A 274,953-nucleotide genomic window follows, 5' to 3' on the forward strand; every position below is an offset into this window, starting at 1 on the left:
CCCTCCAGTTCTTTTCTAGGAGTTTATTCTATTGAACAGGGCCCTTTCTCAGACCAGACCGCATTTGGATTCTTGGAAATTTGACAAAAATATCTCCTGAGAACTGGCCTGTTTCCTCTCTTTCCAAGCTGACCTTTTAATGAGGTCTCATTTTGCTTCCATAAGCTGAGAACAGAGTGTACGAGACCAGCACAAAATGTGCATTGTCTTTCTAGGATTTCACATCTGCTTTATTCTCCTGCACATTTCCACTTTCCAGGGAAATAAATCCTAGGACAGTTTTATTTGCCCTACAATGAGGTATGCTGTTCTTTGAGCAATCAATAGAATGAATGTATTTACCCTTAAAACCACCTCTGTTCTCAGAGGTCCTAAAACGACCACTTTTTCACTGTAATTTCTTTCATAACTTAAAACAACTCTTCCACTTAAAATGGTTTCAGCTGTTAGGTTGGATTTTTTTTCCTCAAACAAATAAAGGGGGTGTTAGCATTGCTTGTGTTCCTGAAATAAGGATTAAAAAAACATTTTTTATCTGACTACTAACAAAATAATATCACATTCTGTGGGATTTTTTTGCAATGCAAGGCCTAATCCTTGTCTTATTCTAAGGATAAGCCAGAATGTGTCCAGCCTTGGATGTGTGATGCTGAGTTAGTTTTATGTTATACCAACCCCAGCATGGTTGTGTTTGCTGGAGATCCAATTTCAAGCACATCACCCTCCAGCCTAATACAGACCAAGAGGAAATGGTCTCATTTTGTGGCAGGGGACATTTAGATTGGCTATCAGGGAAAATTTCTTTATGGAAAGGGTCGTCCAGCACTGGAACAGCTGGCACAGTGGTGGAGTCCCCATCCATGGAGGGATTTTAAAAACACGTAGATGTGGCACTTGGGGACATGGGTCAGTGGTGGCCTTGGCAGTGCTGGGGAACAGTGGGGCTTGATGATCTTAAAACTCTTTTCCAACCCAAATGATTCTGTGATCTACCAGAGGATCACAGTTCACAGTCCTGCAGGTGAAAATTTGATCTTTATCCTACTGGATGTTTAATTGAAAATCTCTGAGCCAACACTTAGATATTTTTCAGCAGTTCCTTGCAGCTTAGATGGAAAAGACAAGGGATAAAAAATAACTGCTTGATGGGAGACAGGGATTCAGGCACCTGCTGCTGAGATAAGTGACAGAGAACGAAGTGTTCACACTCCCAAAAATCGTGATAAAGCAGAACTGGGCACTTGTAAGGGCTTGAAAAATGGAAGAGATAATATTTCATGGATGTGCTTGCACATAATCCTTGTTTATTGGACCATTTCTTAAATGGTGTTTTGGTCTGTAGGTCTCAGCAACAACTTTAACTGATCAAAATACATTCACCCACAGAAGAAAATAAATAACTTGGTACAACAGGATGGTGGCCTTGGGTATTCCAGGGTGAAACAGCAAACAAATTGTGAGTTTCTCCTGTAATTCCTCCCAGTCTTTACCATTGCAAAAACGTGTTGACTCAACCTGTCAGGTCAAAGGAGATGGGACATGATAACAACAGGCACTAGAGTGAGAGTTCCTAGGTTTGGGAGACTTTTATTATATAAATGTCATATTTTTAAGAGCAAACCAGAAAAGTGGATAGACTCTAGACATAATGGATGTCTCAGGCAGAACCTCAAGGACTTTTGGAAGCCACAAGGCTGACACTGAAGGCAGAACTTGTTGGGCTGCTCAGGGCAGGGACTGGGAAGCCTGAGGCTTTCTGAAGGCAGCTGGCACATCTCATTAGTTATGAGAGAAAAACAGAACCCAAATAAATGAAGAACTCAGCTCTGGACAAATACAACTTCAGGGTGACTCTGCAAACTGGATTCTGGTGTTGTCTCATGTCAACAGCTCATAATTGCTCTGTATAAAGTCCCTGAGATGGTAAAATATGAGGGACTGATGCTCTGCATCTTCTGGCTGCTCCAGATAAGGATCACAGCTTAAGAGAGTTGGTACTGAGTTACTAAATTTAGAGATGCAAAAGTTATTCCTTGTGCATATATTTTACTACTTCTGTGATGCACTCAAAATAACAAGTTTATGATCCATGTTTTTCTGTGGAAGAAATTAAATCACATTTATAAGGAATTCCCTTCTTCTTCCATGAGCCTCTTACAGATTATTTATGCAGGATCTAGAGAGACTCATTTGATTTTGTAATATATGTTGCTATGGACTTTAATTTTACTCTGAATTTCTTCATTCTGGTGAAAAAAGGTGTCAATTTACATATGTGAAAACTGCTTCTTCAGCCTCTTCTTCCTTTCCTCACTTGAAGCTCATTGATTTTCTCTGGACAGCTCCTCTGGGAGCTGCAGAGAGATCAATATTTGAAGAAATGGTGAGGCAGCTGTAACCTCACTAAATCTACCCAAAAGAAATAATTCAATATTAACTCAGATGATTTCCTCTTGTGGTTGAATCAAATGGACATTTAATAGCACTATCAGTATTTTCATATATAAGTTAAAAGTAAGGGTAAACACATGAAAGGGCACCATGTTAGCATGACACACTGAAGCCAAAATTAATTAAAGCAATGACCTCTGGGCCAGACTGGTGGCTGTGTGCAAGGAAAACTCTGTTAAGCTCACTGTTCAAAGGTTCCATTTCAATTAATTAACTTTCAATTTAAAGCATGATGAGGCTGCTGCTCCAGCCTTCATTTTGGAAATTTTCTGTGGTTATAGGGCCACAGGAGCATGAGGAGGTCGCTGCTGAACTGATGACTTTGGGGCATGGATTAACTTCAGGGACTTTAGGAAAAGGACTGGAATGATCCTGAGATGTGACCCCATCCCCTGAAGATCCCCTTCTTTGATATATTTCAAAACTCATAATAAATATTTATAACATGGATCAGGCACCTACAGATTTCTATTTATTACTGTCAGAAACAAGAGATGTACTGATTTAATCATCATTGCAAGGTCTTTTGTCCTTCCACTATCCCATCCTGGCTGTGAATTTGCCTCAATGGATAAACACACTTGTACTGGTGGCTGTGAGCTCATGACCTGTTTCCCTTTCCACTCCCTCTCACTGGAAATGTACAATTTAACATTAAAAAGTTATTTCTTTCATGAATTTGACATGAAAATACCTGGCAAAAGCTGCCTGGTGCACTGTGGCTCAACCACAGGGAGTAGGAAAAGTTATTTTAGTAGTAAATCAACAACAGCAAAAGAAACTGTTGTGTTTTGCAGGTTTGACATTCAAGGCACTGAGACAGTAAATACGATTTGGCCAGGCCATAGATTACAGTTTTCCATTCCCCTCCACACTCAGCACAAGAACAAGGACACTGATTTTTGATTAACAGCAGTAAAGACACAAGAAGAATTCTTCTGTGAGATGACAGCAAAAACCCCAGGATTTCCAAGTTTAAAAAGTCAGAGGTTTATGGAGGAGGTGGTTTCCATTTGGGAGGGAGAAAGTCATTGAATTTTTAATTATTTTCTTTTTTTTTTTTTTTTTGTCATACACACAAGTACTGGTAAAGAAACTACCGAGATTTTGCCTCTTCCTGCCAGGGAAAGTTATCATTTTAAAAATGCTTTTTTTCAATTTATTCACATTGGGCTATAATGATAAAATCTTTCAAGGCCAACTAGACTTACATTTAAAGTTAAGGATTTGGCTTCTAGAATCTGCTTTCTGGCACTCAGACTTCTGCTGGCATCACCCAGTCCTTCCCTCTCCCAACAAATATCTAATATGTTGGCTTTAAATCTGGTAATTTAAAAAATACATAAATATATATTTAAGTTGCTTAAATGTTTTCCAAAGGTTATGTTACCTTTTATGGAATTAGTGACATTTCATTCCACTATAACATTAATCCAAGATCACAAAATGATAATGGGAAGGGGTCAAGAAGAGCAAACATACCAGCAAAATGCAAAACAGAAAATAAATCCCCAAATAACAAATAACCAAAATATAATAATATCAATTATTTTAAATGAGGAATTTGATATCCAACCTGAAGAAATAAGCCTTGGCATTTTGTTGCTCAGCTAAAATTGATCTGAGTGCCAACAGAAATGCCAGCTGTGGGTTTTAATGTAAAAGGCTTTGTCAAAGGGATATTTTTGATACTTTTCTCCTTTCAATGAATCAATAGATTCCCTCTTGGTGTCTCTTCCTGCCTGTCCTGGCACACTGCTGTTGACTGAGTGCAAAAGGAAGGGCTAAGGCTGATTCATATCTGAAGACTTGTGCTGTAATGCACACATTGGCGTCTGCATTGCCAAGAGGAGCTTAATTTTTGTTCTGAATCATGCAAAGGAAGAATATTCTACTTTAGTTGTATGACTCTTGCCTTAAACCATGAGGTATTCTCCTCACCATTTTCCACCTCTAGGGGATGGTTGTTTCAACAAAATTCCCTTTCCCAGCGGTTTCCTGGGTCAAAACTCTTCCCTCCAGATGTTCTGCTCACAGTCAGCACAGACAAATGATCTGCTCCCAGTCCTTTCTTTGCCCAGCAGATGGGAATGCATAAATTATTGGCACCACCTATTGGTGAAAAAGGCAAATTATACAGGATTTGCGGGTCAGTTTAAATATCTTCAGTAAATATGGATTCAAACATTGGCCCTGCTTTGATTTATTTAATGATGTGACCCAGCAAGGCCACTCAAGCTTTGCATTTCCCTGTGCCAGAGACAAATTTGAGTTCAGGAGTGATTTGGGATTTATTTGGCAAGGGGTCATGCAACAAAGGAGGAGACAGGGCATGAACACACAGGTGGAGCAGGTCCCCTGAGTCCCACGTTCTTTTCAGTATTTTTCCCTTTAAAATGCAAGCAAAGATGAAAAGGATTTTTTCCACTCCAGCACAAGCAGCAGCCACAGCTGGTCCATGAGTCACAAATCAAAGTGGTTGCCTTTGGCTCCTGTGACCAGGAAAGGAGCTGTGTGACACAGGACTTGCTGAGACAGGTGCAGAACGATGGGAATTTCATGAGCAAAACCCAGGGAATCCTGGTGTCTACGTGAAAGATGGTGATGTGAAAGGAACTGCAAAGATCAAACCCATGATTTGGAGGCAGAAGCATTTTTAATTCCTGTGCTCATCCTGATGCTTGTGTCTGTGGGAATGTTCTTTGGCTGTGGAACAAGGCTGAGTTGAGATTTCTGTGGTGGCCCTCAAAGACAGAAGGTAGTGGGAGGGATCTGGAAACAGTGTAGGTGTTTTGAATAATTTCCTACCAAGAAGTTCTCACTTGAATTATCCATTGTAGGCTGGAAGTGGTGGAAAACCTCTGGGCCAGGAGACAGGTTGGTTCTTTGTGGTTGCTGATGAACAGAATGATTTGCATCCTCACTGAATAAAAGAGAAGGGAAAGAGAGAATGGCATTTTGCTTCAGGCTGCTTTTTCTTTTTTTGAAATCCCAAAGAGTTATTTTGTGTTGATATTAGCCCTAAGTTATCAGCTGAGATGAATTTTTAGCTCTTGGTGTGCCAAACTGTGCATTCAGGAAAGAGCACTGGACTCTGGCTCAGCATGAACTAATTGAAATGTGGAAGGGATCTGATGGATACTTTGGTAATATTGCAGCTTATCCTCCAAAGTTTCTTTGAGGTTTTTTTTTTCCTTTTTCCATTCCTAGACTTGGAAAAACTCTTCTCCTTCTCTCCAAAATCTCCCACACGAATGATATCTATTTGTTATTCTGGATGTCAGGGTTATTTGCTGTTATTACCTTGCCCAGCAGGATGGGCTCTTGTGCTCCAGTTTTTGGGAAATATTAGAAATAAGTGAGAACTCTTAATAGATACAGACTCAGACTTTCTGAAATGCATGAAGCAGTGCTTGATCTGTCTACAAGGTGCATTTAGACACTGCCATGACCTAAAACTTTACAATATCTGAGCCATGCACTCTGTGGATTAGGACTGTACAAATAGTTAAGCCCGTATACCTCCATTTATTTTTAAAGAAAATATTGTTCTACACATGTCCAATTTTAACTTAACTAGCACAGGGATGAGGCAGTGCTAATGACAGAGAAAATTCATTTGTCACTTGGTTGTACTAACCTGTCAGAAAGGATATTCATAAAGATGTTCCATCATGTCTGATCTGCTGCCTCCAAAATGTGGCAGGGCAGCTTCAACCTTCAGAGGATCAATTTTCTCTCAAAAATACACCTCTCTTTAGGGGCTTCTGCTGCAAAACCCAACCAGAATATCTATTTATAATGGCTGTCTGTGGTCATTAGACAAGCTGAGGATAAATAATAAAAGCTTGGAGAGTGAATTTAGAAAGTGCCAATTTTTATTACTACTATTTAGATTTGTGAATGAGGCAGTGGTTGCAGATTACAACCATGGTGAATCCACTTCAAATGGAATAAGAAAATAGGAATTTCCTCAATCCAACAAGCAGGATAACAAACCCTTCCCTGACAGCTCCTATGCTTCAGGACACTTAGGGCATCCTGCATAGTTTGTACCTGTGACAATGCAGCACAGTACTAAGCAGGTTTTGACCAGAAAATGGTCACATTCTAAAACAAAATGTCTGGGGGGGGAAATATAATTATAGGGGAAAAAATAAATATAATTATAGAGGGAAAATATCAATTAAATTTATTTTTCCAGCTCAGGCCTTTTCTGTAAAGTGGATATTTAGGGGCAGGTGTATTATGGATGATGTTTGTAGTCTGATCTTCATGGGGACTAAACATTGCAGAAAACACCAATTTTTGAGGGTGTGTCTTTCTGGTGAGGACTTGTTATCTTAATTGATACTATCTTTATTGATATTATATTGAGATTATTCTATCCAAGATAGAATCATAGAATGGTTTGGGTGGGAAGGGACCTTCAAGACCATCTCATTCAAACCCCCTGCAATGGGCTGGGAACTTTGCACATGACCTGAGCCCCATCCAGACCCCACACTGGCTGTGGGCAGCCAGCTCTGAGTATTTCTGGTCAGATGGTGGCAGATGAGTTTTATGGATGGCCTTTCCCAGGAGCCTGCAGCTGTTTAAATAGTCAGCCCTTGGGAGCCACAGCACCACAGCTATGTTTGACACTGTTATACCTCAGCGGGGACAGGGAGAACCATGGGGACAAGAAGTCCTTCCCACTTCCTGGCTTCCACAGCTTACTTTAATTGGTAAAACTATGCTCCTGTCACTGGGGAGGACGTCATAAAGTCAAACATGAACAAAAATCTTAAGCTCAGGAATCTGTTTGCCCCAGGGCTCAACAAAACCCTTCTGGGTAAAGCTGTGTCTGCAGGGAGCCACGGCACCAGCAGTGGGAGGAATCCCTTGGAAAGGGGACAGGCCTGTCACACCTCCCAGAACAGGACATAGTAAACAATCCCTGTGGCTTCCTGCCAGTCCTTTGGTTTGTTTATTTGTTTGTTTGTTTCCCCGGTGATTTTTGGCTTTTCCATCTGGACAAGCGTGCGCATCCTCGGTGCGGAGTCATCGTCTTTCTGGGGTGAGAGAAAAATAACTCTGCACACATATATGTGAAAATCAACAACATTTTTGTCCTTCTTCCTGCTTTCACATTGAGTTCAGCATAAATTCACAGTTGGAAGTGGTATTTAGTAGTTCTCACACTTTCAAACGCATCTTTTTCTTTTCTGCAGTTAATTGACAAAATTTTTATGGGCACAAATAATTCTGATTTGTGACTAAATTCTGACAATTGCTATTAAACAGGCTCCTTTAATCTGAAGATGTTTATGCAAGCCTGTTTCATTTGTGATAGGGATGGACATGATCCACTTTACAACTTTAAGAACACAAAGAACTAGGATTTGAAGATAAACCATAATCTCCATATAAGTAAGCTAACAGTCCCCTAGACACTGTGTTTCATACAGCCTGTATTATTCTCATAATACATCTGAGATAAAAATCATTTTTATGTGCTCAAAAGATAAAATAACTCTAAATACGATCCTGATATTGCCTACAGTTGTTCTGGAAATAAAATTTATGTTTACTCCCTAGCCTCGCTGTTCTATGGTCCTCTGTATAAAATCAGTAAAAAATTCAGATTTTTTTGCCCTTAAATTTCTGTTGAATGACAGCTGCTGTTCTCCTGAGCCTACTACCCCACTCCAACCTTTTTATTTTCCTATAGAAAGGGTCTTTGGGAGCATACACAGGTCCCATTCCTTAAATTTTAACACAGCCTGAGCAGGCCCTTGCTCTTCAAGCATCACACTGCATAGGATGAGAGGGTTTCTTCCACCTCAGTTTTCCTCCACAGCACCCCAGCCATTTCCCTTTCAAGTCCAAAGGGAAATAATTTTCCAGTTCTTCCATGTGGCTCTGGGACCCTTTCCCAGTCTCCCAAAGGTTGAGGTGCCTTCCATAGCTACACACTGCTTATCTTGTGTGGAAGTTTCCTTGGATCCCAGCCAAGACCCTAAAATCAGAATAAAATCAGTAATTAATATATTTTAAAGTTTGGCTTTGAGCATGCTTCTCATAAAAGATTAGCAAACATTTTAGACCTGTGAAACTGTTAATAAAGCTTTCCCAAAACTGGGTTGGGTTGGGTTGGGTTGGTTTGGTTTGGGTTGGGTTTGTTTGTTTTTTCCCAGCAGTCAGAATCACAATGTTCATAAGTCTTATTTCCCTTTTTTTTTTTTTTTTTATTTGATTTACTATTTACTTAAAAGTTTTAGGTATCAAGATTAACTCATTGAAAGCATGATTTGATCAGCAGATGTTCTGTCCGGTGTTGCTCTAATACACTTGTTTGATGCATGTTTAACTTCCGTTGATGTGATAAATGAAGGAAAAATGGAATGTTCTGGAACATAAGGGAGAAGTGGTGCATCCAACAGCCCTGAGATTGCAGATCCATGTCACAAAGGCATGGGAGATGCCATCCCAACATCTCCATGTCTCCACTCTACAAGAGTTCCCTGTATGAGAAGTTCCCATGGCTGGGAACTCAACTTTCATTCCATAGGGGTTTACTTTGGAAAGAAACTTGTTCCTGCAGCTCGTGTCCACGTGACCTCTTCCAGCTTCTAAGTGCAGCTTGGGTTTATTCCAGCAAATGCTGCTAGATGGAAAATCCAATAGAAAGAGGTTTCTTGCAGTTGGATGGAGACAGAATTGGAGTCTGAGCTCCAAGCTGGCTCCAACTTTTGCCTCTCCAGCATGGACAGGACGAAATCTTAGCTCCAGGCTTTCCTACCTGATTGTGGAGCAGAGGAAGGACACCGTGTAGTCACAATCTCATAATCAATCCTGTAATAGTTACCAGATAAAAAAGTAAAAATAATTCTTGGAACAGGAACTGGAAACCAACCTCCACATTTCAGGAGACAGCCCAATTCCTTTGGCTTGCAGATTGCCTTCCTGCTGCCCCGCTTTGATCCAGAGGAGATTTAATCCCAGATCTGCTGCATAAAGACTCAGTTTCAGCACAATGGACAAAGAATGCTCTCCCCTGCCTCCCCAACACGTAGGCTGCCTGCTGCCAAAGCCATTAGTGGAGCCTTGTAGGAGAGTTTGAACCTCCACAGAGAGGATCTGGAAGGCTTTTGGCTTCCCAGGATATGCTCGAAAGGCAGCAGCAATTATCTCCTCTCTGCTGCACCCCAAGAGAGCAGAGAGAGCCTGTTTCATTCTTTCCAAGGTAAAAATGGAATTAGTGCTAGGAGAGGTGGCCTAGATAGTAAAGATCCTGGTGTGCAAAAGCCACACAACAAATCTGTGGAAATGGGAAGAGTTTAAGACACAGAGAATCAGAGAATCAGAGAATCAAATAATCACAGAATCACAGAATGGGTCTGGGTTGAAAGGGACCTTATGGATCGTCCCATTCCACCCCCGTGTCCGTCAGATGTGGAGTATCTGTTTTGAAACCATGTTTTTCTTGAGGCTGAAACAACCAGCTGAGGAGTCAGGAAATGCTGAGTTAGGTATTGTGACTCTTTGGTGTTCATGCCATTTATTAACCCCCTCAAAATTGACCTTCTGTCCAAGATTGTCACCTAACCTAAGGTTTGAGCAGAAAAATGCTCTCCAAGGTATGACTGGTGGTAACCTAAGCTAGGTGAAGCACTGCTGCAGGCTGGATCTTTCCCTCTCTCTCTCTCCATGCTCATCTGGCCTCTCAAAGACTCCATCAGATCCAATGTCTTACATAAAGACATTGGTTGTTTTCTTTTCATTTTTTAAAGATAAATCTTATTAAGAGCCCCTAACTTTTGGTGGTTTTAACTTCTGGAGTGAGGCTTTTGTAAAATGGCTGAGCTCACCCAATTTTTGTCTGCTTCCTCTATTTAGATGACAATTTTCCCATAGTAGGCTTGCCTTTTAGCAAGTGTGTGTCTAACTTGCTGGCACAACAGCATCTGAGTGTTAGAAATGTGACAGGCTGGAGGTGTGCATTTGTCACTTAGAACCTGCTCTGCTTAAAAAAAAAAAAAAAAAAAAGATATTTTGCTTTTAGGTTTCCTACAGCCGTCAGATTGTTTCAAAGTGAGACATCCACAGCCTTTTACAGGAGGCACTTTAATGGCACAAATGATATGTTATCCAATGAACAGTGATTATGGCTGCTCCCAAATCTCCTCCCTTTCCATCATCTGTTGAACTGTTGGCTTTTTTTTATATTAAAGTTCCCATACCAGCTGAAAAGCCACAGAGTTCCTGTGGGTGAATTTTAAATGAGCGTATCAGATGGAAAATATTGATTTCCAGTCAATTCCTTGAGAAAAAAAAAAAAATAACAAAACCAACAATACAGCACATATTTCACAATGGAAGAGTTCACAGAGGACACAGGAAATAGGGAAAAATGTTTCCTTCCCAGTTCAGTGCAGGAGCTACACAGAGTGTTCCAGCTCACAGAACATGCAAACAATGTCCACTGCTCAGACAAGGTCAGCAAAGCAGATGTGGCTTCAATTTTGCCACTTGTGCAGCGTGAGAACAATCCCCAGATAATGGGAAGACCTTATGGGGAAGCCGTGGAGTGTCCCAGCCTGACATGATTCCCCGAGTGCCATTTCCACATTGCTCAATGCTCCTGGGGCTGCTGGAGCTGCAGTGATTGAGGAAAAAGAATGACTTTGGGTTAAATATCTTTAAAGGCTGCAGGGGGAGGGGGAAAGGAAACATCCAGGGTTTTCCTTGAAGATAATTTTGAAGGATGCTTTGCTCCTCATGGAGTATTTGCACAAAAAGAGGTGTGAAGTCATGTTAGGATAAGATACATCCAGTCATTTCCTAGATTTTTCAGCCCCTCTTGGCTCTCCCTTCATAGCCCCTACCATAAAAACTAAATGTACACATGGCCTTTGTGTTGGTTTGAGTGATTTCAGGTTCCACATTCAGCTTATTGAAGCCCTAATCCTTGACAGAGGTTTCTGCAGTGCATTTCAAACAGGACAAGGAGATGAAAACATGAATTACTGTTAGCACTAAAAGCAGGGCATTTTCCTTGGAAAATTCTCACAAACCTATCAAAAAGTGAGACCTTGTCCAAATAAATACTCAGCTCACTGACACATAAAGATTATCCATTTGCAGTGTTTTATCTTAATAAAAACATTAAGAAGATGGAATTCCCTTTCCAAGCTTTTGGAAGGGGAAGAACAACAACATTGTCAAGAGATGTATGTGACAGAGTAAATTAACCTCTGTAAATCTGACCGAGGTCAGGTGACTAAGGCTGGAAAATCAACTTTAATTCTCCTTTATCACGTTGGTGCTAGGATTTGCTGGCTCTGGATTCCCTCACACACAGATGTGAATCAAGCTTTGGTTTTCTGAGCATCTACTCTTCCAAAAATTAGCAATGAATAGGAAGCTGAATCTAGAAAAACTCCAGTGTGATAATATAGATTTGATTTTTTTCTCTGAGCATATTGAATCACTAGCACAAGCACACACCAAAAGCAATTGCATTCTCCTTCATTCAGGAATCTCTGAACTGGTAGTCCGGGTTTTCCTGAGGAAAAAAATAATTTAGGTAGAATTGAACAATCACTGATTATTGCTTGAGGTTTGCTTTTTCTTTGCAATCAGCCCAACTGCTTTAATAGCATTTATTCTGCAACTGAGGAAAGTAATGGGTTAAAATTTATTTATGTGCCTTAGTGAAATGCATTTGTGTATAGAAAATTAACTAACAATGACCCCTTGCCATAGAATCATAGAATCATGGAAGCATAGAATCATGGAATCATAGAACCATAGAATCATAGAATCATGGAATAATAGAATATTTTGGGTTGAAAGGGACCTTCTTTGAGAAAGACCAGAGTTTGAAAATAATTTTACCTCAGTCATAGTTTTGGAATAAAAATATCCACCTTATCAGGAAATAGCCATGGATAAAAGCATGGCAATTCACTTTTCTGAGAGCTCACCTTTTGGTCTCACCTGGTGGTGTGCTGTCCTGATCTCTGGGAGGGCAAGGTGGAAAACTTGCCAGTTTATGCATTGGACTCAGCTATTCTGTGGAAAAATAATCCATTGAAATGTCACAGGAATGAAGAGCTTCCAATTAATTTTCTTTCTTTACTCACAGAAGCTTTAACAGAGGGATTGGCACCTGGTTTCCTTGCTCCAGAACGTGGGCCCAAAGCTGGAGTGACTGAAAACTTCTTGAGCATATTTAAAAGTCTTGAAGTCAGAAATCTGATCTAACTCATATTCTTTGAAATTGTGTCATGGAAATAGTTTTGTTAAAAAGCAAAAATCTTTATTTTACCTCCACTCTGTGCATGGAATGGAAACAAATAGAAACGCAGAAGTGTCAGCTTTGGGTGTGTATGTAACTTATGCACACCATGATGAGGTTCCTTTCGCATTTACTTGTAAGAAGTGAGATGCCATTTGGTTTTAAGTGCCACAAGTCCTTCAAAGTCCAACTCCTGGAAAAAAAAATGCACCATCTTTTTCTGCATTTTTAATTCCAGAGAGATCACAAGATCACACACAGCAGTGAAAGGATTTTGCTCTGAAAGCAGCCAGGTGAGTTCAGAATTATCTCCTCATTTTGTCAACCACAAAAGATGTGCCAGAGCTCCTGTTATCCTCCTGTATTAAAGGGTATGGAGAGGATGGAGGGGGGGATTTTGACATTAAACAATTATTTATGAAGCGGTTACATGAATGTCTGTGTTTAGGACCCCATTTTCACTGTGAATTGCCAGATTGCTCTTTGCCCCAAGCACAGCAAAGGTTACACCAACAGCTCTGCATGGTGCCAACAACTCTGCACGCTCTGTTTTCTGCCCTGGAGTCACTTGGTGCTGAAGTTATTGGTGAAAAATGATTTCTCTCCAAAGCAGGTGAGATCAGGCAACTGGGGAATGTTTCAAAGCACAAGCCTGCAGTGGTAGAAGACAAGGCAGGAGACATCTTGCATGTTATTCATCCATGGTTTTAGCTTTCAGACTAAATTTTAACTTTCTAAAAACAGAAACAGGAGGCAATCATATCTCAGAGCAAGGACCAGAAAAAATTATGAGTTTCCTCTTGATTTTCTATAGCAATATACAGCATATATTATACAAAACTGCACAGCAGAACTGCTAATATTTTATGCAACACTGAGCAGCAGAATTGATAAGATTCTGTGCAACCTCATAAGGGCTCTGAGTGCGCCTCATTTCAAGAGATACTAATGCCTAACTTGGAAATACAATTCCTTTATGCCTGTGCTGTACATAAAATTGGGAATAGCAGTGGGGACACAGTGACAGATCACCTTTGGATTGTCAGGATGCTGGGTGAGAAATTATAATTTCTCCAATTTGGGGAAAGTAGTGATGGTGAAAGTCATGTTCTAGATAAGATTGAATGTGCTGCAATAGCTGTTGTGTAATTTTCTCTGCATTTCTCTAACTGTTCAAATGTCATTTGAGTTCATGAATATGAGAGATTACAGAAGTTCAATTTAATTTATCCAGAAAAAAGCTGGAAGCCTTCCTGATGCCAGGTCCTTGGCCAAGCTGAGTACAGATTTCTGATCCGACTCCACACTTCCATTTATCAGAAAGATTCACAGCGGGCTGGATATCTGCCAGAAAAGCTGAGCAAATTCAGATGGAAGATCAAAACTCTCATTTTTGCCTTCCAAAGTTGCAAAACATGAAGCCACTTTACCACAGGACGTAACAAGGTCACTTTTTCTTAAGTCTTTGTATCAAGGCAAGTTGGTTTTCTAGAACAACCTGATGCAGCTCAACAATTTAATTCCTGAAAACTGTGAAATTCCTGCTCCTCCTGCCTTTGTTCTGTAACAGGTCACTCCAGGTGACTCCTGACCTTAAACATAAAAATCTTTGGGTGTGAAAGGATTGAGTGCAAAAGGGAGAGAAGCACGACATTTAAAGGACACACGTGTTTGCTGAGAGCACAGGCTCCGTAGCCATCCACTTGGATGACTGCTTCCCTGCACATCCCATTCCCAGATGAAGTGATCTTTCTGCCTGGTTTATAGAGAAATGTATTGCATGTAATGGTTATTTTCTTTTGAAAAAATCTAGGGAGACATGATCTGTCGTCAGTAATAAAAATCCTTGCCCTTTCCATCTGAAAACAATGTCTGGGTTTTTACGGTTCACTGTAGCAGTGCTTCCCACAGGGACGATTTTCAATATCACTGTGTCCTAACAGGGAAAGAGTGATATTTCTGCAAAACATCAAGAGTCTCCTTGCTCAGATGATTAAAGAACACCAGAACTGAGATAATGAGTCTTATGTCCACATTAATACGTCCTTTAATCACCATGGTGAAGCCTACCAAAAAATCAAGTCATGCTTTACCTCAGAGCAGGGGCTGATAGGTTGTTTTCCACCATTTCCTGTAGAGATGAGATCACAGAATTATAGAAAGATTTGGGTTGGAAAGGACCTTAAAGACCATCAACTTCCAATCCCTTGCCATGGACAGGGACATCTTCCACTATCCTAGATTGCTCCGAGTCCTGTCCAACCTGGCCTTGGGCACTTCCAGGGATGGGGAATCCAAAACTTCTCTGGGCAACCTATGCTCCACAATCCTAACAGTAAATAAATTCTTCCTGATATCCAGTCTAATCCTACTCTGTTCCAAATCTGTTCATCACAGACCTTACAGAGATACAAAAACTGAGCAGAGTGATGGCAAGAGAAAGGAAAGCTGGAAAGGCAGAGGGGAAAGCAAAGGTGAAGACTCAAGAGAAGGCATCTGAGTTTCCCCCTGCACCTCCTGCTTCCTGAACCTTCACTTTCCCCACAACCCTTTCATTACTTCATTACCCACAAGTCCCACTTGCCCCTTTATCCTTGAAGATGTGAGGAAAATTTATAGCTGCAGGTCCATTAATGGCTCTTCATTTATGGTCAAAAATGCTTCTGTACAAGGCTTTATTTGCACATTAATAGATCTGTGTGCCCACCCCCTTCCTGGCTTAGAATTATCTCCGAGTCTATAATTGCACGGTAAGACTTTCAGCCTCCCTTTCTCCTGCTGTGCTTCACAGCAAACACTATTTCATTGTTTTTGTTTCAATCTTCTCTGTTTCTTCAGCAGATTGATGGCACATTTTTACAGCTGTGGCACTAACACAGGGATAATGATGTCCTCACCCTGCCCGTTTCTAGAGATGCTGCTGCATCCTGATGGTTTTGCACCTCTGATGATTTTTGACACAATCTTCTCGAGAGAGTAACGGCAACCATGCACAGCCAACCATGCAACGGTCCTGGGAATATCCTAAAAACATAAGATAAGAAAGGCCTGGAGGGGCTGGAGAGAGTCCAGGGAAGGGAACAGAGCTGGGGAAGGGTCTGGAGCACCAGGAGCATCTGAGGGAGCTGGGAAGGGGCTCAGCCTGGAGAAAAAGAGGATCAGGGGGGACCTTGTGGCTCTGCACAGCTCCTGACAGGAGGGGACAGCCGGAAACAGGGACAGGAGGAGAGGGAACGGCCTCAAGTTGTGCCAGGAGAGGTTTAGATTGGATATCTGGGAACATTTTCTCATAGAAAGAGTTGTTAAAGATTGGAACAGACTGCACAAGGACATGGTTGAGTCACCATCCCCGAAAGTGTCCAAAACCTGTGTGGATGTGGCACTTGAGGACATTATTTAATGATGAACATGGTGGCGGTGCTGCTGGGTTGACAGTTGGACTTGATGATCTTAAAGATATTTTACAGCTTTAATGATTCTATGATTTTTCCAGATTTAATGATTCTCTGAACTCAAGCTGCCTGGGGACAAAATTTTTCTAGTCCTTGCCTGTGTTTTCTAACTCAGAGATTTAATAGTGGCATGAAACTAGGGAAAATTAAGAGATAATTTTGTATTTTGGTTTTGGTGGTGTCTTTTTATATATACACAAATGGAATATCAAACTGAAAAAAAAAAAAAGCTGAAGCTCTGTTAGGGAAAGTAAGTGTATCCACTGATCCTGCATGTCTGAAATTAATGCCTCTGGGTTATTGGTTCTTCAAGCCTGGATTAGACACTGGAAAAAGACTTGTGGAAGTTCAATTGTGAATGAAAATAACACTGACAGACATTCCTCTACAACTCTCAACCCTACAAGCCAAGTTTATTAAGATTTTATGGAAAGAGAGCCATCTCATATATATTGTGACCTCTTATGTTTTTTAATTATGTGACTACACAGAAGAGGGAAATTCTGCTTATTGTCCTATCTGAAGGAAGAACCCACTAAAATTCTCACAAAAAAAAAAAACAATATGAACTCTGCATCTCACTCTTGCCTTAGAGATACAGATCTTGTGCTAGCAGGAGCTCTCTCCAGTCCTGGAATCGTCTTCTGCTTCATACAGAGCCTCTACTCTGGGTTTTTAAATTATCTTCTTCTGAACTTAAAATTTCATCAGCAGGCTAGAGGGGAAAATATGAGGCTGGGTCTCTCTCAGGAGCAGAGTACACTAAAGTTGGAGTCAAACCCCTAAAATACAGAGGTCTGACATGATGCAGTGGCATTTTTGAATATTCCTGGTTTAGATGAAGCAGCCTTGGAGACAGACCCCAGAACTCCTAACAGGTTGTGGCAGGTGTAATGCTGAGAGGTGCCAGGCATGTAATTTTCTCCAATTAAAATAATTACAAGACGGATGATCAATTACTGCACTTCTGAAAAGTAGCTGGGAATCCCTCACCCATGGATATTCTGTTTGACTGTTTAATACTTTCTGCCAGAGGTATGATAATCACTGCTCTGTGTGGAGCATCACATTCCCCAGCTCCCTCACACCCAGGTGTCTTTTGGCAGCTTGTTTCCAGCTCTATTAAACTGGCCACACAAATGTCAACTAAATTCCCTCCTCATGCAATTTCCTAACTGCTTCCAGAAAGCTGGCAGGATCATCAAATTTTCAATGGATAGGAATGGTAAACTGAGATAAATCTTATCCTCTCTGTACCTTTGAATATTTGGTCTGCAACCTTGAGTTCAGGAATCAAAAATTGGTGTGAGTTTTATTGTATGCTAAGCCACCGGTCAACCACTTCTCTGTCACTGTACAGAGACCTGTTGGAAACTTTTCCACATCAAAAATTCAGATAAGGAGGCCTCATCATCTCAGAAGGGGAGAGAAACCTCACAAGGACTGAGGAAAGAAAAAGCAGGTTGCCTCTGTGTCTTAGGCTGAGGAGTGTGGATTCTGTCCCCATCTGTCAGAGGTGGGGCAGTTATCTGCTGTTCATTGGGCAGTTTTCTTTATCTCTGCCACAACCAATCCTCCCTCCAGGAGATCTCTGCTGTTCATGGGCCATTAATTATTAATTATCTTCTGTCCATGGCCAGTGAGTGTCCCTGCATGGCTGATCAAATCCCATCATCCCATGGGGAGATGCTCCGCCCAGGGGAGGAGCCAAGCATTCCTGCCTGGATCCAATCTGAGCTTTGGGACACCCCAGCAGCCTTTGCCCCCTGCATTGCCAGAGGAGCAGCTTTCTGCTGCCCTGCATTGCCAGAGGGAGCCCAGGCCCATCTGCAGCAGCCCTGGAGCTGCAGAGGAAAACTCCCCCCTTGTGCAGGATCCCTGCTGCAGCAGAGCCACAGCTGGCACTGCAGGAGGGCTGAGCCCCCATGGGATGGGGCTGGGACTGGTCTGACTCTGACAGTGCTTGGCTTTTTATTTTAGTACTATTGCATTTGTATTTTTAATTTTCCTAGTAAAGAACTGTTATTTCTGCTCCTATATCTTTGCCTGAGAGCCCCTTAATTTCAAATTTATAATAATTGAGAGGGAGAGGGTTCGCATTTTCCATTTCAAGGGAGGCTCCAGCCTTCCTTAGCAGACTTACCTGGCTTTTCCAACCAAGACACTCTGCCCTGAGACCCCTCTGACTTGCTGCAAACACTGAGCCAAAGCAAAGCTGTCTGGCTGCAGGAGCATCCTGTGACAGCACAAAAATGCAGGCGCTGTGGTGAAGTGGGAACATGAACTCCTGAGGGAACCACTGAGCATCAAAGGGGTGGGAGTTCATCAAGCAACAGCCTGGACTGCATCCAGGGCTGCAAATGAGTCCACAGTTCATGATTATCCCAAAAAAGATGAACACAGTAATGTTGTGGGATTGTAAAATGGCTTTTCCAGCAGCACAGACCTTCTGGACACCAGACTGAGAGCTGCAGGACAGGAGAGCCTGGGAGAAATGGAATCAGCTCCCAGAAAAGACCCAAAGGAAGTCCCTTCACTCACAAGAAGAAACACAAGGATGGAAGGGTGAGCAGAAACATGTCTGGGTGTCACAGAAGGGGAAGAGAATCAGCAAAGCCCTGCCAGCCTATGGAAATGGGAAGGCACTTGTAGGACATGGCTTTTATATAACACAGAAACCACTGCAGGGGTTTGCAGAAACCACCAAGACTTTCAGAACCTTCTGGTGGAACAGAATTCACTGCAAGGCTTCATCTTCAGGAGCAGCAAATGAATCTTCACTCCCAAATTCTCTCCCTCCTCCCCCCTCAGCAGCACAGGGGGATGGGGAATGGGGGCTTCAGCCATGAATATCTCACAGCCAGGGCAGCCTTTCTTCAGAGCTTTTTGAATTTTAGGAAGAGGATCTCAAGGGTTAAATGTTGTATTTATGAATCCTGCCAAGATTTCGTGTTGTCTCAAATATACTGGTGTATTTTTAGACAGACAATTCTAAAATTAACCACTCAGCCTTCCTAAAAACAACCTGCCACACTTCAATAGTTCCCATTGATGCAACATGAATACAAAATACATTTTAGTTCCCTACCACCAAACAGAAGGAAAATGTTTCTGCCTCTAAGCAGAGGGAGAGGAGCATTTTCTTGAAGTGAACAAATCTCACATCTCAATCCTGCCATTCCTAAAAGGCCCTGCTCGGTGAGTCATCAAGTTTGTGGGGGAAGTAGAAGAACCCTGAAGACCTCTGCACTTAAAAATTCACGTGGAAGACACAGCTTTTTTGAGTAAAACAATGCCTCAAAATCAGACATTGAAAGGGACAAGAATTGTTAGCTTTGTGAAGTGTTTGCTAGAGATTTTCATGATAAAATCAGGTTTTTGTCAAGGATACCAGAGGTAAAATCCTGTCTCCATGGGAGTCAGAATTTCTGAAGGATTTGCAAGCCTGCTGAATTTCATCCATCATCTTGTCCTTTCTGTTTCTTGTTCAACCTTTAAATATAACGTGCTGTGCAATAACAACAGAACTTCTAGCTCCCTCAAAAACAGGCACCATCCAGAAGAGGATTTTATTTTGAGGTGCTCAGATGGGTTAAATCCATGTCATCCTTTCAGTGCTGTAGAATTTTGGTTATCCTTGACTTGACTGAGGCTTTCAGCCTTCCTCTGATGTCTTTGGGGCTCAAAAACTGCAAACATCATCCAAGTTCAGGCAGTGGGGCCACTGCAGTTGCCATTTGGGTCAAAAGAAATTTATGGGCTTGGGAAGACAGCTCAAATACCTCCAATATCAAGCACTTTGCTCATCCCAGATGACACTGCAAATTTCCATAACTGTTTGGGGAAGCAGAGCCTTGCAGGACACAGGTTATCTTCAGCCATTTCTGTCAAACAATTCCCTGTATTAATTTCAAAATCCCGCATCATTTGCTGCGTGAAATCAATTGTAAAAGTCTTACATGTTCCTTGGAGACCCCGTTCCAGCTGATTTTTGGAAACCTAAATGATTTCACCAGTAAGCTGTCATCTTGCTGAACAGAATAACAATCACTGTTGGTTTTGTTCAGGTTTGTTGCCATAACTTAGATCCCAGAACAATTTAAAAGCTGAGTTCATTTTTCTTGATGGGAGATTTCTTCTTGAACACCCAGATTCAGCTTGGCCCCCACACTAACCACTCTCTGATCTCCTACAATGTTATGACAACCATACAGATATGTAAAATATTTGCTCTTTTTAAAATGTAACAATAATTTCCACAGCCAAATGGAGCAATGCTGACTGTGGTGGTGGAGTTCCCACCTCACATCTCCTAATAACTTCACAAGTTCAAAGCCATTTTGCCATCAGGGTAAAAACTTTGTGAGTAAATCACTTTTAGATGACGTTAGTTAGTTAGCCCACTTGGGTTTCTGAAAAGCTCCACTGAGACCAGGTATAGGACTATTTTTACAGTCTGAGAATACTTTACATGGAAATAAACTGACTTTTAAATCTCCATCTCGAGGAGGTCTTGTGGGACTCTGGGTTGTTTGTGCATTCAGGATCCTACGCAGTGGCTGATGAGTGACTCATCCTGCCTGACACCTTATCTGCACAATACCCTGCAATCTGCACTCTGGGGCCACAGCACAAAAAAAGGGATTTTACTACTCCTGGCTGCCCAGGCTAAAAGCTGAAGCACAAAATGGATGTTTTTTTCTTACTGTGTCTTATGAAAATCAAACATATTTTAAATTTTTTGTTTCTGATTTGCACTTAAAACTAACAGGAAATAAACCTTCCTTGCCTCTGTTGGCTCCTTTGCTCTTTCTTGCCTTTGAAGTGCATCTCATTTGTTTGGATTAATTGGTGTTACTTCCCTCCAAAAGAGAAATCTGCCTTTATACAGCACAAAGTTGGTTTTACATTCTTATCTATACAAGAAAACTCCAGTCCAGGTCTGCATGAGCTCAAGATTAGGCACAAGTGAGCAAAACAGCTCTGACATCAGAGAAGAGCAAACATCTCCACCACTTTGCATGTGCTGATTCCTGGGGTGCCCAGTGCAATTTCTGGCTTGTGAAGCCACTCTGCATCTTAATCCAAGCCAAAATTCTGCATTTTAAAGTCTTTTAAAATCTGCATCTTTATCCAAGCCCAACACCCTGATCTTCACCAGACTGAAGAGCAGAGTGATAAATGCCTGCAGTTTCCCTTTGAGTGAATCCATACCTTTTGGTAAAAAAACTGTCCCTTAGGATTTAAAATAAAAAATACAGATGACAAAGAATCAAGAAATCTCTGGGGAAGTTGTTCCAGTGATTACTTTCTCTCACTATTGAAACATCTCTTCTTTATTTCTGATCTGAATTTCTCCAGAAGTTCACTCCACACTGACCTTCACTTATTACAATGTCTTTTTCTCCTGCATGAAAAGGCTGTATGCTCCCAGGAAGAATATTTCTGTAGGTACAGAAATGTGACCAAGTCAACTCTTAACCTCCTTAAGAGTGAAGCTGAAGGGAAAGCTTTTAAAGGTCTTGATAAAAGTTGTCATCTAAGGCCACTTCTTGCTGCTTTACAGTTTTTTCAGTATTTTCACTGAAATAAAAATATTGGTCTTGAGTAAAAACATATCAATTTCTCCAGTTAAGGTTGCATTCAATGAAATGAGTTCAAGAAGCATCTGGAGAACGTTCTCAGGCACCTGGTGTGATTTTTGGGGTGTCCTGTACAGGGCCAGGAGCTGGGCTCAGTCATCCTTGTGGGTCTCTTCCAACTCAGGATATTCTGTGATTTTGTGATTCTGTTCTACAACCCATGTGAAAATCCTCTAATGGGATGTCAGAGCATCACATTGGCAATAGATGCAGCAGCTTTGTGCCACTCAAGGGTTTCTCCACCATAACCCTGTTGTGGGGGATATTGACCCCTTTAGTGCTGCTCTTTCAAATCCCTGGAGGAAATTTTTCACTCAGCCAGGCAAACAGAGGGAAATGCTGTTTATGCCACTTTTTGTTCAAAAAATACACTGCAGGAGTGGAATAAAGTCACTTGGAGCTATCATTTCTCCTTGGGAAAGGGGGGAAGATAAATTGGAGGAAGGTTTGATCAGCTTGATCCCACTGACTGAATTCTTGTTGTGTGTAAGGGTTAAGTGACACTGGGGTTGTTGATGTTCCTGCACTTTTCTGTCCTGGATTTCTTGTCACCTGGAAAGGTGATCCAGGCTGGACAAAGGAAACCTGCCTGTGTTTGAACTCCACACCTGTTGATGTTCACCTCAACTTCAGCTGCCTAAAATCTAAAACTCTGTCATTTAAACCAGCAAAGACATCGCAAAGTTATTTCTTTGTCATGCTTGTTGTGTTGTGGTACTACAAGATGACCTGACACGGGGATTTGGGCACAGAACCAGTCACCCACAGGGGTTTTCACCTTGTCTATTGCATTAGTTTTGTGATGCCTCTTAATTTTGGGTCTAATCTCCTAGATTGTTTTAATTCAAGGAACAGAAATCTATTAGATACATTCATAGTGAATTGTTTCCATTTTCCATTCTTGACAGCCCACTTCAGTCTGGAAATGTCTCTGAAATGGTTTGCTAAAAACAGGAGCCTGGTATGGTTAAAACCTTTTATTTCACTTCTCTATTGCATTGTCTGTCTAGACAGGATCTATTTATACTTGGCTGTACACCTAATTCAGACAAATAAGTTGATTTTGGTAGAAGCCAAGCCAGAAATGGCACAGACCTTGCCATCTCTGATCTTTCAACCTGAGCCATCTCACTGTGTACCCACCAAAGCTCCTGCAAATGAGGGATTTCCAAGCAAGGACAGATGGGACACGAGTAGGAGGGGATTTAAAGTCACATCCACTGCATGCAAGATCACAGGCACAATCTGATCTGAGTGTAATTAGTCTGTGGAGGCCTTCAGAAACCCCTCTCGTTCCTCCTCTCCAGACTCCCACCACTGTTATTCATTCTCTGATCACTGCTGTCTTCAAAGGAAGATAAAAACCTATAATAAGTCACACCTACTTGTAATGCCCTACCTCATGGGCTGAAGTTATTTTCAAATCCGTGTGATGGGTTAGCAGAAGCCTGGCTTGCATCTGTCTTAATGAGCTGCTAATATTCTTTGCCCTGATAAAAGGCCAATGCTTGCTTAGGAGGCAGCTAAAGCCATTTTCTTTTCTAATATCTTGACATAGTCTGTCACCTCTAATCCTTTTGGGCCAGTCCCCCCCAAAATCCAGATCAAGAAAAAAAAATGCTTCACTTTTTCACTGGCAATGAAAGGATCACAGGATGATTTCAGTGAATTTTATGATGATTTCAGTAAATTTTATGATGATCTCAGTAAATTTTATGATGTATCTGTGAACAGGTGTGGCATTTTCAGGGTTCCTCGTGGCAGGAAGGAAATTATGAATTTGATTCTATGCTTTTAGAAGGTCAATTTATTATTTTATGGTATTATATTATATTAAAGAATGCTATATTAAATTATATTAAATACAGAAAGGATACTTACAGAAGGTTTAACAAGATATTAATGAAAAACCTGTTACTCTTTCCTGAGTTTTGACACAGCCGGACTGTGATTGGTCATTAAGTAAAAACAATTCACATAAAACTAATTAAACAACCACCTGTTGGATAAACAATCTCCAAACCACATTCTAAAGCAGCAAAACACAGGAGAAGCAAATGAGATAATGTTGTTTTCCTTTTTCTCAGAGGCTTCTCGGCTTCCCAGGAGAAAAATCCTGGGCAAAAAAGATTTTTCAAAAAATATGATAGTAACAAACAGGAGTTAGGAGAGGGGACAGGGCACATCACTGGCTCTAAGATGAAATCCACATTGCACAGCTGAATCAATTCTGCCCACTTGGGCCAGAGCTATTTCTGTTTAATTGCACAGAAAATGTTTGTGCAGGGTCTCTTCCCACTCCAGGCATTCTGTGATCCCATGAACCATGGCAGGTGCAACCTGGGCTGCAAAACATCTCTTTGCCATGTGGCTACAAAACTCTTCCCAGGAAATGTACACTTGGAGGAGGTTTGCCAGTTAAATCATGCTGGGTTATGGGAGGAAGCTGCTGAGAGCAAGACTGATAAATCACAGGTAGGAAGAGACTTAAAGGAACTCCTGCTCAGCATTCTCTAGACATAAATCTGGACACATTTACAAGCTGCTTTTTGATTTATTTTTTTTTCCTCCTGGCTGTTTTTCTCCTGAAGTGTCCTCATTTTTTCATGTTCTCCAGAACTAGCTGTTCATCAGAGACGATGTGCAGTTCTCAATGAAGGGACTGAAAAATAAATTGATTTTTTGTTGTTAGCTCTGTCAAAGGTTCTCAGGGCTCACTTCTCTTTCTGTTCTTTTCAATGTCCCATGGCTGGGGTCTCACTCCAATGGATGGAAAGGATCACAGAGATGTCCCAGTCTATTTTTGTCCATTGTCCTGAACTCTGTTTTTGGAGTTTTGGAGATAGAAATTAAAAGCTCAAGATAAAAAGCACATTCCCAGATGGGAGATGTCCAAAACCCAAAAAGGGGCAAATGCCTTGCCCTTGGATATGTCTTGAAGGAGAGGAGATGTGGCTCCTGCTCTTGGCTCCAGTCAGTGCTGTCATCCTCTAAATGTGATTTGATCACATCCTTGGTGTCAGAACTCAGCACATCCCTCCGGGTGTCCAGAGTTGCCAAGGACCCCGTTGGGGGCTCAGAGACCCTGGCATGCTGCCCAGAACACCTGGGGATTTGATTTTGACCCTTGCAACAAGTTACCAGCTTTGTATGAGGACGTGAAAGTCACAAAGGTTTGAACAGTGTAATAAAAAAATAATTACAGGGTGAAAATGTAGATTTTAGGATTTTTGGTATGGGAGTTATGGGGACAAGATGGAGGAATCTGGGCATGTCTAGCCTTTCTGCTTCTTCTTCTTGTTCTCCATTTTCTGCAGTGGTATTGGCACTTTGGGATTGGTTTAGAGTAGAAGTGCACTGTCTAACACCGGTGACAGGTATTGGGAATTAAGTGTAAATATGTTATATGTTGTTTGTAGTATAAAAGGACAACACCACCTCGGGGGCAGAGTGCTTGTGGCTGCCCTGTAGAGCAGACCTCAGCTGGGCAGAAAGAAAATTTTATAGATAAGAATTAATAAACAACCTCAAGACCGAAAAGTGAAGAGTCCAGAGTTGTTCTTCAGTTGTGCGGGCTGAAGCAGAGACATCCTGCACATCTGGGGCAGCAATTATCAACAGCAACCTTGGGGCAACACAGGCAGCCAGAGCTACTCTGTGAATCCCAGGATTATTCAGTCTTGATGTGGTTTTGTTGAGTTCCTGCACCACACCTCCAGCTAGGCTGAGAAGCAGAATCTAAATTGTTGAAGATTTTCTGAGGTAAGAAAAGGCCTCTGTGGCCTCTTAATTGCCTCAAAATAGGCAAAGGCAAAGTTTAGCCATGTGCTTTTGGGATCCAGGGGCTTTGTCCTTGGTGTCTGTGGTGCTCAGTTGTGACAATCAGTGACACCTTTGTTCCATTCTCTGCTCTACCTCACAGGACTGGGTAAATGCTAGAATAAATGACATTTGAGGGCTGGTCATGCCCCTCATTAACAGGGCCCTGCCAGTGCCAGGGATGGATGAATTTGAAGGAAGCCCTGGGGATATGAAAGAACATTTTGCACAGAGCAGGTCTTGTTTCAAAGTTTCTCTTTTGACAAACTCTTCATTTTGGGAAGGTGTAAGGACACCAATTAAATTCCTTGTGTTAAGAACAGCCATTAAACCTTTGGACACTGAAAGGTTCAAACTGAGCTAGTTGCAGCTCCCAGAGTTCATATTTCCCATTCTTCTGGGGGAAAATAAGAAAAAGTGGCAGACAACACACCAAGTTCTGAGCCATTGTTTGCCATATATAATGAAAACACCTGAAACTGGAAGGAAATAAGGAAAAAAGTCAAATTGCTCAATACAGAGCTCCTGTCCCATCACATCCTTGCTTAACTGCTTCTGTATCCCTTGCTGTGCAAAGTTATTCCACAAAAAAATGGCATTTCCACATTTTCAAGTGGAAACTTCATGATAGGACAAGGCCAGGAGGACCCGCTAAGTGAGCTGAGACTGTCAGGCAAGATGTTTTTACTAGAGATTAATGAAAGATTTTTTTTTCTTTTTTCTTGTCTAATGACTGCCCATTGAGCTTTCAAAAATTACATAGAAATCCTCATTCTTAGTTTGAAAAAAAAGCAGCTGATTTTGTCACTTCCCATGAATAGTAAGGAGACTACAAGGAGAGCAATGAGCTTGCAAAAGTGCACAAATCACTATGCACAGGAGTTCTGCTTTTATTTCTTTATTGTCTTCTGCTGATAAATCTTTTTCTAGTGCCCACACTGCCCACACTGCAGCTGCAGGGAATCTTCTAGACAGATTTGAGGGACAGGAGTTTGGGGATAAAGGCATAATAAGTCTCCAGGTGAGGATCAGTCCTTCAAGTAAAAGTGATAAAACAAGAGGAAACAGCCTCAAGTTGTGCCACAGAAGGAGTAGATTGGATATTAGGGAAAATTTCTTCACAGAAAGGGTCATCAAAGATAGGAACAGGCTGCCCAGGACAGTGCTGGAGTCCTCATCCCTGAAGGGGTTTAAAAACCACGTGGATGTGACACTTGGGGACATGGTCAGTGGTGGCCTTGGCAGTGCTGGGGGAATTGAGCTCAATAATCTTAGGGGGCTTTTCCAACCTAAACTATTTTATGATTCTATAACATCACAGAAGAGGGTGTTTCTAAAAAGGTTTCCAGCTGCCCAAGAAGGAGTTACTGCAGCAAGCCTGTTGCTCCCACTCTTGTGCTTTTCCTTTTTCTCTGTAAATATTTCACCCAGACCCTTACAAGCATTTTTGGCTTGTTAGCCAGAAAGGATCCCTGCCAGAGGCATTCAGGCATCCCACCCTGCAAACCTGGATAGTGCTGGCAGGTTCAGGGCTGCCTCTGAAGGACATTCCACAAAGACCAGGAGTCAGCCCTCCAAACCCCACCAGACCCCTTTACCCTGCTTTTTTTGGGAGGCAAGGATGTGACTGTTGATCTTTTTGGGGTGAATGTCCCAGAAGAGCATTCCTAAGGCTGGTAAAGCATGAGGGAAGGAGAGTTTTATTGTTGATCCCTGTCTCCAGCCTGGTTATAGCCTGTGTTCATGCAGAAATTTTTATTAATGATCCTTCCTGCGCTGGTTTTCACATCATGAAAACCATCATCCATAACAACATTATCCAACATGTGTTCTCATGCATCTTGTGCACCCCCATGCAGGAGTTTGGAGGCCCTCCAAGAGGACTTCCTCTGGGAGCCGGCTGTGCAGCCAAGCAGCTCTCACTGCTATGAAATGTTTCCTGACCCACTCTGTGTTTATTCCCTGGGGACCCCCTCACATTTCCTGTCCCGCTGGTATCGGCCCCTTCACACGCCTCAGATGGATCCCCTGGCATCCCCAGCCTGGACATTTGGTGACATGACTGTGCCACATCAGTTCTGGAAGGATGGCTCACAAATTCATATTTAGGTGATTAAGCAGAAAAGCTTTTCCTTAGTTCTGGTGTTGGGGTGAGGATTCCTGCTGGTGGATGCACTCACGTGGCTCAAGCAGCAAATTCGGTGTAGCTGAGCTGTGTATTTGTCTCCTCACAAAACCAGTCCTGTGGCTGTATTTGTCCTTCTGATGGAGCACCATCAGAGGCAGGAAAGGGAGGTAGAGAGACCCCATAGGTTATTAAAAATATTAGTGGTGATGAAATAAACTTCCTCATCCCCACCCCACAGCTCTGTGCAGTCTGCACTGAGGCTCAATAGCAGGATTTATTTTTAATAATGACATGAAGTAGAATATCATTTAAGGAGAAAATGAACATGAAAAACCAGAGCAGTCATGCCCCTGCCCTGACTGGGGAGCAGAACTCCAGATTCCTGGTGGAAATGAGTCATTTCTTCTGCCTTCTATCCATGACAGATGAAGGGGAGCACAATCACAGAACCACAGAATATCCACAAGGATCATCCAAACCAAACCCTGGCCCCTCACAGGACTACCCCAAAAATCCCACTCTGTGCCTCCCAGTGTTGTCCCAATGCTCTTTCAACTCTGGCAGGGTTGGCCTGACCAAAATCCCAAAATAATGAAGAATGAGATATTCTGAGAAATAACCAAAGCAAAACAAAAAGTGTGAGAAAGACCTGTTGCCATGGGAACAACATGTATCAAACTGATGTCAAATATGCTGCAAAATAATTTCCCCAAATTGTAAAATGCAGTGATGAAGGAGGCAACAAAAGGAGGCTGTCAGTTTTTTATTTATTCTATTTTTTATCTACCTGCTCGCCTGTGCGGTGTGCATATATCACACCCACACTCCCACCCACAGCACACAGCTGTCTCTCTGAACTTTCTTAGATCTGCTCCAGAAATTCAGGTGGTGATGGGGGAGGAAGAAGAAGGAGAATAAAATATAAAATAAAATAAAATAAAATAAAATAAAATAAAATAAAATAAAATAAAATAAAATAAAATAAAATAAAATAAAATAAAATAAAATAAAATAAAATAAAAAGATAATAAAATTTAAAAATTAAAAATAGAGTAAAATAAAATAATAAATCATTAAAAACAAAATAAATGGAATAAAATAAAATAATAAAAATTTTAAAAATTAAGAACATCAAATAAAATTAAAATAAAATAGCATTCAGATTTGGCAGGAAAAAAGTAACTCTTCATCTTTTTAGTACCAGATAGATGCAGGTTGAAGAGGGCAGATTTGGTTCTTGTGAAGATTCCCAGCTCCTTTCCTGCCACACTTCTTCCCAGCTGAATGGCCCCAACACAAACTGGTGGCTGGTGTGCACAAGGCTGGTTCTCCTCAGGTGCAGGAGTGTTCAGAGAGGTGAAAGAACAGAACAACTGATTTTTCTTCACCCCCTCCCACATTGCAAAGGGAGAAACACAAGCTGGTGTTGCCTTTCTGTGCTTATAAACGTGGTGAGCACAGAGAGCTGCTCCAAGGGCAGAGCTGAGGCCTGTCAACTCCTCACATTGATATTTATGTAGCCACCAGAGGAAGCATCTGGGTCCCCTGATGGGATCTTGGAAAACCAAGAAGAGCTACCATAATTTGCAGCAAAGGAAGCAGAAGAGAGAGAGGCATCATCCCTGAGGGCGGGAAGGGGTTTGGAAGCAGCAGCTTTAGCAAGCAGCAATTATTTTTCTGTATGAAACAAGAAAGTTGTTTTCCCATTTGGCCCACACCAGCCTCTGTCTGGCACTGTTTGAACTTCTACGGAGATGCAAGCACATTTATCCAGCTGGACACAGAGTTCCTCTGATATTCCCTTCCCAATTTTCTGAGAGCGCTTCCAGGGTTCATTAATGCAGATCCTCAGCTCGGAGAAGCAGTGGCCTCACTATCCCAGGAGTGTTATCCCAGTTCTGCCACATCCTGTTTCACCTTTGCTCTGCTCCCAGACATGCCTCTCCTTGTTCATACAGCCCCTCTGCTGCCTTGTTCCCCTCTGGAATCTCATCCTGTGGATCCTGCTAAACCTGACTCACTCAGAATCATGGAACCACAGAATCACTGAAGTGAAAAAAGACCTTTAAGGTCATCAAGTCCAGGTGTCAACCACCACGTTATCCAAAAAAACTCATGTCCTCCAGTGCCACATCCACATGTGTCCCAGATTGCAAGGCAATGTATATTCTATTTGCCATCTGTCAGAGGTGGGGCAGTTATCTTCTGTTCATTGGGCAGTTTTCCTTATCTCTTCCACAACCAGTCCTCCCTCCAGGAGATCTCTGCTCTTCATGGGCCATTAATTATTAATTATCTTCTCTCCATGGCCAGTGAGCGTCCCTGCATGGCTGATCAAATTCCACCATCCCATGGGGAGATGCTCCGCCCAGGGGAGGAGCCAAGCATTCCTGCCTGGATCCAATCTGAGCTTTGGGACACCCCAGCAGCCTTTGCCCCCTGCATTGCCAGAGGAGCAGCTTTCTGCTGCCCTGCATTGCCAGAGGGAGCCCAGGCCCATCTCCAGCAGCCCTGGAGCTGCAGAGGAAAACTCCCCCCTTGTGCAGGATCCCTGCTGCAGCAGAGCCACAGCTGGCACTGCAGGAGGGCTGAGCCCCCATGGGATGGGGCTGGGACACCGCCCTGACACACAGGGGGCAGGGCCTGCTCTCACTCTGGCAGTGTTGTTTTAGTTTACTGCAATGTTTATCTTATCTTTTTTTTTCTTCCCTCATAAAGAATTGTTATTTCTGCTCCCATATCTTTGCCTGAGAGCCCCTTAATTTCAAATTTATAATAATTCAGAGGGAGAGGATTTACATTTTTCGTTCCAAGGGAGGCTCCTGCCTTCTCTAGCAGCCACCTATCTTTTCAAAAAAAGACAACATGTTTTTTGAACCCTTCCAGAGAGGGTTCACTGGGCATTTCCTCAGACTGGCCATGGTTCATCTTGTCCCACCCGTGTCCTTGCAGGAACAATTCCTCTTCCACAATTTTTGCGAGCCTCCATCCCACAAACTACTCCCTGACAATATCCCAGTTCTCCTCAAACACAGCCTGTTCAGAGGCCTCTGCAAAGGCCAGACACCAAATTACACCACGAACCCATACAAGAAAATACAGGTGAATGGTGTTCTAAATACATGAAAACAAGGGCAAAAAAAGGTATAGCTTCTGTAAATCCAGCAGCTTTTTATTCCAGGTGACTCTTTGGTCCCTTCCATGGAACCTTCAGGGAAAGAACCGTGCTCCTTCAGAGCATGTGACACCTTTTTGATGGCCTCAACAAATTTTGGGGGCATAAATCTGAAACAAAACACTGCACGTAATTATTGAGATGGATCTTTAGTGATGAAGCAGGATTTTGTTCTACACAAAACTGAATGCCTTTTTTATTATACCTTTATTCTGTGTTTCAGTTGATCAAATTTTGCCACTGGATGAAAGTTAGTTTATTTTTGATTTGTATTCAGGAGTAAGCCAATTTTGTGCAATCAAAACTGTTTACAGGAAGCACCTGATTTCAGTGAATTGCCTGTTTCTAAAACAGAATATCTGTGAGAAAACATGAGGAAAACCGTGATATTACACATTCTATCTTTGACACTTCCACTAGAAAAATTGATATTTTCTCATATGAAACTTTCACAATAAAACTGCTGCTTCTTCCTACAAGTATCTACTTTCAAAGATTGAAACAAGGATAAGAGACCCACCTTTCCTCCTCTTTTGCACCTGGTCTGTGAGTTGTAAAGTCAATTTACAGCTTTGAACTCAATGCGGATTTGTACCAGTATATCCCCAACACACCCAGTGAGCATCCACCTCTGCTAACAACTTTTCTCCAAAATAAAACTCAGTGGACTGTGTGATATTTTGTTCTTCTGTCTAGATTTTAGGATTTAACTGGATTGAGGGGCTTTGTTGTTTTATTGTCTGGAGTTCCTAACCCTGGGGCAGCTGCATTTCTGTATTGTTTGCAGCTTACAAAATACTATGGAGTCCTTCAAGGTAGCCCAAGCTCCTGATCCCAGCTGATGGTCTGGAGCTCCGACAGATCCAGGGAAATGGGGAGCTCAAGGGAATTTTAATCTTCTGATGAGGTGCTCCAACATGTAGAAGGATAAGTGGTCTCAATTCTTGCCAGATATCTTTTAGGAGATACCAGTTTTCTGAGCTGGAAATGAACATTTTACTCAAGCTGGGTTTTGTGCTTTGTTTTTATTATTCACCTACTGAACTCCACATGAGGCACAAAGGACAGAGACCATTACACCTTCCAATATTCCATATAAATTTACTGGGAAACAGGGAAGATCAAAGAGTATCAGTGTTCCCTCTGCTTGTGTCCACTGCATTCTTGTGTCTCCTGGAAATTCTGGAGCAACCAGCCCTGAACATTTCGATGCCTGGAATTACAGAGAGGATGGGTGGAGCTTTCTTGTTTGGTTTGTTTGTGTTTTGTTGGAGTTTTTTTGGAAACTAGCAGGAGGGATGAGCTGTTATTCAGAGCTGGCCCTGAGCCAGGCTGCAATTCCAGAACTCCAGCTAGCCTGGAGGTTAACCTTGGGAGAGAGTAAATCTTGTGCTTTCACTCCAATTAATGAACATGAGTGGTGTTGCTTGGTCTTTTGGCAAAAAAAGGAATAAAAAACCCAGGTTTCTTTAGTCTGGATTGCTCCACAGTTACAGTGGGGTTGAATCCTTTCCTTTCCTCTCCTGCCACTGTTTATACATCACTGCTTCAGAAGCAGCACAGTCTCAAGGAATGAGATGGGTCTCCATGAAGAAGAGCTTTAAAAGTGAATTTTCAAGTGATTCCAAAAGGAAACAAGAAGACTTTTAAAACTCCAGTGATGTCATTGGCTCTTTTTGGATTTTGAAGGCCCAAGCCTGTTTGGTGAAGAGCCCAGCAGGAAGAAAGCCTAGAGATGGAATTTAAGCCCTTTGGACACAGCCCTCTGGTTTTATCCAGTGTTGCTGTTCAACCTTGAACCTGCAGCAGCACTGGCATATGGGCAGCTCTCCTGCCTAACAGAGGTTCTTTTGCCCTTCATTCTGGAATTTGATAAAGTCAAGGCACAGAGAAAACTCCCTGTGTGTCTGACATAGCCCTTGCCACGTGTGATGCAAATTTTCAAGAAGGAATGTGATAAATGCATTGTGTGGATGGAGAAACACCAGTTTGGGAAGGGGGGCATTAGAAGCTGTGGCACAGGCATTATCTGTGGTTGTGGCCAGCACATGGTGTCTGCCTTTTACCTCTCTATAAACCTATAGGTGTGGATTTACTGTGGAAAATTAAGCTTATTTTAGCCCACTGTCCAGCTGCTTTTCCTGATGATCCTCCAGATATTCATGCTGTGTTTCGCTTCTGCAAACTGATAGGAGCCTGCAGGAGAAACAAACTGGATTTGGGGTTGAAATAATCTGGAACTGGCTTAACAAGCACCTCATGCATCATAAATGCATCCTAAAAGTATGGGACTTATAAACAGATATTTTTGTCTCCTCTATTTCTGCACACTTCCCTGGTTTTAAAGAGTGGCGGTAACCATGGATAGGAGGAGGGTTTTTTTCCAGAACTGACAGATGGATGTGATGATTTTTGTTATAAATTATTGAACTCTGATAGTGAAATAAGATAATAAGCCCGTGCCTGGATTCCCAGAGTGACATATGAAATTGGCATTGCAAGGGAGTGACCTGCTGGATGGAGTAAGGCTCACAAAAATTTCCTTGGGGGGTCTTCATTTTGATGAATGTACTTAATTAAACACTTTGGATACGCAAAAAGATCGTCAGCTGGACTAAAAATACTCCGTGAACAAAGAGCCATAGGAAATAATGGGGTTTTGTGCTTCCCTTTGTTTACTCCAAGAGAAGTTGGAAGCCTTCCACGTGTTTGGGTTGGTGTAAGTGTCAGTGAAAGCAGAGAACCGCTGGTCTTGACTCACCAGAGGTTTCCAGCTGCGCTCCACAGACCTCTCTGGTGGGTGTGGGAAAGGTCCTTGCCCATTGTTAGCCAGCTGAAATTCATAACCCAGATGCCTCTAACGCCACTAATGCAATTTCACAGCTGCCAAGCTGAGCAGGGCTGGAAATCACAAGGCCCAGAGGCTCAGCTGGTGCAGGCTGATAGTGCTCCATCCCCACGTCAGCAGCCTTGGCTGTGTCTCCATGGCTGGACCAGGACAGATCTCATCATCTGCCTTCGTGTGGTCCTTTGTACTCTGTTCTGTAGAACCTGTTTAATCCAGGGGCCACATGTGCCAGGCAGATGAGACTCTGCTGCACAGCCAAGGAGCATCTGAGCTCAGTGTGGCCTCAGCAAAGGTCAATAATTCAGGTGGTCACGCTGCCAGTCCTTGTTCTTACAGTACCAGTGAATTCATGCACACCTCAGTGTCCACATATCCAAAGGGTTGGGAAAAGGTGGCACAAAGCCACAGGCTCTGCCTTTTTTCAGGCAAAATTTCAGTGAGAGAGGGAAGCTGGAGTGTGTTTGAGGATTTCTCCCTTAGGCTGCCCTGGAACACACACTGAACAAATGAACAGCCTGGTTCTGAAGCAGCCAGATTAGTGCCTCCAACACGCTGCATCATTCCTTCTGCCACAGGGGTTTCCAGAGTGGAAAAGAGGATTTTAGTGAAATAATGCATTGGGAAAGCTTTATTTTTCCAGGAAATTTCTTTCAGGTAAAGGAAATCCCTTCCTGGGGATTTTCTACAGAGCCAGCTGTAGGCAGTTAACAGATGCAGGTAGTGGCTTCTGTGTTGTTTGTAGAAGAAAATTACTCCTCAAAATGGGGAATCTGGAAGGATTCATCTGCTTGGAATCAACATTTTCAGCCCTTTACTCCCCTTCCCTTGGCCAAAGGAAGTTGGTCTCCTGATTATGAACCAAGCATGAAGCAACCAACAGCTATTGAGGCGGCACAAAACAAAACAAGATCTCCAGCTCTATGTATGTCTGGTGCCATCCCATAAAATATGAAGCAACAAAAAAAAATTAATTTTCAAAGCACAAACTTTTGAAGAGAGACAAGGTTGTAGCCCAAGTGGGTTGCAAATTGCAAGCACACCTCATCCTCCAACCAGACACAACAGGCACCCTCCCAAACAGGTACTGCCCCCAAGGAGATGTAGGAATGACACAAGATAACTGAAACTTTGGGACCCAATGGAACTAAAAGGGTTTTCCAGATATCCAGGGCAGTGGTGGAGTCCCCATCTCTCTACCACTGTGTACATGTGGCACTTGGGGACATAGTGGCTTTGGCAGGGCTAAATTAATGGCTGAACTTAATGATTTTAGAGGGATTTTCCAACCTGAGTGATTCTCTGAAAAGGCCCATGAAGGCCTCTCAGAAACCTCCCTAATTTTGAAGCTTTCCATTATCAGCACAACATTCATTTGTGTGTCAGAGAAAGCATCCACACCATAAAATCTGTGATGGATCCTCTGAAAGGGAACTGACATATTTGTACCCAGACTGAGCAGAAAATTTCATCCTGTCAGAAAAAAACAAACAAACAAACAACAACAACAAACAAGTTCCAGATTGCAATTCCTTTTGCATGCAAAGTCTTGGTGTACACTAAAAAAACTACAATTTTTGGGTGGGAAAAGTTGACTTTGGTTTGGTTTTGGTATAAAAAAAGAACATAAAGCAGCACAGAGCAAGAAGAGGCAGTAGTAAAGGGAGGCAGGGTAAACCTTAATGTCAAAGAGGGCAAGGGGCTACTAAGAGCACTTCATGGAGCAGGAAAAAGAAAACTCTGTGTTTTCCCCTTTTTTCACAACCCCCTGAGTCACCCAACACGGAACTATCACTCTGAGTCTTGGTCTCTTTAGGGGGTGTTGAGAGAAAAGGAGGGACTGGGAAATTGGTTTATTCCAGTTCTGTAAGGTCTCCACTCTCACACACTCACCCTCATTTCTGAATCCATACCAACGGCACAACACGACCAGACAATGACTCAAACTGTGTCAAAAATTTATCAGGAAGGACTGTTTTATGAATAAATAACATTCAGTCTACCTTTTCAGACAGCAAAGAAGATTGGACACGCAGCAAGCCAGCAGAACAACCACGGTGATTTGATGATTTCCTCCCTGGTTGATGCTCCTTGCCCTGGGGGCCTCAATTCATCAACCTGAATTGTCCAGGGTGGACAATTCACCCCAGCTGGTGGGAACAGTTCCACCAAGCAGATACAACAGGAATGGCCTCTGGTTCTGATTTTCATTCCAAGCTGATGTCGGCATATAAACACTGAGATCTGTGCTCAGATTTAATTACTTCTAATAAAGTGAGACTCTGTGTGATAAGTCCACCTTGCCAGATGCTTGTGTAAAAGCAGGGTTTGCATGCTCTGATGTCAGCCAGGTGTTTTCTGCCCTGCATCAAAGAAAGCAAAGAGTAAAATTATTCTCCATCCACTGGAAATGTGCGTTTTGTCCACACCTGTTAAAAAGATTAATGCTCAGGATCATTAGTGAGTCCTCTTGAACTTGGTTTGTGACAACTCAGATATGTAAATGACAAACATTCCTTTTATCCCCAAATATGTAACAAACTGAAAAAAAAAAAAAAAAGTTGAGTGATTAGAAGTACTAAAACTAATCAGCATAAAAAGGAAAACCTGGATGAAAGTGAAGTTTCACCTCAGAAGGGGTCTGAAATAAAACAAAAATTTTATTTCAAAGGTCACCAGATTAATCTGTGTTTTGATGTTTTCAGCAGTGTCATTCAAAAAATGAAAATGCAGGGTATAAACTGGGGGTATAAATGTAGGGCAGGGGTATAAAACACTCCTCCAGCTGGGAAAAAAAGTGGGAAAACTTGCATATCAATTCACTTTTACAGACATACTGCTCAACCACTCAGCCAGGGTATCAGTCACCCATGCCTGGACTTGTGCACTTCTTTCTCTCTCACCCTTTGTCACTGAGCATTTCCCAGCAAATAAAAATGTTCCTGCAGGGCTTGCTGGTGTCCCAGAGCTGACCCATCCTCCAAGGGCATTGCCCTGTGCTGTTAAATTGTCCTCGAGTTCCTCTGGGCAGTGACTCCCAGTAAATCTCTGTTACATGAAGATGGAGGGAGAACTGCTGAGGAGAAACAGCTCTTTGTTATTTAGATTTTCACATGATTTGTCATTTCTGGCTCATGCAGCTCTTGCCCATTCAGCTGTGTGGTCTCTGAGTCTTCATTCACTCTCTTTAGCTGTTCTAAATGGAAGGAGCTCATGTCAAGGATTAAAAATTACATCTTTTTCTTTTTCTTTTTTTTTCTCAAATGGTCCAGGGCAAACAGACTCAGCAGTATAGATTCATCCCACCCCTGTGTTTGGACACAGAGGGAAGCAAAGCTTTCTGGAGTGAAGCCCAAGTTAGTGGAGGAGGATCTGGTGAGAATCAATAGGAAGACAGAGCAGAAGCTGGAGGCAGGTTGTAAATGTGAGGTTAATTAGGAGCTGGCTGTGATTTTATGACCAAATCAGAGAGAATCTGTCTCTCATTTTGCTGCATCTGTCTGGCTGGGGCTTTTTCAGAGGCCTTTTTCATGCTCTTGTAAGAAGGCACCCCTGAGGTTACAGGGGGATCAGGGGATCATGGAACAGGCCCAGCTCTGTCCTGAGGGGAGGAGGAGGAGCTTCTCACCAAGCAGAATTCAGAAAACATTGAAAGAGAAACACTCCCTGTCTCTCCTTCCACAGTGAGTAAATCCATGCTTCCTTCCCTGCAGTGAGCCAAGTGAGTATTTTGTCAAAGCCACCAGTTGCTAGGTTTTAATTTGCCACGGGAGGTTGTGTCAGATCACAAAGAAAAGCAGGAAAACCCCAGCAGAGAGAGCAGCACCAGAGCAGTGCTGCACTGACAGAAAGCAGAGCTGCTCAGCTGTGGGGCAGCAGGAATTTCTGCTGGAATATAGGTTGTTTGTAGCAGTTTGACACAACACTGGAGGCCACACAAATCCTTGTTCTCCATACTCCCAGCACTGCGTTCAATTTAGCTGCTTTCAATGAGATAAAAGACAGCCCTGGGCTTGAGTCAGCTGGGAGCAAAGCCTAAATGCCTGTCTCAAATCCTCAATGTGCAGCTGAGTGCTGAGACAAAGCTGAGTAATCCTGGAAAATAAGGGTGTGGGATTGGGGGTATTAGGTCTGTTCCAGACTCAGCAGGTGAGGCTGGTGAGAATATGTGAGTTAGTCACCCTTGGATTGCTTTAGCATCCATGAAAAGCTATCCAGGCACAATAGAGGGTGATGCATCTCCTCCTAAACTGGGTTTTCTCAGTGCATCAGGAGTATTCTCCCCTGGAGGCACCAGCTTCTCCCTTTTCCCTCTAATGGAAGGTCACAGTAACGGGCTTAGGGCAAAACATCTCATTTTAGATTTCTGAAAGTTAAGGGAGAGGATTGTGCCCTGTAACCTCCCCTTGGTGGCATATCTGTGAAACAGGAATAATAGAAAATAAGGATAATGGAAAATGAGAATAATGACTCTGTGCAGCTCGGGGAAGCTTCAGCAGTGAGTGGTTGAAGGCACCAAGGAACTCTGCTGAAGGTGAGCTGAGTTGCAGTGGGAGAAGGAGGCAGCCCTTGGCGGATCATGCCATGCTTCAGCTGCCTCAAGCTGAAAAAGAGTGGATGCAGATGGGATATTGGGAAGGAATTCTCCCTGTGAGGGTGGGAAGCCCTGGCACAGGGTGCCCAGAGAAGCTGTGGCTGCCCCGGGATCCCTGGAAGCGTCCAAGGCAGACTCGTCTGGGTCCAGTTCTGGCCCCTCAGTTTAGGAAGGACATTGTGATGATTGAGCACGTTTAGATGAGGGCAACAAGGCTGGTGAGGGGCTTGGAACACAAACCCTGTGAGGAACGTGTGAAGGAGCTGGGGTTGTTTAGCCTGGAGAAGAGGAGGCTCAGAGGTGCCCTTATTGCTCTCTACACCTTCCTGAAGGGAGGCTGGACACAGGTGAGGTTGTTCTCTTCTACCGGGCAGCACTGACAGAACCAGAGGACACAGCCTCAAGCTACATCAGGGAAGGGATAGGCTGGATATTAGGAACAAATTTTTCACCAAAAGAATAATAAAGTACTGGAATACCCTTCCCAGGGAGGGGGTAGAATCACCCTCTCTGGATGTATTTAAGAAAAGACTGGCCATGGCACTTGGTGCTATAGTCTGGTGGAGGTGTGAGGGCATGGGTTGGACTGGATGATCTGAGAGGTCTCTTCCAACCTCATCATTCTGTGATTCTGTGATTCTGTGATTCTGTGATTTTACAGAAGGCCAGTTTTGACACTGGGGCTTGGAGCACCCTGGGCTAGTGGAAGGTGTCCCTGCCCATGGCAGAGGGTGGAATGAGATGGGCTTTGAGATTCCTTCCACCTCAAACCATTCCATAATTCCATAAATCTCTGATTTTCTGCGCACAACAACCTGCAAGGTGCTTTCACTGCCTTGCCCCCTTGGACGATGCAGCCGTGAGTTTTCTGCTTTACAGTGATTGTTGTTCATGCTGTTGTCAGTACAGAGAGCAGGGATGGTGTGGATGAAGCCCAAGGGAAACCCTCTGCTAATATGACAGGAAGGTCAGAGCCACTTCCCTGCATCTGCCAGAGCCACCCCCCTTTCCCATCCCTCCCCCTACTCTGGGGACAGACACAGTCCCACTGCCAGAGCCAAGCTTGTCCCAGGCTTCATCAAAATGCTCTAGAAGGAGTTTGCTGCTGCAAGAAGCCAAATTGCACAAACAGGCAGATGTTTGCAAGCAAATGTCCCAAGGAAGATTGAAATCCCAAGGCACTTTTTTTTTGTTTCATAGCTCGCATCTCAAGTGCTGTCAGGATGCTCTGATTGCTCACTGGAGACAAAATATACAGAAAGGAGCAGCAGAGACAATAAGAGGTGGAAATTTCCAAGTGGTGCCTTCTTTCATGATGAGAGATGGGGTTTGTTTAGAGGGTGCAGCAGTGCTCTGAAATCCCACTGGAGACTGGGGCCTTGGTGTCTATGGAGGCAAGGAAAGCCTGCTCCTAATCTGGTAAAATAGATGAAATATTGTCCTTCAGAAAAGAAAAGCTGCACTCCTGCACCTGATTTGTGTCAGACAACTCACTCCTGCCATCCAAGTGGCTGTTGTGTCCCTCCTGAATAATTCTCTTTTATTCCCAGATTTTCATTCAATCAACACCTTGTTTTTCTGCTCAAAGGGAGTCCTAGGTCACATTTCAATACATTTATACTCAGACATCTCTTCCTTGTGACCTCCCCTGTGAAGGATCATCTGGCAATGTCATCTGTCATCTCTGTAATCCAACAGGCATTTCCTGACATCCAGGAAACCAAGGCTGGAATAAGTGGCTAAGGGCTTCTTCTGAAGGTCTGTAAGATTCTTGTAAAAGCACAGCTCTCCTCTCTCCTCACCCACAGTGGTGGGATGACTTCTGTAGCTCCTACAGAGAGATCAGCTGCAGGCAGATACAGATTTCCCTCAGTGCTGTGTTCAATCCTCCCCTTCTCCTCAGAAACTATTCAGGTTTGTGCATATTTTCAGGTGCTGCAAATATTTTTTGTATTGTAGAACCCAAAACTGCAACAATACCATGTCAGGGGATGTTTAGGTTGGATATCAGGGAAAGGTTCCTCATCCAGAGGGTGCTGGGCACTGCCCAGGCTCCCAAGGGAAAGGGCACAGCCTCAGATCTCTCCAGGAGAGTTTGGACAATGCTCCACATGATGGGATTGTTGGGGTGTCTGTGCAGGGCCAGGAGCTGGATTTGATGATCCTTGTGTGTCCCTTCCAGCTCAGGATATTCCATGACCTTTTTTCTGCAGAAGTTCTCCACTTCTGTCCTTTCCTCAGGTTTCGTCATTCTTCAACTCCTGTGCAGTTCTTTCCTGTCTCTGGAGAATTTTTCCCATGGCTTCATGCAGAAGAAATTGCAATAATAATTTACCCGGCCTCTGAGGGGACTGGCAAAAATCACATCCAACAAAGATGGCTTCACAAACAGGGCCAGGGAACTGCTGTGCCCAGCGAGCTGGCCCTGGGACGGGGATTTATTCCAGCAGATGTGAGCTGGGAGCTCAGCTATGTGGTCATTGCTGTGTGAGACCCTGCTGAGTCACACTTGGTGTGTTCAGTCACCCCATGATCTCATCCCTTGAAACCAGTGCCTAAACAAAGCCAGTTTTCAGTTGGTTTCATACAACACAAGTCATTAATGTCACCGGGCAGGACGATGGCTGAGGGACCAGCTCCTTGGGAATTTTGGGAGGGATCCTGGCCTGCAGCCCTCAGCCTGTCTCTCTACCTGTTGTCTTTCCAAACAAGCCTGGGATAGGCAAGCCAGCCAAGCCATCAAGTGTCCAGTTACTGGAGTGAGACTGTCTGGAGCCTCACATGAAATATGCCTGGGAGGAGTCCACAGCTCGAGGCCAAGGCTGGACAGGGAATTAAAGATCCTATTTTGGGTGCTCTTGCTGAACATTCCACTTGAAGGAATGTCCTCCTTTTAAAAAGGATCGTGAAATGGTCAGACACCATTAAAGTGACAATTTTGTGTTTTGATTTTGTGTGTCATCTAAATACAAGCAGAAATCTGCATGGAAGGGCAGGAGGAATGTCCTAAGGAACAACTCTTGGAAGACTCTCAACCACTTCATCCTTGAGCATTTTTTTAGCTTAGGAAAACAGGGTCTCACATCCTTGATAGGCTGGGATGGAGCTTTTTGTACCTCTTTTTAAGTCCTTGTTAAAAAAATTTTAAAATCCTTGTAAATACTTACAGTGTTTTGAAAAGGAAGGAAGGAAGGAAGGAAGGAAGGAAGGAAGGAAGGAAGGAAGGAAGGAAGGAAGGAAGGAAGGAAGGAAGGAAGGAAGGAGGAAGGAAGGAAGGAAGGAAGGAAGGAAGGAAGGAAGGAAGGAAGGAGGAAGGAAGGAAGGAAGGAAGGAAGGAAGGAAGGAAGGAAGGAAGGAAGGAAGGAAGGAAGGAAGGAAGGAAGGAAGGAAGGAAGGAAGGAAGGAAGGAAGGAAGGGAGGGAAAGGAAGGAAGGAAGGAAGGAAGGAAGGAAGGAAGGAAGGAAGGAAGGAAGGAAGGAAGGAAGGAAGGAAGGAAGGAAGGAAGGAAGGAAGGAAGGAAGGAAGGAAGGAAGGAAGGAAGGAAGGAAGGAAGGAAGGAAGGAAGGAAGGAAGGAAGAGGAAGGAAGGAAGGAAGGAAGGAAGGAAGGAAGGAAGGAAGGAAGGAAGGAAGGAAGGAAGGAAGGAAGGAAGGAAGGAAGGAAGGAAGGAAGGAAGGAAGGAAGGAAGGAAGGAAGGAAGGAAGGAAGGAAGGAAGGAAGGAAGGAAGGAAGGAAGGAGAAGGAAGGAAGGAAGGAAGGAAGGAAGGAAGGAAGGAAGGAAGGAAGGAAGGAAGGAAGGAAGGAAGGAAGGAAGGAAGGAAGGAAGGAAGGAAGGAAGGAAGGAAGGAAGGAAGGAAGGAGGAAGGAAGGAGGGAAGGAAGGAAGGAAGGAAGAAGGAAGGAAGGAAGGAAGGAAGGAAGGAAGGAAGGAAGGAAGGAAGGAAGGAAGGAAGGAAGGTTGGTTCCTGGATAATCAGTCTTTTCTGACTGTGTTTTAGATTTCACACAGCAGCTTCCAGCATCATCATACCAGAGCAGCTAAGTAACCATGAGATGTTTGCAGAGACCCTGATATTTCACCTTTATAATAAAAAATAGAGCCAGACTAGTCTGAGCCTCCTGCCCCAAAACAGTTTAGGTTTATGTTTTCCCTGATATTAAATGGAAGACTCTTAGTCTTCCATAGACTGAAGATGTGTGGGGAAACATTAAAAATTAGCCAGTTTGGGCAATAATAACGTGTTTTCTGGCTCTGGTTTATTGGTGGAGATGCAGCACTAGGTTTATGCAAGACTTTCTGAGTTTCTCTATGAAACTCTTAAAAGCAACAGCTCTTTTTGTCAATAAACCGGCTTGTAAATTGAAGTTTCAGTTACAAACTCAGTCATCAACTGAGCACAGATGGCTTCCCTAATCCTCTGCCCTCCCAGCAAAGGTAAACCACAGGCACTTACCTTTTTCTTTGCCTCTGGATATCTCAGGTTTTTGGTACTGCAGAGCACAGCAGGGCAATGCAAGCAGCACCAAATGAAGGTCCCATGTCCTGCCAAATCTCCCAACACAATTCAGGTTAGAGTTTGTGGTACTTTTCCATTTTCAGTTCCCTGTGGGAGTCCTTCCATATCCCTGGGATGGATATAATTGACTTTTCTTCCTTGGTGATCAAAAAAACCTCTGTGCTTTGCCTCTCTTTGGGCTTTCTCATTCCCTTTCCTCATCCTGTTCCCTCCCCACAGTCATACTGGCCTTTGCCGAGATTTTTAGCCATTATAATTCTGAAAGTGTGGACAAATTCTGTGTAATCACCATTTTTTCCTCTCTTGGCTGCCCAACTGCTCCATGTCACTCTTTCCATTTTGACACATGGAAGCAAAGAGGCCTTTGCTCCTAGTTCCTCATCCTCTGCAGGATCTTCTTCTCTTCTTCTTCCCCATCCTGGAATCCTGTGATGTCTGCTGAAACTCCAGATTTCCATAGAAAAGGACCAGAAAACCACAAAACCTTGCCTTGCATGCACATGGTGCGAAAATAAACCAAGTGCTAACCTTTTACAGCTCCAGGAGGCTGTGAAGAGCAGACCTGCCCACCTAAACAGGCAGGGAGAACTTTTCCATATCTTTTTGTAACTCCCTGCTCTGTAATTCAGTGACGCTGCTTAATGCACTCAAAATTGCAGTTTCCTTCATAGAAGAAAAGGTTAAATGGCCAGATTCCATCCTGCTTCCCACTTTGAATAGGAAATTGCTCCTTAAGCAGCCTCCTCTGTGCAATCAGGGCTGAAAAAATCAAAGGCAACATTCCCTCAGGGTCTATCACACGTGGAGAAATTGATGCCTTGTGAAGGCTCACTTAGAACTGAGACTAGACTGAGTTAAAGAATAAAGCAGGGATTTATTAGGAGGCCTCAATGGATGCACCTTGGGCAGCACAAGAGCCCAGACAGGGCTGCACCCAAGATGAACCAAAATGGTCACAAAATGGGCAACTGGTCACAAGGTTCCACACTTTTATAAGTTCTGCTCCATTTGCATCTTGGAGTTAATTGTCCAATTCCAGCTTTAGCCCATGCAGTCCGATCCTTCTTGCTTTTCTCTCTCCAGCCCACGGTGTTTGTGCTCTTGGGCTGAGATTTGGATCATTTGTCCTTGGTGCCCAGCTGGAGCAGGAATTGTTTTGTCTCCCTACTCTGTGCAGAGAGCTCACAGTCCACTAATATGCAGCCCAGACCCACACACTAAAGCAGCACAGAACCTGAAAAATAGAAAAGCCAAAACCTGAGGCATCAAAATCAAACTCCATGCAGGAATACCTGTCCTGCCTCATCAGGGAGCAGGTTGTTTTCTGGCAACAAAAAATGGTTGCCAAATTCTCTTCTGCCAGCTCATTTCTGCATCCAGAGGCTGAAGGATCCCACAAACATGGGTGTCCTCAGGGCTGGGTGGAGGAAAGAGACCATCACTTGCTCAGAGCTGTTCCAGTGATGCTCTGTGGCCCTGCAAGTCATTTTTTTTTTCTTTGTAGCAATACTGCTCTTATTACACCAGAAATTGATTCATTGGTGTTAAAACAGTGACTCTCCAAGGCAGAGCCCAGTCCAGGACAGAACCAGTAATTAGAGATTACTAAACCAGTAATTACAATAATTAGAGGACCAGGAATCCCATCCCCAGGGTCTGGGGTGCTTCCTGACCAAGCACACCCCAAACCAAACAAGGTTTTCAGCCCTGCTTTTCCATAGTTTTTATTTTCTGGTGAAGATCAAGCACTCCAGAATTCACTGATGACACAGAAACAAAAGAAGCAGCGAAACTCCAATAAAATCCTCAATTTGTAAAACGACCAACAAATTTAGCACAGGTCAAAGAGAGGAACAGGAAACCAGCACAGACAAGATCCACCTGCTTCCCCAATAACTAATGGCTTGTATAAATTTGAAAATTAGCACAAAATTAAGCAGTGTGTGATTAAAAGAGATTCCTGATTATCTCCACATGTATCCACATCCATTCCCAAGTGGCAGCATTTTCACTTTGCCATCACTTGTTTATCTCCACGATGCACTGATATCTTCTCAACCTGCAGGTCCTGAAAAACTAAACTTACCAAAAAAAACCCACAACTGAAAAAAACTAATGAGAGCTCCCTGTATGGGATGTGGGACTGGCAATGGTGTGAGGCTCTTTGCAGTTTCATTGGCTTGGTTGGTGATATTTTTTGAATCCCAGGCACTGTTTGCAAACAAAGAGAGTTGAAGAAATATCTATCTAAGAGATCAGGCATTTGCACTAAGAGATAAAAGGTTTGCCTATCAACACACCTCACAAGGCAGGAAGTAAATAAAATAACAATGCAATAAAACTGTGCTAGGCAGAATATATGTGCTAAGCAGGCATGTATACAAAATGTTAGTGAAAATAAAATTGATATTTAAAATCAAAGGGAAAAGTATTTCTAAGGCTACTGCAGGTAATTCATAAACTAAGGCAGAAAATTCCACTTTTGGGCTGTTTTTTTTGCAGTCATTTTTGTCAGAAGCAAATGATATTGTGGATAGTTCATCACAGAATGGTTTGGGTGGAATAATCCCCATTTCTCTCCGTGAAACCACCAAAAAAACTCAAAACCTGACCAGCTTGTACAACATAGATTAAAACTTCACATCATCCCTTCAGCCTTGAGTGCTTTCTCTGGGAATTTGCAATGATTGATGAAGTTTTGGACCCATCCTTGCCATTCCCTTGCTGAGGATCGGAGTTTGTGCAGCCTGGCCAGAGGATGACCTCTGCTAGTTACCTCTGCTAATTACCTCCTAATTACCTTTTGGGATGGATCAGGAGCTGTGCTGGATGGCAGAGTGAGTGAGTCTGGGCAGGGGATTGGCTTTGTGGGAAGGCTGTTCCTCACATCCTCCCTCATTTTCCATGTCCCCAGGATTCAGGGTGAGTTTTCAGTCCGGCCTCGGAAGGGTGGAGGGGAAATCAGAGCTACTCCTCATCCCCATGGGACAGCACTGCAGGTATTAAAGTTAGCCTGGCCCCTGCCTTCAAATCCAGATGGCTTCAGGATTTAATTAGTAACTTCTTTGTGCTTTCTCTTTTCTCTGTTGAAAACCAAATCGGCCCCAATCTTATGAGGAATACATAAAACATTTAATTTATGAAATTCTGGGACAGCACAAATGGAAGAGGTGGCCAGGAAAACACTTCAAATGAAAACCAAAGCTAGAGGTGGCAAACGGTGTTTTTGCACAAATAATTTATCAGAATTTATCAGGAATAATATCTGCCTTTATCAGAAATGCGCTCAGATCACTGCAGCCCCCATTTCAGGAAAGGATTGCAACAGGAACCCCTCTGGCTCAGGGAAAGGGAAGCAGCACATGGAAAATGCCTTTCAGCAGACAGGAGTGAAATGGGTCTGTGATTAGATGCACTGTTAGGCAAATGCCAGCTTGATTTCAGCTCCAGTCTGAACCAACTCCCAATAATCACAGAATATCTCATGTAGAAAAGCTTGACAAGTTTTAAAAGGAAATAACTTTTTACTTTATTTTTGAACCTTTGGCAAATGCACCCGAGTCTGGATTTGAGCACCTCTGATGAATATTTTTCTCCATAGTCAATGATCTCTGGTGGCCCTTTGCTTTCCACAACAAAAACTTTTCCCTCTGTTTCTCCACTCAACCCTTCCAAAAGAATTTTTGTGACTTCAAAGGGTAGCACAGGAGAGGTAGTTTGATTGTGAGGCCAGAAAACCAAGGAATTGCAATGAGATGAACCTGAATGATGGCTCCTGGGAGTGCCTGGAACAGTTTCTGTGGGCACAAAAGGGTATTGAAGCCACCACACAAAAATTATTCACTGATATGTAAACCAAAGTGCTCTGATACAGAACAGTTCAAAGTCTGTATTATCCCCAAAACAACCTCAGGATGACACTCAACTCCTCATTTTTATTTTGAATGAGAGAAAACACAGTGGTGGCCGAGCAAGGAAAGCCACAATTTTAGCCCATACAAAAGAACTTCCCTTTGAATAAAAAAACTGCCTTGAAGTTTAATGCTCAGAGTTCAAAGGATGCAGGCCAAATTCAAATCACCAAGCATGATTAAGGATTTCTTTGACCAGCCTGTTGACATTCTTGTGTGTATTAAAGACCAGCAGGTGTAAGGGGGAAGGTTACCTCTGGTGATATTTCATCCCAGGTACAGCAAAAAAAAAAAAAAAACAAAATTATCCCAGAAAACATAACTCTGTCCTGATTCTGAGAATTGCTATATATTTTTGAAAGCATACAAGAAATTGTGCATTTCCCCCTCAGCCAGTGGGGGGACCCTGTGTGGACAAAGCAGTTTTGAAGTGGTTCACTGTTCTGCCTGTAATTGCAGTAAGATCTGGGGCTTGGTGGGGTTCTGCCTTCTATTTTTTACCCATTAATTATGTTAATTATAATGGGTTATATGTTCTGGGAGCTGTTAAGTGTAAACAGACGTGGGCTTATCAATGCCCCAGCCGTGCTTTCTACTGTTCCAACTCCCTTGAAAAGCAAGCACTTGTGCTCCTGCTTTGTCTGTAATAGACTGGTTTTCCTTCTCAGTTGGAAAACTCACAAGTGGGAATTTATTCTGAGGTGACAGAGGGAGGTTTTGGGTTGTGGAGTCCTCAGAACTCCTACAGCCTGAGATTATCTCCCCATGGTAGAAGCCCACCTTTCCCCACATCTGTCTCCCCAAACATGCAGGGATGTGGTAATTCCTGGAGGAAAAAGAAGAGGGGTGGTGGGATAGAAATCCTGACACTCTACCTGCAAGGGAGTGGCTGAGGCACCTTGTGGGAAACCATCCCTGCACATTTCCTGCCATGCATCCAAAAATATTCCCACCTTGGCTTCCAAAAAACTCACCTTGCCTCCCACTCAGCACTAATGCTGCCTGACAAAGGATTTGGCTTAGAAGTAGGGAGGCAAAGAGGTTTTTTTCTTTTGTCTAAATTTTGTTTCAGACTCTAAATAGCAGATGAACTCTTCTGAAAAGCTTGCTTTGATGGTCGGTGACGAGCAGGTGAGCGTTTGGCTGAGTGCTGTAGAAAAATCAAGCCTGTGATGCTGAATAATAGAATATATAGACAGAAAAAAGCTGATCTCTCACTGGCATTCCCCTCCAGCACTGCAAAATTGCTCTCAGCAACACATTTTCCTGAATCCATTTCCATGCTAGACAAAGGCTTGTGCTTTCAACCTGCACAGGGGGGAATGGATGAGAGAAAGAGACAGCATCCTGCTTCTTGGGCAAAAGGCCTCTTAATGAGCACAGCCTGAGCCAGCACAAGGATGGGAAGCTGTTTTCCTTCTCCCACCTTCTGACAAAGTCCAAACTGGGAGATTCACACTGCTTGGTGGGGGTCCACCATAGGATGGTGGGGTGGTGATATATTTGGCAAAGTGATGGTTGAAGTGCAGGCAATGGCCACAGGGCATTGAAAAGACAAGGTTTGTGCTTGTTTGTAAGTCAGCTAAAAAAGAAACACACAACCCCCCCATGTTTATGGCCAATAATCCTTTTTCCAGGTCCTGAAAACATTTTTCTCATTAAAGCATCCAGTAAAAGCTGGGGCTGAGGAAAGATGTTATCTCCCACACGAGACGCAGTCTGCGGAAATAAGATTCTTTGTTTAGGGCTTGCTAATCTGACCTCCTTTCAACCATAACCCCTGTCATCTTCATTTATTAAATTCTGTTATCAAACTTATTGGGGTAGAAATCCACAAGCACACTTTTTTTCTTTTTTTCTTTTTCTTGACATTACTAGGAAGATCTTCCCCAAAAAGATGTTGGTTCTGAAATCATAAACGGGCTCACCATGTTTGGTTTTTTACCTCCCTCCTGGTTCTGCTTGTGCTGCTGCATCCCTTACTGGACCAGCTCCTCCTTCATAACAGGGCAGAGTAACACCAGCCCCACAAATGCACCTGGTTTGCAGTGGTGCGGACAGGATTGGGATTTGCTCCAGGTGCAAAGCCCTGGAGAATCTGACACAGAGCAGAGCCAGGGACATTCTTTCCCTTTCTTCCTCCATGTGTGCTTCTTGTCACTTTGACCCTCCATTGCCTGTGCTGGTTCAGGCCATGAGCCATGAAATGTTGATGATAAAAAGCCAGGATTAGGTGCTCCTGAGAGGAGAGAGTTCTCTTGCAATAGAGCAAATGAGTCACTCCATTGCAGGGAGTGAACAATTCACCCCCTGGGTGTGAGAGTGCTCCTTAAATCTAAGTGGAGATCAAAATGAGAGCTCTGAATGTGTTCCTGCATCAGCAGAGAGAAGACACCAACCCTACCCATTAACTCTCTGAAGGTGCATAATTAGGGTCTGGAGATAGAATGGGAGCTTTTTGAGTGAGAACTAAGGTTTGGCTTCTTTTTTATAGAGTTAAAGGTGAGTTTTGTGAGCAAACGTGAGTTTCTCTTCATCCCTGAAGTCTTGCAATCCCGCCAGTGACGCGGTTGGAAGTACTCATTTAAGAAAACAAATGACTGGATTTGGTTCAAGAATCAGCAGAGGAAGTCCTTGCTGTGCTGTTAGCTGGAGGTTAAGGTAGATGTGATGCTGCCTGTCAGGATTAAACACTGCAAACTTTGCTGTAAGTTTGGGGTAAACCATCACACGCTCCCTCTGCCCCCAGCCAGGCTGATGGGGCTGAGGAGTTGTGCAACCCCAAAACCGCCCAGCATGAGCTGATGCTCCTGCTGCAATGCCCCATCCTCCACAGGGACACGGGCAGCCCCAGAGTCCCACCAGGTTTATTCAGGAGTGGATGACAGCGGGGGGACAATTTCCTCCCCCTGAGCACATACCCGGTGTCGTTGGGATATTAATAGAGGCTCCAGGGCTTCACAGTAACAGCAGAATCTTTAATAAACTTATCAGCTGCCTTCAGGCTGTTGTCTACAAATCCCAGAGGGAAACGTGGTCCTTGGACTGCCTCACAGCCCGTGAAAAGTAATTAAGAAATCAAAACTATTGTCAGCCAGCTGAAGTTTGCTATTTGGGGATCTGCGACTCAGCAGAAAGCTCTGAGGTGCCTACAAACCAAGAAAAATGTTGGAGAACTTACAGAAAGTGGAACTTACAAAAAATTAGAACTTACAAAAGAGAATTACCTAAATCAGCACAACCTCCAGCTGAACTGTTAATTCTAACACCTTCACTTCAGCAGAATATTGCAGGGGATGGTGCATTTCTTCTTCCTGCAGCACCACAAGCCCCGTGGAGCAGCTGCACTCCTGCACCTCCTGCCAGCAATGGACAAGCTCTGGCTTTTACCCACTGTGACCTTTTGTTAGAAACACCAAGCACTTTGCTTCTTCCCTTGGTGGTGGGAAAAATCCCCAGCAGAAATCACAGGTCTGGGACTCAGATTCCAATTTCTGTTGGAAGATTTCCACTGTCATTTACAGCCTCTGCTGATTTCATGGGCTACCTGCTACCAGATGTGTACTTGCCTCTTGCTCTCCCCATTACTATTCCATCTTTACCTTGTAACCTAAATGTCCTCTCCTTTCACAATATCTATCTGCTATTGCATTTGTATTTTTAATTTTCTTAGTAAAGAACTGTTATTCTCCTTTCCATATCTTTGCTGGAGAGCCCCTTAATTTCAAAATTATAATAATTTGCAGGGAATGGGTTACATTTTCCATTTTAAGTGAGGCTCCTGCCTTCCTTAGCAGACTTTCCTGTCTTCTCAAACCAAGACACTGCCTCACCCAGCTCCTCTGCAAGCAGCTGGAGTAAGAGACCATTCATCACCCCTGAATTCCTATGGTGGGTGGATTTTTGAGGACTAATAGTCACTGCTCATCTCTGTCCAAGAGAATTCCTAAATTAAAAAGAAGCTGGGCTGCAGGCACAGGGCAGAGAGCAGCAGACACTCTGTGGTACAGGACATTCATCCTGCTTTTCATTCCATCCCTCTTCCCAGCTCGGCTTCATTACCCTGGAAATAACGCAAATAAACCACAGGAATACCTGGAGTCCTTCTGCATCAAGATAACACCCCTCAAAAAGGGGACCATCCCTGATGGACCATTAAATTTACCTCCAAAACATGGAATCACAATCTCTCAGTCAGTGGAGGAAAGGATCTGACTGAGAAAGGGTCAAGCACATGAGGATGCACCTTCCCCAGGCAGGACAAGTGTCATCCTTGGATAACCCTCAGTGAACATTGCTCCAGTTAATTTTTCCTTCCAGAATTCTACTCCCTTTCTTTCTGAAGCTGTGTAAATATTGGGCATCCACAGCATCTTGCAGTGAGAAGTGCCACAGGTGACAGGATGACTTGTGAAAAGAATTCTTTTCTATGCCTCCTTTCCATTTCTTTACACACTCTTCCAAAAAAATGAAAAAAATACCCCATTCTTGGGCTTTTAAAAAATTCTTTGAGTTAGATATGAAAAGAAATTAATTCTCATTTCTTAGAAATGGGTGAAGTTTTATCTGAAATCTCACATCAAGCCAGGAGACTTCAAGTCAGAAATGAATTGGAGGAGCATCAGGGTTCAGCAAGAGTGGCAGGTGTGTTAAAAAGTGACTTTAATGAATTGCAGAGAAAGAAAAGAAAGCTTTTTTAGTCTAAAAAGAAGAAGATTGAAGGGAGGATATAATGATCTGCCCAGCTAAAAAAAAATAAAGCAAACAAAACAAAACTGGATATAAAAAGACAATTTCTTTGTGTCTAGGAAATACCCTTTGGGGTAGGGCAGAAATTAATTAATTTTCTGTGCAGGAAAGCAGATTTTGGTTAGAAATAAAGCCAATTTTACTAACTGTAAAGTCACCCCACCTGGACAGATGGACAGATTTCCTGTCCACTTCCACTTCCCAGCCTGCCTGGCCCCATCCTTCCTGCCCTCCCAGCTGCATTCAGAGGCTCAGCAGTGTTTGGTAGTGACACCTCAGCTTTTCTAGCAATCTCTCCCAAAATGGCTTGGAAAAAACACCATCTCCAGTTTCTCTTTCTCTCTCTCATAAAGGCAAAAAACTGAGAAATTTATTGAATCAAATTAAAACAAACAATAGATCATAGTTAAATTACTTATTTGAAATATAGAATTTTACACCTTAACTAAAAGAGCTTTACAAAATCAGTTTATATACATTAATTATTATAGTAATTGTACTTCACTGTACACAGCAATCAATGAACAAGACCCTCAAAAAACTTTTTTTCCATTCAAGAAAGAGGGGGAAATGTGGGAAATGGATTTGTAGAAAATTCTCAAAGCCTGAGAGAAGGCTCACACAGTGTGCATCTGTATGCAAACCTTGAGATAAGAAATGCTGACTTAGAAATGCCATGGAATGGGACAGACATTGCTGAGAGAGAAATGGAGCCAGAAACAAGTTTCAAAAAGTATCCTTACAAATAAGACTAAACACTTTGGAGAAATAGAACTATGAAAGATATAATGTAATAAGACCTACAAAGGGTAATTTTAGATTATTGGTTTTAAAGGCATGGTGTGGCTAAAGCTGATAGGCCAAGAAACACTTATAATATAATGGAATTAAGAAATAGTTAATTTCTGATAATAATGGCGTGAATTATAACATCTGTATTATTTCACCCTTCACATGAGACTGAAAAGAGAATGAAAGTTCTTAAAACACCTCTCAGTTGTCCCATCTCTGAGTCAGAAAAGAGCTCAGTCCAACATCTCCCCTCTCCCCATTCCTGGCCCCTCAGCCAGCCCTGGACACGATGAGAGGATTTCTCTCCCCATCCAGGTAAGAAGAGTTTCCGCAGCAAAAAGCCAGTTTGCTTTTCTAAGAGTTCCACTTCCCAGGTTACCTCTATAGAAGCTCCAGCAGAACTGTTATTCACCTTTGTGTGAGGATCTAGTTTTGGAAACTGCTTTGAAGGCATGAGTAACTTCACCTCACTGCATTTAACTGCATTAAAACTCACTTTTTGATGTGCTTTCAGTGCATCAGCAGCCCCTGCTTGTCTGGCAACTTGTGCCAGTGTCTCACCACCCTCACAGGGAAGACTTTAGTCCCAAAATCTGCTCCAAAATCTGTGTCAGCATGGAGCCATTCCCCCTCATCCTGTGTCTGTTCCTCACCATTGCTAAAGCACCACTAATAGTGATTAATTGCTCATATTTGGAGGGAATTGAAGGTTCACACATGTCTGACAGCACTCAAGGAGTGAGGGACTTTGTGCAGAGGAAAGGGAAAGGACATGAGCAGATCTCAGCTGAAACTGAGCTCATCACCCCACTGATCCATCCACCTGCTGTGATGACTCCAGGAATTATAAGGATCAGGGCCTTAAAACAAATTCTCACAAACAACACTGAAAGTTAGAATGGCATGGTTTAGGTGTTGGTTTTTTGGGTTTTTTTGGAGCCTCAGACACTGTGGCAAAATTTTTTCAGGGCTCTGTGAAGTCCCCAAGCCTGTGGCAGGCCAGATGTTCAGTAATTATAAAAACATCTAGCAGACATATGAAGCAGAATGGCTCCAGTGAGGATACCACTCATCTGCCAAATGAACAAATAAAATCCAGTCAATTTTAATGGTATTGGTTTGTAGTGACATGGGGGTTTCTGCTCACTGCTCTAGAAAATAGAAAACTTTCAGCAGCCCTGTGGAGGAGGGAAACTGAGGAATAAAGCACTCTGAGCAGGTCTCTTCCTTTTAAGCCTCTTTTCCTTAGGATATAAGGCTGTACAGTCATGCTGTGTGTGTTATCTCCCTTCCTGTGCCAGCCCTAAAGAAAATTTAGCCCTTTTTAAAGCATTAACCAAATTTGACAACCAGGGAAAAGCCTGGAAGATATTATGGCACATTAAAGATCAAATTTACATTAAAATACTGATTGGGAATGATCCCCAGTGCCTTTGTGCTGAGAATGGGGAGTCTGCAGCTTGTTTCACTCCAGATATTCTCCATTCAAAAGACATGGACAGTATCTGGGCTCCTTCTTTGTGTCCCTTGTCCCTCTGAGCAAGATCCTCTCCAACCCCATGACCAGTATGGCTCCTAAAGGGACAAAAACAGCTTTTATTTTCTGCTGATCCTTTTCAGCCCCGAATGGCAAAACGCTGCAGACAGGGTAATGTGAGCTAAAGGCTAAGGAAAATTAAAGCACAAGTGGGCAAAGAGTGTGGTTTTTATCTTTGCCTTGTTATTCATGCTGCTGTCTTTCTCAGCACTTCTCTCCCACTTGTCTGGCAGATTAAAAACACAAGGAGATAAAATAAAAGGTTTCATCTCCAAAACTGGTACTTTTTTTTTTCTTTTTTTGTGAATGGGTTTCAAGCCCTTTCTGTTCTGCTGTGGATGGGACTCCTGCAGCCACACTTTCCACCAAGCATGAAAGGACTTCAAACGCTCAAGAGCTGTGCTAAACATTTGCCACACGATGCAGAAAATCAATAATAGCATTTTGGAGAACTCCCAAAGCAGAACAATTCTTGTCTACATGCACAGTACTTGCACCCTGGGATCAGCTCTGTTCTGCTTCTGGGTGAACTGAGGTGCAGAAGCAGCCTGTGAATTTATTGCAGCATAAGGCAATACTCTTAAAATAGTGAATGCAGCTTTAAGAGCCCCAGTGGATGGTCTACCCTTTTCCAAAACTCACTGGTGAGGCTTTTTACCTTTTCTGTGCTCTGTCCTGCACATCCCAGCTTGGAGATGCCAAGGGATGAGCTGAGAGCCATGAAGTCCAATAAATTTTCATCCAAAACATGACCAGCCATTGCCGAGCACCCACTTGCCCACAGGTGCCAATTGCTGCCTCAGTAGTAAACAAGGAACAAACAGAGATTTCACACATTAATTCTCTACTTTTTGACATATACAGTGAAGAATAAAAAGACTCAGAGCTTGTTTTCCAGCTGCAAGGCACACGTTACATTCACACCTTTTTTTCCTCCCCAAACAGGATTGCCTTTTTTTGTTGTCCTGGCTTTTGGGAATGATCCTTGGCAGATGGCATCCCCTGAAACCTCGGTCTAGGAAAGCATCAGCACAGGGTGAAATCACACCCGGGGGGTACAGGATGGTGAATCAGGGCTGGAAACTCTTCCTGGGGCTGTTTGGTGGCATCATTGTGCAGGATGGCACTCCTGAGCCAGTTCGGGGATGCACAGACATGGATTAGCCATGTCCTGGGGGCTGGAACAAGTCCTGGCTGTCTGCACCCTGTGCTGGCAATGGGCCCTTCAACAAGGAGTTTTTTATTAATTATCTCTAGCTTTGTCCCCAAAACCTCTGTAGTACAAACATGCTCCCCCAAATGACAAAGGCAGGATTTGCCATTTAGGATTGACGAGGGTAAATCTTGTCCTGGGGATTTTACACATCTCATTTCCACCTCTGGAGACCACTGAAGCAAGAGAGGCAAAAAAAGCAAAGCAAAACCACATATTGTCTTTATTTTCTGGTCGTGTCCAAGAGAGGAGGAATAATGCAAACACCAATAAACCCAATGGCTCTGCTGGGAGAAAATCCTGTTGTGTTTGGAAGAGGCTGTTGACAGAAAACTGGAAGCGTTGAAAGCGTCGTTTTGGTCGAGCTATTTATAACATTGACAGTGCTGGAGTTGGAGGCAGATTAAATGGGAGGCAACTGGAGTTTTAAAGCAAACCCAAGTGTGTTTAGGATGGGAATGGGCTGTGCCCCGATACCTTAGGTTTTCAGCTTTTCTGTTCTGTTTTGGTGTGAAGCTTTTCGCTTTATATTAAGTGTCGCTAGGATCTTTTCACAGGGGGTGAAGACAAAACAATCCTGTTCCAGCTGTAAACACAAGGATAAACTCTTCAAACTTCAGGCCCAAAGCTTAAACAACATGAAAAGAGGAGGGGGGGCAAGCAAGGAGGATGAAACTTCATAATTTGAAGCTATTAATTGGATAGTTAACTTCTATATGCAAATGGACTAAAACTTATAAAAATGTGAGATCTCATGACCAAGCCCTCTTTTGGTTCCATCATGGAGCCATCCAGGCAGAGCCATGACTGTGGCTCTGGTACTGCCAAGGTGTGGCCTTTGAAGGCACTTTAATAAATATCAATAAATATCAATAAATATCAATAAATATCAATAAATATCCACTTTATTGCTCTTAACTCCGGTGGGAATGGGCTTCTTGTTGACCGAGTGACAAAACTATCCTTTGTCTCCTTAAAAAGGAAAAAAAGCCCAGAAGTTTCTTTCCTCAATTAGCAAAGAAGACACCTCATGGGACTTGGGGGAACTTCACCTCAAACTTATGGATAGCCAGTAGGACAGAAGCCAAAAAGTCCCACCTGAGCAATTTACTAGAAAAAGAAGAGAACAAAGAAACTAATGGCTTTTGTGAGGTGTTTTACCAGGAGCAAGAACCTCTTGCACCTGGCTTGGTTTTTCTCTGTAAAGAGTTTTATTATTTTGCCTTTTATTAAAATTTTTCTGTTTCCAACAATGCCACAGAAGCCATCCTGCTGATTTTATGCCTTCTAAGGTGGCTGAGCTCTCTTGGGTGTGATATAGATCTACAAGGACTTATGAGGCCTGGCTCAAGGAGACCATATATCAAATTCCTCTAGCCTCTGCTCCAGCTCCTAAGGCATGACCCCCTGCTCTGCTTTGACTGCCCCTGAGGTGAGGCAGAGCCACCTTTCACGCCACAATTTCAGGCTGATTTTCTTCGCTGCTTCCTGCACGGCCAGTTGAGTTGGTCAGGCACTATCAAGTGTGAAATCAGCAGGAAAGGCCCCCTCAGATATCTGCCAGCAGCAGGCTAAAAATACAATAATCTGGGCCACTGGACTGCTGTGCCACACAGCCCCGGAGCAGCAAACATCCCAGTGCCAAGAGCTGTCCCTCAGCCTGTGCTGCAGAGCAGCTCGTGGCGGAGATGTGCAATGATCCCTCACACATTTTATGGTCTGTGAAACATTCCCTGTGACCACTTTGAGTGAGCAGCCATCTCCCACAGGCTCTGTGCAGATGGACAAAAATAAGCTCGTTTTCAAGCCGCCCTGCCCAAATTCTGCTGCCACTTCCAGCTCTGCTGGATGTGGAGATCATTGCATGGGCAAAGGTTTTTTACATGGGACTGTGGCATTGTTAATCACCAAGTGCCAGAAGGGCTTTTCCAGCATAAAAAATCAATCATTTTTGTGCCAATGCATTATGGAGATTTTTTTATAAAGCATTCTGGGGGATTAAAGCATTTTTTTTCCTTTCTCAGACAGTGGAGCAGAGTGGGCAGAGCAGTGCACAAGAGACTCAGTTCTATTTCCAGCTCTGACAATGGCACAAAATACATGAGTGGGGCAATTCACTTATCCAGCTGTTAAATGAGGTAAGAAATCTTGCCTTACTTACTTCAAAAATGTTTTGAAAACGTTTTAAAAACCCACAACAGATCAACATTAGAAAACAGAAACCACCATTACTAAAGCAAGTTGCAGATAATTATTACTCAGAGGCAGCAAGAAAGAGCAAAAGAGTCAGTGGTGACTTTAAAAAGCACGTAAATGTCATTTCTGTCTTTTGTTCATCTTTATCTACTCAGTCCTTCCCTAAATTTCTGCTTTTCACAAAGAAAACTCCCAAGGTGTGACTTTGCCCACAATCAGATATATTTATTTGAGACTAGGGTTGAGAATGATCTTGACTTGTGGAAAAGCAAACACAAGACTTTTGCTATTGAAGTTGGAGGGGAAACGACCCACCTTGCGTTGGTCAGCATCGACTCCGATTTATTAATCAATCAGTCACCTTTTATAACAGTGTTAATCAAGTTCATGCATATTGCAAAATCTGAGCTCACAATAGGTCAGAGATAACATACCAACTCCACCTTATGTTTCCAATACCAAGATTTGGGTTCTCAAAATTATTCTTGCTTTCCCAAAACAGCCAAAGATAGAACATCCACTTGTTATGAGAAAGCTGCCTGAGAACTCTGATGTGCAAGGCTCTCAAGGCCTTCATGTTTGTCACTTTTACCTGTAGTTAAAAATAACCTGAGAACCTCTGCTGTTCACAGAAACAGGCTGTGAGAATCTGCTCCTCACAGCTGCCTTCTAGGCCATCTCTGAAAAAATCTCCAACATTTTGCAGAGAATCAAACAACAAAATAAGTGAAAAACTATCTGTCTCCACATTTGTACTGAAGGAGAGAGGTGCTGGAGGCAGGAGGTGAAGCACAGCCTCACAGGAACCTTGGTGGACCCCATTTCTGCACGTTCCGGTGACAGCAGACCTGGGATGGGCTGAATTTTGGGCAACTCTGACTCTGCAGACAGTGGTGGAGGTGGAAGGCGATGGGGGAGAAAAGGGAGAAAGAGGTCAGGATGGTCTCTTAGGGAGTCCAGGAAAGAAGGGACCTCTGGGGTCATGGAGCCTGAAATCCCACCACATCTGCCAGACCCTGTCAACACAGCCAGCTCAGCCTTTAATCCAGGTGAGACAATGCCCATCTCAAAGTCCCTGCAAAAGAGGAGAACTGAAGCAGTTAAGCTCTTTGACCTGTTTGAGGTTTTTTTCCTCCTTATTTTTCTCCTTTAGGAGTGAGGATGTTCTTGACCAGCAGGAAATGCTGAAACTGAACTGGGGTACAAGCACAGCCCCCTGGCAGTGCCAATCCCATCATGTGTAAGAATCCCAGCATGGACTTGCATTCACCATCCCCTGCTTTCTCTGGCATGATGAAACACAGATTTCTAATTGGTTTCCTGCAGGTTCTACCCTTTGTTTAGCCCTTTCAGAATTTACCCAAACGCATATTAAAATATTGTTATGATTTTGCTAAAATGAAATTTAACGTAATGACTTTCCAAGTTTATTTAGGTCTGTTTTGGGGGCATTTTTGTTGCCTGGCCATTTCTCCATTTTGTTGTGAAAGTTTAAACTGCTGGAGGGACAGTTGTGGTGACTCACTGGGATGGCTGATGGAGGGGACAAAATCTTTGGATCCCAAAGTTTTCACAGGGCTGGTTGATTGAAATTATTTCAGGGGTATCCAAGGGTATTGATTATCAGTGTATCTGAATAATCAGCCTCATTTTTCAGAAAAAAAGAGCTGCTAAGTACAGCCCAGTGCTTTGTGGCACAGTGCCATTCTCCCAGCTTTTTAACATGAGCATTGACCCACAGAGGTCTGCTCAGTGCTGCTGCAGCCCAGACAATTCCATCAAATCTCACTGCTCTGGACTCTTCTGGAAGAGCTATATGGGTGAACTTCTCCAAAACAGATTCCAGTGTGAATAACACACCCTGGTGCACAGCTGCTCCATGATGCTGGTTCCAGTATTTACTCTGGAGCTCCTCAGGGAAGTGAACCTGATTTATTCAAAGCTCATCTGCACCAGGCTGCTAATGAAAATTGTTGCCAGGCTCTTCAGCATCAAGAGGATAACTTGAAAACAGAGCACAGCAAGGCTGAGTGATGGTGTTTCTTCCATGAGTCCCACCTGATGGGGAATATGAGATTTCTGTGTGTCTTCCCAGCTGGATGCCCAGTGAGAGCCCTGACTCCCCTTCCACTCTACAAAGGGGAAGAGAATTCTCATTTTTAAGTTAAGTTTGGATTTACTAAGAGAGCTCATAAGAGGTTCTGCATTTCCAGCCTGTGTTTTGAGTGGCTTCACACTGAAAGAGAATGGGTTTAGATTAGGTAACAGGAAGAATTTATTCCCTGTGAGGGTGGATCACAGGGTGCCCAGAGAAGCTGTGGCTGCCCCTGGATCCCTGGCAGTGTCCAAGGCCAGGTTGGACAGGGCTTAGAGCACCCTGGGATGGTGGAAGGTGTCCCTGCCCATGGCAGAAAGTTGGAATGAGATTTTATTTATGTTCCCATCCAACCTAAACCATTCTCTCATTGTGTGATTCTATAAACAGGTCACTGCACGCTCCACTGAATTCCTCCTGCTGTGCCCTTTAAAGAGCTGCTTGAAGAATTGGCTGACACAGAGGGAGTTAAAAGTCAGGCACCCACCTTCCAGGCATGTGGCTTTTGCCAGCAGCCCTTTAGATCTTCAGAACTTTCACAGTCTTTCAAGTTGTTGAGCAAAAGTATTATTAAAATGCTATAACTATTATGCTGGCTGGCATCTTGTTGCTGTGCATTGCCCATGTGCCCTTTTTCTCACAGTTTTTCTCTGTCAGTCTAATAAATAAATTATGCTTTTTGGAAGGCATCTCAGTGTTGGCATTGGGCTCTCTAAGTGATCTGTGACCTAACACCTCCTGCATCTTCAGCCCCATCCCAAGGCTATCATTAAGCAGAGTTTTTTCTGCAAATTGCTGCCATGGATTTGGCTATTTAATGGTGATTGGGTGACACTGGAGTGCTCAGATGAGACCTCAATTGTTCTCTGCTGGACTGTGACACTCTCCACCCTCTGACTCCATGGCCTCTGTGACATGACACTCTTTCATCTTCTGTTAATAGCCATAAATCCATGGTTGAATTTTACTGGCACTCCAAGTTTCAGAGCTGGCTCAGCCTATTAGATTATTAGCAAAAGGCACATTTTGCAGTGGGTTAGGCATAGCTCTCTCCTTGGAGAGCACAGCCATGAGGGTTATCTCAAATCTGCCCAGGAAAGGATGCTCAGATAAGGAGCATGGTTATACCCCTTTAGACTAAGGCAAGCACTATGCCACAGAATTCCTAAAATATTTAGGATTACACCCTTATCTTATTTGTCTTAGGGGGAGCTTTGTGTAACTTGAAGTCAGCAAAATATGGTTTATTTTGCTTAATTTCTCATTAACATAAACCTGTTTTCAGTACTAGGAGAGGCACTGGGTTGAAGTCTGAGAAATATTGCAGTTTTGGACAAGTTTACCACAACTGAAAAACTTTGGAATGCTTTGGTTCCATCACTTGCTAAAGTACACTCTGCTGAAGTAGACACTGATTATTCTCTCTTCCCCTCCAGCCCTGTTACCTCAGTTGCTCTATCACCTTGACATCCTTGATAAATGGATGTAAATGACAAATGCTAATAAATTCCTGGGCCATTCACAACAGGTCAAGAAAACAAGCAAACAGAAGATTAATACAACTGAATCAGATACTGCCTGCAGAATAATTAAACTGTTGAAACACAGCCTCTTTCTGGTTTTAATAATGGATGTTTGTAAATCACTGTTGCCACATGAGATCATTCAGCGTCTCTTCTGCCTTATAACTTTCAGCCTAATTTTAGTAATGAGTGTTTTTCCAGTCAAACAATGTTCTTTAGATTTAAAGTTAGCACATTAATATGCACATCAAAAATAAGTACATCACCTCTAATATCTCCCTTGTGGCCAGGTTTCACTTTGCCTGACTGAATCGTTATGTATAATTAATATTGGTGTGATTACAGTTTGCCAGATTAAATGATGTGCCCGTGGAGTAATAACAAATCCACAGAAGTTCTTTGCAAGCAGGAGGGAGGTAAGAAATCTTGGTGACTTCCTTCCGCCTGCTGCAGCTTCCAGATCATATAATTTTTGTAAGGTTTAATAGTTAAGTGGTGTTGACATCTCTCATGTTGGCCCATGCCACAGCCACCAATCAGCACATGGAATATTCCCTCTCTGGAAGCTGTAGGATGCTGCAAGTGCTCTCAGGGTGCCAGATGCTGGGTGACACTTCACCAGCTCTGGTAGATCCAGAAGTCTTCTGTAGTGTCATTCTTCTTTAAAAAAATTCAAGCTAAATAAATTTAAATTTTAATTTTTAGCATTTAGTTTTTATTAATAATGTTCCTGTTCTGTTCTATTTGCCATAGGAATTGGCAACAAAGTGTGGTGGAAATATAAGAAATAGTCACAGATTTGATGGAGTCACCATCCCTGGAATTGCTGAAAAAGGTGTGAATATGCCACTGGAGGTGTCTTGGTTTGGAAAGGAGTCTGCTAAGGAAGGCAGGAGCCTCCCCTGAAAAGGAGAATGTAAACCCTCCCCACCCCTCCAAATTGCTATAAATTTTAAATTAAGGGGCTCTCAGGCAAAAATATGGGAGCAGGAAATAACAGTTCTTTAATAGGGAAGGAAAAAAAAATAAAAGGATAAAATAAATAATGCAGTACACCAGAACAACACTGCCAGAGTCAGAACCCAGCCTGACACTCTGTGGTCAGAGTGTTGGTGGCAGTCCCATTGGAATTGTGGCTCAGCCCTCCTGCAGTGTCAGGGGTGGTTCTGCTGGAGCAGGATCCTGTAGAGAAGGATGGATTCTTCCTCTGAAGATCCAGTGGAAGAAGAGGCAGCTGCTGTTCCTCTGGGGAATTCTGTGGAGAAGCCGTGCTGGTGTCTCAAAACCTCTGGATTATATCCGGGTAGGAATGCTTGGCTCCTCCCTCTGGGCTCACATCTCCCAATGGGATGCTGCAGTTCTTATCAGCCATGCAGTGACATTCAATAGTCTGTTATCAGCAGATGTCCCCTCCCGAGGGAGGTGTGATTGTGGTCACTCAGAGAGAGAGATAAGGCAAACTGCCCACTTGACAAAAGATAATCTGCCATACAGATGGTAATGGAAAACATCTTGCGTTGCAGTCTTCAACAGGAGGATATGGCTAAGTGGTGAAAAAGGTGGTGGTGCTGGGTTGAAGGCTGGTTTTGATGATCTTCAGGTTTTTACAGCTTTAATGATTTTATGAGTCTGTGATTCTGTGATTTGACTCTGAGAAAAAGCCTTTGAAGCAACCTGTGCCTCAATTTCCACTCTGATGGACCCCAATGTGGGAACTGAAAGGAATTTGTGGACCTAATCCAACATACTGGCACTTCACAGGCCCTTCTGCCATGCACAGCCTTGGAGTTTCTGTGGGTCAGGTTCATAAATCACAGTCCCAGTGCTCCAGACCATCTATGCCCTGACCATCACAGCTCCCATTCCTGTTACTGTAATTCCAATTATGTGTATTTTTGACCATCTCTCTTGGTTTTCAGTTACACAAAACGATCTCTACAAAGATGGGCAGTTTATTTTTAGCTTATAAGGGACCCAACAATTCAAGGCAGACTGCACCAAAAGAAGCAGCTTGTTATCACTTTTTATTCTCCATCCTTTTGTTTGCTGCACAATCAAACATAGGGTTTGCAGCTCTTTTGAATTTTCCAGCCTGTTGACTGCCCACAATTGTATTTTCTGAGGGAGCCTTGTAACTTCTTTGTAAAAAATTCCACCATAACTCCTTTTAGGTGTACAAAGATTTTTTTTTCCTTCCCCTCACAGAAAAAAAACCTAAATTGTGCAAAAATGGGAGGTCAAGTGTAAGAAACACTCTGACTGTTCTCACCTTGTTCTTCACCTGCCAAACAAGAAGTTGGCCTCATCTTCTCCCTCCTCCCATGTTTTGATCTACAGCAATGCAAGCACAGAATCATGTTTTGTGTTTGTTTTCCATACCCCTCTGCCTTTCCCTGTCTCCCTCTATCCAGCTCTAGGAGCTAAGAGCTGCTGAGATCTCTGGATGCTTATAGAGTGGAATTTTTTTTTTAACTCCTCGTGTTCTTAAAAGCCTCATTACTGCTACAGAAACCCAGACCATCATCTTTTATTTTTCTTTGACTCCACTTTCTTCACCACCCCCCACTCTGCTTTCAGCAGGCTACAAACTCAGCATCTCCATCAGCGCTAAAACTGCTCCCTATGACCTGTCTTGGTTTGGAAAGACAGGGGTCTGCTGAGGAAGGCAGGAGCCTCCCTTGAAAAGGAAAATGTAAACCCTCCCCACCCCTCCGAATTGTTATAAATTTGAAATTAAGGGGCTCTCAGGCAAAGATATGGGAGCAGGAATAACAGTTCTTTACTAGGGAAGAAAATAAAAGAAATCAAATAAACAATGCAGTAAATCAAAACAGCACTGACAGAGTCAGAACACAACCTGACACCCTGTGGGTCAGGGTGTTGGCAGCAGTCCCATTGGAATTGGGGCTGCAGCCCTCCTGCAGTGTCAGGGGTGGGTCTGTTGGAGCAGGGATCCTGTAGAGAGGTGTAGATCCAGTGGAAAAGGCAGCTGCTCTTCTGGGAATGCAGGGGGCAAAGGCTGCTGGGGTGTCCCAAACCTCAGATTGGATCCAGGTAGGAATGCTTGGCTCCTCCCCTGGACAGAGCATCTCCCCATGGGATGATGGAGTTTGATCAGCCATGCAGGGACACTCACTGGCCATGGACAGAAGATAATTAATAATTAATGGCCCATGAACAGCAGAGATCTCCTGGAGCGAGGATTGGTTGTGGGAGAGATAAAGAAAACTGCCCACTGAACAGAAGAGAACTACCCCACCTCTGACAGATGGCAATAGAACACAATTTGCTTGGCAATCTAGACACCAGCTCTGGGGTAAAGCAGAAAGCCCTCAAAGGAATGTGCTTCACTTTTTTGTGTATCCTGACTCAGTGCTCTGAGGTTTCCAGCATGTCTGGAAGACATTTCACCCAGCACAAATGTTGTCCCGCAGTAACTCCATCAGCTTTCTCCTGGTGCGGCTGCAAGTTCTATCAGTGTCAGTGCAGCAGGGCTGGCACGGGGTGATTATGCAAATAAAATCCCAAATTACCAAATTGCAATCACAGTGCAGGTGCTCTTAGCACCTGATTCATCCATCACTACCTTATTAACCACTCTGATTAGTGAGAGCTGTGAGAAAACCCTCTGATCTCTGTCTAAATACAGCCATCATTGTGGTGATTTCATATTGGAGCCACATGGATCAAGCAATTATTCAATAAGTGAAAGCAAAAGGCAGCGTGTCACCTCCTGCAGCATGAGCCAGGTTAGAGATACACCAGCAAATAAACAGCCTGGGGGAGCTTCTATTAGCACTGCCACATTTGGAGACTTTATCTGCTCCTAGATATCATAGGATCAAAGAATTATGGAATGGTTTTGGTTGGAAAGGACCTTAAAGATCATCCAATTGCAACCCTCCTGGCCAAGGACACCTTCCACCATCCCAGGTGGCTCCAAGCCCTGTGGAACCCGACCTTGGACACTTCCAGGGATCCAGGGGCAGCCACAGCTTCTCTGAGCACCCTCTGCCAGGGCCTCCCCACCCTCACAGGGAACAATTCCTGAACAATATCCCATCTAAACCTACTCTCTTTCCGTTTGAACCCATTCCTCCTTGTCCTATCACTCCATGCTCCTGTAAAAAGTCCCTCTCCATATATGTATAGATGTATCTGCTGCAGCTGTAAACTGGGTGACACATCCCAGAAACAAGCTGCTCTTTGTCTAGGGAATATTTAGTGTTCCCAAAATGTGATGTGGCTGCCAGAGTTCTTGATCTCAGTGAACTCCAGTTCCTCTTCTGCCTTTTTGGTTCAGAGTTAAAAAAAAAAAATGCTTGAAGCGATCTATTGTAAATCAATCAACCCAAACCAAGATTTTATTTCTTTTCAATGCATACATAAATAAATATAGATATGTAAATAAATCCTCCTTACATGCTTTGCTGGGATTTTCAGCACAGTGGTGGCAGGAGTGATTTCTACTGAATTCAGGTTCTGCCAAGTTTTCATTATATTTTCTGGATTCCTGGATTAGAAAGGGATGTATGTATGTGATTTTGACCAACTCCCCCTGAATTCCAGGCACAAAAGAGAAACTTGTAAAAATCCAAGAAAAAAAAAGTGTTTAAAATATTTTTAAATTGTTTGTAGATCAAAACCTATTTCAGACAGCTCAGGTTGCCTCATCTCCTTTAAAATCCAGAATATTTATTCCTTTAGGCATAGCATTCCTTTTTCCCTGCTGGACAGCTGATGTGAGTGATTTGTGTATCTGGGTTAAGTTGGTTTATCTGAGAATTTTAGAGGGAATCAAAGGGCAAAATGTGTTCTGACGCTTAATTTTACAAGTACATTTGTTCTGCCAAACAATTAATTCTTTAAATTCTTCCAAATGGGAAATCATGCTTTCTGGCCCACGAGCAGACTCGTTATTACTGACCATAGGGTATGAAAAATAACAGCCCTTTTTTGCAGCTATCAGTCCGTGTCACACCTATAATTTACAGCATTTGTGAATACAAATGGAAATAATGCCAGGTGAGGTTTCCAAAGGGCCTGGGAATCGGATACACTTTGGAAAGGCTGCTGAGCAAGGATCACAGAAATATCTGTTTAAGGGACTTGCCTGGCACTGGGTCTTGAAAACTTTTCCTCAGTGAGGCAGTGGAGCTGGACTCAGCAGTTTCACATGTCTGGGTAAGAGCTGGCAGGATTCACCCCTCCTTAAATTCCTGCGTTTTTACGGAGCTGTCTGGACATGTAGGAACAAGATCTAACTATAGCTGGGTTCTGCTGCTCCTGCCAACCAAAACAGTCAGGGACTCGGGACATTAGCACCCTGTTATCTCTTTGTCTGTACATATTGAAATCTGCACAAAAGGGGAATTAACTCTTTCCCTCTTGCTTCCCATCCTTTTCTCTTTTTTTTTTTTTCTTTAATTTTCTTTAATTATTCTGCACTTGCAATTCACTCTTTTCAGCATCTTTAGCTTGCATCATTTGAACTTTTTTGGCTTTGAGGATTATCATAGGACCGAAATTATCTCGATATTCACCCCTTCTAAAAAACAATGGGGAAACAGAGTTGATAAAAGCAATTATCTCTCCATGGAGTTGTTCCAGGGCCATCTGACCAACCTGGTGTAGTGAAACCTGTTTTGAGCAGGGTGCTGGATTGAGTGGTCTCTGGAGGCTCCTTCCAATCTAAAACTTGGAGTTTTGGTTCCATGAAATTCTGGTTGAACCCTCTCAGCCAATACCAGTGTTGGCCAGACATCCTCATTGCCAGGGGAGTGACTGGGACCCAAGAAATGTGGTCAAATGAATGTGCCTAAATTCTAAATCCTTGTTCACCTGGAGTTGTCTGTGGTCCCCTTGCTGGAAAAGTGGCACCACCCGGAATTTAGGAGAGCAGCTGACCAGCCAAAATTTGTTTATGTGTTACCCATTACCATCAACAGCCCTCTGTCATCTCCTTTCTGAACTGACAGAAGAGCTCATCACAAACTAGAAATTTTCTGTAAACCAAAGTCACCAGGAGTTCTGTGCCAAAATCAACCATATCATTAGAAAGTCTTCCCATTTTCTCTCTTGGCTTCTTTTTTTGTTTATATCCAAATTAAAAATTAAAAATTAAAGAAGGTGTAATAAGAATACACCAAACCCTGAAAATCATAGAATGTGGAAATATTAAAATAATTCCCAGCAGATTCACAGCAATATGATTACACCCATTTTAAGCATGTAATGTCATATTAAAATGGTTTAAGAGAGAAAAATAGTTGTTATGAAGTTGATTGATTTTTATTTACAGCCTGGTGCATTCCCTTCTCTGCAGGGTACTTTCCTTTCTCACAGCAGTGAGGATTCCTGACAAATGTTCCTCATGTGCTGCTGTCATTCATCCATTCTCCTGCATCACCCAGCTGATTATTCCTTCTGGGGCTGGAATTTTACATTTGATGTTACTGAAGTTGAGTTTATGATGATTTTCCCAATCCAGACAATTTTGGATTTCAGTCTTGTCCTTCTGCCTGTGCATATGGATTGCAAATGTGATCATTCTGCAGAATTTCAAACTCATTAATAAAAAATTGCTGACTGGTACCTGCCCTCTGGAAATTTATGCTTTTGTTCTTAATACATCACTGTGGTCTGATACTTCTCAGAGAATGGTTATGAATGCTTTGCTATTTTTCAGTCAAATTTCAGTACAATAAATAGCAGAATTATCTAATCTTTAAGTCTCGAAATTGCTTAGGACAGTATTTAGTAAATAATGTCCAGACCTTTAGTCATATCTAATATCTATGGGATTTTTTTTTTCCAATCCTCCAGGCCTACTGTTTTCTCAAAAAAAAAAAAAAACATTCTTCAGCATAGGTTGTCTTTAAAAAAATTTAGAAGTTTTGGCTTTTATTCATCCCTCTGTTGTCTTCTTCACACTTACAGACTGAGGATTTATTTCAATATTATTCTGGAAACGGGAATGATGCTGTCTCACTGTATTCTTCTTTCCAAAGACTGGCACCCTGCAACTCTTTCCCAGCCCCACCCCATGTTCCCAAAGTCATTTCCATAACTCTGTGGGTTATTCCAGTTACCATCAATAACACACACAGGTGAATGGTGCCAAGTCCACATTTTTGAAACACCTTCTTGACACAAATATTTTTTCCTCCCATTTTAGTCTGACTTAATGTTTCTTTTCAGTAATGTTAATTCTGACAAGTTAGTTTCTTTCTTACAACTTCCTTGAGCCGTTTTCCATGCTGCAATAATCTGTATATCTTCCTTTAACAGGAATTTCCTAAGGCATTGCCAGTTCTCCACAATTTTTCAGCTTAAAAATTTCCCTTCTGAGTCTTAACTTCTTCCATTTGAGCAAACGCATTTTTCTGAAGTCCATCATCAATATCTTGTCCTTTTCTTCCTAAGGCTCATCGATGCTGATTTAGTCTCATCCAGACTTTCCTTTTTCTTCATGTTCTCAGTCTGTGTCTACCTATTCTATTAAAAGTTGTAACATCTTTTTCCTTTGGTTTGTTGGTTTATTTGTTGGTAGATTTGGTTGGTTGGTTGGTTTATTGTTTTAGCTGCCCATCCAAAATTAGGGCTTATTAACATCCAGGCTTTTCCAGGTTCTTTACACACCCTGCTGCACTCTCCTTTCCAGACATGCCAAAGAATTCCTTTCGTTACCAACAGGTATCACTGTGATTAATTCAGCTAATTTTCCAGAAATTGATTCAAAGCTGCATTTCACACTGAGAGCTGGAAAATGGTTTTGGCACTTGATGAAGATGTCATAGAAACACAGAAAGGTTTGGGTTGGAGGAGACTTTAAAAATCATCCAGGGCCATGGGCAGGGACACCTCCCACTGTCCCAGGTGGCTCCAAGCCCTGTCCAACCTGGCCTTGGACACTTCCAGGGATCCAGGGGCAGCCACAGCTTCTCTGGGCACCCTGTGGTCTTACCACCAGTTTTTGTTAAGCAAAGAGTCACTGCCTGTGAATTTTGACCCAGTTTTCTGAGTGTTTTAGGTGATGTTCCTTTCTTCTCCTTGATTTGAATGCATCTAGCTAAAATAATATTCTGTCCACAATGATTCACAGTGATTGCCAAGGCTTAGAGGCAAGAATACAATACAAATGTACAAAATTAATACGCCAGCACTGGTCAGCTTGTGTAAGAGCATTTGGATGAACATCCCAGTAATCTGAGTTTGTATCACACCCTGGCATGTCCTGCTTTGGCTGCACATCTCAATTCCATGACCATCACTGGGATCTGCCACTGAGGAGCCAACCCAGTTTCTGGAGAGAAGCTCCAATTAAGCAAATCCCTCCTCTGTGTAGCTTTTCCTAATAGGAGCATGCTGCTTTGAGCACATTGTTTGGAAGGATATAACCTTGCTTTGCTGACTTTGGGAAAGTCAGCAGTGCAAGAATCCACCCAAGCTGTCCAGCAGATACTTAGGAATTAAGCATGTCATATGAGAAGGAAACAACACATTTTCAAATCTTTGCCAACTACAGGGAGATTCATCTCTCTTACATTTCTTGTCCTGAGATGATGACCACGATAAGAACTGACTTAAATCCCAGAGACCTTGTTTTTCCTTGCAAATTGGCTTAAGCTCATCCCCTAATCAGGTAATTGAACCGTTTATGTGTCTTGGCTGAATCCCAGCCCGGGTTCATCTCTGATGAAATTATTCCAGGTCATTAACCAGTCTGGTGATCCTGAACCAGTCATTATGGGAAAATACAATTTTTAGGGACAGAGAAGCAAAGAGGACCAAGGCAGACTTCAGATAAGAGCTTTAGACCCTTTGTCTTAGCCTTGGGACAGATCTGTCAGTCTGCTTCCCAGAAGAATGTCCCAGATTCCCCTCCCATTTTCAGCCTGGCTTATAGAGCTGAGCCTGCCATGGGGTCAGGAGAGGGACCAGGACCATGGCAGGGCCACCTCCGCTCCTGCCAGCCCTGGCACCCTCTGAGCCCATCACTCTTGTCCTAGACTGTGGTTTGGGGTAGATCAGGGCATGGAAGGGGCAGCACAAGTTGGGGACACACGTCAGTCCTAACAGGGCCCTGCTGAGGTGACAATACCCTCCAAAGTTCAGCTCTCTCAGGCTTCACAACCTGCAGCCTTCAGGGGCAACTGAGCCTGGCTCAACAGGGACTATGGTGGCCCAGGAAATCTAAATGTAGAGACAGAAAATTTGGCTCCTTTCCCTGGAGGGTCTTGGTTAACACCTTTGTTTCTTTAACTGTGGGAAAATATGCAAAATATTTCTGAATTTCTTTCCAACCCCTTCCTTCCACGTGCCACCACCATCAAACATGTGCATTTTGTTGAGAAGGACTCTCCATTGGTGATGTTCCTGGACCTGACTTTAAAATTGTCTGCCTGGTACAGAGTCAGGGAGTACCAGAACATGGCATGAAAACACGACAGATCCTCCAGCCCATTCCCTCAGTCCACCATTGCTTTTGGCTCAGAATTTCCTGATTTATGGAGTGCCACAATGGTCTGTGTTTGCTTTCCCACTGCTAACTTTCGTGGTGCTTGTTGTTTTACCCTGTTGAGCTCTGGGCTGGTTCATAGAAACCCAAGGTATTTATGGAATTACCTATTATAGAGCCAAGAGTCTGTGGCATTTTTAGGTGTCTTGTGTGACAGGAGATAATTCCTCCAATCCCTGAACTGACACACCTGAAGGCATTGCTCCAGCTGGATGTGTCACACTGTTCTCACCACATTCAGCTTCAGCTCTTCAAGCTGCTGCTGCAAAAAAATCCAAATTAGTTTCTCCTTCATGAATCCAGCTCATTGCTTTTAAAGAATTAGCCAATGCCCATGGAACTATTCAAAAACACTTACCTGAGTAAGGTAAGTGGGTTTTTTACAATAAATTTACACTGAAAACCTAACATTTTTTACACTAATTTTTGCCATCAGGTCCCTTCTTTGTCAGCTCCATATGTTTTTAAGATTCATTGCATCAATACCATAAAAAAAGGATAAATTCAGGAATACCATTAAAAAAAGATAAATTCAGGAAGAATTTCTCTTCCAGAAAGGGTAAGACAGGCTGCCCAGGGAGGTGGTGGCTGCTTTCAGCATCCATGCAAGTGTTTGAGAAATGAGCAGTGGCACCCAGTGCTGGTTGGCAAGGTGATGTTTGCTCAAAGCTTGGAGCCTTTTTCCAACCCTTAGGATTCTTTGAATCCTGGTGGAAGCCCAGGAGACCAAAAGTCTGCTCTACATGTTATCTGAGTCCTGCTGCTTGGCCTGTATGGGGTTGTTGTATCTCTGGGTTTTGTCCAACAATTTCATTATTCCCTTTTCACGGGAAATTCTGGAGGGATGAGATTAGTGAATCATCACATGCAACAGCCTCACTCCTTCTCTTCCCCCAGTATGAACATGAAGAGTGGCCTTGCTGGGGTGACAAAAAAGCCTGGGGAATTTCCTCTGGCAGTGGCAATATCCTAGGAAAGAAGCTAGGAGCAGAGCAGGCAGGTGGTCACACACCTGTATCCTCTGCTGGGTATTTGCCACCCAAACTCTCACCAGAGCATCCAAGTGCATTCTCCTCCTGCAGCTGGAGGCAGAGTTGATGTCATAGAATCACACAATCATAGAAAAGTTTGGTTTGGAATGATCCTTAAAGACCATCTCATTCCACACTCCTGCCATGGGCAGGGAAACCTTCCACTAGACCAGGTTGCTCCAAAGGCCAACCTGTCCTAGAACACTTCCAAGGATGGATCATCCACGACTTCTCCTGTTATTTATCTCTGTCTTTGGTATCCTCACCAGCCCTTTTGCTCACTTTTAATGCATTTCTTGGCAATTTTGGCTGACTTTTGCTTTAACAGCTAATCTGCAGCCAAAAGAATATCCAACCTTAGATAATCATAATTTGGCAACTGTGCCTCAGCCATCACTGTCAAAATGTGTCCACTGTGCAGGAAAATCCAGAATTTCTCACTAATACAGTGCTGCACCCAACTGTTTCATAAAATAAGAAGTGATCAGAGGTGGGCCACTGTTCTACAAAGAGATTTTCATATATTGTTGTGCTGAAAATACACAACTGGGTGTTACAGCTCTCCTAAACAAATTATTTTCCTAGGATTCAACAAGCTAATAATGCATACTAATTTTGCTCACATTCACCCTCTTTCCTGACCCCTCAGCACTCTGCTAATGTGACCCCAACACATGGAATTATCTGGAATGAGGAAGCATTCCTGGATGGTGAGGACCTGAGTTCTGCTCTGTGTTGGCTCTAGGAATTGGCTGTTGTGTTCTCCACAAACAAATAGAACTTAAGGCAAACATTTGCTCCTCACACTTTCTCCAGCAAGCACGGCTTCAAACATCAGGAGGGAAAAACAAACTCCATGACCAGCCCCTCAGCTTTCCATAACATCTGTGTTCATTTTTCATGTTTTATTTTTCCTGATCCTGGAAGCAAAGCAAAGCAGGAGAAAGCATGAGCATCTAACCACAGCAATTTCCTGAATTCCAGAGAACTGCTGTCAAAACCATGGATTCACTCACTGCTGGGACATCTGCATCAGATTATTGCACTTCCCTCTTCACTCCTGCATTGTGGAAATCAGCTGCTGCTCCAACCCAGAAGCTGGGAAAAATGTGTCGAGTTCCTACTGTTTTTCAGTGTATTCTTACTAATTTCCCTCTGCCTCACTTCCCAGATTTCTGCCTCTAATCTGTACCATTTTCTCCCACTGGCTGTCAAGCTACTGATAGCACACACTTTTCCAGAAATGTATTTTAATTCTTTTCCTCTCCGTATATTTTTATTCTAGTCTCTACCAAAAATAATGATGATATTTTTAATGATGACTGATTCTTTGACCTGATTCAGCTCTAATTAGCTGACACAAGCAGATAATTCATTGTCTTCTCCAAAGTATTTTCCATGAGTCTTCGGGAGCCACATCTTTTGTCTGATTGACTCATTAGATCTCAAGATCCCTGAACACCAAGATCAGGATTCATTTCAATAGGTCATTCTGGGAGTTCACTCCTGATCTACCTGTCAGGCCTGGATTTCTCTTGAGAAGCCCTATGGATTAATCACCAGAAGAAATCATGACCTACCAAATGCCCTGAGATGATTTTTAATGTCCCTTCCAGCCCAAACTTCAATGACTTCCAAGGAAATGCTTGAAAAGGAAGAAGAGGGAGGTACATGGGATACCCCCAAGCAAAAATGGTCCCTGTAAATGGTGGCTCTTGGCACACTGGTGTTGTCAAAATATCCTCAGACCAAAGTTCAGTCTCTCAGACTTCACAACCTGCAGTCTTGAGGGGCAACTGAGCCTGGCTCAACAGGGACCATGGCAGCCCAGGAAATCTAAATGTAGAGACAGGAAATTTGGCTCCCTTCCCTGAAGGATCTCAGTTAATACCTTTGTTTCTTTGTCTTTAACTGTGGGAAAATATGCAAAATATTTCTGAATTTCTTTCCAACCCCTTCCTTCCATGTGGAATGTATAATTTGAAAGGCACCCTCGGTAAATGAGGTTACTTCCTCACCAGTGGCAGATCTGATCCCACTTTTGGGTTTGGATCTACCTGGTAAGTCAGAAAATCAGGTGTGTGCTGCAATCACTGTGTGGTTGCTTGAAAAGTTTCAGCTTTGGGTTTAAAGGTTCACCCAACAGTGCTGCCCAAGGGCCCTTGGAGCAGCAAAAAAGAGGAGGAGGTGACCATGTTCCCTTCTCAGCAGCCATTGGTAAGGCTGCCGCACTTCCATGGGATTTCGGAACCACATGGACGATTCCCAAACCCCATTTGCAAGAACAGAACTAGTACCAAAATGCAAAACCACCAGTGAAGAAATTTGGAAGATGCAGTTCCATAACCTTCCCCACATGGACCAGCCATCCTTACACTGGCAAGTCTGACTCAAGGCATCTCATTTAAGCTGTGCAAGCCTTGCTACATCCTTGAGTGGGCATTCACCTGGAAAATACATCTCCACACAGCCCCTGGCTCCCAAAGCAGCTGCTCTTCCAAGCTCATTGACAGAACCAGAGGACACAGCCTCGAGCTGTGCCAAGGGAAATATAGGTTGGATATCAGGAAAAAGTTTTTCACAGAAAGGGTGATAAAGTTCTGGAATTTTCTGCCCAGGGAGCTGGTGGAGTCCCCATCCCTGGGTGTGTTTGACAAAGCCTGGATGTGGCACTGGGTGCCAGGGTTGAGTTGAGCTGTTGAGGCTGGGCTGGACTCAATGATCTTGAAGGTCTCTTCCAACCTGGTCATTCTGGGAATTCTGTGATTCTCTGACCTACTCACCTCCAGACCAGAGAGCTCTCAGTAATGTGGTTTTGCTTTTACTGTAGAGGACAAATCTGTTGTGCCCTTCTGGCTTCTAAAGCTGAAATGCAGCCCTGCAGTCACTCGAGAGCCAGGGGAAAGAGAACAAGGCAATCCCATGAGTGCCCTACTAAAAACAAACATCTGGCTAATGCCTTCACATGGCCATTGCTGTGCCTGTTGCTAAATTCATTACTCTTTTAGCTCTGTGGGTTGCAGCAGATTCAATATTCAGCAGCTAGAGACATTACTCAAATACATCTCAAATCTGGATATTTACTCAGGTGCAATCTCTTTGTTGGAAATAATATTCCCAGACTAAGCAACATTAACATCACTCAAGGGGACATTTCTTGTTGGACTAATAGGGAGATTTGCAGAACATGAGGGTTCACGTAGAAAAAAAAAATAGAAATGCATTTCTGACTGTGACAGTGTTCACAGGGGTCTTATGTTGAGGGAAGAGACGAGTATTTGACTCTATGTTTCAGGAGGCTTGATTTATTATTTTATGATATATATTACATTAAAACTATACTAAAATAATAGAAGAAAAGTTTTCATCAGAAGGCTAGCTAAGAATAGAATAGCAAAGAATGATAACAAAGGTTTGTGGCTCGGCTCTCTGTCCAAGCCAGCTGGGCTGTGATTGGCCATTAATTACAAACATCCAAGATGGGCCAATCACAGATGCCCCTGTTGCATTCCACAGCAGCAGATAATCAATGTTTACATTTTGTTCCTGAGGCCTCTCAGCTTCTCAGGAGGAAAAAATCCTGAGGAAAGGATTTTTCATGAAAAGATGTCTGTGACATCTGACTTCCATGGGAACGTCAGGGGAGGCTGAGCTGATCAATAAAGTGCTGAAACAGGGATAAGATATTCTGCTGCTGCTGTCAGTGCTGCCATCGGATTCCACTTTGCAATGGATTTCATTTGATCAGGAGAAAAAAGCCAGGCATCACAGAAGAGATGTAACTCTCTCAACCCCTCACTGCCCATCCCATAGAGCCAAAGAGGCCCTGAAGATTCTGATGCAGAGAGATATCTGAGCTCAGTCCCAATTTTGCTTTGAAAAGGAAACAGAGAAAGCACCACCAGGAAGCAGGAGACGCACAAAGCTGGTGACTGAAGACATCAGTGCCAGAGGAATTGTCCTGCAGGTGAAGTTTTCACAGGGAGCCACCCTCATGGCATGGCTGTGCCCCCACCATGTGTCCTTACCCCCAGGTCATCACCTTCAAGCAGAAATTTTATTGACTTCTAACCCAAGGTGGACATGAGGTGAGGAGCACAGACAGGGAGTGAACTTCCTTAATGCCACAGAAATAAATGAGTCTGAAATTTATTCCTCATCCTTTAGTGCTTTAGGAGGCTTGGTAAAAACAACCCGAAGCCTCACACACACTGAACCCAGATCTTTTTAGTTTGTCATGAGCTGCTAAAGTACCTCTGGTTAATTCCAACTGAAGGCAAAATTGAAGAACACCACCCATTTTGCAGTCTAATTTTAGTCTGAGCCTGTGCCACTCATTTTTGTGCCATGTTTTAATATTTGCTATTACTTACTTGTGTTAAATTGAAGTGTGGAAGCCTGCAAGCTCCCTGTGTTCGCTTAAGAAAGCAAACAAGCTCCTGGGAAAAATTACAATGTAACTTGAACTTATAGAAATAGTACATATTTATTTATCTTTATGTTTATGCGTTATAAAAAGAGAATTACAAAAAGGCTTCACTTTGTGGGGCTTTATCAGAATCAAGACATTACCTGGTTTCTAAAGCACCCTCCTGGCCTAGATTAAAACTTGTGGTCACCTTTTTTCCCACCTCTGCCAACAGAGCAGCCCCTTGGCCCCCCAGCATCACCCTGATGTCCTGCAAGTGTGCCCTGCTCCTGATTGCTAAAGGCAGGTCCTCAAGCCAAACACTCAGGATTCTCTTTGCAAATCCTTCTCCCAACATCTCCACTTCTCTACCCAACTCCCTGTCCATCAAAAGATCAGCTGTTGGGTCAATCTATGACTTTTTTGAGTTTTCTGGTTATCTTATGACTAACAGGATGAAAGGATGTCATGACAACTTCTTTATGGGTCATAAAAGAAGGATATAAAGCTAATAGAGAGTGTCCAAAATAGGGCTGCTGTTGGAATCCTAGATACTGAAAATTTTAAATTTTCTGTGCTGAAAGGCACAGATCCACAAGAGAACACTGCATTTAACCTGAGGCTGTGGAGAAGACTTCCAAAATTGATTAATAGCACTGGGATTACGGGTGTGTAGTTGGTTAGAAGTGTGTAATATCACAAGGCAGAAAATGTAGACTTTAGAGATTTAGAGTTTTAGAATATAGAAATAAATATGAAGCAAGATAGAAGTTTTAGGGCAGAGGCAGGTTGTTGTTCTTTACCTTCTTCTTCATGAGTTTGGGTGATGTTTTGTAATTGGGCAGAAAATTCCGCATTGCGGGCTTCTAAGGATCAGTTATTGGGTTAAAAGGGAAAATAATCTGTGTCCTTTCTTAATTAGATAGTTTAGTCTTAAAAGACCTTGTAACAAGAGATAGTTAGACATTTTGTAGCTTGCTAATGAAAAGCTGCCAAAATCATAGTTGTGAAGCTGTTTCACTAATAAAAAGTAATGAACACCTAAATCCAAACATAAACTACTGTCTCAAGTACCTTCAATCCCAACCTCAAGAAACCAATAGGCTGTGAAGATGGTGAAGGGTCTGGAGGGGCCACATGAGGAGTGGCTGAGGTCCCTTGCTTGGTTTAGCCTGGAAAAGAGGAGACTCATTGGGGTCTGCAGCTCCTCCCCAGGGGCAGCTCTGCTCTCTGCTCTCTGTTTGTCCTGGGTTGTAAGATATGGTTTGGGGGTATTCTATCACATCTGTCAGAGGTGAGGCAGTCCTGGGTTGTAAGATATGGTTTGGGGGTATTCTATCACATCTGTCAGAGGTGAGGCAGTTATCTTCTGTTCATTGGGCAGTTTTCTTTATCTCTTCCACAACCAATCCTCCCTCCAGGAGATCTCTGCTGTTCATGGGCCATTAATTATTAATTATCTTCTGTCCATGGCCACTAAGTGTCCCTGCATTGCTGATCAAATTCCACCATCCCATGGGGAGATGCTCCGCCCAGGGGAGGAGCCAAGCATTCCTGCCTGGATCCAATCTGAGCTTTGGGACACCCCAGCAGCCTTTGCCCCCTGCATTGCCAGAGGAGCAGCTTTCTGCTGCCCTGCATGGCCAGAGGGAGCCCAGGCCCATCTGCAGCAGCCCTGGAGCTGCAGAGGAAAACTCCCCCCTTGTGCAGGATCCCTGCTGCAGCAGAGCCACAGCTGGCACTGCAGGAGGGCTGAGCCCCCATGGGATGGGGCTGGGACACCGCCCTGACACACAGGGGGCAGGGACTGCTCTCACTCTGGCAGTGGTTTGTTTCTTTTCTTTCTTTTCTTTTCTTCTCTTCTCTTCTTTCTTCTCTTCTCTTCTCTTCTCTTCTCTTCTCTTCTCTTCTCTTCTCTTCTCTTCTCTTCTCTTCTCTTCTCTTCTCTTCTCTTCTCTTCTCTTCTCTTCTCTTCTCTTCCTCTTCTCTTCCTCTTCCTTCCTCTTCTCTTCCTTTCCTTCCTTTCCCTTTCCTTCCTTTCCTTTCCTTTCTTTCCTTTCCTTTCCTTTCCTTTCCTTTCCTTTCCTTTCCTTTCCTTTCCTTTCCTTTCCTTTCCTTTCCTTTCCTTTCCTTTCCTTTCCTTCTTTCCTTTCCTTTCCTTTCCTTTCCTTTCCTTTCTTTTCTTTTCTTTTCCTTTCTTTTTCTATTGCATTTGCATTTTTAATTTTTCTAGTAAATAACTGTTATTCCTATTCCTATATCTTTGCCTGAGAGCCTCTTAATTTCAAAACCTATAATAATTCAGAGGCAGGGGGTTTACATTTTCTATTTCAAGGGAGGCTCCTGCTTTCCTTAGCCGACACCTGTCTTTTCAAACCAAGACCCTACATTAGTGCCAGGATCAAAGGGCGCAGCTGAAGCTGTCCCAGGGAAGGTTTAGGTTGGATTTTAGGGAAAGATTCCTCTCCTAGAGGATGCTGGCACTGCCCAGGCTCCCCAGAGAATGGGCAGAGCCCCAAATATGCCAGAGTTCCAGGAGAGTTTGGACAACATTCTCAGGGATGCCCAGGGTGGGATTGTTGGGGTGTCTGTGCAGGAACAGGAGTTGAACTGAATTATCCTTGTGTGTCCCCTCCAGCTCGGGATATTCTCTGATTACATGAAGTCCTACTTTGACGTCCTTTTCCCAAAAACGTTTCTCAGGCTTTTATTTATGAGCCAAAGAATCAACCATGAGAGGCAGATCATGACAAATCAGAGGGGCTTTGGTTCAGGCCTCATTCCATACCTGCCATTTGAGGCAGCTGATGGCCTGGATTTCTAACTGGTAGGAAAACATACAGTAATGGCAAATAAACGCTGACATTTCGGTGAAGTGAAATTTCGCAAAGAAATAAAACTGCCAACAGAAATATTTTTCTGCGATAACAGAGCAATTCTTTGTTGCAATTTTGACCTTTTGTAGCATTTTTATTTATATATTTGGTTCTGCTGTGATTTATCTCTTATGCTGTTATTTATTTCATTCTATACATCAGCGACTGCTTTTTTTACACCGTCATTAGCCATTTTTCTGCTAATTGCTAATTCTTCCAGTAATTCTGAAGTAATTTGCCTTATGTTTTGCTCATTTTTCCCTGAAAAAATAAAAGTGTTTTGCAATGTGGATCTAAAATGCTCTGCCTGGTATTGGAGTGTTTTATTATATGGCTTTTAACAGAGCAAAAGGCAAAAAAAAGAGAACATCCCTGAGGAATGCTTCATTTTGAACACATCAACATTCCCACTGAAATAACAAACATGTCCCACCAGCTCTATAAACCACACTTATCTGCTTGTTCTATCTACCCATCCCACCTGCTGTGGCCTCCCAGACAGCAGCATGGCTCCCAGAGCCCTTCCCCTTCCACACAGCAGCTCCAGCCTCTTTCCTTGGCTCCTGCCCACTGGATCAGGCTGGGGCTGAGGTGTGGGGTGCAGAACTGCACCTCCTGAGTGCAGGTCTCCACAGAGATTCTCCAAGGGCTGGAGCACTCCTGCTATGGAAACAGCCTGAGAGATTTGGGATTGTTCAGCCTGGAGAGGCTCAGAGCCCCTTGCAGGGCCTAAAGGAGCTCCAAGGAAGTTGGGGAGGGACTGGGGACAAGGGATGGAGGGACAGGACACAGGGAATGGCTCCCACTGCCACAGGGCAGGGCTGGATGGGATATTGAGAAGGAACTGTTCCCTGAGAGGAACAATTCCTGGCACAGGGTGCCCAGAGAAGCTGTGGATCCCTGTAAGTGTCCAAGGCCAGGTTGGATGGGGCTTGGAGCCACCTGGACTAGTAGAAGGTGTCCCTGCCCACAGGGGGTTGGAAAGAGATGGTCTTTGATGTCTCTTCCAACCCAAACCATTCTGTGATTATTTTTCCTTTTTTTTTTTTCTCTATGCAGTTGCTCCAAAATTAAATTAAAAATCTGCAAGAGGAAGGTAATAAATTGCTCTCTGCATCAGCTGGCAAGGAGCAAAGAAAGTTTAGACTAAACCAGAAACCTTCCAACCAGGAGGGCAGGGGAACCCAACGAGGGAGGAGAAAGCCACCATGAAGGGAGGTTTTGGAAAAGACAAATCCATCATCAGGAAAGGGACTTGGACCAGATCTCCATTTTCCTTCTCATTTGTGCTCTGGGATCCAGCACTTGGGTAGGGGAGCAAACATTTAAAAACCAAACCGTACCCAGAGCAGCCACATTCATATGGAAAGGAGAAAATTAGGAAAAAATAGTAAATGTAGTAAGATGTGATAGTGGCTGGGATGGTTTGTGGGAGCAGGAAGGCAAAGGGAAAGGGAATTTTAATCCATATCTGAGGAGGTTTAAGTAGATCTCATTAGAGGATGCTCAGAGTTTCTTCTCCCCCACCTTTATCATGCAGTTAACAAAAGCTATTTTCTTCTCCTCCCCGCCTCATTTATTAAGCCATAAACATTCACAGCATAGCCTGGTTTTTCCTAGACTTAAATAAAATTGCAAGAATACAAAAATATTAACAAAACATGCATTCATCACAAAGACTTCACTTACATCAACAAAAATAATTCACTCCAACAAAGTCAAAATGACTTCTTAGAATCATTTAGGTTCAAAGAGAATAACATCACAACATGAACAAAGGTGGACAATTTACACACACATTCGCAATTAAAATAAAATTTCTCCACATTTCTAAAGCTCTGCACAATTGCCCAGTCCAGGTTTTGCTCATTACATCTCCCAATTACTGTCCAGATCTCAAATTTCTCCAGAGCCCCCATGTTTGGAAACAAAAGGTGCAGCAGAACAGGTTTGAACCATCCCTTGCAATCCCTTTAAGCCCCTTTCTTATTATATTTGAAGACCTGTGAGCAGCACAGGAGCCAGCAGAGCTGGACAGGACCTCAGAGGGACCAGCAGTGAAGATTGATCCTGACTTTCCTGAGGATTTCTGGATGCCCTACCCAAGGCAACTCAAACCCACCTTAACAAACACTTAAATATTATTAATATGCCTTAAATAATATGAATGTTATGAATCTGCATTGGCTGTGAGCTCAATCCATTTCTCCCAGCCCTGGATCCAGGAGGTGCTGCAGGCAGATGCACCATGGATAATCTTCCTTTGCAGAGCAAGGCTAGAGTCACAGAATCATGGTTTGGGTTGAAAAGGACCTTAAAGATCATTTATTTCCAACCCCCTGCCATGGGAAGGGACACCTTCCACCCACAGTACCAATCTGCTTGGTACAAACCCCAGAGTGTTTGCAAATGTTGATCAAAATCCTTTAAGCTCTGGTGCTTTGAACCAAAAAATTGCTTTTTCTTTCCAAGATCTGGGCGTAACATGTAATTACAGTGTGACAAACACCTGTTCAGCAGGTGTGTGTGTCTTTTTATTATCTAAAGGGCCCTGTTCACAACACCAATGGCACTACCTCAATCCCAGGATAACCTCTGTCCCAAAAGGGTAAAAAAAGAGGGAGGAAAAGCATAAAAGACAACAAGAGGGAAGATCCCAGGTGCTCACACACCTCTGTGTGTGTTTACTTCAAATTCCTCCATGCAGACCTACCCCAATGCTTCTATTTGGGTTTAAGTGCATCAGCACAAACCTGTTCCTTGTTAGGAGCAAATTAAAGATTAAATTAACCGTAATGGCCCTGATTTGGAGAGAAACACATGATGTGTTTCTGATGTGCTTCAGCTGACAGTGACAGCACAGGACGTGAGGGCAAAGGCATCAGAGCAACCTCAGGGGTTTTCTGTGTGGTTGGGGCAGATGTGGCAGCCCCCAGGCTCTTACCCCCACCAAAAATTGCCCCTTCCTCCCTCCCATCCCATCCTTGCACCCCACTCAAACTCTGCAGTCCAGGCCAGCTCCAACCTCCCACCAACAGGGATAAGTTGTATTTGGAGATGTCAGGAGAGGAGGAGAGCTCACCCAGGGAGGGCAGGTGAGGATTCTTTTGCTTCTTTTTTGCCAGGTTTAAACGTGTGAGATGGTATTTCTTGTTCGGACTCAGATGTTTATTAGTTCTTATCTCTGTCACAGACTCACAAACTCTGAGTTCTACAGCACCTCACTCCAACAAACTAAAAAATAGAGCCCCGTATCTCTCTCTACAAGGCCTTGTAAGGATAAACTGTCCAATTAAGAAATGACACCTGAATTATTTTCAATTTTAACCCAATAACCAACAACCCATGTCCCACAATGTGAATTTGTTTATCCAATTACACAAAGCCACCCAAACCCATGGAGAAGAACTGAAGAAGAAGGTGAAGAAGAAGGTAAAAAGAAGGGCCAGCCTCTGCCCTAAAACCTCCATCATATATATATATATATATATACACACTATATATTATATATATACACTATATATTATATATACTATATACTATGTATATGGTATATATACTATATATACGGTATATATGCTATATAGTATATGTAGTATATATACTATATATATTACTATATATACTTTATATATATATATTCTAAAACCTTACTTTTCCACCCTGTGATATTACACACTTCTATTCAAAACTCCACACCCACAATCTCAGTTCTACCGTTCCATTTTGGAAGCTTCTCCATGGTGTCAGGTCAATGCAGTGTTCTCCTGGGGGTCAGTGCCTGGCAGCACAGAAAATCTAAAATTCTCAGCATTCAGGGTCCCAACAGGCAGGATGAGGGCAGGCACAAAATCCTCATCCCGTCTTTTCTCCCTACGTGCTTAAAATCCTGCTGTACATGAGAAGCTTCACTCAAGCCCTCACTTTGGAGGGAGGCACATGTTTTCTTTATCTCTGGGTGTCACTGGATAGATTAGATGAGATAAATTTATCTCCACAGCAATCTGTGTTGCTGCAAAGATAGGGCTACGAAATTCCATGGATGAGATCTTCCCATGCTGAGTTTAGCATCCCAGTAAGAAACAATCCTTCATTTTGGTGGCTGACATGTCTTCATCAAAACATAAGGAAAACTAATTTGACCTCAAGTGTTGGGGTTTTGGGCTTTTTAAAAAAAAATGACATTAAAAAAGCTGTTAAGTGTTTGTTGGGTGGGTTATTTTAAGCAAAACCATCCTTATGAACATTTTTCTTGTGCAATATTTGTTTCTGTTTTCTTGTATTTTCAAGTTTTCTTCTCAGCAGGGCCAAAAACAGAGCACAAGGAAGTTGGGTGAAATCTTAAGGAAGAAAAAAAAGTGCATGAAAGAAATGAGGAAAATCAAAAATGTGTCATTTCCTGCAATGATTATCAAGGGAAATAAAGGAATAAAGAAGCTGTAATATTTTTTATCCACTCTCATACCCAGTGAATCTCCAGATCTCCCATGCTCTGATAGCACCCGTTAAATCATCCAACTGTCCACTTGGCCTGCCCTTTAAACCAACTATTTTCTTAAGAAAAAAAAAAGTTGAAAATCATGGATAAACACACTCCAAGGAAATATTTCCTGTGTACAGTAGAAAGAAGCTGAGGGAGAGCCCCTGTTCACCAGCAGGGTCAGTCCCCATCCCAATGTATGGAGGCAGGTCACTGGGAGGAAACCAGTGTAAACAGGATCTGCTTTTATCAGTGGGGGAAAAAAAACCCCAGTCCTGTTTAAATTAGCCAGAAATATGTTCCTATATGTTAAATATGTTTATAGTCACAGGCTGCTGTGGCAAAGTTTACTGCAGGGTTCAGTCATGGCAGGGAGCTGTGCCCAAATGCAAGACCCTGACTGTCCCTTCTGCTTTGGGAGGGAGCTCATGAGGGGATGCTTGCACCCTGAGCAGGATGCTTGAGGGGCTGAGGGGTCAGGGTTTGGCATGGGAGGGATCCTGGATGCAGGACCACAAAGGAAAACTGGCAAGGCATCCTTCTGGTGGGATGCTGGGAGGGGCACGTCAGACTGGCAGGGCATCCTCCCGCTGGGATGGGGTCCTGGGGGTGCCGCAGGGTGGTCTCCAGTGGGATGGCGCTGTCCCCTTGCTGTTCCCACTCTGTCCCCTCTCTGTCCCCTTGCTGTTCCCACTCTGTCCCCTCGCTGTCCCCTCTGCTGTCCCCGCAGCCCCGGGACCCGCCGGGCAATCCCTGCGCTCTGCTGCCCTCCGGCGGTGACGGGCGGGAGCGCCGCGCCTCCGGGACTGCACCCCGGGACTGAGTGATCCTGCTGGGACTGCACCCCAATTCTGAGTGATCCTGCTGGGGGCTAAACCCCAGTGCTGAGTGCTCCTCCTGGGACTGTATGCCAATTCTGAGTGATCTTCCTGGGGGTTAAATCCCAGTTCTGAGTGATCCTGCTGGGACTGCACCCCAATTCTGCGTGATTCTGGTGAGGGTTAAACCCGGTACTGAGTGATCCTGATGGGACTGAACCCCGGTTCTGAGTGGTCCTGCTGGGGGTTAAACCGCAGTGCTGAGTGCTCCTCCTGGGACTGTGCCCCAGTTCTGAGTGATCTTCCTGGGGGTTAAACCCCAGTTCTAAGTGTCCTTGCTGGGGCTGCACTTCAGTTCTGAGCGCTTCTCCTGGGGCTGCACCTCAGTTCTGAGTGACTCCTCCTGGGGACTAAACCCCAGCGCTGCGAGACCCTCCCGGGGGCTGCCACCTCCCAGAGTGTGCCTGAACTCCATCTATCATCATCTCGCCTGGACCCCCTCCTTCATCTCGCCTGGACCCCCTCCATCATCTCGCCTGGACCCCCTCCTTCATCTCTCCTCTCCCCTCCTGCTCAGCTGCCGCTTTCACTCTGCCCGGGGCTCGCCTCGTCCTGCAAAGCCGCGCTGCCTCCTCCTCCTCCTCCTCCTCCTCTCCTCCTCCTCCTCCTCCCCGGCGGCACCTGACGCGCGGGGCTCCCGCCCGCCCCCGGCCCGTCCGGCCCCTCCCGCCGCTGTCGGTCGGAGCGCGGAGCCGCGGAGCCACCGGGCGCTGCCGGCCGTGCCCAGCGCAGCCCCCGGAGCATGCCAGGGCGGCGGGGGGGCTCTGACCGCGCTGCCCCCCCGGGGCTGAGCGCCGGGGACAGCGGGGACAGCGGGGGGCAGCGCGGGCGGACGGCGTGAAGCGGGCGGGGGGCAGCGCGTCCTGCCCTCCCTCCCTTTTTCTCTCTTTCTCTCCATCCCTCCATCCCTGTCTCCTCCACCCCGGCCGGGGGAGCGAGGTGCGGAGCGCGTCTTGGCGGGGGCTGCCAGCCGGGGATGATGCTGGGGGAGCTGCGCCTCGGCACCGCTTTCTCCTCGCCCTCAATGGAGCCCGCACTTTCTCTACAATGACTTTCCCCGAGCTGAGCAATGGCAGCTTGAGTGAGAACCGGACGGGACAAGGCGGCCAGAGCGCTGCCAACCGGTCCTGGGGGCTGCAAGGGGAGGAGACGCCCGAGGGCAACGGCACCACGCTGACTTTCGCCTTGGACGTGCAGGCGGTGGGAGTCGGGGTGTTCCTGGCCGTCTTCATCCTCTCGGCCATCGTGGGGAACATCCTGGTCATCCTGTCGGTGGCTTGCAACCGGCACCTGCAGACTGTCACCAACTACTTCATCGTCAACCTGGCCATCGCCGACCTGCTGCTGAGCACCACCGTGCTGCCCTTCTCGGCCACCCTGGAGGTGTTGGGCTTCTGGGTGTTCGGGCGCATCTTCTGCAACATCTGGGCAGCGGTGGACGTGCTCTGCTGCTCTGCCTCCATCATGAGCCTGTGCATCATCTCTGTGGACAGGTACATCGGTGTCAAGTACTCCCTCAAGTACCCCACCATCATGACGGAGAGGAAGGCGGGAGTCATCCTCGTGGTGGTCTGGCTCTCCTCCATGGTCATCTCCATCGGGCCGCTGCTGGGCTGGAAGGAGCCGCCGCCGCCGGACGAGAGCATCTGCAGCATCACGGAGGAGCCGGGCTATGCCCTCTTCTCCTCCCTCTTCTCCTTCTACCTGCCCCTCATGGTCATCCTGGTGATGTACTTCAGGATTTACGTGGTGGCCAGGCGGACCACCCGGAGCCTGGAGGCCGGGGTCAAGAAGGAGAGGAACAAGTCCATGGAGGTGGTGCTGCGCATCCACTGCCGCAGCGTGCTGGAGGAGCCCCTCTCCAGCACCCGCAGCAAGGGACACAACTTCAGGAGCTCCCTCTCCGTGAGGCTCCTCAAGTTCTCCCGGGAGAAAAAAGCAGCCAAGACTCTCGCCATCGTCGTGGGTGTCTTCATCCTCTGCTGGTTCCCCTTCTTCTTCATCCTGCCTTTTGGTAAGTGACCCCATCCCATGCCTGGGGCTGAGCCCCTGGGGACCTGCTCCTTGGGACAAACTTTTCAGGACATAACTCATGCATAGAAATGAGGGAGAGGTGACTGATAGGTGAATAAACCAGCAATGAATTAATTCAATTAATTAACACTTATTCAATATTTATTAAGGAAAGTCATATAATCAATCAGAGTAGATAGCAAATGAATAAAATAGCAGCTATAAATAATAATTGCTTTCATTAATTCATTCTGCGTTCAGCATTTTAACTAACAAAGTTTAAGCTAAGGAGGAAGCAGCTCTGTTTCATACAGGCTGTTTCTATGTTGTCTCCAACAACAATATTGCTGTCTCCTCATTCTCCCAGTTTGGGAACTGCACCTGGATATGCCCCTGTGGGCCCAGGGCTCCCACCTCTGTTGGAGATGAGTGAGGTTTTTTCCCTCCAAGGAGTGTGTCATAGCCTGAAGCACAAATCCTGACTTTCCCGGGTTGCTGTTGTTGTGCAGGGACCTGGAGCAGGACCAAGTGTTGTCCATAAGGGTGGTGGGTGAGGATCCCATGAGGTTTTCCAGGTCTGATCCACCACCCCCAGGAGCAGTGGCCCTGCTGCAGTGCCCGTGTGCTCATTTAGGGCTGTCTCTCGTGTTGTGCGCTGAAGTTTTGGCAAGTTGGTTGTGAGAAGGATGCTCCCCCCTGTGTGCAGGGGAGGCTGAGCAGGCACAGAGCCCACCAGGGACGTGTGTGAACGTCCCCTTCCAGCACCAGGGACCCAGGATGTGCAGGGAACCCAGTGCTCCTCACCCTGACAGCAGGCACCCAGCTCAGGGCACCCCGTTAACCCTCTGGAATGCTGCAGCTGAACCTGGAGCTGGGAAAAAACGAGATTGAAATAATTCCTGAGCATCAGCAGCAGCCTTTGCACAGAGCTCAGCAAAGCAGGGAGGTCTGTCATTCCATCTGCCAGCTGGGAGCCACGTGTCCCACAGCCCATGGGGGACTTGTGTCCCACCAAGCCTGCAGCCAGAGGAGCATTCAGCACAGCTGGGGCTGCTGCACTTTTTTCTCAGGGTTTTTCAGATCCTCTTGCTCGGGGCTGCCTCTCCAGTCGGTGGGAACAGCAATTGTGACTGCAGGACAGATTTTGCCCTGCTGAGGTTTCTGAGCTCCCTCCAGCACTGGGGATGTTTCCCTGGGCTGTGTCCCCAGGCACAGCTGGAGCCCAGGGCTGTGGGACACCCTCCAGTGGGATAATCCCCTGGGATCCATGGTGCCTGGAGAGCTGAGGGGTCCCTGGAGTGGTGGAGCAGGGCTGTGCCTGGCTGCTCTCACCATGCTGCTGTCTGGTGCCTCTGCTCCAGTGTCTCCTGTGGGTGAGGGTGGTGTCTGGGGGTTTGGATCAGCTCTCCACAGGGGTGAAATCATTGCTGTGAGAATTTTCACCCAGTGGGAGCGTTGCAGTTGATGGTATAACTCAGGCAGGGAGCAGTAAGGCTGCACTGAACTCCTCTCCCTGCAAGACCAGGGATGAATTATCCCATTTTGCCGTGCCTCATTTTCCCTTTTAGTGATCAGGTGTAGTGGGGGGAATGGAGGGGAGGTGGTGCAACCTGCAAATAAACAGTTTGGGAATTGTGGGGCTCAGGGAGATGCCAAGGGAGAGTCCTTGAAGGCTGAGCCCTCTGAGCAGCCGCATTCTGATGTTCCCTTCCTTGGCCAGCCAGGGCAGGAACCAGCTCCAAACCTCATTTGCACCTTTGCACCTTAAAATCACAAAATCACGGAATGATTTGGGATGGAGGGGACTTTAAAGATTGTTTAGACCCAACCACCTGACAACCTTCCAGCTAATGAAGCTGGAAGTCAGGATCCTGTTCCTCTTCAGTTACTCCCAGCACTTTGAAACAGAGAAGGAACGTCAGGCAAATACTTTTCAGTAGGAAAAATTAATTTTATTTAGTTTTACCATATCTGTTCTGCCTTGAGACCCTGGTGCCAGCTTCTCTGCTGATGTAAATCAGACAAGTCAAAGGAGGCACACTGATTTCCACCAGCTAAAAATCCAAACTTCATTCTTGAGGTGCCTCCCACGAACAAATTTACTTCCTCCCAGCACACAACTGGCCAAGTCCTTTATAAACACAGCTTTGATCTTTACTTCCTGCCATATTATATGTATAATATAAACACGGCAAAAGTTCATTTATTTTATGACTACAAAATATGCTGCCTCTGATTTCCCCTCCCTCCCCTTTATTAATGGCAATTTCCTATTCAAATCTGAGAATCGTCCAATGCTGTCAAGAAGGGAACAGAAACTTCTGATCTTGGATTTTGCAGCTCAGGGACAGGTCTGGAACTTGCAGAAATCAGGAAATTTCACTGTAAATCCACAAGCTGAAACATGCTGCAGCCAACTCTGCTAAAGAAGGTTATAAGTGGTAAAGTAGAATGGGTTTTATTTATTTCATGAGACAAAATTAGGTGAAAGAATTCGGGAGCAACAGAAAATTTTATTGATGCGCACCTTAAATGAAAGTAAAACTCCCATGAAAAACAAAATAACTTTCAATTGAAGAGCAGTGTATTGTTTCAACTCCAGAGTAAATTGGAATTTATTAAAATTCAGAGACATTTCAAATTGAGCCTTCAAATCGCACCAAAGTGAAATGAACAAGTGATCTCTTTTCTTCTGAAAATATCCAAATGTTTTGACTTCTTTTTTTCTCTCTTTGACATGAATTTGCAGGAAGTCATCATTGAGTCCCACTGTTCACTGAGGTCTGATTAAAATTTTTAGTAAAATTAAATTTTTCAAGTGACAAAAGACTCTCAGCTCCACTTTAAAGTCCTTCAGCGCTCAGAAACTTCCATGTCTCTGAGTCTGCACACATCCCTGCCACTCTGCAGAGTAACTCCCACATTTGTTGCACGGGGGTAATATTCATCACATTGGTGCTGAAAAACTGAAATAACCAAAATTTTCAAATATTGTGTGTGCCAAATGCTGTCAGCCATTCCTCCATGCTCAACTAATCTACAGTGATTTTCTTTAAATCAGCTCAAACTCCCTGACACCACCACAGTCTGTTTATCAGCTGAGTGATTTAACTCCCTCTTGGATGTGTGATCCCAGTCCCTGAGCAGGGGGTGTTATCACCAGCGGTTTAAATACAATTAACAGCTTCTGTGGCTAATGAGGATCTTTAGCAGCGGGTTGTTCAAGCCAAGATGAAATCCTGGTTTGTGGTTTGTGTTTGGGTCCTGTCTGTGGAGAGCAGTGGAGCTCTCCTGTGCTGCTGGGAGGTGATTCTGGGGTTTGTGGCAGGGTTCCTGCTCCCTGAGCAAGCACCTGCCGAGAGAATTCAGCTGGAGATTTCTCAGAGATGTGGGGCCAGGAGTTTAAGGCTGGTTTGTAGCCTAGAGTTCATCTCCCTTTGGTTGTGTCAAGCCATGGAAATGCTCCAAGGGCTGGGGCTCTGCTCTGGAGCCAGGATGGGAGAGCTGGGAGTGCTCCCATGGAGAGGAGAAGGCTCCAGAGAAAGATCAATGCCTAAAGGAGGCTCATAAAGGAGGCAGAACAATTTCTTATATGGGCAGAAAGTGATAGGACAAGGGGCAGTGGTTTTAAACTGCCAGAGTCCAGGGTTGGATGGGATATTGGGAAGAAATTCCTCCCTGTGAGGACGGTGAGGTCCTGGCACAGGGTGCTCAGAGAAGCTGTGGCTGCCCCTGGATCCCTGGAAGTGTCTAAAGCCAGGCTGGAGCAACCTGGGATAGTGAGATTTGGGTGGTGTTGCTGGTCCTTTCCAACCCAAAACTTTTGGTGGTGATTCTATGACTACAAAAACATCCAGGCACAACTACTGAGCTGAGGGTGTCTGCACTGCAGGTATTTGCAGAAAAGTGGGATATATCCTAGTCTGGATTTTTTACTCAATGATCTCTGAGGGCTTCTTCAACTTTAACAATTCTGTGGCTCTGTAGAGGCTTCACTGGCTCTTCTGCTGATGGAAAATCCTGTTAAATTTAGGTGTTGGGTTTGTCCTTGCACGGGTGGTCAGGGAAGCAGAACCCCCTATAGGTAGATAGTCACCTGCTTTCTGATCCAGGAGGATGTAAGTAAGAGTGGGAGGAGGGATGGAAGTCTGATTCCCATCACTCTTCAGCTGGGGAGCACCTGAATCTCAATGTGAGTTCTCAGACAGGACCATCCCTGCAGTGGAGGCCAAGACCTTCTTCATCAGCACCTCCATCAGGAGGATCTAGGAGGAAACAGCCATCTCTTGGGATCAAGGATGACCTAGCTGGTGCCCAGGATGGTGATTTAGGTACCTCAGTGCCTGTGGTTTTTAAGCATGGTCTAGTCTGGGCTCCCATAGTGGGCTCCCATGTTTGTTATTCTTTAGATTTGGTCAGAAATCAAGACTGGTGTGAGAAAGAAAGACACAGAGTGAGAAATGAGGAAACTCCTTAGTTAGTACCACACAAGGGTGCCACACAAAGGTGAAGGCCACAACCCAAGGGTGAAGGCCACACAAGGGTGAAGGCCACAACCCAAGGGTGAAGGCCACAACCCAAGGGTGAAGGCCACACAAGGGTGAAGGCCACAACCCAAGGGTGAAGGCCACAACCCAAGGGTGAAGGCCACACAAGGGTGAAGGCCACAACCCAAGGGTGAAGGTCACAACCCAAGGGTGAAGGCCACAACCCAAGGCTTCCTTTGCCATGTCCATCCCCAGTCAGCAGGTTACCCAGAAAAGGAAAGCCTGAAGAGATCCCTGAGCATGGATAAAACCCCCCAGACTGACAGTCCAACCTTTGCCTTGGGTGGGTGACTCACTGGGTTTGCAGTGGAAGCTGCTGCTCATTCCCAGGTACGATGCAGAACAGTGAGCTGGCTTTTCCATCTGCACCCTGAAGGAAAGGCAGCTGCTGCACCAGCCAGGCTCTGAAAGGTCTCCTTCAAGCCAAAATATAAATATATTTTGAGTTGCTGTTTGACACAGGGCAGGAGCCCTTTCACAAAGCACTTTGCAGCGCTCAGCTTCAGGAAGTGCCACTTGTAAAATAAATTATGGGGAAAACACTGAAAAGGATGTTTGATGTGAGACCATGTTCTGGTAGAAATTGAGAATATAATTCTACTCTGATAAAAGAGCACTTAGCATTGTTTTTTAGTAGAAAAAGGGTTTATGTTATCACTCTGTGCCTGTGACGAACTCACCACCTGATGAACTCTTTTGTGATAGAATCACAGAATGGTTTGGGACTGAAAGTTCATCTCATTCCACCCCCTGCCATGGGCAGGGACACCTTCCACCAAAGCAGGTGGCTCCAAGCCCCATCCCCTCTCCTGACCTGGTGACTCTGCTCTACATGGAGCCCATCATCAACCCCAGTCACATTTCAAAAAGTGCTCTAATATCCCAAGTTCTTATAAAAATGGAGAGATAGATGAAGGATTGAAAACTCCTGTACTCTCCCTCACAGAAGGAAGGTTCAGAACGAGCTCAGCACCTGATTAGACATCAGAAAATACTAAAAATCTACAAGACACAATCCCAGGAAAAAACCAAAACTTCTGTAGTGTTGTTGTGCACAGGAGGACGTGATAAAAAAAAAATTATTTGAAAGCAGAAGGATAAAAGTACATTTAATTACTTTGATTGTCTGGGCCATTCCTTGTATCTCCTGAAATTTTCTGAGTTATGGTGGAAGTGGCAGAAGTGATGTAGAGAAAGGAATGCAAATTGCTCTGGAATAATTATCTATGGCCCAGAGCATCAGATCAAAGTGGAACAAGAGCAGTTGGGGTGAGCCATGCCATCTGCCACATGTCCCCCGTTGGTCCTGGTTCACAGGAACCAAACATTGATTAAAAACACCAGCAAAGACTCTGCTGGTGTCAAAAGCTGCTGGGACCAAGCTCTGGCTGGATTTATTGAACATCATCCAGGAAAGAGGCACCACAGGATGTTCCCATCAAATGGGCTCATGCAAAATTACCATAAATTCATTAAATGATAGGGGATGGATGGATGGATGGATGGATGATGGATGGATGGATGGATGGATGGATGGATGGATGGATGGATGGATGGATGGATGATAGATGGATGGATGGATGGATGGATGATGGATGGATGGATGGATGGATGGATGGATGATGGATGGATGGATGATGGATGGATGGATGGATGATGGAGGATGGATGGATGGATGGATGGATGGATGGATGGATGGATGATGGATGGATGGGTGGATGATGGATGGATGGATGGATGGATGATGGATGGATGGATGATGGATGGATGGATGGATGGATGGATGGATGGATGGATGGATGATGGATGGATGGGTGGATGATGGATGGATGGATGGATGGATGGATGGATGGATGATGGATGGATGGTGGATGATGGATGGATGGATGGATGGATGGATGGATGGATGGATGGATGATGGATGGATGGATGGATGGATGATGGATGGATGGATGGATGGATGGATGGATGGATGGATGGATGGATGGATGGATGGATGGATGGATGGATGGATCTTCCAGCCCATCTCCCTTTCTCAGCCCCAAACCATTCCTGAACCATTTCAAGATTATTAAACCATTAAAATGAGGGGAAATCCATTGTTTTCCCTGACAAATTTTGCTTTTGCTTCAGCAGCCCTCAGATGTGATTTCTGCTTCTCTTTTTCCCACACAATAACATCAGGGCTGTGCAGCAGCCTGCCAGTGTCATTCCTGGGGCATGACAGCAGGGATGTGCAGTGGGAAAGGCTCAGGGACCTGTGGGGATGTGCAGCCCTCTGGGGGAACAGTGGATCCACCTGCAGGGATTGTGTCTGTCTGGAGAAACTCTGTGGAAAAACAACCTGGGAGCCGGGTTTCCCTCCAGGGAAAACACATTTCCATCCTGCAGGAGGGGCACAGGAGACAATTCCAAGTAGGCACATGGATAACAAGCCTATGAGTAAATCATGCAGCCAAAGCATTAGACAGTGCTGATTCCCTCCATGTGCCTGAGTGCAGAAGACACCAAGGTGCAGAAAAACAGGGAAACATTCCATGTTTGTTTGGAAATAATCAGCCAAAACCAATTATTTGGAGCCCAAGTGTTTCCTACCTGTGTGGGATGCCAGGGGCTCAGTTTTTGCTGTTATAACAGATGCCTTATTCTGGACCTCAGTTAATGATTTGGACACCCAAATTTGAACATCTGCTCTGCTTCTGCCTGGCCAAAGCAATGCAGTGATTGGGAGTAGGACCCAGATATTCCATGACTTGTGTAAGGGATTATTCTGCTTCCAGTCCACCCCCTCCACCACCAAATAAAACTATTTAAAGCCAAATGTCCATTTTTATACAGCGGAGTCCTGACGCATCTCGAGGCAGTTGCTATAAGGAGTATACCACAAACAGGGAAAAAATAGACTGAAACTGCTGGGATTCAGTGAGCAAAATGTTACAAAATCTCTCAACAGGAGTTTTGGAACCAATACCAGAATAAACCACATAACAGTAAACTCATCTATATTAAGCTGGGTTTGATGGCTTTATTATATTTGGCAAAACAAGTGTATTTCCTTGGGAAAGCAACCTGAATTATCTTCTGATGGATCAATAGGAGTTTTACCTGCTGTGATTAACTGTGCTGTATTCTAGGTAGGGCTGATAGCACCTTTTAATATTATGGGATCCTTCTGGGATAAAGTCCCAGTTTCTGGTGTCAAACATTGTCTATCAGGTGAAATTTTCCATTCTATGTCTCTATAACAAGCTGGGGTTGTTCTGCTCAATGTGAGACAACATGAGATGGACAAAGCTGTGAAAGATGACAGGTAAAACACAGAGTTTGGTTCTTGGGGTCTCTATCCTTGCAGGTACAAAGCAGGAGATTTATTTCCATCATTCTTTATGGGATAACTTGGTGTATTGACTCTATGATTGTAATGAATCAGATTTGTTCACTGATTAGGATTTTTTCACTGATATTTAGGAAGAATTCCTTCATGGGAAGGATTGTCAAACACCAACAAAGGCTGCCTGGGCAGTGGTGGAATCCCCACCCCTGGAGGGATTTAAAATCCATGTGGATGTGGCACTTGGGATGGCTGGATTTTGTGATTTTTGGGGGCTTTTCCAACCTGAATGTCTCTGTGATTCCCTGATTCCACTTTTGCCTGCCTTGTGCTCTCTGGTTTGGTGCTCTGTGAAGCTGTCACATGGAAACAGAAGGCTGCACTTCTCCCTGCACCATAATTTATGGGTGAGGTCAGCCCAGGGATGGATTAACTGGAGTGGCTGGAACAGGAGATGGTTTTTAGCTGCTCCTAATGAATAGCCTTCCTCCAGGAGGGCTCGTGGCTGATGCCTTTGGAGCCAAGCCCAAGAACCACCAGATCTGGTGGCAGAGAATCAACTTCCAGCTTGATCAAGAGAGGGCATTTCCTCCTCCTGGGCAGCTTCCAACCCGAGGCAATTCACACAGCTCAGTCATTAAGGCCCCTGAAATGCATCTTTTATTCTTGCCCCTTCCAGTAGCTGGAAAAATGAAAAAGAAAAAGAAAAAGAAAAAGAGACAAAAAAGGGGGGAAAAGGGAAAAAAATTAAAAAGAAACATTAACAAGGGAGAAATTTGCTGGGAGAAAGCCCTGCACTGGACAAGTCCATGCCACCTTTCCTGTTGTTCACAGTAAGTGCATTGATGACATTCAGTTAAGGCAGATCAACAGGACTGGCCCCAGACCCACACAGCTCTTTGCAACACAAATCTGCCCCAGAAGTGTGCCTGGAGCTGTAGGAACATGGGATTGTTGGTGCCACTTGGTTTCAGGATCTGGAATCAAGCTTGCTCCTCTCGTGTCCACGAGTTTATCAGTCATGGTTTATGGGATCTGTATTTCCTGCAGTGAGTCAGAGGCTGGAGCAAATCACAGGGGCTTCCCTGCCTGATAAACTGAATTAAAGAACTCCTGGCTGTATTACCCTGCAAGGCTCTTGAAGTGCAGGGCTGCAAGTGCTGAGAAACCCAAGAAAAAAGCTGCAAACCTTCCAAAAAAATGTCCATGATGGGAAAAAGAACCAGCCATAAGGCAGCCCTGCAAGAGATCTCCAATTAAAGGCTCAATTCTGCAAACACTGAGCAGGGAACAGCCCCCACTCCACAAGAATGTGGCCCCAGACTTTGTTGGAAGGGCTGTGCCAGAGCTCAGTCCAGGAGACAGGGCAAGACCTTGGTGGAAGCATTGAGGTGGGGAAAAGATAAAAAATAAACTTGTTTGGAATTGGAGACAATCATATCCTAAGCCTAAAACTGATGGTTTGTAGCACAGAGTCAGTGAGGAATGGGGGGATCTTTGTGGCAGAGGCAAGAGGGGCAGCAGGACAGGAAAGGGACAGGAGTGTCCCCTGCAGCAGGAGCCAGGCACTGCTGAGGGGAGGATGTCACCAGCACAGTGGGCTTGTGGCACATCTCATCCCTGGCTGTTTTCCAGCTCGAGTTTCCTCAGAGCAGCTCCACAAATCACTGAGAAACAGCTCATGAGTAATGACAGGGATCGTGGAGGGCACTGACCCCAAAATCATCCAGGGACTCAGTTTTGAGCAGAAGAAGCTGGAAATGGTGATGTTTCCTGCCTTCTCACCTGAGGGCCCAGCAGGAGACCTGACACCTGTATCCCTCCCCAGAAAGGCAATTTGGAAGGGCATTTGGAGGGGCACACAGAAAACACAGCAGGGGTGGCACCATCAGCTGCCCCTCGTCCTGGTCTGAGAGCAGAGGACTTGGGTTCAGAGCAGCTTCCAGCTTCTGATCCTCAGCCTTTGCAGACAAGTTCTCTCAGAGACACTTTCCAAACTGCACCAGAAAAGGTGTTCAGCCATGGGTTCTTTCTGTTCCCAGGGTTCCTTCCATAGGAATTATCTGGAAAGCTGTGAGGATGCAGTGTGGAGTCCAGCTGGCAGCCAGCCACGGACTTGTGGGGATTTGGGGAAAAAAAGCAGAGTGGCTTTACATCTCAGGGTTTGTTTTCTGTGTGTTCCTCACTCAGAGATTATCATAGAATCACAGAATGGTTTGGGTTGAATCCCAAATACCATCCAATTCCACCTCCTGCCATGGGCAGGGACACCTTCCACCATCCCAGGGTGCTCCAAGCCCTGTCCAACTTGGCCTTGGACACTGCCAGGGATCCAGGGGCAGCCACAGCTGCTCTGGGCACCCTGTGCCAGGGCCTCAGCACCTTCTCAGCAATGAGAAAGAGAAAGAAGGAGAAAAATGCAGGATTTTCCAAATATTTCATCTCTTCCTTTCTTCTGCCTTGCAAAAAAAAAATTTTGATTATTTGGGATTAAATCATGCTGTGCTTCACTTCCAGTGAGACCACACAGTTGCAGCACTCCTGGGCTCTTTGCAGACTGATGTTTCTGAGATCCCTCATGATCCACCAGCCCATCAGTCAGGAGCTTCAGCCTCTTCTGTGTCAGGGGCTGTTCAAACAGTGGTGGTATTTCTAGACTGGAGCAGCTCACACTTGTGGGTCCAGATGGATGTGGGAGGCAGGAGAGCACCCTGTAGTATCTGCATGCAGGCAGATTGCAGTTTTGCCAGCATTTAGGCAAAGGAGTGGTGCAGATACTGGCAGAGAGCTTCTGCTCTCCTGGGAAAGCCACCCAGGAGAAGGGAACAATTCCCATTGCATCTGATCACCTCCCTTGGCGCCACCTCCATGAAAACCTTAATCAGTGCTCCCTTCTCATCCATGGCTCTGGTAGACAAGGAATGAAATCATTCCTGGTAGACACAGAAATTGGGACCAGACTCACAGGTGCAGATTTCTGTGGAGAGTTGTCTATCAGCAGGTGGATGTCTCATCTCCCATTATTGTCCATGCCTGCAGAGCCTTGATTGCTCACCAGGCTTGGATTGCAATTTACATCCCTGAAATATCCCCTGTGCCATTCCTAAGGTAGAATGAGGAAACCACATGAGGTTTTGGTTGGAAAACAGGATGGAGAGAAGCTCCATGATCTAGAAGGACATCCAGGGTCCAGGAGGGACATCCCAGGGCATTCATCTCCAGTGGACTCTCCCTGAGTCCCCTTCCCTGAAAACCTTCATCAGTGCTCCTTTCTTATCCATGGCTCTGGTAGACAAGGAATGAAATCATTCCTGATGTGCAAGCAGACACAGAAATTGGGACCACACTCACAGGTGAAGATTTTTGTGGAGAGTTGTCTATCAGCAGGTGGATGTCTCATCTCCCATTACTGTCCATGCCTACAGAGCCTTAATCGCTCACCAGGCTTGGATTGCAATTTACTTCCCAGTAAATGAAATATGCCCAGTGCCATCCCGGAGGTAGATGAGGAAACCACGTGAGGTTTTGGCTGCAAAGCAGGATGGAGAGAAGCTCCATGCTCTTCTAGAAGGACATCCAGGGTCCAGGAGGGACATCCCAGAGCATTTATCTCCAGTGGCACAAGACACAAGCACAACCACAGTGTCTGCTTTCAGATGACTGGATTGCACCCTGGATTGCTTTCCCAAAAAATTAAAAAGAAAACCAGACACCCTCATGGAAAATACATCCAGTAACCTCCCCACACTGACATTTCATCCTCTATCCCAAAAAAGGATCAGGCCTGCAGCTTGGTACCTTGGCATGCCAATGTTTTTCCCTCAAATGCACATTTCCACGGGCAGATTTTGAAGCTGTGTCCTGAAAATTAAAATAAAGGGGTCACTGCAGCCTGCTCAGCTGGCGTGAGAGGAGCCAGCCTGGCTTCCTTCACATTGCTGCCAAGCATTGAAGGGCACACCTTTGCTTCAGTGCAGAAATAGTAGGAAATATGTGCAAAAGTCTCTGAAGGAAGGGCTTAATTTTTGCTGATGGGCAGAGATAGAGAAGAAAAGTCATTTATGTGATTTTACTGGTCTGACCTGACTGTTCCTTCTGTAGTCTCTGTGGAAATGCCAATCACTCATTTTTAAAAATTTAAGAGTTTAATAGTAATAATATGGTTGTAAAAATAGTAATATAATTTGCGTAATAAAAATTTGGACAATTAGGGTTAGGACAATACAAGACAATAAAAACAAAGAGTTATGGACAGTCCAGGTATCTCTTTCTGGGCAAAATTAGCCCAAAAAAGGACCCACATTAACAGAGGATTAACCCTTAAAAGCAACAGCCTGTTGCATATTCATACACCTCATATATGATGCATAAATTCCATTCAAACAAAAGATTATGTCCGAGGGGACAAAAGTGCCAACTTTTTTCTCTTAATCCTGACAGCATCTTCAGGGCTAATTGAGGCAGGAAGAATTTTGTTTCTTCTGAAAAGTGAGCAATAAATTCTTTTTCTCTGAAAGATTCAGGTGTTCTGTGGCTGCTATCTCCATGCAAGTACCTCATTCCTCTCTTTAAAAAGTATCCTACATAGCATAGTTTCTATTTTAGCATTATGTTATAGCCTAAAACTATATTTAGCACACAACTTAAGCAAATTAATCCAGCATCACTTTCTAACATAACACATATAATATTCATTTTAATATTTGCGAAAATCCAATCACAATATATGCATTTTTCACAGTCTCCATCACTTGGCCTGTGCTCCAGGAAAGCAGGATCCCACTGACTTTCTCAGCAGATGGAAAACATGGATTTATCTGCCAGTTTGGCCTCTCCATTTAGGCCAGGTAGTGACAGTAGGGTCTTGGACAGGGTGGTGATGCACACAAAGTTCATCCTATCACAGCTGTAGGGCTTTGCCCACCTGAGATGTGAGAACCACAAACACACAAGGCTGGGTTGGACGGTGCTCAGAGGAGCCTGGGAGGTGTCCCTGTCCATGGCAAGGGGTTGGAGCTGGATGATATTAAACCCCTCCAAGCCAAGCCACTCTGCAATTCCATGATTTTCTAGCACATGTGATGCTCAGGCTCTTCCTGGGATTCATTAACAACCCTAAAGGCTGCTGCTGTCCTGCAGGAAGGATCCATGAACTTCCCCCAGAGGTCAGGGGAATGGGAACGTGGGTGGTTTCGTTTTCCTGCTGCAAGGACAGGGCAAGGGAAAGTATTTACACTCAAAACAGAACTTTCCCAGTGTCTGTGGCTGCTCGAGTCAGAGGCAGGGAGGGAAGGGGGCTGGGTGGGGAGTGTTTACATTAAATGGGGCCATCAGCCTGTCAGGATGAATTCCACACGTTCAGCTGGAAAAGGTCTGTTCCTTCCCTGTGTACTCTCTCTGCACCCCCCTCAGCATGCACCCAGAGAAACCACAGGTGATTAAATTAACAGCCTAATGTATGGAACAAAAATAATTTGCTCCAAAAGCGAGCGTTTACTGCTCCAAGCAGAGCTGGGTGACTCACAGCAGAATTCAGATCAGCCATTGGAGAGAAACATTGCAGAAATATGATCTGTCTGCCATCCCACCAGGTGCCTTGGCAAACCCTCAGGTGCCTTCTGTCTTTGTAGCTCTTCATCTTCTCCTTTTTCCTGATTCTCCTCCTGTCTGTACCCCTCTGTGGCTCTTGTGGCAAGTACCAAGGGCAGTTGTGACATTTGGATAAAGGATTGTGTCTTGGTTTGGAAAGACAGGAGTCTACTAAGGAAGACAGCAGCCTCCTCTGAGATGGAGAATGTAAACCCTCCCCACCCCTCCGAATTGCTATGAATTTTAAATTATGGGGCTCTCAGGCAAAAATATGGGAGCAGGAAATAACAGTTCTTTATTAGGGAAAATTTTTAAAAAGGATAAAATAAACAATTCAGTACACCAGAACAACACTGACAGAGTCAGAATACAATCTGACACCCTGTGGGTCAGGCTGTTGGTGGCAGTCCCATTGGAATTGTGGCTGCAGCCCTCCTGCAGTGTCAGGGGTGGTTCTGCTGGAGCAGGGATCCTGTAGAGAAGGATGTATCCTTCCTCTCTCGGAAGAAGAGGCAGCTGCTGTTCCTCTGGGGAATCCCGTGGAAAAGCCGTGCTGGTGTCTCAAAACCTCTGGATTATATCTGGGTAGGAATGCTTGGCTCCTCCCTCTGGGCTCACATCTCCCAATGGGATGCTGCAGTTCTTATCAGCCATGCAGTGACATTCAATAGCTGTTATCAGCAGATGTCCCCTCCTGAGGGAGGTGTGAATGGGGTCACTCAAAGAGAGAGATAAGGCAAACTGCCCACTTGACCAAAGATAATCTGCCATACAGATGGTAATGGAGAACATCTTGCATTGCAATCTTCAACAGATTGTCTGTCTCTGCAGTTCCCCATGGATCAGCCATTCAAAACCACGTGGGCTTCATGTGTGTGCGAGTCCCTGAACCTCTGCTGCTGTGCCTTGGGAGAGGCCATTCTGGATCTTACTGCATCCAGTTCCTGGAAATTTTATTCTTTGCAGTGGGAACATATCCATGTCTCCTTGCAAATTCATTAATTCTGTGTCCTTGTCATCTTCTTTAGGTAATTAGATTCTTTCCTTAGATTTCACCCTTCTAGCAAACAACTTCTTAGAGGTCTTCTCCCCCTGTAGCCCCTTTTTGTTGAATCCACCCCACCTGATGATTCTGGATTACTCCCCTTTAGGTCACTGACGGTTTGGGTGCTTTGAGGTTCCAGCCTTGTACTTCACACTCAAACTCCTGAAAATACAGCAGAAAAGATGAGTGTCTGGACAAGCAGCTCTGTGTGGTGATAACCCTGATGTCCCTGTTAGCAGTGATCCTGACAGATCACACTTCCCACCTGGGGAAGAGATGAAGAAGAGAAGCACCAGGGTTGTGTGATGGATGTCCATTGTGGCTGCCTCTGTCCCGGCTTTGCAGTTTGGTGAAGCTGGCACTGGGTTTGGGCAATTCTGGGTCATGCCACAGAGAGCTCCAAGGGAAAGTGTGACGGTGTTCACAGGGGTCTGAGGATGAGGGAAGAGATGAGGATCTGACTCCATGTTTCAGAAGGCTTGATTTATTATTTTATGATATATATTACATTAAAACTATACTAAAAGAATAGAAGAAAGGATTTCGTCAGAAGGCTAGCTAAGAACAGAAAAAGAAAGAAAATGATAACCAAATCTCACTGCGTCAGAGAGTCTGAGCCAGCTCACTGTGATTGGCCATTAATTAGAAACAACCACATGAGACTAATCACAGATGCACCTGTTGCATTCCACAGCAGCAGATAATCAATGTTTACATTTTGTTCCTGAGGTTTCTCAGCTTCTCAGGAGAAAAAAATCCTAAGGAAAGGATTTTTCAGAAAATATCATGGCTACAGGAAAGTGTCCAAATAAAAAATGGTTGCTCCCTGCCATGCCCAAGTTCATTCTCAGGGTTAATTTCATAAGCCTGAGCATAAGTTAATTTCATCTTTTTCACTGCTGTTTTGCTCCATTAGGGATTTTCCTTAGGATCCTTCTTCCAAACTCAGCTGGAAACATTTCCCCAGGTCACTGGAGGAGTCACACCTTGAACCCTGAGGTCTCCATCTGGCAGTGCTGAAATGGGGATGAAGAAATGCTGCTGCCCTGCCAGATGTGAGGATGTGAGTCATCCTCATCCTCCCGCTCCAGCACTGCCTGATGGTCACCATGGGGACTGGGTCAATGTCATGGTTTGAGCCTGGCACAGAGCCAGTGTCCCCCATGAAAATGCCTCACCCTGGTGTCTGCTGTGAGATGTGACCAGGAATAAGCAAAACAGGCTCCAACTTAAACATAAAGAACACTTTATTACCTAAAACTACAGGAAAAATAGGGAAAGACTATAAGGAAAAGGAAAAAAAAATTGAAAACCTTACAAAAACCACTTTTCCTCCTCCCCACTCCCTGACTTTCCCAATCCAATACATTCTCTCAAAAAACACCAACTGCCCAGCCCGGCACGACACTTTAGTATACTCAAACTGCAGTTCATGAAGAGGAAAGGAGTCCTTCTCGTTCCATAGGCTTCTCGTGGAGACACACTGAGAACCTCGTGTGCTTCCCTGTCACTTCGGCACCGCCCGGGGAAAAAAAAGTCCTTTTGCCGCTTGTGACATGTTCCTTCCATGCTCAGTGCTCTCACCACCGAGACATGGCCAGAGCTGCTTTTAGGGTGGTCTTTCAAGGATGCCTTGTCTCACTCCAAAAAGGCACAGTCTCTGCTTTTGGGACAACTGTCCCCCCCATATTTTTCCAACCCCCTGGGGCCGGGGGGTCCTCACGAATGAACCCTCCTGGTTTTGAGGCACTGCCTCCCCCTAAATGCAGTCTGTGTCACAGGAACAACTGAGTCCATGGCTACAAGAAAAAGTCCAGCCAAAAGGCCACTCCAAATCATCTCTCCCCATCCAATCATCTCCACAATCTCCGGGCCAAAGTCCTTATCTCATCTCATCTCATCTCTCATCTCCCTTCTTATTCAGCTTCGAGGAGGATTAGCATTTTCTGCAAGGCCCCAATCATGCAAGAAAGGGTTAAAAGTTTTCAGTCTCTGTCTGTCGGTCCCGGAGCGACTCCCACGCACGCTGCCCACACGCTGCCGCTCCGGCCGGGCAGTCTTCCTCCCCCTTCTCGCTGGCTGCTCTCCTGGGGGGGGGGGGGGGGGGGGGGGGGGGGGGGGGGGGGGGGGGGGGCTGGCTGCCCGATGTCTCTTGGGGCTCCCCCACCCTTCCATCCTTGAAAGCCCCCTCAACCTCCACCTCTGTCCAGGCCCCAAGCTTACGGCATGGCGGCCCCTCCCCCCGCCCAGCAGCAGCGGGCCGGGCGGGGGGAAGAGATCTGACCTCTTCGCCCGACGATGTCCAAAAGAGGAAGTGCCAGGGCAGTGCCTTGCTTTTAACCCCTGTGTATTCTCGGAGGTGTGTCCAAACCCCACTGGCCACACCGGACGCCAGTCTCAAACCCAAAACCTTCATTGGTTTGACCACAGCTTCCCAGAATTCCCACTCCTTCCTGGTCAAACCATGACAGTCAACCACCTCAGCAACATGGTCTGGGAAAGTCCAATTTTCTGTCTCCCTATTTATTTCTTCTAAACACCTTTTTCCTCACTCTTCTCCAGCCCAGGAGTGACTGCATTTCAGGTTCACAGGGACTAAGGACAACACTAAGTTATTCCAAACTGCATCATCAAGGAGGCAGCTCTACCACACACATTTGGAAAAGGTGTCAGAGTCCACAAGAAATCACTTGGCTTGTGAAGAGACAGAGGGACTGAGCCAGCTGTAGGTGAGGAAATCCTCTTCAGGGTCTGGCAGGCACCCAGGCAATGTGGGCGCTTTTTAGGGCTCTGCAAAGCAAGACACTGAATTTAGGTGTCTGCATTGGGGTCACCACTGTTGTCACCCTGGTGCCTGTAGAGATCTTTGTACCCAGAGATTGTTTTCTTCCTTCTCAAGGTCAAATCCTTCCTCCTTGAGTGGCTGTTGTTCTCCACCCCATTCTGAATGTCTTTTTTTGTCCCAATTCTGTTGGTGCTAGGCTGGTCACTCAGAAATTTCAGAACTAGCAGGTTTTCCCTTGTTTTCATCTTCTCCTTGGTTATCCTTATTGCTTGTTGCTCCATTTCATTCCCTGCAGGAAACAGAAAACACTGTTTTGACAGGTAAACTGGAGTTTGGGCCCTGCAGGTTTCAGCAGAAACCACCAAGTCTGACATCAGTGCTAAGTCATCCATTCCCCCAAATACTGGCACAGAGTAAAACCAATCCCACTAGACAGATGTTTCCATTACATTTGGGAATGTCCACAAAACCACTCAAAAAAAGCCTACAAATGAAAAGCAAATTGAGCTGTTTATTGCCATTTGCAAACAGGAAAAAAAAACAACAAAACAACCCAAACAAACAGCAAAACAACAAAGAATGCAAGAATGTGATCATTTGGGAACAATTCGTTATTTGTTATTTGTTATTCCTACTAATAAAATCTATTTGGACTGCAGTTGTGTCCAGGAACATGAGGGTAGGAGCTGGGTTTGCTATTGTAAAATGATGATTCCTCACTCCAAAGACTTCACTGCTTTGTTTTTGTGAGTTTAACTGTGCAAATCATTGACCTCTGGGTACCATTAGTTTGTGGGGCTACCACGAGTGCACCACAGCAGATGCACAGAAGAATATCAAGCATTAAAATGTCTATGTTTTCAGTGAAAATTTGGATAATGAGGATGTGGAAGCACCCAGGGGAGGTACAGAAGGCTCATAATGGTCCTTTATCCACAGATTTGGAATCTAGTCAGGGGAGAGTTGGGCCAACAGAAAATTAAACTCTCTTTTTAGAAATTATCCATAATTTTCTATTTCCTCTTGAGTTTTGATTAGGTTTGGTTTGTAAACTTAAATGTAAATTTATTTTAGTATAAAGTACTCCGACATGTGTGTTCCTCCCTACCCCAAAAGAAAAGTTTTGCTTAGAAAAGTTTCAATATTGAAACTTCGCCTTTGTTTTCCAAATTCTTTCTTTCTCTCTCATCTGCTTTGGCAAAAATAATTCTATGATTTTACTCCACATGAAAATTTGTTTTTGCCTCCTCCAGTATGTGAATGAAAGAGGCCACCAGTAAATTCATGGCGCCGAGTCAGGACCAGGCACAGGGACAAATCCCTCCCAGTGTGACCTCCAAATCCCTCTCTGGTGCTCTGGGCATGGATGGCATCACCCAAACCTCCTCAATTTGGCCAAGCTGGGCCAGCAGTGCCCCAGCAGAGCTGGAACAAGGGCAGGTTCATGACCTGGGAGATTCCCAGGGTGCAGGGCCAGCTCATGGTTTGGGCTGTTTCCCCTCTGTCAGTGGGAACATCCAGGGATTTCTCAGTGCCAGGACATCAAAGAGGAGATTATAACCAGCTGTCTCACAGGCCTAATGGATAGCAGAGCTCTTGATTCCACAAGGAGGGAACCAAGGGAGGTCCAAAAGAACAACAAAGGATCGTGGATGTTCCAGGGTGTGAGGAGCGCAGAGACCACCTCCAGCCCAGGGTCTCCTCCAGGGAGAATCTCCCAGCTCTTCCTTCCCCCAGAGCAGAGTCCTTCAGTGCACTCTGGATTGATTTGTCACCCAGGGGAATATTTTATGTCACCCAGCTCCTTCATCTTGTTTTTGTAGCCCAGTGCAAGGGCAGGGCAGGGTGTCAGAGCAGGCTGGGGGATGAAGAGAGAGCAGCCCTTGGGGTGATGGTGGGGGAAGAACAGCTGGACACAGCCCAGCAATGTGAGTCACAGCCTGGGAAGCCATCCTGGGCATCCTGGGCTGATCCCCCAGCGTGGGCAGCAGGGCGGGGAGATTCTGCAGGTGAGACCCTCCTGCAGAGCTGCTCCAGCCCTGGGGACAACAGCAGGAGGAGCTGGAGCTGCTGGAGAGAGCCCAGAGGAGGCCATGGAGATGCTCCAAGGGCTGGAGCCAGGCTGGAAGGGCTGGGGGTGCTCACCTGGAGAGGAGAAAGCTCCAGGGAGAGCTCAGAGCCCCTTCCAGTTGATATATGGTCTCCTCAAGCCAGGTCTCATAAGCTCTTGGAGATCTATTTCACACCCAAGAGAGCTCAGCCACCTCAGAAGGCATAAAATCAGCAGGATGGCTGCTGTGGTAGTGTTGGAAACTAAAAAGTTTTAATAGAAGGCAAAATAACAAAACTCTTTATAGAGAAAAACCAAGCCAGATGCAAGAGGTTCTTGCTCCTGGTAAAACACCTCACAAAAGTGATTATTTCCTTTTCTCTTCTTTTTCTGGTAAATTGCTCAGGCAGGACTTTTTGGCTCCTGTCCAATTTGCCATCCTTAAGTTTGAGGTGAAGTCCCCCAGGTCCTATGAGGTGTCTTTTTACCTAATTGAGGAGAGAAGCTTCTGGGCTTTTTTCCTTTTTAAGGAGACAAAGGATAGTTTGGTCACTCTGTGAACAGGAGGCACATTCCTACATCCATTGCCTATAGGGGGCTTTTAAGAAATATGGAGAGAGGCTCTTTACCAGGGCCTGTAATGACAGGACAAAGGGCAACAGCTTTAAACTAAAAGAGATTAGGCTGAGATTGGATTTAAGGGCAAAATTTTTTTCAGTGAGGGTGGTGAGGCCCTGGCACAGGTATCCCAGAGAAGCTGTGGCTTCCCCATCCCTGGGAATGCCCATTTTTCAAGGCATGATTTGACCATCTCCAATAACTGAAAGAACTTTCTTCCAACAGAAGGTGAAATTGTCTGAGTGGAAGCATTTTGTGCACATTCTCATCAGAGACCAAAAGAATAAGAGACTCAATTTGCCATTGCTTGCAGCATTTCTGCTCTTCCAAATCAGTGGCCAGCTTGGTGCCCCATTCATCCTGGGGAGGGAAGTGTTGGCATTTCCAGCAGCCAGGAGTGCAGGGCTGAAATGTCTGGTGGCATCCACGCTGCTGCAAAGCACAAACCTGCCTCTATTTGCATTTTCAATCCCTGGAATTGGCTATTCCAGCTCCAAAACTGGCGGTTTAGCTGCCTGCAGGTGATTGATTGCATCTCCTGCTTTAAACTGCTGGGAAGTGATGAGTTATATTTGTGAAGAATGAGGTAGAAAAAAGAAAATAAGACCATTAAGGAGAGGTTAAAGTGGGAATTAAGGAGAGGTTAAAGTGGGAATGGAGAACAGATCCATCTGTGCAACCTCTCCCTCTTTCCTTCATTGATGAGCTATTCCAGAAGGTCCAGAGCTCCCCAGGGTCAACCCAGAGTCAGCAATAAACCCAAACCGGTCACATTTGATCTTCCTGCTGCAATATCTGGGGCATGGACTCAGCCTCCTGCACATCTTGCCACTCTCCTGGGTGCAGTGGCCCAAAGTGAGTGAAATCTTCCTGCAGAATTTAATGAGATTCCCAAGTAGCTGCTCTGGGTGCTGGCCAGCGAACAAGGATTCCGTTGGGAAATGCCAGTTGGAAAACCAAGTGGAAACATCCCAGGTTTAACAGCCTCCACTTCAATCACTCCTTGTAGCTCCAGGGCAGCCCTTCCATGCCAAGTTTCCATGGCTTTCTTGCCATGCAGCCATCAGAGTGAAACCTTGGCAGCTCCGGGCTAACCCGGGATTGACTCCTGGATCCAACGCCAGTAACCTGGAAGCCCCTGGAGCATCCTGGCTCCAGAAAGGGTTTTCTTGTGCTTCAAGGCTTTCCTGCTGCAAGTGTTTTAATTTGGAGGAGTTCGGGACACTCCAAGTTGCCAGATTCATGAATTCCAAGGATTTCAGGATTTCCATTGACTGAACTCCTGTGTGGTTTAGTCCAGGGAAAGCTCAGGGAATGTTCTTAGCTAAGGACTTTGCAATTTTACAGAATTCACAGAATGTCTAATTTGGAAGAGACCTTCAAGATCATCGAGTCCAACCCAGCCCCAACAGCTCAACTCAACCCTGGCACCCAGTGCCACATCCAGGCTTTGTTAAACACACCCAGGGATGGGGACTCCACCACCTCTCCAGGCAGAAAATTCCAGAACTTTATCACCCTTTCTGTGAAAAACTTTTTCCTGATATCCAACCTGTATTTCCCTTGATGCAGCTTGAGACTGTGATTTTCTGCACTGTAATTTTCTGATTTTCTGCTCTCTGTGGCTTTGGAAGCTTGGGAGAGAGGAGAGAGCAGGCTAGCAGGCTGTCCCACAGTGCAGATCCATCTCATGGTTGTTGATTGTTGCCATGGCTTTCTCCATGGATTTACAAGTGTTTCCATGTCAGCTCGTAGTTGTCAGGTTCCCAGGAATCCCTTCTAGACAACAGTGTGCACTGCATGTTCTATGAATTCTTTTTTTTTTTTTTTTTTAATTCATAGTTCCTCAGAAATTTTAATTTATTTTTTTATTGTTGCTGGATTGGGTTTTTGAGGTTTTTGTGAAAGAAGACAAATACCAGACACTGAAATTCCCCCCAAACCACACATCTGGATTTCCAGGTAGCTCTGTTCCTGAGCATGGGTTGACACATCCTGCAAAAGAACCAAGTCTTAACAACTCCATCTTGTCACATTAAAATCACAGGGATTTGGGCCACTGGCTTTGTGGGATTATAGATGATTGGGAATGGGAACTGTCTTAAAAGATGATCTTGTCCCTCCCTTGACCTCAGGTCAGAGGAAACATCTATAAAATGAGCATGTGGTGGAGTTACAAGGGAATTTCTGGCTGTCCTGATGTTGCGAAACTGATTGCAGTGTGCAAATCTGCTTCTGCTCCTTGGTGTAATCCAGGCAGAATCTGCATCACCACAAGGCAGCTATCACTGAGGGAAAAGCTTTTCCATCCGAGAGCAGTGCAAATATAGAGTGTGCGACATAAATTCACCCAAAATCCAATTCCTGATTAATGCTTCAGCCTTTGCTGCCTCTTCTTTGCCAACAGCCCCAATCTCATAAGTGATTTTTTTTATCCCAGACTCCCATACACACAACACACACCTTCCAACCTCTCAACATCCTCACCCTTCCAGCTGTCTGAGAATGTATCTGGGGTCCCTGGTGACTGTTTTAAAGTCTCAGCTGACATTCCTATTTCTTTACCAGGTCAGGAATGACATATCAGTCTTTCATCTCTCCGTGTTTTCCCCTGTGCATGGATAAGGCCACATCTGTTCAGCAGCTTGCAGCTTTGCTTTCCAGAATAGATTTTGTTTGGATCCAGGATGACTCCAGGCTCAATTTCATGCCTGACAAGGAGCTCCTCCTTTTCTTCTCAGACATGGTGTTTGGCAGGGTATTGATATTTTGTAGGTACTTTTAAGAGATGTTAAAGATGTTATCAGACATGGACAAGCAACAGCTCAGCTAAGCTGAGCATTTGAGCTGGGAGGACAGTAGGAAAAAAGGAAATCCACCTGGAAAAACTCATCCCTAGAAATTCATCATTGGAAAACCACATGGCTGTGTGCAGTTTGGAACTAAATAAACCCCATGTTCATGGAAAATTCATCTGTGCAGTGAAGGGATTTGGGCCTTCCAAGTGTAACAGGAGGATCCAAAAACCCTCAGGGGTGCAAGGGAAAGCATCACCTCCAGATATCCAAAAGTAAAGGCAGAGGTACCTCAAATACTCTCTGATTTGGGGCCATATACAGGAACAGGAGCCCAGACACATTTTTCTTCACCCCAACACGCACAGAGGCACATCCAGGTTTCAAGAGCTTGTTTCAGTGGGAAGAGCAATAGGTTTTTTATGCAGCACAAGAGTTGTGTGGCTGCAGGCAGTAATTCCTTCCCTGCCTTGGGTCACGCACTCTGGAATTCTGACCACAGCATCCCCCTGGTGCTGTATGGCCTGAAAAATAATTGGGATTGGCATCCATTGGTATGTGCAAGTGGAAGAGCTGGGATCAGGGACTTGTGTGCTCTGCTGTGGAGGCAGATGGCAGCAGGTCACTCTGTGTGCCATCAGGCTTAGCCCAACATTCAGTACACTGGGAATAAATTGAATTTATTGAGGGCATCCCCAGCAGTGGTGGCTTGGGGACAGCAGGGACACAAGGCCAGGCCAGGCTTTGAAAGCCCCTCAGAGCTGCAGGTGGCTCCTCAGCTCAGCACTCTGTTGTTGATTATTCTTATCTATGTCACAGTCTTACAAACCCTGAGTTCTACAGCACTTCAACAAACTAAAAATGGAGCCCTCTCTCTCTTCCTACGAGCTCTTTTAGGGACAAAGTGTTCAATTAAGAAATTATTTATTTTATTAAGAAATTTATTAACAAATTATTTATTTTTAATTTTTAATTTTAAACCAACCACCAACCACCCATGGCCCACAAAATTTTATTTTTAAAATTAATTATTTTTCATTTTAACCCAACCACCACCCACCCATGGGGACTTTTTTATCCAATCACACAAAACCACCCAAACCCACGAAGAAGAAGGTGAAGAACAAGGTGAAGAACAAGGACCAGCCTCCACCCTAAAACTTCCATCTTGCTTTATATATATTACTACATTCTAAAACTTGATGTTTTCCACCCTGTGATATTACACACTTCCATTCAAACTCCACGCCCACAATCCCAGTTCCATCATTCCATTTTGGAAGTTTCTCCACAGCCTCAGGTCAATGCAGTGTTCTCTTGGGGGTCAGTGCCTGTCAGCACAGAAAGTCTGAAATTCTCAGCATCCAGGGTTCCGGCAATCTGTGTGTGTTTTTTAGGGCCTCGTGTATCCCCTTTCCAGCCATCCAGGATGAGTCTGGAACTGCAGCTCCAGCTGGAGAGCTGGCATGAGGAATGTGTGTGTTTGTTGGCCTGCAGTGCTTGTGAAGATATTTCCTGAAAAAGAGCCATCCCTGTCTCTCCTAGCCTTGTGCTGACCTGCTGCCCAGGGACTGCTTTCCCACCTTCACACTCAGGCTTTTAGCCCATCTCTTCTGTATCTCATAATTGGCATCCTGGCCAGTTCATCAGAGATGCATTTGTATTTCATTATTTTCTGAATATTAATTTTATTTTGGGAAAGTGGAGCAGCTCCAGCTCTCCAGTCTGACTGAGGAGAGCAGCCAGGTTGGGAAAGAACCATCCCTCAAGGATTTCCCTTACACCTTGCAGCCAGGCTGGGAAAGAACCATCCCTCAAGGATTTCCCTTACACCTTTCAGACAGGTTGGGAAAGAACATCCTCAAGGATTCCCTTACACCTTTCAGACAGGTGGGAAAGAACCATCCTCAAGGATTTCCCTTACACCTTGCAGCAGGCTGGGAAAGAACCATCCCTCAAGGATTTCCCTTACACCTTTCAGCCAGGCTGGGAAAGAACCATCCCTCAAGGATTTCCCTTACACCTTGCAGGTCCAGGGGGTGTTCACCCCATCTGAGTCACAGGGGGAACAAATCAGGGAGAGGAATCCTGAGGAGGGAATGGAGAAACAAGGGATCCCCATCCCACCTGCAGGAGAAGCAGAGCTGGTGATGGCAGCACTGGGATGGAAAAGCCCCCAGCCCCCAGTGCTGGAGCTTGCAGGGCTCCAGTGCCTCTGGCAGGGTTTGCCAGCTGCTTGGGGTTGATTTTCCTCTTTGGGGCATGGCCAGGGATGAGCTCGTGCCCTTTGTCACCTGTCCCTGAGAGTGAGATGTCACCACAGGGAGGAAAGCACAGGAAAGAGTCATTGGTGGGTGCTGCTTCCTTGCCCTGACAGGGAACAGAGCATATTTTGATGGGGATCTTCAAAAAGTGTCCCCAGAGAAAGCATTAGGTGTGAGAAGGGGAAGGGAGATGTTTATTTATAATAAGCCTTGAGGGTTTTTACTTCTCTTGATCTTGGTTATCCATATTCTGCTGGATTGAGAGGGGAAAGCTCACACATCAGGAGAGAGGCATGCTAATAGAAAAGCTCTTTTTCATGATGTTTTCCATTAATACATCTGCTTTTCCAGCTCCTTGGGGGGTCCTTAGAACCACTCCCAGGTGTGCTGTGTGTCCCACAGATACAGGGCTGTATCAGCAGTCAGATATCCAACACCATGAGGACAGCCCAGACTGCTCCCCACAGCTGTCCCCAGAGCTGCAGGGCAGTTTCAGCATCTCAGAGAATCACCACAGGCTGGTTTGGGTTGGAAAGAACATCAAACATCATCCAATTCCAACCCATGCCATGGACAGGGACACCTTCCACTGTCCCAGGGTGCTCCAAGCCCTGTCCAGCCTGGCCTTGGACACTGCCAGGGATCCAGGGGCAGCCACAGCTTCTTTGGGAAACCTGTGCTGTAAGAGCCTGAATGAGAGATGCAGGACTCCAGGGGCTCTCCAAAATGCAGTTTATTGTATCCAAGGTGTCACAGCAGTCCAGGGTCATGGGTGACAGAACTGTGCCCACAGCTGTCAGCTCCAGCTGCAGGCAGGCCTGCAGACCCTGAGTTTAGGTTACAATGCATTATAGACTTTTCTTTTGGTTACATTGCATTATAGACTTTTCTTTGCTGAGCATCTTCATACAGTCAAAACAATTCAAACCTTAACTTTTATCTCTAGCCTATCATAACTACTGTAATTACCATATTCATGTTACTGTTCTCCAATCACTAAAAGTCAGTGCATTACATTTTAAGCCAGAAGATGTTTTTCAGTTTTCTTGCAGTGGAAAATTCTGAGACCTTTTTTCTACCTGCAGCATTTGCTGACTTTTTTGCCTGTGCCATCTTTCTGCTTGGCAAAAACATCTTCTTGTTTGGGGTGGGTTTATCCTTTGCTCTAAGTCATAAAAACCCCTTCTAACTAACACACCCTTTGCCTCCTTGGTTATCCAGTGAGACTGGCTCAGCAATTCTTTTCTTCTATATCAAAACTTGCTTCCACCTCTATTCCTTCATCAGACTCTACATTCAAAAATCTTTCTGCTAACCATACACATCTTGTCAAACTTTCATCCTTCCCAACACTGTGCCAGGGCCTCACCACCAAAAAAGAGAGGAATTTCTTCCAGATATCCAGTGCTCTGAATGTCACACATTAATTTCCTCAGCAGCACCAAAAAATAAATGGAGTTTTAATGTTGCTGGGACCCGAATGACTGCTCACAGCTGGCTCAGGGCCCTGCTCGTGGCATTCACAAGGTCCTTGCAGACCTTGACACCTGTGGCAGCAGCTTTCTTTGTGAGGAAGGGCCTAGAAAAGCCTCTGCAGTGCTCGTTTCTTCCCAGCTTTGTTTGCTCTGGGTAATTATTGGAGCACCAAAGGATATTAAGCCTGGACGTGAGAGCGCAGCTCTCAAATATCAACAGTGTAGTTCATTGTAATTAATTAAATGCTGACATGATCCCCCAACAAGCAAAACCTTCATTATGCTCAAATTAAACCCCCTGACAGAGATGTTTGACTCACTGTCAGTGCCTCCCAGTGCAATGGGATGCATAGAAATGCAGACATCACAGCACACGTGTGGAACACAGGGAAAGATCTTACAGCAGGGAATAAAGGTCACCGCTATTCCTAATTAAAGCAGTTTCTGGAGCAGACAAGCAGTTTCTTAAATAGTTCTTGCCCTTGTCATGTCTGAAGTTCTCTGTGTCAGGATAATTTTTACAACTCTTTTATATTCAAGACCCACCACGTTTTGGGATGGAGTTCCAAGGTTTGGAGGGACTGCTCTGACTGTCTGCAGTGATTCACAGAAACCTGCAGCCCTCAGCACCTCATTCAATAATTTTTTCAGCTCCCCCATAACTCAAAGGCAAGTTTTCTCCCTGAAGAGACACTCAGCGTTAACTCAGGACTGCAAATAATGGAGAATCTCTGCCTCCAATTATGTTTTTCCCAATTGTTTTATATCCCTGCTATTACAAATGGCTGCTTTCTTCCCAGAGTAAATTTATCTAGCTAGAACTTCAAGCCTTTAAATTTTTCTACCACTCTTGGCTAGATTAAAGATATGTTTGCTGTCAGGAACAGCTTCTCCTGTATTTCACCATGAAGTGTGAGCAAATCACTTCAGTTTCTCCTGGGTAATGCAAATTCATCAAAACCCTTTAATCTCATGGTCTAAGTTGAGTTTTCTAGACCTTTGTGTTGCCTTGTAGAGCTCCTCAGAGCATTTTCAGTCTTCTTTCTGCTCTGTGGACACAGAAAAGGGATGTGATTTTCCATGTGAGTAACCTCCATTTTTCACTCTTTCTTGGTCTCATTCACCTGCTCCCATTCTTGGCATTTTATGATCTGAGCATGAGTTATTTTTATAAATTCTCTGTGACATGTTGCTCCTCGGTGAATCACACCTGTCTTTTTGCCAGCAGCCCTGACAGCCATTCTGTGAGGGAGGTGACTGTAAGAGCAAGTCATCCACTTGTTCCTGGAAGGAAAAAAACATTCCTGCAATGAATCATTTAACCAAAATATTCGCACGTGCTACTGCTCAGGGTGAGCACAGATACTGACCCAGAACTGACATTATTGCTAATAGATTCAGTACTGGGGTTGATGCTGGGAACTCTCATGTCCAGAAGATATTTTGATGTTTAATGCCCATGATTTTAGTCAGAGTTCAGTGTGTAACAACCTCTAAAATCTGTGCCACAACCTTTACGTCAGGGATCATCACACGGCTCAGCTTCACACAGTAGTACAGAATATTTAATTATGAACAGGTTGATAATATCAAAGAAGCAGGTCAGTGGTGTTGTCTGAGCCAGATGGCTTCAGCTGCCAGGGAATTTGCTCTTTTTGGATATCTGGAGGAAATTTGTAGGGGATCTGCATTGAAGGCAAGCTCAGTTTTTCCTCACAGCAAGAGCAGAGTCTCCTAACCCAGCCTTAAATTCATCACACAGAGAGGGAGCTGAACAGCTCTGCTCTAAGATCTTCTGACCAAGACACCCTGGGGACCAACTGGGACCCCCCCAGTGTCCCCCAGTGTCCCCCCAGATTTTAGACAGCACTGCTGGAGGAAGTGCACAAGTAGAGCCAGTCGTATATGGCATGGGGTTTTTGTTCCCTTGAAATAAGAACATGCCAAAGAGGGAGGTGGCAACTCAGGAACTACTTGGTGATGATGGAAAAAAGAGAAGATAATCATTTCCTGGGGTGATTCCTTTCTTGATAAGGGCTGTCCACAAAAGCAGCACTTTCTCAAAGGAGAGTTTGAAAGCCTACCTAGAGTCACTTGCCTAGAATGAGAAGTAAACATGAAAATTTGAATATCCAAGAGCTAATTAGGAGTCAAGGCTGGGAGAGTACCCCGTGTGCCATGTCTGATATTTCTGAGCATGGGAGCAAAGAGACTTAAGTTTATCCGAGGAAAAGGTGGAAGCGAGGCAGACAGAATCTCATGGGCAGTACTCAAAGTGCCGCGAAAATGGAATGCAAATCTTCATCCTTTCCCTTCAGGTTCAGAAATTAAAAAAAATAAATAGGGATAGGGCTGAGATGGAGCAGGAAGCATGTCAGTGGAGAGAGAGGCTCATTATCATAATGAGACACTTTGAGACACTCTTCTCTCCTCAGCAGAGATCCCATTGCCCTGTGCAGGCATTTAAACCAGGCAAATGCACCATGATTTTTGCATTCCCTCTCCTGAAATACCTCCTTAAAACCCCCTGTGGCTGTAAAACTTGTACCAAACCACTGTGAGGTAATGGTTCATCTGCTCCCACCTTTCTTGGTCCTTCCCAGCATGGTCTCTGTGCTTGTCCCAGGCTCAGCTCTTTGGAAAAGACAACCAGGCAGCCAATTTTTGCCTCTTGTATCAAAATATGTGGCTTAAGTGCATCAGTGCTAAATAATCAGAGAGGAGCAACCTGCTCTAATGGTGACATCCCTGCCCATGGCAGGGGGTTGGAATGAGATGATCTTTAAGGTCCCTTCAAATCAAACCATTCCACAATTCTGTGGCCACATCAGACAGATGTAAGAGAGGTCCTTCACAGGCAATCAGTGCAGCATTTTACAGGAGAATTTATCCCTCCAAGTCAAGGGCTTCAGGAACTGTTGGGAGTGATGAGGATGTTGTTATCTCACCACTCCTGATATATTTTTGGAGCTCAGTTCCACTGACCCATTGTTTTCTGAGAAAGGGGGGGAAAATGTCTCTTTTTGAAGTGCAATGTGTTTAGAGCTTCATATCAGCTGAAAAATGTCTTCCAGGGCTGGGGAGAGACAGACCAACTCTTTGCTATCTCCTCTGAATATTTCCAGGTTGGGGCAAAAGACGGAAATATGGTTTGGGGTTTTAAGTTTCCCTTCTTATCACAGGAAAAAACACCAAGAAAGAGAAAGTGAGCGATGAGAAACCGTGGATTTTTCCATGCAAAGTAGCGCCAAAAGGGCTGTGCCTTGGAGCCGAGTGCGGAAACAGAGCAGGCGTTGGAGGATTTTCCCCTCCAAGCCTGAAAAGAAATAAGAAGCTGACTGGCTGATCTTGAATAACCCCTCCTGAGCCTGCGGAACCAGCCACAATTTTTCATCAGAGCTGAAAATACCCACCTCCCCCATGCTTTTTGTTTCCCCCCACCCTTTCCTCCATGACGCCACGGCGCGGCTCTCTGGAGGATGCTGTCCAGCATCCATCAGAGCTGGCAGTGCTGGGAGGGGACGTGGGCTGCAGTGCCGGGCTCCAGTGACGTCCTGTCTGCCCAGTTCTGGTACAAACAGAAAAGCCCTGGGGGCTGGCACGGTGGAAATGTGCCGAGGAAGCTCCCACACTTCCTCTCGATACCGCGGTTTCCCAGCGCTGACATCCCAACCTTCTCCCCAGCATTCCCAGCCATCAGCCACCACTGTGGCTCACTGTAGGGTCCTTCCAGACCATTGGGGTCACCTCTGTTGGGGTTCTGGCCACACTCAGCCACCCCAGTGAGTTCTGCTCACCCTGAGCTTCAAAGTGAAGCTTCAAACTGAAGTCGGGATTTGCGCATTTTGCGCTGGGTTCAATTATTTTCCCCTGAGCTGGGTTGGTCCCAATGAAAAATTGGCTTTTTCCTCTGTGCAGCGCAGATCTGGCCTCGCTGAACACAAAATGCCATGTGTTCCCAGCAGGATTCAGCCCTTCCAAGGCCTACCCTGCAGCCAAATCTGATCTACATATTTACGAGCTCGTAAACAGGACGGGGCGGGTGAGTTCACATTCTTAGAAAACCAAGTGCAGAGAAAAGAACTTCTGAGTTGGAAAAACAAAGAGTAGTCTTGGGCCCAACCCAGCAAACACAGGGACTTTTCCAAGACTTGGATGGCTTGCTTGAGAATCATTCCCCTCCATTCCTTTTCCACAGGATTTCCCAAGCTTACCTTTTCATTTGGGAAAAAAAAATTATGCATTCCCAATGTTTCTGAGCAGAGTGGAGGAGGCAGCTTGATAGAAAAGGGACATTTTTTCTTGGAGGTGAGTGGAAGCCAGACCTGTGTTTGCAGAAGCCACCAAAGAACAAGAGTTCCTTGCAAAGGGAAGTTTAAGGATGTTAAAAGGAGTTGAACAGCAGAAGACAACTGGAGGACTCACCACAAAGCATCACCATCAATAAATGCAAGAAGTAGTCTGGAACAGTAATTCCCAATCTGTGCTCTCCAGATCTTGACAGTCCACGAAGGCCTGGTAAATGGTTCATGGAAAACTAGAGTATAAGGGAGCCAGCCAGCAAGAAAATTTGAGGATTAACAGTTTGTCATGGAATCATGGAATGGGTTGGGTTGGAAGGGACCCTAAAGATCTTATTCTAGTCCTGGCCACTGGCAGGGGCACCTTCCACTATCCCCGATTGCTCCAAGTCCTGTCCAACCTGGCCTTGGACACTTCCAGGGAAGGAGCAGCCACAGCTTCTCTGAGCAAGTGGTTCCAGAGCCTCCCCACCTCCTGAGCAAAGAATTTCTTCCTGATAACTCATCTAAATCCCTCTTCTTTCAGTTCAAGAACATCTCCCCTCATCTTATCAGTGCCCCTGTAAAATCACTGCCTGTTGTTGGATTTTTGCCCATGGGACATTCTACCTCTGGCTTATTCCTGCTGAGATGGCAGCAAGTCAGCTTGTGTGTAAATGTTTCCTTTCCCCAAGCTGGTGATCCTGGCTGTGCTTCCCCACAGTGTGGGGAAGAGATTTCCAGGCTCGGGCACAGCACGAGCTCAGGCTGCTCCAGTTTGGAGCACAGAGAGGCCCAGGAATGCTCCTCTCTGGGCAAGCTCTGCTCTGCCCTGGAGGGAGCTTAGCAACCCCACAAGGCCATTGTGTTCGTTCAGATCCCCAGCCAGATGGAAATTTTCTTTTTAAAGGCTGCCCTGAGCGTTTCCTCTGGTGAGCCATCCCAGCACGGATCTCAGCCATGCTCAATCCAACATCAGCACATGGATCCCACTCTCCTTCCTGCCCAGACAGCAGGACAAGAGCTCTTGACATGCAGCTTGGTTGCCCTGACTTTTTCCTTCTCTCAGGAGACTTTTTTTTTTCTTCATTTGCATCTGGTAAATAAGAACCTTCCTGATATCTCCCTTTGGATTTGCCAGACTGGTCAGTCTTGTCTTTATTTTTTTTTTCATTAATTTTATTTATGTCCTTTTGCTGAGTCTCATGATTCTAAGATTTGTTTTAAGCTCCCCTCTGGGGCTGAAGTCAGGCAATTATTTGTGAATCAAGGAGCAGGGAGTTGGACACACATATATCTTTCCCAAGCATAAGGAACACTGCAAAAATATTACCTTTAAGGGAGTCTGTACTAAAAGTCAGATGTCAAACGCCTACATCTTCATCTTCCTTTTAATTTTTTGAATAATTTCAAAGTCCATCTTCCTGTTGACCATGCTTTATTCAGCACTATCTGTGTCCTGAATCTGCTGCCCTTCTTGGGCCTTCTTCTTGGAGGATGAAACAAGCAGCTCAAAAGGCAATTCCAGGGCAGTGTTGAAGTGAATTGGATGGAGCAGAATGATTTGAGGGTATGGGTTGGAATTAGATGGTCCTCAAGGTCCCTTCAACCCCAAACCATTCTATGATTCTGTCATTAAAGCATTGCCTTAACCATTAAAAATATTTATTGCAGAGTTTAGTTCGCAAGCCCAGGTCTGTTGTGAGAAATTCTTTCCCTTCCCTCTACTTAGTTCTGCCTGGGTAGAGTACACAGAGCTCCTGTTAAAAATCAAGAAGCAGGGAAAACTCATGGAAATCACAGAATATCAGGTTAGAAGGGACCTGAAGGACCATCTGGTCCAACTTTTCTTGGCAAAAGCACGATCTGCACAAGATGGTCCAGCATCATGTCCAGCTGAATCCTAAAAGTGGAATCCACCACTTCCCTGGGTAAATTATTCTAATGGCTAATGGTTGTCATGGTGAAAAATTGTGTGCAATAGAAATATCCCCAGGAATAACTTGTACCCATGACCCCTCATCTTTTCCAGGTGACTCCTTGTAAAAAGGGAGCCACAATTTCTTTGTGATAAAACCTCCCCCTCAGCCTTCTTTTCTCAAGAACTTAGCAAGCTCAATTCCCTCAGCTTTTCCTCACATGGCAGCTTCCCAGTGCTTGGATCATCTTCCTGGCCACTCTCTGGACCCTCTCCAGCCTGCCCACATCTTTTGTCCCTGGTGGGGACCAAAATGGAACACGCTGAGTAGAGTGGCACAACTCCTTCTCCATCTCTGCTGGTGATGCTCATGTTGATGCAGGTTTTCCTGCTGGGTGGCCTCCACTCCTGAAGTGTCAACTTCCTCAGTCTGTTTGGTATTGATGCCTCAGGTTTTGGCTTTTCTATTTTTCAGATTCTGTGCTGCTTTAGTGTGTGGGTCTGGGTTTCTTATTAGGGCATGATGAGCTCTGTGCACAGAGCAGGGAGACAAAACAATTCCTGCTCCAGCTGGGCACCAAGGACAAATGATCCAAATCTCAGCCCCAAGAGCACAAACGCCGTGGGCTGAAGAGAGAAAAACAAGCAGGATGGGACTGCATGGGCTAAAGCTGGAATTGAACAATGAACTCCAATATGCAAATAGACCAAAACAGATAAAAGTGAGAGACCCAATGACCAGGTGTCCATTTTGTGACCATTTTGGTTCATCTTGGGTGCAGCCCTGGCTGGGCTCTTGTGCTGCCCAAGGTGCATCCATTGAGGCCTCCTAATAAATCCCTACTTTATTCTTTAGCTCTGTCTAGTCTCTTGTTGTAGATCAGCCTTCACAAGGCATCAGTATCATCAGGAAAATTCACCAGGATACACCTGATCCCATCATCCAGCTCACTTAGGAGATGTTAAACAGCATTTCTTTTTTTTACTTTTGTTGAGGCTGGGATTGAAGGTACTTGAGATGATCGTTTGTGTTTAGACTTAGGTGTTTATTATTTCTTATCTATGTTATATTTTCACAGCAGTGAGTTCTCTAGTCTTTTATTAACAAGGTACAAAATGGTTAACTATTTTTTCTTATCAAGTCCTTTAAGGTTAAACTATTTAATTGAGAAATGACACATAAATTATTTTTACTTTTAACTTAATAACTAATTACTTGAAGTCTGAAATGTGGACTTTTTTGTCTAATTACAAAATATTACTTTAAATATTACTTTAAATTATTACTTAAATTTATGAAGAAGAAGGAATAAAGTAAAGAAGTGGTTTCTGCTCTAAAACTTCTATTTTGTTTCATATATATTAGGATATTTTAAAACTCTAAGTCCCCCTCACCTCGTATCAAAAAATCACATTCCCAATAATATTCAGCAAATTACAAAGTTCAGCTTGCTCAGGAATCAAACTAAGAGCAGCTATATGTCAAAAAAAAAAAAAAGAAAAAAAAAGGGAAAAAAAGCCAGTTTATGATCTCAAGCCCTGGAGCAAGATCTGTAGAGCAGAGCAGAGTAGAGTAAATACTTCACAGGATCTTGCCCAAAGCCTGTTCTGTGCCCCATGCAGTGCCCCCATGGTCCCACAGTGTAATTCCTGTTTTGTGAAGTTCAGGGTCTCTGTCAGAGCAGGGGGGCTGTGTGGCAGCCCACCAGCCTGGATCTGCAGCGTGGAGCAGAAGCTTTGCATTCCCTGCCCTGTGATGTGGCACCAGGGCATCTGGAGGTGGTTAAGGGAGCACAGTCTGCTGGGGCAATGTTGGGGGGCTGCAAAGCCAATTCCTTTTATTTTTTTTTGAGGATGGGCTCTGGAGTAAATTGTTCCTGGGCCAAATTCATCTAGAGGGGTCTGGCTGGACCACGCTAAGCAAATTAGCAGTATTCACAATTCTTGAAATTAGTTGTGAAGTTTCTGTCAGGGAACAGTGTAGAGGAACCTGTGTGGCTTCAGTGTAGAGAAACCTGTGTGGCTTCAGTGTAGAGAAACCTGCGTGGCTTTTCACTTCACCTTCCACTGGTGAAACTCTCCCTGTGATCAAAGTCCTGTCCCACACAGGGGAGAAATTGGTGCGTGGGAAGCTTTGGCAACTTCTCAGAGAGCATCAGACCACCAGATGATCATGACATTGAGGGTGAAATCCATCAGGAGTAACCTTGGATGATGTGATGAGCCAGGAGTCTGAGTCCAGTCATCTGAAACTGCTGTGATCCATCTGCCCTGTGGCTTACACTCAGGATGAGATAGATCACCCCACTCTCATCACAAAATTTGCCCTCTAAGACAGTGACTGTGAGAGGAGCTCCAGGACCTGCTCAGGTGCCTGAACTCAGGTGATTCACACAAAAGCCACAATTTTGAGGAAATTGGATGCCTCATAAACATCCTCACACCAATTACTCCCACCAGTGGTCCAAATTTCCAGGATTACTCTGAGATCATCTCCAATATTTGAGGGGAATAAAGGGCAATTTTGGTAAATGTCCTACTGATGTGCAGCACCTTAGAGAAAAGTTTTGGGGACATCACTAGGACCATACTCCTAAATGTTGGGAGACAGGTTTGGGAGCCCTGGATTTGACAGAGAATGACCAGAGCAAGGCTCTGATTCCTTATCCTCCTCTTGCTGACACACAAACTATAGTATTTGCAGGGATCCCCGACAAGGGGAGAGAAGGATGCATTTGACTCCATCTTATTAGAAGGTTAATTAATTACTTTATTATACTCTATTATTTTATACTATATTACATTATGTTACATTATATCAAAACTGGATTTGCTAAGTACTTAACTCTGCACACGACTGCTCTGACTTTGGTGACTGTCAGCTGAGATAGGCCCTGGTAGGCCAGGGAAACAAAACACCATCACTTTGGGTAAATGATCTTCATATTTTGCACAAACACAGGCACAGCAAATGATAAGAATTGTTTTTCCTTCCTCTGAGGTTCAGAGAATGGGAATCTCAGAAATATTCTTGGGAAGAATTCTGCCTTGCTTTTCTCTGGGAAGAGAAATGTGGCGACAACAAGCCACACTCAGGCCTCAAATTTGAGATGCTGCTTGAGAGTGTTGGTGTTTTTCAGAGCCCTTGACTGGTTTCTCCTCCCTTTGCAATCTGCCAGACAAAAGTTTCCTTGATCTCCACCACACCTAAATCTTCCCTCCCTGCCCAGCAGGGCCCACACACCAGGTTTGGCATTGCCAGGGCCTCTCCAGGAGCTCCTCTCCAACCATGATCTGGGACAAAACACTGCCTGGAAGGTCAGCAGTGGTCAGGGGAGTGGTGGCTCCTCCCTGCTTCTCTTTGGGCCAGACCAGGATGCACCTAAATGCTGGAAGATAGGTTTGGGGGCCATGAATTTGATGGTGAATGACCAGAGCAAGGCTCTGATTCCTTATCCTACTCCTGTTGGCACACAAACCAACCCAGACATCAAATCTGAGATCCTGCTTGAGAGTGGTGGTGTTTTTCAGAGCCCTTGACTGGTTTCTCCTCCCTTTTGCAATCTGCCAGACAAAGGTTTCCCTGATCTCCATCACACCTAAAGCTTCCCTCCCTCCCCACACACCAGGTTTGGCATGGCCAGGGGCTCTCCAGGAGCATCTTTCCAACCATGACCTGGGACAAAACACTGCCTGGAAGGTCAGCAGTGGTCAGGGCAGTGGTGGCTCCTCCCTGCTTCTCTTTGGGCCAGACCAGGATGCAGAAATTGGACTCACAGGCAGCAGGGAGACAAGCAGGCAGCTCACTGGGGCTTTCATGGGGAAGCTGCTGCTTATCTGTGACATTGTTTATGGGGTTGGCTGGAGGGCTGACAGGCCTGAGGAATTCCACCCGATATCCCAATGCCATCGTCCTCCAGGGAAAATGCTGGAGTGGCTGTGAACACGCTGTCCTCCTCCCCAGGCCAAGCAGCTCTTGGATCCCTCCTAGCAGGGCAGTGAACTCCCTGAGCACTCCAAGGCACACCAAGGAGGTGTTAACCCTCTAGGGACCCTGGTAGGCCTACAAATACCCAGTGGAGGGGGCTGATAGAGAACAGAGGAGAAGGTCAGGAAGGAGCAGTCAGAATCTGAGTCCCACCACTGGGAGAAGTCCTTGCTGAAATCCAGACCCTTCTCCCACAGCTTGGCAGCTGCTCCAGGGAGGTTGTCCATCATGGGGGCCTAGGAAGGAGCTGGAAAGGAGATGCAAGCTGGGGATTGAGCAGAAAGGGACAGCTCATGGTTCTTATCATTTACTTTGTGAGAGTCAGGAAAAAAAAGAAGGAAGAGAGTGAGGGTGAATTTAGGTTGGATACAATGAAAGGTTTTTGAGCATGAGTGGGCAGGCCCTGGCACAGGGTGCCCAGAGAAGCTGTGGCTGCTCCTGGATCCCTGGAAGTGTCCAAGACCAGCTTGGACAGGGCTTGGAGTACCCTGGGATAGTGGGAGGTGTGGAATTAAGTGGGCTTTATGATCCCTCCCAACCCAAACCATGCCATGATTCTCTGGCTTCCTTTGGCCAGGAGGACCCGCAGTGAGCAGCTGTGGTACATCCTATGCCAGGGCTTTACCAGCTGCAGTTCTGACCTGCTGCTCTGATATCTCCCAAGGCAGTTCTCAATCCCCTTTTGAACCTTTGAGGCACATCCAGGAGAAGCTGAGGTGATGGCACACCTGTCCCCACCACAGTTCTAATCCTACAAATGGATTTCTGGAGCTTCCTAGCTCAGAAACAGTGGTTCACACATTGTTAATTTTTTTTTGTTAGTTTTCCACGAGTTTGGCCAATCAATTTTTACCTCCTGCTTGCAGGGACATCCACAGCTGAGCAACCTGCTGTGAGATGAGCCATGTCCTCTTCTTAGCTGTTCACCTGCCACCTCCTGTGGGAGGTTTCACCTCTCCTCTCCTGTGATGGCACCTGTAAGGCCCAGCTCTCCAAAAGCTATTTATTTGCAAGCCCATTCCTGATACAAAGCCCACACCAAGCAACAGCAACACCTTCATCAGTGTTGAGCAGTCCTGCTGGTCCTTGCATTTCTAAGTTGGGGCAGCACTGGGACATGACTTTGTCCCTTTGTTCTTCCCACCTCTCCCATGTCTGCAGCATTCCTGCTCCATGGACTATTCAGGACATGCTGCAAAGCAGGGACCTTTTACAGCAAAGATGCCCTTGCCAGCTAAGCCTGCTCATGAATTCTGGCTGTACACTCGGAGCCAGGGCCAGAATTTAGATTGGACTGGCTCCATTTGCATTGGTGCATTGGTCTTATTTTTTTTTTCCTTGTTTTGCTTTATTTTTTTGAGCTCTGAACACTGGGACCAGCAGCTCTGAACAATCCAAGTGATATCACCTTCCAGTGAGTCATGGGGAGGGCAGGGTGGAGAAGGGCAGGCGAGGAGAGATCATGAGATTGTGTCAGCTCAAACAACCTAAAAAAATGGGAAATGTGTTTGGATACATGGAGGGCAGATTGCGTCCACTGCCACCCACCACAGAGTGTCACAGTTTTGGGAATTATGCCCACTATGGTTCCAGAGATTTTTACCTGCCTGATTTTCCCCAAATGTGAGCATTAACAAGTAACAATTAAAAAAAATTTAACAAGTAACACATTAACAAGTAACAATGAAAAGAAATTTAAAATGTTATGAGCACATACCTTATTGGCTCAACTTCTACATCACCAAAAACTGAAGTTCAATCTTCAGATCATGCTTAGTCTGTAACTTCAGTCACTTTGCAAGCTGCAAGCAGGCTTTTCCTGAGCTCACCTGCAGCCTTCTTAATTTCTGAATGGTCCTGAAGACAATTATTTAGGGTCACAACAGGAATTATTTAGGGTTACAACAGGACATACTGCCCTTGCCCTGAGCCAGCTCTGTCAGATTCAGATCTTGCAAGATGTGGGATGATCTTTTTATAAAATGATGGAAGGGATAAAGTCCCCAGTTGGACTGTTAAGACCTCAGCATTATTTTTTATTATAAATCCTGATGGTTGTCCCTAAGGTGGATGTCACCAACCCCTCCTCCCTCACCCATTGAGGTGTTGAGCTGGATGCCCAGAGGGCTCATTTTGAGTGCTCAGCAAAAGCTCCTCTTTAAACAAGACCAGGTTTCCTATTGGATTGTGACACAGATCCTATGGAAATCATGTTTCCTATTCTTTGATGTTGCCCTGTACTGGCCTTGATGCTTTTGGGGCCAGATCACCAAAAATTACTCTTACACCAAGATAACAGACTGAAGTGCTGGTGCTTCACTCTGTGTTGCTATTCCTGATCTTTTACTTACATTTCTGGACCTTGGACACATCCTTCTGTGTTTCCTGAGGGTCCATCACTCAGTACTGACTTTCACTTATTTATATAGAAAATGTCACAAAGCCCAGCCCAAACTCCCTCAAAGTGTTGTTGCTTATTTGAGTACATTAAAGCAAGAGCTGATTTCTTAGATTTTTTACTCATTCCTTAAAAAAAACTCTCAAATCCTCATATGTTCAGCCTTCCAGTGCCCATCAGAAGATTCTGATGCTCCAGCATGTGCAGAGGAGCTGTTCTGGGGATTCCCTGCCCGGTTCTGTTCATCCCAGGGTGAGGAAATGAGGGAACTGTGGCTGCACTCAGGACACGTCCCTTCGAGGGGCACGCTAATTTGCATGGTAATGAGGATGCTAATGAGCCCCTTGTCTTCATATGTACACAAGGTTCTCGCTGGGTGAAAACCAGCCAGAGTTGAAATTCAGAGAATTTATGGCTTCTTTTCCTTTTCAATTTGTGTTTTCTATCTGGATGCAAAAGACAAAGCACGTAGTACAGAAACTGCATTGTGCCCTGAAGTGCTAAACACCAGATAGAAATTATTATTTTAGCAACCATCAGGCTGTTTAGGCAAGCACCAATCTCTTAAGTAGCCTGGCTCAAGCAGTAATTACCAGCTGAATTTAAAAAGAGACCCTTCTTTTATTTGCTTTGTTACCATAGTTTTTTGTTTTCTTTTCCTCTCTCTTGAGGCTAAAAACAAAATGCTCCACAGAGCTGCAGCTCCTCTGAGAACCCAGAGCACACAAACAGGGTTCACAGCAACACTGTGGGGAGTTCCTGGTCATTAGCCTTTCTCTGTGGGGAAACTGAGGCAGGAAACCTCTCCCTGACAAGGCAATAAGCAGGGTTGCATGTTCAGTGAAGTGCTTCATCTTCCCAGGCACATCCATGGTTCCTGTAGGTCCAGAGGGGTGGGATGGGGGCACAGTGAAAAAGGGAGAAAGTACAGCCATGGTGGGGTGAAGACTGGAGATGTTGTGTGGAAGGCAAAGGGGGATGGTCCCAGCAGCACTGGGGTGGTTCAGAGCTCCTGGCTGTCACTCAGGGTGGAGTTAAAATCAAAACTGGTGAACCCAGCAGCCCAGAGCCAACATGGAAATCTCAGCACTGTCCCCAGGAGAATAAACTCCTTTTATCTGGAACAACAAAGGTGGGGTCACTGCCCACAGAACTGAGCCCTGTGTTAAGGGAGCTGACAGGGAAGGTGGAGAGAGATAATTTATGGGGGCATGGAGTGACAGATGAGGGGGAATGGCTTCAGACTGGCAGAGCAGGGTTAGATGGGAATATTGGGAAGGAATTGTTCCCTGTGAGGGTGCTGAGCCCCGGCCAGGGTGCCCAGAGCAGCTGTGGCTGCCCCTGGATCCCTGGCAATGTCCAAGGCCAGGTTGGACAGGGCTTGGAGCAACCTGGGATAGTGGAAGGTGTCCCTGCTCATAGCAGGGGATTTGGGATGAGATGATTTTTCAGGTCCATTCCAACCCAACCCATTCCATGATCGTTGCTCCATTCAAAGCCACCACCAGCAGCTGCTCATTCAGCTGCCAATGCCTTCATTTCCAGGAAGGCCCTGAGTCTTCCCAGCACAGAGATGTCAGTCCTGCTCACTGTCCTCATTCCATGCCCCCTTCAGCACACACTGACAGCCAGCCTGAGCTCCTGCCTGCCTTGGGTGGGCCTTCAGAAGATATTTAATCTGCTTTGCCTTCCCAAAATGCTGGGATGTGTCTGTGCTCTCCCACATAGCCGTGGTGGAGCTGCCCACGTACCTAATGTTGAGTCTGGCTGAAAAGTCTCCACTTTTTAGGGATGGGTGTACAAAAGCTTTGCTGGAACCAGTTCTCTGAGCTTCCTGGAGGATGGTTTTCCTCCAGCAAACAGCCTGGGGAGAATTTATGTAGTGTCAGTCATGAATTTCTGGCTCCTGGCACCTGTTTTACTGTTTTGACACCAGGCTTAGGAGCGCCGGGGAAAATAATAATGATATCTGGAGTTAATGTTATTTACTAAAATACAAATTAACGCTCAGTCACATGGTGGCATGATTTGTCATCTGGAGCTAAAATTAAAAGAAATTAAGGCTGAGTCAGAAAGTTATTTCAGATCCAAGTGGGGAATGCTGTTCTGAGGCCATGTGGGAGCAACACTGACATCTTCTGGCTCAAAAAAAAATTTATCTCCAGCTTTTTCACCGAGAAAAACACCGGGAAAATCTGCAAAAACCTAAGGAGGGATGGGGTGGACAAAAGTGTTTTAAAGTATCAAGGACAAGCTCTGGGGCAGTGGATATTATCTGAGCCCCCCCTTAGCATCAGCACAGAATCTGAACAGAGGGTGTGTGACACTGATGACCCAAAATACACAAGAGGAGGAGGTGAAAGGGTGTTACTCTCCTCTTAGTGCAGGTGACAGGGCTGTGGCCGTACTTTTATGCTGAAGTCCATAAGTCTGGAGGCAGTAAATTACCTGAAAGTCACATTCCACTAGGCCAGGTTGCTCCAAACCCCATCTAACCTGGCCTTAGTTCCAAGGGTGAGGAGATACAGTTTCTCTGGAAAACATGTTCCAGGGTCTCACCACCACCACACCATCAGCCTTTTCTACACATCTCCCCTCTTCCATACTGGATTAACCACCAGCTTTGTCACTGACACTACATTAAAAGCTCCCTGGGCTGTTTGCTGGAGGAAAACCATCCCCCAGGAAGCTCAGAGAACTGGTTTCTGTGACCGTGTTCACAGGGGTCTTAAGACAAGGGAAGAGATGAGGATCTGACTCCTTTCAGAAGGTTTGATTTATTATTTTATGATATATATTATATTAAAAATATACTAAAAGAATAGAAGAAAGGATTTCATCAGAAGGCTAGCTAAGAATAGAATAGGAAAGAATGATAACAAAGGCTTGTGGCTCTGACTCTCTGTCCGAGCCAGCTGGACTGTGACAAACATCCCACATGGGCCAATCACAGATGCACCTGTTGCATTCCACAGCAGCAGATAACCATTGTTTACATTTTGTTCCTGAGGCCTCTCAGCTTCTCAGGAGGAAAAATCCTAAGGAAAGGATTTTTTATAAAAGATATCTGTGACAGGTTCCAGCCAAAGCCTGGCTATAACTTCCCAAGAAAACTCCTTGTCAACTTCCTTGTCAAGCCATGACACTTTATCACCTTACTCCATTGTATTCTTCCACTCTCTCTAACCATGTTCCTTTCAATCTTATCCAAGACTCTTTCTTCTGGAGGAAAACCATCCTCCAGGAAGCTCAGAGAACTGGTTCCAGCAAAACCTGGCTATAACTTCCCAAGAAAACTCACCTCCTTGTCAACCCATGACACCTTATTGCGTTACTCCGCCGCATCCTTCCACTCTCTCTAACCATGTTCCTTTCAATCTCTCCCAAGGCTCTTTCTTCCCGTCCCTGAAGCCCTCGGAAATCGTCTTCAAGATCATCTTCTGGCTGGGATACTTCAACAGCTGCGTGAACCCCATCATCTACCCGTGCTCCAGCAAGGAGTTCAAGCGCGCGTTCATCCGGCTGCTCAAGTGCCAGTGCCGCCGGCGGCGCCGGCCCATCTGGAGGGTCTACGACCACCACTGGAGAGGGGCCTCCATCAACAGCTCAGTGCAGGACTCAGAGACCGACCTACGGCCCAGGATTAACACCCTGAACAGCTCCTTCATATTTAACTCCTCCTTCCAGGAGAGGGGCAGTAAGAGGCGAACGCTCAGCTTCAAGGGCTGGAAGATGCTGACGCCTTTCCAGAAGCCGGCATCCACCCAGCTGAAGGAGAAGATGAACAGCCTTTCCAACAAAATCCGGGGGGGATCCAGCAAAGGGGGGGCCACAGCCACCTACAAGACAGAGGTGGAGTCTGTCTCGATTGGGATCCCTCATGATTTCACAGAAACCATCGACTACCAAACCCATGACTTAACAGACTGCTGTGGGCTGAGAGAAACAGATATTTGAGGCCTCTGGGGCAGCTGTCGATGGTTTCTTTAGAGGTATCCAGAATAAACATGGAGGGATACCACCTGTGGGTCTGTCAGGCAGGCTGGAAGCAGCGATCAGGTATTAAATGCAGTTGCCCAAAGGTTGTCCAAGCGTCCCCCACGTGGAGCTCAGCCCCTTCTGTGGGGTTGTGGGTTCCTCAAATTAGAGCCAATGGCATATCCCATTCTAACAAGCCGCAGCAGGAGGAGAAGGTGTGGATATGACCTTAGGGCAAGAGCTGTCTCCTCTGGTGGATGGCTGTCTTTGGCTTTGGAAGAAGCTGTGCAATTAAGGGAAACCAGGATGTCTCCTTTGCCTTAAAAACACCACAGTGAAACCTAATGGAAAGGTTGAATCCCAAAAGTTGCCAACCCTGCCTTAGTACATGTGGTCATGTCTCCATCCAGAGGCAGCAGCCAGGAAGGGCCCTGCCAAGCAGGAGCTGGCAGCTGATCCTTTATGTGGGTGGGTTGGGATCCTGGAGGTCCTGAACGGGACATCCAGATGAGGCCTTGGCTTTGGAGGGAGAGCAGGCTGGGGTATTCGCAAGCAAGGTGGAGGGATCCCAGCTCTCAGTCATCATCTCTGCAGTGGCCACAGCTTTGGCCCTCCCACATCACCTGGTTTTAGGCCAGAGGAGTATTCCAGATGTGTGCACTGTTGCCAGGGGGTGTGCAGGTCTCTCTCCTCTAATTCCATCCTGTGAAGCATTTTGCATTTCACACTTGCAACCCACCTTGCTTTAGTGAACATCCATCTGTGACACACAGAGAAACCAGCTCCTTTTGGTGTCAGTCACCCCAAAACCTTCCGGTCCCCTTCTTTGCTCTCGTTGTTTTTCTCAAAAAAAGCAGGATAAAAAAATGCATCCCAGAGGCTTCGCTCAGGACAACAGGAAACAGCCTCAAGTTGTGCCAGGGAAGATTGAGGCTGAATATTAGGAAGAATTTCTTCACTCAAAGGGTGGCCAGGCACTGGACCAGGCTTCCCAGGGCAGTGGTGGAGTCACCATCCCTGGAAGCGTTCAAAAGACGTGTGAATGTGGCCCTGGAGGAGGTGGTTTAATGGTGAATGGGTGGTGCTCGGTTGATGGTTGGATTCCAAGAGGTCTTTTCCAACCATAATGATTCTGTGATTCTGTGATGAGTGTCCTCAGCCAGCCTGTGCTGTGGCTCAGGAAAGGTGGGATGGCTGAGTTGGGAAGTTTGCATTTCCACTGCCCACAGAGCCCAAGCTGAAGTGGAGCTGAGGTGCAGCTGGAGCTCACTCAAGTAGAGAGATGATCTCCCCACTCAGGGTCATGCTCATGATCCTTCTCCCAAGGGACTTCCCACATGCTTCATGCATCCAGCTTCTGGTGGCTGCCAACAATGGCCTTGGTTTTGCCAAAAGTAATGACAATTAAAGTGGGTTTTCCCTGCTCACAGTCCCAGAGTGTGAGCACCCCTCAGGAAGGCATCCTCCAGGAGACTGCAGGGTCTGAAGCCATGGCAAGCCCACCTTGACCAGGCAGCTCAGGAAATGGTCACCCAAACTCTGCTTGGCCGTGGATTGCAGGCACTGGTTACAAAATTCAGAGTGGTTTAATCAAATTCCAGATAACGAGCCCCAAGGAGCCACCATCAGGTTAAGCCGTGAGCAGGAGACACGCAGGTGGTGGAGACAGAGGAGGGATCTGAGGGGAAGTGCCTCAAGCCAGGGAACTAAACAGGAATGGGAAGTTCTGAGAGGTGGAAACAGGCACTGAATGTGTCCTGGGTGGAAACTGCTCCACACCAGCACTGCCCCTCAAACCCTTTCATGGAAGTGCCTGCAGCACATCCAGCTCATTCCACTAAGGGTGGGAAGATTAAAGGCTGCCAGGCACAGCAAGGAGAATGTCACCTTTCTTTCTGATGTTCTGATTTGCATTAAAGGAAAACGGAACAGGAGGCAAGTTGGATTTTTTTTTTATTTTTTAACTTTTTTGTACAGTGCATATTGGGACAAGATATCTGGAGTTGGCCCTGTCTCAACACCCTTGACTTGCTGCAGGACAAACTGGACCAATTATTGCACAAATACCAGCAGATTTTGTCCAGATATTTTCCTCCCAGCAGCAAATCCCAGCACTTACACTGAACTCAGACTCACAACCACCTGCATGTTCCCCAGCTCTGCAAAACCAGCCTGAGGTTGCCAGCTCTGTGGGGAAATAAAATGGGAAGAAATGGGAGCTTCTGTGGGGAAATAATTTTTCCCCTGTTTATTTGGCTCTGAAGGGAATTGAGACCTTACAGTGATGATGGGGTGGCACAAAAAGTCATTTTTTAGTGTGAGGACTGCAGCTGCCACTGGTTTCCTAGGTGTTTTTGGGATCCTGATGGGAAGCACTGAGGATGTGGCACAGAAGGGAGCAGGGAGAGGATACCCTTGACCAGACAGACAGACAGACAGACAGACACACTTCGCTGTGTTTATATAAATGTGTCATTTCCAAAATACCAGGCATTCTCCTACAAATGGGCAAACATCCCTCTATAAATGAATATTTAGCAAATGCTGGCAAGCAGTGCATTCCCATAGATGAGCTGGTATTACTGCTTACACTTCTCCCTGATCTTTTCAATATATTTTTTCTTTTTTTTTTCTTTTCCCCAGTATTGAAATATTTATAATTACAGCCTCCAGCTCCTTGAAAGCTTTTTGAGAAGGAAAAAAGGATTAGTCTGGAGTTTTGCTGCCTGTCCATCCCAAGTCTTTACAGACCTACAAGGGAGAAAATAAAGTCAATTTAAGCACACACATGGCACACACACACACATGAATGCCCAAATTCTGGCTCAGTTACTCACTGTATTTGATCTGGCCCCAAGAGATGCCCTGGAAGGAGCTGCAGGAAAGCCTTGAGCTCTGCTGTGCTGCATTCAGGCAAAATTCTTGGTTTTCACCCTGCTTTCATTTGGCATCTTGCATCAGAAGCTGTGCCAGGACTGGACTCTGAGGCTGCTCATGCAGAGCTTCCTTTAGAGGAGACAGGGCTGTCTTTGCTGGCAGGGAGGAAGGAAAATCTTGCATGAAATATGACCTGAGTGTCTGGAATTGAGCATTTCTCCTTGAATCCCCTGATTTCCAAGCCCTCCAAAGTTTGGAAAGAGGGGCTCAAACTTTCAGGAGTTAAATTCAGTCCAATCCCACAGATTTCCCTGGATCCACAAGGGTGTGACTGGCTGAGGGAATGGCCCTGTTCCAGCAGGTTTTCCAGGCAGGCCATTTCCCAAAGCACCTGCACCTCAGTTATCCATCAGATCCCACCTCATTGCACTGGCTCCGTGTCACAATTGCATTCCCAGACCTTGCTGCTCCACGGAACCAAGGGTTGGGGGTGGAAAATGAGATTTTGTGTCACTGGACTCTCCCAGGTCCACGAGGGAAGGAAGGTCCCTGTCAGCCTGAGCTGGGCTGCAGCTGGGTTGCATTACTATTGTTTACAGTGTGTATATAAGTGTACATTTTCTTTAGCAGAACGTTGGAATTTTTTATGTATAGATTTTTATTTTTCATCCCCAGATGTATTTATTAGCCGGAGTAATTCTGTTTTGTGTTTCAGGTTTCTGCCAGATTGATGTAAGCTCTATGAAACAGAATGCACATATTTTTGTTTGTTTGTACCAAATACATGCACAAACCTGTCTAAAACGTTGCTGTAAATTGTTGCTGTGTCTGATTTTTAAAACAAGGGTCATAGGGGATAAAGGAGGGAGGAAGAAAAGCCTGAAAATTATCCACTCTTGCTTATTTCTCTGACATTTTTTTTGCAATTTCACAGGGATAATCTTTCCCAGTTGGAAGAATTAATGATAAAAGAAAGTCAGGAGAGGACACTCTCAGTTTCTTGACACACAGGCATGAAGAGATTGCACCAGACACATCTAGAGAGCAGGTTTGGATTAGATATTAGGAAAAAATTCTTCCCAGCCTTTCTGGTGAGGCCCTGGCCCAGGGTGCCCAGAGAAGCTGTGGCTGTCCCTGGATCCCTGGAAGTGCCCAAGGCCAGGTTGGACAGGGCTTGGAGCACCCTGGGATAGTGGAAGGTGTCCCTGCCCATGGTAGGGGTGGAATGAGATGAGCTTTAAGGTCCTTTCCCACCCAAACAATTTTGGAATTCTTATCTATATGATGCATATCTGAGATTGGGAAGGGAAAGGAAAAAGGTAAAATCTAAAGGAGATCTAGCATGAAAACACTGGATCAATATTTGATAGCAACCAGAGGTGAAAATTATTTGGGGGAAGAAATGGAGACTGGAAGAGATTGAGAATTACCTTGAAAATATCTTTGCACCTCTGAATATGAGTAATTTGACTCCTGTTTGCTTTTGGGATCATTCAGTTCAAAAAGGGTAGAATGGATTTAGAATGGACCAAAGCTACGGGGCAGTTTCCATCCAGGGAACATTTAAATCAAATGGCACTCTGATGACTGAGAATCATCCAGGTCTGTAAAACCAGCAGTGCTGGGGAGAAGACAAGAAGTGAGTGAGTGTTCACTGCCTCTCCTGGTACAAGAACTAAGTGACATCAAACCCAATTATCAAAATGAACCCAGTGAGCCAGGTAATTCTTCTCATGGCTCATTTTTGAAAGGGGGAACTCATCACCACGAGATATTGCATCTGTCTGTAGGGGTTAGAGCAGCAATTATGTGCCTTGGTGACAGATAAACCCATCAAGGGCAGTTGGAAACATTTATATAATCTCTGAGCTGAGAAATCCCTGAGGCAGCAATTGCTGTCAGCTGGGAGGATATTTCAAGGGATATTTCACTGCTGGCGTTTTGGTTTTTTTTTTTCCCTCTATCCCTTCTGAATTTCAGAATTCAGAGAGGGGACTCAGAATGAGCCAGGCTCTGGGAAGGTCCTGCCCTGTCTGTGTCCCTTCCCTCTGCACACTGGCAGCCCACCCATGCCAAAATTCCACCCTGCATTTCCCTGCCCAGAGGCAAAAATGAGGAGGAAAAATGGAAAACTCAAGTTTAGTCCCAAAAAATGGAAACCTCAAGTTTAGTCCCCAAAAAAAAATTGAAAACCCAAAGTTTGATCCCCATCACATCATCAGGGTCAGAAGATTTTGCCATCCTTGTGTGCCAGTTCCTGCTGGGAAATTTCTTTTGTCACTCAGAAATTGAAAGCCACCCCCTCGATAAACAGACTTTTGCAATCTTTTGCAGGACAGGGATTGTAGCTGGAACTGGGAGATGCCCCAGAGGTTTCCCAAGAAACTTCAGCCATCCTGGGCAAAGGTTTGTGGTATTTTCTGGGACCCCCATCAGTGGAAGTAATGATGAATCTGACTCCATGTTCTCAGAAGGCTAATTTATTATTTTATGATACTGTATTATATTAAAGAATACTATACTAAACCATACTAAGGAATACAGAAAGGATACTTACAGAAGGCTAAAAAGATAATAATGAAGACTTTCCAGAGTCTTGACACAGCTTGGTACTGATTGGGCATTAAATAGAAACGATTCACATGAAACCAATCACACAATCACATGTTGGATAAACAATCTCCAACCACATTCCACATGAGCACAACACAGGAGAAGCAAATGAGATAAGAATTGTTTTCATTTTCCTCTGAGGCTTCTCAGCCTCCCAGGAGAAGACCCTGGGCAAAGGGATTTTTCAGAAAATGTGGTGGTGACAAAGGTTCCCTTTTTTTTTTCCTCTTTCAGACCTCTGTGGGTCCCTCCCTGGGGACTCACAGCACACAGAGTGACACCAATGACAAGAAGGTTTTGGGGTTTTTTTGGTACCTTCTGCAGGATTCAGCTCATGGCTTAAAACCTCTCCATTCCAATGAGGTGTCTGTGAATGAGACATATTTAATTCTCATTAAAGAAAAAAAAATTAATTCTGGATTGATATGGGCATTTCATGCCATTTGAGCCATTCTAGGTTATCCAAGACATCTGCACACGTCAGGAAATAGGACAGAAAACCTGATGTGCAAAAATGGCTCAGGATCATGGCAGAAGGACCTGGCCTGGGACAGAGAGAAACTCAGAGTCTGATCCCTCCTTTTCTCTTGGGAAAAGAGGACACAGGATATTCACTGTGGTGAATGTCACTCATCCCCAAAAGTCAGATCAGGATGGACACCACCACCACAAGCCCCGGTGACATCCCAGGACACAGAGTCCTGCCAAGAGGCCAGGAGGGATAAATCAGAGACTGTAAATGACACTGAGGTCCCAGGAGGCCATTAAAAATAAAGGTTTACAGCAAAAATGTTCAGTTCTGTTCAGTTCAATAAACCAAACCTGCCCAGATTTAAAGATTTCCTGTGTGCAATGCTGGTGGGTCACAGATGTCCTGGGGTTTGAGAGAAGGGTGTAGGCATCAAAAATCGGTTTTATGCACTTTCTCAGAACATTATCTGGCATTTATTGTGCTCAGATGTCCAATTTAACTCTTTATAACACAGCCTCCAGCAGGACATTTCACAGAGTTTGGAGGTTGCTGGACTTTCTTCACTCCTCTCTTTTGCCTCCAAAAAGACTGAGGCAAGGAGGGACTCAGCCAGTCCAGCTCACCATGGCTAAAAATCTCACTAAAAGAAAGCATTTGGAATTTTCACAGAAAATCAAGGCCTGATCCAGCTCCTGTGCTGGAAATTTACTTTTCTTTCCTCTGCAGCTGCTGCTTTCAGGATGAAAAAAAAGAAAAATAATTTAAAATAATTTAAAATAATTAAAAATAATAAAAGAAGAAAAAATATCCCTCAGGGCTATAGATGATTGATAAATCTCACTGAAATGTGACCATATTTAAGTGGCAGCAGCACTGCCTGCTCAAGCCCTCTGCTCTCCCCTGGCAGATCCATGGTTGCTTTAAAACCTGGCAGAGCAAGGGGTGGATCAGGAATTTGAGTTCAGCTCTGGCAGGAGAGTGGTTTTTGGAAAGAGAAGGTCCCAAATCTCAGAAGGTCCCCATCCCTGCCCAGAGGCTTCAGCTGGAATTATTAGGAGAGGAACACCATGGTCCTTCTCCTTGTCAGTGGAGACTTCCCATTCCCAAAGCTTGGAGCAGGTGTTTGAAATTCACAAAACTCATAGAAACACATGAAAAGACCCCCAAAAAGCCCCAAACCCAGCAGAGGAGGGTTTTCCAACAGGAACAAAAAACCAAAATTCACTTAGGCCGAGGTATCCCAAAAGCTCTTCTTCATTTGCAAGTTGGAAATTGGAATTTCTCCACACATCCTTGGGAGAAGGGAACCCCCTTGGGCAGCCCTGTTTTTCTCACAGCAAGGTGGTTTTATGGGTTTCAGAGGTTTGCTGCCCTGGCAGCACAGTTGTTAATATTTGAGTAAATTGCCATTGTTTTACGTGTGTTTATTACTGCAGATGATTCACTGGACAAATCCAATTTCACTTTGATTGCTGTGGGGCTCTCATTTCTCAGCTCTTTCAGAGCTTCCAGCTTAAATGCTGCTTCTAAAAGCTTCAGGGGGCAGGGGAGGGGGGTTGACAGGGTATAAATGTGGTTTTATATAGGTGTATATTCATATATTTGTATTAATAGATATGTCTGTTCAGATCTGCACATTAACACAGATAAATATGTGTAGAATTTATCCTTCCAACATTTTTTCTGTGTTCTCTTTGCCAAAGCACTCATGGGCCTGGGTCCCATGTGCTCATCAGACCACCCAAAATTCCATGTGTTCACTGCTGAATCACCACACAAGTGATGCAGAAATCAATAATGAATGTTCTGATATTCCACTGCTGAAACCACTTGCCCTGCTGGGATGTGGGGATGGGAATTCTCCAACCCTGGAGTCCAGGCAAATATTTATCACAGTTTTGGGTTTTTTTTATTTATCATTTATTTTTCAGGTAGGATGGGGTTTGAGGCTTCTGAGGCTCCTGTGAGCTGCATAATTCCATGTTCTGAGCAGTTCCATGTGTTTGCTCTCACCTTTTTTTTAAGAATATTAATAAGAGCAACTTTTAGATGTATATATATAGTGATAGGATGAGGGGAAATGGCATTAATCTGAAAAAGGGCAGATTTAGATTGAATATTAGGAAGAAATTCTTCCCTGGGAGGGTGCTGAACCCTGGCACAGGGTTTCCAGAGAAGCTGTGGCTGCCCCTGGATCCCTGGAAATATCCAAGGCCAGATTGGACAGGGCCTTATTCCTCACAACACACTCCCAAGGAATTAGAAACTGGAGGTTTTGTTTCAATTTTTTTGCCTTGGCCATCTATTTCTGGTTGCACAACAGGTATTTATCCCACCTCCAGCTTTTCAAACTGAGCAAAGATGAATAATTGTGCCAACAAATTGCCTGTGAAAAGGAATAAACACACCCCTGCTGATTAATGTACCAGGAGACATGATTTAACTTTGGTATTCAGTCTCCACATTCTCCAATCAGCCTCTAAATTATCATTTTTGCTCTGGCACAGAGCTGTTCCTGAGAGTCTCACAGGCTCCAACTCATCTTGGGAAGCAGGATTCTGTCATTCAGCAGGCAAAGGAATAGAAAATTCACTTTTCTAGAAGGGAGATGGAAAAAAAATTAAATTTAAAAAATAATTAAAGATTTTAAAGTAATAAAATTCAAATTAAAATTTAAAGCAAAATTGACACGGGGAATTATTAACAAACAGAGCAGAAATGTGAGGGCAGGGAGGTTGAAATGCAAAACTTGGGAGAAAAGAGAGAATTCTTTTGCAATGCATGATCTGCTTGAGGGAAAAGTAATGGGGTTAATGTAAAAATTTGTTCTCCTGCCCTGCTTATAAAGGAGGTCAGGCTCAATTATCAAAATGTGCTGTCTGCCCTTAAAAATAAAAGTTTTTCTGCCTGACTTGGCAAGTGCTGCTGAGCTTAAAGTATTGTCCAGAGATTGCACCTGTTTTGCAAAGGAGAAAACGATGTGCTGAGGCATCTGCCATGGCCCAAAGGAACCTGAAGGGAAAGGTAAGGACTCCTCTCCCTCTCCCTCTTCCTCTTTTCCCAAAAATTTATTTAATTTTTAGTTTATTTTTAGCTTTTCATTTAATTTTTACTTTATTTTTATTTTAATTTTTACTTTATTTTTTATTTAATTTTTACTTTATTTAAATTTATTTAATTTTTACTTTATTTTTAGTAGTGGCCCTTTTCCCGTCATCAGAAGGGTCTTTGCATTACATTTTTTACCAAGGGCCCCCTCAGCTATTTTTGCTGCTGGATATTGGCCAGATCAGTTATTTTTTGACCCTTTTCATTTAGGTATTTATTTTGGAGGGATTTATTAGCAGAGAGGAGAACCTGACTGACAGCCTGAGAAGTTTCTCTCACTCCAACCTCTCTTTAAGAAATTGGATTTTGGCACTCAGGACATGCAAAGAAGGGGTCACCAATGGGCTTCAAATCACTGGATATTTCTAACTCCTTTTTCATCCCATATCTGCTTTCAGGATCCAAGCTCTCCTGTGGTAATAATTGTTTCCCATCTGCTGTCCATGGATGTGTGTAATTAATCCACAAATTATAAACCGTCCTGTCCAGCCCCACCATCCCTTTTCCAATGAAGGAATCTTGTCCCAGAATCCCAGAGTTGTTTGTGTTGGGAGGGACCTTAAAAATCACTTAATTCCACCCCCTTGCCATGGGCAGGGACATTTTCCCTGTGCCAGGATGCTCCAAGCCCTGTCCAAGCTGGCCTGGAACACTTCCAAAGGTGCAGATCCCAGCCTACCTGAGCAGGAGGTTTTTCCAGACCTCTCCATTCCCTCCTTCCCTTGACCTTTTCCAGGTCTGTTCCCTCATTTTTAGGAGCACGTGGCCAAAGATAACCTGACTATTTCAGCAGCAGCTCCTCCAGGGTTGTCATTACATCCACAACACCATCATGCACATGGAACAAGGGTATTTTTCTTTATTCACAATTCCTTTCCAAGCAATCCCTACCATTTTTTGACCACAGAGCTGAGGTTCCCATTCCAGCAGCCCTTCCCTGGGTGCTGCTGCCTTCTCCTGAGTGCTCGACCACCTCAGCATTGAATTCACCACCTGCTGATCCAACAATGAGACATCTCTTACACAAATGTTCACAGTTAGCATTAGCTTTGCCCTGAATAACAAAGGATCATCACCAAATGTCGGATCTCAAGATCTCAGTCCTGAGGTGCTGAGCCACCGAGACCACCTTGGGGGGCTCGAGAGTCCTAGAATGTTGCCAGAAGTGTCTGGTAGCTGGACTTTAGTCCTACACAAGAGACGACAAAGATGAGGGCTTCACCGGGGTGAATGGTGAAGAGATTAGCTAATTAGAGGGTGAGACACAGAGTTTAAGATTTATGTACAGGGGGGTTTAGAAAAGTAAGATAGAAGAATTGGAGTGTGTCCTGTCCTTCTTCTTCTTCTTCTTCTCCTCCATCTTCTTTAGTGATAGTAGCACCTTTAGATTGGTTATTACTGAGAGTGCACCGAATAATAAGAATAAATGGTATTAGAGAAAAATGATAAATATTGTACACGTAACAATGAGTATAAAGATACGTGGCTGCCCCGGAGGGCGGCACAGTGTGCTCATGGCTGACTGCTGAGCAGATCTCTGTTCGGCTGAAAGAAAATCTTTTAGATAAACAATTAATAAACATAAAAACCAAAAGAAAAACTAAAGCCTCTTCTCGTCCTTCGATACGCGGGCTGCCCCAAGGCCACCTCGGGCCTTTCCAGGCCCCTCAAACAGCCGAGATAAACCGGACAACCAAACTTCATTATTCACATTTTTTCCCAGGTCTTTTTGGAATACAGCAACAAATGTGGGATCTAATAAACTTTGTCCAGTGTCAGATATTACTTTAATCATACCTTTTTCTTCTTCTTCTCTGTTTATTCCACCTGTTATCAAATCTTTATTCCACCTTTTACCTTATCCTGTGACAGCTTAGAGGGAGGGGAACTTTTTCAGGATAAACTGCTGAACGTACAAACACAAATAAACCTTTATAAAAGAAGTCAATACTGACTATATGGGGAAAAAAAGTGGAAGAGGAATGGGTAATAGAGAGGAAATAATATCACAGGAGAGGAATTTCAAAGACCATCAGGATTTGGATACTGTCTACAGTATATCTCACATTCCAACTTCTCTAAATCAAATATTTTTTCCATGGGTGCAATGCACAGTTTAATAGCAAAGTCCAATGAGACAGGCAAGTACAAGGTAAAAGAATTTGTTTGTTCATTTATTTTAAACAAGAAAATGGTGTTTGTGTCAATGTATTTCTGAAAATACCACTGGCAACAGAACAGAATGATAGACACGAACATACACAACTCAGAATTAGTTTATATATTTTAATAATTTAAGTAAATAGGGAAAAAGTAGGGAAGTAAATAGGGAAATATTTAAGTAAATAGGGAAAAAATCCAAAATCCATTAATTAAATTAGGTTAGAAATATCTAACAGAGCTCAAAAATATTCCAAACCCTAGGCTTCTACAAGAGGTAATATCTAATGGAGGGATAAAGTATCAAAATAACTGAAAAAGGATTATGAAATACCATTACATGAAATTGGAATCTCTTGGACAAGCACAGAACAAAAGGAGGAAAAGGCTCCCAGCTCTGGAGCTCATTCTGAGGCAGGTTGAAAGAGAATCTGGGTGAACCTCTTGCTTTGAGAGTCTCAGATCAAAAAAAACAACCTGAATATCAGCATGAGTTGAAAAGAAAAGGGGACAAAAAATGAAAGAGAAAGAAAAAAGACCTTAGTGTTTGCATAGGCCATAAATATTTAATCAATGAAAAGAAAGGTTAAAGCAGTATTATGCTTCCCCATCCAGGGCAGATATCTGGACTTCCATCCTTGTGGCATTCACATTTTCTGAAAAATGCCTTTGCCCAGGAATGTTCTCCTGGGAAGCTGAGAAGACTCAGAGAAAAGGAAAACAATTCTTATCTCATTTGCTTCTCCTGTGTTGTGCTCATGTGGAATGGGTTTGGAGATTGTTTACCCACAGGTGATTGTTCCATTGGACTCTGCTGAGTCAGGACTCTGGAAAGAGTCAGGAGTTTTCATTATTATCTGTTTAGCATTCTGTAAGTATCCTTTCTGTATTCTTTAGTGTAGTTTAGTATTCTTTAATACAGTATAGTATAATAAAGTAATAAATTAGCCTTCTGAGAACATGGAGTCAGATTCATCATTCCTTCCTTCATCTGGGGGGAACACAAATACGATACATGCTGGAGATCAGCAGCTCTCCAGGTGATTTCCCTGGGATGGGGACAGTTTGGATAAGGATGCCACTATGCTGGAAGGTGACCTGGACAAGGGGCTCCAGAGGCCACAGTAATGGCCAGGAGTTTGGAGGAAGCACTCAAGGAGATGCTGAGGGAGCTGGGATCATCCACTCCAGAGAAAAGAAGGTTTTAGGTGGATATCTGGCTGCACTGCTGCAGTGGGGGTGCAGAGACAGAGCCAGGCTCCCCTCAGGGCTGATGGAATCAACATCCACCAAGGGGAATTCCAAATAAACAAATAAAAAGTATTTCCTCTGTGTGCAGTGCAGCCCTGAGCCAGGGATCCAGAAGGGCTGTGCAGCTACACCTTGGAGACACCTGAAACTACCCAGAACAAGACCCTGGGCAACTCAATGCTGGCCCAGTGTGGGGCAAAGAGCTGAATTACATACCTCCAACATCATAAATTCCTCAGTGCTACAATTCTTTGGAAATAGATCCCATCTGTGTGAGGCCTCCAGCTTTAGGAGATGGGTTTTTCTGCGGGCCATCTCCTCCACCTTTAAAAGGTTTTTCTGTAGGCCATCTCCTCCACCTTTAGGAGATGAGTTTCTCTATAGGCCATCTCCTCAGCTTTAGGAGATGAGTTTTTCTGTAGGCCATCTCCTCCAGCTTCAAGAGATGGGTTTTTCTGTAGGCCATCTCCTCCACCTTTAAAAGGTTTTACTGTAGGCCATCTCCTCCACCTTTAGGAGATAAGTTTTTCTGTAGGCCATCTCCTCAGCTTTAGGAGATTAGTTTCTCTATAGGCCATCTCCTCAGCTTTAGGAGATGTGTTTTTCTGTAGGCCATCTCCTGAGCTTTAGGAGATGTGTTTTTCTGTAGGCCATCTCCTCCAGCTTCAGGAGATGGCTTTTTCTGTAGGCCACCTTTTGTCTTGGGTGAAATTCCTCTTAGCCTAGAGTGAGAAATGCCAACTCTTCTTCCATGAGGTGCAGAGGGCAGAGCTTTACATTTTCTCCTGGAGAGAAACAACCAGATTAGAGGCTCTGAGGAGCCTCAGAAGCAGCAGCTCCTATCAGGCCTCAGAGCAGCTGCTCATACACTCCTCAAACAGCCAGACTTGGCTGGGCACAGTTCTAAAGACACATCATTGAGAAACACTGGCTGCCATCCAGGATATTAAAAAGATAATAAATAAAAAATAAAGAAGTAAAAGTGCTCTTCTGCCCTGCTGGTTTTGATTTGTTGACAAGCAGGGGGAGAAGGCAGTCCCTGTTGTTTGATTTCAGATGGGCTCTGGAGGTCGGCACGCCCTGCACCCCGGCAGGGCTCATAAATCAGGGATGACCTAAGTTTTCACCACCCAAATTTGCTCTGGCTGGTCAGAGCTTTTTGTTACATCTTTCCCATCTTCAGAAGGGTCAGAAACTCAAAAGGGCACCAAGGTCAAGTGGTGTGTTTCCAAGGAAAACCCTCCCACCCTGAAATCCCAATATTTACGTTTGAGTCTCACCAAGGTGGGTGCCAGGAGAGAGGAGAGGAGTCCATGGAGCACAGCAGGAGTTAGTGTCACCACATGGATGACATCAAGTTCACATTTCCAGCCTCAGCAGGGTCTGGGAGCCATTTGAGGGCACAAAGAGCATTTACACAGGGAATGGAGAAAGTTAACCAAAAACGTGGCTGGATTTTTCTCGCTTTCTCCAGAAAAACAACAAAAACAACAAAAAAGTGTGTAAATATCATCAGCTAGGAAAAAAATGCTGATGACTGGAAGTGAAATTTGCCATTGAAAGTGGAAAATAAATGTGGTGCACTCAGAAGCATCTAGACTTAGAGACTGAGTCACTTTTATGCTAATACCTCCTCGCCGCCTCCCCAGTGAATATGAAAAATGGTTTTATTTATTGTAATTGATGTTTATGATAAAAGCACTTCCATATCCTCTATGTACATACACAGTTACTCAGAAAGAAAATTTATTTTTTCTCCCCTTTTTGTTTTTGTTTTCCATAAATTCTTCCTTGTTTTCTCTTTGGAAGGTGTGGTTTTCATGCAAAGCAAGCAGCAATATCTGCTCGGGTGTGTGAAGGCAGAGTTGGCTCACACGGGGACCACACTTCCATCTCCCCTGTCCCTGGGCACCTGTGGCACCAATTGACTCTCACTGATGAGGTGCACAATTTCATTTTTCATGTCCTTCTCCTCCTCTTTATCCTCCTCCTTAATGACTCTGAACTAAGAAGAAAATTGTTCCAGGTTCTGGAGGGCTCTGATCTCAGAGAGTTGCAGTTCAACAGAGGCCCAAAATGCAGCACTGAGCTGCAGAAAGATCACCTCCAAAGGAAATAAATAAAAATCTGACAGTTGTTCTGATGTCTGGGAGGGCTGGTTGTGAGCATTCCCATATGAGAGCCTGCTGATCCTGATCTCTCCCGATGTTTGGTGTCTCTCAGTTGTGGCTGGCTCAGATCTTTCTAATTAGGAGTTTTGAGCCACACCAGCCACACATTTCCTTCTCTCTCCACCTCCTTCCAAAACCTAGGTGGTGCTCACAATACTCTCCATTCATGCAGGGATTGGGAAAATCTCCCACTCCCAAATTTCTTCCTCAGTATCCAATTTATCACTCATCTCCACAACAGAGCAACCATCCCTCCTCCACTCCCACACTAATGAGCTGGAAATCATTAAAATTTGCATGATTTGTGGTCTCCTTGCATCCAGAATTCCACAAACACCTCGGTTTTTATCCTGGCACTGAGGTGGAATGCAGCCAGAGGATAAAGCAGAGCTAAGGATTGTAAAGATATCTTGTGTTTCCTGGCACTGAAGGACCTGCTGGAGAGCTCATGTGGCATGGACATCACAAAATCCCACCAGATTAAACCAGAGGTACCACAGAGGGGCCAGTTCCCTGCCAGGTACATCAGAGGGATTTCAACATTTTGATTGCATCCCACACAGAATCACAGAATATCTCCATTTGGAAGGGCTCCAGAATGATCATCGAGCCCAGCTCCCTGCCCAAACCCATCAGTGAAAAAAGCTGAATAATCACATGTGAAGGGACAAAATTGAGATCAGATTCACCAGAAACTGCCTATGTCAGGAAAAAAAAAATCCAGCAAAGAATACCTTTGCCCTTCCATGAATGATTCAAACTATGCAGAGAAGCTGCCAAATGTTTCATATGGCTGATGCTACCAGGGGTTTTGACTGCCTGGAAAAGGGCCAGTGCTATGATCAAGCATCTAAAACTTGTGTTTGGTCAGAGCAGCAGCACTTGTGGCTCTCAAAAGCAAACAGCCTCTACCAGGCAGGCATGGGGCTCCAGAGGGGCTGACATGACCCACATCCCCCTGGCATTTGGAGATGACAGCCACTGGCAGGATGGATGTGAAATTAAAAAAGGAAAAACAATCTTTTTGACAGTGGGAGCATGGACTGTCATTCCATGGACCAGGAGGTGCTGCATTATTGAAGTAGTTAAAGGGAGCTTGTGAAAAAAGAGAGAAATGTTTTAAACAGACAGTGATAGAACAATAGGGATGGTTTAAAAGTAAAATAGGGGAGAATTAAATTCGATATTATGAGGGAATTGTTCCCTGTGAGGGTTGGCAGGCCCTGGCACAGGGTGCCCAGAGCAGCTGTGGCTGCCCCTGGATCCCTGGAAGTGCCCAAGGATGGGGCTTGGAGCACCCTGGGCTAGGGGCAAGTGTCCCTGCCCAAGGCAGGGGGTGGGACTTGATGGGCTTTAAGGTCCTTTCCAACTCAAGCCTTTCTGTGATTCTGTGAAAATTTCTCACTGAAATGTGGAGCAAGAACACCTGCCCAGCAAAGAATTGCATTTCTTCCTGGCGGTGTTTCCATCCAGCAACTCATGTGCCTGCCACTATCTTCATAGCCCCTGCCTCTTGGAGATATCTCTTCCAAAATCCTACTCAAATCTGGAGGGAAACCGCTAAATTACCTTGTCATTTGCTCTCTCTCTCTCTCTCTCTCTCCTTACCCTCAGTGGAGCTCCAGCCTGTGTTCCCTGGGAGGACAGGGAGAGTGGATTGGCATATCCATTGTGATCCAAATCCTCCAGGAAAAGGAAACCTTTCCCAGCCCAGGATGAGTTGAGGTGGGCCCATGTTCCAGATTGCAGGGCAATGTGTGTGTTCTATCCCCATCTGTCAGAGGTGGGGCAGTTATTTGCTGTTCTTTGGGCAGTTTTCTTTATCTCTTCCACAGCCAATCCTCCCTCCAGGAGATCTCTGCTGTTCATGGACCATTAATTATTAATTATCTTCTGTCCATGGCCAGTGAGTGTCCCTGCAGGGCTGATCAAATTCCATCATCCCATGGGGAGATGCTCCGCCCAGGGGAGGAGCCAAGCATTCCTGCCTGGATCCAATCTGAGGTTTGGGATACCCCAGCAGCCTTTGCCCCCTGCATTGCCAGAGGAGCAGCTTTCTGCTGCCCTGCAGTGCCAGAGGGAGCCCAGGCCCATCTGCAGCAGCCCTGGAGCTGCAGAGGAAAACTCCCCCCTTGTGCAGGATCCCTGCTGCAGCAGAGCCACAGCTGGCACTGCAGGAGGGCTGAGCCCCCATGGGATGGGGCTGGGACACCGCCCTGACACACAAGGGACAGGGACTGCTCTGACTCTGGCAGGGTTGGTGTATATTACTGCATTTTCATTTTAATTTTATTTTCATCCCTAATAAAGAACTGTTATTCTTTCTCCCATATCTTTGCCTGAGAGCCTCTTAATTTCAAAATTATAATAATTCAGAGGGAGGGGGTTTACATTTTCTATTTCAAGGAAGGCTCCTGCCTTCCTTAGCAGGCACCTGGCTTTTCAAACCAAAAACACTTCTTTAGTCAAGAAGAACATGTAGAATGTCCCATCTGTCCCCAGAGCAGGGGTGAGCAGCACTGAGCCTCCTCAGCAAGGCTCCTTCTCTCCCACTCCTGCATTTCCCAGTGGAAATGTTTGTCCTGGAGCAGCAGGCGTGGCTGCAGTGACGTGACTGCATAGCAAGGAGATGACACCGAGCACGGCTGGGGCACGGGAGGAGCTGCAGGGCTGTGGGAAGGGATCCTGCTGCAGGCTCAGGGCAGGACTGGCCTGGGAATTCACGGTCATGTGGGCACTGTGCAAAGTCTACAGCAGGGGCAGCTCAAGAGAACCCTGGCAGTGATACATTTATATGGTTTTTTTATATTCTATATTTTTATTTATATATTTATATTTTGTTTATATTTATATGTATTTTTATAATTTATTCATCATTTATATTTATATTTATATATTCATATATTTATACAATTATATATTTATATGTTTATACCTAAATATATAAACTATATTTAGCTATTTATACATATATGGCCATACATTTAAATATATAAATATAAACACTATTTTAGCTGTTTATATTTATATATGTGCATTTGTGTGTGTATATCAAAAACTTATTTGAAAATTTTGTTCTACAGAAATTTTGCATCAAATTCTACATATAATCCTTAAAATGTGTCTATATTTTAGATCAAAATATATTTATATATTTATAAATTATAAATTATTTCTATATTAATAAATATAGAAAAATAATTATTTTTATATTTTAATTATAAATTATTTTTATATTTATATGTAGATATATATTTATCTATATTTATATATTATATGTTAAAATAAAGAATCTGAGTGCGCATATACGTTAGTAGTGTACTTATATATATGTTTTTTTATATTAATATATATTCTAATGAAATTTTACATCAAATTCTACATATAATACTTAAAATATGTCCATATTTTAGATCAAAATATATGTATATATTAAATATATAAAGAATATCAGTGTATATATCCATTAGGAGTGCATTTATATATATGCTTATATATATATTCTATAGAAATGTTACATCAAATTCTACATATAATTCATATATGTGTGTACATATATGCGTGTGTGTATAATAATCTTATATTAGAGTTTTATTCAATAGAAATTTTACATCAAATTCTACCTATAAGCCTTAAAATATGTCCATATTTTAGATCAAAATATATTTATATATTAAAAATATACAAAGAATATGAGGCTGCCAGAGCTCCTGGAGAGTTTGGACAGCACTGCCAGGGATGCCCAGGGTGGGATTGCTGGGGTGTCTGTGCAGGGCCAGAAGCTGGATCAATGATCCTTGTGTGTCCCAGCTCAGGATATTCCACAATTCCTGGCTTTTGCAGGAACCCTTTGCTCCTACCACACAGGAGCAAAGATTCAAACTTTGTCACCACAAAAATTCAACCCATTGGCCCAGGGAACAGGAGCGGGGCCAGGAGCAAGCAAAGATTGCTGCCTGTATTTATGAGCACAAGCACATCCAGGGGTCACCAAGATGGTCTGAAAACATCCCCAGGTCAGGAAGGAAGCACCCATTTGGATTTTGAAGCAGGAAGGAAGCATTCCTTGGGACTTTGAAGTGAGTTACCTGCAAGCAGGGACATCCAGGGTTTGCAGCTGTACTGAAAATGAGTGCAGGGAAGGGAAGGTTTGATTTGCCGTCCCTGTGCTGGAGTTTCCTGGGGATTTAGAGCCCTCAGCTGGTGACTCGGAGCACAGCCCCGCTGTTATCCGTGTTTCTATCTCAGCATGGGTGAGAGCCCTCTCTCCTGGCTAAGCCAGCATCTGCACCCATCCACATCACCCACAACAGCCCAAAATCCTCCCCTGAGCATCCCAAATCCCCTCCCAGTTCCTGGCATCTGCCAGCTCAGCCCTCACCGCTTGCCCAGCCAAACATGACATGTTTAGGTCCACTGTTTTATATTTTTAAATCTCTCTCCCTATAAATCAGCTTCTCCGGCCCCTGCCTCTGCTGTTGTCTTTTCTCTTGGCAGTGCTCAGTTGCCAAATGCCTGACAAATGGCCCTCAGGCATCCACCCTGGCCATGAGAAAAGAGACACTGCTCCTCCTTCTCCAAGCATAATTCCCCCTTTTATTCTTATTTTTTTGCTGTTCTCCCACTCGTGTCACTCATCTTACAGGCCCTCACAGCAAACCACCCACTGTGAACCCACCAGGATAACTGGGGCTGGGAAATCTCTCCCTGTGCTTCACTAAAAGGATTTTGGAGGGGGTTTTGCTTTGGATCAGGTCGTAGCTGCTATCAGATTTATCAGGTTGTAGCTGCTATCAGAGCCCTTTGTTTGGAGAAGTTCCACACCAGTTTCTCACCCCTTGTGGTTTGTCCAGTGGAAGGTTGTCGAGTCTTAACTTCTTTTTTGCCAGGGTTGGGATTAAATGTGTGAGATGGAATTTCTTGTTTGGACTCAGTTGTTTGTTAGTTCTTATCTATGTCACAGTCTCACAAATCCTAAGTTCTACAGCACTTCAATAAACTAAAAATGGAGCCCTATCTCTCTCTCTACAAGGCCTTTTAAGGAAAAACTGTCCAATTAAGAAATGACACCTAAATTATTTTTATTTTTAACTCAATAACCAACCACCCATGCCCTACAATGTGGACTTTTTAATCCAATTATACAAAACCACCCAAACCCATGGAGAAGAAGGTGGAGAAGAATGTGGAGAAGAAGCTAAAGAAGAAGGACCAGCCTCCAGCCTAAAATCTCCATCTTGTTTTGTACATATATTACTAGATTCTAAAACTTTAAACTCTAAGTTTCCCACCCTGTGATATCACACACTTCTATTCAAACTCCACACCCACAATCCCAGCTCTGTCATTCCATTTTGGAAGCTTCTCCACGGCCTCAGGTTAAATTCAGTGTTCTCTTGTGGGTCAGTACCTGGCAGCACAGAAATCTAAAATTCTCAGCGTCCAGAGTCCCAACAAGAGGGGTCCATGCTCATGGCAGGGGGTGGAATGAGATGAGCCTTAAGGTCCCTCCCAACCCAAAACATTCCATGATTCTACATCCCTGAAACTCAGAGAAATCCCCCATATCACAGCAGGATCTCACACAGGACCTGATTAATCAGTTATTTCTCCAAAAGAACACCCCAGTTCCCTGGGGGATTCCTGAGCCAGCCAGACACCAAACCCTGGGCTCTGGGTGTCCAGGAGGGCTGCAGGGTGGCCAAAACCTCACACACGTGGGCTCTGAGAGCTGGGAGATGTCACACACATCTTTTATGAAAAATCCTTTCCTTAGGATTTTTCCTCCTGAGAAGCTGAGAGGACTCAGGAACAAAATGAAAACAATGGTTATCTGCTGCTGTGGGATGCAACAGGTGGATCTTTGATTAGCCCATGCTGGTTGTTTCTAATTAATGGCCAATCACAGTCAGCTGGCTCGGACACAGAGCTGAGCCACAAACCTTTGTTATCATTCTTTCTTTTTCTATTCTTAGCTAGCCTTCTGATGAAATCCTTTCTTATATTATTTTAGTATAGTTTTAATATAATAAATATCATTAAATAATAAATCAGCCTTCTGAAACATGGAGTCAGATCCTCGTCTCTTCCCTCATCCTAAGACCCCTGTGAACACCACCACAGGGAGATCATCCAGCTTCTTCCATCCACCTTCCACAGCTCCTGCCAGCCCTGCAGGGATATCTCAGGCACTCCAGGAATGGAAACAGAACCCACTGATAAAGGATCATATCTGTGCTCACCCCCTCTGGGCTCCCACTGCTCTTCCCTCACATCCTCGTGTGTCAGTTTGCAGGTATTTCCTGGGAATAGTCCAATTCTTACTATTTCTAGAGAATATTTTAGTGCCACGAGATGGCAGCACAAAATCACCTTTCCCGGGGTGTGCTCAGCTTGCAGAAGCTGCTCCAAACCCTGCACCATGGAGAACTCCGCGGTCTCACCTCAGGGGCCACTCCAGGAGGAGAAAATATCCAAGTACAGAGTCAGAACCCAGATTTTCCATCCCTTGAACCACCTGCAGTTCCAGGTGGAACCCACTCATTGCCAGCACTGCTGTTCCACTGGGTTTGTCTCAGCATCTCCCAGTGGCTCCCAGTCTCCTTTTCCGCTCTGGGTCTGTGTTTGCAAATAAATCAGTACAAGGGGAATTCCCTGGGCAATAAGGCCCATCCTTTATTTTATAATAAAATCCCCTGAATATAAAATCAGAATCAGGGGTTCCTAATTATAAAATAAAGCCTGGCTGGCTGGTGCCCACTTGCACAGTTCAGAGCCCAGTAAGGATCCTGGGACACTCCTGTCAGGGGGAAAGGGCCAAATCCTGCAAAATCCTGCTGGAGCCCTTAAATCTGCTGCTGCTGCAGAATCCTCATGGTGCCCTCTGTGCACGGACAACCAAGATCACTTTGAGCCACCAGCCAGGCTGGATGAGAGCTCAGAGCTCTTTTCCAACCTCAATTCCGTGATTCTGGGATTGGCCACACGGTGACACCAGCGGGGGTCTCTGCTCACATCGGAGGGTGTGAAGGCAGAAGCCAGGACCTGCCCAGTGATTCCACCATTCTCCTGGTGGAATCAGGGCTCTGAGCACCCACTTCAGCTTTGGTAGAAAAATCTCTTTTTTAAAGCATTTCCTGCTGTCACCCTGATTTTTTAAGTTTTTCTAAGCCTTCTGAGGTTTACATTCTTGTAACGAACTATCTCACAAACTTTATGTAAATAATTTATTGTTTTGCAGTCTTTTAGAAAGGAGGAGAAATTTGATAGACTGTTGGTTTGTCCAATGTCATTGGAGAGGTGGCACTGTCACACTCCAATCCACTGTCACTTTTGGAAATGTATAAATGTTGGAGTCAGAAATTAAAAATTCTCTTTTCGCCTTGGAAGAGCTGCATGTCCACATTGTGTTATTTCATGTCCTATAATGACATAGAGTTCAAGGAGCAGAACCACAGAATTGTTTAGTTTGGGAAATTCTGAGACCATTGAGTCCAACCATTCCCCCAGCACTGCCGACACCACCACTGACCATGTCCCCAAGTGCCACATCCACATGGCTTTTAAATCCTCATGGGACAGGGACACCACTCTGGGCAGCTATGCCAGGGCTGGAGAACCCTTTCCATGAAATTTTCCTTAATAATTTTCTGAATAAAATGTTGTGGACGATTTTTCCTGCATCACCCAGGAAAGGGACAGTCATGCCCATTTCTCCCTGGCACCATCACCCAGGGGGATTTGGATCCCCACCTCTGCCAGCACCCTGCTGCCCTCCCCACACAGACAGCCAGGAGGAGCAATCCCTAATTAATTCTGAGTAATTAGGTGACTCTTACCTTCCCAGGACCCACCAACCTTCATCACTGAGCTCTTGGAATGAAGATGTCACAGGTCCTGAAGGGAGGGTCACAGAGCCCCGTGGTGACAGCACCCCTCCTTGTCACATGCTCAGGGTGGCCTCTGCTGCTAATTTTAAATCCCTCTGAGTAAACAGCTGCTAAATTTAGTGTCTCTGGAACACGAGCATCATTTTAAAGGCTGGATTGCTGGTGAGTGATGGCAGCAGAGGAGAGAGGGGGATTGGCCTGACCCAGATCCCTGCTCAGCACAGCCAGACACCATCATCCTTCTGTCTGCACAGAGCAGATAAAGGAGCGCTCAAACTCTGGCCACCAGCACAGCAGCTTTCCTTGGATGTCCTGTGATAAAGAAACCACAAAATCACAGAATCATATAGGTCAGAAAAGACATCCCAGGTCATCAAGTCCAGCTTTGATTGATCCCCACCTGGTCAGCCAGCCCAGGGCACTCAGTGCTCCTTGGGGACTCCACCACCTCCCTCGGCAGAGTCTGACCACCCTTTCACTGAGAATTTCTTCCTTACTTTCTTCACTGAAGAGAAAAAGCAACTCTTTGTTACTTCCTGTGTTATAGCCTCACATGCCCAAGGGATTTGGTTTTCTCCTCAGATTCCACTTTGCAAAGATCTGGCTGCTGGGAAATCAGCTCTGGTTCCTTGAGCCTGAGCTCTGAGTGATTGAAGCTGGATGGTTTTATCTCTCTTCAGTCAAGTGTGCTGCACTCTCCTCCCTCAGCCCAACTCCTTCTCAGCTCAGTATGAAAAGAGATAAAAATGGGAGAAAAACAGCAATAAATTCAACATACCACCATCCTTCCCAGCTCTCCAGCAGCCAGGAAGGCATCCCACCTCCACACTACAGCAGGGAGTCAGCAGAGCTCAGCTGAACTTGGAGAGAACCAGACAGAGCTGGTGCCTCCTCTGCAGATGTTTATCTTGGGATGCACTGACTCACCCTGTGGAGGGGGATTTTTCCCTCTCTCTGTCCCTTTTCCTCCCCTCTGTAACTCATTTATCAGCACAGCTCCCACCCCACACACGCACAGAGGGAAGGGAGGCTTCACATGGGGCAGCAGATGCCAAAGCAGACACATCCCTCACTCCTCACATGCAGCTCTGGCCAGCAGCCAGCCAGATGGAGAAATGGAATGCAGGGAGATAAGGCAGTGGCTGAACGCCCATGGTCTTCACCCTGAAAACTTTTATTTTTGGAAACTGTTTAGATATCTCTAAACTGTGCTGATGGCTACATTGTGTTCACTTGACTTTAAAGAAGAACATGATTTATCTCACTGAGAAAGTTAAAAAAAAACCAAAAAAGGGTTTTTTTCTCATTCCTGATGGCAATTTCCACATGGAGCAGACAAAACCTTGGGAGTCACAAACATCTGGACTTAGTGACTAAGTGACATCTAACATCTGGACTTAGTGACACACATTTGCACAGTCCAGGGGCTGCTTGGATGGGGTCAGTGCTCCTGTTACACAAGCATAAGGCAACAAAAGAATACCCTGAGTTGGGAGGGACCCACAAGAATCATCAAATCCCACTCCTGGCCCTGCACAGAGCATCCCAAGGATCCCACCCTGTGCTGAGAGCATTGTCCAAACACTCCAAGAGCTCTGGCAGCCTTGGGGCAGTGACCACACTGACCATAGTGCTGTCAGCTCTGCCCTAACCAGACCCTTTTTGGTCAGGATTGCAATGCTGGCAGAGGAAATCTCCAGTTTGGATACATTATTATACAAACACCATTTGTGTAATGTGTTTCTGACCTATTTTCAACCTGTTTTCCTCCTACTCCAAATTTTATAGGAAGAGAAAAAAAAATCCTATTTTTGTAATGTTGAATAAAAGAGTTGGAAGTTACCAAGTGGAGTGTCCAGGAAGTACCACAGCACCCAGTCTTTTTATTACAACATTTATTTTAGTATAGAAGGCACTTACAATACAGAAAGAAAAAAGAAACAAAAGGAACATGATAGGCACCAAAAGTGAAATTAGAATTAAAATGACAGAGAAACAGTTTACCAGACCAAAAGGAGCACCCTTCCCTGTTAACAATACAGCACATGGAAATGAAGCTATTGATGACTAACATTTTTTTTAACAATTAGAGCTTTTTATTTAATTTTTTTTAATAGAAAAGATAAAAGGCTGCTCTACTGCGAACTGAAATAAAAGAGAACCTCCTCCAGAGAGCTGCAGGAGGATGTGGGAGGCGGTGGTGGTGGTCAGGCAGGGCTCCCTCAGGGTGGGCACTGCAGCAGGTCCTGGTACATCTCGATGAGCCGAGCAGCCTCCCTCTGCCCCGAGAGCACAGCACCGTGCGTGGTGGAGTAATACTTCCTGTGGGTGGCCTCCCCTGAGAACATCACCTGCATGGGCTGCAGGGCACAGCACAGGGGCACACATCAGCACAGATTGATGGGGGGCAGCTGGGAGCATCACAGGAGACAAACCTTCTGTGCCCTCCCACTCAGGATGGTTCGGGTCGGAAGGGACCTGAAAGATCACCCAGTGCCACCCCCCTTTCTCTACCCCAGATTGCTCCAAGCCTCTCCAACCTGGCCTGGGGCACTTCCAGGGATCCAGGCGTGGATTTGGAGGGTTGGTTCTCAAACTTCCATAAGATGCCAATTCCAAAAACCTTAACAAACCTGCAGGAGGCACAGAGCACCTGCTCGGTACCATCTCCTCCCTTTGCTCCCCTAAATTACATTTCAGCCTAAATTACACTTCAGGCTTTTAGGCATTAAGGGAATTTTTCTACTGGACAGCAACTTCAGAAGAATAACAGCCATGTCTCAAAACCCACAGCACTGTATCTCTTATACCAATAGTGAGGTGCTTGCTAGAACTGCAACTCAGATTTGAGGCAGGAATTTCTGGGAGGTTTTCCCTGGGAACTACACAGAAAGATTCCTCCTAAAGCTCCTGCTGGGTTTTCTTAAGTAGATTTCTGCACTGAATAAAATTATTTCTGCTGAGGCAAAGCTCTGATGGAGGAAATGGACTCGGCAGCTGCTTGAATTTTGCATTTTCATCAGCATTTGGATTTGGACACATAACCCTGAGTGATGGGGTGAGTTTGGCTCAATGTGATCCTGAGCTGTGTAACCACCTCCATGTGTGCTCCAGCTCTCCTTGCTAAAATCAGAAAGCCAAAGCAGTGCCTGGGGAGAAAACTCATCATGCCCTGCCAAGGACTGGGCCTCCCTCAGCCTGCACTGCCAGCATAGAAAGATCTCCTAATATGCACCCCTGACACATTCACACCTAGACATTAACAGGGTAATAATAATAATAATAATCTTTGAAACAAATTAGCATGAGCTTTCCTGAGGGATTCTGAACTGGACAATAGGGCTGGTGGTCATTAAATGACAGTATCACAATTCCAAAAGTCACACGCATGAGCAGCTCTTGATAAATTCAGGGAGAGATGAGGGAATCCCTGAGACACTGGTATTCCAGACATTAAAGAGGCAAAATCCTACACACACCATTTATACAAAACACAAAGGGGGAAACACACTACTGGAGGCCAAAGCAGGGATTTTCTCTTCCAACCTCCCTCCCCAAAAAGCTGCTGCCCAGTGTCCCATCAGTTTTATTGCCCCAGCCCCCACCTGGGCCATACTCACAGGAGATTTGGAGCTCTCAGCATAAGGCAGTGGTTTTGCCAGTTTCTCCACGTCGGCCCCACTGGACCCAACCTGGGTGTAGGAGTAGGATCCACGGAAGTGGGGATTGCTGCCCCAGGAGGACCGCAGGATCCGGCGAGGTTTCGGAATGTTTGGATTCCCTGCGTGGAAAGGGGAAGGCAGAAAGTCAGACTGTGTCCAAGAGGCAGTGCCTGAGCGAGGTGTGGGTGCCAGGGATTCCATCTTATTTATTCAACATCCAGCCTAACAAAGCCCCCCAAACCAGATGTCTCTTTCATTATTGAGTTTTAACTATTTAAATAAGAGAAATTGCCTCCCTTTTCATCTCAGCTCTTCCATTTTCCAGGGTGTTGGGGGAGTCCCCACCCCTGGAGGTGTCCAAGGAACAACTGGATGAGGCACTAAGTGCCCTGGCCTGCTTGATAAGGTGAGGAATTGGTCACAGGTTGGACCCCATGACCTTGGAGGTTTTTTCCTACTTAAATGATTCTCTGGTTTGTTTTGGAATGGTGCATTAAAATGTTTAGGTTCCTAAAACACTGGGGAGCTTCAGGGAACCTTGGAGACAGCCTGGTTTGGAAATACAAAGCATCTTCTGGTCACATTTGCAGTGAATAGCCTGGTGGTAATCAAGCATATGATTGATCTCATCAAAATTTAGCTATTAAATTGAGTGCCCTGTTTGAATTGGATGTTTAGGTAGCCCTGTGAGAGAGATGTGCCTCCAAAAAGAAAAGAAGACAAATCTTCATTATGTGGGGGCATTGAAAAACCTGTCAGGAAATTCTCAAAATCTGTTTTATCTGGGGCCTGGTGGTAATCAAGCACGTGATTGATCTCACCAAAATTTAGGTATTAAATTGAGTGTCCAATCTGAATTGGATGTTTAGGTAGCCTTGTGAGAGAGGAGTGCCTCCAAAGAGCAAAGAAGGCAAATCTTTGTTGTGTGGGCGGGCATTGAAAAACCTGTCAGGAAGTTCTTAAAACCTGTATTAACTCATTCCAACAGCTTCCCATACAGCTGGCCCCCTAAATGAAGCTAAAATCCAGGAGACTCTCTTTATTTAATGCACAAGGCATGGAAAGAAGGTCTTTGAGGCTGGAAGCAGGATTTCTAGATTGCTGCAGTTTTTCCACTGCTAAGAGGATGTAGGACCTAGAGGTGAAGAATGCACCAACAAGAGGGTCATCATCAGCCACTGTCCCCATCCCAATGATTTGGGAGAACATGAGACCCAGGACTGCAGCCACCAGCTGGTGGCACAAGAGCCTCAGGTACAAGCAGGGAGAGTCACACTTGGAGATCTCTTGCTGGGCTGGTTTTGGACCATCTCAGTGTCACTGCTTTTGTCGGAGTCCCATGATCATATCTGGCATGGCAGGAGAGGAACAGGGGGACATGGAGAATTCCAGTGAAGAGAAATTCCCTCTGCAGGAGCCAAGATCCATCCTTGAGGCAACATCACCTATCCAGACAAGGTTCAGCTACTTGGGTTGAGTCTAAATCTTCCACAGCAAGGGGACTGGAACCGGATGATCATAGAGGTCCCTTCCTACCCAAACCATTCTATGATTCTTCATGGAAAGGGCTGTCCAGCCCTACCAGAGCTGCCCAGGACAGTGATAGAGTCACCATCCCTGGAGAGATTTAAAAGCCATGTGGCTGTGGCACCTGGGGACATGTGGTGACCTTGGCAGTGCTGGGGAATGGCTGGGATCAATGATCTCAAAGAGCTTTTCCAACTCAAGTAATTCTGTGATTCCAAAAGACAGTCAGCACAAAAAGTCGGAGTTTTGAGATGTTCACATCCTTTGCCTGCTTCAGACCCTGGCTCTGTGACAACTCAAGATGTTCTCCCTGCCATGAGACAACCCAAATTCCCCCACTTTCTTCATCCCAGTTTAGAGGGAGACACCCAAATGTAAACCCTGGTTGGGTACTGTATTATTTAGCTCTCATAAACTATTATTTAGCTGTGCCTTCAATTCCCTAAAATCAAGAGCAGGTCCTGGTTCAGTTTCTGCTTTCAGGAGTATCCTGTCAGCCAGAGCTATGGAATAAGGGGCTGGAACAAAGCAGAGTATGGCCTGCCCAGAATACTCTGTGAGCACTTTAAAAACCAGGCCCCAGATCAAAATATGGCACAGACTAGCAAATAAATATATCCCACAAACAAAACACATCCTACAAAGCAATGTTGTTTCAGGAGTAAGAGCTTTGCATAACAAAGGCCTCTAAAATATGTTCCTGCAAGACTCTTCAAAGCAGAAATGCCTGGAAGTGGAAAGCCCAAGGGAGTCTGAGATCTGGGAGCTCTCAGATGTGTCAAGGAAATAAGTTATCATGTTTTATTTTTGAGGGCTGTGGAAAGCCCAGGAGAACACACCATGGAAGCTGCCAGAGAACACTGCCCAAGCAGGGCCAAGGCAGCCACCCATCCCACTGCACTGCACAAAAACAGCACACGAGGGGTTTTCAAATAAGAGGAGTCTCTGCACTGGCCTGGTGGTGCCTCTTCCAAAGCTGGTGCACGTTTCCATATCCACATCCATCCACATGAGCTCCTTCCAAGGTCTCCAGAACATCAGGCCACATTAGCAAGTGTCCACTGTGCAGCAACTGTGCCCCTGCAATTCTGCAATTCTGCACCTTTTAATGCAAGCAGCTGTTTCTAAGAGGAAAATCAGGAGACCCAGAGGGGGTTTGGCTGAAGGTCAGACAGGAGCACATAGCACAAGCCCTGATTCTGAGCTGTTGTTTGAAGACAGAAACTACAAAGACTGAGAGCCACAGTCCTTCAAGCAACATCCTTCACTGGACTTTCTCATTCTGCTTTTGAACAGGGTAAACAGCCTTTGTCTGCAGATAAAAGTAACAACACAGATGTGGAAACTTCTCAGTTTCCACCATCCAAAGAGATTAAATGGCTAAAGAAAGGATGCTGGCCTTCACTAAAAAAGGAAGGCACATATCTTCATGCCACAGATTTCCACTTGTGAAGCTATGCAAGACAACTCCCTGTGCCTCACACAATCCCATTTTTCTTCAGCTCCTGGGAGCTGTGGATACAGAGGTTTATTGGTTGTGGGGCTGACTGAATTACCATAAAATCAACTCACCAATCTAAATTAAGGCACCCAAATTTATTTGCCTACCTGAGAGCAGGGTGTAAGACTCCACCAAGGGAGATCTGTGGTACTGCCCCCATAACAGTGACTACAACCACCAGAGTGGGTACCCCAGACACCCACGTGGGACTGGGAGATGTGATGCAGAACCTAAAACAGATCTGTTCCCCTCCTGGAGGTCAGGGAGGAAAATTCAGGGCATCTCCAGCTGCAGCCTGCCAGGCTCCTGTGATCCCTTCAGCAGGGAGCCTCTGGCTTCCCACTCTGGGAGCTTATCCAACAAAGAAGGCAGAGCAAGGCTCCTAATTGCTCAGAGGTATTCCATTTAATCAGATTTGGAGGACACTGCTTTTCACCATCCAGTTGTGAAAAGCAGTAATTGCTGGTGGTTCTTAGGTTAGAACAATCCTCAGAGCTTTTCACAGCAAAGCCAGATAATCCCCAACGTAGACCCGAGAGGAAAATTCAAGGTCAGTTCACAGACAGATTCTCAGTGTGAGCCTAAAAGAATGGATTTCACTTAAAAGATGGATTTCACTGGTATAACATACTCTGAAGCCAAAGAAAAGGCCACCACGAGCAACAGACTGGGAAAACACAGTGAAAGATGGGAACCTAGCTGGTAAAGCATGAATTCTTTCTCAGAAGAGTAAGAGCATGGGGCATTTCATACCCAGCACATGAAAGGCAAAGGGAACATTAAAAGGCTCACAGTATCTGCTTCATGACTGAATATAAGGCTCCCTCTCTACTCAGCAGAGAAAACCTGCTTCAGAAGATGTCACAGAGCACCAGGTGAGGAAGACCTGAGCTGCCTTATGGAAGATCCAGGCTTTCCACAGAGGTGAGGATCCTGGCAGGAGTAGTTTCCTACCTTGGTTAGCTGACCTGTGTGAGCTTGAGTGGTGGGAAAGGCTTTCAGAGCTGGGTTTGGTGGTGCTAACTGGACCAGAGGAGTGCAGCCATGCTCAGAAAGTGGCTGTAGGTGTGTCATGGGCTGCTGGTCTAACCCCTCTCACACTGGAACAGATCAGCAGGGAAGAAGGGAGCTGCACAGAGAGCTGAGCACACTTCTGTTATTTCAGCCAGCCTGGCACCTGGCCCAGATCTACCCTGAGGTACTGCTCCTTCTGGGAACCTCTGGAAAACAGGAGCAAGGGAAACAGGATAAACCCAGCTCCCTTAGCCAGGGAATCCTGCAAGAGAATGAAAAATGAAAAGGTTTTCTACCAACAAGGGCACTGAGGGCAGAAAGTGGAACAGGTCATGTTGGGTAATGGGTGCTCCAAGAACAGGTTTTGTTTTCCTCTCACAGTTTTAATCAGCTGCAAGGCCACTTCTCAGCTGATGCACAAAATGCTCAGTGCAGGGCAAGGCCCTGGTAAACGCAGTCTGGAATTCTCCAAGGAGAGCTAACCTGGGATTAGCTGTGTGGAAGAGCCTGATGGACAGTGACCAGGTGCTGCATCAGCTGGAACAGCAACTGCAGCACAGACCCAGGGCCCAGAGCCACATATTTCCATGCTGGGAGGAGAGGAACATCCAACACACGTAAACAGTCACTGTGGAAAAGCTCAAGAAGGAAGAGGGAGAGCAAACTCCCACGTGTCAAACTACAACAGACCCAAACAGCCAAATTCCCACTGATGATCTGAAGTGGGATTTGGATTTTTATTTTATTTTTTAAATAGGCCTTACGCAAGAAAAGCTGCAACAAACAAGGTTGCTTGTGGATTCAGGACTGCAACAACTTGGCCTGTGAGAGAAGAGTCTCCTGCTAAAATTGTGTAGAGCAGCAGTTCCCTGCTGGGGTCAGGGTAAAGATGGCACATGGGGACTGATGTGACACCCAACATCCCTAAACACCACCAGCTCAGGAGGCACAGCTGAAACAAGGATGAAAGCTTGGGCACTGAATCAGAGCTTTTCAACCCAGAGACTCAACCTACAGCTCCTGCAGAGAGTGGTAAAACCTCTTTTGGCTGTAGTCAGTTATGCAGGAAGTCCTCAGATTCCAGGGTCCTTTCAGGAAAAGGGTTCTTCACCCAGAGGTGCTGGAACAGGCTTTCCAAGGCTGTCACAGCACCAAGCTCAAGAAGCACTTGGACAATGCTCTGAGGCACAGAGGGATTGTTGGAGTGTCCTGAGCAGGGCCAGCAGCTGGACAGGATGATCCCGATGGGCCCCTTCCAACTCAGGATATTCTGTGATTCTGGGACTCTCTGGATCCCCATGTTGCTGGTAGCAAATGGTCAGAAAGGACAGGGGAAAGCTGCACTTGTGAAGGCAAATTTCTCCAGTTAGCTGGAGCTCCATGGACAAGAGGTAAGGTTGGAAACCCCCTGAGTGCTGAGACTGGGCTAACACCAGCTAGCAGGAAGATATAAATCATTTAATCACAGGAGCCATCTCTAAAATAGCATAAACTACATCTAATCTTGGAGGATGCTTCTCTTATAACTGCCTGTAATTCTGTATCAATTCAAAACCCTTATTTTAAAACTGCTATCAAGTCCACCACTATTTCTTTCGGTGTTACTGCCTTACACCTGCACTTGCACAGTGTCTCCAATCAGAGGATGTCAAAGACTCTCAGATACAAAAATCCCTTTTCTTGGGAAGGTGTGTGACCTCTAGAGAAGTGACTGTGAACAAGCTAAAGCCCAGCATTCAAGTGTTATTACTTTAAGTGATTTTATTTGGATTTTCTCAGTGTAATACACCTAAGATTTGCCTCAGTCCAACTGCTCCCTTAAAGTGATGTGTGATCACAGAACATGAAATCTGTGAAGTCCAGAAAGGTTTCAGTGATGCACGCAGAAAATGCGAACTTTCAAGATCAATGAATTTTTTGAAATTTAGGTCTTGGAGATTATTTCCACCAATCTAATACTGAATGCAAGTCAGGGGTGTGATTCAACCACACCTCAGCTGATCTAAACAGGTTCCATTTCTGAAGGGGCCCTGCTGCTCTCCACAGCTGAGATCAGCCCTCAGAGCCCGACAGCTTCAGCTGCTGAAGAGTTATTTGTGATTCAACAAAGCAGAGGATGTGGAATCCTCCAGCACTTCTGCCCATCGCTTCCTGAGCCGCTTTATCAGCCCCTCTGTATAAATAGCTCTCAGGCACACCCAAGCAGGAGCTATGCTGGAAGCACATGCACATTCAAAGGGACACAAAATGCCAAAGAACTAAAAATGACTTTAAAGCATTTCCTTCCTCGTGGTTATTTGATTCCCCAGCCCCACGCTCCCTCTCCCACCAGAGCACGGCTGACCTGTAAATTTACGTAGCATTTCGGTGCAGGTTTCTGCCACAGTTTCATCATCACACTTCTCCATAATCAAAGCCTCTTCTCCACAGATCCAGCCACTGAGGACGTGGCCATACCTCTCGGGTGGGTACAGCACATCAAAGCTGCAGATCTTCTTGTACCACAGCTCCTCAGGGTAAGTCAAGCTCTCGCTCTCCGCCTCGTCTTCCCAGACAAACTGGATGCTGTTGCACTCAGAGCTCCAGAAAGGCTCTTCAAACTCCAGGAAGATCTTGTCAGTGGTATTGATCCCCAGTTTCTCAATGGCCATCACCTTCTCCTCAGGCAGGCGGGGATGGAACAGGCTCTCGTGGCGCTTCTTCAAGACTCCCAGGGACACAGTCACAATGACGTGGTCAGCTGGGATGAACTCACAGTCCTCGCACTCTACGAAGACATTGGAGCCCTTGTTCTCCTCGGGGAGGTCACTGTTGTGGTCAGCCACCCTCTCAATCTCCTGGCTGACCGACTGGTTCCAGTGGATGCACTTGACCGGCTTGCGGAGCTGAATGACAGACTTGGGAATGGAGCGGGCCAGGATCTCCACGATTTTAATGAAACCACAAGGAATGACGTGATGAGCCCCGGGGATTTCGGTCCATTCCCCAAATTCACTCAGCGACACTTCATCCATGCTGTGGGAGCTGCTCTCACAACTCTCTACCTAAGGAAAAGCAACACAAAAGCAACATTGCCACAGAGCAACAGCACAGCTCTGCAAGGGCACAGAGGAGCTGCATGAGATGACTGAATTCCACTCATGAAAGCACTGAATTCCACTCTGAAACCAGGTTAGTTTTGCTAGTAAAGAAGTGCTTGGCCGTAGGATCTGACAAAAATCACTCCTCAGCCTTTCTTGCAACCAGAGAAACCATTTTGTCATGGTAAAGAGTTGGAGTTGCATCTTCCAGAGTTCAGAGACCAGAGGGCTGGAGCCCCTCCGATCTGAAGAAAAATTGAGAGCAGAGGCTGTTCATCCTAGAGAAGAGAAAGCTCTGGCAAGACCTCCTGACACCTTTCAATACCTAAAGGTGCTACAAAAGAGCTGGAAAGGGACTTTGGACAAGGCCACTGAGTGACAGGAGAAAGAGTAATGGCTTTAAACTGATGGGCAAATTAAATTAGATATGAGGAATAAATTCTTCCTTGTAAGGGTGGTAAGGCCCTGGCACAGGGTGCCCAGAGAAGCTGTGGCTGCCACAGCCCTGGAAGTGCTTTCAAGGCAGGTTGGACGGGACTTGGAACAACCTGGGATAGTGGAAAGTGCCCTGCCCACGGCAGGGGATGGAACTGAATGGTCCCTTCCAACCTAAACCATTCTGTGAATCTATAATTCCATAATGTCTTTGCTTCTGCACAATTCTGGGTTAAAGTTCTGGTTTCTATCCTTTAAAACCCTCTGCAGTGGCCAGGACCTGCTGCCTGGTGCTCCTACAGCAGAACCTGGAGTTGTGTTAATCAGGTGCTCATTCCAAGGCTAATAAACGTTCCCACGAGGAGCCACAAAAAACTTCTGGCAGCTCTTTGTGCTGTCTGCAGCTTTCAGCATGCTGTCAAGCAGTCAGCAATCAGCCAGCTAACAATCTGCCAGAGGTGAGAGGACCCAGCACAGGAGGAACCGGAGGAGACGGAAAAGGGAAATGCCAAGATGTGAGCCACGTGTGTTTGATGTGATTACCAAAGCTTTAGATCCATTAACCTGTTGGTTAATGTTTGTAGGAGTATTAAGCATAGCTGTAGCTCCCAACAATCCCTGGAACAAAGGCAGGATGTTTGGCCTGTCTTGTGATAAGCTTCTAATGATAATCCTGATGCACGGGACACAGTGATCTTAAAATCTTCACATCACCGGAGTCACAATCGCTCGCACACTGTAATTCCCTAAGCATTTTAAGGAATATTACAATTCCTTGCCTCAACTTTGACCCATTTTCCAGACTTTTCCACACTTGAATGACTGTGCCTGGAAGCCTGACAAGCCTAGACAGTCTCCCTGTGGAGCACCCTGGTGCAGGGCAGGAATCTGTGCTGGGACAAAGCCAGAAAGTCAGGGTTGTACCAGCAGCTCTCAGGCTGCTCCTGTGCCTGCAGGGACCAACAGGTGCCTTCCCTGTCCTGGTCACTGCCTGATGACTCCAGTGGGGACTGAGTGAAGACCCATCTTTGGACTCTGCTATAGTTCCACCCTACCCAAGCACTTCCCAGACCTCCCCCAGGGTGACAACACAAAACCCGTGGCACGCAGCAGGATCCTCACCCTGCCTGGATGCTCCAACAGCACACTCCTCATTATGAAGTTAAACACTGGTGGCTGTTTGTTTGATTCTTTCAGCCATGATGGCAAAATGCCAGGGGGGAAAAACAAGCAACTACCAAGACTCTAACCCAAGACAGGTTAATCCCCACTCTGTCATCTGATAGTCTAAAGTATGAGAAGCTTTGTTGTTCTCAGTTATTTGCATGAGAAGGGATTTGCAAGACTTGCAGAAACAGCTCTGACTGTGGCAGCCTGGAGCAAGCACAGGAAAAACCACCAGGAAGCCCAGAGCTGTATCCAATGACTTAATCCTGTCTGCATGGGTGCTGCTGTTTGGGTAACACAATAAATAACTGAGCTTTACACAGCAGCTGTGGAGACACCCTGTGAGAAGAGGTTTTGGGTGAGGATGCTGAGATATCAGGCTCAGGACACCAGGGCTGAAACCTCAGCTTTATGTCAAATTTCCTGTGAGATTCTTTAGGTCTTTATTCCTCTTTGGTTTATCTTCCCACCTGAAAACAGTGAACTCATGACAAAGTGCTGCTTGCCTCCCCTGCCTCATTTCAGAAGCTTTTAAGTCATCCTAATTGAAATAAAAATGACTGATACATTTTACTCGTGGAGTGCTTGATGCAGCATTAAGTCCTCATCCCACAGAGAACTCATTTAGCCAAGGCACCAAGGAGATAAAAAGAACTATGGAAGCCACGTGGAAAGCTGGTTTTATAAAGTCTATCTTGGATTTTATTGCTTTACCTTCAAAATGCTTTCTGGGGATTTCTTCAGCAAATTACTAGCATCAAAGTTACATTTCTTCTGGTCTCTGAGAGGTAAAAAAACACTCAGGCAGGATCAGGGGGTGCAGGTGGAAGTCACAAGATAAAACATTACTAAAAGAACCTCACAATAGAGTAGCTTCAGGTGGCAAAAAAAACCTAAATCACACCAGAAAATTTAACAAGGCCTAGGAAAGCCTCTTCTATTAAGACAAGTGGGATTTTAAGGTAAGAAAAAAAAAAAAGAGTAAAGGCATTATTCCTTGCAGCCCACTGTCCTTAGATCTGCATCAGGAGGGAGAGTTGTCAATAGAAACACGAACTGCAAGAGAGCACAGAAAGCAATTTCCAGTGCTGGGCAGGGCTCAGCCAGGTGCCTGAGGCTGAGGATTTGTTTGCTCCTAGTTTAAACCAAAACAAAACACCCAGTGATGAGCACACCTACCTTCAGGTACTGCTGGATCATGGCCAGTTTCAGCCTCTTGACGGCCTCCGTGTCATCCGGGTCGGCCTTGACGCGTTTGCGCACGACGTCCCGCGTGAAAACGCCCACGCTGTTCTGGCTCTCAGCATTGACTGGTTTACCTCGTTGGAAGAACTCCTGAGTCAGGTTATAGACCTGCCAGAGACAGGACACAAGGATGGGATCATCCAGCAGGATGCTCCTTCAGCTGTCCCAACCCAGCACATTCATCTTCTCCTCCCAGCAGAAGCCACCTCTGATAAAAAGCACCGGCTCTTCTCCCACCTCTGTGTCCCAGGTTGGTACCAGTCCTTCCACCCTCTCCATTATTTATAAGGAATCCACCAGAGTGGGTGAATTCAGTTGCACAGCTGTTTTTCCGTTGTCCCATTTATGGGGATTTTTGAAGGAATTTTGAACGAGTTGGAGATGGGATTTTTGAGTTTTTTAGATGATGTGATTTATTTTTCTTATTTTCTACATCAACAGGACAGGTGAGCTTGGCTCACATCTCTACTGCATGGTCTAGTTATAAGACCTTTTAAGGATTTATTGATTACTAAAACACTGATAATAAGGGTATTTATGTTTTTGACTTAATTCTTAAATATTTTGTTTTATGGACTTACGCTACAGTGTAAGCTTTCTTAGTGAATTATATTTGATACATAAACCTACAGTACTGTATTCTAAACTTGTTTACCTTTGTAACTACTTTTATTTTTTCAATATCTAAATTCTAAAACTCTAAACTTTCCTCTTTTTAACTTACCATGTTTCTGCTTTGAACTATAATTCCATATTCTCACTTCCAGTTCTTAAGTTTGGAAGCCTTTTCCACGGTCTCAGATCAAATCCTTTGTTTAATTCTAAGCTTTGGCTTAGAGGCCCAAAGTTCTGAGAATTCCCTGCATTTTGGATTCTAACATCCCATGAAATTAGGAAGAAACAAAAAGCAGAGGAATTCTGTATGCACATATTTTACTTGAGCACAGGACAGGCAGAAATCCATGGAAAACAGTGACATGTCTAGTTCCCCTCACCAGAAGCCATAGTAAAAATCCCTTGTAACAAATTGTTCTTCTTTGAAGACATTCCTGGTGTTTTTTAACCCCAGTTTTTCATACAAGCTACATAAAGGCAAGGAGACACCATTCACCTCAGCCCTCTGCTTGTGGCTGTCTGGAAAAACTTTTATTTCTATCTACAATATTGCCAGAAGAGCCTGCAATTGCATCATGGCTCTTCCTTTTTATAGAAAAAAAAATAAAAAACACCTCAAGAGGAATCTTTTATCACAGGAAAGCTTTCAAAAGATGCCTCTCAGAAATGCAGCACATCTCATTAATGATTTGTTTGCCCAGAATGTGTCCCCTTCTCATTCACATCATGCCACAGGGTGAACAGTACTCTTAAATCTCTGTTTGGGGAGTTTTTCCTGTCAAAGATGGTTTGATTACACCTTATGATCATTTTTTGGAGACAGATGATTTAGATATGTCAAGAAGTTGAAAGCTACAGTAAGTATCTGGTACAAAACTGGTACAAAACTGGCAGCCTTGCCTTCCAAAAGCTCCTGAAGCTTCCCATTCCCTGCTGATAGGGCTAATCCACTATGGTTTATTTTCTTCTCACTCCCATTTTCCCCAAGAGCTTGATTTTATCTTGGGTTTTAGGAATGAAGTGAAATTGAAGAGGCAAAATAGAGGGAAGAAGAGGAGAGGGAGGAGGATAAACACATTGCAGCAGTAGGAGTGGGAGAGAGGAGGTCTGTGAGCAAATGGAGGAAGGTGAGTTGACAGGGAAGGGATGAGGAGAAACCTGGAAAAAATAAGTGAAAGAATGACAAAAAAAAAAAAAGGCATGAAATAAATGATAAAAACAGAGAAGAAACAATCAGAAGGAAAATGAGTGGGACTGGTAAAGACAGAAGAGAACTGCAGACACTGCCTGGGACAGGACCATTCCAAGGAGACTCCCAGACAAGAAAGGTGGGGCCCAACGTCCTGCATGGAACAAAGGCTTCCAGCAAAGGAAACTTTGGCAGCTCCAGCATCCCCTGGTTCTCAGGTCCCTGGATTTCTGAGGCCACAAGCACTTGCAGCAGGTCTGGGCTGCACAGACCTTGCGTCAGCACAATCAGCTCGGCTTTCATAAGCTGATTGAGCTCAGTAAGCAGATCACAAACTCACAGGACAAGCAAAGCCCTGCTAAAACCCAGCCACCACTTGGCCCACAGGAGAAGTGAACCTGACTATGTTTTTGTTAACCATTCTATTCTTCACTGCCCCACAGGGAGCAGAGCAGGAAGGCACAAGTTCTCTGTGCTGTAACCATCAAGGAAAGTCTTTCCTGGAGGTGCCATGCCATTGATCAGACAGCAGGTAAGTTAAATCACACCAGGATTTCTTATTTCTCCTGTTATTTCCTTGCTTTTCAAGTTCAAGAAGCATTTGGACAACACCCTCAGACCCAAGGTGTGACTTCGGAGCTGAACTTGATGATCCTCCTAAGTCACTTCCAACTCAGGATATTTTGATTCTTGGGGATGCTGAACCATCTGAGGAAGAACAAGAGGCAATGCTGTTGTAGGCAAGAAGCAAAAGGAGAAACAACAGCAGGTTCTACATTGAGAGATATATGGTTAGAATAAATGAATTAAAAAGATGCTTGAAATGTGTGTTTTAATGAACATGAGCAGCAAACACATCCTGTGTAAGAAGCTATGGAAAAGCTTCACTAGGACACCTCATTTAAGGTAGATTTCCAATGAAGCAGGAGCAAAATTGTGCTGTCTGGAGTTGGAATTATCCAGACTTTCCCTCCCCAGATGGGGAAAGCATTGTCATTCCTATGGGACCACCCCTGGGGTCACTGGGAACAGGCACTTGTGATATCTGAAAACCAATATTCCTCCAAACATTTCAGCATTTCAGCAGCAGGGCTCCTGAGAGAGTAGAAATGGGCTTTCCCTCAAAAATCCTGGGAAAAGGTAACAACAAGGATGACCTGAAAGATTCTGCTGATTTTCTAGTTAATCCTTCAAAATCTGCATCCAAACCAGAGCTCCATGTCCAGCAAGGAGAGCTACACCACAGATAGTCCAGCCAACCTTTGCTTTTCTATTATCACACACCTGATACAAGTAGGGAGCAAAAACAAAGGACAAACTGCATCAACTCCCATCTCTTACCACTGGCAATCTCACATCCCAGCAGGACAACCTAAACATGTCTCACTCTAAAGTTCCTCTGAGCTGGGACAGAACAAGTGGCACTGGAAGCCTGACTGAAAAAACAGAGGTAAAAAACAGAGATCTCAAGTAACCATTCATTCTAAGCATTCTTCCTTCCCTCATTCTGAAAGCTTATACACAATCCTCCAGAGAATTCAGTGAATCATGGAATGGGTTGGAAGGGATCTTAAAGCCCATCCAGTGCCACCCTCTGCCATGTTCCAGGACACCTTCCACGATCCCAGGTTGCTCCAAGCCCTGTCCAACCTGGCCTTGGACATTTCCAGGGATCCAGGGGCAGCCACAGCTGCTCTGGGAAATCCATTCCAGGGCCTCACTGCCCTCACAGGGAACAATTCCTTCCCAATATCCCATCTAACTCTGCCCTCTGGCAGTGGGAAGCCATTCCCTATGTCCTGTCACTCCATCCTTTGTCCAAAGTCCCCCTCCAGCTCTCCTGGAGCCCCTTCAGGCCCTGAAGATGCTGAAAGGTCTCCCTGGTCGTCATGCTGAACAACCCCAGCTCCCTGGGTCTGCAAGACAGAAGGGGTTGAAGGCAAAAAATTAAAATTAGTTAATTGAATGTCCACAGTCCTAAAACAGCTTCACTTCAGCTTCCATCTTCTGTCTACTTTCTGACCAGCTTTGGGGCATCCCACAAGCAGGGTCTGTGCAGGGAACGTGGATTCCAGCAGGGATGTCCCCTCTGTCACCTCCAGGCTTCCTCCTCCACGTGTTTATTTACTACCTACGTGCTCCTCCACCACAGGAAAAAGCAGTTTCTTAGGAAGAACAAAGCTAAATAAAGAAGTTTCTCCTCACTGAAGGAGGTCAGGAAAGCACATCCCCATCCACACTCCTTCCTGTCAGCGCCGCTGACGATGCCCAGCATTGTCTTTTGCTCACTTGGCTTAAAAACTGCCGTGACTTAATCCCTGTCCAGTGAAAAGCCCTGATGGAGATAGGGCTGTGCTGTTCCCAGGCCAGACATCTGTCAGTGCAATAGAGGCAGGGAGGGAACGGTGACTCTCGGTGGCCCTTTGGTCCTGCTGTCCATGATAACTGCGAGGCAAGGCACTGGAGCTTAATTGGGGATGGCAGGAAGCCCAGCACGGGGTGGGGGTGTGGAGGATGAAAAACGCTGTCATTCTTTGGCTGCATCCCTCCCCCAGAAGCTGTTGCAGCACACAGGAGAAAGCTGACAGATAACAAGGCCATTAATTAGCTGATTGTTAAAGGGAGGGCTCCTGGGAAGCAGCTCTTTAGGGATCACATCCTTGCTGAAAAGCTGCAGTAAAAGCAAGCACTTCTCCTAAATCAGACAATGATGAACTGTGATCTTTCAGCAGCATTTAACCTGTCCAGCTCACCCCTTCCCACTTCTCACTAATACCTGGGAATCAGCTTTAAACACAACTCTGGAAAAGGAAATGAGGATTTGGCAGGGACAGAGGAACAATTCTGAGATAAATTGTCCCTGATCACACACACAGACCCCAAATGTGCAGACATTACCCTCAGAGATCCCACTGTGGTCATTTTCCTGAGTCATACAGATGTGGTGTAAGCAAGAAGAGCCAAAATCCTCTCCCAGCCCCAGGATCCCCCCAGTTATCCCAGAAGGAATTGAGAGGAAGGTGGGAAGATGACAAATACATGATGTGGGCATCACAACCTGGGGAACCTCTTTCCTTTTGGAGACTGACCAAACGGAGTGACAATGACCCTGAGCAGTGCCAGCCCCACACAGCACATGGCCTAAGGAGAACAATCCTTAAAGTCCTGCCCCATCTCAGGGTGCTTCCCTTGGCAATGGGTGGTTGGGAATCCAGGTGGATGCTCTGCAGGACTGGAGACTTTCCTTGAAGGCAGTGCCCTCCTTCCACGAGAAGAATTCAGGTCACCTTGGTCACAAGTTCATGACAGATCCTGACTGACCCCAGTGAAGGGCAACAGCCTCTCCCAAGGAACTTTCTGCTGGAGAAATGAAGAGCTGAGCAGCCCTCAAGCAGTCTGACTGCTCCACTTCCTCGTAACCAAATAAAGGCTCCTGTGAGACATCCCTACAGCTATTAAAAATTCAGGCTATTGCAAACAAAAATGCAGCAAAACTTGTATTTGAGGTAGAAGAAGGCAGCCAAAAAAAGATTGGACAAGTGCCTGGAAAAAGCCTAAGGACTTTCCAGATGAATTAGTGAGGCAAAGCTCTGGAGGTACAGGGGTGCTTTATCTTTCACTCCAGGAAAATTCAGCACAGAGAGACCTTGCCTTGCTAAAATGCAGTTTCAGAGACTCCACATGGCCCAGTGAAACTCAAGGGAGACCCCCTGCACTTTGAATTCCCTAGAATTTGGTGTCCAGATGACAAGATAAATGGGGTTAGAGAGACCCAGCTGGAGGAGAAGAGCTGAAGGCACAGGCTGGAGCCCCAGCAGCAGCTGCAGGCAAAGCCAGGCAGGGTGTGAGTGAGGGGGAGGGTGACAAATTTAGCTCATTCAGGGACACATTTTCCACTGTTCATGCCAGTCCTGCATCCCTGATTAGGCTTTGCATCCATCATGGGTTGCTGGCTGTTTTGTGGGGGGTTCTTTCTTTTCAGCTCAGGACAGGGTGTGTCACAGCCTTTGCTATCTCAATCTCTGAAGGGAGGAGATGACATGATGGTGGGATTGCTACTGAAAACCTGAGGAAGGCCTGGGAGCTCCTGTGAGACAAAGGAAGATCCTGACCTCAGGATTTTGTGATCTGAAAGATGGATTTTTATCCTGGATAACTTCAAAATCAATCAACTTTAACAAAATCAATCAACTTTAACAAAACCAATCATAAAACCTGCCTCCCAAAAAAAAAAAACCAAAAACTAGAGATGCAGAACTGAAAATTCTTGCTGTTCCTCCCCAGCATTCATTTCACCACCAGTTAAAGCAACAGAACTTTGACCAAAAAAAAATTTAAATAATCTCTAATGAACATGCAAAAAACCCCTCATAAAATCACAGAATGGTTGGGTTGGAAGGGACATGGAGGATTGTATTGTTTCAACTGCCCTGCCATGAGCAAGATCATCTTCCATTAAACCAAATTGATCCAAGCCCTGTCCAACCTGGCCTTGGACACTTCCAGGGCTCCAGGGGCAGCCACAGCTTCTCTGGGGAGCCTGTGCCAGGTTCTCACCACTCTCACAGTAATGCTGGGGAAGTGGGGGACACCCCAAAACACAAACCAGAAACACCCTGCCAGACTCAGCACGTGTGGAACACCCTCTGCACTTTATGCCAGAGGAAAATGTCCCCAAAGCCACACACCTGCTCCTGGCTGCCCTCCCTCCAGGGCACTTGTATTCCTTACAGCCATTTAAACTGGGTATTTTTATGAGCTTGCCTGAATTCCCACTTTACCTAGGCAGAGCAGGGAATAAACCACAGCCAAATGCCTCAAATCAGCGCAGATCCTCCAGCCTGGCACCCCGAAGAGGCTGAGACGAGCAGCTCAACAAAACCATGAGCTGCTCCTGCAAGAAATTCCGGCAGGCTTTGGAGGAAGGCAGGGAAAGCCCCTCCCAGCAAGAGCAATTAAGGGGCTGGCTGGTGTCCCCTGCTTGGCTCCAGCTGTCCCTTAAGTATTTTTTATCGCCACGAGTGGCTGCAGACATTTTTACAAGCCATAAATGCGAAAGCCTTTTCTGTCTCCTAGTGATAAAGATATCCTGCGGCAATGATAAGCTAATTAGGTGTTGTGTAAAGAAGATTAACTTTTAATGTGCTGTTCTCTCATGTCACTGGCTGCCCCTTTCTCTCCCCTTTAAAAGAAAGGGTAGATTTACCAAATTAATCATTTCTAAAGCACTGGTACCTTGTTATGGCTTTCATCTTACTGGGTTTATCTCAAAGCTAAGTGGCTCTCATCTCTGTATTCCCTTCTCATTCTGGACTCTGCCCTCCCTTTGCTGGAGATTTTCCTATCATCTTCCAGACAGGATGATCACCAAGCCCTGCATGCAGTTTGGCAGAGTTCCATTTACATAAATAATGCTGCTCACTGCAGTATTTTCATTTACTCTCTCTAGCCCCAGTTGCTGTTAATCTTCCTCCACACACATCTCACCTGTCTTTTTTTTTCCTGCCTGGAAAAAGTCTCATTTGTTTTTTTAATCCAGTAATATGAAAAACTGTTCAGATGAATTATATCCACCTGCATTTATCCAAGACGTTGTCCACAGGTTGACAAATCCTTCCCAAAATGAAATTTCTTTGAAATTCCTACTACTCCTCTCTGAAACTGAAATGAATTTGTGCCATCCCAGCACTGATTCCAGTTCAGAAACACAGGACAGTGCCAAAAATATTTTCAAATGAAAAAAATATCCTTTTTCTGCTCCCCACCCAATTCTTGATATTTCTTTACAGGCTACAGTGACTTTTCTAATGCTCCCAGACATATTTTTAAACAAAGTATGCAAGAGTAACCTGAATCCTGTGAGTGTTCAGCCAAGAGTCAAATACTGAAGTTTGCTGTCAGATGAAAATCTGAAGGTTTTAGGCATGGTTACAGCCTGATGAAAATATTCATGTTTTGTTCCATTTTCTACAACCCACTGAGAGATCACATTACCTGGAGGGCCAGACAGTCTGCACTGACCCCTCTAAATGTACTTCACAAGCAGCATTAAAAAATGTGTGGAATAATTATAATTAACTTTGGCAAGCAAAAGAGTTTAAATAACCTTCAACTGAAGTCCATGCTGCTCTGAAATCTCCCAGAAAAGATGTTCCTTTCCCTCTGATGCAAAAAAACTTTCAATTCCTACAAAACTGCACTGACTTTGGCACACCACACAGCATTTCATTGTATTTATAACCAATAAAAAGTCACAGGGATACAATATTTAGCTGGTTGTTGCTAAGGTTTTGCATTCTACTTTGTTTAGCAATTTGATCCCTTCATGTCACAGGCATATTTTATGAAAAATCCTTTAATTAAGATCTTTTCTCCTGAGAAGCTTCAGCTTCTCCATGTTTTGCTGCTTTAGAATGTGATTTAGAGATTTGTTTACCCAGCATGTAAAACTGTTTTTACTTGATGACCAATGACAGCCACCTGTGTCGAGGCTGGGAGCAGTCACAAGGTTTTATTATCATTCCATTCCTTTCCTTGCTAGCCTTCTGAAGAAATCCTTTCTTCTATTCTTTTAGCAGAGTTTAATGTATAATTTTCTTTTAATATAATATATATTATAAAATAATAAATCAGCCTTCTGAAACAATGTCAAGATTCTCATCTCTTCCCTTGTCCTGGGACCCCTGCAAACACCACCACAGCTCCACTACTCTTTTAATTAAGTGCTGGATTAATTACTGGATCTCCCCAGAAATAGTTGCTGGAAGTGATTACATTGATTACACACATGGAAAGATTGTTATTCCTCACCACAGAGAGTTAATCCCACATCAGAGAAATAGGATACAGTGAAGCAGATGAGAGAAAACTTAGCACTGATTATTTTTTTTTTTTTTCCGATTTCTACCTTTGTCCTGGAATGTTCTAACCGGGAACTGAGACCAAAGAGTCTCAGTGTTCCAGGCAAATCTAGCACTTGCCAAAGCAGCTGGACACCAACCTCGTTGTATAAATCACTGAATTCTTCAACCACATCTTTCGGGATCCTCTGCCCGCTGTTGGTGAGGTGATAAGCCACCCCATTCTTGGAGTAAAGGCTGATCCGCCCAACGCTCCTCTCGCTGTCTGTGGTCTCTTCCAGCAAACCATTGTCTTCTGCTAGATGATAGACTGGGTTTCCATGTGAACCATGAATCCACGTAGCTCCCAGCTCAAAAGTGGCATGCCCTGCAGGAGAGGAAGCCAAGCAAACTGGTTATGGAAGCCTGTTTTCCTGGAAGCTTCTCATAAAATGTGCAAAAGCAGAATTGCCCAAGGACAGCACATGTTTGAACATCCCTTTAAGGGAGTTTTTCTGTGTTAGACACAATGCCAGCATTCTTCAAATTGGTCCTTTGGGATACAGGTTTAGGTATTGCCCAGAAGGATGGGATATTGCAATAAAGATCCCTCACAGTGACACATCTCTGATACTCAAGGAGAAATTCAGCCCTTCTCTGTTCCCAGCTCTCACCATGTAGGAAAACGTGGATTGCAACATTGGCCTGAATACTGAACCCTGTCCTGTGACTAAAGTGGTTGTTATTTACAAATACACCTCAGATTAACTGCAATAAAACATGCATTTCCATTCCCCAAATGAGTAAATAGACTGTAATTTATTACTATGACTATGGATATTTCTATATCAGCTTCTTTAAAAAGAGGCACTGTCAGGATAAACACCAAAAGCATTTTGTTTTCATCATCTGTACTCTCTCTGCTTGAAAAACACAAAGAATGTGGTCAGCCCCACTCTCTCCATCCCTTACAACCATCAGGATTTGCACGAGGGCTTTGTCCCCCCCAAATCCAGCACTGCCAGACTGGGCTGAGAGCACAGGGGGATGCTCAGCAGCTGAAAGGAGGTGCTAAAAATAAGCTTGGGTCATGTATCCCCCTATATTTTGACAGATTCTCAGAAGGCCAAAGCTAGTTTAAAGTCTGACAGAGCTGGGCATCTCCCAGCACCCCTGCAGCAGTGTGGGAATGCCTGATTAAGCAGGATAATTAATAGGATCCTGCTTGCTGAAGAAAGGATGGTGCAGTTCCCAGCTATCATTTGCTGTTTAACATGTAAATGTATGCTCAGACAGAGAGGCACTGCAGCACTGAGCTGTGCTGCAGTCAGGTTTCAAGGGTGAGAGCTCCAAGGAATGCTGTTCCCTGGCTGAGCCCCTGCCCCTGAGGGAAGCTCCACAGATCTCATTTTCCAAGCAGCCCCTTTGTCAGTGAGAGCTGTGCTGACTGCCCTTCAAAAGCTGCACTACAGCAGGAGGTTTGGTTTTTACACCTGCTCCAGAGAGCAACACAACACACAGACCTGAACACTTCAGTGCCACTGACTCCAACACACCCCAGAGCCCCCAGCCAGGTGGAAATGACTGAACACCGGCAGCCAAAGGTAGAGAGCTCATCAATATTGCAAGTGGCAGCCCCCTGGTTAATGCAATCCTCCTGCAACTCAGGCTGAGCCAAGCAGCAGCAGGAATGCTCCTGCCTCCTGCTCTAGGGCAGGAGTTTGGTCTCTGCTGCACAGCAATCCTGATTTTTCAAAGAAAACAAACTGCCAGCAGGTCCTGCTGCTGCCTTAGTGCTTGGTGACAGTGATGGTGTGCTCCAAGTTCTCCTGTTGAGCTGTGTGGAACATAATCAAATAGCAACAAATCAAAAGCTAATTCTTGCCTGCAATATTCATGCTCACTATCATCACTACCAGGTAAGCCAGGTTTTACCAGGTGTAAGTTAAATGATTGTTACTTAAAAGTGTAAAATTGAATAAAATTCTTTTAAACAGAGACAGCCAAATTACTTTCAGGATTTTAGGTTCAAAATTCTATTTGGAATTAATCATGCCATACAACAACAAAAAAAACCAAAACAGCAGAGAAGCAACAGTTTGTGCACTTACAGGAAAATACTGTCCCCTACAAGACGTGGCTCGGTGAGGGGGAAGGATTCAGATATAACCCTGAGAAGGTGCCACAATGCCAGAATGGTTTGGGGTTTTGAAGGGACCATAAAGATCATCCCATTCCCGCCCCTGCCATGGCCAAGGACATCTTCCATTAAACTAAACTGATCCAAGCCACATCCAACCTGGCTTTGGACACTTCCAGGGCTCCAGGGGCAGCCCCAGCTTCTCTGGGGAGCCTGTGCCAGGGCCTCCCCACCCTCACAACAGGAAATAATTTCTTCCTAATTAGTAGTTCTGCTGAAATTTAAATCAGATCTTTAGTCAAGTGTGCAGACAGGAGAGGCCAGAGCCAGAACACGGATCCACCTTAGCAGAGAACTGCAGCCCACACCCACACAGGGCAACCTGGGGAGCTGGCATATGAGAAGATAACAGAAAGATAAGAAAAGACAGTTTGGAATTTTAAAACATTAATAAAAGACTAAGACTTTGGATGCCAGCCTCTGCTCTGCAACAGTTACATCTACAAACTCTGAGACTGCCTCCAGACTGAAACACCTGCTCTCCTCTCCTGTTAATTAAGAGGTGTTAATGAGGAGGAGGCGGATTCCCAGCGAAGATGTGAGTTATTGGTGAAGGTGGGCAAAGATGAGAGATTCAGGCTCTGTACTAAAACACCAGAACTATTTCACAGGTGCACTGGGAGAATGATCTGTGGCTCCCCAAAGATTTCAGCTCTTTCACACTTCCCTCCTCTCACAGGCATCACATCCAGGATATTTTTAATGCAGCGGATTGTGTGTAAAGGACACACTTCCCATCCTAACCTCTATGCCAAGTCTCAGCAGAATGTAAAGTGCCCTACTCAAACCTCTAGAGATTAGATTTTTCCAACTGCCTTTCCATTGGTTTCCCTTCTGCAAGTTCACAGGAGGCTGCAGTTTATTTACTGCAGTGAGTTTATCAAGCAAAACACAGTAAGTGATGCAAGCACCTAAGAAATAAAAATAAAGCAGGACAGCAAGAGGGCAAAGGTAACATCCAGAGTGGGATCAGAAACAGAATGAGTTAATTGAAATCAGGAAAGCAATTCAGGAAGAGCAGAGAGCTTTATGCCTCCTGCAGAGAAAAGAGAAGCAATGTCCTTCTGGATACCCGGAACAGCTTCAGTGACTCCTGTGCTACAAAGGACAATGTTTGTTCCAGGAGTTTTGCCTGTAGAGGTTTTTTAATTGACCTGGCATTCAAATATATTCAGTCTGCACCTTTATTACACACAAAGAAAGGAGGCTGCAGAGGTAGGAAAGCTGAAAATCAGGATAAAGGGATACAGTGGAGATGTTTTCCCAGCAGCCTGATTCCCAGTGGGTAGCACCCTAGGCAGTAAATTAGTTTTAGGGAAATGAATGGGGTTGTTTGTGAAGCAGAACAGCTCGGGGTTTCCCCTTTCCAAGGGCTCTAAGCCCTGAGAAACAACCCTTCAACAGCCTGGAGATTTACTGGCTGCTCCTGGGAACGAGTCAAGCTGGAAAACCTGGGTGGAAACAGTCTGGGTACAGTTACTCAGTCACAGACCTGTTACACAGAGCTCTTCCTGTGCCAGAGAAAACAATCACCCCAATCATTTATTTCATGGAAACACAGGTTTGCAGCAGCCCTGGGTCACAACTGAGGCACGAGACAGCACAGAACCATCCACCTGCCCCCAGAGGCAGCCAAGAATTTAAATATTTACTCTCCTGACATGCCACACCTCAAACCATTCCACACATGTACATAACCCCATTTTCAAAGTTCATCTGACCTCGTGGCCACACAAACCTCACCAGCAGCCCTCTGCAGGTGCTGATGCCATTTCCAGGTGTCTCACTGTCCCTTTGTGGTCGCCTTAAACAGCTGGAACAGAGTCTATACAGAGTTAAGGGGAATAAAAGGATATTTATTGAAGGGCCTTCAAAGGCCACACCCTGGCAGTACCAGAGCCACAGCTTTGGCTCTGCCTGGATGGCTCCAAGACGGAAGCAAAAATAGGACTTGGTCACAAGATCTCACATTTTTATAAGTTTTGGTCCTTTAGCATATTGGAGCTAATTGTCCAATTGCAGCCCCAGCCCATGAAGACCCATCCTTCTCATTTTTTCTCTCTTCAGTCCATGTTGTTTATACTCTTGCACCTGAGATCTGGATCCAGGTGCCCTTGGGTCCCCCAGCTAGAGAAGGCATTGTTGTGTCTCCCTGCTCTGTGAGGAGAGTTCACCATCCCCTTATATGAAACCCAGACCTGTCAGAACCCAGGACATTCCTCTGACTGCCCTGGAGGACTCCAGACCCTGGCAGGGGGCTCAGAGACCTTGGCACAGAGTCACAAACACCTGTGCCTTTGATCTTAGCCCATGGAACAAGTTACCAACTTTGTGTGAAGAGTTACAAGCCACAAGAGTTTGAGTAGAATGTTAGTGAATTTATCGTGGGGTGAAAAAGTGGAATTTTGGGGTTTTTAGAGTGGGGGTTCAAGAGGCAAGATAAAGGAATCTGGGCGTGTCCTGTCTTTCTTCTTCTTCTTGTCCTCCATCTTCTGCTGTGATGGTGGCACTTCTGGATTGGTTTAGAGTAGAGACAGACTGTCTAACATAGGTGATGGGTAGTGGAAAATTATTGTAAATAAAGTACAGGTAGTTTTTAGTATAAAACGCTAACACCACCCCAAGGGCAGGAACTGTGCCACAACCTGACCTGCTGGACAGATCTCAGCAGGTCAAAGAAGGAATGGATTAGATAAGAGAAATAAACAACCTTGAGAACCAGAGGCAAGGAATCCTGAATTCTTCTTCAGTTTCAAGGCTGGGAAAAAAGACTTTTAATACCTCAGGAGCCATTCCAGCAACAACAAACCCGACAGAGGCCCACACACCAAAGCTGCCCGAAATCAAAAAGAAGAACAAAGCCATAAAACCCCAGAAATCTGAAAGACTCACCGAGTCGGACGCTCTGCACGCGGCCCCCGATGCGGTCGGTCGCCTCGAGGACTGTTACATCCGTGAATCCGCCTTCCAGGAGCGCCTTGGCTGCCGACAGGCCCGCGAGCCCAGCACCGATCACGACTATTCGAGGCTGTCGCTTTCTCCGTAGGCCACTACTAAGAGGATCATCCGTGCTGTCTGCAGATATTTCACAACTTTGCATGCCGTCCAAGCTCTCTTTCTAAGGAACCTGTAGGAGGAAGGGAATAGTTGTGCTCAGATCCAGCTTATCCTCTGCAGCTAAAAGATCAAAAAAAGTCCGGCAGAAAAGAAAAACTTGGTGAGTTAGACCCAGCCTTCAACACGGGATGCACAGAAAGGATAACTGAGGTCAAGCTGGGATGCAAAACAACTTTTTAGCCTAGAGCACCAAGAACTTCAGAAATCTCCACCCTTTCGTGCCATGTAGACTGTTTCCAAACAAGTCAAAGGACTTTCAAACGCACATCTTTTTATACAACCTCCAAAAGTGGTAATTTTGTGGTGAAGGCTTTTAAAAGAAAGAGAACCACGTCCTCAGTGCTGACAAGCTCTACAACCCAGCAATGAAGCTCCACTTTGCCACTGTGGCAACCACAAAGCCTGAATTTTAGATCCCCTAAGTAGGGGAGGAGGTAAGGAGGATTTAGCTCAAAGCAAGGACATTGGATCCCAAGCCAGCCATTACAGAAATGGGACAGGCAAGAAAATGTTTCAAATGATGGAAGTCAACAAGGGCCACTCCAAAATTTCACAAAATGCAGCCAACATTGTCTTGCCAACATTGTCCTGCCACATCAGGCTCAGCCTCAGGCTTAGATGAGAGGTTCAAACCCACACCAGTCCTGACTAGTCCAAATCTACCCAAATCTCCACCTACCAATATATTCAACTGCTCCTGCAAGCAGGACCCTGTTTTCCTTGGCAAACTCATAGAAGACAACCTTTTTACTGCTATCTACCTTTATTTCTCAGGTCCCATCACATCATTTCAGTAGGTGGGACCATGGCCTGAGCCCATGGTTATGGTTCAACCCCAGAGCAGGGATTTCCAGTGCAGGATGTCTTTATTCACAAAAGCCAGCATGTATTTACCTGGTTCTGGGTGGTTCACCCCTGCCCTCAGGAGCACAAAGAACCGGGTGCAGAGATCCCTACCCCTCCAGACCTGAGCTGACATGAGTCCCAACTTGCAGAGGATAAACACACAGCCCAGGATTTATCAGCCCTGGAATCAGCTGATGCCCAGTATTTTGGATAAATCACAAACAGAATCCCTTGCCTCCCCCTCCTCCCTCCCCAAACAGAGATATCCAAGGAGCTCACAGTGTGCTGCCTCTACCTGTTGCCAAGCTGCTGGATATCCATTCTGAGTTCTTCCTCAGTTCTCCCAACACTTGGCCACTGACAAAGATTCCTACTCCTCTCTTCCATCACCAGAAGGGTCGACTTAAAACACTGCTGGCCTACTGTAGTACGTGATCACAGGAACTAATGAAGCAGTTTCATTTGGAGAGTCCCTTTTTCTCCAGGATTTTAGAGAATTTTATGTTTGTTGACCAAGCAATATCCACTGTCTGTAAGGGAGCTGACACCAGACTGCAGTCGGCAGGGATTTAGGCAGTGCCATGAAGAGGAGAATGGTCCCACTGGAGCTCTGACAACTCTTTTGAAAATGTTTGGTTTCAACTGAAACAGCTTCAGCTCAATCCACCCTTCTGTGGACTCACCTGCAAGAGGGATTTGCACAGTGTGTGCAAACTCTGATTCTGCCACTGCAGCTTGTCCCAGCCGGCCCTGCATCAGCTCCAACTGCCACTGCAGCAGCTTCCAACGGCCACAGCCCAACAGAAGGTCGATCACAGAATTCTCAAGGATGGGACCTTCCAGCTCATCCCATTCCAGCCCCTCCCATGGGCAGGGACACCTTCCACTAGCCCAGGGTGCTCCAAGCCCTGTCCAACTTGGCCATGGACTTCCAGGGATCCAGGGGCAGCCACAGCTTCTCTGGGCACCCTGTGCCAGGGCCTCTCCACCCTCACAGGGAAGACCTTCATCCCAATGTCCAATCTAAAGCTCCCTCTAGTTTTAAACTGTTCCCTCCTTGTCCTGTCACTGTCTGCCTGTGTAAAAAGTCACTCTCTGTCTTTTTTGTAAGCCGCCCTTCAGGCTCTGGAAGGGGCTCTGAGCTCTCCCTGGATTTTTCCCTTCTCCGGGTGAACATTCCCAGCTCTCCCAGCCTGGCTCCATCCCTGGAGCATCTCCATGGCCTGCTCCAGACTCTCTCCAGCAGCTCCAGGTCCTTCTGCTGTTGGGGGTGCCAGCACTGCAGGTGGGCTCTCACTAGGGCAGAACAGAAAGGGAGAATTCCCTCCCACAGACACTGTACAACCCTCTCCCCTCCTCATTCTCCTGATAACACTTTGGTCCATGTATTTTCATTGCCACTGTAAAGGAACATCTTTTCTGCCATCTATATTCAGTAGAAACTGAAGGGGTTTAGCTCAGTTCTTTAAGCATAGCTTTCCTCATCCTGGCATTGGCAAGCTGCTGTGAATTCTTCACATGAAACCTCCAAGAAAATGTTTTCCCTCCTGTTTCAGCATTTAAATACTGGAATAGGTGACCTGTCTAGACAGATGAGAAAATAGCAGGGTATTCTGTGTGTACAGAACCCTGATTTGGAAACCACCCTTAATTAGCCAACAACCTGTACCATATGATCAGCAGGGAAAGGCAATTAAAATTCAGCAAAAGCTTGAGCTTTCCAACCAGGATCCACATTCCACAGTGGAATGAACAGGTGGTATAAATATAGAAAGCCCCCACTAGACTTTATTTCAGCATCAAGTATTCTCTCTGGTAGGCTCATGCGTGAGACAAGCACATAAAACAGAATTCACAGAATGACCAGGTTGGAAGAGACCTTCAAGATCATCGAGTCCAACCCAGCCCCAACAGCTCAACTAAACCCTGGCACCCAGTGCCACATCCAGGCTTTGTTAAACACACCCAGGGATGGGGACTCCACCTCCTCCCTGGGCAGAAAATTCCAGGACTTTATCACTCTTTCCATAAAAAACTTTTTCCTAATATCCAACCTATATTTCCCTTGGTGCAGCTTGAGACTGTATCCTCTTGTTCTGTCACCCTTTGTGTGCAGTGCCCTCCCTTCAGCACTTGCCAAGCCACCAAGCAGGGCTCTCAAGCCAGTGGATATTTCCAAGTCCTCTGACACAAAGACAGTTTGGCTTTTTACTTCTTCTTGATTGCCAAAAAGGCTTGTTTCTCTTTCATTTTGTTTTTTTTCTTTTCTCTTTTAATCACAGGGATAAGAAGTGTGTTGGCTGTTGTACTGTGAATCTCTCTCAGACTGTAATTTTACTTGGTGTCCATCTAAGAGCAAGGGTAGCACTAAATCACAGCTTCACTCAAAGTAAAATTCTTTGCTTTGTCTTGCTTACACAGTTTCTGTGAGACAGCCAAGAAGCACTGGTTACCCACAAGAAGAAAATATCCAAATACACATCTTCCTTTTGTCTAAAACATACAGCTTCAATCCTCTTAGCTCTTATGCTTCTAAGTGCCTCACTCAGGACATTTTAATCAATTGTACTTCCAGACTTGCCCCTTTTTCTCAGTCTCTATCACCATTCTAGCCCTGACTGCATAGGAGAAATTATCCTCCATTCATCCCCTCTCACTCCTGTCCGTTTCCTTTGTTCAAAAAAATCCCAAATGAACACCTTGAAAAAATTCCCTAAAACCAACCCCTCCCCCCCAAAAAAAAAAAAACAAAAAAAACACACCAACAACCAAAAAATCCTGAACATAACTGCTGTTTTCCAGCAGACAAATCTTTGCAAAAATACATCTTCTGAGATGGCCATCATTTTACCAAGCCAGAATCATGGGTTTCCACTCCTGGTATTTGTACTCGCTACAAGTTCAGTGGGGTGACAACTTCATGATTTTCTTTTTTCCCATTATTTTGCCAGTAAAACCTTGCAGGTCACAAGGAAGAAAAGGAAGAAGCCAAAGAATTAAGGCAGTTCACAACTGCCCTCCTTACTACAACAATACTCTGTGACCAGGCAATTCTTCTAGGACCCCTCAGAAAAAGGTCGCTAAGGCTCCAACTATTTAAAAATAGAAAACCAAAATAAACAAAAGCCTTTCTCAAGGAAATCTGCTATTCTTAGCTCACCCAACTTCTCCTGTGGCAGTATTGTTGTAGCCCTGCTGACACAAAGACCTGGGCAAGGCAATGCTCTAAAAACAAGGCTTGTGCGCTTGAAGGCTTGGCTGAAGGTTGGTCAGGATTTGGGGGTTTGTTTGGGGTTTTCCACCAGGACTGGTTAATCTTTAAAAAGTGACCTTCCTTCAGACTGTGTATCACACAGCAGGTTGTCATTTACCCATGAGCTGGGACTGCTGGCACTCCCAGACCAAATTCATGGTCATCCCAGAGGGACCCATCTCAGCCCTGTCACTGTTTCAGGTGTTCAGCTGGCATTTGCTGCCCACTTCACTTTCAGGGCATGGAGAGGAGGAGAGATCCATCCTGCTGACCCCTGGCATTCCCGCCTCAGGATGGAAGGGAGCTTACAGACCGTTTTAAAAGGTCACCTGACCTTTCTGAGTGCTCTGAAATTGTGTTGAATCAACACAGCCTTCGCACTAACAAGTGTAACAGCCAGTCTGGAGAGTGAGAAATGCACCATCAACACAAACAAATTCCCTGCTGACTGCACAGACCAGCAGAAAAAATAACCAGAATCACTTTATTCCCTGTAGGTTTTTATTTGATGAGAATTCAGCATCATCCCTAACCAGAAAGCTAAGCAATGATATTGCATGTGTTTGAAAGGAGCTTGGATAAAAGCAACAAGAGTCAGCTGAAAGCCTAAATGGAAGCACAAGAAATAAACACACTACTATTTCCTCATTATTTTAAGTGCAGCTATTCAAAATACAATCAACACATGAAGGGGCACTGCACACACATGTGTTTATAATACAGGTTTGTCATCACAGCCTGAAAGTGTTTACAGAGAAAATCTGACACCAAATTAATTCAATCTAAGCAGACACAAAGCGAGATTGAGAAACCAAGAGCAGAAGCCAGAAAAAAAATCACAACAAAAGTAAAATATCTAATTTTAACAATGACACTAATCAGCTGTTGAAATACTTTCCTCTAAAGACAGAGAGGATACTGGTTGAAGCTTTCAACTCAGGATTCAATCTGTCATAAACATTTACACTCCAGTCCCAGGAGAAGACCCGACTGTGGCGCTGGGAATTATCCTGCCAATTCACTGGAGATGGGCAGGTTTGAATTGCAAAACAAAATTTTGTGTCCTTTGCACCTTGGGAATCTACCATGATAAAAACAGTAAAAAATTTTGTTTAAAAAATAATAATACCAGCAAACTTTTTGATCCAGAGTTTCAAAAGCTTTTTTTTTCAATAGATGTAATAACCTCTATTATTTCATCAGCTGCATAAGGAGAAGTGTTTATCTGAAAGCACTGTTAGCTGAGCCTGAAAGCAAAAGCTCCACCAAAGAGCTTTTGAAAGAGAAAGAGAAACATGAAAGAGAAAGAGAAAGGTGAAAGAGAAAGAGAAAGAGAAAAGTGAAAGAGAAAGAGAAAGGTGAAAGAGAAAGAGAAAGGTGACTTAGCAGATGTAAAGACACTGCAGTTGTTAGGCCATTAACTCATTACACAGCCCAACATTCTTTGTGCTGAGCATGGTTGTAGTGCATAACCCTCACCTAAGTAACTACAATAACAAAATTTCCAGTCATCATCTCTAATGCACCTTTTTCCCTAAGCTGAGGGAGAAGTGCTTGGAAGGATTATTCTGCTTGGAGCAATTTTATCTCCCTTAACACCTTTGCAGGTTTCAGACTCAGGCTGCTCCCTGAGCACAGGTCAGGACACATCCTATCTCTGAGCAGACACAGAAGTGGAAGGGATTTCTGGGCTGGCTCCAGCACTGCCTGTCAGTGCCTCCTGATGCTGCGAGCTGTGGTTCTCCACAGCTCCTGGCACAACAAAACAAGAATTTTGTAACTTCTCCCTCCTTCCCCCTTTCATCAGCCTTCTCAAACACAAGCACATTAATCCTTGCTGCCTGTTATTTCAAGATGCTCTTTCCAAGCTCTCCATGCTGCAAACATGTCAAACTGGAAGATGTCTCTTTTTCCCTTCTCCCTCCTTTTTAACCCAGCAGGCTGCACACCAAACTCACAACTCTTTTCAAAACCACCACTTACACCCTTTCAGGAGTGTTATTAATTGATCCTAAGTCTCCACATCAGTCAGACATGGGATGACACCAGATGTTCCAAGCTGCCTTTGTACAGGTGCTGTGCAAACACCAGCCTGAGCCAGCTGTGTCTGCAGCTCCACGGGAGCTTTACTGCACTGGAAGCACAGAAATGAACACAGTTCTTCTTGAACACAGTGTTTTTTCAATACTTGGAACAAAAGACACATGCAAAACCCCTGTTTGTCCTATCAGTGAGACTCCATCCTATCACCTCTTCCTGCCTGAGCAGAGCAAAGAAGCCTTGCAGGTGCTGCACAGGGACCCGTGAGGCTGAGTGAGCAACCCTGCCTGGTCTCAAGGAGGGTTTGAGTGAAACATCTCCATCATCTCTGCAGCACCCTCTCTGCTGCATCCCACACCATTTGCCGGTTTTCGGCTGTTTGGAGGGCTGGAAGGCCGGGGGGCCTTGGGGCAGCCCGCGTATCAAAGGACAGAAGAGCTTCAGTTCTTCTTTCGGTCTCTGTGTTTATTAATTGTTTATCTAAAAGATTTTCTTTCGCCCGACAGAGTCTGCTCAGCAGCCAGCATGAGCACACTGTGCCGCCTTCGGCGTCACCTATCTTTACCAAAGTTATGTTACAAATTTATAATTTTCCAATACCTTTTACCTTATGCCAGTGCACTTTTAGTAGACAATCCCAAGTGCCACCATCACCACAGAAATGGAGGAGAAGAAGAGAAGAAGACAGACACGCCCAATTCCTCATCTTACTTCTCTAACCCCCTGTACAGAAATCCTAACCCTGTGTCTCACTCTCTAATAACTAATCCCTTCACCATTCACCCGGTGAACCTCCTATCCTCATACAGGTGTCGTCTCCTGTAGGATCAAAGTCCAGCACAACACTCTGAACATTCGGGACTCCGAGCCCCCAGGTGTCTCGGTGGCTCAGCACCTCAGTCTGAGGTGCTGAGATCCCACACCATTTATCCTGCATGCCTCATCTCTGCCCACCAGCCCTCAGGATGGAAAGATGACCAGGCTCATCTTTGTCACCATGGTGGGACAAGGGACACAGGCTCCCAAAAACAAGCCAGCACTCCTGTGCCAGCAAGCAGCTTGTGTCCTGCCTTGTATTTCCACAGGCAGAATCTGAAATGAAGTGGTTTGATTTCCAGAGAGCTGCTGGAATTTATAGGGGTGGTTGTGAGACAAAAACAAGCTGGAAGTGAAGATAAATGCTACCATCCACCACAATTTATCCCTGTAAAAGCCCAAGCCATCCAGCATGGCTCAAGGCACTGAAAATGCTGCTCTTACATCAGCATCACCAGCTCCATTTACAAATTACTGACCCAGCCCAGTGACTGACACACACAGAGTTCAGGCTGGATCAGACATCAAGGAAGGAAAGGCATTAATGACACACCACGTGTACTCCTGGACAGCAGTGTGCCAAAATGCTTCCCGTTTTTCCCACACCCCAAACCTGCAGCTCGCTCCCAAACCTCCTCAGCACTGGTTTTTTGAAGGCAACAGGGACTTTCAGGCTGGCTCTGTGCTCTTCTTCCTCTGGACACATCCCAAAGGAGACAGGGAAATACAGCATTAACCTTTGCCTGTCCAAACTCAGGTCTCCTTTACTCTGAGAAGTTGATCTCACCAAGCATAATTTTATTTACCTCCTCACTTGCAGGAATTTCCCTTCCCCGCATCTCAGGAGAGACAGGGAAGAGGCAATACTAAACTGTCTCCTCTTCCCAAGCTGGGAAGAAGCTGTGCTTCTTCAGAGCACACAAAACAAATGAACTCTGTAAACTGCTCCAAAAGTTATGAAAGAGAAGCCCAAAGCTGGTGGATATTAAAGCTGAGGCCATCACACCTTATGCAGAATGCAGGCTGCCACCACAGCACCACACTGTGTCCTGCACTGCTGGCCCAGAAAGTGAAGCAGAAATGTTTGAGTTCTTCAACAACAACAACAAAAACAAAGTGTTCTGAGAAATGGTATTTTTTTGCAAGTATGATCCAGGACAGCCATCCCCTTTGCCTCTTTCCACAACACCATCATCCAGGAAAAACGCAGAAGGGAGGAAGAGAATAAACCACAGCACTCAGAGAACCACTCAGGCTGAAAAAGACCCTTAACCATGACATTTGACATTTTATAATTAACTCTCAATCAACAAAGATAGTGGAACAAGTTCCAGAATAAGATTTCCTGCTGCTTTGGAGGCACCAGGCACCTCTTTTACCACTTGATTTTCCAGCAACACAGCGGTCCCAGAAACACTCACCCCAATAACTTCCAAAATCACCAACTGGGAAAATCTCTGCACTTTTCAAGGTCTGAAAGAGATTAATACAAAACAAAACCAAACCAAAAAAAAGGACACTGGATGGTGCTTTTGATCAGGAAACCACTGCACATTTTTACCACTGTGATCCAACTTGTTTTAATGCCTGCAAATATCCCTTGAGTCAAATGAACTTGTTCAAAGCTGATTCACACCAAGGCTACTTTTTAAATTGGGTAGTTGTTGACAAGTAGAATATATTTAACAAGCCCCAAGCGTCTTGGCATGCAGTATAAAGACTTCCTATTATGAGCTGGGTTTTTTTTTTCTTTTTTAAAGGGAACATATGGGCAGAGCAGGTTGTCTGCCACGGGGCACTTCCTTACAGTGCTTGGCACTGCCAGAACTGCACGGATATCCAAAAAAATAAACCAAGGAACGTCACACCAAGAGCACAAGGAATGAATCACACCATTTAAAACTGGCTGATAAAATGCACCATTATGTGTTTTTCAAATCCTCCTCATCTGAGGGAAAAGAAATGAAAATAATTGTGTTCCTCTGGCTGAAGGGTACTGTGAGAACGTGGCAGGCTCTGCCAGCTCCCAGGGGCTGGGATGGGAGCTGCTCCCAGGAACACACCTTGGTGAGTGGGGCAGCATCTTGATTTACAGTGTGGGGTTAAAATGGAGGACTAGGTGATTCTCTCCAGCATCACAAACTCCCTTTGGAGGCAGCCTTCATCCCCAGATGATTCCCAGAGAAATGGGCTGAGAATGTAGTCTGGGCTACAGAGCTCCTCCTGTCCCTGCATCCAGCACGGTAAAAACTGCAACGCTGTGTTCATGTGCCTGAGGCTACAGTATTACACAGCTGAAAGGAGTTCCACTGCAGCGACAAAAAGAACAGCTCTGGCATGCTCCCTGGGCAACACAGGAGCAAATCCAGTACAGGCACTGCTCTGCAAATCCCCTGCAGACTGAACAAGCGTGTGCTGCCGCTGGCACATCAGCATCCCCTCGTTTGGAAGGCTGCAGATAGGTAGAAGATGCATTCCACCTACCCAGAATGCATCCCACAATATCCACCCATCACAGAGACAGCTGTTCCTGCCACAACACTCCCCTGCTGTCAGGAGAAGCTGAAGAACAGGGGACACCAGTTGTACTCAACCTGCTGCAGCGAACAGGATATTCCCATCTCAACCCTGGTGACAGAAATTGTGATCTAGCCAAGAATTCCAAACTGCCTTTGGTCTCCAAATCCTACTGAGCACCAGGGATCTAGCAACAGCTGGCCAGAACCTAAACCAGAGCATCAAGCTGCAGTTTGGCTCTGTCAGCCTGACAGGACCAAGGGCTGATAGCTCTGGAACAACTCAGAGCTGTTGAACGAAACAGGACAAGCAACAACCAGCCCCAAACTGTCCTGTCTTCTCCTGTGTCTTTGCAAGCTTGCCGGGCTCTGGTGAACCCTTAGTGGGAATTGTTCCCTATTTCCAGCTCTGCCAACCCCTATTTCCAGCTCCTCAATCACACTGAGCATTGGGAGGTATTGCCACTCCTACACTCCTGGCAGAAGCCAAGTTTGGTGTTTCAGGACTGTAAAAGGAAGGAAAGACAGACAGTAAACTACAGGGGGAAAAAAAAGGTTATAAGCTAAAAACACTGGCATAATTAATAGAACAATGCTGCAAACAAGTTTCCTGCAAAAGTCACATTCCAGCTGCCAAAACAAGCTGTACCCTATCCCGTCTGCAAAACCTTGAGATCTTATCTCTTCCACCCTCCTTCTTTCTCCAATTGTTTGGAAATCTTAATTCATAAAACGAGCCTTAATTAAATGGGAAATATGCCTGTGTTTGCACAACTCAGAACACAATCATGTCTCAGTCAAATAAACACTGGTGTCCATATTACACTTGGGAATTTGCTGTGGTTTGGGGTTTTAAATTCGTTGCAGCAAGCTTGGGAGCAAAATTTCAACAGGAATCTTTTCTTCTCCTCCCATCCTCTGTACCAGGAGGGTGAGACAGGGAACAAATCCCCATGCAGAGAGGCTCAGTACGGGTTCCAGCTCCATGTGTACATGAGGATCATTTCAGGACACACCATATGAGACACGATAGCCAAAAGCAATTATTTTTCCTCACCACTTCTCAGAACCCAGACCTACCAAACTGCCCTGAAATAGCAGCACAGCTCTCGAAATAGCATTATTTCTTCTCTTTTGGAAAGCAACACCCACACTGAATCTTTGATTTTAAGCCATCCCCAAGCAGTTACCACATCTTTACCATTCAAGCCACAGGGAAAATCATTAAATCCAACAGCAACACGATGTGAAGAGAAACCAGAATTAAAAAAAGCCAACCACCACATGGATTTACTCCCACAGTAACTGGATCAGCTTCAGCCTGGAACAGACTAGACGTGACTCCAGGAAAAATATGTCTCTCCAGGTGCAGCTGTATCAAAGAGACTTTCCCTGGGCTCGTGCTTTGCTGGAGCATTAAACAAACCACATGTTCCAGCTCTGAGGCAGCAGACACGTACCCAGGGCTGGCCTCAGCACGCTGCGATTCACGCAGCCTCCTCCATCCTGCTGTCTGCACAAACACACCCCAGAGCAGCACAGAGCACAGGGCAGGGGAATTCAGGTTGGGGAGCAAGTCCTTAGATCCTGAAGGCTGGGTTATGGCTGGCAGAGCGGCTGGCTGGTCTCAAAAAAAGCTTCCCTTGAAGAAGATGGGAATTTTCCCCATGGGTTTGAGTACACGATAAGAAATATTTCAGCATTAGAGACTGTGTGCACTCATCCCTGAGCAGCACAGAGCCCAAGGCAGGGGGATTCAGGTTGGGAAGCAAGTCCTTAGATCCTGAAGGCTGGGTTATGGCTGGCAGAGTGACTGTCTGGTCCCAAAAAGCTTCCCTTGAAGAAGATGGGAATTTTCCCCGTGGGTTTGAGTACATGATAAGAAACATTTCAGTACAAAAGCAAAGAGAGTCCCCTCACTACAGACTGTGTGCACTCACCCCAGAGCAGCACAGAGCCCAAGGCAGGGGAATTCAGGTTAGGAATTAAGTTCTTAAGGCTTGGTTATGGCTGGCAGAGTGGCTGGCTGGTCTCAAAAAGCTTCCCTTGAAGAAGATGGGAATTTTCCCCATGGGTTTGAGTACGACAATAAGAAATATTTCAGTACTACAGACTGTCTACACTCATCCCTGAGCAGCACAGAGCCCAGGGCAGGGGGATTCAGGTTGGGAAGCAAGTCTTTAGATCCTAAAAGCTGGGTTATGGCTGGCAGAGTGACTGTCTGGTCCCAAAAAGATTCCCTTGAGGAATATGGGATTGTTCCCCATGAGTTTGAGTACGACAATAAGAAATACTTGAGTACAAAAGGAAAGAGAGTCTACTCACTACAAACTGTGTGCACTCACCCCAGAGCAGCACAGAGTCCAAGGCAGGGGAATTCAGGTTGGGAATTAAGTTCTTATATCCTAAGGCTTGGTTATGGCTGGCAGAGTGGCTGTCTGGTCCCAAAAAGCTTCCCTTGAGGCAGATGGGAATTTTTCCCCATGGGTTTGAATAAGACGATAAGAAATATTTCAGTACAAAAGCAAAAGGCAAAAAGAGTCTCCTCACTACAGACTGTGTGCGCTCAGGTCACCCAGAGATATCCAAAGGAAATCAGTATTGCCATGGAAAATCTTTTATACAGAACCACATCCCTGCTGTAAAGTGACAGGAACAATTCTCCCCGCTGAGTGATTTTCCTCCTGAGTGCAGAATGGAGCAGAGAGCAGAAACAGCTCATGAATCACGAAATCACAGAATAATTGGGGCTGCAAGGGATCTTTAAAGGTCAAACAACACCAAAGAAAAGAAACAGAAGGGTGGGTGAGGAAAGAGATGAAAACACAACAATGACACCTTCACCTTTGTTCCCGTCTTGTTGCAAACTTCAAAACAAAGCCCGAGGATGAAATTTTGTCTGGAGATTCCAACAGAAAACCTCCTCCAGTCGACTTTTGGTGCTTTGAGGTTTTAAGTGCCTTGCAGGTAAAGTGGAGCCTGGAGTGCTGTGGGATGCACTCCAGTGATGGATTACCACTGCTGCAAGGTGCTTTCATTTCTCCCCACACACCTGAACTCAAAATGTTTCTTGTCTGTGACAATCAAGACATTTTACCAAAACAAAGGGAAGTTTACTTTAGTATTGATCCTCTGCATAAATTGTGCCTCAAACAGCTTCACAGAACTGAGATGAAATGTTGCTCAGAAAGAGAGTTATTAAATACCACAGGCTGACGAAAGAAAAAAAAAAGATGTGTTTTAGATCTAAGACATTTTTCACAGAGCAGGAAGATTTGTCATATGGTAAACAGTAGAAACTGTGAATTGGGACACTTGTGATTTATCTCTGCTTCCACAGCCTTCCCATGTGACAGCAGTAAAAGAGTGACAATCCTTCCCATAACTTGCTCAAAATAAAGCACAATTCCAACGTGTTTAGGTGGGAGCTCGTTTTATTCAGCACACCACGCTGGATCCTTTCAGTACCTCAGCTCCACCAAATGTAAAACAGCACAAGCACCTGGCTGTGCCAGAAAAGCACTTCCACTAATGCCCTCTGAATGAAAAGGCATCAGTGTAAGGTATTAAATCCCCACCAGGACAGAGCTATGTGCAAGTCAGATGAGATAACAAGCCAGTAAATTTCAAATCACCGCTTGCATCCATCCCATAACTGCATGCTGAAATCCCTCCAGCTAGGCTGGCGTGTTGGCAGGAAAAAAATTGTCATTTCTAAATTTAGCAGACACCTCAATCATTGTGTGATGCTTCAAAAGCAATGGAGATGTAAAGTGGAATTTGTAGGACACCATTTAAACTGAAATGAGAGCTCCACTCACTGAGCAAAGGCTTTTCTTAATACCCTTCCTGTTTGGACAATTTGATCCACTCCTTTTTTTCCTCTGCAACCACAAAGGTTTGTCCTGCAGTGAATGGATAGGCTTTTTTCTGGGATAACTTCCAGGTTAAAGAGAAAGGATTTACACTTGAATGAAACATAGGCACTGTATTTGGAAAATTTGTTTTGAAAACTTGGGAAGGAAGCAAAGCCTCCTTCATTTAAAAAGGGACTCAATTAACATTCTCCAACAAGTCTTCCTATCGAAAGGACAGTATTTGCTGGGGAACATGTGATCTGAAACCCGCTCTCCTCGCTCACAATGTTCCTTTCTGAAATACAGGGCACTGCTTTGGAGAGACACGAGGATCTTTGCAGAGCTTTCCAAAGGAACTGCCTGTCACAGGCCAGGCCTTCACTCCAGACATCAGATCTTCTGTGACTTAAGCTCAGGAAACTTAAAATAGTGCTTAACAACCCTAATGAAGACCTAGAGTGACACAATCCTCCTGTGGCTCCCTCTACAAGGACAGCTCATCCATGCTCAGCCACAAGGGTGGGATAAATCCACGGTGTCACTAACATCACCTCCTCATTGTCCTGATAAAACACACTTTTAAAACTTTCTGCAAAGAACACACTAGAGACCAACCAAGCAGGTGTTCTGCTTTTGATTCCTGCCTGTCTGGGTGTGGGTTTGATCTTCAGCAGGCAGGGGCAGACAGGACCACCCTAAGGGTTATCTTGGGTTTGAAAAACAATTCTGCGAGTGCTGGGCATGTCTAGAAATTGCCCACGCAGGAGGAAGAAAACAACCCATGCCATTATTTTTTTTCCAGATAAAGAGGGGAAAAAATGCTACTGACAGTTTAATATGCACTTTTATTTCTAAATTCCCTTATCAACTGCATATGACAGAGCCTTCTTCACTCTTTAATAAGTACAGGTTGAAGTCAAGCCCAACTCGAAGTTGATGACGGATTGAGTCCACATCAATACCTGGCAGATTTGGGTGGAGATAAAGGCAATATTGGTGTGTATAGCTACAGAAAACATGCTATCAACACATCCAACACTTTGGTGAGACCATCTGTAGCAGCCCACTCTCCTTCATTTCTCCTGGATGCCTCCAATTGCAGCAGAAGGGAAGAGTTACCTGCAGCTACCCCCCAGCAGTGCCTCAGAGGGGCTACGTAAGCAAAACAAGGACACAGGCTCTCTCCAGAGCCTCTTCCAGGAATTTGGCTGCTGAGATGTGAGCTACCCTTTGGGAAAAAATACTGTTTTTCCCTGCTGATCACGCTTTTAGTACAGGCACCAGACCAGGTGTGGACAACCATAAAAATTCTTCTGTATTCAATGACTATTCTTCAGTTCCTCCACCTGGGAGTTTGTCTACACCAAAATGGACCAAACATCCTACAGTGCCTTCCCTTCATCCAAAATAAAAGCAATTTAGGGTTCTGCTTTTAAATAACATTTTCCATGGGAAAATCAGCAGGCTTTAAATTCACAGTGCAGTGCAACAGTGTCCTCACACTTAACTAAGGTGCCAAGCACCCCACAAGTGCCTCACTCTTCACCCTTCTGGTCGCAAACACAGATGTCAGGACAGAGCAGCAGAGAATCCTCTGTGTACATCCCATTCAAACCAACCACGAGGTGCTCTGCACAGCTGGGGATGAGCTGCTCAGTGATAAACACACTTAATGGAGTTTACATTTGCTTAAGACACTTAAGAGATTAAGAGGTTGGCTCGTGTCTGTCCTGCCTGGCTACGGGCAGATGCTGGACAGCACAAGGTGAAGATACTTCTCCTATGAGGTTAAGCAAGAAATGAATGAAAAGCTGTAGGCATCTCACATAGGATATAGGGCCAAAATTTGGGTTCAATTTGGGGTTTCTGTGAAAACACTCTACCAGTCCTAAGGGAATCCAGAAAAAAAAAGGAGAGGACACAGTTCACAGAGTCACTCTCCCATTACCTTGAGCTAAAGATCCCCTTGGCAGATGCATCTTTTGCACCCAGAATTGTCCCTTGCAGATCCCTTCTCCTGAGAATAGAACAGGTGGTGACAACTCATGAAATGAGCTCATACCCACATCTACAAGAATCTGACATAGGTTTCATTGCACCTTTGGAAAGAGGCAACCCACTCCAAGAGTTTAAAACTGGGTAACTCTAGTGACTGTATTTTTTCAGGGAAGAAAGGGAATAGTATTTAATAATCTGGGTAACTGTAGTAACTGCCTTTTTTCAGGAAAGAAAGGGTAGAGGATTTAATATTCAAACAGCTTCTCCTCTCCATGTACATCACTGGAAGCTTTCTGATCCTGTCCACTGTGCATCTGCATGTGCTGAAAACAAGCTTTAGGACCAGGAATGTGCTGCAAAGTCCAGTATCACACAAACACACAGGATCCTTCTCTCTGTTCTGTCATGTTGGATTTAAAAACAGGTATTAAGTTATATCACACTTTTTATTAAAAAGAAGTTAGAAAGGGATTTAGCTACTAGAAAAACTGTGCTTTTGGAGGTGAAGTTGCCTGGCCAACATGGGTAAAGTCTGAAAGTGCTATAACACTGCTCTGGGACTCCAGCAGTGATGTAAATGCTGCAGACACACAGAGCCTCTGCCTCAGAAAGTTACTGGGACTGAAGTGATGGGGACACAGCCCCATATTTACACCCCTGCCCCTCTGTGCATCTTCTTGTGCCCATTTGTCACCGAGCCCATCTTCCCCTCCCTGCTCCAGAGCAGATTAAACTTAATATACTTATGCAGTTGTGAAGTGTCCTGCCTATTATCCAATTAGGCAGCTAACGAGATCTGAGTAACAGCACGTAGGCACTGATAGCTGCTGCCTGATAGCAGTACAGATTAGACACGTTCTTTATGTTCCCAGCCCTTGCAGAAAAAGGCTTGGGATTCGTTCAAAGGCTGCTCCGAAGGCTGGGTTCAGGTAATTGTTTAATTTTGTTTGGGATCCATAAACACATCACGTTTGTTTCCTCTTGATCTCCTGGAGCTGTCATGGCGCAACTGTCCCGTTACAGAACTCCTGATCAATCTGGTGTGACTTGTTCAGTTGAATTGTCAGCGTGGACAGGGGCAGGTCTCATCACCTCTGTGGTTCCTTCTAGCATCAGAAATCTATGGAGCAATAAAGGATCTGTGCATCACCAGGAAAAAATGTACAGGACTGATAAGGAGATACAGAAATGCAAATGCTGTATTAGCTCTGATGCTGTTCCACATGACATTCCCATAAGATGCACCTAAGAAAACATTAATTAGATGTAATCAGCATAAAATGGCTGCATGACAACATCTTTCTCAGAGCACAATTATCAAGGGTTTGTTATCTAATTGGGAGGGCACTGGAAAGCGGGTCCAGCCAGGCATAAGAGCTGTGTAATATTTTCATTACCAGTTGGGATGACAGACTGGAATGTATGGCCATAAACCCAAGAGATGATTCAGCTGGGAGGATTTGCAAGCACCAAGGTGTACAGATTTCAATTTCTAAATTACCTTCATGCACTGATCCAATATCAACATCAGGTAATTAAGAAAGAGAAGCCCCTACAAATACAAAAACAGGGAGCAACTCTATTCAGAAAGATTTCAGAAAAGGTTCTAAGAGGGTCAAAGCAAAATGGTGACACTCAACAATGTTCCACAGGTGCATGAAGGCAAAGCACAAGGGATGAGCCATGGAAAGCACTCAGCTGTGCCTTGCAAAGTCCTGCCCTGAGCTGCTCACTCACTGATGCTTTTGGGAACACCAGACCTGAGAGTACCTTGTGGAGAACAACAAAATTAAAAAACACCAGGTGTGAGATTTAGCTGGATCCATTTAAACCAGAGATCTTCCTAAGAACAGACTAGTGCAGGCAAGCAAGCAGGACACAGCCTGAGGGGAGACCTCTCCTTCCAAATCCAGCAAGAAAACTCAGAGTTTGGTTCCCTTGACTTGAACCCTCTGGCTTTAATCTCTGTTTTAAAACAAGATAACAGCCATCAATGTGGTGGAAAGAACAAGAGTCCAGGGCTTATCAACATAGAAAAATGGGGAGAAACCAACTGGATCGGTGAAACACACAGCTTTAACCTGACAGATAGGGATAAATGGGATATGGGGAAGAAATTCTTCCCTGTGAGGGTGGGGAGGCCCTGGCAGAGGATGTCCAGAGAAGCTGTGGCTGCCACTGGATCCCTGAAAGTGTCCAAGGCCAGGCTGGACAGGGCTTGGAGCAACCTGGGATAGTGGAAGGTGTCCCTGTCCATGGCAAGGGGTGGGACTGGATGATTTTGATGGTCCCTTCCAACCCAAACCATTCTGTGATTCCATGACTCTGTGGTTCAAATTTTCTTGCATCACTGAGCTGGAAAGGCAGCAGCCCACAGACTGGAACACCTGATGTGAGAAAGGAATGAAGGAACAGGGTTGTTGAACTTGGAGAAGAAATGGTGTTTAGTGGGGGATCCAGTTACTGTCTTTACTTAACTGAGGTTTACTGAGCAGATGGAGCCAGACTGGATGGCAGAAGCCAAAGGACAAGGAGCAATGGAAATTACTGACAGGAAGGGAAATACTGATCAGACAGGAGGAAAAGATTCCTCACCATGAGGGCACAAAACATCAACCTGCCACTCTTGACTAAAAAAAGTTGACAAGAAACCTACCTTTGATCCTGGCCCTGTCTGGAGCAGGAGGTCAGATGAGAGCTTCAAATCTCCTGTGCCACTTTACTTACTCTTCAGCTCTAAGAAATCTTTATCAAGGAACACTGGAAAAGGGATTTTGCCCAAGAGTCTACATCACTTTACACCTCTTCAGTGCTAGCAAGTACTTCAGACTCTAAAGCTGTCAATAAAATGCTTTCCACATGACTAAAGATCCCAGTGTCTGCAACTGACAGAGGAAAAAAAGGAAGGAATGAAACACCAGAGCTTTCACTGCAATTGGAAAGAGAACAAGAGAAACTGGGGACTCACATTACACAAGTTATCATACAAAAACTCTGCAAGAACACTGAGGAATTCAAAGATACATACAGATAGCTCAAACAAAAAAAAAAATTTAAAAAAGCCAGACTGCTCCTCCCTACCTGCTCTTCCCACAGCAATAAACACAAGTCGATGCCAAAAGATGTTTCAGACCTGTCCAGACCAGCCTTCATTTTGGTGAGAGCTTCTTCAGTTGTCTCAGGACAGAGGCCCTCTGTGTGCAGACAAACCTTTCACACACACATCCTACTCTCTCCCACTGAAAGGTATGATAGAGGTGTTAATAGATCCAGAGAAAATGCCTGGAACAATACATACAGGCAGGTTTGGGGTTTTTTCCCAAAAAAAAAAAAAAAGTGAAAGTTTACCTTAGCAAATAATGCTTCTAGTGCTGGCTGATCTGTTTTCTGACATGTTTTATATTTGAGTGCTACCTCTCAGAATAATCTTCCCATCCACTTTTTACCAGCTTTAGAAATGCATGAATAGCTGAGTCCTTCAGGGGAACAAAGGGACAGCAGGTACAAAATCAGATGCACAGAGAGCAGTCACGGCAGGGAGGGAGAAGGGAAGGTCACTCCTGAGCTACAGCTGGCAGGTCAGAGCAGGAAAGCACAATGGCTGAGCTGTAAGCGAGTTAATCATGGGGAAAGCCTTGGTCAGGGCAGCTGGCAAGGACTTCCTTCACCTCAGAACAGCCAGGAATTATTCTGGAACAGAGATCCAGAACACATCCCTGTGGAAAAGCAAGAAAAGCACGTGCTCTGTTCTTATAGTTGGTAAAGAGATAAAGCCATAAAAAGCCTTCCATGACAAAACACTTCACCAGTGCTTTGTCCAAAATTAACATGCATTAATCACACCCCAAAAGTCTACTTGAGAGTGACACAATGGTGTTTGCTGGCTCAGTCCATGCAGGTATCAGACACAGCTCTCCAGGGAAGCTTTGGACGCTGCAGCTCAAGGGAGACACAGCCCAGAGATTCCCAAAGGCAGCTCCAAGGACTGAACAGCTCACTCTGTACAGTAACAAAAGGGCAAGAGGGCAGCAATTCTCAACTGCTGCACAGAAATCAAAGTCAGAAACCAGGAAAATCTTGGTAATGGCAAGAACAATGACAGGCTTTCTAGGATCACCCAGGGACAATGAGGAAAATCCATCACTGGAGGCTTTTAACAACTGCTTTGGACAAACATGTGCTGGGAAAGTTTGGATAGATCCGACCCAGCCTTGGGGCAGGAGGTCAGATTAGACAACTTGAGGTCCCTTCCTGCCCTGCAGCTCTTTGCTTGTAACAGAAATGTGACAACAGAACACCAACAGCCCCAAAGCACACAAGCCCCCCTAAAATTTCCATCATACATTGGAGACACACTGTAAGAGCCCATGTGCAGCAGCTGCCTGTTCCCACATGATACCTTCTCCCTCCATTCCTGGAGGAGCAATACAGGGAGAACACAAAGAGCTGGACTCACAGAACAGGCATGGGAAGAGGGGCTCCCCAGCACAGCCCTCCCAACAACAAAGTCCCTCTCACATGGGACATCATCCCACAGCATGGGGACAGTTATCAACAGGAGCCCATCCCCATTGTCCCTCCCATTTGTCCCTTCCCATCTCACCCTGCAGTCTGAGCAGTTCTCTCTTTCTTCTCTTTAGACTCTTCTTCTGTTCCTCCCTGGAACATTTTCATGTGTAAGATCTTCAGGACTGGATCCCTGCCCACCACAGCCCTGGATCCCACCCCAAGGGAATCAGGGAACAAAAAGATTAATGACCCGGTGCCTCACTGCAAAACCCAGGGTCACAGCCCTTTGTGAAGTTCTCTCAAAGGCCAAACAGAGACACCAGATACCACTGTGACAATGGTATGAGCTCCCCACGACTAGAAAAGGACATTTAATTTAGTCTGCTGGGAGGACTTTATGCTCCTGCAAGCATTAATGAACGGCACGAAGCATCCCACGGGGTCAGAGCATGCAAGCAGCAGAGTAAAAACTCTGAAGTACCAATCTTTATCTCAGAGTTAAAGCTCGACCTATCAAAGCAGTTTTGACAATTTTTGCTTCCTTTGTGTGCCCCCCCCACAATCCTCTTGGCTCATTCTTGAAAATCCAAAGCAAACCTCCAAGCTCTGTCTATGGAACAAGGGAGGAAGGTGACAGAAGTGGTCCCAAGGAGAAATATTCACACATGTGAATGTTTTAGGAGCACATCCCAGCTATGACCACACATGTGTGTGTTTGTCAGTACACCCTGGCACATCTGAGGGCACAGTTATGCAATCCCAGAAAACCTAGATCCCAGTTTGTACTGTCCTTAAAGGACAGCCCTGACTGTACGTGTAGTGCTGACAGCATCAGTCACGGGACAGGCCAAGGATTGGATCCAAATAAAAAATAACCCCATAAAATAACAATCTTCTGCCAGGGTGTGTGGGCTCCCTGACCAAGATCTCACACCCACAGTCAAACAGAACATGCACAGGAATAGGATGACTCCTTTTCCTAGAAGTAGAATCTTAGATCTGTGTAAGTGACCCGTCAGCCTGTGCTCTGTCGGCTGGAAAAGAGTTATGCAAGAGAGGAAACAAGCAGTGGGAGACAGGACAGCTCAGAGAAAACATCTCAGGGCAGCTCCCCTCCTAAAGCCAGGCTCTTGCAAAACAACCCTGGTGCCAGCTTGCCAGGCTTTCCCAAAGGCTCTGGGAGCTTCAGGAGTTCAGCCAAAGGGTTACCAGGCACATCTTCCTGGCAGAGTCCGCTGGGATCACAACGGTGGCTGATTTCAAAAGAGAAAATCCTGTTAGAAGAAGACTGGAGATCAAAGCAGGAGGTTACATCTATATCCTGGAACATGCATCCCATGGGACAGGAGAATTTTTAATTCAGTTTCAGGCTAAATACTCATTCAATAGAAACAGGTGAGCATGCTTGAATATTGCACCTGTGCAACTTCTCTGAGAGAAAATCCATTCCCCACCTGCCCTGAAAAATTAATTTAACTGAACCAACTCTTATAAAGGAAAAGAAACTCCTCCTCTCCTATGCAATTCCCAGTTTAGGGATAGGCTAGGACTATCTGCTTCACCTAGCACAAAGCATTTTCTGCCTACATCAGCTGGAAGGGAGCTTGAGTGAGTACTTCACAACACAAATGATCCAAAACCAACGTGCTTTTTCTTCCTCCTTCTCAAAATGTGCCAACATCACCATATCCTGTCCAATGTTTCAGTCATTCCTAGCATGCCAGCAGCCTACACTACTCCATGCCACTCAGATCATTCCAGAGAACACACGTGGGAAAATCTGGCATTATCAAGAATAATGAATGGTGAAGAAATGAATAACTAAGTATCCATTCTTCAACAGTTATCTACATCCATTTAGTTTTCTACATCATCAGCCAGGAAAACAAATATTTTCTTTATTTTTTAAAAGGTAGTTCCTGCCTTTGAACTCAGCAAGTACAGACGCACACACTAAAAGTGGAATTAAATGAACTTTTCAAGCCATTATAAAGGCTTTGCAGCCCTTGAAAGACCTATTGGATAAAAGAAATGAAAGTTACCAAACCAAAAATTCCCTACAAGCTGAAATTGCCTGGGTTTACGTCAGTTCAGCTCTTTAGGGCCCTCCACAGCTGAGATTTCCTCATTCCTTTTCTGGCACTGATCTGTTCTGTGGCCCCCAGTGCTCCCTCCATCCTTCTACTCCAGGAAGTGAGGGAAACGTGGTCTCACAGCACGATGTGGAAAACTGCCCCAAAGAGGGAATATCCAACAACAGCCCTGTGTAAATCACTACCCTGGGGCTGCAAAATCTGCCTCCCTCAGGCCCAGCAAGCTGCCAGCCACCACCACTTGGAATGAGAGAGCACCAACAATAAGTGCCTTGTTTAACTGAGACTTTAAAGCAGGGCCTGGTAGCAGAGAACTACCCGAGAATAGCTCAGGGATCAAACTCCAGCAGGAAAAGCAGGGAGGGGCTTTTTCACCCCTCTTGCATTACATTCCTGCTGCTGAGCTCTTCACCTTCAGAGCAACCCAGGCCTCTCCCAGAGCCAAACCACTCCTGCTGCATCCTTACAATTTCCCTTCCATCCCATCCTTGCAACCTCACAGCCCTGGCTCCGACACATCACAAAACAAAAACTTCAAGCTGTCATTGAAAATAACACCAAAACTGCACTTAAAACCAAGGGCATGATTAAAAGACACCAAACACCACCACATTCAGTGCATTTAAAGATTTCCAGAGGAAAAGGTCACCGGAATATAGAGCACATCTCCCAGAGCAAACGTCCTTGTCACGCTGCTGCTGGGTTCAGACAGAAATACATTGTTATAAAAACCCTGTGTGCTGTGTTATCCACGGCTCAGGGCTGCTGAATCAATCACAGAATGGTCTGGGTTGGAAGAGAAATTAAAAATCATCTCATTCCCACCCCCTGCTATGGGCAGGGACACCTTCCACAATCCCAGGTTGCTCCAAGTGCTGTCCAACCTGGCCTTGGACATTTTCAGGGATGGGGCAACCACAGCTTCTGTGCCAGCGCTTTCTCACTGTCTGATTAAAGAATTCCTGCCTAATATCTAATCTAAAAATCCCCTCTGTCAGTGGGAAGCCATTCCCTCTTGTCCTGTCACTCCAGGCTCTTATCCAGAATCCCTCTCCAGCTCTGTTGGAGCACCTTTAGGCATTGGAAGGTCATCCAAGGTATCCTAAAGCTTTCTCTTCTCCATGTGGACAGCTCTGCAGCCCTGCACTGTTCCTCCAGCCTGCAGCCCTATCCCAGGGCCCCTCAAGGGCATTGCTTCTCATGGAAACACAAAAACAGGACCTCAAACTGAGGTTCCTCCAAAGCCACTCTCCACACCAATGTGCTCCTCAGGTGCCACCCCGCGCCATGGAGTCACCACAAAGATTTATTTTCCAAATGGTTCATATTCCCACCCACAGTATTTCTGGAATCTTTTGTTAACACAGGAAGAAACCACTGAAATTTTAGATTATAAAAAGGGGAAAAAATAGGAAAGCTTTTCAACCAATTTCCACAGTGACTTCTATAAACTCAAGATTTATTACAGTGCACACACCCACGTGCCCTCAACACGGAGCAAGGAATGCCCGGACTCAGCAAAGGCAATGCAGCAACAGAGCCAATGAAAATGGGACACAAAATCAAGGTAGCTGAAAATGTTCATGCTCCCTCAACAGGAAGACAACAAAGATGACTGTAACAGAGTCTGGAAACACCATAAAGGTGGCTTTGAACTGTCACTTGTAAAACTATTTGCGTCTCAGGATTCCATAATTTGATGAATTGGTTGCTTTGGGGTTTTTTTATGGTTATGCTTTTATTCCCTGTTCTCATGGTGGGTTACCATCTCTCTCTCACTTTACTGCTATGCTTAGATCAGTTTTTGCATGCAAGCAGAGCAGGACAGATCCCTCAGCCACATCTTAAAGCCAGAGGCTTAGACTCTCCAGAGAAAGAAGAGTTCAAATCCATTCTTCACCCACATCATTTCTAAGAGGGGATCTTTACAGCTCTTTTATTTATTATTTACCACTCTAAGACAATGTTTTAGCTCACCAACAGAACTAAAAAAAAATCAGTTATTTAATTTCCATAGACTTGACTTCATTAACTTCTGGAGAGGACTAATGTTTGTGGCCAGTGGGAAAGGGTATTTCTACATTTTTCCATTTTCTGGTCTGTTAATTACAATTACTGAGAGAAGGAGACAGCGGTGAGATTTGTGAAACACAGCAGGCTGTATTTTTAATACTTTTGAAAAAAAACAAGAGAAAATAATATCTCTTTGTTGTATAACCCAATCATACAAAGTAATTCCACATACTTCAGAAGACAGCATCACAATTTTCCTTAGACACTCACTTGGGCCAGCAGGAATTTAGTTGGAGAACCTCAGATTTGATTAGAAGGGATTATTCTTCAGTGAGATGGCAGGAACAGAAAACATGAAAGGATGGAAGTGGGGTTGAGAGGCAGAAAGACAGACTCCTGAGGCTGGTAATGAGATGCAGGAATACTCCTCCAAGCTTCTGAGGCAGAGATGGGCAGGGGTCCGATGGCTTTTGAGGATGGATGAGTGAGAAAAACCCAAATTACACTACTTGGCTAAGGTGGAGGTCAGTAAAAGCACCATCACACCTCTTGGAAGCTGTAGGGAGCCCAGAAACCATGTCTGCTGTTTGCAAACAATTTGACAGAGTTCTCCAAACTCTACCTCAACCCCTCCAGTGCCACCAAGTCAACTGAGATTCCTCTATCCCAGAAAAGCACTGAGTTTCAGAGACACCACAGCTGACTCGTGACACTTTGATGGGAGAGACACAACAGGGAGAAAGCTCAAACCAGAGAGGGACAACCACGAGTGCCAGCAGCAGGGCTGAGGACACGGGAGCCCAGGACACGTGCAGAGTGTTTGTGGCGCTCCAGCGTTTCAGGGCAGCCTGGCACAAAGAGCAACAGCTCCAGAGCTGCTGTTCCACAGAGCCAAAGGATGGAGAGGGATAAATGACCACAAAACCCTGTATTTTTAGCATTTAAAAAGTTCTACATCCCCTTCCACACACAGCTTAGCCAAAATACCAGCTGGATGCTGCTCCAAACCCAAAGAAGTCCAGGTAAATGTTTGATCAGCCACACAGTGATTTGGATCCAGGCACTGAGTCAGACCCAAGCCTGATGGGTTTTTTGCCAGCTCAGTAGTCATCCAAACAGGCTCCCTAGTCCGGCTACCACTCCACAACAGTGGCACGGGAGGGAAAGGCAGTGCTGGTTTTTTTTAGAGGCAAGGCCAGCTGAAACCACAGAGCTTGCTACTCCCTAAAAAACACGGTACATCTGTTCCACAGCAGAGCCACAAAAGATTAGTAAGTGCTGGCCTAACAATCTGGAAAGGGAAAAGGAGCTAGGAGCGCAAAATGTTATCACTAAGTCAATAAAACAACATCTGTAAAGGACTGAGAACATAACAGCATTCTTGCACAACACACAGAAATGCTCCTGGGCTGATTTCTTGGTCTCCACTAAACCTGTCTGGTAACTCTGGGAACAGAACTGCCTCGTACAGGCTACGGGAAAAGTGGATCAACAGGGTGAGCTAAGGACAGGGCTCTGGGCTCAACTTTGTTTGTGCAGGATCACAGAGTGGACGTGTGTTAGGCGATATATATGGTTTCACTTTTATGTAAAGCTCGTGTTTACATCTAATGTATCAGGCAATTACAGCTGGTCCCAGAACTAGGTTTGAGACAGCGTGTCTATAATCCACGGAAAGCACTTTGTGGGATGAGCAGAGCAAGGATGCAGCAGAGCAGCTCTGTGTATGGGGTTGAGAATGTAAATAAAAGCTTTGTTTTGAGTTTCTGTAACTGACAACTTGCTTTGTGTATTTCACTACCCGGCATTTGTAACTAATCCCTCATCTACCACAGTGATCTCAAAGACGCATAAATTGATGGATTCGACTGAAAACGGCGGTGCGAGCCGCCAAGCCCCCGGTATTGTAACAGCTTTGTGTAAACATGAAAACAGCAGAAACACAAACAAGCCGGGAGCGAGCCTTCGCCGCTCGTCACTCGCATCCCCAGCACGGTGACTTCCCCACCGAACCTCTGCTCTCGGTGTCATCGCCGGGAACGCCGAGGCGGGGAACGCGGAGGCACGCGAGGACTCGTGTCACATGCGGGAGATTCACCGACATCAACACACGGCAGGGGGAGAAAATAAACACCCAAACCAGCTCAAAATCCCAACACAACCGTGCGTGCTCTGCCCTTAGCGAGGGAGCGATCCGTTCTCCCACGGTTCCCATAAAAAGCGGCAGGGATGGCACCTGCTCTGCACCTGGGCTGGGGTGTCGAGGGGTGGAATGAGGGTCAGCAAATTCCTGGGGTGGTTTGGGGTGTGTGGGATGGGGCATAGCGAATGTCCCTTGGAGTAGTTTAGGGAGGTGAAATTGTGGGATGGGGCACGGGGAACGGCCCCTCAAGGCGGTGTGTGGGACGAGGCACAGGCTGGTTCCTCCGGGGTCATGTGTGGGACGGGGCACTAGGCTGAACCCTCAGGGGGTTTGGGATGGGGCACTGGGCTGAAAACTGAGGGTGGTGTTTGGGATGGGGCACCGGGCTGAACCCTCAGGGGGCTGTTTGGGATAGGGCACAGGCTGGTTCCTCCGAGGTCGTGTGCGGGACGGGGCACCGGGCTGAAAACTGAGGGTTGTGTTTGGGATGGGGCACAGGGCTGAACCCTCAGGGTGAGGTCAATATCTCCCCCATATGTGGGACGGGGCACCGGGCTGAACCCTCAGGGTGGTGTGTGGGACGGGGCACCGGGAACGGCCCCCGGGGCAGGTGTGCGGGACGGGGCACCGGGAACAGCCCCTAGAGCGGCTCGGCGAGGAGGGCGTGTGGGACGGGTCCCGGCTCTGTGCCCCCAGACAAAGCCCCCCGCCCTCTCCCCGCCGCTGCCCGGGCGCTCCGTGCGGGGACGGAGCCGGGCAGCCCCGCCGAGGCGGCACCGGCCCTCCCGCCGCAGGTGCGGGCTGAGGGGGCCGAGGGGACCCTGCCAGGGGACGCTCCGAGGGGACCGGGGCCGCCGCCCGCCGCGTACCTCTCTGTGCGGTGCCGGAGGGGACTGTCGGGGTCGGGGCGCCCGCCCGGCTCTCGCCTCGCTGCCTCCCGCGGCTGAGCGGCTCCCGGCGCGGCTGAGCGGCGGCTGCGGGCACTGCGGGCCGAGAACCAGCGCCGGCCTGTTTTCCAGCCGCCTCCCCTGCGGCCCGCCCCGGCTCCGCCTCGAGCATCCCCCGCCTCCTCCTCCTCCTCTTTCCCCTTCTCCGCCTCCGCCTCCTGCACCGCCTCCTCCGCCGCGCTCCTGATCTTGAGCGACTTGAACGTGAAACTCTAAAGATATCAGCTCTTGCTTAGTGAAGCAAGCGTGTTAAAGCTGATTTTCTTCCTAAGCGAGACGGGTCTTTGTCACCTTTTGCGATTGCTGCTGTACTTCAAGGCTGCTTTGATACCCCCACTCCGGGGCGTTCACCAAACTACAAAGCGGACCCAGTGTGGAAAATAACTTCATTCCTGCACGAATTTTTTCCTATTCCTGTCCAGACAATGAAATTAATCTCATCGGAGTCCACCTCACAATTAAAGACCAGCCTGTGGTCCAGAAAAACACAGCCCTCCAAAGTCCTACCCGAACACCGTCACAATTTCTTATCTCTCACCATCTGGTTTCTGCCACTCACTGATATCAGTGTTCACACAGTAGCACGGGGTAGTGTGATAAACTGGAAAAAAAAAAAGTTATATAAAATCAAAAATAGGCATAGCTCTAAACTTTTTTCAGCTTGAAGACCCCTAGAAGCTAGCAAAGGACATCCTCCTATATATATATTTATATTTATATATTTAATATCTATATTTTTATATAAACGCTATAATATACAAGGTATATGCAATGTTAACATATTTATACATAATACGTATATGTACTATGTATATATTACATGTACTATATATAAGCTATATATTAAGATACTATAATATACTATAAAAATATATATATATATATTTATAAAAAATAGAAATTTTGTATATGTGTATTTTATATATATATATATACACACATACTAAATGTGTATTGGACATCCCATCCCTGGAAATGTTCAAGATCGCTTTGCACAAAGCCCTGAGCAACCTGGTCTAGTGGAAGGTATCCCTGCCCATGGCAGGGGGTTGGAACAAGATGATTTTTAACGTTCCTTCCAACCCAAACCATTCTGCAATTCTGTAAATAATAAGAATACTCTTAAGTGGCTCTGGGCACAGAGCCTGTGCCATGGAGGCTTCTTCCAAATGGAGGAGAAAGCCAAAAAAATCCAGTTCCAGTGTCACAGTTTGGGACTTGGCACTCAGAGCCCTAAAGAAAAGGGAAGATTTCCCTGCTCCTTCTGAATTCGATGCCTTTCATGCAGCTGCAGGGTAAAAGTCTCCTCTCCAAGCAGCAGCCCCATAAACACAGGTTTTATTAAATTACAGCTTCTTTCCAAAAAAAGGTTGTGACCAGGATTGAGCAATGTGTAACTCACGGGATGCGGGTCCACCATGGAGCTGGAGCACTCAGACATCCCACAGCCTTCCCATTAAACGCTGGCTGAAATTGCTTTTTGGACGCCTGGAGGGAAAGTCTGGAGGAAAGACTGTGCCTTGGATGGAAATCAGTCACGTCTGCACGCTGCCTTCAAGCATTTTAAGGTTTTATAAAACACGCTCAGCTGCCTGCCAGAGGTTTGCACCTGCACAGCTGGGCTGAGGCTGCTGAGCCAGCCAAAACATCTGGGGAAAACAGCAGGAATAACGTGGATTTGGGGTTCCCAGCTTCCCTCAGATATCAGACAACTGTGCAAACTTTTCAATTTCACATCTGCAGTGCTTGCAGGTTGTTTTTCTCCAGATTTTGAGCTTCCCTGACTGCCCTTCAATGCTGCCATCACCACTGGACTTAAAACCCTTCAAAGCCCCTTGAAGCACCCAGATGCTGAAACCACTGTAATGTTTGACAGTCAGTGTAGGACAAGGGACAATGTAAGAAGGATATAAAGCTTTTAGAGAGCATCCAAAGGAGCAGCACAAAATTGGGGAAGGCTGAGGTCCTTTAGTTTTTTCTGAAGAGGCCTCACCATGGTCTGCAGCTTCCTTAGGAAGGGAAGCAGAGAGGCAACTCTGATCTCTGCTCTCTGGTGACCACTGACAGGACAAGAAAATGGCATGAAGCAGTTTCAGGTGGAGTTTAGGTGGATATTAGGAAAAAGTTCTTCCCCCAGAGGGTGCTGGGCACTGCCCAGGCTCCCCAGGGAATGGCTCCCCAGAGCTCCAGAAGAGTGTGGACAATGCTCCCAGGAACAGGATGGGATTGTTGGGGTTCTCACGTGCCAGAGGGACCAGAAATTGGACTGCTTAGTCCTTGTGGGTCCTTTCCAGCTCAGAATATTCTATGATTCTATGGCCACACGCAGTTTGGGATGTGGTTTGTGAGCCTGCCAGCCATCGGGGTGGCTGTCCCCATCCAGCACACCCCAGGAGCCAGCCTGTGCCTGCTGGTGGGCTCTGCCCTCCCTCACCTGCCTCTCTGGGTCTCCACCAAGCCTACAGATGGAAGCAGAGCTTTGCAAATTAAAGGACTTCAGGGAAACGAGCCATATCCCTGTTCTAACCAGCTCTATCTGGAAAGAGAGGAATTGGCAATGAGGCTGGAAAGAGCAGCCTTTCCCACCAGACTGACAAAGTCAGAGGTGATAAGGAAATAGGGACAGTTGGATGGTCCGGCTTGGAGATCCTTATCTGCAGAGGATGGAAAGGGAAGCCAGGAATTCCTGCCTGGAGTCCTCAGCATCTCTCAGAGCAACACCTGCTCCTCAGGGCTGCTTCAAATCTGGCTGTGTTTGTTTGGAGCCAAAGAGGAGCCACGAAGCACAAACTGGTGCCCCCTGTACCCACAGAAAAGCTGAACCACGAGGGATGCTTGTCATGCAGCAGCTGGGGAAAGCTGGGGAGCCAATTCCTACTGAATGGCACTTCTATTTCCTCCACAGCAAATAAACAACGGTGCTGCAGGGCTGCACCAGCTCTGCCTGGCTGCAATGCGAAGGATTTGAGCTGAATCTAGAAAGCTCTGGGTATTAGGAGTCCCCTGGGCTCTACCCTCTTTCTCCAGTTTAGATTTGGCAACAGAGCCAGCCCTAAACCCTAGGAATGCTTGTGAGGCATTTTAAGGGTAGACAGAAATGCAATTACCTGTGGGAAAATGAAGCTCAAATACCTTGCAAGCCCATGTTTAATACAGTGTTCGATGGATTAAGGAAGAGTAGTTGACAGGTAGGACTGGGGCTGGTGCCTTTTGCAGACAGTAGTCCCAAGGACATTTGATGAAATCCTAAAATCAGCATTTTTTATGCCTTTGACATTTGTTTTCTATAAGCAGACCACACAGTGAATAAAGCATCTTTCCTGGGAAGCACTCTTGAAGGACAGGTTTATGACTGAAATGTAAAGCAAATGGTAAAAGTCTGGAGAGCCTAACCTAAAAAAAACAGGGAGGACAAAGACCTTGTGCAGCACACCTGAAAAGATTGCCCAGAGCTGCAATCCAGAGACATAATCAATGTGAAAAAAGAAAAGTGAAGGATTGCCTGGAAAGTCTCTTTTTGGAAGGGTTTTTTGCACCACAGAATGGACAGAAATAGCTCAGGTATCATGTCCTTCAAAACACATTTTCAGATGGGGAAAGAATTCCAGAAAACAAATCAGAGAGCTCATGGTGGGCACATGGAGGGTGGGAGGGTAGCTATGCACTCTGTGAAGTTTCATTTCTGGGTTTGGGCAGGTCTGAAGTCTGGCCAAGGAGATCTATTGGATTGACTGATGCCTTTTTTTGTATTTTCTGCCAAGTAAAATAATGACTTAAAGCCATTAAGTGATTGTTCTTAAGATTTCTATTGACCAAGATAATGCCCCATTCCTAGAACTGTCAGGTGAGATGAGCAATAAGCCTGGCATGAAGCTTTTTTTAGAAGCTTTTTTTGGAAAAATAAGGATCCAGCTGGCTGGAAAAGAGAGCAGGAGTAGCAGATAAAATCAAGCAGCCCAGAGTACCCCTCTGTGCTCCAAACACCACATTCCTGATGTTTGGCATGAAAAGGTTTTGCCTCTTACTGTTGTTACACAGCATTTTTCAAGCTCAGATGAAAAAATGTTGGGAAAAGTGCTGTTATCTATTTGAAATCAGGAATCTCAGTACAAAGACCCCCAATATGAGCCACAGGGTGTGCTGTGCTTCAGAGATTGCCCATTCTTGCAGAGATTTGACTTTGGCATTAGGAATGTGTCTGCAGTGAAAAGGCCTCCTGAGTTTGGGTCAAGATTTTGGGGGATTCACTCACACACTGACATCTGGCAGGACCTCATGAAGTTAAAATATAACTTGAACAGAAAATCTGTAAGTCAGAAAAGCGTTTTCCAGTTTTCTAACCCAGGAATTATTATCCTAAGGGTACCTGGGTACTGATTTTGGCTCCTGCTCTGTGCAGGGTGACACACAGTGACAAAGCTGCTTGTGTTTCCTCAAGAAGGACACCACGTACAGCTTGGAAAAATTACCTGTGTTGAATAACTACAGCAGCTCCAAACAAGCCCAGCTGGCTTTTCCATCCTCTGCACTGTTTGTTTACTAGAGAAAGACTAATCCCTTTTACCTGCAAAGCAAACTTACCATGAAAGCCCACATAAAATGCTTTATTATCTTTCCATCCGTCCGTAATACGGAATTTCCATGATTCATTCACCCACTTGAGGAACACTTGAGCACTCAAACAAAAACATACATTCCCAGGAGAAAAAAAAAAAAATAAAACCAAACCCACGTCCGGTGCAGGAGACAGAAACATTATAACATAAATACAAAATCCCACCAGAAATTCTATCTATCTGAAGCAAGGCTCTGGCTCACAAGCACAACAAGGAAGGACAGAGATCAAACAGTATTGCCTCTTGTGGGTGTTTTTCCCCTTTTCCTCACAATCCCCTGACAATAAGTCAATTGAAGGTTTTACCAAGACTACAAAGGGAACCTGAAAGCCCAGCAGCCTCCCTTTGAAAGTAAATTCAGGCTACAGGCAGTTTCAAAAGTCAGAGAGTCTGCCCTTTGCTTAAAAAGCCTTTGTGACCTTCCAGTCATCCCAGTGTAGCTGCAGCAGTTCATGGGAATGAGTAACAATGACCTTTGCTATTTGACAGGCTGTCCAAGTGACAGGGAGCTCTCTCATGAATATTTTCCCTTGATGATGAACAATCTGGACACAGAACAAACACCCAGCTCACCTTTGTGGTTAGCAATAAAACTAGTCCAGGTGAGAAGGAGAAATTCCCCTCCCATGTTTGTTCATCCTTATTCCCTTCTAGGAAGGCAATTTCTGGAATGAGACTGCTCAAGCAGTAATTTTTTTCTAATATTCTGAGAGCTACAGGCTTTGACACTTTCCTTCATGGATTTCTGGAAGGATATAGCTGCTGAGAAAAGTATCCAATCTCAACAATGTGAAAAAATCCATGTGTGGAAGATCCTTTGCAATCCTTAATAAATTGGGGTAGCAAGCATACACCCCAAAAACTTGAAATGTGCTGCTCTTTCTGGTTTGAATTTGTCAAGCTTCAATTACTTATTCTTACCACAAATTTCTCTCTGCTAAATTTAAAAATCCTTCATCATTCCATTTCTGTGAGTTCTTGTACCTGAAGTGCCCTTTTGGTTTCATTTGGATGAGGAAAATTGGAGATGCTTTCCCTGGAGCACAGGCAGGAAGCAGATTAAAAGGTGGCACTATCTTTTCCACACACCTGTGTGCTGGCCACAAGTGGGAAAACGGGACTCACTCCTCTCAGCTCCCAGTTATTTTCTGTCAGGGACTTTGTGGGGTAGACATGGTTCCTCTGATTTTAATAACCTTCTTTGGATATTGTTTTCACAAGCTGGTCTGCTTTCTTCAAGTAAATATGGACAATGAATCAAGGAATAATATCAGTGGCACATCCTTTGGTTTGCATGGACCTGGCTATTTCCATTCATCATAGATTCATGGAGTGGTTTGGATTGGTAGGGACCTGAAAGATCATCCTGTTTCAATCCCCTGCATGGGCAGGGACACCTTTCACTACCCCAGGTCACTCCAAGCCCCCTCCAACCTGGCCTTGGACATTTCCAGGGATGAGGCAGCCACAGCTTCTCTGGGCACCCTGTGCTCAGCACCCTCACAGAGAATTTCTTCCCAATATCCCATCCATCCCTGCCCTGTGGCAGTGGGAAGCCATTCCCCTTGTCCTGTCACTCCATGCCCTTGTCCCCAGTCCCTCTCCAGCTCTCCTGGAGCCCCTCAGGCACTGGAAGAGGCTCTAAATTCTCACTGAAAACTTCTCCAAGCTGAACACCCCCAGCTCTCTCAGCCTTGCCTCGTAGGAGAGGTGCTCAGCCCTCAGTGTTCTCACGTCTTATATTGTGTGACACAGTCAGCAGCTGGATTCTCAGCAATTTATCACTATTTTGCGCACCTCTAGCACATCCTTCACAAGTTGTCCCCAGGAGATCCAGTCTTATCTCACCCAACATGCCTTCTTGTGAAAGCAGCTATGAACACTTATGCCCCTTTCCCACCAATTCAGCACAGTTTGCATGAAACCACAATCACTTAAACTATTCTGAACACAAAAAGAATCCAGGAAATGAAAAATCTGGCAGGTGCAAAGGAACAGGGTTGGATGTGGAAATCTGGGAGGAGGCTTTGCTGCTGACGGCAGCGCAGCTCCCGCCTTTATCTCACAGCAGGTAGAGGAAAGCACGGTGGGAAAAAGCCAACTACTCCCACTTTGGATCTCCAGCACTGGCCAGGTGTTTTAGGTAATATATCCCTCTTCCAGGCATTATGTTACTGGTTTGGCTATTTCCCTGCTAAACCAGAGAATGATCCTGAGAACCTCCCCTGTTTCCATCCCATCTCTGCAGCTCCTCCTCTGCCTTGGCGGTGCCCACAGCAGCCTCAGCCCTTCTCCCTGCCCAGAGCAGCTCCATTTTCCTGCTGTGCCCTGCTCCCTGCCCGTGCCTGGCTCCCAGCTCCTCAGGGTGCCCAGTTCTGCAGCCCTGAGCACAGAGGCTGCCTTTGTGCTCGCTGCCAAGAGCTGGGAGCCATCCTGGCACTGCGCTCCCTAAAAATAGCCTTGCCCCACGGATAACCTGCTGCCTCTCCCAGAGGCAGGTCTTAAAGATAAACCCTCCTGTAAACCTGCAAAAAAATGAGGTGAGAAACACTCCTGGGGTGGAGAGGAAAGCTCTGAAGGAACGGCCTAAGAGGGGTAATAGAGAGCACAGGCTCAAAAGCAGTGCCAGGGAGCCTGGGGAGCAAGTGTTGTGTATAACCTGCACACAGACGTAATCCGACAACTGCTGAGCTGCAGGGGGCTCTTTTACAGTCAGCTCCAAGTTCTGTGTGTGAAGGCACAACACTGCCAGCAAAAGAAATCCAAAAGAACAGCAATCCATCTGAATAAAGCTGAAAAAACACTTCTTCTTTACGTAGGGATGGGTATTTTGGATACAAAATACACCCAGCTTGCATTTTTGCCCTTGCACATCTTGCAATATATCCATTTACTCTTTCACATTTTATTTTAATAACAGGGGAGTCAAGTGAGCTCGATTGACAGGCTGGTTCCCAGGGAAACATGAGCAACTTATTTCTCTTAAATAGCAGGCACAAATGTTTCCTGTGTTAAACTGCACAGCCTGCTGTGACATTCAGATCTCCAGGATATAATCTCAAAAGAACAGAATGTGTTTGCCTGGCTCTGAGGTGGGGAAGGAGAGAGGTAGCAGCACATTACAGCTGGTGATAGGTGCTAGCAGGAATCTGGCACTCAAATCATTTTTGAGGATTTATCTCCCTTGTCCCAGTCCCCAAAGGAAGGGCAAAACAAGAGTTTAACCAAAAAAAAAAAAAGGTGAAATAACCCAGTGTTACTGGGGGAGAAATGGAAAAAGAGAAATCAGTAATAGCAAGCCTTTAAAATCTCAGACAAAATGCCAGGCTGGCTGCCCAGTGTTGCTGGGACACATTAGGGAATAAAAAGAGCCACAGTGCTCAGGCTCCATCCAGCTTGGAAGCTGCCTTGGCTGGTGCAGATGAAGGTAGGAAGGGACTTGGAAAATGAAATGTAAAACAAAGCTGAGCATCCTCATAAGGTGCTCTCTGGTATCATTTGGGGCACCTCAAACCTTTAAAGGACACTTTCCTGCCGGTTGTGCCCAGGGGTGCTGTTCCCAGCTCTGCTCACATGGTGCAAAGTACCATGGCTTTAGTGGCCAAACTCGTTTTCCTTCCTGCTGCTTCAGGTTAAAGTGATGGGGAAAAAAAATAAAACCAGTGGCCATGAGGAGTTGCTCAGGTTGGGTCTGTTGGGATTTGAAATGCAAGGAACTCTCAGAACATTGTTCCCCACAAGGAAATTATCACAGGGTCAAACACACAAAACACATCTCCCCAAAGCTCTCCTTGCCTTGTTTATATTCACCTCAAGGGACGCCCTGAGCCTGATGGGATTTATCTCTTTAGTAAATCCCAGAAGATATCTCTTCATAAATTCCATCACCTCATAGTAGCCAGCTTACCTCCTGAACCTTTTTGTATTCACAATATCCTACAGAAAGACATTTCCAGCTCAGCTACCCATTGCATGAGGACCCACCTTCATGGAGGTATCCCACTAATTCTATTTGCTGGCCACTAGTTCCTGTATAGTCAAGACACTGGCTGGCTGTTCCCTCACTACCCTATCTCTTGAACACAGGATTTTTCCAGACCTCCTCTGTGTGCTCCTTCAGTTCTCCTTTTACTTATCTGAGCCAGTATTAAAGTGAGCAGGTGATAATTTGGCCTTGGAACAACTTTTTCCCCCTGCTTGCACAATTTCCTTTTTGGTTGAAAAAAAAAAAAAAACTAAACATTTTTTTTCCCCTCTGTTTCCTTAGAATTCAGAAGCAAAAAAAAAAAAAAAAAGATCATGAAATACAGGTTTTGCTTGCCAAAGTTTCCAGGTGCCCAAAGTCTTGTTACTGGGATGCTGAACAAACAGCCTTCAAACACCATCCCTGCCTTTGTTCTGCCAGCTGGAAACACAGGTCACTCTGCACCCAGGCACCACCTCAGAGCAGAGATATTCATTTGAGAAAAATTCTCCTTTCATCAGGCAAAGAACACCAGAAAGGAACCTGAAATTTTTTACATTTTTTTACTGAGATCCTGGAGTAGTTTTTTCACCAAGGAATATTTTCTGTGAGGTCTCTGTCCGCGCCAGTGACTCAGCTCAGCAAACAGCACTGGTGATTCACTGCTCCGGAGCGTGCCAGCAGTGGCTGCAGACCTGTGTGCTGCTGCTGAGTCTGTTCCTCAGCAGGAAACAGCCCCAATAAATGACATCAGCAGTGTGATTCAATCTGTAGGACCACGGATTGCAAGGCTCCCACTCAGATTCCCCTTCCCCTGCCAGCTTTTTCTCTCCTGTGCCCCTCAGCTCTTGGCTCCCCATGCAAGGACTGGCTCCTGCTGCACAGCTCGGAGCTGGGCTGTTATGCAATCCCAAAAGTGACTGAAAGAAGGAAGATTGGGATGGGATATTGGGAAGGAATTGTACCCTGTGAGGATGGTGAGCCCTGGCACAGAGTGCCCAGAGAAGCTGTGGCTGCTCCATCCCTGGAAGTGTCCAAGGCAGGTTGGACAGGGCTTGGAGCCCCCTGGGATCATGGAAGGTGTCCTTGTCCATGGCAGGGGATTGGAACAAGATGATCTTCAAGGTCCTTTCCAACCCAAACCATTCCATGATTCTACAATTCCATGACTGCGTGGTGAATTCACTCAAACAACAGAATTCAAACCATTTCCCTGAGCTTTTCATGAATACACAGTAGAAAAATAAAGTTACCAAAAGGAAATGAAGTCGACCGACCACCAAAGGTAACAGACAATCCTTCATGGAATTACTTGCTCACAGATGCACATCTCCCAGTCCACCTCCAGATGGAAACATCTTGTGAGGTCATTAAAACAAATCAGAATGGGAGATGAGGCAGATGACTTTTAGTGCAGAAAAGTCTGGTTTTCTCTGAGAAATCATGAGAGTGCATTTAAAAAGTCATTCCTTTTCACTGCATTCAGGACAAACACCCAAACACCCAGCAGCTCTGATGTTTCAGGTTTGTCTGAATCTTGCAGATATTTTCCACAGAAACAGAAAAAAAGTTGTTGCAAATACAATAACCACAGCCTTACGCAACTTAACTCTTCAGAACCGAGAAGGCCTGATGGATGAAGCAAGCAGCTCATGCTCAGTTTTCTTCCTAAATATGGAGGACATTTCACATCTTTTTGCAATTGCCCCTGTACACCTGCTACCAACACATTGTACAAAACACAGAGCAGACCCAACATGGCAAAACACTTAATTCCTATATTATTTTTTCCTTCTCCTGTCTAGATAATAAAATTTATCTCATCAGAGTCCATGTCACAACTTAATCCCAGCCTGGGGACCAGAAGACCAGAGCCCACCACAATCCTATCCAAGCACCATCAGGTTTTGTTATCTCCCAGCCTTTGTTATCTGCCACTCAGACACATCCGTGTCTATGCAGTCCATGAGGCACTGAGATATACAGAATAAAAAAGCTATAAAAAATCAAAAAACAGGCATAGCTTTAAACTTTTTTCAGCTCCAAGACCCCTAAAAGCCAGCAGAGAATCAGCTCCCACTTGTGCACAGCTCAACCTACAGCCCATGCTCCTGCTCATCTTTGTTACCTTGTGCTGAATCTTGCTGCTGGTGGAGGTGGCTCACAGCAGGTCCCTTTAAATCCTTTGTTGTGTTTGCACAAGTTGAAAACAGCTCCTATAAAAAAAAAAAAAAATTCCCTTACGTGTGCCAAGCCGTGTGTAGAGATTATGAATCACTAAATGGCAGCCACGTGTCAGCAAAAGTAGCAGGAAGTGTCTTGCCTTTGACCTTTATTTATTGTAGCAAGAACACTTGGTAGCATATAGTTATAGAGATCTAATCATCCCTGCTAGCCAAGAAACATCACATCTGTTGCCTGCATGGTATGTTTTGGCTATTAAAATTAAATTAAAAGAAGAATATTCAGCTTATATGGCTAATATTTTTCAGTCGGGAGAGACTCGGAGAGAGGCCTTTCAGTTTGTTGCTCTTGTGTGTTTAGGAGGCAGAGAATTCCTCTGGAGATTCTCTGGGCTTGTAGAGGAATGGAGTGGAGGGGTTTGAAATCAGGGTGAGCCTGGTGGCCTTTGGCCCACCCCTCTCATTCCAACACACATCCTTGTTCCACAGAACTGGGCTGTGAGGTTGGGAAGCAGGAACGTGCTCACCCCTCTCCTTGTTGCACTCAGGGAATTTGATATAATTTTACTTATTTTTTAAGTATTTTACTTATTTTTAATCCCTTATTTTTTAATAAACCCATCACACATCAGAGAGCATTGCTAAATTCAGACCAAGCACCTCTGGGCTGCAGTCCAGGGGAGAACCTGGAGATCTTCCTGAATTATGCTGCTTTGTAAGGGCTGGGCCTGGCTCTTCCTCAGGTGCAAAAGAGAATTTTGACCCCTTTCCACATTAAGGGCAACCAGGGCGCTTTTCCCACAGGAGAGGGGGGTGCAGTGGGGCCCTGGAGCATAAAGACTCATCCCTTTGGATCCCCAGACCTTTCTGTAGACCCGTCACTGAGGTAACCCGTCAAGGAGATCACAGAATCACATAATCTTGGAATCACAGAATGGTTTGGGTTGGAAGGAACCTTAAAGGCCACCTAGTTCCAAGCCCCTGCCATGGGCAGGGACACATTCCACTATCCCAGGTGGCTCCAAGCCCTGTCCAACCTGGCCTTGGACACTTCAGGGATGGGGCAGACACAATAATCCATAATAATGCCATCTACCCATAACCCTGCTATCCATCACCATGTGCTGACTGTCCTGTGCTCACCACACTCTGCACTTGGAGATTCAAATCTACCAGGAGAAGAGAGCACCAGTCTCTGCTGCTCCATGGTCCTTCTCTGCCTTCCAATGGGATCCTCTCCATGAACCCCAGGACAGAGACCAGGGTCCCTCACCTGGATTTTTTTAAAATTAAAGCTCTTCTGATGACATTGAGGTCTTTATTCTGCTTTTTACATAGGTCAGGGGTGCAAGAGCAGCCTGTGACCTTCCTTCCATCTTTGGGGTCTCCCTGATTGGTCAAACCAAGCAAGAAACTGAGTGTTTGGTGGTCAGTGCCAGCTGGTGGCCACTCCCAGAGGTGTCACATAGCAGCAGGATCAGGCCTTTAATCACACTGTTTTCCATGTACTCCCATTGTACCCCTCAAATTCCTTTTGTGGCTCTTTCCCACTCTTCTCCTCCCCCTGCTTTTTCTGGTTCCGTGTTGATTTGATCCATCCACCCCATCTGAGGGCTTCAGCTGTGACCCCACACCCCACAGCCACATTCCTGGAAAGGGTGCACACACCCTGATGTTGGGGTGGCTGCAGCAACCACCCCTGACATCATCACCTTCCCCACGTCCTCCACTGTCACACAGGAGGTTGTGAAAGCCTGTCTGGCACCACAACTGCATATTTGGGTGCCTGGGGAGGAGACTCCTCTGTCACCATGATATTTTCTGAAAAACTCCTTCACCAGGATTTCTTCTGCTGGGAAGATGAGAAGCCTCAGCTTCTCCTGTGTTTGCTGCTCTGGAATGTGGTCTAGAAATTGTTTATGCAAACATGTGAATTGTCTTTACCTAATGACTGATCACCATCAGCTGTGTTGGACTCTGAAGAGTCAGTCATGAGTTTTTATTCTTCTTTCTTGTTAAGCCTTCTGTCTGTGTCCTTCTCTTTCTTTGGTATAGCTTTAGTATATTCTTTATATATTTAATATATATTTTTATATATTATTTAATATAAATACTTTAATATATATTAAATATATATAAATATATATTATTCTTTAATAATTATTCTTATATTTCTTTAATATTCTTTGATTTAATAAAATAGAAATATTCTTTAATTTAATAAAATATAATATCATAAAATAATAACTCAACCTTCTGAGAACATGGAGTCAAATTCTCATCTCTCACCTCATCCCAAAGACCTCACAAACACCACACTATTCCAAACCAGGAGTGCAAGGAGATGTTGTGTCTCCAGAAGAGCAGGGTCAGAGGGTGGCTTTCTGGATTTCTCCAAGGATCCCCCTGGCTGGCAGCATGGAGTTTGCTGCTTCTTTACAAAGTCTCTCATTCCTGCCGGTGGGACAAGAGATGATGTTCAGCCCAAACACTCCCAGCAGAGTGGACTCCATCCTCAAATGCCATCCCTGTGGGATTCCTGGAGGTTATTCCAGGCATCCTGTGTAGGTGTGGATAACTCATGACTCTTGCTTTTGGTGGTGGCTGTGGCCATTTTACAATCAGGGCAGGGTCTGGATGCCAGAGCTCACAGGTTTTATCAGATGCCAGAAAACATCTCATTTCTGTGTTGATGCATTTTGTCCACCTGAGATGTTTCTAGGACAAGGGACATGGCCAGCTCACACCTTGTCATCAGGAGTGTCCAAATCCTCATCATCCTCCCTAAACCCCACCCTTGTAGTTGCTCAATAAGTGGAGAAACCCAGATTTTATCAAGTCACATACACACCAAAATCCATGGAATTTTCCAGCTTTCAGTTGAAGGCCTAAATTATGACTTCCAAACTCCTGGAGCCTCCTTGCAAACATGAATTTTACAGCAGGAATGTTTGTTGTTTCCACATTATAGGCCTCTGGACAGCCAAGTCAAAAGTGCTACATTAACATGAAAAATTAACTTCTTCTTTTATAAAGCCCCTGAATCTCAGAGGCTTTTAGAGACTAATGAAGGATATGGAGAGCAGCTCCATGGGCTCTGCTCTTCAGAGCAACATCCAGAGGGAAAAGCAAAGGGACCCAGCCCGACTTTAGGCTGGGGAAAGCTACTACAAACCCCATACAGAAGGCAAACGGGAGATAACCTTGCAAATTCCTTTTTCCAGGCATGTGCCTCTTCCTTGGCCTCTTCAATCTCACCCTGAAGGGACAAAAGGAGGAGTGGAGGGACAACAATAGTTCAACATGAACAATAGTTCAACATGCAACAAAGCTGACAGTGCCTAATGATTCCGTGTGGATTTGTCCCTTGTGATCCCACTCTGGTGCAAGTCAACCACCAGCTTATATTTGTGGCACTTGCCATGAAACCTGGTGGAAGCTGGTCAAATTCTTTAAAGAAGATAAAGAGCAAAGGTCACAGATGAAGCCAGGCCTCTTCCATAGTTGTGCAAAGTGTACTCACAAATGTTTCCTTAGGAGACCAAGATAAAGCCATGTTCCTGGCAGAAATCCATGGAAACAAACTCAGTGAGGACAGGGGAGCCAGGGCAGAGAGCCAGAGCCTTCAGCCGAGAGTGACAGGTTATTCAGGTCTGGGGTGAGGTTACACCCAAGGGATGGGATGGACAGCACAATGCTGTCACGTTTCCTTACACCACACAGAGCCAGTCAGGATGCTTGGGAATTTTCCAGGCAAACTTTTTTTTTTTTCCTTCCCATCAGAATGTCAGATTTGTGGAATGCTGGACATTTCACAGAAAAGACATTGTGTTTGCTGAACTTCTGATGCAGCACAGCCAGGGAGATGTTACCACTGGACAGGACAAATTTCCATTAGGAAGCTGACTGCCAGTTCATGGGGTGGTGTGAGGAGCTCCTCACAAACCAATTCCTCCATATCCCAGGGAGCCAGGCTTGTTGATTTGCAGTCAGGATCCCAGGCTGATGACTTGAGGAGCTCAGGACTTCTCCAAAAGTCTCTCCTGCAGCTCCTGGTCAAATAATGGGATCATCTTGGCAGTTCAGGGCCCTACAAATTCATCCCAACTCACATAATCCCTCAGCTGTTGGACTGTGCTGTAAGGAGTTTCACTGCCCCATCAGTCAGGTAACCCAATAACCAAACCAGACCTTAATCCATTTGCACTGGCTCAAGTCATTGCTCCTTCTTTTACCTTTAAAAATCCCTGTCCTGCCCCTATTCCCTCTGCTTCCATCACAAGGCAGCACACAGAAACCCCCAAACCACTCAGGCCAGGCCAGTCCATTGCCCTGGCGCAGCCTCTCTTTGCAAACAAGGTCCTTAGAGCCCCCTGTCCATATGTCCAGTCACATTTCCTGCCTGGAGCACTTTCTCCAGGGCTTAGACCTTCCCATTTCACCGTGTAAAACAAGGCCATGGACTTTTTCCACTACAAAAGGTCAAGCAGGTCCTTCACACCTTTTGAACCAGCTACAAATGATCTCATTAAGCAGGACTATGGTCACAGTGCCAGACCCACTCTCCCCAGGCAGCAGTTCCCGGTTAAATGCTGTGGGCTCTTGTCTACTCTTGCCTGGAACAGATTAACCATGTCCACTCTGAACTGGGATTGCTGCATGTCTCTTCTGGTTCACCTGCTCTTTTTGGGTACAAAAATGAAATTATTGTTGTTCCTTCAGCTCAAAGACCTTGTTAGGACTGTCCTCAACCGCCCCAGAGTGGTGCCCAGGGTATGTGCAGAGTGCCCTTGGACAAAACCTTGGCCATATGGGCATGGCAGATGGTGCAGGAATGCTGGGGGGAGCCCTGGAGGTTGGCAAGAGCCTTCAACTCAAACACTTTTATCCAAGATACCCTAACAAGGAAGGGAGGCAATGAAGCCACAGGCTGTGTGCAGCCCCCAGGCACAGGTTCCTCAGCCCCAGCATGAGCCCAGAGCTGACCAACACGTGCCAGGACACGTCCCCATGGTCAGGGATTGTGTCAGTGCCCATTACAAGCTGCAGCTCACAGCTGTCACCACGCTCAGTGGGTTGCTGGTCTCAATCCAGGATTGGTTCCCTGCCCCAGGACAGATCCTGTAGCCACATCCACTGCTGGGGGCTCAGCCCCCACCCAGCCTGGCTGTCCCTGAGGCCCTGGCAATGCCCATTGAGGCACAGATCTGTTCTGCAGGGCGCCTACACTCCTTTCCTTGTGCTGTCACCATGTGGGGCATCGCCACAGAATCACAGGATCATTTAGGTTGGAAAAACCCTTTAAAATCATTGAGTCCAACTCTTAACACAGCAGTGCCAGGACCAGCACTAACCCATGTTCCAGGGGCCTCACCTACATGTTTTTGAACACTCCCAGGAATGCCACCATTTTCCTGGGAAGCCTGTTTCAATAACTGACCACTCTTACAGTGAATAAATTTTCACTGGGATCCAGAGAGATTTACCCTTCTGGAAGCCAAATCTTTCCCTCTCACTGTTGCCTCCCCACCCCAAATCACACATTCTCTCCAAGCTGGCAAGCCTGTGTTACTCAAGGCCAGCCTGTTTAAACCCCAGCTGCAGCTTTGGTCTTGCTGTTTTGTCGAGGAGACAGTTTCAGCATGTAGAGCACTTCCTCTTTTGGGACATTTGAGGACTGAGGCTGTGACCTTTGGCTGCTGTTTGGGTTCAGCAGCAGAGGCAGCAGTCCCAGGGGTGAGTGGGTTGAAAGAGAAAAGTCCTCTTCCTCCCCCTCCATCTCCTCAGGGACAAACTCAGACCAAAGCAAAAGCAGCCAGCCAGAGGTGGGACACACACTTGGGACACTGCAGAGACCTTCCACAGCTGGAGCAGGGAATTGAATCATCAGCATCTCAAGCACAGGAGTGCATCTCAGCCCATCCTCTCAGCCTGAGCCACATTTAGACTCCATTCCTGATTTTCATATGACCAGAAGTGTGGCCCCATCACTGGAAGTGTTCAAACACAGGTTGGATGAGGCTTGGAGCAACCTGGTCATGGCAAGGGGTGAAACTGGATTGTCTTTAAGGTCCTTCCAACCCAAACCATTTTAGGACCAAAGTAAGGGAAATTAATCCTGATGGAAAGTCCTTGCATGTAAATATTAAATAATACTTACCACAAACAACCTTTTTTACTAAGCTTTTATGTATATTCATCTGTAGCTGAAGCCTTTCTGCTGCCTTATAAAGCAGGAGTTACTCAGTTTACATCACAGTAGGAAAATCCCAAAGGAAAAGGCTGGGGAGGTCGGGAGCCCCATGTTTGGGGTGACTTTGGTTAAATCAGCAGCTGAGGAGGCTGAATGCTCCCCAGGAAGAACCAGGATGCACAGCCTGACAGACTCATCCCTTTCCTAAGGCAGAGCCCAGCATGGGCAAGGGAGCAGGCACATAATGTGGGGCTGTCTCCAGGAGGATTTTCCTGGCAGGTATCATAGAAGAAGATTATGTCCCTTTGCCCAGAAACATTTACAAAGCTGCTGATGAAAATGGAAGTGACTGCAGAAGGTCAAATGGTACCATCTGCCTTGGCAGGGCCTGGCAGGACTTGGGGTGCTGCAGTCTGGCTTCTGGCTAAGGTGTGAAAACAAATCCTTCTCTGGGCTTTTGAAAGAAAACAAGAGGAAATCACCATCTTGAGAGGCATCACCATCCTTCAGTTTCTCCTCAGTTCAGCCAGATTTGTGAGGAATCAACATTTTTGCAGCTCTGTGCACACACACTGATATCTGCATCATCCAAAAGGTCTGGGTCTCACTTAGGCACCAAAGCAGAGCAGATTTTGAGCGCAGTGTGTAGCAAAGGTCAGAACTACAAACCATGACAGCCTTTGGACCACAATTTCAGAGCGATTCTGAGTCCCTCCTGCCCTACACAAACCTCTCTTGTCAATCTGGTGACTTGCTTTGACCCAAAACTAAAGTGTGGCCTCAGAGAGGAAGTGGATTTTTTTCAGGCATTCAGCCTAAGATGTCCTGCCTAGACATGGACTGAGCAGCAAACCTAAACTGGGGTGGACTCAAGGGATGGTTTAACTTGCTCTAAGAAAATTCATTAAACCAATCTCAGGTGCTTCCTTAGTGACACTTGGCAGATTATGTTTTACAAATTGAAGAGAAGTCAAGTTCTGATCAGAGTGCAGAATCTGGGCTCCTGAGCCCTCAGTTCATGGTGTCCACATCCTGATAAAGCAGAAAAACCTCCAGAGTGTTTTATTCTGCCAGGTGAAATGGGTCTGGAACACAGAAACTCACAGCTTTGCACACTGGGTCACCTCTCCTTCTACAAAGGCTTCTGATATCTCAACTTTAAAAATTACATGCTGTAATAGCTTACAAGTAAATACATAATTTCCTGCAGTGTGCAGCTACTTAAAATTTCCATTTGTTATGAAAATGGCCTATAAACCTCACACCTCTGAATCCCAATAAGGTCCCTTAGCTGTGAACAGGCTGATTGCTGGATTTGCAGCTCCCACACCAGCCCTGCCACCAAGGTTAATGGCTTGGGAACTTGCAGGCATTTCTGATCTAAGCAGCAGAGAAAGTTTTGGGTAGAAATGCTCCCTTTTTGCTCTTGGGAAGCTAAACATGAAGTAGACTGCTGAATTAAAATGATTTTTTGTCAGCCTAAGGGACAGAAGGACCAGAAGCTGGGGTGTCCCAGTGGAATAGTTGGGATGTAAGAAATGCCACCTTCAGCTCTGCTCAGTTGTGGCTTCACTGATGATACCCAGAGGCAGGAGAGAGATTCAGGCTCTCAATGCAGTGATGGACACCAAGTACTGTAAAAAAACTCTTCCTGCCCTCCAAATTTCAGCCTGTGTTTTTTGCCTTCACCTCCAGCCTTCAGACCCTCCAGCTGCAGATCTGCAAGGCTGTCACAGTGTCACAGACATCCTTTATGAAAAATCCTTTCTTTAGGATTTTTCCTCCTGAGAAGCCTCAGGAACAAAATGTAAACAATGGTCATCTGCTGCTGTGGGATGCAACAGGTAGATCTTTGATTAGTCCATATTAGATGTTTCTAATTAATGGCCAATCACAGCCCAGCTGGCTTGGACAGAGAGTCCAAGACAGAGCCTTTGTTATAATTCCTTCTGATTCTATTCTTATCTAGCCTTCTGAGGAAATCCTTTCTTCTGTTCTTTTACTATAGTTTTAATATAATATATATCATAAAATAATAAATCAAGCCTTCTGAAACATGGAGTCAGATCCTCGTCTCTTCCCTCATCCAAAAACCCCTGTGAACACCGTCACAGTCGCAGGACAACTAAATCTGTGCTCCAACTTGGGGACAAAGTCACCTCCCACATTTGGCTCTGAACAGGGCAGGGAGTTGTCAGCAAGATGCACATTTTGGCTTGTTCCAGGCCTGCTGGAAGTGCCCTCCTTAGCCCTGTGGAGGGAAGCCAGATGGGGAAGCTGATGTGAACTTGCAGCTGCAGCAAGACTGAGAATCGGAGCTGTCGAAAAAGCGAATGCTGGCATCGTGACTTCCCCCTTGCCTTGTGACCCGTGGGAAATGGGAGCAGCAGGCTCTACGTGGGGAAACTCAGCAGCCTGGAGCTTCCCAGGCACAGGACCCTCTTTCTTTGCTCCAAAGGTCACCCCCTGGGAGCGTGCTGTGTCTCTAAATGTCACCGAGCCAAGCTGCGCTAGCAAGGACCACAGACAGCACTCAGCACAGCGCAGCGTGCCTTGGTGACCTCCTGGAACTGGGGTGGTGATTTCCATCCCTGCTGATCCCTCTGTATTCACCCTGAGAGGCCAGCATTGCAAGGAAATTAAAACCTGCCTCTAGCCCCTGTTCTTCTTGACCACTACACAGGTCTTGTTTCAAGGCACATGGAGCCAGAGGTCACAAAACCAGCACCCCTGATGATGGCATTGTGCAAACACCAACGTGCCTGGAATCTGAGGCTTCCCAGCACGGAGTCTTTGCAGAAAAACCTGCCAAAAGTGTTGCTGCTTCCTCTTTCCCCACCCATAAAATCACCACATGGATGGTGTTGATGTTTAGACATTTTACTCCCATAATTGCATCTCTGTGTGGTCAATAAACAGAGAGGAGATGGCAGGGATAAAAATGGGGATGGGCTCTGGGAAGGGGGAGCATATTTGTGTTTTAATAGTACTGAGGAATGCTATTCAAACCCAAAACACAGCACTGCACCAGTTATTAAGGAGGAAATTAATTCTATCCCAGCTGAAAGCAAGGATGAGGCAGTCAGGCTAAGCAGACACAAGGGCAGGGAAATGCCTTCAGGTCCCAAAGGTGCTGCATAATCTGATCAATGCTGCTGCTCCACACAAGGCTGGGGAAAAGGCAGCAAAAGCTTCTTTGATGTGCCATGGCTAGAAAACAAATGTTTGCTCAAAATGGCAATTGGAGAAATATAGAGAATTAGCAAAGTTTAGTCTAAGCCTTGCTTAGAGATTACGTGAGATTACCCCTATGAATTAGGATCAGGAAAATGATGAAATGTTCCTCAAAGCCCCCCTTGTTGCAGGTGACCAAACTCCAGCAGAGGTGCATTACACTGGGGTGGCTCCCATTAAAGCCAGGGTCCCACTGTAAAGCATCCACAGCTGATCTGCAGATGCAGCTTAAACAAGAACTTTGAATTGGTATCAGGATGTTTGGGGAGCATGGAATGTTAAGGACACAAACAGATTCCAAACCATTTTGTGGTCCATGTGGACATGACTGAAACCCTTACCTGTGAAAAACCTCTGGGTTGTAATTCATCTTAGCATTATATCCATGAGAAGGCAGGAAAAATTCCTACAGCAAGCCACCAAAACTCCTGCAGCATCCTCACAAGTCCTGGGACCTAAAAAATAAATTGGGGGCCCTAATCTACCACCAGGTAGGCAGAAAAATGTGGGACCTGCAGAACAGACATCAAGTTCCATTCCCCCCAGTGACTTCTCTTTGGACATGGCCAGAAATAGAGAAATCTAGAAAAGAATGTCACAATACAGCAAATAACTTGAGATAATTCCCCAAAATATCCAGTCAGCTTCTAATTGGTAGGTTCCTGTGCCATAGAGATCAATTTCATATTTAATTACCCACAATGATTTTTTTTCTCCCATCAATTTATCTTGTTGCTTTATGAACCCCCATTGATTTTCAACATCCACAACATCCTGTTGCAAGGAGTTGCACAGCTTAATTACACACTGGGGGAAGAGCCACCTCCTCTTGTTTGTTTTGGATTTATGATTTCTGGTTTCATCTGATGCCCTGTAATTCCTGCAGAGATAGAGACAGGGAACATATTCTTCCAGTCCACCCTTCCCACACCACCCAGTGATTTATAGTCCTCTGTCACAACCCTTCTGATCCATCTCCCTCCCAGCCTGATGAGCTCTGAGCATCTTGGTGTCCTGGGTGTTTTCCAGGTTCCCTTTGTGTTCTCCTGCCTTTTGAGGCCTGGGAATTTGTGACCGTGTTCACAGGGGTTTTCGAATTGGGGAAGAGATGAGGATCTGACTCCATGTTTCAGAGGGCTTGATTTATTATTTTATGATATATATTACATTAAAACTATACTAAAATAATAGAAGAAAAGGTTACATCAGAAGGCCAGCTAAGAATAGAATAGCAAAGAATGATAACAAAGGTTTGTGGCTCGGGCTCTGTGTCCCAGCCAGCTGGGCTGTGATTGGCCATTAATTAGAAACAACCACATGAGACCAATCACAGATGCACCTGTTGCATTCCACAGCAGCAGATAACCATTGCTTACATTTTGTTCCTGAGGCCTCTCAGCTTCTCAGGAGGAAAAATCCTAAGGAAAGGATTTTTCCTGAAAAATGTCTGCAACAGGAATCATCTTTGAGATGCTCCCTCAAAGGGAGCATGAGAACTTCAAGTCTCTGTCCATGAGGGTCTGCCTATCCTATGCAGGCTCAAAACAAAGGGGTTGCCCAACGTGGGAGCATGGAATTATAGAATCATGGACTGGTTTGTGTTGGAAGGGACTTAAAAACAACCAGTTCCACCCCCTGAAATGAACAAGGACACCTTCCACTATCCCAGGTTGCTCCAAGCCCTTGGACACTTCCAGTGATGGGGCAGCCACAGCTTCTCTGGGCAGCCTGTGCAGGGCCTCACCACCCTCACAGAGAGCAATTTTTTCCTAATATCTGATCTAAATCAGTATAAAACTTCTCCCCCTTTTGTACCAGGATCTACTGTATTAAAGGTCCCAGTCTCTCTTTTACATAATCACCCTTCAGGCACTGGAAGGTGCTAGAAGGTCTCCCTGGAGCTTTCTCTTCTCCAGGCTGAGCAGCCCCAGCTCTCCCAGTGTGGAACATGAAAGCCCATCAGGCCAAAGCAGCTCTACCAGCTCTGGGGACACATTTCTTCCTGCTCCCCTCAGGATTTTGGAGTCAGCACACAGTGTTAGCAAATGTTCTTGGAAAGCTGCATTTTCCAAAGCCTCTCCAGCACCCACTCTGCCAGGGAAGTGACATCTCCATGACACAGAGCAGGACAGGGCAGATCCCACAGGTTTCACTGGGCAAACACTCCTGTGTGCCTGATGTTTGCAAAGCCAGCAGGGACAGAACCAGCCCTGGAGGGACAGGAACCAGACTGGAGGGACAGAACCAGCTCTAGAAGGACAGGAACGAGCTCTAGAGGGACAGGAACCATCCCTGGAGGGACAGAACAGCCCTGGAGGGACAGAACCAGCGCTAGAGGGACAAGAGCAGCCATGGAGGAATACATTCAGCCCTGGAGGGACAGGAACCAGCTCTAGAGGGAGAGAACGAGCACTGGAGGGACAGGAACCAGCTCCAAAGGGACAGAACCAGCTCTAGAGGGACAGGAACCCACCCTGGAGGGACAGGAACCCACCCTGGAGGGACAGGCTGGTTTTACAAACTTGGACACACCAGAACCTGTAACAACCAAGGCAGGAGGCACCTTGATCTCAATCCATAGCATGGGAAGTCTAACAGAGCTTGTGGAGTATTTTCTGCCCCAATCACAGAAATCACAAACTTGCAGAGCTGGTGTGAGATCATTTCAGCCCTCTCCCTGCTTCTCTGTTAAAACCAGAGTATCTGGAGAGTGTTTCAGCACTGCAGGGTGTTCAGGGGTGCACAAACACAAACAGCCCTTGCCATGAATGCAGAAAAGCCTTTAAGAGGCTCAAACTGAGCTACAAAATCAGCAGCAGATCCTGTGTGGGACCAGCTGGTGCTGGCTGGCAGTAACAGCCTGCCTGCCATGCCCACATCCTGCTGTCCCCAGCACCTTTGTGTCCTTCTGGGCAGCATCCCACACCTGTGCCTGGCAGGAGCTGGACTTTGCTGATCCTTGTGGGTCCCTTCCAACATGGAATATTCTATAATTCTCTATGATTTGCCTGTCTGGGGCACCCCAGGAAACAAAACTTATTGCTGTTGATATCACAGCTCCGCTAAAAGAGATGTCTGGATTAAATTCACTTTGTCATTCCAGGCTCAATCAAATTCCTGTTCATTCAAACCCCCACAAGTCCGCAACTCAACTACATATGGTCAGAGACCACCAGCAGACACCAATATGAATAAAATCAATTATAAAGAAGTAAAAGAGACAATGCTGGGTCTTCCCAAACCTTCCATTTTGTTGCCATCCCAGTATTGTAGTGCTTTAAGAAGATACTTAAGGAGAATAAGGATGGTTAAAATAAATTCTCCCCACCTGGGAGAATTTATTTTAACTGCAAGAAGGCTGCAGACACCATGGGCTGAACAGAAATTTGGATCAGCCATTCCATAGGGAAAGGCAGTGGCCAGCCACAGAGAAACCCTGTAGTGAGGAAGGTTCCAGATGCAGAGGGGTGGGATGGGCACAGCACAGCAAACACCATCAGGGTTTGGACACAGCAGGATTTCAGGGGCTGGGATAAGACCTCTGTGAGCAGGAGGGGACAAATTCACCGTGTCAGCAGCCCCAGTGGTGTCCTCAGGCTTCAAGAAAGCACAGGAGGAACAAATTAACGATGCTGGGCACGACCCAAAATCCGTGAGGTTGTGTCAGACACGAGCCAAGGCTTCAGTGAAGACATGAGCTGGGTCTTGGCATGGTGTGTGCACAGAAGTGGCAACCAGGGAGGAAATCAGAGCTGAAGGAGAGTTGTTTCAGATGGGAAAGATTAAAATGTGCTTGGGCTGTGAGGAGCAGAACCAGAAGCCAGTGGAAGGGTAAGCAAAAAGAGAGCCAAAGCGAGAGGGAGCATCAGGTGACAGAGTGAGGAGGATGGTGGGGACAGCTCTGAGGCAGGAAAGGGCTGTTGGAGGGAAAGGAAGAAATGTGCTCGTTTGCCAAATTCTCCTTGGAACAGAGAGCTGCTGTTGAGAGCCAGAACAGGGGGAGGATGAACGAGGAAATCAGCTCCATCACGAGATATCCCGCAGCAGGAGAGCAGAGGAGGGGAAGTGGAGGCTGGAAAGTGGCCAGGGCTGGTGGGATGGCCTGGGGGACCTGCAGAGAGCCAGGCACTGAGGACAGAAGTTATTTTGTCCCTTTTCAGCAATGGCCTTTTCCTATGGCCACCTCCAGCCAGGGGACAATGTCCTTCAGGTCATGCAATGTGTTCATAGGCAGCAGCACAAGTCCCACCCAGAGACCTGCAATAACTGAGGGGTGGAGGCTCCTTACATTCTCTGACAGTATTGTGGCTGTCAAACAATAACCCAGAAGGCAGAGTTTGCATTGGCCTGGGTGTGAATTCATGTTCTGATGCAAGCAGACAAAAACTGGAGCTTAGAAAAATGGCATTTCAGCTCCAAGCAGGTGGAAATGTCACCGTGGTGCCCCTGCCTTGAGAAGTTCAGGAGACTCATGGCCCTGCCTAGACAACCACCCAACTCTCACACCTTTCCTCCTCTCCCTTCCCAGATATCCTGACACCTCCTCTGACACATGATAAGAAAAGCACTTGCCTGTCCATCACCCATCAGGGTGTGCAAAGCCCCTCTCAGATCAGAAATGTGGCACCTGGGCAAGTCTACACCCAAAGCCAGAAGCCAGCTCATCCTGCTGCGGTTCTCCATGCACGGAGCTGCCCCAGGAAGTCACTGTCCCCAAGGGCACTGCTGTCTATGGCATGGCCACCCTCTAGTGGCCACCACTCCTTCCCAGAGACATCTCCTACGTGGACATCCATGGCTTGTTCCTCCGTGGTAAGGGGTTGACTCAGGAGCACAAAGAAACCTTTGTGGAAAATCTTGCTCCCTCCTGCCAACCCTTTGCAGCAGCTCAGTGCAAGAGTTCACTGACTATGTGTTTAAAATGCAGGGAAAAAAATACAAAAATTAAAGTTCCCACAGTGATCCCTTGAGTTTGTCCTGATTTGTGGTCCAGCAGAACATTTGGCTTTGTCAGCACATGGCACCAGCATCACAAAGAGACCAGGCAGAGATCAAATGCTTTCAGTAGGGAAAAAACCCACAAGGTTTGCTTGGGTGCACTTTCTTTTCTGATTTTGTGGTGTTTCTTAAATTGAATATTCTGATCCTCAAACATTTCTGTGGAATCCATCTGTGGATTTGTGACATCTGTCTGTTCAGTGCCCCATGCCTGGAAGTGTTCAGGGCCAGGTTGGACAGAGCAACCTGTTCTAGAGGAAGGTGATGGTCTTTAAAGTCCTTTCCAGCCCAAACTATTCCATGATTTTGCCTGTTCTCCTGCAGAACTCCATATAGATCAACCCATCTACACCTGTACAGCCACCTGTCAAATTAGGAGGGCATGAACACCCAGGGGAGACTTTGCTGGGCTGGAAGGCACAATGCAGCTCCTCAGGGATGAGCTCTCATGTCCTGCACTCCCTCAGGATGTTCTATATTCTTTAGTGTAGCATAGTATAACATTCTTTAACATAATATGGTATTATAAAGTAATAAACCAGCCTTCTAAAAACATAGAGTCAAATTCATCATTCCTACCTTCGTCAAGACACTCTCAACAAATATAACAATCCATGAAGGGTCATGGATGGTAACACCAGAGCTCAATCCCATGAGTAGGGGATCACTCAGAACTGGCCAGCATGGACTGGTCACCCTGCACATCTCCATGCTGCTTGACTGGGATCAGCACAATCACAGCCCTCCTTCTCCCAACAGGGCCACAGGGACAAGTTTGTGTCATCACATTTCTCTTCCCAGAGAAATGTGCACAATTCTTCCCAAGAATATTTCTGGGTTTCACATTCTCTGAACCTCAGAGAAAGAGAAAACACAATTCTTATCATTTGCTGTGCCTGTGTTTGTGCCAAAGTAGAATGCAATATGGAGATTGTTTACCCACAGTGATGGAGTTTTGTTTCCTTGTCCTATCAGGGCCAAGTGTGTGTGTGCGAAATTCAGTGTAGTTGTGTGCAGTTGAGTGCTTGGCAGATTCAGTGTAATGTAGTATAGAATAATATAGTATAATAAAGTAATTAATTAGCCTTCTGATAAGATGGGAGTCAGATGCATCACTCTCTTCCCTCATTGGGGCATTCCCTGCAAATACCATAGGTTTTTCCCCAACTGTTTGTGGCTTCCATCCCCCTACGAGGTGTTTTCTGCTTCTCTTCCCTGCTCAGATCCCTTTTCCTCCCCACAGGGCTGAGCTGATAAAGCTGATTTGGAATCACTTATTGCTTAGCAACGTTTATTATCCTTATTATCCCTGACAAGCTTACTCTGGCTGCCAAAGGGAACCAGAATGAAACAAGCCTCACCCAACATTTTAAGTGAATTTTCACTTCTTGCTGCCCTCTGTGCATGCATCACAAGGGCACACGGTGCTGCTCATCTTTTCCCTCCATCACTGTCCAAAGACCTCTACCAGGACAGGTATTGGCATCTCCTGGGATGACAGAGGTTTCCAAATTTGTGAAGGAGCTGAAGATCACCTACAAGGCAATGACAGCAGAGATGTGTCACCTGCACTAAGGCAGGTAGGAAAAAGCCTCTTGAGGGGTGTCAGTAGCCCCATGAAATGCTTCCTCTCTTTCAGGGCTTGGAGTGGGCAAAGTCCTTTGGAATCAGCAGGAATTGGGTTCGGTTTACAGGTGAAAACCTCATTCCCTGGAATCTAGAGGCAGGACTCAGCTACCTAAATATCAGCATCCATTTCCATCCATTGAGCTTTGGCCCAAGAGATGCCAAATTCTGGGATCCAGGATGGGATCTGGGATCCAGATTTCCAGATTCTGGGATCCAGGATGCCAATTCAGCAGGTTTCTGAAAATGCCAGCTCTCCTCCCAAAACAATGAGCATCGCCCACGAAGGAGAGGAACCATGATTGCTCTGTTCTCCAGCAGCTGCAGCAAACAAAAGCTGTGCCAGAGCCCCTTCCAGCAAGGAGGCACAGAGGAGAAAACTGCCCAAGAAAATGCAAGGAATTTCCTGGCATGAGCAGTTCTCCTAGCATGATACAGGCTCACAAGCTGGAAATTCAAACCTCTGTGTTGTTAGGTAAAATAATTGGAATTTAAAATCATATGTAAGCAGCAGTGGCACAGTGCTGTAAGGTGGTGATGCCTGGCAGAAGAAGGGATCAAAAGAAAATGCATTTACAGGGCAGGAGAGGCTTTCTGAGGGAATTTCCTTAGGATGAGCCAGGATAATGGAGAAGTGAAGATACCTGGAGGTTATTTTGTAATATAAAACAGAGCAAAATCATGAGTGATGGGAGAAATACCACTGTGGATGATTCCATCCCTACATGTCCATACAACTCTGGGAAGATCACAGGTTTTCAGGAAGGCAAAAGGAGTGTTGTAACCCTGCTTCATAACAAAAGGGAAAGCACAGACACTCCAGGGACAAGCAAAAGGAGGAGCATAGGATGACAACCTGATACTTTCTCCTTGACCCAGCCATGAGGACAAGCTGTGTCCTCCTTGGGCTAAAAATCAAAGCATCCAGGAAAGGTTTCTGGAGCTGCATCCAGGAGTTCCTGAAGGTGGCCACAAAACTGGAGATGGGCCAAAATCTTCTCCTTATGAGCAGAACAGAAAACACAGGCAATGCAATAAAATCCCATTTCTTTTCCTGCCATGGCCCCAGATGATCCAGGGGACACTACTCTATAGTTTCATCCCTGGGGGGAACCCAGGCAGCTGAAAACCTCACCTGCTTCTGGAACACATCAGAACCAGCACTCAGCATCAGGCTGAGCCTAATTTCAGGGTTTCCTCCACTGGATCAGTTCATGAAATGTGCAGCAGCCAGGGAGGCAGCAACTGAGGCTGGAAGGAAACTGAGGCACAGCCAAGCTGTGCATCCCAAGGAGAGGATCCCAATGCCATGCCTACCTCCTAAGAAGCAGATGAAGACAGCCCAATAGTTGGGCTCTGGAGCTGCTCTGGCCAAGCCCCCAGCCCATGTTTGATGGTTCTGGTGAAAGGTTTCAGTGCTGGCCCCACTCTCTGGAACAGAACAAGGATGAGCAGCTTGGCCTCACCTGGCACACTGAGCCAAAACCCTGACAGCAATGACAGGAGGAAACCTCCAGGATGTCCTCCCAACCACTTCCCCCCATTTTCCACAGCAAGAAAGGGGATGAGAGTGTTGGGATGTGCCCTGCTTACCCTGCTCTGGAAAACACTTTGCTGATGTTTCCTGCCCACCTACAGGCAGTGGCCTCAGTGTTTGTGCTCTTGGCACAGTCCAGGGAACCCGGGAGCTGAGGGAACATTCAGAGGGCTTGAATGAGTAGCAGCCCTGTGTTTGGGCTGAATAGCAAAAGGAGCTTGTGTGGGTTCCCTTTTCAAAGCCAGCTGAGAAAAGGTTTTGTTGCAAATCCCCGGGCAGAAGTGCTGAAGAGCCTTGAATGCTGCTCTCTGTGCTGATTTGTGCCTCTTTCATTTCACTTCACTGTTTACTCTTCAGCTGCTCAGAGGGCTGAAGCAGCTAGAGCTCTTGCAGAGAGGGTCCTGTTGGTCCTGCCCAGGCCTGTCATTCAGCTTGGAGCCCAAGAAACCCCCTCCAGACCCAAACACCTCCCCATACAGGACATCATTGCTGTGGGAATGGCCCCATGATGCAGCTGCTGTTCTGGCCCTGGTCTTGGCAGGGTGCTGAGAGGGTCCTCTTGCACTCAAAGGTTTTTTCCAGCCCAAACACAGCAAAAGGAAGAGAGGCAGAGCCTGATGGTGGGTGGAGTTGTAGCCACTGGAGATTTTCCTCTTGTCCAGGACCTCTGCCCTCAGAGCATGGCGTCATCCCACAGCTTCTGTCTCCTCTATAATTCCCCCAAGCATCTCAGCAGCCATGGAGGGAAAGAAACATTCCCTTCCAGCTAGCCCTGACCTTAATCTGACACCTCATCCACTCATCCCTGGAGCTACTACTGTTTCCCACAGATCTCAGCTCTCCAGGCCTGATGGCTCTGCCTTGGAAGGAAGACACAACACGAGGCCTGGAAACTCTGCCATGCCATCAAAACTCATCTCCTTGCTGCACCAGCACCAGGGGAAGCCAGGGGTGCAGTGGCCTTGTAGGAATGTTGGGATAGGACAGTCAGGACAGACGGAGACGAGAGATCTCTGCAGCCAGGTCAGGAACTTGGGGTTCATTGCAAAGGGCCTGGGAGCAGGGCCCTGCTGGGAGCTGCAGCCACAGCTCAGAGCAGGCCCGAGAGAAGAGAGACAGTGGTAAAGAGGATGAGAGAGAGGATAAGAGAGTAAGAGAGTGAAGTTCCCCTTACGATACCATAAATCTTCTTCTGTGCTGAATATTCTAATTCTCACTAACCAATCTAGTAAAATATACAAATCCTATAGCATTTACATACAGCCTATAAGAATCTGTTATAGACATCTTTTATGAAAAATCTTTTCCTTAGGATTTTTCCTCCTGAGAAGCCAAGAGGCCTCAGGAAAAAAATGTAAACAATGATTATCTGCTGCTGTGGAATGCAACAATTAGATCCTTGATTGACCCATGTTAGTTGTTTCTAATTAATGGCCAATCACAGTCAGCTGGCTTGGACTCTCTGTCCAAGCCACAAGCCTTTGTTATCATTCCTTCTTTTTCTATTCTTAGACAGCCTTCTGATGAAATCCTTTCTTCTATTCTTTTAGTATAGTTTTAATATAATATATATCATAAAATAATAAATCAAGCCTTCTGAAACATGGAGTCAGATCCTCATCTCTTCTCTCATCCTAAGACCCCTGTGAACACAGTCACACTGTGAATTTTGTTAAAAAGAGTTAAAAAGCATTTGGACAACTCTCTCAGGCACAGGTGGGATTGCTGGGATTCACCTGTGCAGGGCCAGGAGTTGGACTCAATGATCCTTGTGGGTCCCTTCCAGCTCAGGAAATTCCACGATCTCATGATTCCAGTCATGGTCCCCATGGAGAGCATGTGATTTTGGCTGAGCCCCTCTGTTCCCATTCTTGACCATCCTTTCCTCCTTTCAGCAAGAAACCAGCTGGGAGAGCACCTTCATTTCTGCAGTAAAACTCATCAGATGCTTAGAAACACAGATAATGATTTATTCCAGCAAAGCTACAAAGAAGTGCACCCCAGGAAGGGTTTTGGTGATGCTGATTGATGATCTCAATTTACTGAAGCGTAAAGGAAGGAAAGGGGTAGAGTGGAAGATAAGGATAAATATTACTTTATGAGTATTAATATTTAGTAGCCATAGCCTCAGTCCTTGAATAGTCTTTGAAATTAGATATGAAGTTCTTGAAAGGGCTTGGAGGGATTTTTGTGCCTCATATTCTCATAGGTGTCAATTAATTAGATGAGCCAGCCTGAGGTGAAGCAGGATAACCAAAACCAGTCTGTACAAAGAAAAATAATTATCCATGAATAATTCAGAAGGAACACAGAAACCCTAATTAAGGCCAAACCTCACAGAGGGAAACACGGATCTAAGGTTTGGGGGTGTTTTTTTCCCACTGAATTTGAAGGTTGAGCTCAACTTTGGGAGCTGTGGCTGCTGGGCATCCTCCCTCAGTGCCACGTGCCTGAGTTGCATGTGCTGTGTTTATCATCCCTCTGGGGCTGTCCCTGCACCACAGTGCATCAGATGTCTCCAGGGACATTTTCCTTCCTGGAAACCCAGGCCCCAGCAAGGGAACATCCTGGCCCTCGCTCTGTTGTCACCCCAGCTGACATCAGGATAACCCTGTCCCTTTCCAGGCAGTGCATCCTGCCCTGCACATGAGGGAATGACCCTGCTGTGCTCCTGGCTCTGGAATTCTCCCCAGGGAGGGCTCAGAGTCCTGCAGTGCCTGCTGGCCTGAGCTCCCTGCACTGCCTCAATCACGCATCCCCCTGAGCCATAAACCCCCCAGGAAGGACAGGAGGGGGATGTTCCTGCCCTGGCAGGGAGAGGGGAGCTTTCCTGCCCTCACACCCTTGGCATTTCATCTGCTGAGACACGTGTGACACCTGCAAGCCCATGTGTGCCCCCAAGGCATTTCTCTGCAGCACAAGCAGCTCCTTCCCTCGCTGCCTCTTGCAGACCACACTTCCAGCTGGAGGCATTGGAGTAGTTCCCACCCACCAGAAAAGCTCTTCCCCCCATCTCCAGCCAAGGTCTGGTGCTATCCTAAGGGATATTTCTGGCTGGGATAAGTTCAAGCTCTCCCAGGTCTCTCTGCAGGAAGCACAGATGCTTCAGACACCATGGATGAATCCCAGACCACCCCTTCCCTGGTGGTGCAGCTTTCCTCTCCTCAAGATTCTGAGCATTCACCTTTTTCCAGGGAAAAATGAATTTGGCACCCAAGAAGGACATGGAGGGGGATGTTCCTGCCCTCACATCCTTGGCATTTCATCTCCTGCTGAGCCACAGTTGACACCTGCAAGCCCAGGTGTGCCCCCAAGGCATTTCTCTAGAACTCCTTCCCTCTTGCAGACCACACTTCCAGCTGGAAGCACTGGAGTATTTCCCACCCACCAGAAAAGCTCTTCCCCCCCATCTCCAGCCAAGGTCTGGTGCTATCCTAAGGGATATTTTTGACTGGGATAAGCTCAAACTCTCCCAGGTCTCTCTGCAGAATCAGACACCACAGATGGACCCCAGACCATCCCTTCCCTGGTGGTGCAGCTTTCCTCTCCTCAGGATTCTGAGCAGTCACCTTTTTTCTGGGGAAAAATGGACTTGGCACCACCATGAAAGGCTCAGCAACCTACTGGATGAAGCCCAGGCTGGGGAAGCTTTCAGTGGCCTGGAGAGGTCCCTTCCCATTCATACTAAAATGTCAATTTGCAGTGATACCAGAGTCAAACACCAAAAGAGTCATTGTGGCAGGGAGGAGGAGGAGGAGGGTGGATGTTCCTGCCTCCCTTTCCCCTCTCCATCTTCCTACTCAGAGCCTTAAGAAAAGGGAAGGGGGGAGGGAAGCAGATCTCCGCCCCAGGCTCGTGCATTTTCACCCATCAGAAAGCAATTTTCCATGATTACAGACTTTGCTATTCTGGGCTGCAGCTGAAGGTTTATTAGTTAAGAGCACACCAGTAACTCTGGATTGTGCCTGTATTAGGAGCAGCACTCAGAGCTCATCATGCTCTGAATGAGACACTTCAGGAAACATCCACAGCACTTACAGCCTTTGATGGATCTCTGCCTGTGGCACGACTTAATGAGTTTGGAGTGGGAATAAGAAGAGGAGAGAGAGGGAAGAGGCTGATACAGCTCCCAGCAAATCACACTCATCTTCACCGAGGAGGTTCATGAGATATTGCTCTGCTCTCAATATTTAAAGCCCAAAAAGGGAGTCAAGTTTGAGCAGGCGAGGCATTCTCCCCAAAAGCACAGAGACTGTGAAAGGTGTGCAGGAAATGCAGAGCAGGCAGAGATTTCCATCAGCTTCTACAGCCAGGAAAATTCCACCCTGGGAACAGAACCTCTGCCAAAGTGCAGGGAGATAGGGGACACCACAGGGCAGGGTGTGACACCACATCAGGAGATTCCCTTCACACCTGGCCTTGCTGCCCTGAGCATCTTCAGCAGACAAATCCTCTCAGGAGCAATTCCCATTCCACAATCACAAGGAATTCTGGCAAGCAAAGGCAGGGCAAGGACAGATTTAAACCCAAGCCCTAAAAAGGACCCAAAATCCCTTGGCCAAGTGGTCATTCATTTAAGGACTTTAATGGACTATCAATGACTGATGTGTTATAGAGTTACCAAATCACTCCAACTTACAGCAGAACCAGGGGACTAGTTTTATTTTTTTTTCCTTAACTGAACAAACATTTTTCTAAATTTTGTAGCCAGTCTTCCACGCCATAATTTAAAATAAGTGGTTATTTTAAAAAACTATTTTAAAAAAATCCATAATAGCAATAGAATCAAAGCAAGCTTCACTGACATGAAAATTTCTGCCAAAATCTGCTTCCTGAGGGGATGATCTGAGAAGATTTTATTTGTAAAGGAGACTACTTTAACTTAAACACTTCTTCAAATTAGCTAGAAAGAATCTCACTCTAGAGGAGTTTAGGCAGCCCTCTCTTGCAGTAGAGACAAAATCCAACTTTCTGGGACTCTCAGCCAGTCTGGATTGATCCCTAACACAGGCAGGGCTGCTCCAAGGCGGCCCTTTGGGAAAACCAACAAGGGATAGGGTTATCTACCCAGTTTGGGCTGTGCTGATGCACTTCTTGTTCTCATGGAGCTCAGCCCAGCATCTACCTCCTTCCACAGCTCCCACCCCACCTCCTGGGCCAGTCTGCAAAGACATGTTCTGGTTTGAAAGCAAAACCAGTGAGAGACTCCAAGTCAGAAATGCAATTTATCAGGAAAAGGGAAAAGAAAACCATAATACAAAAGAAAAACCACTGGCAAGGTCAGAATACAACCTGACACCCTGTTGGTAGCAGTCCAGTTGGAATTGTGGCTGCACTCCTCCTGGAATAGCAGGTGTGGTTCTGTTGGAGCAGGAATCCTGTAGAAAGGGCGTAGCCTTCCTCTGAAGATCCAGTGGAACTGACTGCTCTGTCCCAAATCCCAGATTATATCCAGGTGGGAATGCTTAGCTCCTCCCCCTGGGTGGAGTATCTCACAATGGGTTGTTGTCATGCAGTGGGTCCATTAAACAGAAATGACTCCTGAGGGAATTCTGTCCCAAATCCCAGATTATATCCAGGTGGGAATGCTTAGCAGCTCCCCCCTGGGTGGAGCATCTCACAATGGGTTGTTATCATGCTGTGAGTCAGGTGGTGGGTCTATTAAACAGAAATGGCTCCTGCAGGGAGTTATCTCTGAGTCATGCAAAGGCATTGATGGGCCCATTAACAGGAGATAAGAAAAAACAATTCCCCTCCTGGTTTCAACAGCCCTTGAGGATGGGAATAGAGTACATCTTAATATTGTAACCTAGGACAGGACAGAAGGTCATTTTCGGGGTCACCATGGCAGCAGGGTGTGATGTTTGCATGTGGAAACCCAGGGCACTGGGAATATTTCTCTGTCTGCTTGGGAGTGCCCTGACCCCCAGGGCAGCACTGACTCTGACCCTCATTCATGGAGAAAGTTTCCCAGACTTCAAGATAGACCAGAATCCACAAAAGTGTGAAATAGATTATAGAGAGCAGTGTAGGTGTTCCACTTGGTGAGGAATTTGGGTTTTGGGATTTTTAGTATGTTGTGTGAATGGAAGGGAGATGGAGGGCACAGGGTGTCATCCTGGGTTTCTTCTTCCTTCTTCATGGCTTTGGGTGGCATTTTGTAATTGGGCAGAAAAGTGTGCATTGTGGGCTCTTTGGGATCAGTTATTGGGTTAAAAGGGGAAATAATCTAGGTGTAAGTTCTTAGCTGGATAGTTTAGTCTTAATAGACCTTGTAACAAGAGATTGTTGGCCTTTTTTTGTGGTGCTTTTCCAGTTTGCTGGGCCTGGTGTGGGCAGCGTGCAAAACTTTAGATAAAATAATAATAAACAAGAACTTGAAGACAGAAAAAATCCAGTGTGTCTCTCTTTCCTGACACAAAACCACTGCAGGAGGGTCTCCCCAGACAGGAGATCCCCCTGGGAGGGCCCAGCCTGAGGCCCAGAGATTGAGAAATTGCCATTTGCAGGCCAGCTCCTGCCCAGGCCCTGAGGAGCTCTCAGTGAAACAAGAGCCCTTTCTGAACATCAGTTTTCCAGCATCCACTGGCCAACCAGCTCCCTCTGCTGCTGCTGCTGCTGCTTCCAGCCTGACCCAAACTGCCTTTTCAGCGAAGGGGAGGCAGTGGGATGGATTTTGGACACAGCACAGTCTCTGGGATGGAGTGAGCAGCTGGCTCCCCAGTGACACAAAATGCTCAGTGACACCTGAAACATCTGCAGGCGTCCCAGGTCCTGCAGGACCCCACCACAGCTGGAGGCCAGCAGATCTGTTCACACTTCACTACCCATGTGAACAGACTCCAGACCAACTCCAAGTTTTTTTGGTTTATTTTCCATCCTTTGGGGGTATTTTGAGGGGGGGAAAAAGGTCAGGCTAACCCAAGACCAAACAAAAGCCTTCACTGCATCACTGAGTGCAGGAGGATCCTCTGGCATCTCTCTCACTGTCTCTGTATTCACATCCCTCACTGGGACCATTCCCAGATCAGATGAGCAGAAATCCTGGGCAGGGGGTATCAACAGAGCCTTTTCCTGGTTTATTTTGGAGGTGTTGCATTAACCAGTGCACACTCTGCCTTCAGACTCAGCTGGAGTGTAAATCTCCATGGCATCTCCTGAACCAAGGCATTTTATCACCCTGGCATTTGCATTCCTGGCCCTTGGAGACCGGGGGATGCCAGACACCTTCTGAGCTGGCAAACAGAGGGGTTGGCAGCAGAAAGGTGAGAAAAACGAGCTGCTGGCTTTTTGTGCATCCCAGGAGGAGCTACCATCATCCTAGTGGTGACAATCCTGCAGCCACTTGTCCCCAAGGAAAGCCAAACCCCACAATGTGCTTGGCAGGATGTGTGACACAGCAGGAGGCTGAGGAGCAGAGGGGTGACAACCTCCAAATCACACATGGGGAAACTGAGGCACAAGGTGGCTGGAATGGATCAGTGGCAAATTAAAAACGTGGGCCCCAGGCTCTGCCGTGAGGATGGAGCTGCACAGAGGCACAGCTGGTTCCAGATGTGTTTAACAGGGGATGCCAGGAGGGTCCAGCTGTGGCAGGGACAGCCTGGAGGGGAGGCAGGGGGACATGCAGGCTGTCACCCTGTCACCCCTTAATTCTTGCTCAGGGACTGGCAGCAATGCCAGCAGCTTCCTAGCAGCCCTGAGGATGGAGTGGAGGGGCAGGGAGGGTGTCCACCCAGCAGGGACAGGGAGGAACCATCACCCAACAGCTGCCAGTGTGCCTGTGTTGGGGTCATCTCCCACCCATGGCCGGGTAACCTCAAGCTGTGTGAAGCAGTGACCCAGGGGTGAATGGCAGCAGGGTTTATCTCAGAAGCTTTGTTTTGACAAGGGTGTCCACCCTAAAAAGAAAATAACTGTCATCCTGTTTTGGCTGGGCTGTGCCACCACAGCTCCGGGTGGGAGCAGGACAGCAAAGCTCTGGGTTGGTAGAGCAGAGTTGTATCAACACCACCTTGAATCCATCTTCCCAAGGCTCTGCATAGCCCTCAACGTCTTTTTCCAACATCTGTTGTATTTGCTGGGACCCTCGTGGCTGGGAGGAATGATGAATCTGACTCCATGTTCTCAGAAGGGTAATTTATTATTTTATGATACTATTTATATTAAAGAATACTATCCTAAACTATACTAAATAATACAGAAAGGATACTTACAGAAGGCTAAAAAGATAATAATGAAAACTCCTGACTCTTTCCAGAGTCTTGAGACATCTTGACCCTGATTGGCCAAAGAGTGAAAACAACTCACATGAAACCAATGGAACAATCACCTGTGGGTAAACAATCTCCAAACACATTCCACATGAGCACAACACAGGAGAAGCAAATGAGATAAGAATTGTTTTCATTTTTCTCTGAGGCTTCCCAGCTTCCCAAGAGAAAAATACTGGGATTTTTCCAGCAAATGTGAATGCCACAAGCATCTTCTCCTGCCTGCAGACTGTGGTCACTAAGGAACAGGGAGGAAGTAGGATTTGCCCCCCAGAAAGGGAGGAATGGTTGATCTGGAAGCACAGGAGCTGCTTAGATCAGAGATGCCAGCTCAGGGGAAGAGCTGCAGAGGTGGAAGAGAGATGTGTCCCACAGCTGCAGGGTGGAATTGTGCCTACATGATCCTGGACAGAGCAGAAGACCCTGAGAGATTTGGAATGATAAATGAAAAGCAAGTTCTGCTTTTCACAGGAATTACAGAGCCCCTTATCAGGAGTGTGAGCAGGAGCCAATTTTAGGATGCTTCACTTTTCTCTCATAGCCTGAGGACTGGAAGCTCCTGGAGGCATCTAAAACTGCTGGAGCACAAGTTCATCCTCCACTACCAGAGCTTGGACCATGGGTGGGAAAACTCAGCCCCTGCATTTCACACTTTGGCATCCCAGCAAACCCTGCCTGGAACAGGAGCAGCTCCTCAGGATTGCTTCTGTGCTGGCTCTGCTTCCTCTTAAGTGGGAGCAATTTGATTATGTCAGTCCAATAACCCTGGGAATATCTTAAGAGGAGTCATAAATCACTGACAATAACTTAATCACTTGGGCTAATAGCTGAGGCAAAGAATACATTGTTCTAAAATGGAGAAAAAAAAATCCAAATTAAAAAACCAAAACAAAACAAAATATTCCTCCTCAGTGCTTTCTGCTGTTGCTGTTGACAGGAAAGTGATCCTAAAAGAGATTTCCTATGGAATTGCTGTCTCACTCCCCATGGAGCACAGGGAAGATGAAAGCAGCTCTTAAGGTAATTCCAAATTTAAGATCTTAAGTCACGAGGTCATTCAGGAGAAAGACTAAAAGAAGAAGGTAAAAAGGTAAAAAAGAATGAGTATAAAAATCCTCCTCTATCACATCACAGGGCAGCCTTGTGTCAGCTTTCACCTGAGGATGTGAAAATGCTGTAGTGCAGCAGGATGCTGCCCTGTGCTCCTGGAGCAGCACAGTCACCCCTTTTCCAAAGGAACACAATAGGATGCTCCTCGTCCAAGTGCAGAGTTAGTAAAAAAGGTCATTGCATCAGCTGTGTCTTCCTCCTTCTTTGAAGTCTGACAGGGCTGACAAAGAGGTTGCTGCCTGGAAATGTTTATGAGGGCACATTTGGGAAATCACCGTTTTTCATGATGGAAAAAAGCTGAGCCAGGGGATTCCTGTGCTGTTCCACCAGCACACGGAATCCTCCCCTGCACTGCAAAATGCACAGACACAGTGCTGGTGTAGGAAGAATCCTCCCCAAACTTCAGCCAGAAATTCCTTTGAGGAATCACTCCTGGATGAACAAGTTAATCCTTCCCACCCTTCTGCATCACATTGGATTGATGAACCTCCTGTGTTTCTCCTTTTATTTCCCATCTAGAAGTCCTGGCAGACCTTTTCCATCCTCATGGGTATTTGAGACACTTGACTGAGCACCTACAGAGTGTCCTCCTGGGCCAGCAACCAGGTTTGAAACCAGGTGTCTTGGTTTGAAAAGCCAGATGTCTGCTAAGGAAGGCAGGAGCCTCCCTCGAAATGAAAAATGTAAACCCCCTCCCTCCAAATTATTATAATTTCAAAATTAAGGAGCTCTCAGGCAAAGATATGGGAGCAAGAAAAACAGTTCTTTATTATGGAAATTTTTAAAAAATGCAAAGGCAATAGTACAAAAAAAAGAAAACAAACCACTGCCAGAGTCAGAGCAGGCCCTGCCCCCTGTGTGTCAGGGCGGTGTCCCAGCCCCATCCCATGGGGGCTCAGCCCTCCTGCAGTGCCAGCTGTGGCTCTGCTGCAGCAGGGATCCTGCACAAGGGGGGAGTTTTCCTCTGCAGCTCCAGGGCTGCTGCAGATGGGCCTGGGCTCCCTCTGGCAATGCAGGGCAGCAGAAAGCTGCTCCTCTGGCAATGCAGGGGGCAAAGGCTGCTGGGGTGTCCCAAAGCTCAGATTGGATCCAGGCAGGAATGCTTGGCTCCTCCTCTGCTCCTGGGCGGAGCATCTCCCCATGGGATGATGGAGTTTGATCAGCCATGCAGGGACACTCACTGGCCATGGACAGAAGATAATTAATAATTAATGGCCCATGAACAGCAGAGATCTCCTGGAGGGAGGATTGGCTGTGGAAGAGATAAAGAAAACTGCCCAATGAACAGAAGATAACTGCCCCACCTCTGACAGATGGGAATGGAACACACACTCCAGCTACACCTTTCAACCTGAGACACAGGGAACAGCCAGGACATATCAGGTCACATCAAGCAGCCCTTGGCACTCATCCTTCAGCAGCTGGAATAAGCTGGGGACCATGAAGAGAAGCCACAGGGGTGCTGGAGGCATTGGTGAGGCACCTGCTGTCCAGCAGATGCTGTGATTTTCCTCCACTGGAGCACAGAGGATTATATCCTGATGGATTTGTTCCAATATCTAAATTCCTGACCATGGTTCCCTTCTCCTCCAAATAATGGTTCTTTAAAGAGAAAAAACCCAAACAAATCAAGGACATCTACCTTGGTATATCAGGACACTTCTACCCCTCTTCAATCTCCAGAGGACACCTGAAGGGAGTCAGGCTGAGGGGACCTGGTCATTCCCACCCAACTCCAAATTTTTGGCAATGACCAAACACCAGGCTCCATAAACCCAAAGAAACTCCATCAGTGAGGGGGGTGGGAGGATGTTTCTCCTCACCCTGACCTATCTGTGAGGTTTTCCCCTATTTTTTCCACTGGGGAACCCTAATTAATGACAGGTGCACCGACCTTCCAGGCTAAGTCAGCATAAGAGAGGGACCAGCCGTCCCTGTTCCTAGCTCTCTGGTAGAACCACAGTCTAAAATAAAAGGTTTCATGGTGCAAACCTTCCTGAGGAACCAAGTTTTCTCCTGGAAAGAACAGAGTGTGTGTGGCAGGAGCAAACAGCTCCTTGGGAGCTGCCTGAGCAGGAAGGAAGATATTTTGATTTATTCTAGGTGTGAAACTTGGCCAGGGAAGCTTGCCAGGTGTTTGTGTTGGCTGCCCTTGGTCACCAGGCTGTTCTTCCAGCAGGAAGCTTTGCTTTTCAAAGCTGGGCTCTTAATATCCATAATCAGGAGAAGAAGAGGGGACAGTCAGGAACAAGGGCTGGTTTCACAGGGACAGGGTTGCTGGAAGGTAAGAATGATAGAATCAGAATGGTTTTATCTCAGGTTTCTGTGGTTGAGATGACCCCTAAGGTATTAAAAAGTCTTTTTTCCTAGCCCCACACTCAAAGAAGAAGTCATGATTTGTCAATTCTGCTTTTCAAGGTTGTTTATTTTCTCTTATCTAATACAATCTTTCTCTGACCGGCTGAGATCTGTCCAGCAGGTCAGGTTGTGGCACACTGACCGCCCTCAGGGCATTGTTATCTTTCTATACGAAAAACTACATGTACTTTATTTACAATAATTTTCCAATACCTATAACCTATGTTGGACAGTTTCTCTCTACTCTAAACCAATCCAAAAGTGCCACCATCACAGCAGAAGATGGAGGACAAGAAGAAGAAGAAAGACAGGACATGCCCAGATTCCTCCATCTTGCCTCTTGAACCCCCATTCTAAAAACCCCCAAATTCTACTTTTTCACCCTGTGATAAATTCACCATCATTCTACTCAAACTCTTGTGGCTTGTAAATCTTCACACAAAGTTGGTAATTTTTTCCATGGGCTAAGATCAAAGGCACAGGTGTTTGTGACTCCATGCCAAGGTCTCTGAGCCCCCAGCCAGGGTCTGGAGTCCTCTAGGGCAGCCAGAGCAATGTCCTGGGTTCCAACAGTTTGGGTTGGAAAGGACCTAAAAACTCATCCCATTCCCACCCACCATGGCCGGGACAGCTCCCACCATCCCAGGTTGCTCCAAGCCCTGTCCAACCTGGCATTGGGCACTTCCAGGGATCCAGGGGCAGCCACAGCTTCTCTGGGCACCCTGTGCCAGGGCTCAGCACTCTCACAGGGAAGGACTCCTACACAAAAAGTGACTCAGAGAAAACAGGTCTTGATTCTGCTCCAGGCCCCTCACAGCCTTTCCTTTGGGTGAAACTGAGTGTGCTGAGCTTACACAAAACATCCTGTACTTCCCTGACACCTGCAGCGAGAGAGGTCCTTGAGAGGTCACTTGAGGACAGCCTTCAGCTACAAATATTCTTGGTTTCATTGCTCAAAGTCAGACCTTTATTGTCATGGAAAGGATGTTGTGGGGAGCAATATCACTTCCAGTCACTGTTGAGATGTGGGCCTTGCCTTCAACCAGCCCTCACACTCCCTGGAACATTAACATTTGCTTTTCAGGACATTTATGAGCATCCCTGCCCCTAAATCACTACCTAATGGAGTAAGAGAGACCTGCTGTAACAGAGACCTGGGCCACCAAACCCTCCTGCTCAGGCCCTGATGCCTCCTCCCAGTTACACAAAAATTGCTTGAGCAAAACAAACTCCATGGCCAAGATCCACCTGCAGCTGAGCCAGCAGAGCTGCAGAGGGAAGAACCTCAGCTGTTCATCCCTACCTCCTATTCTTCTAGGGGAAAAAAAAATTAATTCTAATTTCTAACCCAATCTGTGAAGCCTCCTGGGTCTGTGGTGGCTTCACTGTGCCTAAATGGGACCTACAGGCTGGGTGAGGGGACTCCCAGCAGTGCAGGGTGAACCACAGGAGGAGAAAAGAGCTGTGAAGAACCATCCTGAAGAGCACAGCATTGGGACAGGCAGCAACAAAGCCCCAGCTCCACAGGAAAGCCCCTGGCAGCCCTTCCCTGGAGAGCAGGAGATCAAACAGCCAGGTGCAAGGGCCCCAGAGCCCATCCTCACAGCAAGCCTTGCTCCCAGGGTGGGATCAGGCTCTGAAAACAGCCAGGTTTGCGTCATCTCTTGTTGTGGTGGGGTTCACAGGGGTCCCAGGATGAGGGAAGAGATGAGAATCTTGACTCCATGTTTCAGAAGGCTTGATTTATTATTTTATTATATATATAACATTAAAACTATACTAAAAGAATAGAAGAAAGGATTTCATCAGAAGGCTAGCAAAGAAAGGAATTGAATGATAATAAAATCTTGTGACTGACCAGACAGTCCAAGCCAGCTGGACTGTGATTGGCCATTAATTAGAAACAACCACATGAGACCAATCACAGATCCACCTGTTGCATTCCACAGGAGCAGATAACCATTGTTTAGATTTTGTTCCTGAGGCCTCTCAGCTTCTCAGGAGAAAAAATCCTAAGGAAAGGATTTTCATAAAACATGTCTGTGACATCTTGGGAATCCTTACCACTCTGACCTGTGGAGAATGAGAGAGGGGCAGGAGGAGCTGGCTTTGAAAAGCCAACATCCCATGTTTAAATGGAGTTTTCAGGCTGGTTGGGCTAGGAATGAACCCCTAGTGCAGGACAGATCTCAGATGCCAACTGCAGATCTCATGGATCATGCCAGAACTCAAACAGTTGGATAGAGCTTGATATGGAAACCATTTCCATCCATGCTCCCTTTAGATGCTGCTGTGGCACGATGCAGATTTCCTCTGCAAAGAACAGTTCCCGTCCCAAACAAGCCTGGGGAGGCAGATAGGGGCTGTTTGTCCCACAGGGTGGGTTTTGTTTGAACTGGTTTGTGCTGCTTGAAACAAACAGCCCAGTCCAGTGCCCTGCTACCACAGGTGCCTGAAAAAACAGCCACATCCCTTGGAAAGGGGAACAAAACATTGAAATGGCAAAAACAGAGGTGGAACATGCACAGATTGAGGACACTGAGATTTTTTTCCTGGGATCCCTTGCATCCCTTGCTCAGGACACAAAGGGACAGATCAAGACCCAAAATCTACTGTGGCCTGTAATCATTTTAGAGCCCCTCTCCATCATAGCTAAGAAGAATTCTCCAGGCAGGAAAAATATCCCTTAAAACTGCCAAATGCCTCAACTTACCTCAAAAAGCAAAGAAATGGCTTAATATTTTAATATTTAATACTTAATATTAATTAATTAATTGTATTATCTATATAATCATAAATTTATATATTTATAAATTTATTGTAATTAAATTAATTAATTTAATATTTAATATTTTATTAAAAACTGGTTTAATATTCCCTAATTTCTTCCCCCTTTCCAGTCCAGGAAAGGTGCCCATCCAGGAGGGCAGCAGGTAAATCCCAATCTGAATCCCAGAGAAAAGTGATTTTCTGCTCAGGGCAGAAGGATTTTGTGGAATTAAAGCCCTACATGCAGGTGTGGGCACTGTTGGGGACAGTCTTGCTCCACAGCCAATACAAAATATGTGTAAAAGTGCTGCCAGCACCACTTATCTAGAGGAAATAATGTGGGGATGAAACAGGCACAGGTGAAAGCAGCAGGATGTGATTGATCAAGTGTGGGATAAGACTCTGCCAGCAGAAAGGGCCCTGTGCCTCCTGCAGCCTGGCAGGGAAATACAGAGTTCAAACAAAAGGAATCGATAAGGAAAAACAAGGAATCAATAAGGAAAAAGAAAAATCAATAGTATTTCAGGACTCAAATAAAAAACCCAGAAGGCACACTCCAAACCCCAACAGTGTTTCCTGGCCTGCAGGAGCAGTGAGCCCATTTCTCTCCCAAGGGAAGGGAGCAGAAATGCTGTGAGCAATTCAATAGCCCCTGGCTTCCACCTGGTGACGTTTTACAGTGCAGGGAATTTCCAGAGATAAGAAGATCTCTGTGCTTTGTTTGCTAATTATCCTCTTCAAGCCACTTCCCTTCATCTCTGGCTTTGTTTTGACACATTTATTGTGTTCCTTTGATCTCCACCTTCACAGTGACACCACAGATGATCGTTCCCAACAAAGGATTAAATATTTTGATGTCTCCACAAGCAGCATCTGCTGTCACTCCAGCTCTGAGGCAGCTGCAGCATCTCACAGCCCTCATGCTCCAGGGCACAGGAAGATGATCAGCAGCTGAGAACATGAAAATCACATTGAGGGGCTGGAGTGTGTCCAGGGAAGGGAACAGAGCTGGGAAGGGGCTCAGCCTGGAGCAAAGGAGGCTCAGGGGGCCCTTGTGGCTCTGCACAGCTCCTGACAGGAGGGGACAGCCAGGGGGATCGGGCTGTGCTCCAGGGAACAGGGACAGGAGGAGAGGGAACGGCCTCAGGGTGGGCCAGGGTGCATATTAGCAAAAAATTGGCTCCCAGCAAACCAAGAAGTTCCAAAATGTGGTTTCACACACAGAATCACAAGGTTGGAAGAAATCTTAAGGATCATCCAGTCCAACCTATCACTGGCTGGGGGCTGTGTACAAATCACGAACGGGACGGGACTGACAGGAACGTGCTTTGAGCTGTTTTATTTTTCAGCATCAGTCTTATTACACGGTTATGACAATGGGAAGATGCTACTAGCTCACATTTCAGGCAGCAGACAAAGAACTTAATGTTACAACTTACTTTATAACTTTTTTGACCAATCACACAAAGCAAAAGCATATTGACAGTAGTTCTATCCATCAGTACAAGCACAGGCACCGTTGTTAAAACAATGCTTGCTTATTTCAAATACAATGCCTACTTGTAAGCCTTAAAGCACAATGCACAGAGCTCCATTATTAAGCTTCAAACTTCTTAATATCTTGCTAGATAAACTTTTTTGTAGCTTAGAGAGTTATTCTAGACAAGCATTAATACACAGACCATTGTTCTATTTGTCTTTGCTTTTCTACTTTTTAAATAATTTTTCTGCTGACCTATCTCATGGCTGCTGCTTAGCTCTAATCACAGTTCTACTGCCTCTGAGGCCTGCCTTTTGCAGTTTCTCAAAACCCTCTAATTTTGTGAATTCCCACACAACCCAGCCCCAACACCTCAACTAAACCCTGGCACCCAGTGCCACATCCAAGCTTTGTTAAACACACCCAGGGATGGGGACTCCACCACCTGGGCAGAACATTCCAGAACTTTATCACTCTTTCTGTGAAAAGCTTTTTCCCAATATCCAACCTGTATTTCCCTTGGTGCAGCTCGAGGCTGTGTGCTCTGGTTGTGTCAGTGCTGCTGGAGACAGAGCCCAGCCCCAGCTGAGCACAGGCACCTTTCAGGAGCTGTGCAGAGTGATGGGGCCACCCCTGAGTCTCTTTTTCTCCAGGCTGAGCACCCCCAGCTCCCTCAGGGGTTCCTCACAGGATTTGTGTTCCCAGCCCTTCCCGGGACACACTCCAGGATCTCAATGTCCTTCCCAAACTGAGGGGCCAGAACTGGACACAGCACTTGAGGTTCAGCCTCACCAGTGCCAAGTACAGAGGAAGAATCCCTTTCCTGCTCCTGCTGGCCAGGGAGCAGCCAGATTCTCCAGACCAGTGAGAAGAGGAAGACAGACACATCAGATGTGCCTCCAAATCTGTCCCAGAAGGCAACTGAGAAAAAATCCTTCAATTTAGAAAATAAAGAAAAGGTTTCACTTACAACCTGCTGTTAATTTGTGGAACTCACTGCTGAAGGTATTTCTGAAGATTTTTGAGGTATTAGATTTCATTATTTATCGTTGATTTCCACAGTAAATCAAGGCCAGGTTGGACAGGGCTTGGAGGAACCTGGTTTAGCGGAAGGTGTCCCTGCCATGGCAAAGGGGGTGGAACAAAATGGTCCTTAAGGTTCCTTCCTACCCAAAACATTCTGGGCTTTTATGAAATACATTCCCTCCTGTAGTTTTGTTCCAGCTTTGTCAAAGTACCCACACAAAGGAAAAAAAAATCCACATTGAGGTAAAACAAAGCTGCTGACTTGAAAATTGTGGGAGATGCCTTGATTTGGTGAAATTCCCCTCCTCACCCTGGGGGCTCAGGCACACAAGGTCACACAGTTGTCCCTGCAAGACCTTGCTGGGACAAATCAGCTCCAGGACTAAATCTGAACTGTGTCAAAGGAAATCAGGGTCTGTAGGTTTCTAAGGGGTTTGAGGGACAGTGTCACATGTGAGGGACATTAAAGATAAGGACAGCTGCTTTCCCTCTTTAGGCCGCTGCATGTGGGATGCAAGTTCTGCAGCCACCTCTCCTCCTGTGACACTGTCACCTGAAATAGGAGGGGAGGTGTGTGAAGGACAGCACCCTCAGTGGTGTTAGAAGGGTCAGAGGAGGGGGTCTGGAAAGGCAGGACATGAACATAGAAATATATCAAGTTATCCAGGTATTAGAGTGTCGCCCTGATTTTTTAAGATTTTCTAAGCCTTCTGATGTTTACATTCTTGTAACAAACTTTCTCACACACTTTCTGTAAATAACTCATTGTTTTGTATTCTTTTATGGAGGAGGAGAAATTTGATGGACTTTTGGTTGTCCAGTGTCATTGGAGAGGTGGCACTGTCACCCTGCAATCCACTGTTACTTTTGGAAATCTATAAATGTTGGAGTAAGAAAATAAACTTCCCTTTTCTCTTCACCTAGAGAGCAGCAGTGTGTGCTTGTGTTCTTTCATGTCCTATAGTGACATTAGAGAGCATCCAAAGGAGAGCCATGAAGGGTCTGGAAGGGCCATGAGAGGAGTGGCTGAGGGCACTTGGCTTATCCAGCCTGGAGAAAAGGAGATAAAGGTGGAATCTCATTGTGGTGTTCAGCTTCCTCACAAGGAGAAGCAGCAGGGCAGGCACTGCTCTCTGTGACCAGGGACAGGCCCTGATCCCTGCTCTCTGTGACCAGGGACAGGCCCTGATCCCTGCTCTGTGTGACCAGGGACAGGCCCTGATCCCTGCTCTCTGTGACCAGGGACAGGCATTGATCCCTGCTCTGTATGACCAGGGACAGGCCCTGATCCTGCTCTCTGTGACCAGGACAGGACCTGATCCCTCTCTCTGTTGACCAGGACAGGCGCTGATCCCTGCTCTCTGTGACCGGGACAGGCCCTGATTCCCGCTCTCTGTGACCAGGGACAGGCCCTGATCCCTGCTCTCTGTGACCAGGGACAGGACTGATCCCGCTCTCTGTGCCCCAGACAGGCACTGATCCCTGCTCTCTGTGACCAGGGACAGGCCCTGATCCCCTCTCTGTGTGACCAGGGACAGGAGCTGATCCCTGCTCTCTGTGACCGGGGACAGGCCCTGATCCCTGCTCTCTGTGACCAGGGACAGGCCCTGATCCCCTCTCTGTATGACCAGGGACAGGAGCTGATCCCTGCTCTCTGTGACCAGGGACAGGCCTGAGGGAGCAATGTGAAACTGTGTCAGGGAAATGCAGTTGGACATCAGGAAAAGGTTCTTCCCCCAGAGGGTGGTTGGGGCACTGGAAAGGGCTTCACAGGGAAGTGGCCACAGCCCCAAGCCTGACAAAGCTCAGGGAGCATTTGGACAAGGCTGTGACCGTGTTCGCAGGGGTCTGAGGATGAGGGAAGAGATGAGGATCTGACTCCATGTTTCAGAAGGCTGATTTATTATTTTAGGACATATATTATGTTAAAACTATACTAAAAGAATAGAAGAAAGGATTTCATCACAAGGCTAGCTAAGAATAGAAAGAAAAGGAATGAGAACAAAGGCCTGTGGCTCGAACAGAGAATCCAAGCCAGCTGACTGTGATTGGCCATTAATTGGAAACAACCACATGAGACCAATCACAGATGCACCTGTTGCATTCCACAGCAGCAGATAACCATTGTTTACATTTTGTTCCTGTATGAACCAGTATTCAGTTAAGTATTTTTGTGGGAGGAGTTGCAGACCGTATGGGTCGGTCTCTGCAGATATAGTGCTTTGTTATGAAAAAACCCGGGTCGTGAGCTTATCTCTTCTTATAGAAAAGCCCTGCTGGTGCGGGGACCCTTTCCCGAGCTGTGCTCCTAAAATTGAAGACCCTGAGGGTGGGGGTTCACCAAGTGACTCCAAAGCTGATGCTTTGGGGGACCCCGACCGAAAGCAACGAGAAAACTCAAAACTACGAGCCAATAAGAATTGAAGACTAAATGAGTCTGCACTGAGGAGCCGATGGCTACCTGCAGAGATGCGGAGCCCTCTGCCCTGCCCAGGAGTCGTCCCGCCCGAGACTATGGGGCCGCACTGGCAACGTAACATTGACGGGACCTCACGCCTAAGGCTGCCAGAGGCCGATCCCAGCTCATTCCCCGGGGAAAATTTGGGGCACATCCTCCTCCTCTGAGTCGCCCTGGGAGACGCGACGGGGACTGCAGCCCTGCCGAGCCGCCCAATCCTGAGCTGATCACTTTTAATAAAGGCATTATAAAGGAGAAGAAGTCTCCTGGCCCTGTTTATTTCAGTTCCTGAGACCTCTCAGCTTCTCAGAAGAAAAAATCCTAAGGAAAGGATCTTTCAGAAAATATCATGGCTACACAATGCTGTCAGACACCCTAAGAGACAGCAATCCCACTGCCCTCAATGCCAGGGATTTTCTGACTGCCCCACTCAAATTTCTGCCTCCTCAGTGCTCCCACCCAGCTGCTCCAGGCTGTCCCTCTCAGGAACCCCACCCCAGAGCAAGCAAAACTGAGCTCTGCTGGCTTGCATTACACACCCTGCACCAAAAGCAGCACCCTGGGAAAGCCCAGGGGCACCTGCCAGCTGTGCTAGGGCCAGCTGGTGACAGGAGCATGGCCCTGCTCCAGCTCTGGGTGGCACTTGGCCAAGGTACAGTGCTTGTGATCCTACAGACAGATTTTTGGCCGCCCTCCCGTGGCTCCTCACTCATTTTGGGACATGGGCCCACACAGCTGTCACTCACAGAGCAGAGCTGGATGTTACAACACTTGGGATGCTGGAGAAGAAATCACCTTATCAGGGTCTTGATGCAAGGTTTTGGCACAACCAGGGCAGAGGGGTTGGGAGCCTGAGGCTCAGCCCCAGGAACAGCACAGAACCATTGAGGTGGTGTTTCAGGGTCCCCAGGATGAGGTGAGAGATGAGAATCTTGACTCCATGTTTCAGAAGGCTGATTTATTATTTTATCATATTAAAAGAAAATTATATCCTAAAACTATACTAAAGAAAGAGAAAGGAGACATCAGAAAGCTAGAAAGGAATGAATAATAAAATCTTGTTGGGACTGACCAGAGTCCCAACACAGCTGGACTGTGATTGGTCATTAATTAAAAACAATTCACATGGAACAAATCCAAGATGCACCTATTAGTAAGCAACCTCCAGACCACATTCCAAGCAATCAGATAATAATTGTTTACATTTCTTTTCTGAGGCTTCTCAGCTCCTCTGGAGAAAAATCCTAGTGAAAGGATTTTCATAAAATATGCCAGTGACAAAACACAGAATGGGTTGGAAGGGACCTTAAAGGTCACCTAGTTGCAAACCATGAAGGCAATGGATCCATCTCCCACTGCATCCTCACCTACCTCAGATTTAACCTGAAGCAGCTCAGGAAGTGCTTCTAGATGGTGTCTTCCCAGGAGATTCTCACCTCTAGGGAAGATGGAAGACCCACCAGGACCCAAATGGTTCCTGCACACAGATGCTTGGAGATGCTGGCACAGAGCTGGTTGTGGCCAGCAAACAAGAACCAGGGGCTTCTGCAGGCTATTGTACTTCAGTTAAAGCTTGAAGACATCCAAGAGACCTGAAAATAAAGTCTCAAGACAGAAAAAAATAAAATTTAGAAAGAGAAAAAATTAATAAAAACAAACAAAAACCCAAACAAACCACAAAAACTAACAAAAAAAAAGGCAAAACCCCCCAGGTAATGAACAAACCCAAGACCCCACACTCTTCACAAGCAGCTCTGACTGCCCCAGGCTAAGCTTAAATAGAGCTCCAGGGCATAGGGGTGGTGTGGAGGCTGCAGGTGAAGCTGGTTCTGGCCATTAAGGCTCATTTAGGTCCTTAGAGCCCTGACACCAAGGGTGTCTCTGCAGATGGGCAGGTTGTGGAGCTCTTTCCTGGCGGATTACAGCTGGCATTACATTTTTCCATCCAGCCCCATGATCAGAACACCTCAACAAAGGTGCATGGGCCATAAATGTGACACAAGCTCCAAAAAAGCCCACCAGGAGCCCTCAGAAATGCTCAAATATCTTGTTTTCACTTATTACAAACACTCTCCTGCTGATCTCAAATATTTTAGGGCTGGTTCCCTTCAGCATCATCCCCTTCCAACTCTGGGCCTTGCACAGTGCTCAGTGATGGGCTCAGGACCCTCAGCCCAGAGGAGCAGCCCACACAGCTGTGTCATCTCCCTGGAAATCACCTCATCAGTGGGGAATGTGGCTGGAAGTTCAGGAACTCAGAAATCCTGGCATTTTACCTTCCAAAGAGCCTGTTTTTACTGCAGGCCAGCAGGGAAATCACGCAGCTCTGACGCCAGCCGATGGCTTTGGGGATATTATCTCCTGTCAACATTAATACCCACGGGCACACAAAGGCATGTGGCTGGAAGGGAAGGAGTCCCACCCAAGGAAGGAAGGCTGCCTTCTTTTTATGCATTTGCACTGAAAATGGATTCTAAATTCAGCTTTAGGAAAGGTCAGCTCCCATGCAAGCATCCATGTGAAACTTCCGTGTCCGCAGGAAGGATCAGGGGCTGCCAAGGGGCTACTCAGCCCTTCAGAGCACCTTGGCTGGTGTGAGAGGGCAATGGAGACTTCACAGTGAGCAAAACCCTCCTGCTGGCCCACAAAGCCAAAGCTGTGACAGTGTGAGCTCTCCCAGGAGTGCTCATGGCATTGAGATGAGTTGTGGCTTCACATTCCAGGCACATCAGCACTGGGAAGGGGCAGAGCCAAGTCCCAGCTCCCACTCTGTCTCAGGCTGGGGGTGTGTGTTCTATTTCCATCTGTCAGAGGTGGGGCAGTTATCTTCTGTTCATTGGGCAGTTTTCTTTATCTCTTCCACAACCAATCCTCCCTCCAGGAGATCTCTGCTCTTCATGGGCCATTAATTATTAATTATCTTCTGTCCATGGCCAGTGAGTGTCCCTGCATGGCTGATCAAATTCCATCATCCCATGGGGAGATGCTCCGCCCAGGGGAGGAGCCAAGCATTCCTGCCTGGATCCAATCTGAGCTTTGGGACGCCCCAGCAGCCTTTGCCCCCTGCATTGCCAGAGGAGCAGCTTTCTGCTGCCCTGCATTGCCAGAGGGAGCCCAGGCCCATCTGCAGCAGCCCTGGAGCTGCAGAGGAAAACTCCCCCCTTGTGCAGGATCACCCCAGCCTGAACCTCCAAATATTTGGCTGCTGCTTCTGCCCTGCAGCTCCAGAGCCCATCTCAAGTGTCTTTTCTGGCTGCGAGCCCATGGATGGCTGAGGAAAATCCTGAAGGGTTTTTTAGTGCCAGTGGCTCCAGCTGGTCTGACAGTGCTGGTAGGGCAGGGAGCAGGAAAACAGCACAGGGTAAAGATGTGGCTGTGGTGCTGTTTTGTAATCCAAGGGCTCTCTGGTTTTATTCTGGCTTGGGAAAACCCTGGGGGATGTCTCTGTGAGGGAAATAAAGAGGGAAAACACTGAGCTGTCAGGGTCAGCCAGCTCCTCGTTCTTCCAGAGCAATCAGGGCTGAGCCCTGGGCAGGATCCTGCAGAGCAGCAGCACAACCCACACTGTTTGCTGTGGTGGTGTTCACAGGGGTCCCAGGATGAGGGAAGAGAATCTTGACTCCATGTTTCAGGAGGCTGATTTATTATTTTATTTATATATTTATATAAATATTATATTATATTATATTATATTATATTAATAAGCAAATATTTATGTTTATATAAATAAAATATTATGTAGTATTTTATTATTTTATGACATATATTTTATTGAATTTAATTATTTGTTTTATTATATTTATTACCATAATTTATGATTTATTATTTTATGATATATATTATACTAAAAGTAAATTATATATTAAAACTATACTAAAAGAATATAAGAAAGGATTTCATCACAAGGCTTGAAAGGAAAAAGAAGATGAATGGAATGATAATAAAATCTTGAGACTGACCAGACAGTCCGAGACAGCTGGACTGTGATTGGCCATTAATTAGAAACAACCACATGAGACCAATCACAGATCCACTGTTGCATTCCACAGCAGCAGATAACCATTGTTTACATTTTGTTCCTGAGGCCTCTCAGCTTCTCAGGAGGAAAAATCCTGGCAAAGGGATTTTTCAGAAAATATCATGGCCACATTTTCCATCCTGCAGGACTGAGCTGAGGCCAGGACAGCCCCTGCAGCCCCTCAGCCCCTGCCCCACAGCAGGGATGAGCCAAACCTTGGCTCCTGGAGTGCCCCACTGGAGGGCACAGAGCTCCACTCCACAGCACTTCTCATCAGCAATGGGGATGTGTCACCCTGATTTTTTAAGATTTTCTAAGCCTTCTGATGTTTACATTCTTGTAACTAACTTTCTCATGCACTTTATGTAAATAACTCGTTGTTTTGCATTTTTTTATGAAGGAGGAGAAGTTTGATGGGCTTTTGGTTTGTCCAGTGTCATTGGAGAAGTGGCACTGTCACCCTGCAATCCACTGTCACTTTTGGAAATCTATAAATCTTGGAGTCAGAAATTTAAAAACTCTCTTTTACCTTGAAAGAGCAGCCTGTCCATTCCATGTTATTCCGTTCGTGCTATTCCACTTCCTGTCACTACAGGAAGGTGTCACCGCAGGGGCTGGAGCAGGACCCTCAGCACAGGTGGGCTGGGAATTGATCCAATTTACCCTTTGGTTCCCCTTGTGAAGCTGCTGCTGCCCAGGAAGGAACAAGTTCATCCCAGAGCCACAACATCCCTACCTATAGGAATGTGCCTCTATTGATGGAGTGACAAAATTATCTTTTGTGTCCTTAAAAAGGAAAAAAGCCCAGAAGTTTTTCTTCTCAATTAGGTAAAAAGACATCTCATAGGACCTGGGGGACTTCACCTCAAACTTAAGGATGGCAAATTGGACAAAAGCCAAAAAAAGTCCCACCTGAGCAATTTGCTAGAAAAAGAAGAGAACAAAAGAAAATAATTGCTTTTGTGAGGTGTTTTACCAGGAGCAAGAACCTCTTGCACCTGGCTTGGTTTTTGTCTGTAAAGAGCTTTGTTATTTTGCCTTTTATTAATTTTTTTTTGTTTCCAACACTACCACAGAAGCCATCCTGCTGATTTTATGCCTTCTGAGGTGGCTGAGCTCTCTTGGGTGTGAAATAGATCTCCAAGAGCTTATGAGACCTGGCTCGAGGAGACCATATGTGACCTACCCAGGCAAGATGCCATCCTGCTTGTCCCAACAGGGTGAGGCCTGGAGCAGGTCTGAGGCCAGTGAATCCTCTGTTGTGGGTGTCTGCTGTGAAAAATGCATATTTTATGATTGGCTTTTCACAAATATTAAAATGAATATTATACGTGTTGTGTTAGAAAGTGATGCTGTATTAGTTTTCTTAAGTAGTGTGTTAAATATAGTTTTAGGTTATAACATGATGTTAAAATAGAAACTGTGCTAAGATACTTTTTTTTAAAGAGAGGAATGAGGAGCTTGCAAGATAGCAGCCACAGGACACCTGAATCTTTCAGAGAAAAAGAATTTATTGCTCCATTATCAGGAGAAAAGAACTTCTTCCTGCCTTGCTTAGCACTGAAGAGCCGTCAGGATTCAGAGGAAGAAGTTAACACTGACAGCCAGAATCCTGTGCTTGAATGGAATTTATGCATCATGAATGAGATGCAACAGGCTGTTGCTTTTAAGGGTTAATCCTCTTTGGGCTTATTTTGCCCAGAAAGAGGTACCAGGACTGTCCATAACTCTTTGTTTCCATTGTCTCGTATTGTCCTAAATCCTAACTGTCCAAATCATTATTACTCTAATTACATTACTATTTTTATAACCATTTTATTACTATTAAACTTTTAAAATTTTAAAAACAAGTGATTGGCATTTTTCACATCTGCACAGAAGCTGAGGGACCCCAGAGGCCATCCGAGGTCCCACCACATCCAGGTGAGATCCTGGCTCACACAAACTCCTTCCCCACCCTGCCAGGATTGCCATGAACACAAAACCCTACAGGGTTTAAACCCAACCAGCCTCCACTCAGTCTCATGCCAAGGCCTGGGATGCTTCTTCCTGGCCCAGAGGGACTTTTGGGGCCACCCAGGAGCTTTCATTCCACTTGGTTTTGTCCCTTTCCTGCCCAAGTGTAGCTGCGAGCCAAGGACATAATTTGGAATATACAGGCATGTACCCATAATTTGGAATATACAGGCATGTACCCACTCTCTGTAAACCTTACAGGGCTCTGCCCCACTGCCTCCAGGCTTCAGGCTGTCAGGAATATTTGGACAGACTTCGCCACCAAAATCACACAATTTATAGGTATATATCTCAGAAGGGTTCATTGCCTTTCCCAGCTCAGGGAGCTGAACAAACCCCATTTTGCATCCTCCTGAAATGCAATATTTTAGGTAGGAGGAGGTTTTTTGGTTTGGTTTTGCTGGTTTATTTCATATTTCAACAGTTATTGTTGCATTTGCAGTTGTCACCACACCAAAAGTTTGGGGTGGTTTGCATCCCATCTGCCTGGGGGAAGGATTCAAAGCTCAGCCTTTCCTTTAGGACACACAGACTGGTTTTTTTCCCAGATTTTTGCAGGGCCCTTTGCTGCCACCATCCCCACATAAATCCATGGCAATGGTTTGCCCTGTCCCACAAGCACCCACCTTGTCTGCAGCAGAGGCTGGAGGCAGCTCCTCATACGGCAGAGCTGCTCTCCATGCACATCCCAAACCCACCCTCTCAGAAATCATCTTCCAATCCAGCTTTTACCCCTTGTGCCAAGCTCCAAGTGTGTTTCCTCCCACCTCTCAGGCTCAAACAGGGATGGGGAGGAAGGCAAAGTGTTCAAGAGGTGAAGCAGGAGACCTCTGGGATGTCCCACCTGCAGAAGGAAGGAGGGAGCTGAAATCAGACCCTGGATCTTTCCATAGCAAAATGGCCCAGCTCTGCCAGGAGGGTTTTTTCCACTGTACAGCTACTATAGGCTTGATGACAGGAAAGCTAATTATATCAACATCCTGTTTACCCAGAAACGAGGAAGAGGAGCCCAGAAATACTTGGGCTGTGAGGGCACACTCTGATCTGGTTTCAGGACAGAAAAATCCCATCCGTGCATCTGTGTGACCGGGTTCACAGGGGTCTGAGGATGAGGGAAGAGACGAGGATCTGACTCCGTGCTTCAGAAGGCTTGATTTATTATTTTATGATATATGTTACATTAAAACTATGCTAAAAGAATAGAAGAAAGGATTTCCTCAGAAGGCTAGCTAAGAATAGAATAGCAAAGAATGACAACAAAAGCTTCTGGCTCGGACAGAGTCCAAGCCAGCTGACTGTGATTGGCCATTAATTAGAAACAACTCTATGAAACCAATCACAGATGCACCTGTTGCATTCCACAGCAGCAGATAACCATTGTTTACATTTTGTTCCTGAGGCCTCTCAGCTTCTCAGGAGGAAAAATCCTAAGGAAAGGATTTTTCATAAAAGATGTCTATGACACATCTGGCTCATTTTCTTCTGCTACCTTCTCCCACTGCCCCAAAATGTTGGTTTTCCCAGAAAAAAAAGAGCCTGGAAAGCAAATCATGTCATGTCTCCCTGGTGCAGTTCCCCCCTGAGCTGGGAAACTGCTCAGCTCATCCTGGCTGGAGCACCTGGGGTTTGTTGGAATCCCTGCAGGTTCCTGCCAGCCCTGCAGGAGCTTCCCCAGGAACACCCTGACCAAGCAGGACTTGCAATACCCAGCAAAAGCCACCCAGCAAGTCAGGGCACCTTGCCTCAGTTTCTTTCTCAGAGTTTTATTTAAAAAATCCAAAACTCCTGGTGCCTTTTTCCCACCCTCTCCCAGCCCCACACTTCACATTCCTGGCTCTGAGGCAGCTGGGTGTGCTGCAGGCTCTGCTCCAGATGTGGTTTCATTTTGCTTTCTGATTTTTCACCAAATTGCCTCACATCTGCCACGGCCCTGCGCTCACCTGTGCCGTCCTGCTCCAGGGCTGGACAAGGGAAAGCTCCAGGGAGATCTTCCAGCACCTTCTACTACTGAAATCCTGCCTCATAGATTCCTCCTACCCCATAGATCCTGCCCCCTTGTGCCCCATAGATCCTGCCCTATAGACCCCCTGTGCCCCATAAAGCCCCTAAAGAGGGCTTATGGAAAAGAAGGAGAGTGACTTTTTACATGGACAGGTAAAAATGGGACAAGGGGAAGAGTTTTAAACTAAAAAAAGAGATATTTAAATTGGTTATTAGGATGAAGATATTCCCTGTGAAGGTGCTGAGCCCTGGCACAGGGTGCCCAGAGAAGCTGTGGCTGCCCCTGGATCCCTGGAAATATCCAAGGACAGGACTGGGAGCAATCTGGGATGGTGGAAGGTGTCCCTGCCCATGGTGGGGTTGGAACAAGAGATCTTTGAGGTCTCTTCCAATCCAAACCATTCTGTGATTCTCTGATTTTATGATTTTACTCTTTTCCAAATTTCCCATCATTTCACTTCTCCTCCGGAGCCTGAAGCACCGTGGGACAGCCCAGGGAGAGCAGGGCTGGAGGAAGGAGGATGATTTGTTCCTTTTGCCAAGGGAAGGCCCAGTCCCAATTAATGTCAGGCCAAATGCCATGGCCAGGGCTTCAGGAGCTCACTCCTGTTGCCAAATCTTCTTCCTTCCTTCAGGTCAGCTGCAAAATTAAATGACCGTGGTTTGTCACAGACTTTATTATACATTAGCAAGGCCCAGCTGTATTTACTATTAAATTAGGTATTATTATATATTAAATAAATTAAAATATTATAATGAAATAATTCTGTATTAAATATATTAAATTATATACTATTATATTATATACTTTTATGTACTATTATATACTTTTATATACTGTTACATTCTATTCTATTCTATTCTATTTCTTCTATTTATTATATTATATTATATTATATTATATTTATTATATTATATTTATTATATTATATTTATTTTATTATATTTTTTATATTTTTATTATCCTGCACCAAAGAAATGAGCCTAAAAAAAAATCCCTGACCCATCCTTCCCCCTTCTCTTGAGTCCTGTTTCATCAGGACTACCTAAAGAGGAGGAGGAGGTCACTCCTCAGCCCGTGTGACCTGTGCCACCTCATGGAGAACCAAAATAGGCTGTGATGCCTTGTGAAGGCTGACCTAGAACAGAGGCTGGACAGAGCTAAAGAATAAAGCAGGGATTTATTAGGAGGCCTCAATGGATGCACCTTGGGCAGCACAAGAGCCCAGCCAGGGCTGCACCCAAGATGAACCAAAATGGTCACAAAATGGACACCTGGTCACAGGGTTTCTCACTTTTATAAGTTTTTTGCATATTGGAGGTAATTGTCCAATTCCAGCTTCAGCTTATGTTTTACTCTCTTCTTGTTTTCCTCTCTCCAGCCCACGGTGTTTGTGCTCTTGGGCTGAGATTTGGATCATTTGTCCTTGGTCCCCAGCTGGAGCAGGAATTGTTTTGTCTCCCTGCTCTGTGCACAGAGCTCACCATCCCCTCATATGAAACCCAGACCCACACACTAAAGCAGCACAGAATCTGAAAAACAGAAAAGCCAAAACCTGAGGCATCAGTTGGATCCAGAGCAGGAATGGCAAAGCTTGGCAGTGCCAGCAGGATGTGGGGTGGGTTGAGCACCAGGAATACCTGCTGGGATTGATGGAGAATCTCAGGTCACATCTGCAAGGGGCTGACTGATAGGACAGAGAGGGACAAAGGGACGTGCACACCCCTCCAGAGCAACATCTGGAGGCCAAAGCTGAGGCAGGACCAAAGTCTGAGCCTGCTCTGGGGTGCTACGTGAGCCAATGCACCTCCATCTAACAGGGTCTGGCTCACTCTGCCTTTTCCATTGAAAAAAGTGGATTTAAGTGGCCAGAAGAACTCATGAGTCTGGCAAATCTCTCTAGACAGATGAAAATAAAAGGAAAAAAAATACACAACAGATGAAAAAAATGACAACATCTGCCACAGCTTATTCACACCAGCAGTACTAAATCAAAACAGGGTTAGAGCTAGAAACAAAAGCAAAATAACTCTTTTGCTTTGGGTCAAATTTCCTTTTTTTATTTTTTTCCAGTCTGTGTTTTCAGTGGAGGGGGTTCTTGTGTTTATTTACTTTGTTTGACTCAGCCTCCAAACTCCCTTTGATTTTTCAGTGTGAGCTGAGGGCCAGATGGGGCTGTTTGCACAGCTGCCTGCAGAGCACCAGCCCCTGGTCACGGAGGGTGCAGGGACAGACACTTGGGGACAGCCCAGGAGTGCCACATGAGGTGTCCTAGAGGGGACAGGAGGGGTGGACACAGCGTGTCCCAGCCTTTTCCTCATCCTCCAGAGCCCCCATGCAGCCCAGAGCACCCTGCAAGGACAGGAGAGTGGTGGAGTCAGACAATCCTGGAATGGTTTGGGTTGGAAGGACCTTTAAAGTCCATCTTGTTCTACTCTCTGCCATGGGTAGGGACACTTCCCACTATCCCAGGTTGCTCCAAGCCCCATCCAACCTGGCCTTGGGCATTCCAGGGATCCAGGGGCAGCCCCAGCTGCTCTGGGCACCCTGTGCCAGGGCTCAGCACCCTCACAGGGAACAATTCCTTCAAATATCCCATCCATCCCTGCCCTCTGGCAGTGGCAGCCATTCCCTGTGTCCTGTCCCTCCATCCCTTGTCACCAGTCCCTCTCCAGCTCTCCTGGAGCCCCTTTAGGAGCTCTGAGCTCTCCCAGGATCCTTCTCCTCTCCATGTGAGCACCCCCAGCTCTCTCCAGCCCTTGTAGCATCTCCATGGCCTCCTCTGGGCTCTCTCCAGCAGCTGCAGCTCCTCCTGCTGTTGGCCCCAGGGCTGGAGCAGCTCTGCAGGAGGGGTCTCACCTGCAAAATCCCCCTGCCCTGCAGGGGATGAGCACACAGAGGGCTCTGGGCTGTGGCTGGGACATGTGGAGCCCCTCATCCATGCACATCCCCTCTGCAGGAGGAACAGGATGTAAAAAAAGGAGACCAAATGAAGGCCCTGAGGCTCCGGTGAGGGTCACAGACTCTGCCCTGATCCTGGCCCAGCATTGCAGTCCCATCCTACAACTACAGGACGTGGATTAGGACACCAGGGCTTGGCTGAGTGGGGCAGAGGTGTGGGACTGGGATATCCCACCTGCTGTTCCAGAGGAGCTTCAGCACCTTGAAGGTCCTCTGCTAAATCTACCATCCCCATGGCACCTCCCCAGGGCCATTTTGCCTCAGCTGAATCCATCTTTAGGGAGGGAGGAAGTTCTGTGCCCACAGAATGCACATAATATTAACTTCTCTGAGGCTGATAAGGGATTTCAGGAAGATGTAAGAAGCTCCAGGGCAGCCTCCAAGAGCCCTTTCTCCCTTTTCTCTGGTGGAGAAGTGCAGGAAGGAGCAGCCTTGCTTTACCAGGAGCAGTCACAGCAGGCTCATGGCCAGCTGAGGCAAGGACAAGGACAGGATCAGCTCAAGGACAGTGAATCCAAGGCTTTCAGGGCCCCCTCAGATGCACACCAGGGATGAAACCGCTGCAGAAAACAGCTGGAAGTTTCCCACACAACTGGAGCAAAACAGTTTTGTGTTGGTTTTTTTTCCCCTCCTAATCTAATTCTTGCAAAATGCTGAACTATTTTAGCTGAAATTTTCCAAAACCACTCCAGCCTGGAGGCAGCCAGCCAGCCTGGGGGAAAAAGAGTGGAGTCTGGCAGATTCATCAGTAATTAAAGGCAAAGTCTGAGAAAAACAAGGAGTGTGTAAATGACAGATCCCAGCTCTCCCTTTAGACATGCAGCCACTGAAATGGAGCTGCCCTGGGGCACCAGAAAGGAGGGATGGATGGATGGATGGATGGATGATGGATGGATGATGGATGGATGATGGATGGATGGATGGATGGATGGATGGATGGATGGATGGATGGATGGATGGATGATGGATGGATGATGGATGGATGATGGATGGATGGATGATGGATGGATGGATGGATGGATGGATGGATGGATGGATGATGGATGGATGGATGGATGGATGGATGGATGGATGGATGTGGATGATGGATGGATGATGGATGGATGGATGGATGATGGATGGATGGATGGATGGATGGATGGATGGATGGATGGATGATGGATGTGGATGGATGGATGGATGGATGGATGGATGGATGGATGGATGGATGGATGTGATGATGGATGGATGGATGATGATGGATAGAGGATGATGGATGGAGATGATGGTTGGGATGAATGAAGATGTAGAGTTGGAGATATGGTGATATTAGAAGGATGATGTGGATGAATGGATGGTGATGAATGGAGATCGATGGGTGATATGGATGGACATGATGGATGGAATGGAGTGTGGATGGATGGATGGATGGATGCATGGATGGATGGATGGATGGTGGATGGATGGATGATGGATGATGGATGGATGGATGGATGGATGATGGATGGATGGAATGATCAAAATGGGAAAAGGGAAAAGGCAGAGGAGCCCATTTTCCACTCAAAGGGCATGATGCCCTTCCAGATAAAGCCCTACAAGCCTCAGTCAGAGAAGATCCTCTCAGCCTGAAGGTCCATCACAGTGCCATCAATTGTCCTCTCACTGGGAGGAGGGATAGAGATGCAAACTAACCCATTTCAGAGTTTTCTGGTACCTGCAGGAGCCTCTGGTGTTCTCCAGGCCATCAGCAGTTCCTGGGGTTCCACCAGGGCTCCCAGAGGTGATTCTCCCCCTGAGCTCTGAACAGAACCACAGGGAAATCACACGTGGCTGGGACCATGGAAAATGTCATCCTCAGCAGAAAACAGTTTTCTTCTTAAAATAAGAGGGATTTTTTGGGACATCCATGGTTGAGACAACATAAAGATGGTAAAAAACTCACATACAGCCAGCAGCAAAGGTTTCTTTGTTACAGAACATTTTAAAAACTTTCTAGCCAATAACATGTTGCTAAAACTTAGACAATTGTTTTAGCCAATTACCAAAAGTACAAAAAAAATCGTCTTAACTTTACTACTTCCCACAAGCAAGGGTACAGCATAACCAAATTAATTCAAATGTGACAGCCCACATCACCTGAATGCCTGGCACATGGTTCTGAATTTGTTGCTATGATAATTTCTTTATTAATTGATGTTATTACTTTGGCTCCTAAGCTCTCGTTTAATGGACCAGGATCCCATTGAGCAAAATGCAATGCAACAAAAATGCAGTTTATTTTGCAAAGAAATGGATTTCCACCACATTTTTAAGCTGTATTTCAAATTTGCAAAAACAGCAAATCTCTGCCTGGGCAGAGAAATGTAGCCCCACTTTTCTCTTCACAGAGAAAAGCAAGGCACAATTCTTCTCAAGAATATTTCTGGGTTTCACATTCTCTGAACCTCAGAGAAAGGAAAAACACAATTCTTATCATTTGCTGTGCCTGTGTTTGTGCCAAAGTAGAATGCAATATGGAGATTGTTTACCCACAGTGATGGTGTTTTGGTTCCTTGGCCCTATCAGGGCCTGGTGTGTGTGGTGGTGTTCACAGGGGTGCCAGGATGAGGGAAGAGATGAGAATCTGACTCCAAGTTTCAGAAGTCTGATTTATTATTTTATTATATATATATATATATTATATATATAAAATTATATTATATTTATTTTACATAATATATCATATATAATATTATATTTATTATTTTATTATATATTATATTAAAAGAAAATTATATACTAAAACGATACTAAAAGAATAGAAGAAAGGATTTCATCAGAAGGCTTGAAAGGAATATAAAGGAATGATAATAAAATTATAAATAATATAAATAATATAAATAATAATATAGATAGTAATATAGATAATAAAATCTTGTGACTGATCAGAGAGTCCGAGACAGCTGGGTGTGATTGGCCATTAATTAGAAACAACCACATGAGACCAATCAAAGATGCACCTGTTGCATTCCATAGCAGCTGATAATCATTATTTACATTTAATTTCTGAGGTCTCTCAGCTTCTCAGGAGAAAAATCCTAGCAAAAGGGATTTTTCATAAAATGTGTCTGACAGGTATGTGTGAGTCAGGACTGAAGGCTGACAGTCACAAAATTCAGTCCAGTTTTGTGCAGGCAGATTCAGTTTAGATGTAATGTAATACAGTGTAATATAGTATAGAATAATATGGTATAATGAAGTAATTAATTAGCCTTCTGATAAGATGGAATCAGATGCATCATTCTCTCCCTTCACTGGGGGCAAAAATATCATCTATGCCATAAACCCCCTGTAATTCCACGAAAAGCCTGACCAGGATGCACATCCCAAATGTCACAGACCGACCTGGGTTTAAAGCCAGCTCAGCCACATGTGAGAGCATCCCTGCAGAGCTCAGGGCACTGGGAGGTGCAGCTGCAGCTGCAATCCACTGACAGGCAGCTGGAGGGAAGCAGATTTCCATCGAAACCACAGAATGTCAGAACTGCAGAGGCAGCAAAAGCTGGGAGCAACCTGAAACCCTGCTCTGGACAAGAATATTCACATCTCATCTGGGACCAGCAGCAGGACAGGCCAGCACGTTCAGGCCTCTGGAACACTGACTCAGGAATTTTTGGCATGTTAAATTATTCCTTCTGGGATTCTTTTGTCTGGTTTTTTTTTTTTTTTTTTTTTGCTTTTTGAACCATTTTTTCAGGCTCCCCTGTGCAGGCATTTTTGTTGCATGAAGATCCATTCCTGCAGTGTTTCTGTGGGCACTCACACCAGTCAGGGTGGTGAGAAAAAGCACCAGGGATCTCAGCTGACAGCCCACATCACCTGAATGCCTGGCATATGGTTCTGAATTAGTTGCTATGATAATTTCTTTATTAATTTATTTTATTACTTTGGCTTCTAATCTCTCCTTTCATGGACCAGGATCACATTGAGCAAGATTCAATGCAACAAAAATGCAGTTTATTATGCAAAGAAATGGATTTCCACCACATTTTTAAGCTGTATTTCAAGTTTGCACCAAACTTCAAGAACTGAGTGAGATTTCAAACCTTGGTCCTCTTGGACAGAGGAGTGGTACAGAAGTAGGATCAGGATCCAAAAGGATATTTGGCAACATTTCCATGCCAGACCAGGTTGGATGGGGCTTGGGGAAGGTGTCCCTGCCCATGGCAGGGGTGTGGAGACCAGATTATCCATAAAATCCCTTCCAGCCAAACCATTCTGGAATTCTGTGGTCATCCCTTCTCCCCACAACCCCTGTATCCCTTTCCATCAGCTGTCTCCATCCCAGTAGGAAATCCTGCTGTGGGAAGGGACCCATGGCTGGGAGAGGAAGGCAGGGAAAAGGAGACTCAGGATTCACAGTGAATATTCAAATATATTCAAATATCCTGTGCCAGCCTCATCACATGCCCTGTGACAGTCATGTCCTCACCAGGGTTCTGAGATTTGGCTCAGGTCCCCATTTCAGGTCTTGTTTTAAAAATATATAAATATATATTTAAAAATGAAATAAAATTTTATATATATATATATATAATTTATTTTAATCTAGATTTTATTTTATTATATATATTATATATTTATTTATATATTTATATTTATTATATATTTTTATATGTATTTATTATATTTATTTTATTTTTTTATTTTTACTATATATCTAAAATATATATTTTAGAGATTATATATAGAGATTATAAAATACATACTTACATATCTATAAATATGTAACTATCTATAAATATATACATAAATACATAAATACATAAATATATATAAATATAAATATAAATATAAATATAAATATAAATATAAATATAAATATAAATATAAATATATATATATATATATATATAAATTTTCTTTAGAGCTCCCTTCTGTGGTTATCTCTCTTTGTCCCCTTCCTCCTGCCACTCTCCCTCCCATCACAGAGTTGTTGCTGTCCCTGCTGAACCCCAGCCTTGACCTTCCAGAGAGGCTTCCCCAGGGAATGGGCACAGCCCCAGGGCTGCCAGAGCTCAAGGACAATTGGGACAAAGCTCTCAGGCACAGGGTGGGATTTTTTTGGGGCTGCCCTGTGCAGGGCCAGGAGCTGGACTCGATGATCCTTGTGGGTCCTGTCCAGCTCAGGGTGCTCTGTGATTTGGAGGTCACCACTTTTATATCCTTATCTCCCACACAAACCATCCTGGGACCTCTTCCTGCTCCTGTATCCCTCACTGAAGGGGAAAGAAAGGTTTTTTCTGTCCTCCCCAATGCTACACAATCTCCACAGAGTTGCAGTAGTTTCAGCTCTAGAACATTTTAAAGGTAAAAGGCAGAGATGCCAAGACCACAATCTACAAAACTTTCCCAAAGATGGGATCTGGCATTCACACCTAGCAGAACTCTTCATTCCAGACTTGGGAATTCCAGTTCCCAAGGAATTTATCTGGATGAGTGGAGTTTGCAGGCTGCCCCCGAATCCGCCCATCCTTGGAGGGCCAAACCCAAGGCACGAAGCCCATGGAGGAGCTTTGTGTCACTGACAAAAAAATACAAATTTACAAACAAAAAATACAAATTTACAAACAAAAAAATACAAATTTACAAAGATCCCTGGGAGAGGACACCAAGCCCTTTTCCAGCAAGAAAAGCTGCTCCCCATCCTTTATGGGGGTGGAGAAAAGGGGAACATCCATGGATGTCCTCCCTCCCCACACTCCAGCCCCCAGGGAAGAGCCCCATGCCCTGCCTGGTGTCCCCACAGCAGCACTCCTGTGCTTCTGGACACAGCCACTAGAGGATGGCAGTGTCCCAGGCCACGCTGGGAATCACCAAATCCTGCTTTGGAAACCAACAGCACGCAGATCCCATCAATGTCCCAAAAATATCCACCCCGAGTCACTCCAGCCCAAATCACAAACTGGAAGTTCCCAGCCCTCAGCTCTTATTGCAACGCTGTGACAGCCCCAGCGAGGGGGGAGAATGATGGATCTTACTCCATGGATATCAGAAGGCTAATTAATTACTTTAATTAATTAATTAGTTTGATTATTATATAATATTATAAATATTCTACTATAAATATTCTATTCTATTCTATTAATCTAAAACTGAATCTGCCAAGCTTGCATTCAGGTCTGCACACAACTGCACTCAATTTATATATAATATATTATATTGAATATAATGTGAATATATTATAATATATATATTCACTAAATATAATATAATATAATATAATATAATATAATATAATATAATATAATATAATATAATATAATATAATATAATATAATTAATATAATATAATATAATTTATATTTCTATTATATTATTCTATACATCTAAAACTGAATCTGCCAAGCTCTCAACCCTGCACACAACTACACTGAATTTTGTGACTGTCACCCCAAAGTCCCAACACACACACACACACACCTGGCCCTGATAGGGCCAAGAAAACAAAACACCATCACTGTGGGTAAACAATCTCCATATTGCATTCTACTTTTCACAAACACAGGCACAGCAAATGATAAGAATTGTGTTTTCTCTTTCTCTGAGGTTCAGAGAATGTGAAACCCAGAAATATTCTTGGGAAGAATTGTGCCTTGTTTTTGTCTGGGAAGAGAAATGTGGGGCTACAAGCTCTGCTTTGCATCCCAAGCAAAGGGAGGCCTTTGGAGACTGGAAATTGGGATTTTACAGCCCCCTATGTGCTTTCTTCTCCCCTTGGGACACAGCTGGGTGTGTTTTTGATGAGTTACCCGGTGTATTTCCAGATCTCACCATGTCTCCTCTCCTGTTACTGTGAGCACAAGATGGTCAGAGCCCCATTATCAGGGAGTTCCTGCCACCTCCATGGTTTTCCTGCATCCACCATCAGATGTTCAGACCTCTGGGCTCTCCATGGGATCATGATTTCCAGCAAAAACCAAACCCTGATGAGCCAAGGAGATGGAGGCAGCCCAGCATCCCCACAGGACACCTTGGAGGGGATTTTCAAGGCAAATATCTGGAAATAATGAATGCAAAGCAGAAACCCAATTATGCCAAAAATATCCTGTCTGAGCCACAGCTTGAGGGAATATTCCCCCTCCTGAGGAAGCATCACAACCCAGCTGAGCTGCAGAATGAGATGAGCTTTGAACTAGAACTCATTGGGGAATAAAACATCATCAGCTGTATCAAAATAAGATCATGGATGGGAGTGTGGTGAGACTCGAGGCTGCCTCCTTCATGGGTGCCCAAGATCCTCAACAATCCACAGGGAATCCACCTCCCTGCTTCCCTGGGGCTGAATTCTACCCAGTGGTGCGAGTGTCCTGCTCCAAGCAGAGAAGAAAAATCTCCATTTCTTCATGGGTTTGAGCAAAGCAACCATCAGGAAGAATTCATTATCTCAATATGCAAATAGACTGGATTTGCTCATGTTTCCTTTGAGTGAGTGCTGGCAGTGATGGTGGCATCTTCTCACAGGTCACCTGTGGCTTTCCCATTCCCTCCCACAGAGATTCCAGGTGATCCCACCCTGCCTGGTGGATCTGCTGGGCTGGCCCCAGCACACCAAGGGTTCTCTTAGGACTGAGGAGCCCAAAATGGAACGTGGTCTCCAGGCTTGGTCTTGTGTGACCGTGTTCACAGGGTTCTTGGAATGAGGGAAGAGACGAGGATCTGACTCCATGCTTCAGAAGGCTTGATTTATTATTTTATGATATATATTACATTAAAACTGTACTAAAAGAATAGAAGAAAGGATTTCACCAGAAGGCTGGCTAAGAATAGAATAGCAAAGAATGATAACAAAGGTTTGTGTCTCAGCCCTCTGTCCGAGCCAGCTGGGCTGTGATTGGCCATTAATTAGAAACAACCACATGAGACCAATCACAGATCCACCTGTTGCATTTCACACCAGCAGATAATCATTGTTTACATTTTGTTCCTGAGGCCTCTCAGCTTCTCAGGAGGAAAAATCCTAAGGAAAGGATTTTTCATAAAGGATGTCTGCGACAGTCTTGCAGGGATCCCAGATCCTCTCTGTCGTGTCCAGCCTGTCCCAGGATGTGGCATCAGCCTCTGCAGGGCCCTGTGGGCCTCCACCCTGCTTCCCAGTGTGGTGTTATCCACAAAATGACAAACCTCAGAGGCTGGACAAAAAATGGAATAAAGCTCCTTGAGTGCCCCACACATGTTGGGAACCATCTCCATGAACCATTGGCTTCTTTGTGGGGCTATGGTGACACCTCTCCTCTCCCAAAATGTATCCCAATCCTGGGGAGGGAAAACCTGCTGACACAGAATCCTTCCACAGCATCCCTGAAACCCTTTTTTTTTTGCTGCTAATTAAAGTCTCTGACGTGAGTGTTTTGATTGCCAGCAGTTGTGTAACACCGGGGCTCCGCGCCGCATCGAGGGCAGGGATGGAAATAGATCCACCAAATTCCAGCTCCCTGCTCCCTCCTTGCTGCCATGCCTGCATCCTGGTGGGATGGATGGCCCTGGAGAAGAGGTTCTTCCTCCCAGAGGAAGGTGGGAGCAGGAGCACCCTGCGTGACCGTGTTCACAGGGGTCTCAGGTTGAGGGAAGAGACGAGGATCTGACTCCATGTTTCAGAAGGCTTGATTTATTATTTTATGATATATATTATATTAAAACTATACTAAAAGAATAGAAGAAAGAATTTCATCAAAAAGCTAGCTAAGAATAGAATAAAAAAAATTATGACAAAAGTTTGTAGCTCAAGCTCTCTAAACCAGCTGAGCTGTGATTAGCTATTAATTTGAAACAACTAACATGAGCTAATCAAGAATCTGCCTGTTGCATTCCACAGCAGCAGACAATCAATGTTTACATTTTGCTCCTGAAGCCTCTCAGCTTCTCAAGAAGAAAAATCTTGAGAAAAAGATTTTTAATAAAAGATGTCTGCGACACACCCACCCTGTGGTGCCTTCAGAGGGGTGCCCAGCTCGATGCCATCATCCCATGGACCACCCAGAGGAGCATCCCGAGCCCTTTTCCCTCCAGCAGGAATTCCCACGTGGTGGCTCAGCTTTCCCCTCCCAGACAGAGTTATAAAAAGACCTGAGGTGCCTCCAGCAAATTCCTGCAGCACCAGGGGTAGGTTTTCACGAGGGACTGGGAGCTGGAGCCGAGTCCAGCTGAGTCAAAGGTGCCTGCAGCTTGCCAGCTGGATGCAGGGTGCCCCAGTTCTATGGGAAAGGCTTCCAGCCAGAGGCAGATGAAGCACAGCCCAGGAGCCAAGTGCTCCTCACCCTGCACAGAACAAGGCAGGGGATACGTGAATGGAGTCAGGAGCCTCCAACCCGGACCAGCCCTCTCTGCAGAGCGTAAATAACCCCAGGGATGCTCAGCTCAGAAATCCCTGCTGCCACGTGGAAAAGCCGCTGGCTGGAAGGGCAAAATGAGCTCTCCTGGCTGTGCCTGGGACAGCTGGTAAAGAGCAGGTTCAGGGTGGGCTTTGGCCACCAACTGAGCGAGGTCACCCAGCGCCACTGACCAACAGCTGCCCCAAAATCCTAAGGACACATCCCAAGTTTTCTGGGTCAAGGCCTTGGGACAATCTTGTGTGGAGTGCAGGTCTGAAGAGGCAAAAATCCTCTTCAGCTCATGCCAAGGTTCTGACCTTGGGTGTGACAGTGTTCACAGGGGTTTTCAGGTGAGGGAAGAGACGAGAATGTTGACTCCACGTTCAGAAGGCTTGATTTATTTTTTTATGATATATATTACATTAAAAATATACTAAAAAGAATAGAAGA

At 45.5% G+C, this 274,953-nt stretch overlaps 2 protein-coding genes across 2 annotated transcripts; one reads left to right on the top strand and one right to left on the bottom strand.

The window, feature by feature from the left end:
* Positions 1-84,812: 84,812 nt before the first annotated feature.
* ADRA1D (adrenoceptor alpha 1D) lies at positions 84,813-132,864 on the top strand. The gene is made up of 2 exons (XM_064712009.1): positions 84,813-86,129; positions 128,600-132,864. Exons 1-2 carry the CDS (start codon positions 85,163-85,165, stop codon positions 129,166-129,168), a joined length of 1,536 nt encoding a protein of 511 aa, XP_064568079.1. The 5' UTR covers positions 84,813-85,162; the 3' UTR covers positions 129,169-132,864.
* Positions 132,865-153,608: 20,744 nt separating this feature from the next.
* SMOX (spermine oxidase) lies at positions 153,609-206,431 on the bottom strand. Its single transcript, XM_064712010.1, has 7 exons — positions 206,275-206,431; positions 179,097-179,331; positions 174,166-174,392; positions 165,292-165,469; positions 161,779-162,474; positions 155,351-155,511; positions 153,609-154,090 (listed from the first exon to the last, which is right to left on the bottom strand). The coding sequence occupies exons 2-7, from the start codon at positions 179,302-179,304 to the stop codon at positions 153,953-153,955; spliced, it is 1,608 nt and encodes a 535-aa protein (XP_064568080.1). The 5' UTR covers positions 179,305-179,331; positions 206,275-206,431; the 3' UTR covers positions 153,609-153,952.
* Positions 206,432-274,953: the final 68,522 nt, after the last annotated feature.

Source organism: Zonotrichia leucophrys, chromosome 4 (assembly GCF_028769735.1).
Source record: "Zonotrichia leucophrys gambelii isolate GWCS_2022_RI chromosome 4, RI_Zleu_2.0, whole genome shotgun sequence".
NCBI classification, from domain to species: domain Eukaryota; kingdom Metazoa; phylum Chordata; class Aves; order Passeriformes; family Passerellidae; genus Zonotrichia; species Zonotrichia leucophrys.

Excerpts from the sequence above, each read along its gene's own strand:
- SMOX (XM_064712010.1), bottom strand. The coding sequence starts at position 179,304 with ATGCAAAGTTGTGAAATATCTGCAGACAGCACGGATGATCCTCTTAGT. Across the intron at positions 174,393-179,096 it reads CGTGCAGAGCGTCCGACTCG|GGCATGCCACTTTTGAGCTG; the intron begins GTGAGTCTTTCA and ends CCTCTCCTGCAG. Across the intron at positions 154,091-155,350 it reads CTGAGAGCTCCAAATCTCCT|CCCATGCAGGTGATGTTCTC; the intron begins GTGAGTATGGCC and ends TGTGCCCTGCAG.
- ADRA1D (XM_064712009.1), top strand. The coding sequence starts at position 85,163 with ATGACTTTCCCCGAGCTGAGCAATGGCAGCTTGAGTGAGAACCGGACG. Across the intron at positions 86,130-128,599 it reads CTTCTTCATCCTGCCTTTTG|GCTCTTTCTTCCCGTCCCTG; the intron begins GTAAGTGACCCC and ends ATCTCTCCCAAG.